Raw genomic sequence first — 288,358 nt, forward strand, 5'->3', positions numbered from 1 at the left:
TGTGTTAGGAGGGAGGGCGGGGTGCTACTCTCCCTGTGACCCTGTACAATTGACGACACAGAAATAATAGAGATGACATTGATCTTCATGATGTTGGTTGATCTTTTAAAAATATTTAGCCATGATTGAAGGTTTGTGATCACCACAGATAATCTGGGTGGAGCAATTACTAGTGTGAAGTCAGAAGTTAACGATATGGGGATATATGTATATGTATAGCTGACTCACTTTGTTATAAAGCAGAAACTAACACACCATTGCAAAGCAATTATACTCCAATAAAGATGTTTAAAAAAAAAGAAGTTAATGATAATTTTACTATATATATTTTTTAGTTTATCAGATCAGATCCAGGATAGGGAAGTTTTGAGAAGCTGAGGGTTGGGGAAATCTGGGCCATATGATGCTATGGGGATGGTGACTCAGGACAGGACTCCAAGAGTGTAGTGATGAGGACAGGAAGGGATAAGGGATGCTGAAGATGTGCATTTTGCATCTTGTCTGTGGCTTGATTCTAGACGGTGTGGGTTTCCTCACTTTTTCCTCATGTCCTCAAAGTAATTATCAGATTCTAAAAATTCTGGACCAGCGATTGTTTTAAATCCCAGACGACAAAAGGTCAAGCTTTAGGTGTAAGGAAAGGATGAGACTCGATCAGGTTCATAAGTATGGACACAGGCATTAGACTACACACTCTCCAGTCCTCCCTACTCCCAAGACATGAGCTCATCTAAATCTTTGATATTAGATCAGCATCTCTCTTTAGCATACTTCGGACTGGTTTGTACATAGGAGGAAGCAGACCTTGAAGGAATGGGATGTTAGCCTGCTAAATTTTGATGAGCAACCCTGACCGCTGTGAGGTTGGAGAAGGAGGGGCCTGAAGTTCTGTCATAGAGGGCTCCCCGGGGTGAGGGTGGGGAGACTCAGGGTCAGGGAGCACAGACAGCAAAGCTGGTTGACTTCTCAATGTTCCCTCCCCTCTGGTTCCTTTCCCTACGTTCTGTTTTTAAGGCAGCTTGTACCCCCTTGAGGCTTGGAAGTAATGATGGACATAGATATATTGTGTTTTGAGATAATTTTGAGTTATGACATTGCTACTATTTTAAGATTCATTTTCATCTCTTTGAGGGAAAAATCATTATACTTTATAATAGGGAAGAATTTTTGGAGCACATCCAGTGTAAGCTTTCATCTGCCTTGAGACTACCTGTTACCAACGTCTTTGAGAAAGGCTTCCATTTGAAGTTATTTTGGAGAAGCTCTGCCTGGTAATAACGTCTTTTCTTAAGTTGAGCTGATACATGATGATATGAGGAATGTTTGATCTTCAAAGAGTTAGCAGGCAGGTCTACCTCATATACACATTAGAATTTCAGTTATTTAAAGTCTGTAATCATGAATAGTTGATGTTCAACGTCGTTCCCTCCATAGGGTACCTTTTCTCTCAGTATCTGGTCCATCTCTCAAGGTCGAAACACAATCTATCTATATTACACTTGAGGTGAGTGAGTTCACTACTGAGAGCCTGCAGTGTTGATGAAGTAGCATTTCCAAATAACTGATTTTCATTTTTTCCTCCAGTACAAAATTTAAACAGTCATTGAATAAATGTTTAAATGGAACATAATTGTTAAAGCCTAGCAATCTTTTCTTTTTGCATTGTGCCAGTAGGAAAATTATCACAGTCATAACCTAGATTTGTATTCAATTAGTCAAGTTTTAAAGGAGAATATTTTCAGTCAGTTTGGGTCATAAAAAAATATTTGAAACATCGTATTTAATTCTATGTTTTGTTTTACTCTCCAGGGTGAATTATTTAAAGAAATGTCTTGAGTTCCATTTATTCATCTTCCGTTGTTTACTAAATAGAGGAAATGACATGAATAAATTAAGCACGTTCTTAGGAAGTCAGTTCCACTGGACTCCTTGGATGATTTTGGGTGCGTGGTATTGCTCCTTTCTGAGTTAAGTAACAAAGCAAGGGGAGCAGATATGAGTAGGAAGCAGGATGGAGAGGAAGATGAAGAGAGTAACTGTAATATTTTGGTTTTGAGGTGCTTATGGAATATTCAAGAATTTATACTCCATTGATGTTTGGATTTCTATCTGGTGTTCAGGAGAGAGATCTAGTTTGGTGATACTGATTGGGAAGATTTCATCATATGGATAATACTGAAAGAGAGGGGATGAGAACTTTGAGAAAGACTGAGTCAGTTGAGGAAAATGAAGGATAGGATCGAAGGCATGTATAACACTGGCTTTTGAAGGAAAGAACAAGGAAAAGGCGACTTAGAAAGGCGACTGAGAAACAGCATCTAGAGAAGTAGAAGCAAAACAGGAGAGTGTGTGAGTTTCTTACTTCATGCTCTGCTGGTTTCCCCCTTCCTCTCTGACTAGTCCTTCTCTGTCATGTATTTTCAATTGTTTGAGGAGACAGCTGTCAAGGAAAAGAGGACAGAGCAGTGTTCATTACGTTTAGCAACAAGGAACTCATTGGTAACCTTGGCAAGAGTATTTCCAGTGGAATCTTTCTGTTTTTCTCAAATGCTTTCTATCATGGACATTTTCACATATACACAAAAGTGATAGGCTAGTATAATAAATGTCCCCACAAACCTACAATCTAGTTACAAAAATGACCATCATTTTTGCATTCTTGTGACTGCTATTATTTTATTTTTTTTAACATGAGTGTCTAGCGTGGGGCCTGGCTCATTGGAAACAGTGAGTAAATGTTTGTGGAATAAGTAAATGAATATAAATGAATTAAGTGTGTAGTGTACGCTTTAGGGGGATGCATAGATAAAACACAAGGTGCATTGCCACACCGAAGGAGTTTATTGCCTGGTTCATCGGAGCAGACATAAAGCCATAAGAGTTAGGTCCAAATTTACAAGGGGTGTGGTTTCCTGTGCCATTATAACTGATCCAGGGAACCTCTGCATATTCCATTCACTCCTTGTACTAATAATGAGTGTGGGGCAATGGAACCAGCACAGCCTGAGCTGGATTTCACTTCTGACTCCACCCTTTCCCTGTTGTGAGATTTTGGGTTAATCATTTAACTTTTGTGAGCTTCAGTATGAAATGCAAAAAAAAAAAAAAAAAATTCTGAGAATTAAATAAGTGGGTTTAAAGCACGGGGCACAGAGTCTCAAATATGGGAAGTCCTCATGAAACAGTGGCTATTGTCATCGTCATCATCGTCGTCATCATCGTCATCGTCAATCATTGTCATTGTCAGCATCAGCACCATCTTTCAGTCTACTCTCCGTCCTTCCGGTCCAGGCTGGCAGTTGCTTCCTCCCAAACATACTTTCTTTCATGTACATCCACATTACATACCTTGTACTCATGTTTCCTCAACACCTTTCCATTTTTATTCTTCCTGTCCTGGGATGCTGTTGGAATGAACACGTAAACTTAGGTCTAGTCTGCTTCAAGACTTTCCCAGCTGGATCTACCAAATGAGGTGTGGCTTTCAGTCCTGGCAGTCGAGGCTCTCATTAGCCCCCCACCCCACCGCCATGTTGCCAGTCTGATTTCTCACTCCTTTGGAACATTTCTCCAGGCTGTATTGGTCATAGTTCTGTGAATACACACTTTAGTGGGGCTTATGTAATCATCATCCTTCCACTTGAAATCATCTTTCTGCTCATTTATAGACTTTACCATAGAAACCCGACCCATCCTTCCAGACCTGTGAGAATATTACTACTTCCATGAATATTTGCCAACCTTCCTCAACTGGATATAGAAGCTCCCACCTCTGATCTGTCTGTGGCACCCTTTGCTGCTCTACTGCTTCTTGTCATATTTTCCTTTAGTATATGAAAGGCATATGTCCTTATCATCTTACATGAATGTTCTCAGGTTTAAATATTGCAAATGGTATGATGTATGTGAAAGTACTTAGAAAAACGTAAAGACTCACGCAAATGGAAGCTGTAACAACACCACAGAACATTTGTTCAGTACTAATCATGTGCCCCATCAATAAATGCTAGGCATATACCATCTCAATAAATATCTATAACAACATTATGAGATAGGTACAAGTACCACTCATTTTTTTTTTACAGGCAAGAAAATACAAATCTGGAAGTGTTAAGTGATTTGTCCAACCTCAAACAACTATTAAAGAACAAAAGTAGTGTTCAAACCTGGGCCTGTCAGGCTCTAGGTTCTAAGCGTTTAGGCAATCCAAATGATACTGGCTTTAAAAATCATAGTAAATACGAGTTTGCCTCAAATTACCTAAACGACCTTTCTGTTGAAAGAAATATGTATACTCCTATAATTCCAGTAAAATTAGGCTCCTTTTTTTGTCTAAAATATCTCTTCACACACTGTAATTATCTACTTTCCACTGTTAGTGAAGGCCCAGCTAAAGGAAGACACTTGTTGCTACTGAAATTGAAATGAATCTGTGTTAAAATTACGGCAAAGCTCCTACCCCAGGGCTGGAGATGAAACCATCTTATGGTACTTCATTTCAGAGGATTTTCAACTTGAATTTCCCAGTTGGAGTACAGAAGACAGCTGATCATTGCCCCAGGCCTTAAAAGCAAACCATTGTATTATATTTGCATTTGAGCTTGCATGCTTTTTAATGTACAGCTCATTTATAACTTGTTTTTTTTAGTGGGTGAAGGGGCATTTAGCCCCTAATTGGGGGCATTTAGCTGCCTCAGGAAGGGACAAAGAATAGTTCTCTCAATCTTGGTTAGTGCTAAGTACAGGGGTGAAAATTTCTACCCATTTATTTATTGACACTCAGAGATACTTCCTTAGACTAGGTTCTCAGAAGTATAATGACCAGATCAAAATCTGTGGACTTAAAATCGCCTTTCTTTTTATATCATATTCTAAAATTCTCCAAAATGGTCACAGTAGTCATGATTGTAGCTCACCAGTGTGTGTTCCTACTCTCTTTATAGCCCTCTCTGTGCTTTGTGTGGGGCATTATGATAAGTTCTAGCCAATGGGTTGTGAGCAGAAATGACACATATCATTTCTGGGATGAATGATTTAATGGCCAGTGGAAGACCCTCCAGGGTACTTTATCCTCTGTATGGGGACTAGCAATGTTTCTCTGTCAAACTGGGCGCTGGATGAAAAACCACGTAGAACAGAGCCTGCAGCCAATTGACCCATGATGGACGCGGAGTGTGGAGGGAAGAATAGAGGTGTTATGAGAAGCCCTGAAATTTAGGGCTAGGAACTGCAGCATAACCTAGTTTCTCGTGACCACTGTAATTGTTGTATAATTTATAATGCCACTAGCACCATTTAAAAAATGCAATTTTGTAACTAGGTATTATGTTGGTGTCATTGAAGTATAATCTGCAGAGTTACTGTGCCTAGATTCTTCTCCAACCTTGCTTCCATCCGCTGGGTTCCCCCAAAAGTCCAGCACTGACATTTACTTCTTAGGTGTACAAAAAGAAGTTTTTAAGACATTAAAAAAAAAAAGTTTATATGTATATATTTTTCTTTTAACACAGGAGATAGAATAGTCTACAAACCTCTCTGTACCTTGCTTTTTAACCTAGTTTATGTTTTGGAGATCTTATCAGTATGTCGAAAGCTTTGTCAGACCTGTATAGCTGCATGGGACTGCCTTGTATAAATTACCCTAAATTAATCAGTTTATTGTTAGGCAGATTGTTCTTTTTAAAATAAATTTATTTATTTATTTATTTATTTTTGGCTGTGTTGGGTCTTCGTTTCTGTGCGAGGGCTTTCTCTAGTTGTGGCAAGCAGGGGCCATTCTTCATCGCGGTGTGGGGGCCACTCTTCATCGCGGTGCGCGGGCCTCTCACTATCGCGGCCTCTCTTGTTGCGGAGCACAGGCTCCAGACGCGCAGGCTCAGTAGTTGTGGCTCACGGGCGCAGTTGCTCCGCGGCATGTGGGATCTTCCCAGACCAGGGCTCGAACCCGCGTCCCCTGCATTGGCAGGCAGATTCTCAACCACTGCGCCACCAGGGAAGCCCAGGCAGATTGTTCTTGATCTTCAGCCATTGCCAACAGTGATGCAACAAATGCATTTTTCATGGGTGATTTCATACAGGTGCAAGTATATCTGTAGGATACATTTCCAGAGGTGGAATTGTTGGCTCAAAAGAGGTACGCATTTGCAATTTAGACTGGTGTCATCTAATTGCCCTCCTTATGCATGGTGTCACTTGATGCTTCTGCCAGCAGTGTATGAGAGTGCCTGCTTCCGTAGCCTCATCAACTTTTTAAAGCATTTAAAAGTTTTCTTCAAATCAGTTTGATATATTTCTTGTTGGGGTTAGTTGTGGGCATTTTATCGTTCATGTTGCTGTTGTAAATGGAGTGCTTTCTTTCATTATATCTTCTAACAAATTGTTGTGTTTATACATAAAGGCAATTGGTTTCTAAATTTTACGTCCTCTTAGCTTACAGAATTCTCTTACTGCTTGTAGCGGTTTGGATTTTCCAGGTGTGTAAACTATATTGTTTGAAAACAGCAATAGTTTACATTATTCTAATTTTGTTCTCTTGTTGGATTTCACTGGCTAGTACAGTATCAAATCAAGGAGGGGATGGGGGCATCTTTGTTCTGTTCTGCAATTATATTAGAATGCCACTAGTATTTCACTGTTCAGCATGATATCAGCTTTGGGGCTGAGGTACATTTTATCATATTAAGAATATATACACCTTTCCCTAGATTTTCTTTTATGAATTGTTGATTTTTATCAAGTATTCTTTTAGTGTGTTGCTGGGTTGTCTTTCTTAGTAGTTTATGTAGGATTTTTTAAAAAATAGACTTCTGGGTTTTTTTTTTTAGAGAAGTTTTAGGTATAAAGCATAGTTAATTGGAAGGTACAGAGATTTCCCATATATTCCCTGACAACATATACTAATGACCTCCCCCATTATCCACATCCTCCATTAGAGTGGTACATTTATTACAATTGATGAACCTACCTTGACACATCATTATCACCCAAAGCCTATAGTTTACATTATAGTTCACTCTTGGTGTTGTACATTCTCTGGGTTTGGACAAATGTATAATGACATATATCCATCATTATAATATCATATAGAGTAGTTTCACTCTCCTAAAAATCCTCTGTGCTCTGCCTATTCATCCATCCCTTTCCCCTAACCCTTGGAAACCAGTGACCTTTTTTACTGTCTCCATGGTTTTGCCTTTTCTAGAATGTCATATCATTGGAATCATACAGTATGTAGCCTTTTCATGTTGGTTTCTTTCACTAAGTAATATGCATTTAAGTTTCCTCTGTCTTTTCAAGGCCTGATGGCTTATTTCTTTTTAGAGCTGAATAATAGTCCTTTGTCTGGGTGTACCACAGTTTATCTATTCATCTACTGAAAGACATCTTGGTTGCTTCCAAGTTTGGGAGACTATGAATAAAACTGCTATAAACATTTATGTGGTTTTGCGTGGACATGTTTTGAACTCCTCTGGGTAAATACCAAGGAGTGTGATTGCTTGATTGTGTGGTAAGAGTATGTTTAGTTTGTTAGAACTAAGAAACTGTCTTCCGAGGTAGCAAAATGTACCATTTTGCATTCCCACCAGCAGTGAATGAGAGTTTGTATTGCTCTGTCTCCTTGTCAGCATTTGGTGTTGTCAGTGTTCTGGAGTTTGGCCATTCTAATAGGTATATGATGGTATCTCATTGTTGTTCTAACTTTTAAAAAAACTTTTTTTTAAATCAATTTTTTATTGGAGTATAGTTGATTTACAACGTTGTGTTAGTTTCTACTGTACAGCAAAGTTAATCACTTATACATATATCCACTCTTTTTTAGATTCTTTTTCCATATAGGTCAATGCAGAGTATTGAGTTGAGTTCCCTGTGCTATACAGGAGGTCCTTATTAGTTAACTATTTTATATATAGTAGTGTGTATATGTCAATCCCAATCTCCCAATTTATCCCTCCCCCCTCCCCCCTTGCTTTCTACATCTGTGACTCTATTTCTGTTTTGTAAATAAGTTCATTTGTACCATTAAAAAGAAAAACTGCTGAAAAGTAGACTATTTTTAAAAACATTATTAGGTTCACAGCAAAACTGAGTGGAAGGTACAGATACTTCCCACGTACCCCCTGCCTTCAAACGTGCACAGCTTCCACCATTACCACCATCCCCCACCAGAGTGGAATATTTGTTACAGTTGATGAACCTACATTGATACATCATTATCACCCAGAGCCCATAGTTTACATTAGGGTTCAACTTTGGTATTCTACATTGTAGGGATTTTGAGAATGTATCCATTATTGACCTGCATCCACCATTATGGTATACTGAGTATGATAAAATGAAAGTATGATTAGAGTATGATTAAATTTTATCTATCAATAATGAGCATTTTCCTGTAATGTATAATATTCTATGCTATTTTTAATAACATCATTCTTATGTATGTGTCAGTTATTTTAACTGTCCCATACTGTTCCAAATTTTCCTTATTACAGGCAACACTGTAGCAAATGCCTTGATCCAAAGATTTTTTTATATTTGTGCTCCCTTAAGGCACTTTCTAACAGTGGTATTTCTGAATCATAAGCAATTTTAATGACTTTGATCATTTTAATTTCTCTCCAGATTGCGTACTACCTCACTCCTTCACCAGAAGAGTGTAGGAGATGTGCATTTCTGGGAACCTTCTGTAACACTGGATGTTAGCTTTTTTAAAAATTGAAGTATAATTGACTTACAAAATTGTATTAATTTCAATTGTATAACATAGCAATTTGATATTTTTATACACTAAAAAATGATTGCCACGGTAGGTCTAGTTACCATCTGTCACCATACAAAGTTATCACAATATTATTGAGTATCTTCCCTATTCTGTATATTACATCCCTACGACTTATTTTGAAACTGGAAGTTTGTACCTAATAATCTCCCTTACCTGTTTCACTCTTACCCCCATTCCCCTCCCCTCTACCAACCAACAGTTTGTTCTTTGTATCTATGAGTATGTTTCTGTTTTGTTATACTTGTTTGTTTTTCGATTTTACATATAAGTGAAATCATACAATATTTCTTTCTCTGATATATCTCACTTAGCATAAAACCCTTTAGGTCCATCCATGTTGTCACAAATGGCAAGATTTTACTCTTTTTTATGGCTGAATAATATTCCATTGTATATATATGTATGTGTGTGTGTGTGTGTGTGTATACATATACTTATATACACAAACCACATCTTCTTTATTCACTCATCCATTGATAGGTCTGGGCAAGGCTGGCCACGTGACCTGGAGGGGAGTGTCACAGGATTGGTGCTTGCCCACTGCTGGGTGAGGCCAGGTCCTAATGTGTTTGGCTGCAGGGCACAGGGGACTTGGGGATAGTGCCAGCCCACTGGTGGGTGGGAATGTGTCCTAGGCTGGCTGGGTGTGAGGACCAGGGGTCCTTGGACTGGTGCTGGCCCCCTGTTGGGTAGGTAAGCCCCCAGTGCTAATATGTTAGAGGGAGAATTCCAAAAAGGTGCTTGCCAGCCCCAGTGTCCTTGTGGTAGCACAAGCTACCAAAAATGGCTGCCAACTGTGACTTTGTCCCCAGGGGAGTTCCAGTTGCCTTCTCTGGGAGGGTGTCCAAGATCAGCAAGTGGGCTGACCCAGGATCCTTTCAAATTACTGTCTGTGTGCTAGGACTCAGAGCGTGTGAGATTTTGCACATGCCCTTCAAGAATGTAATCTCTTTCCTACAGCCATCAGGCTCTCTTGTACTTAAGTCCCGCTGGCCTTCAAAGCCAGTGGTTCTGAGGGCTCCTCTTCCTGGTGCAGGACCCCTGGGTTGGTGAGCCTGATGTGAGGCTCTGACCCCTTGCTCCTTGGGGAGAACTTCTGACGGTAATTATCCTCTGGTTTGTAGGGTTGACTATACCAAGTCTCTGCCCCTTCTACCTGTCTATATTTTTAGTTGTGGAAAATCTTTTCTGCTAGCTTTCAGGTCATTCTCAATAGATAGTTTCTATGTAAGTAGTTGAAATTCTGGTGTGCCCATGGGGGGAGGCATGCTCAGGGTATTTCTCTCTTGATTGACTTACTTGCCATCTTATGTAGGCTTTCTGTATTAAAAATAAAAAGATTAGTGTGTAGTTTGTGTCTGTACATTCATAACTGTTTTTGTAAAGAATTTGGAAGTTCCCCTTTAAAAAAAAATACAGTTAAAATTGATTTGGAAATGCTCATATTTTAAGGGTCTCTTAAAATTTTCCCACAAACTAATCTGGCCCTGGTGGGTTCTATTTTGGGAGGGGTGGAGTGGGGAAAGGAAGCAAGGGTTTCAATTTGACACCTTTACCTATTTCTTTAAAAAGAATATTTTTTATTGTTTTGGGGAAAATTGATCTGCTTACATTTTTCAATCTCTTTTAGTTTTGGTAACTTACTTGCCTAGAAAATTTTCAGTTTCATCTAAGTTGTCAAGCTTACTTGGATGAAATTGAGCAAAGTCGACCTTTATAATTAAAAAAGTCTCCCCGTGAGGTAATATTCTCTTTATTATTACTTATTTTGTTTTACGGCAGCAGCATTTTTCCTATTAGGTTAGTTAGTGGTTTGTTTTATTTTTAAAGACTGATCTTTTGGGATGTTTTGGAATGCATTGATTAGTTCCACTGGTATCTGTATACCTCATTCATGTGGCTTTTTATGTTTGTTGTGTCCTGTTTTGTCTTCACATATTAAGAGTTTTAGTCATTTGTCTAATATCTCATTTTACATTCTTTATTTCTTAAAAATAAACGTATTTAAACCTTTGAATTTTCCTCTGTGTACTGCATTAGCTGTTGTCTATTATTTTTTTAAAGAAATAGTGCAACTTTAGTTTACACCTCCTCTTTGACAAAGAGTTGTTTAAGAGCAACTTACTTAATTTTTAAGTGAAAGGGATGTTATTAATTTTAAATATTCCTATATAGTGCAGAAAAATGATTGCTTTTTAAATTTCTACCTTTTAGAATTTAATGAGATGTCCTCTCTAACTTATATGGTCAATATTAATGTTTATTTTACTAGTATTTAAAAAGAAGGTATATTTTTTATTTTCAGGATTTAGCAGTAGATATTTATCAAATATACCTACTTAATTGTTTGATTAAATTGTTCTTCATTCTATCTTATAATTTTGACCACTTGATATGTCATTGACTGATGAAGGTTAATTGCATTCTCCTATTTCTAGTATATGTTTTGTCTATAGTTTTTTGTGTCACATAATTTCTACCTTATGAATGTTGCTGCACTGTTTTGTGGTTCACAGATATTATGATTGTTCTAATTTTATTACCAGTTATTCCGTTACATTATAAACTGCCCATGTTTATTGTATTTATATTTTTGGGTTATATTCTAGTCTACCTTTTATTTCTGGGTATTTTATCCAGAAGCTTTGCTTTCTCTTTGTTGGCATTCATCTGGTATATTTTGCCCATCTTTTAATGTTTTAACCTGGATCACTCTTTTCTGGGGAGTGGGCTGGTGATTGTTTCTTGTATTAAGATTATTTTCTTTAGTTGCTATTTAATTCCTGTCACCCAGCCCTATACTTCATTGGCAAAAATATATTTAAGGAAAGTCCCTATGGACTATTACTAGTACTCCTACTACTGTTGCAACCACTATTGTTATTTTATTAATAGTATTATTTGAGATCCCTGCTCTATAAAAGCATCTTTAGTTTTTTCCTCTTAATTTCCTATTTATTTTTCTGAAATCTCCTGTATTTGTTTCGTGAGGGGATGTATAACTGGGTTCTTCTCAAAAGGCTATTTAATAACAAAAAAGAAAAATGTTGGAGGTATTCTAAAGCAGCTGAAACAAGTAGAAAAACCAAAATGAAAGCCTTATGTCCGTGTTGGACTTGTTAAAGTGCTTCTCTTGGGGCGAATAATGTCAGAAATTTGATTTGTAAACAAAAGAAGATACTAAGACAGATGTTTTTCTGTTTTCCTGGTTCGTTCCACTTCTGCTTGAATATCATGTCACTTTGTGATTAATGTTTAGTCTGTGTTATTAGGCTTCTACAAACTTAACTCATTAGCACTCCTCAGCAGTAGCCAGCTTGGTGATGGTTGGTAAAATTGTCCTCTGTGGACATTAATTCATCTTTTGTAAGAAACTGAGATTCTACTGGGCTAAAAACGTAGCTAAGAACATTGAATCTGTTATTCAAGAGCCTGTAATCTCAAAAATTCAAAGATAGAGCTTTTATGGAAAAAAATGCACCAAGAATATCTTCCTTGGGTCAGATTATAGACACACTCTTCTTAGATTTGTCTTGTAAAATGCTTCACAGAAACTCTGGGGAATCCACAGCTTTTCTGCTCCTGTAACTTAAAAAGATTTTCTGATTCTGCTGTGGCAAGAATGCTCTCAATGGCAAATGTTTATTCTTTGTGAGAATTCTATCAATTTAAATATTTGGGACTTCCCTGGTGGCACAGTGGTTAAGAATCCGCCTGCCAATGCAGGGGACATGGGTTTGAGCCTTGGTCCGGGAAGATCCCACATGCCGTGGAGCAGCTAAGCCCATGAGCCACAACTGCTGAGCCTGCGCTCTAGAGCCTGCAAGCCACAACTACTGAGCCCACGTGCCACAACTACTGAAGCCCGCACGCCTAGAGCCTATGCTCCACAACAAGAGAAGCCCCTGCAATGAGAAACCCGTGCACCGCAACGAAGAGCAGCCCCTGCTCGCCGCAACTAGAGGAAGCCCGTGTGCAGCAATGAAGACCTAATGCAGCCAAAAATAAAAATAAATTAATTAAAAAAAATAATTAGCAACTGAAATCAGTTTAAGGTTTAATAAATAAATAAATAAATAAATAAATATTTGTATCCGTAATCACATTCTCACTTTGACATATTAATGTTAACAGTATGTTAATTTTTGATGTTTTCATCCTTTTTGTCATTAATTGTTCCTCCCTAATTTAATTAAGTATGTATTGTCATAAGACTAATTATATCATATCTCTGAGTGATTTGATCTGTGGAATGACTTTAAAATGCATTGCACTTGCTTCATTTTGCCTGAGGGAAAATCATGATAGGAAAAGATACATTACTATGTCAGCAAATATAAATTATACTAAGAGTTCTTGTAGTATCAGCTTAATTGTTTTGGTGGTGATTAGTTTGTGAAAGGAGATTTCTTTTTAAAGACTTATTGAAGGAGTGGAACTTACAGTCTATAAACCCTGAGTTAATAACTTGATAACTAAGCTATTTTGGATGTCTTACACTTTGACCCTCCCCCAGGGAATGCTGGGAGAGCTGTGCTTTGTACCATTATTTCCCAGTTTTCAGTTGGCTATCAATGAAAAATGGATCCATTATTTTGTTTTCCTTTGACTCTGACATTTTCACTCATATTTTAAAACACATACACAAATGCATAGAGATAGACACACACATACACACATATATATACATACACATGGGCACACACACAGAGCAGATTAGAAATGCAGTGACCAGCTATGGAATCATCCAGACTTCAAGTCTGCTTACGGCTGTGTGTCTTGGAAGTTGCACCATTCTGGGAAATTTGCTTGACTTGTCAGACTCTTAAATTCTCAGCTATAAATGGCAATTATAATATCAATCTTATAGAATTGCTCTGAGGATTAAATTAACTAATTTATGTAAGACACAATATGGTACTTGGTACAGAGGCTAAACTATGTAGTAGTTACAGTGGAATTGTTATCATTTATAACTTTTAATAGATCACATTTTGAAGCAAAATGGAAAAATTACCCTTAATTCTATTATTTTAATAAAAACAGTATCTATTTTTTCTTATTACTTACAGGTGTGTTTTCATGAACTTACATTTTAAAATTTATAAAGCATTTTATTTTCAAAAGTATTTGAGTTGGCTTATATGGTTGGTTATTGTTAATTGAACGCAAAAGCAAGACACAGAATTAAGCTTTTTATCAAAAGCCTTATCCTTATCTTTTTTTTTTTTTTAATTTATTTAACTTTTTATTTTTGGCTGCGTTGGGTCTTCATTGCTGTGCATGGACTTTAGCTGCGGCGAGCAGGGGCCACTCTTCGTTGCGGTGCACGGGCCTCTCTCGTTGTGGAGCACGGGCTCTAGGCACGCAGGCTCAGGAGTTGTGGCATGTGGGCTCAGCAGTTGTGGCTTGCGGACCTAGCTGCTCCACGGCATGTGGGACCCTCCCGGACCGGGGCTCGAACCCGTGTCCCCTGCATTGGCAGGCGGATTCCCAACCACTGCGCCACCAGGGAAGTCCCATTATCCTTATCTTGATGATGGTCATTTTTAATGACTGCATAATATTCCTTTGAAATTGATATTTCATAATTAATGATCCTCTATGGTTAGATATTTATCAAATCTTATTTTTATCAGAAAGGAAATATTGGAGAAGCATCTGCTTATTTTTCTTCTAATGAATCCTTTTCCTAGAGTAAGTATTCTTGCACCAGCTGCCTCGGCAAACTGCCTGCACTTTGCTGCCCGTCAGGGTTGGGTCTGATCCTCCACCTTGTGTGAGGACCCTGTCTCCACCAGTCTTGCCTGTCAGTCCTTGAAGGTCCATCTTGAATGGGCTTCATACAACCTCCCTAGATCTTAACTCAGAACGACCCCTTCCTCCTCTTGATCATGGATATCTCTGCACCTACTTAACAGCAGCTGTTAGAGTTAAAAAGGGAACTGTCCCTTTTCTTTGAGCAGAGTGGGAAAGCAGGAGGGTCACCTGTATCAACCAGGCTGTGGGAGGAAACAGAGGGCACACTTAGATTAGGATAGTTTGATGAGGGTTTATTTACAGATAAACCTAATTACAAAGGTTTGGGAAGAGCGTAAGGAAACCACAAGTGATACTGAGGAAACATTGGTCTAACAGTGGAGCTGTCTCCATCCCTGGCCTGGAGGAATGAGGGGACAGAGAGTGAGAGCCAGAACAGGAAAAGCAGAGTTGTATTAGCAGGAGCCTTGAGGGGTCCAGTGACCTGGGGAGGAGGAATGCAGCCAACCTAGGGCAACCTCACAGGGAATGAACCAGGAGACTACATCCCTTTCCTTCTGGTCTCCTGCTGGGGCTCCCACTGGCCAAACCCAGCCAGAAACCAAAAGTCACTGAGTCCGCTGATGCAGTACAAATATGTCAGCCTCTCTCAGACAAAGCTCTGGGTTCAAGAGGGCAAGAGCTTCTGGAGGCACAAAGAGAAGACATCTGGCACAATGCTAGGCTCATCTTTGTTCTTAATTTTAATTTTTTAAAATTAATTTTCTATTGGAGTACAGTTGATTTACAATGTTGTGTTAGTTTCTGCTGTACAGCAGTGTGGATCAGCCATATATATACACATATCCACTTTCTTCTAGACTCCGTTCTCATATAGGTCATTACAGAGCACCGAATAGAGTTCCCTGTGCTATACAGTACCTTCTTATTAGTTATCTTTTATATAGTAGTGTGTATATCTTTTTAAACTTTTCTACACCCCACTCAATCCTGGCATATTTTCAACACCAGTAAATACATGGTTAAGGTACTGTATATTTGTGCTTCTTATGCTTTTTGTTTCAGGATAAGTTAAACAGTTATGGAAGTGTTCTTTTTTCTCCTTCGTTTTAAAAATAATGATTTATAGTAACATCTTTCTACCTAAAGTGGTTAATGGAAAGACGTGAGTAATGTATCAATGACCAACCAAACTGTTTCTTTCGATTTTGGATGTATGAAATATGTATATGTCTATACATCTCTATCTCTCTTTATATATGTGTACATGCATCCATCTATCTGTCTATACACAGTGATTTGATCCATGGAGAAGTGGTTGATATCAAACAAGAGGAGAAGGATAATTAGTAGTCATATATATCAAGAAAACATTTAATACATGTTAAATTTAAAGAATGGTGCTAGTAGATGGCTCATTTGAAGGATTTTTACATTTATATTAAAATACATTACATACACTGTGGATTTAGAAGATTAGAAGAATTGTAATGGTCTCCTCCGAAGGAGAGGGGCAAGCTCATTTGGATTCATGAATAATTTTTAGTGTCTTTGGTACCAGAGTTCATCAAATTCTGCCAGTTACCTTAAATGCGTAAGCAGCTTCACCACCATAGCTTGTAGTTTAAATGTTGGGAGACAGAGGAATAGCAGAAATGCTTTCTGTGGAAGCCTCATGGGAATTGACTCCGAACACATTCACGGTATCAATAGTGTGAGGCGGTGGGGATCATACAGCTTTGCAGATATACGGCAGCTCCGGCCTCAGTTCCTCAGCTCCACCCAGCAATGAGTGTTGGGAAATGTTTGACGTCATCTCATTCAGACCCTGAGCTGAGAACCGAATCCTTCACGCCATAGTGCAAGCAGATGAGAAGCCTTAAAAAAAAAATTCCTAGGGCTTGGATTTCAAATCCTAATTAGTTAAACTTAGAAAATTTGTTCCAAGTACAGATTTTGGCACTTGTAATTGTGAGCTGACATTGAACTTGCTTTATTTTAGACTTTTAAAACAGATTAGACTCATGTTAAATTAGGTTTTTCTTGTTTCCCATTGCTGTTAGAACATAAGTCTTGCAACAATTTAGCAACACTGCCTCTCTGGCTTCTGGGAAGAGGGTCCGTTCACTTACCCCGGTGACCAACAAAAGGTTGGTTTTCTTGAGCCTCCCCGTTTTCCACTGAAGAAAATATAAGCTGCTTAAGTCTTTCCTACAAATTACCAGGTCATTTAAAAATAAAATGGGCTCATTTTAATCTAATTCCTAATGCACAACTGCCTGGGGAGTTATTTTCAGCTCCGTTTGTTGCAGTTTGCAATTACCTGCTCCTTTTAAAGAAAAGAAAAGTAACAGAACTATATTTTATGAGCATTACCACTGATCTTTCAGAGCAACTCATATTTAAACTAAATAATGGGAGGAATGAAAGGCACAATGGGTAATGATGCAGACTTGGGAAGGCCCAGCAAAAAATAGAAATGGGGAGGAGGTGTTGTCCAGGTGCTAACATTTTACCTTTCTTGGGTCAAGAAGCTCCCAGGTCTGCAAAAAACGACAATAAGTGTTAATATTTGAAAGGACTTGATGATTTTATGAGCCTGCTGATTCGCTGAATGCATGACTCTAAAGCTGCCAGCAAAATTTTACTTGGACTGTTCCTGCTTTTGAGAGGATAGGATTTGTGTGCTTATTTTCTGAAATGAACAGTGTGATATAGCCACTGATTAAACCAGAGGGAATTGCTTTGACTCACAAGCCCCAGATTACGAATTCGGAATTGATTTCTTACTCTTCCAAGTTCTGTATGTTAGAACAGTGTGGGAATTGCAGCAATCATTTTCCCAGCTCCCTTGGAAACCTCTGTTTCCAATACCCTGTGCGCCTTCGTTGGGGTCACTGGTTTCAAGGCACCTGCAAGATGTAAGTCAAAGATGATGGGAATTCAAAGGAAGAAAAGATGCTGTTACATGTGGGAAAGAGGAGGTAGGTTCTTCTGAGAAGCTTTCATGGCATACGGTGCAATTGACAGAAAGGCTGATCAAATTTAAGAAGGTAGAGATATAGGTGCATTGGACATTTGGGTCAGCAGTGGTAGCAGAGGGAAGGTGAATGGTACGTTTGGAGATTGTCAGGAAACTGTTTCAGACAATGGGGCTGGTGAGTGACACATTGTGACCCAGGTCACTTGGGCCAGATGGCAGAATGCTTGACGAAGGCGTTTGGATTTTCTGCTCTTGCCAGCAAGGAGCCATTAAAACCATTGGAAGAATAAAATACTGAAACAGTTAAGACAAGATTGGGAATCACTTTTATTCCTTCAAATCTTTCGGCACACATACCATCCTGTTGTTTCGCCACTTAGGCATTTTAATGGCAACTTTTCATTTCCCTCTCCCCCTACTTTAGAGTGAACAGAAGGAGTTGTACTTCTAAAATAATATTGACATATGAGCTAGCTTTCTATAAACATCAAAGAGGATAATTAGCAAACATATGTTTGACTCCAATTTAGGTTAAAAACACTTACATGTATTTAAATGTGCCAGTTAGGTGGCAAATAGCTAATAAAACATCTTACTCTATTTTGTACAGGGTCTCCTTAATCTCACATAATTCTCCCTGTATACCCGAGTTAATGATGATGACCATAATAATAATGATAGCCAACATTCCAAGCATAATCTACATGCTTTACGTGTAGTATTTCCTTAATCCTCATGACTTCACGACGCAGTTGCTACTGTTAGTCCTGTTTTACAGATGAAGAGACAAGGTTCAGAGGAGCTTAATAATGCGATGGGGGCTGCACAGCTAGTGAGTGCAGAGCTGGGGTTTGACGCAGCGTGGTGGTTCCAGGGTCCATGCTCCTAACTGCTTTTCCAGGCTGCGTCTCAGAGCGTGGTAGGGATTATAATCCAGACTTCGCAGACAAAGAAACTGAGACGTGAGAAGTACAATGACTTGCGTAAGGTCGCCCAACACAGTAAAATACACGGTTGCCACTTGTAGTTCTGTCTTAACCCAATAGGATCTGGATGTGAGCGACCCTTGTGAATTGCAGCAAGGGGGAGTTTCTTACGTTTACTGACCAGCGCTCACATGGAAACTTGGCTAAAGCTAGACTAAGTAGGTGTTTGGCAGGATGAGTGGGTGGGTAGAGAGTTGAATGTATGAAAATTTTGGCACATACCAAGCTGGACAGTCTCCTTTTATGATAACAGTAACAAGAGAAAGACTTCTCAGATCCCACCCAGGCCTGGAGTAGATATCCTCTTTGGGGCTCTTATCATTCCCCAGGTGAAGTTCTATCATGGATTTTTTTTTTAAAACAGACAAATTGCATTCTCTGTTTCTTTTTGCAAATCTATTGCAAATTGCAAATCTATTTCTCTGTCTCTTCCATTCCTTTTCTGTAGTTTCTTAAGCTTAGCAGTGTTGGCATTTGGGGCCAGATATTTCTTTGTCGGGTGCAGGGCTCTCCTCTGTAATCCAGGAAGCTTAGCTGCATCCCTGGCCTTTCCTACTTGCTGCCGATTGCATCACCCCAGTCTTAACAATCACAGATGTCTCCATACATTGCCAGATTGACCCTGGAAAGCAAATCATCCCCAGTTGAGACCTACCTTTTCTCCTTGAGGCAGTGCTGTAGACTACATATCAGAGAATTTTATCTTGATTAGACTGTGCGTACGCCCTCCCTCTGCTCTGTGTCTGTTTCTCTGTCTCACACACAGACACACACACACACACACACACACACACACACACACACACACACACACACACACACACACACACACACTGGAATACTACTCAGCCATAAAAAAGGATGAAATAATGCCATTTGCAGCAACATGGATGGACCTAGAGATTGTCATACTAAGTGAAGTAAGTCAGACCAAGAAAGGCAAGTATCATGATATTGCTTATTTGTGAAATCTAAATAAATGAAGTGAATGAACTTATTTACAAAACAGAAGTAGACTCACAGACATAGAAAACAAACTTATGGTTACCAAAGGGGAAAGGCGAAAGGAGGGATAAATTAGAAGTTTGGGATTAACAGATGCACAGTTGTGTATATAAAATAGATAAGCAATAAGGACCTACTGTATAGCACAAGGAGCTATATTCAGTATCTTGTAATAACCTATAATGGAAGAGAAACTGAAAAAGAAATATATATATGTATAATATGTATAACTGAATCACTTTGATGTACACCTGAAACTAACACAACACTGTAAATCAACTATACTTCAATCAAAAAAAAGTTCACATTTAAGTGATCACATGTAAATATTCACATAGTCTCATATGAACTCCAGAGAAATATGTGAGACTATAGTAGATATCCTGATTTTATAGATGAGACTAACGAGAATAAATGAGGGATAAATGTCTTAAATCCACAGCTAGGAAGTGCCAGAGCTGGGGCTTAAACTGAGATGTCTTGGAATTATTTTTATTTTTAACTACTACACCGCACTCCCAAATTAAATAAGAGGAGCTGACATATGTGACGGAAAATGACTGAAAGAGATTTCCATCATCCAGAGAGGACAAGTGAAAAAATCTACCTGAATGATACAAGTGAGACTGGGAGTTTGAAAAGTCAGATTTATCTACTGGTGTCTCCAATTTATTTGAAACCCTCTGGGAAAAGAGCACAAAGAAGAAGCTTATTCCATATTACATTTATTCTTAAAATTAAATGAGGAGAAAGGACAGGGGAACTTGCTGTCATTTTTACCACTTTAGAAGGATTGCTTTTAATTCCATTTGGTTGAGTGGATGAGTTAAAACTCCAGGTAGGCGGCAAGCTGGGAGACTTCCAGATCAGAGTCAATTTGGTCATAAGAAGTCCCCAGCCATGGCTGTTGATGTTTATTCTTCCTTCCTGCTCTGTAGAGGTAAGCCCCTCTATAGGAAAAATACCTGACAGGGTATTGTGTATGGATTGTAAATTTCCCGTCTTTTCTACAGAACTTTGCAACTGTAAAATTTTTGAGGACAATTTGCCAGCTTTGTTTTGTAATGGAAAAAAAAAGGCATGCACGCTGAATTGTCTGCTCTATCTGAAATAGACATACCAGGATGGTAGGTAGGCAGTTTCCTTGGCAACAGTATCCACCTGAAAGTCTGGTCCTACAGTCATTTTAATAGTCATGCACAAAGCTGTTAGGAGACCTAGAGATGCAGAGTATTTAAGCCCAGAATCAAATTGGAAACATGATTGCCTTTCCTCCAAAATAGAGGTTGAAAATCCAAAAGAATTCATAGCATTCTACTCATTAATATTTCTAACACCTTCTCATCTATTTCCCATTCTATTTCACAAAACCATGGTGTCACACTAGACTGTGAATTCATAAATAGCAAAGATTTCTATGGCAGACACATACTTTCCAATATTTTAAAACCTGTGGGTTTTATTCACAAACGTTGAGCACTCTCATTTTTTTCTAGCAAAATGCATGCAGCTTGGCGTGGGGGAGTTAAAGCATCACTGAATGCGGCAGCAAAATATCATCTCCCTTTAATATTCAAGTCAGTATAAGCTGAGTCTCATCATTCTGAACTGTTCATACCAAGGATTAAAGATCGAAACCATAATGAGCCCCCATCATCTTTTTTCTTCCAAATCTGGTGACTTTCATGGTAATTTGGGCTGCCATTTTGATATATCTAGTCCTTAAAAATGTTGGGGCTGAATCTGTATTGGAGGAATGCCTTACAAATTTGCAGGCAACTTTATTGGCCATGCCATGGCCAGGTCATGGTAGTAAGTTTCAATTCGTCTGACTTACCATATTAATGTCCTTGTGTACCGTGGCTAAAGATGGTATCCAAGGCCATATGCAGAACTGTTTTATTCACCTTCCTTGTCAAGTTTGAGAAGGATATTCTGTATCCATGAAGGCTACCTTTGGGAGAGGGGAAGTTGGCTTTCAAGTATTTTGTGGAAAGGCTGTATTAAATGTCATTTGGGAAGACCCAGGCCACGTGCTCTAGACATTGAGGATCTAACTACAATCCTTCCTCTGTTACTTCCTTGGTAACTGAAAAACCTAGGGCTAGAGGGAACCAGAGTTCGAACAGGCAGTGTTCCTCCGCTGCCTTGTGTCTTTGATTCTGGAAAGTGATGTGGACACCAGTCTCAGGCCCTGTCTGCACATATCTGTACCAAATGCCATTTGGTTGAGTAGATGAGTGAGTAAACACCCCCACATAAGAGGCAGACTTGGCCCTTATTAAGTCACAGTCTATTGGGATCTCTTAGAAGACACCAGCTCTTGTGGTTCAGTGTTTTCTTTCTCCTTTCCTCCCGCTTTAGAGGTACAAGCTACTTTCTAGAATTCCAGGAAAATGCCTGGCAGGGGAGATAAAATGTCCTGTTTGGGTTGTAAAGACTCCATGTTCTCTATAGGACTTTCCCAGGATGTGATTTTGGGGGGCAACTTTTGTCTGGGTAATGACACAGTCCTTAGATATGATCCAAAACTCTCAGGGAGGGAATGGATGAAAATCTAACTGTTCAAGGCATGGTTTTTGACATTACGAAGTAATAAAAAAGCACAATCCTTATTCTCAGTGTGCTGGTTATCTGGAGGTGGTCATAGGGCCATTCCGAGAACTGGGGAACAGTGCCAGCCAATGGTGAGCTTGATGAATATCAGTTGTAAGGAGCCAGGAGCACGTACAGGGCCTAGTGGGAAATAGGGCCGGTAGGGTAGGTTGGGGCTGAGTGTCCAAAGGCCTTGAATGAAAGATAAGCAGCCAGGCATTCATTGATTTCTCTGGGAAGTGGGAAACTCAGGTGGGTTTGATATGAGGAAGTTACAACTTCCAGGTGGCGTTTTAGGAAGATATGTGAGTCAGAGGGACTGCCTCATTTTGTGCCCGCCTTGCATAGAGTCTGGCACTTGGTAGGAATGTGAAGATTAGGTGAATATATGAATAAATGAATGAAAATGTACTGTAGATAAAACGGAGTGGGGAGATTGATTGGGTAGCTCTTCTTACAGTCCAGGAATGAGAAGGGGGACCTGGGTTGGTGTGGAAGAAACCTGAATGGAATTGCCTGGGACACACATAAGAAACAGGGATTGGTGATGGGACATGAAGTGAAGGAGAGGAAGGAACAAAGAAATGAAGGAAGGAAGGGAAAAAAAATCTAAGGTTGAAAACCAGATTAGCAGGCCATATTGTTCTATTTGACAGAAATGGGGACTTTTGGAAGAAGATTGTATTTGGGCTCAGATTTGTGGTGTTTTAGTCATTGACTCTGTTGACAGGTTGGCATAAAAGGATTGGTGGTCAGCAGCGAGGTTGTCTGAAAACTGGGTGCCATGAAGAGCGGCGTTGGTTGAAGTCAGGGGGTTGTAGTCTATCCTGTGGACTTAAACTGATCGTTCTTGTGGCAACACTCAGTCCTGGTAGCAACAAGATGAAGGTGGAAAAGTAATAAGTCTCGTGGTGGTCCAAATGTGTATTGACTGGAGAGAACATGCATTAAAGCCCCTTTCCTTCCATGGGCTGCATAGGTATTATTTTTTTCAGGGCAGATTTGGGGTGGCAGGAATTTGGAATCCTATACATCTGAATTTAAATCCCAATGCTGCCATTTTCTGTGTTTGCTGGGAAGCAGTATAGCTTAGTGGTTAAATGCATGAACTCCAGAACTGGAACATCTGTGTACAAATCCTGGCTCTATCACTTTCTGGCTGTGTGACTTTGGACAAGTTACTTAAACTCTCTGTGTCTCCCTTTTATAATCCATTCAATTGGGAAAACAGTAGAACCCACCACATGGGGTAGTTTGAAGGATCCGTTGAGTTAATGTAAGTAAAACACTAGAGTTTTGTAAGTTCTACTCAGTAATATTATTCATCTCTATTTTGGAGAATCAGTAGTTTAAAGGGTGTTTAATATCTAGGGGGCTGAGTATCCTGATCTGTAAAGTTGGAGTTGATGAACCTAAAACAAATCCATTTCCTTCCTTTTCAAGAGTGATAGACGTTACATTCTAAGTAGGCTCTGGCCTTTGCTTTATACGATTCCTTGGGGTTCTTCATGGTTTATAATACTTCACCATTTAATAATCCATTTCTTTTCCCCAGACTCACGCTGATAAAGCAGTACCCAGATGAAATAGATCTTCTGAGACCTCTGATATGAACCCTCACGCCTAGCATGTTTGTCAGGTTTGTTCAGTTGCAACTGACAGGAAAACAATTAAGCAAACATTAAAAAGAGAATTTGGGGCTCATGCAGCTGAGAAATCTGGGGGTCATTTTAGTTCCTGGCATGGCTGGATCTGGAAGCTCAAATGCTGTCATTGGGGCTCCATCTCTTTCTCTGTTTCTTGCCTCTCTCCCCTGTGTGTAGGCTTCAAGATAAAATATACCTCCTATAAAGCGTGTTGACCAGTTCAAGGAAGGAATCTGTACTGTCTCTGCTTTGGTCCTTGATCAGTCATTTTATCCAGAGTAACGGTGTGCTGCGATTGGCCAGACAGGGGTCAAATGCCACTTTGGTGGCCAGGGGCCAGGTCTTAAGCAAAAGAAGTCAAGTGAGGGCTTCTGGGCAGCCGAAAGGATGCCTGCTACGATGCGTCATACCCACTCAGCCATCTACAAATGCAGGCTGGGAATGTTTCAGAAACCATAGCAACATTGTTCTTCGTATTCTTCCAGGTTTGGTTTCTCGTCAGTTAAGAAAAAAAAATGATGCAATATCTTCTAAAATTCATTACACCTAGAGTAGTGAAAGGAACACCAGATTGTATTTTGAGCTGAGCCCTGGGGCTTGGATGAAAGCGCTCGCAATGCTCCAAATGCAGGAAGATTTGGAGAACTGGGGCTGGTTGTTCGTGCTCGGAGGCCACTTTGACTTTCCTCTGTTCTTCCCCCATATGCTGGCTGTGCATTGCCTTCTCAAACCGTTCCAGGTCCCATGATGATCAACAAATTAATGTTCACAGCTCCTTTAATATCTTTACATCTAAGGGATTAAATACTCCCCGACAATGCTTTCCTTTGCATTATTTCACGCATAATTCCAAAACAGAGGGTGTTCCTATTCTAATTGTAAGAAACGAAAGCTGTTCCCTCCACTCCCCCCTTTTCCTTTTTCTTCTATTTCTTCTTTATTTTTATAAATAAACTATGTACTTAGGCAATGTTAATGTCAGTAATATTGCATTGCTTTGAGCGCGTGGCTCCGGTCACCTGAAATTCTCCCCAGTCTCATTCTTTGTTTTGGATTTCAGATCCTCTGTGTCTGATGTATTATTCACTGTATGATTCTCACAGAACAAAATGCATTATTTACAAGGTTGTAGGATTTCTGAAATTCCACAAGCTTTTTGTAAATTTGTGAATAGCATCCGGGGTTAGACTGGATTGTGGAGTATGGCTTGCACTAACGTCATGATACATGGACTTCTTTATTCTCCGAATGATACTTTGTTTCCAGTCCTTGCGTATTCTGGAAAGAGAAATATTGATGCTTCGTATATTAATATGGCCTATCAATTCTATTCCTCTATAATTTCCAAAATTTGTAGAATCAATGATATTCAGCTGTAGGCGTCATAAACTAAACCTAAGACAATGTGCTGTGCCTGGTATTGGTTGGGTTGAATCCTATGTCCAAAAAAGCAGCAAGAGTTTATTTACCACTGGAGGGCAGTAGGGCAATGCATCCCAGAGCTAGTGTCTGGGGGCACTTTTATTTTTACCTTGTGAAAAGATTGGTTCTCGAACTTTTTTTTTTTGAAGGCTTGCATTCTTTGTCACTGGGTTATGGTGGGGCTAAGACAGGCTGAGCTGCTATAAACGTGCTTATGTTAATTCCAGTAATACTTGAGGTTTCTGTAGCTGGTGGTGCGCTGGTAAATGTTTAACGACCAGCTTTCTGGGTAAAAGCCCTGATATGTAGCATGTGCCGATTTCTGTGGTATAAATATTCCCACCATGGTTAATTTCAAGCTACTGATTGGATGTCACTGAATGTGGGCTTGGGAAGAGATGTGTATGGTTGGCTTATATAAGCCAGCTCCGGTACACCACTATGAGCTCTGGTTTACACTGTTAGCTTTGTTTCCATATGTACATGTCTAAACTCTTCCCTAACCATCTCAAAACCAGAGAACGCATGCCTAATCATTTTTGTCTCCCCACGGTGCACCATTACCACGTCTTGGACATTTTAACATTTTAAATGAAAACTTCTCATTGAAGAATAATGTACGTACCAAGAAATGGACACATTTTCAGTGAATTATCAGTTGAATTATAATGAATTTTCCAAATATAGTGTAGCCAGCCCCTAGATCAAGAAACAGTATATTACCAGCATCTCCGAAGCCTCCCATGTACTTACTTTCTCTAGTAATTAACTTCCTGCTGTCCTGAGTTCTAACTCCATGAATTAGTCTCACCTGTTTTTGAAATGTCATATAGATGAACCATATAATATGGCTTTTTTGTCTGGCTTCTTTCACTCTGCCTCATGTTTGTGTGATTCATTCATTTTGTTGCAGGTAGTTGTACTTTAGTCTCATTGCTGTGTATAGTATTCCATTGTAGGAATATGCTACAATTTATGACTCTGCTCTTGAGGGACATTTGAATTGTGTCCAGTTTAGGCTGTTAAGAATAAGGCTACTATGTTCACTCTAGTGTGTGTCTTTGGTGAATAAAAGTATGTGGTTCTGTTGGGAATATGCATAGGAGGTGATCTTGTAGGTAATTTGGTATGCATCTATCATAGAGTTTTAGATCTTAAAGGCATCCTGACTTGGGGACAGGCAGGGATAAATTACTGCAGATCAAAGTCAGACTGAGGTGATGGAAGATGCATTTGTGTGACAGTAGAGATACTTATCCAACTGTAAACTTTGGGGGAAAAATAAATCACTAGGTAGGCTGAACATGGCTGGGGATGGCAACGATTAATTCTGATCGTCCAAGGCAGCAGCTCATAATAAGAGAACCCTAGATAGTGAATGGAAGATGGTGAAGCATGGCTTTGGCAGATCTAGGAAGTGTCAATATCCAGACATTTAGGCATACAACTCAACAGAACCAGGGAAGACATTCATGAATTCAAGTAAACATTTATTGAATACCTACTTGTCACGAGCCCTTGTACTAGCTGCTGTTGATACTGTAGTGATTAAAACATAACTGTGCCTTCAAGAAGCTTATACTCTAGTTACAGAGATAGACAAGCAGTCAGATGATTACTGGTTATACAGGTGGTCAGTACTTTGGTAAGGGCATCACAGATGCCCTGGGAGACCAGAGGAAGGACATGTCATCACCCAGCCTAGGCTGGAAGGTAGGGAATGGGCACGGGAAGTGCTGGGATGGAAGGAAGAGGTATGAAGGCAACTTCCTGGAGGAGATTGTACCCAAGCTCAGATCTAGAGAATGGGTGGGACAGAAAGGGTTTTCCCCGCTGAGGGAATAGCACGTACAGTGGACCAGAGGTGGACATGGCACAGTGAAGTACGGGATGGGAGATAATTTACAGTATGGTTGGAGCCCAGTGTAGACAGGGTAGGCAGCAGAGGGTGATTAGAGATGACACCGGAGTGGAAGTTAAGAGTCAGACCATGGAGGGATTTTGTGCTCTACTCTAAAAACCTTGGTAAGCTAATGATATTTTTAAGCAACTAGGCTGTGTATTCTCCAATTTCTGGTGAATGGAGCAGGTGGGGGCAACTGGCATAATCAAGGCAGGATCGATTCCTCCTAAGGTAGAACCTTGACCTCAGGAATATGGCTGCAGCCCACTTAATGAGAGCTGAGATCAGCGATCAGAGTTTTCTTGTAGCTGTGTGCTAGTAAACTAGCGCTTTGGCAGGGGGAGAGAGGAGAGGTGGGGAGCTCTGAATTATAGTGTGTGCAGATGTCCATGGTGTAAATATTCCCAACTGTCTTGTAAAAATCCTGAAAATTTAACAGTTGGTTTTTGCAGTCCCATATCAGCCTGCTTCAGCATTATTAGCTGTGCCACCAAGTTTACTCAGTGATAGAGCTCTTGATCATGGCATTCGGGATCCTTAGCCAATAGCTCTCAAACTTGGCCCTATATCAGTATCACTCGGGTGGTTTGTTCAAGCACAGATTGCTGGCGCCCAGTTGTAGATTTTCTGATTTAGTAGGTCTAGGGTGAGCCCTGAGAGTTTGCATTTCTAACGAGTTCCCAGGTGATGAAATACTTCTGGTCTGGGGACCACACTCTGAGGACCACTGCCTTTAAATCACTCCTGGATGAGATGAGTCTCAGATTGACAGAGAGGGATAGAACCTGTAGGAAATTGTTTCCCTTGTGTGAGAAGATGGAAATGAGGCAGAGATCCCCATCAGTCCTGAAAGGGAAGACATTAAAGGCAGCATCATTATGTCAAGAATCAGAATTTGGACTCAGAAGATCTGAGGTTGAATATTGTTTTCGCTGGATAAATGTAGGCACGTTGTCTAACCTGTATTGAGAATGATTCTTCCATTTATAAAATAGGAACTCGTATCATTTAACTTACAAGGTTGTTGTGACGATCATGTGAAGCAAATTGCCAGCTATTTATATTACTTCAAACTAGCGTCTATAACCGCAAACGATGGTAACAAATGTTAGCTGCTGTTTTTAGAGAAGATCAAGTGAAAAGCTGCAGCTCAGAGAGGGTAAATGATTACAGAGCTGGAAGCAGGTCCTGCTGATTTTCACTTTAGTGCCCTTTCTCTTATATTAGTGCTTTTCAAATATTTCTTTTAGCCTAGAGACCCTTTCTTCAAATGAAACATTTAGGAGGGAGAACAATATAGGAAATGATGGAAGAGGAGCTGATCTTATTAAAGTGGGAAAATGTAGCAAGCGCTGGAGCCCTGAGGCAGTGCCCCTGAAATCCTGAGGTATCAGAGTCCAGTGTGAAGCCTGTGTGCTCGCCCACTGTTTCCCGGGAGCACTTTCTGTACGAGGCAGTGCTGAGCAGGTTCACAGGACAGATACACGGACGGCATTAGAGTCAGTCAGCGCCAGGGGGTCTCCTATGGGCAGCACATGAACATCACCTGAGGCGGCTTTGAAAAATCCCAAAGTCTAGGCTACACCTCACACCAATGACATCAGAATATAGGGGTGTAAACAGTCATCTGTTCTTTTAAAGTCCCTTGATGATTCCAGTGTGCGGCCCAGGTTGGTAATCAGGCATAAAGTCATGGCTCTCAAAGTGTGGTCCCCAGCCCAGCAGCATCAGGACCACTGGAACCTGTTAGAGATGCAAATTCCAGACCCCACCCCAGACTCTCTGCATCGAATCTCTGGGGTTTGGGTTCAGAAATCTGGGTCTTGAGAAGCCTTGCTGGCAGTCCCGATGCACGAGAACTTGAGAACCACGGTGCAAGGGCAGAGACTCTAAGGGTATATAGACATCTCCATAAATGCTGAATATGATTCAGTCACTAGAGGAGCTGTTCCAGACTACCCTCCCGCCCTGAGATTCTGAAGTGTTCATCCTTAGAATGTCCTCTCTCCCTGGGGACAATTATTGGCCTGGGGATCCATGGGACTCATTGGGCAGTGCCTTGTCTGTCATTTTCTTGGGGAAAGAAAAAAGGTAGAGGAGATCCTTTGTGAGCATCACGAGGACTTGTGCTTCCGCCTTTCCATTTTGTTTAAGAGGGTTCTTCACTATAAGACTGAGACGTTAGCAGCTGCATGCCTGGCAGAATCCCGTGCCACGTGTCTTTGCAGCCAGAGGTCAGTTCTGTTGGTTCTTCGTGTTCTCAATACTGTCTAGTGTAATATGTAGTTGTCGTTCTGTGTTTTTTACTTTTCCAGGTGGGGAGGTTGAAGTGACACATACATTCTACATGTATTGATTGTTTCTTATTTTGTTTCTCAGTGTAACTCTAATTGCCATGAGGAAATTAGAAAATGAGGGAGATTGTGCCTGTTAGCGAGAGGAAAGACGGGAATAGGTCTAGAGTAGGGAGAGACAAAGGAAACAGGTAGAAGAAGTAGATTGCTGGAAGCAGGAGGAAAAAGAGGATTCTGAGGATTACCGTGCTCCTTGCCACTGGAAATGTAGCAAAGAAAAAGTCCAGGTGGAAACACGGTTTGTGTATAAGAACTAAACTTGACCAGCGCCAAGGGTTCCTAGTCAAATGCTCTTAACTCACCTTGTGACTGATATGTTTCGTTCCCCATCTCTACTGCCAAATTCAATCAGATCCTTTCCTGAGATGATCTAATGGTTCTGTGGGTTTCCTTTCCAGTACCGACTGCAGGTTATAATTATTCCTTCGGTGTGTATGATTGTTATTATTTGTAGAAACGGTAAGCTCGGTGTCATAGCCAATCTCCAGGATGGTCCCAGAGATCCTTCCTTTCTTGAGTCATATCCGTATATATTCCCCTCTCACAGGGACTAAGGCTAACCTCTGTGACCAGTAGGATACTGTGGAAATGACAGATTGTGACTTCTGAGGCTACATTATGGCTTTGACGTTGCTCTTTTGTGGATCCCTCGCTCTGGGGGAAGCCAGCTGCCATGTCATGAGGATGCTCAAGCAGCGCCAGAGAGAAGCCCATGTTGTAAGACCACTTGACAACATCCAGAGTAAACTTATCTGCTATGTTAATGAGCCATCCTGGAATCAGGTCTTCTAGCTCCAAACTAGCCTTCTGATGACTGCAGCCATAGCTGACATCTTGACTGGAAACTCATGAAAAACCGAAACCAGAACTTCCTAGCTAAAGCAATCTGGAATAATTGACCCCCAAAAGGAGTGTAAGAATGAACAAAAATTCATTGTTGTTTTAAGCTGCTGAGTCTTGGGATAACTTGTTACACAGCAGTAGGTAACTAATACACCCGAGGAAGATATAGACAGTGTGTTTTGTTCATCACTGCTTCCCCAGTACCTAGCCCAGTGTTTGGCTTATAGTATGAGCTCACTAAATACTGTTTGGATATTTTTCTCCTTTCTCTTGCCTCACATGCACATACACATACGCATACACCCACCATTCTCCTTGAAATCAGCTTGGCCCACCATACCCTCAGTAGGCTGTGTGCTTCTCCATCATTGTAGCTTGTCTTGATTTTGAATTCTTGTCCATGCCTAATGTAATCACTAGCCCTTGGACAAGCCCTATAACCAGAATAATGTTGAACTTCTACTCATATGTCAAGACCCTGCTCCAATCTGTAAATCTTTCCCTGATAACTACAACACACCGAGCAGATCCTTCTTTCTCCATGGGATCAGTCAGGGTTCCAGCAAATGGCAAACTCAAATTGAGTGATTTGAAGATCACTTAATGAATGGACTATTTACAAAGGTGGGACCAGGCTTAAGGAAAATCAAGAAGGGATGGCAAATCTCCCTGAGGCTAGTGATAGCTGAAAACCATTACCATTCGTAGGCTGAAGGGGAAAGCAGAGCAGTAGTGACCAGACCTTTGAGAGGGGCTCTAGAGAGATGGACACCCAATGGGAGTCTGCAGTGAATGCACAAGGCAGGAACCAGAGGAATAAACACCCTCACCTCACTCTTACCTCACCCTCTTGATCTGCTGGGCTTCCCACTGACTGAATCTACTCAGAATTTGGAAACAAGAGCAACTCTTGATGTATCCATATGGCTCAGCCTCATGTCCATATGATGGACTTGATAGATAGAGACAGGAGAGAGTTGGGGTCTGGCGGGGACATACGGAAGGTACCCAGTAAACTCCCCTCCTCCGCACAGTCTTTACTGCCCATACATCGAATTTGGAAATTAGACATACTCTTATTCATGGTGTATTTCATATTATTACTGTGTATTACTACTGAAGTGTATGTTATTTAACTTTTCACGTATTAATGACTCCTCTTCCCAGCAATATTGTAAACTTCCAAAGGGTGATGAACATGTCTTATATTTTTCTGTCTCCCTAACTGAGCTTAGCCCCATAGTTACCATAAAGTTGGCATTCCGATAAAAATTTGTTGCTTGCCCAAAATTTTTTATTTGTTGAGGGTTTTTCTGTGAGTCATCAATCCAAAAAGTGTAGGAACTCTATTTATTTAATGTTAGGTATGGCCAGGTGTACTTTAATGAAAAGCAGACTTTAAGGTAGGTTTAGGGTCTCTCAGAGGTGGAATGGACTATTTAGAGGGCATCTATCCAAACTCTAAAGCACGAATTCCTCATGTAACATCTCTGATATATTATTACCTAGCTGGGGTTTTTAATAATTCTAATGACAGGGATCTTATTATCACATGAAGCAGTGGAGTACATCCAGTAGCTCTGATGAGTAGACACATCTTTCTCATAAGAGCCTCTGAGTAAGTCATTTACCTCCAGCCTCTGGCAATCACTGACGTGTTCTCTGTCATTATATTTTTGTCTTTTCCAGAATGCTGTATAAATGGAATCCAATATAACATGCAAACCTTTTGAGATGGGCTTCTTTCACTCATCATGCATTTGAGATTCATCCAAGTTTTGAGTCTGTCAATAGTTTGTTCTTTTTTATTGCTGTATACTTTTCTATCATTGGATATGACACAATTTGTGTTATCTATTCACCATCCAAGGACACTTGGCTTCTTTCTAGTTTTGGCAATTATGATGCATGTCTGGGGCCAAGCAGTGGAAGGACAGAGAGAAAAACAAGAGTAACGGGTTCACCCTATTCCCTGGGATCACAGATTCTCTGATTGGAGAGGAAGGTTCTCCTTTTTCAGAGTTTTGGGCCTCTGAGGGAGCCTTTTGGTGCTGTTATTGTAGCTGCCTCCATGGTTGTGAATTATTTTTTTTTTTGGCTGAGGTGCAAGAAAAGAGGAAAACAACAGGGGATTCACCATACTGTCTCCCCTTCTCCTGGAGGGCTCTCTGTCAGTGCCGATGCCTGACTCTGGGTTTTGGGTTGCACCGATTCCAGGCCAGAAGATACCAGTGAGAAAAATGGTTAAACTCCTGCTGATTTGGTGGTGTTTCAAATTCTGGCCCTCTTCCCCAATTTGCATGCTACTGTTTACTTTTCACAGTCCTCAGGTAGCTGTTCCATGAATTCTGTCCAGGTTTTAAAGCTTCATGCAGTGGGAGAGATACGGTAGAGTGTGCTTACTTATTCCTCCTTACCTGAAAGCATGTCATTCTTTGAGTTTTTAATATCAAGTATTAGATTTTTAAAATTTCTAGTTCATTTCTTTAAAAAACCAGCTTGGAGATTTTAAAAAAATGGTTTCTTCCTCTTTATATTTGCAATTCCTTCTTTCTTTATATGGATATGAATGCATATTTTATTTTAGTGTCTGATAACGTCAGTATCTGAAATCATTGTGAGTCTGTTTCTGCTTATTTCTTTGTATGTTTTTTAAATGAATCCCTAATATGAGAATATATTTCTTGGAATATTACCATTGGGAATTCTTCAAAGCCTGGGATGAGGGTGGATTATCCCAAACAAACTTTATTTGCTTCTGCTAAGTGCTTGGGGTGCTATCAGACTGGGGTTGATTTAAACTAGATTCTTAGTTTGAGGTTTTGTGAGCTACCCGTGTAGCGTGAGTTTAGGCAGTGAGCTTACTTGAAGGCTAGCCTGTGGGTTACAAATTCTGGGAATTTGTCTCACTGTCAAGATTCCAGCAAGGCAAACTTCTTTGCAGTCCTGTGATAGAATGCACATTTTTTCCTAATTCATCCATTTTCCAAAAGTATAACTCTTTGGGTTCCAGCTTTATGGGGTGGGTCCAGCATTAGACCTTGGGTGCCCCTTAATTTGGTCTTTTTGTCTTTTGAGCCTGGTAAGAACATGAAAACCAATGGTTAATTTCAACAAATTTCATTATTGCCCTAAAGTTGAAAGCTGACTTCAGTGTTCTCCCTCTATTCACTTAGTTTTGGGCTCAGTGTTCCTTATTTTCTTGCTGAATCATTGTTGCATTTATGAAGATTTAAAAGTACTTACCACATTTTGGTTGTTTTTGGTGGGAGAGTCTTTATTTGTCCACCATGTTTGTAGAAATGGAATATTCTCTCCATTAGATCGTGTACTGAAATTCAGTTAGATCTCAGTTGAAATAAGGTATATTGAATACATATGGTATAATAGGAAGGGTTGTGATCTAGTATTTTTACTACATTGCCAGTTGGGCATGAAGAAACCACATCTCTTTCTGGACCTATATCCTTATTCGTTATGTGACAGAATTGGCTTCAATCACCGCTGAGACTTTGAAACTCTGGTGATTGCTTTTTAAGCCGTGTTTTGGAGGTGATTATCAAAGTTTCTTCCAATCTCATTTCTGTTATCATGACCACCTTCTAAAAAGTCCATGTTTAGGGTATTTTGGCATTTTAGCTAGTGTAATCAGAGACATGCTGAACAGCATCTTGTTAAATTTTTTTCTCGCTGGAGTTCTGATTGTTAAGAATGAAATGATTCAGTATAACTTGATAGCATTATTCACACAGTAGAGAGTACAGTCATCACAAGGGTTTGTTACTAGCATATCTAAGTGGTATCCCCAGCACTGCAAGTGTAATTCACCGCACACAGATTCAGGAGGCTAACAGCAGTCATGGTGTGTTCGTTGACTATGGAGTGTGTGTGTTTACAAGTGTCTTGGCATCCGTGGGTGATACAGGATGGTGCCATTGTTTTTGCAAAGTAGAAAAAAATTTTCTACTTCTCTGGGCAAGCAATCTGCGTGTTTAAAAAGCAGCAATTGCCTACTCAAGTAGTAAACAACATCCCTGTTGAAAGTATACAGGATGTTGTGTGACTTTCTTTGAATCATAAGTGTTTGGAATTCTCTGAGGCATATACAGACACCTTTAGATCCAGAATCAGAAGATGCTTTGAGATAATCCAATCAAGTTCAAGTTGTAGTTTAACTTTTACACTGCAGAAGCTTTTTTTTTTTTTTGGAAAAAATACTTGGAATTTGGAGTCCCAATATATAAAATATACTAAATTAACATTTTTAATAGCATAAATTTACAAACTCAAGTTTTATCATGTTTATTATAATATTAATAATGGGGTCATTTCAATGATTTGGTGAAACAAATTTCAAACTTAAAAATTTCAATGTAGGACTTCATTTAATCAACAAATATTTACTGACTTTCTATTTGGTGTGAGCCATTGTGCTAAGGTACTATTTTCCATAGAGATTCTAAGGGTTATTGATGATAATAGTAGTCTTATTTCACTTAGAACATCTATACAATTAAAATAAAATGTGCAGAACCCCCATGGGACATCCCAAAGAACACAGTTTGAATTGTACTGGTCTAATTCCACTTTTTCCAGTGGAGATAATGTTGGCCCTGAAAGAGATAATATTTTTCCCAAAGAGGAAGGTAAAAATAACATTTCTTGTGTATCTACTAAGTGCAGGTCGTGAGACGTATTCCAAATACAGAGCCGATATATTTTTTGAAATTTACCTTATCTTTGAGATATTACTGATATTGATATTATTAGACCCGTATTATAGAGGAGGAAATTGGGCTGAAGAGGTAGACAGCAGCCAAATACAGACCTTTTTAGATGCATTGATTACTTTGGCTATCAGTTTAAATAGGAGTGGTTTGACCAGATGTGTGTTTTTAATAATGTGTTCTATGGACTTTACGTGTATTACCTATAATTCTCCGAAAAATTGAAAGAAGTAACATGATTACATTTTCCCTATGTTACAAACTAGCATATTGAGACACAGCAAAGTTGGGTCACTTGGCCTGGGTAGTGTGTAAGGGGGAGTGAGTGGCAGAGCTGGAATTGGAACCCAGGTGGTCTGGCTGAAGAGCTCTATGCTTTTTGAGCTACGCAGTGGTCAGTGCTCTGCAGCCAGAGGCCACCAGAACTGACCTGTGGTTCCAGAAGCTGGTTTAGTGGTCACAGCCACAGGGGCAAATACTCATGGAAAACCAGAGATGCCTTCGTAAGAGGGGGTTAGAAAGGACTTATAGAATTGGGGCTGCATTAGGTGATTTGAAGAGGCTTCAAGGATGTGACACTTTGTTCTGGACTGCATGCTGTCTTAGAATGGCGTAATTCTATGATTGGGACTCTTAAGAAATCTAATCGTATAAGAGGGGAAAAGAGTGAGGCTAGAGCTGTAAGTAGTAAAGAAGCAGCAGTATCGTTATCCCGAGTGGGGATGGGGATAGGGGAGATTTGGCCATTTCTGTGCTTTGGGCAATGTTCATGTTTTGTCTGTTTTGGCAGGATGACAGAGAGGGCTAACATCCATCAGATGTTGTCTGATGCTGATGATCTGTGAAATTATTTATAGTCAACCGGAAACTACTCAGGCTTAATTGTTATAGGTTAAGGGCAGCTTCTAGCAAGTCTAATATGTAGTGATAGTGCCAGGACAGCTCCTCGCTATTTGAGGATGCTTTCCTCTCCTTCACAGTATACAGCCTTTCAGGAAACGTGCCCTCTCAGATGGCTGTGTAGAGATGGAGCTGCCAGGGAGCAGGAGAGGATGCCAGGGTACCACTTAGCAGGCCATTGCTGAGGCCAGGAAAGAGGCGTTGCAAGCTTGGCTGTATGAATGGAGAGAGCAGGGGGGCCTGGTGGAGTTGAATGTCAGCGGGGATCACATATTCTATAAGAACTCCAGTTTGATGTATTGGGATTGAGACACAAAAGCACCTGAGAAAACACAAAATACTCATGGAGCCCCAGTTGTCATGGGATAATGAGGAAGGGAACAATCTTACAAATACTAACTCAGCTTCATCTCCCCCAAATATTCTCAGGTCACTGAATCTCTGATTTCCAGAGAGGCCGAGATTTATAGAGACCTCTTTTTCCTCCAGAATATTTGGATTGTTTTCACAAACTTCTTGAGACCAGTACTTTCACTGGCTGAAACCCCTCTTTCATTATTGACACGGTCCTCCCAGGAGGCACGTGGGAGTTAGATCTGTGTTTGGGGATTTGCCTTATATATGATATGACCGGGAACGGAGAGAAATGCTTTTGGTTATGAGTGTAGGGGCCATAGGAGTGAAGATGAGAGAGATTTGCATGTTGTGTGGAAAGGGAATCATCCTAGAACAACATGCCTGTGTAGCCAGTGAGCCTGTTTATCTCCATGAATCCTTTGGGATTTAAAATAGAGCTGCCATATGATCCAGCAATCCCACGTCTGGGCATATATCCAGAGAAAACCATAATTCGAAAGGATACATGCACCCCAGTGTTCATTGCAGCACTATTTACAACAGTGAAGACATTGAAGCAACCTAAATGTCCATCGATGGAGGAATGGATAAAGAAGATGTGGCACATATATACAATGGAATATTACTCAGCCATAAAAACAAAATAATGCCATTTGCAGTGATTCTAGAGATTGCCAAAATGAGTGAAGTAAGTCAGACAGAGAAAGACAAATATATGATATCACTTATATGTGGAATCTAAAGAAATGATACAAATGAGCCTGTTTACAAAACAGAAGTTGAGTCACAGATGTAGAAAACAAACTTGTGGTTACCAAAGGGGAAAGAGGGAGAGAGGGATAAATTGGGAGATTGGGATTGACATATACACACTGCTATATATAAAATAGATATCTAGTAAGAACCTACTGAATAGCACAGGGAACTCTACACAATACTCTGTAATGACCTATATGGGAATAGAATCTAAAAAAGAGTGGATATATGTATATGTATAACTGATTCACTTTGCTGTACAGCAGAAACTAACAGAACATTGTAAATCAGCTATACTCCAATAAAAATTAATAAGCAAAAAAAAAAATTCCATTTTAACTGAAGAGTAATTTCAATAGTGTTTTTTCTCAACTGCCTCCTGGACCTTGCCCTTTACTCCGAAAACCCCATGAGGCATTGGTTCTACAGAGGATCATCAAGCAGAGTAGTTAGTACTAAACTGGATTCTATCTCCCTATTTATGACACCTGAACCTCCACAGATTTGCCAAGCTGGTATTGTCATGTTATAACCTCATTAGAAATGCAGCGTGACAGCCTAGATTGGATTCTAGTGCTATAACCTTGCCAGAATTCTCATCTCAGAATTGCACTAGGATTTTAATGTTATACCTATAAGGGTTTAAGACATCCAAGTTAAGATATAAGACAAAGTAATAAGGCAGACAGAACCCAAAGTATCACTTTACTACTGTTAAGGTCAGGGGGTGGAGGATATGCTCAATATCTTTATGCAAGTGGGTTTTCTAATAGTCAACCTCAGAATTAGGCAGCCTCACCTCCCCGGCATGGCACTGTGACTTCCTTTGTCCAGGAGGGTGGGAGAGAGGCTGGGAACATCATGGTCTCTGAAGCTCATTCCTGTGGAGGGAAAGGTCAGGTAGAGGGAATTGCCCACTAATAATTCAGTTAAACAAAATTCTGTCTCATAGAATTTGTGTATTCTAATATAACCACCTAGCCTGAAACACAGTATCATAAGTGACCCTGAATTCAAGTGTTAAAACCCAGCTGGAATTCTCTAGTTAAAACTCCACTGATTCTAGACTTTTCGTGTTAAATGCAATCTGGAAGGAAAAAACGTTCAGAGCTCAGAGCAGATTAAAGAGTTTACATGATAATTAAATAATTTTAGGCAAATAAGAGTGAGAGCTCTTTCTTCGTGTGCCATTTGGGACCCATGATTTTATTGGTCAGAAGCCAATGAACTTTCATTATTTGGAGAAATAGCTAGTCCACAATGAAATTGCTACTGAGGCCCCTCCACCTATCTTAAGGGGAGCCCTGGGGCTGGGATGTCCATTCAGAGTTACTACAAGGTAAAGCCAAGGGTGGGACTTTTATTTTTAATTGAAGTATAGTTGATTTACAATTTTATGTTGGCTTCACATATAAAGCATAGTGATTCAGTATTTTTGCAGATTATACTCCTTTATAGGTTATCACAAGATAATGGCCCTAATTCCCTGTGCTACAGAGTATATCCTTGCTGTTTATCTATTTTTTACGTAGTAGTTTGTACCTGTTAATTCTGTACCGCTAATTTGTCCCTCTCCCCTTCTTTCTGCCCTTTGGTAACCACACATTTGTTTTCTGTATCTGTGAGTCTCTTTCTGTTTTGCACATACACTCATTTGTGTTATGTTTTAGATTAGAGAGTGGAGCTTTTGTACCCAGCCCTGGGGAAGGTCTGTGACCCTGAGCAAGGCAGTTCCCTGCAGTGGGGGGCAGTTGGCAGCAAGGGTGGCAGCTGTGAGCTGACACGACTGTCATTCTCAGAAGCTGCAGGTTAGCGGTGTGAGACCAGGGAGGGGATCTTGGTGAGCCTCACAGGACCCCACTGCCTCTAATTGTCCTTTTCCAGATGAAACAGAGAGCCATGCAGCTCATTACACGTAAGTAGACCGTCCCCGATCTCCAGACTCCCATACTGGTGGCCTTTCCGCTCTGAGTGGCTCAAAGACGTATTTTACTCACTATGCATCTCTAATCATGTTAGATACCTAATGTGTCCTTAAATCGTCAGGAGAAGGGGGGTTCAGGATCCCTGACTTGTGGGTCCCTGTCAGAGTGTCATTCAAGGCTGAATAGGTTGGAGCTGTGGATTTAGAAAGCATCAGGCAGCGCTTCTATAGCATTTACTGCTCTAACTTCCCTGCATGAGTTAATTCATTTACTGTCCGTCGGCATTATGTGGCAGGTATATTTTCATTTTTACAGTTGACGAAACAGAAGCACCGATATTTAAGTAATTCATCCAGCGGTGCCAGAACCAGTAGGTGATAGGACCGGAATTCGGGCTCAGAGAGTCTGGCTCAAGAGTTTATGCTCTTAACCTTTTAGGAAAAAAATTGTCTCTCCCTTGATTTCTGATGTACTTACTCTGGGTCAGGCACGGGGCTTAGCGTTTTACTCCACAGGTCTTTGAGGTTGATGCAGATATTATCCTCATTTTGAGGATGGGGACACCATTGGCCGGGAGGTTTGTAACCCGCCCCAGTTCACGTGGCGAGAAGGTGGTGGGACTCGAATTTAAACCCAGATCCGTCTGATTTCACAGTCTCTATTTTTAGCTGACACCTCCAGTGTTTAGTTTTTATGTTTTGATAAGAGAGCCAGTAAAGCCTCGTGACATGTTTTTCAAGTTCTCGTAAAGCAAAATGAAGCTATTTCTGGGGCAGGTTGGGACCCTGCAGGAGTGGCTTTATGTTTCCACAGATTTCATCCTAAGCGAATTTCTGTGAGAAGAAAAAAAATTCGAAGAAGAAAATAAAACAAGTATCAGACATTTAATAGGTGCCTGATAACGTCACATACATTCTCTATAGTGAGAAATAACAGACATGAATTGTGACCATGTGAAAACACAGTGTCCACTCCCTACCCCTCGCTTTTCAGGGGAGCACGAGAGTATTGTGCCCTGAGGAATGGAGCTTCTCTCTGGCAGGTGGTTAACAGCGCCACAGGGGGATTGAACCCCAGACCACAACCTCGGTAACACTAGACCCCAAGCAACTGAGCTCTTCACTGGTTTGGGGGAAAATAAAAAAAGAATCTAAGGATCAAAGCAAGTCCTTTCTTAGATCCTGATCAGACACCTTATAAATATTTTCATTTTCTTGCTTCTGAAGTTCAGGAGCCTAGATTTGAGTGTAGGTTAAAGAAAGTCTTGTCCCGTTCAGGTGTTCCCTTAAAAGAGAGCTACAGCGTTTCTCTTAGGCTCTGAGACCAGCTGAGCACCTGCCCGCTGCCTTTGCCCAAAGCTTTCTAAATGAATGACTAGGCAGGTTATTGCCACGCATGTGGAAAGAGAGGCTGACAAGGGTTTGTTGATGGAGCCTGGCGTGGTTCAGTGGTGGGACGGACTTTGTGCTAACATCAAATAGCAGTGATTTCAGGTTTATGACTGTTATCAGATACAATGATGTAGAATGAGACTGAACTGTACCTAAATAGCAATAAAAATCAACCTGGAAGGAGAGATGCTTCCATCTGTTTTGCTGTTGCTCTGGGACCTTGATTGTGCGCATTCGAGGTGGGGCTATGAGTGTGAAAGATCAGACGTTGTGATTCCCCCTGAGTGGAAGATAGGTCAACCCGGGCTGCTGTGGTCACAGAGAACTCAGACTAGGATAACTATTTCCGGGCCAGGCATCAGCTGTCACTTCAATAATCAACGCCGATGGTTGTCTTCTTGGGAGTTCAACTAAGGGAGGGGAGAGAAGGCTTGAGCCGGCTGGGTGAGACTTGGTGTTATTGAAATAGAACAGCTGTTGTGCAAACTGCAGGCGACTGTAGTTGTACATTTTTGTCCACTGGGAGGTTTCCTTGCTTGGATAGCTGGAGAATGATCCCTTACATTTCTTACGGGTCTTCTATGCAATACTTTCAGACATGTCTTATGCATCCCAAACAAACAAGCTAACAAAATCCCATGGTTAAATGAGTTCCAAAAATATTATATATGATGTCTTCCCTTTTTCAGTTAGCTTTGCACTTGCCTGTGTTCCAGACTCAAGAAGTCCTGTCCCTACCTCTGTTTATCTGAAAACTGTAAATGCTTATTTGACCATGGAGAATTTTTACCTCTTAGTATCTGATGGAACTGGTGTTTTAAGAAAACATTTTTTGAAACACGTTTAGAGAACTGTGCCTCGTTAGCTGTCCGTGTTTGGGTCGAGGTGATTTCTTTGTACTTGAAGGACACAAACAGTGCTGAGCTTGAAATCTGGCCCCTCGTCAGGGCTGGGAAGATGCGACCGCATGCTCAAATGCAGCCACTAGTCTGGGGGAAGGATTGCCCATGTTGAAATGCCTAGAGGCTGACTGAGCTGAGAATAGTATTCTCAGTGCAGAGGACCTCTGTTGAAACCAATTTTTAAAGTCTTATTTTATGTTTAGGAAAAGAGAGCTGTGTGGGCTAAATAGAAGAGTTCGTTTGTGGTCCATCTTTAGGGATGGATAAGGGGAGACCCAAGGACGTGAAAGGGACAATGTCTAGGAGGATTCACCGCAACTCTGGAGTCTTCACTGTGGTTTTGTTACTCAAGGTCCCTTGAGGTCCTGGGGTGAGTTAAGAGAAGACAGAGACCTCCCTAGCTGTCCATAACCCAGGAGACCTTGTCATACTCTCACAGACCAAGAGCCTGTGGCATCATCAGTAGCACGATGTCTCCGCTATATGTCAAAGCTTTGGGCCAAGTCCTTCATAGTTCTCAGGAGGGTTTAATTGCAGAGTTTTATTGCACAGTCTTATCCCCTAGTTACACCACACCTGTACCAATGGAGCTTTTAGTTTCAACTAACCGAACTCCAGCTTATACTGCTGCAAGCCTGAAAAAAGAATTTAGTGGATTATATACCAGGAAAGTACAGGAATCCTGTTCAGACACAGCTCAATTCAAGGCTCAAGCAATTTGTTCCAGACACAGCTCAATTCAAGGCTCAAGCAATTTGTTCATGCCTTCTCCCTTCTCACCCCTTCTCCCCTCTCACCCCTTCTCCCCACCCCCAGGATTCAGTTCTGCATCCCTCAGAGCTGGCTTCTATCTCAGGCAATATCTCTCTGTAAGATGGAAAAATAGCATCTGGAAAACCAAGATTCACATTTTCAGAGGTTAACGGAATTGAAAAATACTTTCCCTTTCCCAAGACCTCTAGCAAAATCTTTGAATCAGGTTTTCTTGAGCCAGTTTGAGTCAGAGCCTGTTCCTGGACCCATCGCTGTGGCCAAGCTGGTGGAACATGCTGACTGGCATGGCCGGGGTCACAGCCTCAAGTCTGGTGCTGGGAGTAGAGAGTCAGCTGGACCACATCAGCAGGGAGGTCTTTCCCAAAGTTGAGATGCTATGACCAGAAAAAGGGTGAGTACACTGGAAAGAGAAAAATAACAGGTGTTCTTTTTAGTGGTGTAACTACTCTCATCATGCTATGGGGGGATGCAGGGAGGGGAAGCAGTAGAGGATGCTTTACCGAGAGAGAAAGGCTAAATTCAACGCCTTTGCGAACATTGCATGATAAGTCCTGCGGGAGAAAACCAGGGAGATGCTTATATTTTGTTTGTGTGAATCATGGTTCACTTGTGTCTTAGGTTGGTTGTTCTATGTTTGTCTCCTCTCTCCCCTCATTCCCTGCTCCTTTCTGCCCTGTCCTTGGCCCAGGACTCTGGCCCCTCTGAACTGTATCACCTGGGCTTCCTTGAGCTCTGACTTCCACATGGGTTTGGGCAAGAGAGGCCTCAGCAGGAGACTGAAGGGTGGGAGGAAAGGAGTTGGGGTATTTACTCCCTGCTCCTTTCCTGTACCTGAGCTGCAGCTCAGCAGTGGCTGAAGTTCACTCAGCTGAGAGTCCTGCCTGGACATCCTTCTTTGGTTCCAGTGACACCCCTTCCTCTCCCCTCCCCTGCAGCCTTGAGAGTTGGAAGGCAGGCATTCTGGATTCCTGCTGTTGCGAGTACTCGGGTTACAAACCATTCCTCTTAGATTCCCTTAATCCTGCCCCTACCTCTGTAGGAATACTTTCCTTAAATTCTTTTTAGAATCCCATCTGAATGTGCCTTCTCTTTCTTCCCAGGTCCATGAACTTCATTTATAAACTTTGCAGGATTTTTGAGAGACCTGGAGACTTTTCTCTGTCCCCTTTTCAGTATGAATAGGTATAAATATCCAGGCCAATATGGCTCTGACATGTTCACTAGGGAAAAGGGGAGAAAAGACTTTTGGAAGGTGCAGAGGAATGAAGGTTATCATAAGGTGGTAAATAAGGAGAGGGAGGGGGCTGTAAAGAGAGCTCACTCCAAAATGACTGGAGATGACAGTGCTTAACCCTGGAGCATCTAGGATCCTAGGTGCTTGGTGCTTAGTGAGAAGCTGATGATGTATTCTCAGTTCTAGCTGAGACCATCCCATAGTCACTCGTGTATGGCTGTCATTTTTGTTACCTGTTGTTTACTATCCCCGTGTGGTTAGCCTCTGCATTTTTGGAGGAAGGAGCAAAGGTGGGAGATGGTGCTGAAAAGACTCCATTGTGGGGATAGAATAAGAGGTATCAGCTCTGGGAAGGAAGGGCAGGAAAGGAGTCTCAATGCTAGGAGCTGTAGAAAGAAAAAAAGGGTGCATAGGAGGCTGACCAAGGAGAGGGAAGTGAGCCTGAGATCATTGGTAGCAGTTCCTTGTGGGTTCCTGTAAAAACCTGTGATTTGGTTTCAGCAGTAGATTTCTGACCCTACTGTGTATAGATGGGCCATTGGGGGAGCATTTGAGCCTGGGTCTCTCATTATAGGGTAAAATCAAATTTGGAAATGAAAGACTTTATTTTAAGGCATTTAAGAAAACGAACAGACAGAATGCAGTTTCTCTTCTCTCACAGTCATTGTTTTGAGGGAAATATATATTTATGTACATATGAACAGCGACGTGGTAAGTGAAGAATGAACACATCTGTAGGAGACTTCATCAAGGAATGAGTAAGTGTCTAGGAGAATCTGAAGGCAAACCCCTTAACTTTTCCCAAAGTGAGTAGGATAAAAAGGAAGGCACATCAGGGGAGGGACAACCATTCTAGACAGAAGACACAGCAAACCCAAGGGCACAGAAGATCTCAGAAGAGCTACAGTTGTACCAGATGAACAGTTGTACCCAGTGAGGCTGGTTGGGAGCTGGACCATGGAGGGCCTTGTATGCCAAGCTAAGGAATTTACATGGATGAGCATTTTCCAACGTATGTCCCTTAGAACAGTAATCCTGGGAGACAAATATTGAGAACAGGAACTCACTCAAAATTGGGAAATTACCTCCCTTTGTCAACTTCTTGGAGTTTTACAATGCACATTAGTGTATTAAATGTTCTGATAAGTACTGCGGTAAAAACAATTGTCTGTTTAATTTTGCTGTATCCAGTTTTGTCTACTCTTTGTTTGTTTTTTGTTCCTACTTAATTCTCAAAATAATGATCTTTATAAAAGACTTTGGTTATAGCAACAGTTCTTTTCTTTTTTTAAATGAGCTTGGGTTGGGCGAAGATTTCTTTTTTTTTCCTTCTTTTTTTTCTTCCAGTGTTATTGAGATGTGATTGACATGTAGCACTGTATAAGTTTCTGGTATATAGCATAATGATTTGACTAACACACATCATTAAATGATTACCACAGTAAGTTCAGGGAACATCTGTCATCTCATAGAGATACAAAATAAAGGAAAAAGAAAACAATTTCCTTGTGACGAGAACTCTTAGGATTTACCTTCTTAACAATTTTCATAGATAACATACAACAGTGTTAATTATATTAATAATTTGTACACTACATCCCTAGTACTCATTTATCTTAAAACTGGAAGTTTGTACCTTTTGACCACCTTCATACAATTCTCTCTCCCCCATGCTTTGTCTACTCTTATTTAAACGTGTAACTTTTTTAAAAAAAAAAAAAAAAGAAAAGCAAATGTGTTTTTACAATTTTTAAAATTAATGATCCACAGAACTCATTTTGGGGAAACAGTGAAAGGAGACTGTCATAGAGGAATGACATCGTGACATCTGGGTTTTAGAACGATCACTCTAATGACCAACGTGGACAGGACGCGGGGAAGGGGAGAGTGAAGGCAGAGGGACCCATGAAAAGGCTTCTGTGGTGGCCCTGGAGAGTAATGACAAGATGCTGAGCTAAGGCGTTAGCAAGGGGAGTGATGAAAAGGGAGTTAGATGTTTGAGAGACAGAATCGACCATTCAGCACTTGAGTGATCAAATATGGGGCGATAACACACTATGAACTCAAATATATTTTAAAAAATCGTTTATTAGGAAATAAAGTATAACGGCAGTTATAGCAACCCTGATCGAGCACATGCCATTGCGCCATGTAACGTTCTAAGTGCTTGTAATGAATTAACTAATACAATTTTCGCAAAAAGCCTCTGAGGGGGATGCTATCACTTTACAGGTGATAAAAGCAAGTCACATAGAGATGTATCACCTGCCCAAGGTCACGTGCTTGATGAACGTAGAAGTCTTCAAAGTATGGCCCTTCACCTCTGTTTGTATAGCTTGAGAACTAAGAATTTTTTTTTTTTATTTTAATATTTTCAAATGGTTGGGAAAACAATCCAGAGAAGAATAACATTTCTGGACATAAGGCTTTGCGACAGAGGCCTGATAGCCTGCAAAGCTGAAAATATTTACTGTCTGGCTTTTTGCAGAGTTTGCAGATGCCTGAATAAGTGGCACAGCCAGGATTCAAATCTGAGATTCACAGCCAGATCCAGGGGTGAGGGGTGGGATGAATTGAATTGGGAGGTTGGGATTGACATCTATACACTACTATGTATAAAACAGATAACTAATGAGAACCTGCTGTATAGCTCAGGGAACTCTACTCAGTGCTCTGTGGTGACCTAAATGGGAAGGAAATGCAAAAAAGAGGGGATATATGTATACATATAGCTGATGCACTTTGCTGTACAGTAGAAACTAACACACATTGTAAAGCAACTCTACTCCGGTAAGAATTAATTATTAAAAAAAAAAAAAAAGCCAGATCTGGCCATCCTCTGCAGGCAAGACCACCCAGGTTCTGGAAAGGCAGGCTTGAGACCAGGTGTGCCTTCACAGAGCTCACAGACTGGTGAGAGATGGGTAAGTGAAGAGTCCTCTGGGATCCAATGTGTCAGCTGTCACAATGGGTGCAAGATGCAGCAGGGTCTTAGGGGCTGAGAAACACTGCCTAAGTTGGGCTGGGGGAGGGGGCAGCTGTGTCAAAGAAATTCAGTCAAGAACGGAGATGAGACATGACACTTGTGGAAGGATAAAGTGGGGTGACACATGATATCATAGCAGAAAGCTTCCTGATCCCTGGCTAAAGAAGGAGCCCGAGATTTGAGAACAACACCCGGTATAAAGAAACAGAATAAATTGCACTCAGAGGTTGAGTATCATGTTGTTGGGGAAAGCAGAGGCTCTTGTGTTAAAATGGAAGTTGAAAGTGGTCACTGGGTGCTTCACAATCTTTACTTAGTAGTAGGAAGCTGGTGATAGAATCGACAATAAAACAGTTTCTTCTATTCAAGGCAATTGTGAGCAGCTTTAGTACAGAAGCACTTCTCATCCCAATACTTTGATCGGATCCCCATGTTACTTCCAGCTGGGAAGAGGCTGAAGTTGAAGTGCACCTGCCCCATGTGTTCTGGTGATTGTACACGTGGTCTGTCTCCCCTGCATATTCTCTTTGCCCTGTCTGAAGGGCTCTTAGGAACCTCTCCTCATCAATGGCAGGTAATAAACATGTGGAACCAGATGTTTTCCTTACTTTCTGTGCGATGTGTCCCAGCATCCCTTGGACATCCTGACTTGCTTTTTCTGCTAGGGTGAAACTTGCTCATCTAAGAAACTAAGCTCAAAGTGAAAGGAGATAAGACACAAAGCTGGCACGCAGCACTGACTTGAGCTTTTTGTGTCCATGGCACTGGGAAACCTCATGAGTGTTGTGGTCTGCATGGCCAAGTTTGTTTATAAAGAGCATCTGTAGGGCTGGAAATGGCCTCTGGGAGTCAGCTTTGTGCACGTTGGCTGCCGTCACGGGAACTGAACCTTTTATTCTCCTATTTGATAAATATGTATTGGGTGTATGCCTCACCTGTCCAGGCAATGGGGATGCAGTGGTTTTACAAATGCAGATGGTCCCCGCCACCAGGAGGGAGAGTACGGTTTCGTGAGGGCAGAGATGTCAATCACATAGTCACACAATCAAATGTAAACCTTGACCGTGGTATGTTGTATGGAGGAGAGATTCCTGTGCTACATACGAACGCATATAGTGGGAATTTGATCTAGTCAAGGAGGGTAGGACCTTGAGGAAGTGGGATCTGAGATTTTCAGATGAGCTTGAGTTGCACAGATGAAGAGGGGAAAGAAGAAACTTCCACACAGAAGGAAACTCACCCTGGCTTTATGGCTGCTAAGCTTGTCTTGGCTGAGTAACTCAGCTGTCACTGGTTTATAAATGCCGAGGTTGCTCCCCTTATTCCGTGGTTTACCTTCGCTCTGTCCCGTGCCTGGTGTGAACTCACTTATGGTTTAATTGACTTCTTGGGCTCACTGAGTCAGCAGTCTTTACTGAGAGCTGTGTGCCATGCTGGAATACTGAGGTGGAATACTCATACTGGAATACTGGAATCATCATCGTGATCAGCATTCCAAAGCTACCGTTTATTGAGCTCTTGGAACACAGATCTGCGGGTAGATTCCACATGTGCCTTTTATAAGGCAGGGGCCTGGGCAAGGGACTTAGTCTGTCTGAGACTTGGGTCCTAATCTGTTTAAAGATAAAAAGGCTAGTGATGTTCATTTAACCCTATCGTTGGGAGGATTAAGTGAGGTACTGCAACATGTAGCACAGCTCCTAGAACAAAGGAGCAACTCAGCCAGTGTTTGTTGATTGAATAATGGAGTTTGTCTTGGGCCAGTCCTGGGCTTTGGAGTCCAGCCCGCTCCATCTCACTCTACGCACAGATTATAACATTCTTCTTCAACTGTCTGCCTGCAAATTCTCCTTCCTTATTATGTGCAGAAATAGCTTTATCCTCTTACCAAACTCTACCCATTCCTTCTCTGGTCGAAGGATGAATGCATTATTAAAGAATCATTTATTTATATATTTCTAGCATTTGCCTGATGGTTGGGAAAAAACAAAGATTTTCATACTGTTACAACCCAAGAGTATTAAGATAGATTGATGATTAGGGAACTCTCAAAGTTTGCTCATTATTTTTTTTTTATGCTGACACCTAACAAAAGAAATGTGTGAATAGCTCTGCCATCTTTCAATCAGGTATGCTATTTTGACTCAAATTCTACCCAAATAATATTCTTTCTTTCAGTGTCTATAGTGACATCAGCATTGCCCACAGGAAGCCCAGCAGGCTTCATTTTATCAGGAAATGTGTTTATGTCAGTAATGGAACTGTGCATTTTGTTGTTTCATGCCTCCTAAACCTGAAATTACACTCTCCAGGTGCTTGCCTACAGTGTGTAACATGTCCCTGTATTGTGTTGCAGAGAACTGAGGAAAATGAAAAGATACAGGTGGGTCTAATGACCTTGAGAGTGAAGTGTTCAGGGAAACAGAACACAGAGAAATTTCTGGCGCTCGAAGGCCCATATGTTTGATATCAGATTCCATGAGATTGATCATGATGCTGCCAGAAAGTGATCCAGTGAACAGAAAGTCTCCTATGAGGACGTCCCATCCTCCCTCCACCCCCGCCCCGCCCATTTCTCATCATAATTGGCAATTGATGACTAGCAATCCGTTATTATTTTTTTCTTAAATTTTCAGAGACTGGGATCCAAGAGAGGAAAGTAATCTGGTGTGCTCTCTTTATTTATTTATTTATCCCCCCCCAACCCTTTTTGTAACATCTTTATTGGAGTATAATTGCTTGACAATGGTGTGTTAGTTGCTGCTGTATAACAAAGTGAATCAGCTATACATAAACATATATCCCCATATCTCCTCCCTCTTGCATCTGCCTCCCACCCTCCCTATCCCACCCCTCTAGGTGGTCACAAGGCACCGGCACCGACCGAGCTGATCTCCCTGTGCTATGCAGCTGCTTCCCACTAGCTATCTATTTTACATTTGGTAGTGTATATATGTCCGTGCCACTCTCTCACTTCGTCCCAGCTTACACTTCCCCCTCCCCGTGTCCTCAAGTCCATTCTCTACGTCTGCGTCTTTATTCCTGTCCTGCGCCTAGGTTCTTCAGAACCTTTTTTTTTTTTTTTTTTTTTTTAAGATTCCATATATATGTGTTAGCATACGGTATTTGTTTTTCTCTTTCTGACTTACTTCACTCTGTATGACAGACTCTAGGTCCATCCCTGGTGTGCTTCCTTTAAACCCAAATAGCCAGGGATTTTTTTTTCCTATGATTACTCTAAAATCCTATTTTCTGTGTATTAAGCCCTTTCTTTCTTATTTCTTGATTCTATCCAAACAAAGAAAAGGAAACAAGCGACACTCACGTTTCTTGCTTCTGAGTTGTTGTTGACAAACAATTTGGGGAGTGGTTGACTCATCAATCTGCTTGGGCTCAAATTCTGCCCAACTTGACTTAGTAGCTGTGCAACTTTGTTCAAGTCACTTGATCTCTCTGTGCCTATTTTTCCCATCTTTGAATTGGGGGAAATAATAGTACCATGAGGCAGGTGTTATTATGAAATCTAATGCATTCATATGAGTAAAGTGCCTAGAACTTCATGGAACATATTGATGCTAAATAAGGGTTAGATTAAACATAAAAATAAGGCAATTAACTTTCTCCTACCCGGAATAAAGTAAAAATTGCACTTGCCCTTATTTGTAAAATATCTTAGAAAATTTCAAATTTTAGGAAATAAGACATAGAAGAAAGCAAGTAAATATGCCCAAACAGCACTGTTTATAGACTTCCTTTAAATGGAAGATGTGCTCATTTAATTCACGCCCTCTCAAAGAGAGGATTGGAATGGTCTTTTTGCTGGCACAGGCTTTGTGGAGCATCGTCTAGTTTGGGGGCTCAGAGGAAAGACGAGCCTTACTCCTGCTCCTAATCAACATATTCTGTAATTAAATGTTAGTAATTTATCCTGGAGCAAAGATAACTTTCTTGGGATAATCCGTTGCTGCTTCACCACCTGTGCTTCTCAGCCTCCCTTTCACTCAGTAAGTCCGTGATTTTTAATGGCTCACTTAAGGGCATGTTATTAGAATTCATTTTCCTTCAGACCTCTTCGTTGACTAAACAGGTTTTTAATAAAACTGATCCCGTTTCATAGATAAAGAAACAAAATAGATGAGGAAAATGTGTATACAAGTGTGCATTAAATCCCAGATTCCTTATTTACTCATTGCTTCATTCTTGACCCTGTGAAGGTACCGTCTACAATCATCACCCACAGGAAACCATTGTCTCTCAAAATCTTGGGGCCCTCAGCTCTCTCATTTTCTGAGCTGGTATGTTTTCTCTCTTCTGCAGAGAGCCGAGGCATTAGCTGATGACACAGACAGGAAGGCAGATCTCTCGGAGGCAGGCTGTGGCGAGCCCAGTTGCATGGCTCGGGCTGGCAGCGTGGGTTCAGAGGCTGAGGATGGACAGAGGCACAGAGCACTTGGTGTTCCCTGCTTCCTTGAGACAGACGAAGTCTCTAGTTTTGTCAGACTAAAATTTGGTCCATGGGACTTGGACATGGAACCCTGCCGTATGCCAGGCAACAAGCCTCTCTGAGGTCGTGAGGCCTGAAGTAGCACTAGCGGGGCTGACTTAGCTCTGGTTAATTCTCCTTCCTTGCTGTACATGTAATTCTCCTGCTTGCTCCACCTACCTGGCCTCTGTCTTTTTCTCTAGCGCAGTGATTCTCAATCGTGGGAGATGTTTACCCACACCCCGGGGGACATTTGGCGATGTCTAGAAACATTTGGGCTGTCACAGCTTCAGGGGAGTGGGGTACTGCAGGTGTCTAGTGGGTAGAGATCAGGGATAATCCTAAACCTCCTACGGTACACATCCTACCGTGCCCATCACAACACCCAATGACTAATAATTATCCAGCCCCAGATATTACTCATGTCAAGGTTAAGAAATTATGCCCGATGTGACACAGTTTTTCCCCCCTGGGTCTTTGTGCTGTGTGTTGCCTCTGTCCGAATCTTTCTTCGCCCAAACCTCCTCCTGGCAGATCTTGGTACAGATTTCAACTCCAACGCCACCTCCTTGCAGGGCCTTCTCTGACTTGGTGTAGGCCGCTGCCTTCCACCTTCAGTTACTGTTTATCAACACCCTCCTTTTTATTTTGTTCACAGCACTTAGCCCTGTGGGTTATGAGTTGCTCAGTAAAGATACTCACTTTTATGAATCATGCATTTTGCTTTTCACAAAGCAAAGAACCTACCAGTGCATTTGAATTTTTGATATGTCTTCTGTGGATTGCCTTCTCCGTGCAGAAGAGCTTTCAAACGCCAGCAAAACCCTTTTCGCTTGTTGAAATATGCAGAATCATTGTGCCGCAGTGATTATTATTATCTATTTTGGCTTTCGCCTAATTAAATGTGTGCAAAGAATGAGGCAAGGGCTTTTATCATCCACAGGAGAAGCAAGTTTCTCACACCTGACTTCAATCACTCTGAGTCACTACTTCATTAAGACAGAGGCAAGCCTAGTGACAGATCATTAATTTTCATGGATATAATCTGGGAAGGCAAATGTTTCTAGAAGGGGAGTCTGGCAAGAAAGGCATAAATGTATTAGGACTTATTAAAAATAAGCTGTAAGTCTGTTTGTGAGCTGCTTCTGTCATGTTATGAATTAATCGCTTCAATGTAACCACCATAAAATATATATAGTGCGATGTGTCAAGGAAGGAAAAGTAGGTACCATCTTCATCCTCTAACAGTCTGGGTCATTCACATTCTCAATTTTACCCCCCCCCCTTTTTTTTTTGAAACTAATGGAAAGAAATCAAATGGAACCAGAGCCAGGAACATCTGTATTCTTTCTTGCCTTCATTTGACTCTCTGTGCTGTTTTGATTTTTGCTGCTTTGAATAGGAGGAAAGTGAAGGCAGTAGGTCCCTGAAATACACTGTCTTTTCATCCATTTCCGTCTAATAATTTTTAAATATCACTGTCTCACTACTTCACAGGGAGTCTTAAAAATCAGAAAAAAAGTAGCATTAGTGAAAATTCTGCCTGTCTCCAAACGAACCAGTTTTGAGGGAGGGATCTTGCAGTCTCTGAATGTTTCTCTTCCTTGTGAGGAATTGAAATCTGGGGACTGTTGCATCAAATGAGATAATCTTGCCACCTATAAAGTACTTCACCTGTATATTAGCTCAGACTAAGAGAGAGGAAGCTCCCCTTCTTCAAGGCTGAAGTCGTTCTTCTGTTCCTTTTCCTCTCTGAGGCTGGTATCTACCAATGCAGGATCCGTACTTTGTTACAGAGGCCTTGCTTTGTAACCTACGTGCAGTCTGGTTATAAAAGTCGGATTAGGATGTGTGCTAATTTAAAGTCAATTCAGTGGAAAGACAACAGCTTTTAGCATCAAAACTACATCCAGATATTGGCTCTGCCACTTACTAGCCATGTTGGCAATTTACTTTGCTTCTTTAAGCATCAGTTTGTTTCCTGTGGCGGGGGGGGGGGGGGGGGTGGGGGGGAAGGGAAACAATGATTAAATGAGAGTTTATGTAATGTGTTGTCACAAAGCGGCAGTGGTTGCTTTTCTTATAACAAATATCGTACTAGATTTTGAGGTTTACCTTGCAGACAATCTCATTTGTCCTTGGTTTTTGTTTGGTTTTGGATTGGATTATCAAAGTTGTCATCATTATGTTTATGGTTATTTGAAGGGAGCTTTCTGGTCATTCCTTGAGGGCGTTTATATTTTTGTTCAAGCTTTTTTGATTTTTTCCCAGAGGCTGGAGGTCTGGGTGCCATAGTTTACCTAATATACTCCTGGATCCCATCTATCTTTGAGGGTAACTTCATTTTCTGCACTCTAAGTAATAATAAGAGACCTAAATATTTAAAATTAGGACTATCCTCTGAAAAATCTTGGATGTATGGTGACCGTAGATAAATTTATGTAGCAGAGATTATTTTTTCCTTGTCTTTTTAATTATAGTAATACCAGTGCTTACTGCTCTCTCTATACAAATTTGCTGAGTAAGTGAAAGAAAGAAGAAATAACCCCCAGCACCAGAGATGATGGCTTCCTGTTTCACCTTTACATCTCAAACAATTATGTTATGGTAAAGAAGGATGGAAACTGGGCAGTAGGAAAAGAGACAGTGTAAATTAGAAGGAGGACTCACAGAATATTTGGGAGTCAGAAAACGGAGGTTCAAATATTGACCCTCTGGCTTAATAGCTGAATGAGCTTGGGCAAGTTTCTTGACCTATTTTAGTCCTCGCTGCTTGATCTATAAAACAGCAATTATAGTAATTCCTCTCTGTAGAAGTGCAATAAGTATTGGATGGGTCTTCATGATAATTTCATAAGATAGTGTAGGAAAGGTACTCAGTACATTGTAAGTAGGCAGCAAATGTTAAGAGTAACAATTGTAAGGATTATTTTTGGACTCAAGAAAATTTGCATTCACGAGAGCTGTTTGGGGGTAGAACTCTACTTCAGTCACATCCTCAGAGTCTCCATTTCCTGTTGAAGCCAGCGTCAATTTCCTTTGAGGCGGAGATGCATGAATAACTCGTGGGAGTGGATCTGAAAGCTGCCCATGAGATGTGTCAGTCTGGTGTTGGAAAGCTCTAAGATCATCCCCTATTAGCTAAATTCAGTAGCTTTTGAACTAAAGAGGCTGCGTCCATGAGAGTTAAGCTCTTCCAGTATGCTAATTTTACATATTTTATTGGCTGTGGTTCATGAACATCCTGCTAGAATATATTTATCTGAAAATACTTCATGCACATAGCGTGGTGCTGAGAAATGAGCTAACACAGTGAGATAACGTTTTAAAATGAGTGAGGTAACCTCATCGGATGGCGTTCAATCCCAGAGTAAATTGCATTTGTGCCTTCTTCACTCTAAACACATTGTTAGCCTGAGTCTCAAGTAAAAAAAAAAAAATCATATCAAGGTTAATAATACTCTCCTTCACTCTAATTTTCCTCCAGACGCCCTCCCTAGAGATGTGACTCCAAACCCAGACACTGTCAGTTTCCTCACTCAGTTCAACTATTCATTCTCCACTTTGCTGGGATCTTCCATCCAAGTGTCTCTCCTCCCCTGTGTAAGCATTGAATCTTTGCTTTTCTTCCAAAGAATAGTTGCTGGAGCAATGTGTGACCTGCTTTTGCATCAACACAGCATTGGCAAAGGGGAAACTTTCCATTATATTCTCTTTGTATTAATCAGTTCAAAAATTTTTTTGAATTGAGCATCTTCTCTTCCAGGCACTGGGCCAAGCATTCAGAGGTAAATGAGGCCACTCATATTCTAACAGAAGATTATTAATAGGTGTCTCTCATGGTCTCATATTCTTGCCCCTTGTATTCATTTCCTAGGAGCTGCTGTAACAAAGCACCATAAACTGCGTGGCTTGAAAAATAGATATTTATTGCCTGTCACTTCTGGAGGCTAGAAGTCTGGCATCAAGGTGTCTGCTGGGCCATGATCCTCCTTAAAGTGCTAGGGAAGGGTCTGTTCCAGGCCTCTCTCCCAGCTCTTGGTAGTTTCTTGACTTGTGATAATGTGTAACTCCAGTCTTCCCATGGCCTTCTCCCTGTATGTGTCTCTGTCTCTGTGTCCAAATTTCTCCTCTTTTAATAGGACACCAGTCATATTGGATGAGGATCTACCCTAATGACTTCATTTTAACTTGATAACCTCTGTAAATATCTTATCTCCAAAATATGTTCACATTCTGAGGTAATGGGGTTAGGACTCCAACATCTTTTTGCGAGGGGACACAAATCAATCCATAACACCTTGGTACCTTGGAGGCATTGCTAATCCATTCTGTAACTCTGTCTTCCTACCACATTTAAGTGCTCTCAGAACACATGTTTGCAGTTGCTAGACATGACATTTCTGGTCAGAGAAAAGGTTTCCTTTCTTGGAATTATATCTCCCTGAGGTTTAGCCGGGTCCCATCAGTCCTGTGTTGTGTCCTTCCATTCAAGGGAGACAGCTATTTAGCAGACGTGGATTCAACTCTGTTCTCTGTATAAATACATGGCTTAATTTCACTGAGCCTGTTTCCATTGTTGAGAAAGTGGGTATTAAAAATCATTTAAGAAACTTTTTGCACAGATTAGTTGAAACACCCCGTATGAAAGTGTTGGCATTTAGCAGGCAGTCACATAATAAAAAACTCCCTCCCTCCTTCTATATTCAGTAGTTTTTACCTGGGATGGGAGAGGTAAACTGTGGAAATGAGGGTCTCTCGTCCCTGCTTTACAGATAGGGAAATCGAGAACCACAGGCCCATAAATAACTTGCCCAGAAAATATGTCTAAACTCCTTCTCTGCTATAGTTTTGTGGTTGACTATCTTGAGAGAAATAATCCTTTTCCTTTTGTTTTGCCACTTAATAGAGCAAAGTTCTAAGCACCTAAAAATGGGAGGATGATAAAAGAGGTTATTATAGGATTTGTTTATAAAAGCTTAGCTTTTTGTAAGGTGTGGGCAGAGTGGTGCCCCAAATCCATCTTTGGGTTTACTGTTGCTTTCACATGACAGTGATTTTTTTTTCTTTTTTTTTTTTACTTTAAATCTGATAGTAATGTTATTTCTGGCAGGAGCCATCTACCACCTGGTACTATTAACACTATGTTTTATTCGTGACAGCTTCATAATTGTACATAAAATTTACGTACTTTAAAAAGTTCACTCAGGGCTTCCCTGGTGGCGCAGTGGTTGAGAATGCCTGCCAGTGCAGGGGACACGGGTTCGAGCCCTGGTCTGGGAAGATCCCACATGCCGCGGAGCAACTAGGCCCGTGAACCGCAACTACTGAGGCTGCGCGTCTGGAGCCTGTGCTCCGCAACAAGAGAGGCCGCGATAGTGAGAGGCCCGCGCACCGCGATGAAGAGTGGCCCCCGCTTGCCGCAACTAGAGAAAGCCCTCGCACAGAAACAAAGACCCAACACAGCCATTAATAAATAAACAAACAACAACAAAAAAAGTTCATTCAAATAATAAGCATTTGTTATGAAAACAGTGGTAGTTTTGTTATCGTTTTCATCTCTCATGTACGATCTGACTAGAGAGCTACTTTGGGTGGCCTGAATTGGATGTGTTGGCTGACTTATGAAACATAGGAACGTGCACACACATTTGGGCTATAGTATTTTTTATGGATCCATGTTTTCTTACTTCTAACCAGAGGCTAAATATATCTGTGCCCTCAATTACAGAATTAGGAAAATGGTGTTTATTTTTAAAGAAGAAATAAGCCAGTAAGAAAGCTGTACCGTTTCATCAGCAGGAATCAGATATGTCTTCCTTTGCTACTCTGACCTGCAAAAGCCAGTAAATATAACAGCCCCTTTCCTCTCCCCATCTCCCCATCCAAAATGAGATTTGCAGCCAAATACGAATTCAACTCTTACTGAGTCTCCAGATGGGCTCTGACTAAAATCGAGAAGAAAAGAATTCTCCCTTAGATCTTTATTTTTAAAACGTCTTTCGAGCTATGCTTTTGGAGAAATCGATGGCAATTTGAAAGAAGAACGCACAGCTGTTTGGCCAACTGTGTTGTTGATGTGGAATCCGAATGCCCCCTCAGGTTCCATCTGGGACTGACATTTAACTCGACCTTCTCAGGACAAGAGGTTAATTTCTGAAGTATTAGAATTATGAAGATTAATTTGTGAAGCTGCTTATAATTAAGATGCCTCTGGCTCTTGCATCTGGGCTGGAAACAGCAGACATTAATGATGATAATCCAATTTCTCCCAAGATAACTGAGGTCTGCAGTTTCAAGCTCTACCAATTCCTTTGCAGATTGTTCTCATTTTTCACTCTCCTCGTCACTCTCCTTGAGAAAAGACTGGTGACCTCTATAAATACAATGTTCCCTCTCACCTGAGATGGGAAAGTCACCCGAAGATCTTACTGAAGTGTCTCATGAATCCACTCCTTCCTCTCAGGTTAGTTGTTATAATGATGACAAGAACTCATTGTTGAGCCAGGCTCTGTGCTAAGCTTGTGACATAAGTTGTTTCATTTAATCTCCCCAGCAACTATATAATAACCATATTATTATCTCCATTTTATGGATAACCAGGAGGATTGGATAACTTTTGTAGGATCACACTGTACATTGGCAGAACTAGGACCTGAAAATGAATTCATTTTTCTCTAAAGTCTGTGTTTTCAGCCATTACATTCAATACTATCCTGTCTCCAGGAGACGTTTGGCAATAATAATAGTGCTTCCTTTGTAACAGGCACTGTTGTAAGTGATTGAATCTCACACTAATCATATGTTGCAAGTAAAAGGATTATCCTCCTTTTACTGATGAGGGAAGTGAACACAGGGAGGTAGAGTGACTTAACCCGGTTACTCAGCAAGTTAATAAATGGTAAGCTGGGGGATTTGAACCTAGGTAATTTGATGCCAGAGTCTATGTTTTAATCCATCTACAATTCTTCCTATCTGAGTGGAAATAATTACTGAGTTCCTCTATAGAAACTATACCTTGATGTTGCATGGAGAAGAGAAATAGAACTGGCCATTGTTTAACTCTTATGGAGAGGTTTGTAGAAAAGTCTTCCTCAAGACAGGCTGCATGTCAGAATCATCTGGAGGAGGCCCCAGTTACAGAAATTTTCCTTTAATTGGTTTGGGTTCGGACTTGGGCCTCTATTATTTTCTAAAACTCCCCAGATATTCTCATGGGAAGCTGGAGTTGAGATTCATGGTTCGAGATAAGCAATTCAGCCATAAAAAAGAAAGGGTCCAATAGGAGAAGAAAGATAAAAATATTATGTACTTTCTGTTAATGGTTGCTATTCTTTTAAGCCACTTAGAGTCAAGTCTCAATCAATGCTCATGACCCATTCTCCTCTTTAAAAAAAAATCAGAACTAAAATTCAGAGTTGTTTAGAAGGTGTTGATGTTGATTTAATCAGTCCGCTTCCTAGAACCCTATTAATCCGGTCTAGTGCTTCTAACATGTAGTTACAAAGTTCCATCATTCCCATGACTTGTGATTTATTGCTTAGCTAGACCACAAGGGACCATGAAAAGCCCCAATTAATAGCCTGTCGTTGGACTGGCCTCAGAGTCTTTTTCGTTCTTAGGACTTGGCCAGCCTCACTGAGTTCTCTTGGGTTTATCAGGGTCTGATGGTCTGAGAAGCAGCTTTGTCTTCTTCTCTCTACATTTCTTCTCCTTTCCCTTCCTCTGCTGCCTCTTCCTTCAAGGGTTGTTTCTTCTAAGAGGTTCAGCTGAAGGGGAAGGAGTTAGAAAATGGAATGGAATAAACAACAGCTCCCTTTAACATCTTTGTTTTGTAAAATGCACCAACAATGCCACCAAGTTAGAAGAACACAGATCTTTTGTCTGCATATTCCTACAAAAGTTACAGGTTTTAGAATTGGAATTCTTGGGTTTTCCATCTTAAGACACATCCATATTAGGTACTACTAAAGTCTCTTATCTGCTCTGCTTAGGGTGTTCTTAGTAGTTTTGTCATGTACGAAAAATTCCCGTGATATTTCATTTTAAATGTTAACATTATTACGTAAAGTGGCTTTATTTTAACTTACATGTCTGGCAATCAAATGAATTTAGCACTTTGGAAAAATCAAGGGAGTTAGAAAAAACAAAAGCAATAGGTTGAAGTGAAAAGTGCTATAGCAAGTTATACTGATGGGAGTAAAGGGCATGTAATTTCCCTGAGGTTTTTATTTCTTATGTTCCAAGACTTCTGTCATGGCTTGTGCACTTTACTGTGTCTACAAAAGGTACCATGTAGCATCGTGATCCAGAGAAACACATTAACAACATACTTTTGAGATAGGTCTCTAAATGTTACAGAAAGCCTGGGGCAGTGTAGGAGATCATGCAGAAACGGTGCAAAGGGCTGATGACCGGAAGACCTGACTCTGGAACTTACTATGTGATGTTGGACAGATGAGCTTACTTCTCTACACGTCTTAATCTCTGCAAAGCTGGAGAAGAGGAAAGCAATAGGATGGGTTAACTAAGTGGTTTTTCAAGTGTGATGGTAGGACTAGCCGCATCAGTACCACCTGGGAATCTCTTGGAAATTTCGATTCTCAGGACTCACCCCAGACCTACTGGGGCTAGGACCCAGTGATCTGTGTTTTAAGAAGCTCACCAGGGGATTCTGATGCATGCTACATTTTGAGACCCACTGGGAAAAAATATCTTTTGTCCTATCTATAACTAACATTCTAGAAGGAGTTCACTGATTTTCAAATAAGTAGAAGCTGCTGATTATTTCATTTATATAGAAAATATTGTATCTTATTTTTATTAAGATGACTTTATACCATTTTGAACCTGGGTGATGATTGTACTGGTGAGGACGAACATGCTAATTAATAGGTATTCCTAGCTGATACAATGCCAGCTAAATGCAATTAAAAGTAGAATTCTAAAATGTCAGAAATAGAAGGAATCTTAAAGTTCCCTAGGCTAATTATCTCCAGCTGCCATTGTATAGTTGCAGAAACTGAGGCCCAGAAGGCTATATGACCTTGACATAATCTCATAGATGAGGCACAAAGGCTTTGAAAAGCTTGAGCCACAGGCTAGGAATAGTCATTACATTTTACTACTTGGTGATGGATAGACAGTGCTAGTGAACTACCCGAGCCACTAAATTGATTTTACACCTCTGTGCACACACAAAACAGCAATTAGGAAACAGTGTGTTGCAGATTTTGACATGTATGAAATTATAGAACCAATTACTTTTTTTTTTGTTAGATAGTTTTATTAAAGTATCACATGCATACAGGAAAGTACAGAAATAATGGAACCTGGAAGAACCAATTACTTTTTACAAGTCAACTGATGAGAGTCATTTCAAACAAAGCTGACAGCGGAATCTGTTCCTGAAGGACATGGTTGACAGAATGTCAGTGCATTTAAACCTCATTTCATTTTCTGGAGATCAGATCTGAGAGGGCGAACTGGACGAGTAGATTGAAGATGCTAATTTCAATTAAGGATTTTTTATTTTAAGGATTGCTTTCTTGGAAAAAGTAAAGTAAAACCAGTTAAATAACCGGTGCTCTCCAGTAGGCTGTAATGGGAAAAGTAAAGTACAACCAGTTAAATAACCAGTGCTCTCCAGTAGGCTGTAATGGAAGGAATGCTGTCGTAGACCTTCAGAGATATAAGTGCTTATTAATTCTCTGCTTATTAATTCTCCCCCTTATTAATTCTATGTTTCCCCTTAGTGCTTACTATTTGTAAGATCTTGAGAAAATCACAGAGCCCTCTGACCCTCAGTTGACCTATCTATTAAATGAGCGTATTAATATATAGCATTTCTCAAAGCAGAGAGTAAGGCCAAGTGATAGCTTTAAAAAAATAGGACATTAAATGGAGAAATTTAGTTCCAGGAGACTCATCCCTATAAACATGAAGTCCCTATAACATGACACTGCTTCTTGAGTAGAAGGAGTACTGAACTAAGAGGCTGGAGGACCTTGGTGCAAGTCAGTCAGTTACTACCCATACTGCTTTTGCACCCTCAGTGTTTGGGAAGAATAATGGCCTCACACGTCAGTTAAAGCTAACTGATTTATCACAATAAAGTACCCAGGACAGCATCCAGCACATCTAGCACTTTCTAGGTCATCAGTAAAAATTGTAGAGGCAGACAGTCCCAACAGAAGGCTGCATAGAGAGTTCCATCCATGTCCATAAAAGAGTATTTGTTATAGGACTTACCCTCTTGGCAGAAACATGTAGAAAGTACACAGAACAATGGTTTTTGAATAGTGGACGACAGGCAAAATAGGATCGTGATTCACCAGAGAAGGCAAAACCACAAGGCGAACACTATGTGTACCACAGCTTTCTTCCTAGAAGCACCTTCTCCACTGTGGTCCAGGGAGGAAGAACCCAACAAAGCTTGGCGATACCGCTTAGTTGAAGAGACGGAGATCCGAGCTCAGGGATGTTGAGGCAGCTAGAATTTGAGGTGTAGAGGACTCGACAGAAGGTAGTCGCACAGACAGAAAACGAAAATACATTCTGGAGACATCTGCAGAAGAGTTCTCTTAAATCTTCGAATATCAGTACGTATACATGTGGGGTGAAATTCCATGAGATTTGACAAAGAATAGCTGGTGGGGAAGGAATGATTACAGGGGAGCTGTAGGCAGGTGTTCATACAGAGCAGGAGGCTTTTGAATTCCCACCAGCTAGAGTGGAGAGATATCACTGAATAAACACAGACTATAGTAGAGACTCCAGGATAAGAACACTTTCACAGTGGGGCTAAATTAGCCCTAGAGTTAAGGCTGCAACAGATGTTCCCTTAAAAGCTTATAAACAAATCTTGAAAAGATCAGCCGGATCTATAATAACTGTTGAACTGCCTAACAGAATAAAGTCCAGTTCCCTTTCAGGGATTTCAGTAAAATTCAGTACTCAACAACTTAATATCTGGCATCCATCCAAAATAAAAACAAGGGAAATATGAACAATATATAGGAGGAAAATACTTAATTGAAAAAGTTCCAGGAATGAGAAAAAGATGACAGAAACAGCAGATAAGAACTTTGAAACTGCTATTATAAGCATAAGCTATACAACTAAGGACAAGATTTAAAGGGAATTTAAATGAAAACACAAAATACATAAATTTGCAGGATGCATCCAAATCAGTGCTTACAGGTATATTTATAGCTTTATATCGGAACAGAAGAAATATCTCAAATAATAATTTAAGTTTCCAACATAAGAAGCTAAAAAAAGGGGCTTCCCTGGTGGCGCAGTGGTTGAGAATCTCCCTGCTAATGCAGGGGACATGGGTTCGAGCCCTGGTCTGGGAAGATCCCACACGCCACGGAGCAACTAGGTCCGTGAGCCACAACTACTGAGCCTGCGTGCCTGGAGCCTGTGCTCGGCAACGAGAGGCCGAGATGGTGAGAGGCCCGCGCACCGCAATGAAGAGTGGCCCCCGCTTGCCGCAACTAGAGAAAGCCCTAGCACAGAAACGAAGACCCAACATAGCAATCAATCAATCAATCAATAAATCTTTAAAAAAAAAGCTAAAAAAAGACCAAATTGATTCCAAAAGTGGAAAAAAGAAAATAGTAAAGCTAAAAAGGAAAAATTACTAATATAGAAAATAGATCAATGGAGAAAATAAGTGAAACTAAAAGCTTGTTGCTTGAAAAGATCAATAAAATAGACAACAAACAAACTTCTAGCCAGAGTGATCAATAAACAATAGAGAGGGTATAAATTACCAGTATCAGGAATGAATATAGGAATATTATCACACATGCTACAGACAATAAAAGAGTAATAAGAAAAATCATGACCAACCAATTGTATGTCAATAAAATTAACAACTTATTTCAAATAAAGTCTGTGAGAGACATACTTTTTATCCAAAGTGACCCCAGAAGAGAAAGGCTGAATAGCCCTATATAAAGTTAAAGAAATTTGGTTTTAAAATACTTCCCTTACTAAACGTAATATAATACCTTGGATTGGATATTCAGACAGAAAAAAGGATGTTAATAGAAAAATTGGTGAAATCCGGTCTGTAGTTTGCTTTATCTGATTTGTAGAAATGCTTCAGTGTTAATTTTTAATTTTTGCAAATGTACCATGGTTGTATAAGATATTAACATTACGGCAGTAGTTCTCCACCAGGGATAATCTTGTCCCACAGGGAACATTAGGAATATTAAGACATTGAAACATTTTGATTGTCCCAGCTTGGTGCTATCAGCATCTAGTGGGTAGAAGCTAAGCATGCTAGTAAACATCTTACAATGCACGGGACAGCTCCACAACAAAGAATTATCTGGACATAAATATCAGTTGTGCTCAGGTGGAAAAAGCCCACATATGGTAAAATTAGCTGAAGGATAGATGAGGACTTGCTACTATCTTGGCAACTTTTCTATAAATCTAAATTTTAAAATAAAAGTTTATTTAAAAAAGGCTTCCCATAAAGAAAATTCCAGGTTCACCTTGCTTTATTGGTTAATTCTATCAAACATTTAAGGAATAAATAATACCAATTCTATTCAAGCTCTTTCAAACAATATAGGCAGAGGGAATATTCCTACTCATTTTCTGAGGCCAGCATAATCCTATCTTGCTTCCTCTCCACTTCCTATTTTTCTCTCACCCCCCAATTTCTTTTTTTTTTGTCTTCCTCTAAGTATGTGGCCATTTTGTGTCACAGCAAGAAATATCCTAATATAATCACAGAAAAGCAAAGACAGTCAGTGGGTTTCCAATCAACCACGTCTTTCCCATTCGTTTTGTCTCTGAGTTTACCTACCTAGGATATCTCTGCCTCACTAATGGGATCTTGGCTCTGGCATGTGGGGTGTGGGTTGGTGTCTAGTGGTATGGTGATTTTATGTGTAGACATCTCTGGCCGTACATGTCCAGGCAAGTTCACAGAGGCACACACAGTCAGTGTTCAAGGAATTCATTGACCCTGAGCAGGATATGCATAACCAAGCTTTTTTTTTTTTTTTTTGCTTGGCTTCCTCAGCAACCAGGTATATAGAACTTATGTTAGTAGAGAAATAAAATTACTTATTATACATCTTTGTAAACAACGTAATTATAGAGATGTCAGTGTCTCTGTTGCCCCTGGAAATTTTTCTGAATTTCTGCCATGAATTATTGGTAGCCTCCTACACCTACTCACCTAAGCACCAGAAAAGCCTGTGCTGTACAATAAGCAATTGCATGTGAACCTTTCTCTCCTCTGTATCAACTCACCCATCAGGAACACAGAGCAGTGAAATGTTTGGCATCTTCAGTAACCTGGAAGCTAGCAGTTTTCTCTGGGGACTTTTAGGGAGCATGTGTTAATGGGAGCATTTCATTATCTGGTGAAATCTTGACATGCTTGGGGACCAATTAGGGAACTCTTGAAGTCATCTCTCTTGAAATCTAACAATAACTTCAATTACAGTAATTTAGAAAATTGCATACTTTAGATATCAGCTCCCTAACTTTTCATGAAATGTTTTGCTCCATTTCATTAAAAGCCTGCATTTCACTGAAACATACACATAATAAGAATGTGTTGTAAACACATTCAAAAAGTGTGGCTCAGTGTCATAGCTTAACCTGATCCCTGTGATTTTCTGCTATTCTCATTACACTTATTCTTGGTTGTTGGCTTAAGTCTCTGAAGGAAGTATTCTAGGTCTACCCCAACTGACTCCATGTTTTCTTCTTATAGGACCTTGAGAAGTTAAAGTTTTGTTTTAAAGAATGGGGATGTTCACAAACCATTCAAAGCAGCACTCTTTGCCCCAACCCTAGAGAAAAAATAGGCTTATTCTTGTAGTGGGAAATAGTTGTGCGTTTGTCAAAATATTAGATATATTACATAAGATATTTGGGAAGACAGGCAAAAAGTACAGTAATGAAAATGTACGAAAGGAGGGATTGTAATATGGGAAATTATAAAAGCATTATTCAAAGTAGGAACTTAGGAAGATCCTAAAAATCTTGATTGAATGAGTAGATGTACTCAGTCAATTTTGGTCCATATTTTTGATGTTTAAAAGATGTAATAAAACAGTCTCCATTCATAAAGAGTGTCTGTGCTTTGCAGGGGCATGAAAAAATTATATGTGAAAACAATATATGCTAGTGCTCAGTTGTACAGAACATAAAAGGTGGGAGCACTATTTCACTTGCTAAGTGAAAAAGTTTTTTGGAGTCACTAGGTGGATGACTTCTCCAGTTCAGCCAAGGAGCCACCAAATAAATGGTAGGTTGGGCCCCACCTGGTCATTATTAAAGGAATATTGCAGCTGTCAGAGAGGAGGCAAGTAGTTTTTCAGGATTTGTAGAGGTGGGGTTGGTGAGGGCTGAGAAAGTCTGCATATAAATATTTATGAGTTTTCAGAAAGGTCAACTCTCACACTTTAAATTCCTGCTGATGAGTTACTCTCTCATGAATGAAACTACTTGTCTACAGATCAAGATGCCACTTAAGGTCATTGATTCATTACCTGCAGGAAATGCATTTTGCATTGTGTACCAAGTAGAGGATGGTTCTGCACATTCGCGTGAGACATCTTCCCCTCCATTGGTGGGGAACTGGGATCAGCTTGAACCACTGTGTTATCAGTGAAAAGCATGTTAATCCCTTTGCTTTAATCCACTAACCTCATTATTATGGCGGGGGGGGGGGGGGGTGGTGGTGGTGGTGGTGGTGTGTGTGTGGAATTTTAAGACATAACTGATAAACATACTCAATGACTTGGTGAAAATGGCAAAGAGAAATAACTTCAAGGAATGAAGAAAAGCTTTACCATTGGGGAAACCATATTCTTATGATGTAAACACTTTTCTAAAATTATTTTCAGATTTAAGAATTAGACACACCCACCTGCCTCTTCTTGAATCACTTTTCCAGTCTCTGTATGTTCGGGTGCTAAAAGCAAACAATTATGAACTTCTGAGGAGGGTTCTTGGGTCCTGAAGCCCCCATGTCCCTTAGGGAGAATCAGAGATGTTTGATCATTGGCCTGTCTCCTCCCTCAGGTTACACTTTCTGATATATTAGCACAAAAACCCAGCCCCATGGACTCCAGAGAGAGACTCTGAGGTGTCAGTTTACAGTCCAGCAGGATCAAGATGAGTCTACACTTTCACCCGAAGGGCACCCTTCTTGCCTGCTCCTCCCTTTCTACCCCCTTTCCCCACTCCCTTACTGGTTTCTTCTGAGAGTATTTCCTTAACAGATCATTCTACTCAAATCATTGGCTCAGGTTCTACTTCTGGAAGAACTTGTTCCTAAGATGTCCATACAATTATAAAGGGGAGTTGTGGCGAACTCACGTCGGGATTCTTCTTGTGCAACAATCAACAGTGGGGTTTGTAAACAGGTTGGAACTATCTTCTGCTCCCATATTCTGCAGCCACCTGCCCTATTTTTGGCTCATAAAGCCCAGCAGTGAATTTGCATAATGGACTTCAGTAGATTCCCTATCATCTTGTTTACCTGTCAGGAAGATATTGTAGTGTCTGTTTTTAAAAGGTTCAAATGGAAATTTTCTCCACTAAAGCACTGCCTTCAAGTCAATCACATACATTTTAAAAAAATTTTATTTATTTATTTACTTATTTTTGGCTGCATTGGGTCTTCGTTGCTGCGCGTGGGCTTTCTCTAGCTGTGCTGAGCGGGGGCTACTCTTCGTTGAGGTGCACGGGCTTCTCATTGAGGTGGCTTCTCTTGTTGCAGAGCGCGGGCTCTAGGCACATGGACTTCAGTAGTTGTGGCCTGCAGGCTCAGTAGTTGTGGTGCACGGGCTTAGTTGCTCCGTGGCATGTGGGATCTTCCCAGACCAGGGCTCGAAACTGAGTCCCCTGCATTGGCAGGCAGACTCCTAACGACGGGGCCACCAGGGGAGCCCATATGCATTTTTAAGAATTCCGTAATATATGTACATCATACCCAACTCTGATGAATTCAGTAAGTATCTCATACAATACTGTGTCTACTCACCCTAGGGAGTTCTTAATATGCTCTTTATGGGGATTTTAATCATTTCTCTTCTTAATAGTGAAAGAAACAGTAATAATGCTTATAAAATGTGTACAGTGAAATGATGCCTGGATTTTATACAAAAACAGGTTGAAAATGTGAGGCTTGGCATCTCATAGGAAAATTCACTTTGATCAGGGCTGTCCTGAAGCATAAATTTGCTTATGAGGCTTTAAGTTATTTATCTTGTTCTGTGTTCAAGGTAATTAAACAGAGTTACAGAAGCATCATATTTAGGGCCCTTATAATTTAGAATAAGTTCTAAGCTAGTTAAAGCCAGTGAAATACAAAGGCAAAGTTTACTTTCGCTTTCATTAAGAGATATACAAAATTATTGAGGTGGATATAATACAAGTTTTTGATCCTTTGACTGTAGGAAGAGCTTCCGATTCAACCAACATCAATTGAGATTAATTTCCAGGACCCATAGTAATCACTTTGGTGTACATTATCTTACTTATCCTTAATTACAACCTATGAGATAGGTATGATTTCCCCCATTTTGCAGTGAAGGAAAAAGATTTGAATAGGTTAATTGCCCCAAATCACACGGCAATAGCTAGCAGAGATGGCATTCTAATCTAGCTCTGTGAGAGAGTTTCTGTACTGTTTTTAGTCTTTCCAGTTGCTTAAAAAATGGTAAACATGGTCTCCTACACATCTGGTTTGAGACAGTGTTTCTAAACAGTTGAATTGACCATGATCATTTTAAGCTGAATGGATTCCTGGATTCTTGGGCAATTTATATTGATATTTAGTTTATTTTATCTTTTGGCATTTTTATGCCAGGATGCTGAGGAAAAGCTTCAGCTCCAGTTTTCCTGTCTGAGTAATACTTGGTAGAGAAAATAAACCACAAGATAGAAGGTATTCATGTGCAACATTCTACTACTTATTTGTAGGAGGAGTGAAAAATACTTATCAGCCATTGACAAGCATCAGATTTCTCTTTCCATGTTTATGCTGGTTTCATATCACTCAGGGAGGGAAAGTGCTTGCCTTTTGATTTATGTTCACTGACAATGAAATGTCCATGGTGATTAATATTGCTGCTCTGCAATTTTGCTGTGGTGCTTACTTCTGTAGCCCCAAATCTGAAGCAAATAAATGTCTTATGTCTTACCATAGAACAACAGTTAAACTTTGTTTTAACCATGTGATACACAGCTTGTACTGGGTGGAGTAAAGGTTAATTTGTAATCTAGATTGTTTTTTAAGGTGATAATGGTTCTTAATTTTAAGATAAGCATATATAACTTTAAATTTTTTTTAGGCACCTCTCATATAGTACAGATAAAAATTGAAAGGAATTTAGAGATGTATATTGCAAGCCTCAAATACATTCATACTTTGTAGTTACACTTCTGTGGGTCATTCTAAAAAATAAGAGGTATGTAAAAAATTTATGTACAAGGATGATAATTTAAGCCTTACATTATAGGGATAGAGTGGGCTAGCAAATACCCAACTAGAAGAGATGAATAGTTGACTCTTGAAGTGACTATATGATAGAAATGTACACATTTATTACAAATCATCCTGTTTATAAAAGTTTGAATTGTGTAAGAATTATTTATAATACTATGTTGAGTGTGAAAATTAGTATGTACAATTGTTAATAGAGTATTGTCTAAAGAACAATATATATAAAAGGACAGAAATATGTTAATTTAAAGTATTTTCTATTTTTGGATAGCGGAACTTGATGAAATAAAAATTGAAATTTTAAGGCAAAACAAGAAAGTTTAAACATAAAACGTTTTCTCTGCCCTTTGGCCTCCTGCCTTCCCTAAAGTGTGCATTGTACATCTGCATTGTGCATTAACCAGACCTCACCAATGGCAGAAATACCTGCTCAACCCTAAAGATCAATTTTTCTTCTTCCGATGCCAGCCATGTAACTCCTTAGAAGATAACAATGTGCACATATTTAAACAAGAAACATCTATCACAAAACGTACACAAAAGGTTAAAATGTTTTTTAAAAATATTTTTAAATGTTTCTTTTTTTTTCTGGCATGATATGCACAAAGTTGAGGTCTGGAGGAAGGATTCACCAACTCCTGCCCATGGGCTACAACCTGCCTGCCGCCCGTTTTTGTGTATGAGGTTCTACTGTAACACAGCTACCACACTTGTTCCTTTTCTTAACGCCTATGGCTGTTTTTGCACTGCCATAGCAGAGCTGAGTAGTTGTGACTATAAAGACCAAAATGCTCACTTCCTGGCCCTGTTCTAGAGTAATAAATCAAAGCTACGCTAATAAATGAATTTGAATTTATATGATATCAATTTAATTTCCTTGATAGTATGTCCAATTTCGCATGCATACCCTGGAAGCAAATGCTTTAACTCAAAAACAATGGGGCGGGGTAGAGATAACCCTCAATTTGTACCGTGTACCCATTTATATTCGGAGCCAGACCTTGGCACTTGGTAAGCCAATGATTCATTTATTCCTGAAAGATCTTTTTAAGACCAAGAACTTAGGAAAAACACTAAATGGTTGAAATTAATGCCAAAATTCCCTTTTATACATTGTGCCCTGAAAAGAAATGAGGGCACCTTTCAGTCTTCCTTCCCCAAACTCCTCCTTTTTATTGTATACAGTTTTTACATTTTCCAAGGATAGAATGTTAACGTTCTTTTATGAAACCACCACTCCCACCGTTTCCTTTTTGCTTGTGGAAAATTGTGAAGCTAGGCTGTGTTTCTCGCCCAGCCCATTATTTACTTTTTTTCCCCCTTGGATAATAAGAATTGAATTCATTTTCTGAGCTGGGAATATAATATGTTAATCTAAGAGAGAATTCAATGTTGAATATTCTGCGTCCATTTCCATGGAATGGACTATGTTTTTTTGTTCTAAAGAGTCAGGTTTTCTTTAAATTCCCACTTAAGGAAAGTGCTCCTTTGTTGTATTACACTTCTAGGGCTGTAGGTACTGATTAGCTTACTTCGGAACCAACGGTAATTAAGTTGGATTCTTTGTCTTCATCTCTTAGCTTTTCTTTAACCACTTTCATCTGTTTTCTTTTTATGTTTACATTTGTTATGTTTGTTGCTAATCTTTCCTATTAGTCAAAAACATCAGTACACTTTTTAGTTGTATCTTTCATCATCCTTTTTGTTTCTAATTTATTGATTGGCCCTGTTAATGATAATACTTTTTGTCTTCAATTTGTTTCTTTCATCTGTATTTTCTTCTCATTTTCTCTTCCATCGTATCCTTTTAGAAGTCTTGTTTTTATTGAGTTGGTGTTCTTATTATAGTGTTCCAGAGAGTAAAGCACTTGTGGGGATATTCTCTTCTTTGGATTATGTTCTTTAGTGGGTTGGGTTCCATTTTATTTGTTCACATACCTACACCTATGCCTATAGATGCATGTGTATATATGTGCATGTGTGCACACATACACAACTTTTTTCATCTTTAGCGTGATGGATTTTTCCATTGATATGTTAAGCTTTTTATTTCTTTTTGCATCTTGTTTATCTTTCTTTTCTCTTGGATAGTGTTGTTGATCTGTTTACCTTGCAGTCCCACGGTTCCATGGCTGTTGTTCTAGTACATTAGTTATGTTGTTCTACTCCTGTTCTGTACGTGAAAGAATGGTAATGAAGGAGATGGTGTGTGGTGTGGTGGGGGTTCTCTCAGCTTGGGCGCCACTCTGTATTCTGAGATCATGTTAAATGCCCTAGACTGGAAGTTAGTACACCTCTTCAGGGAATATGCCCCATGGTGAAGGGAATACTCTCTGCTGTCACATCATTTTTCCAATTAAGAATTAAGGTTTTTCTTTTTCTCAGAGTGTATCAGCCCCAGCGTCCATTTCTACCACTACTTAGATAGAACTGGGAAAGGATAATGAAACCCACATAGTAGTTAGTTTCTTCCCTAATTTCCAGGTACTACTGAAAGTTCTAGATTATTTTCAAATCATGTTTTGGCATCTCAGGGGTGACAATTAGAACAGGGGCTGGCTCTGCCTCCTTAACTCTGTTATTTAATTTTACATTGATTTGTTTGGATGCCAATTTATTTTAAGTTCATGATATTAAATTCCTCCTTCCCTCTTGATTATTCGTTATTGGGGTCGTTTTTGGAGGACGATACTATTTTTTTGTTCATTTGATTGTATTTTTGAGGGATAAGATTCTGTTACCAGTCATCACTCCATTTCCTTTACCCAGAGGTCCTATATCTTTATTCCAATTGAGTTGAGACTTTTGTTCTCATTTAAGTCTTTGCTCTAGTGTCATTCTTCAAATAGTATATTTTTTATTATTTAGTTTCTTTCAAAAAATAAAGTTTATTTTTTAGGATGGTTTTAGATTTACAGAAAAAAATGTAAAGGTAGTACAGTTTCTATATATTTTGCAACCAGTTTCCTCTGTATGATTAACATCTTGTATTACATTGTTACAATTAATGAACAATTATTGATACATTATTATTGAATAAAGTCCATACTTTATTCAGATTTCGTTAGTTTATAACTAATTTCCTTTTTGTCCTCTACGATCCCATCCAGAATACTGAATTATATTTAATCCTTATGACTCCTTAGGCTCTTCTTGGTAGTGACAGTTTCTCAGACTGTCCTTGTTTATGATGACCTTGACAGTTTGAGGACTACTGGTCAGATATTTTGTAGAATGTCCTCTAGAGGGATTTGCATGATGTTTTTTCTCATGATTAGACTGAAGTTATACGTGCTTTGGAGAAGGAGACTGCATCATATCATATCAAGGGTGCCTATTATCAGCATGACTCATCACTGCTGATGTTGGCCTTGATCATCTGGGTGAGGTGGTGCTTGTCAGATTTCTCCACTGTAAATTACTCTTTTTTTTTTTTTTTCCTCTTTCCATACTGTACATTTTGGAAGGAAGACACTATCCACAGTTCACATTTGAGATATTCCTTGAGGGTGGAGTATCTACATAAATTATATGAAATTCCTCTGCATGGGAAATTTTTATCTTCTACCCTATTTATTTATCCCATCATTTACTTATATCAGTAAGGACCTATGGATATTTATTTTATACTTTGGGTTATACTTCAATACTGTCTTATTTTGTTCTTCACATTGTTCCAGCTTTGGCCATTGGGAACTCTTTTGGTTGGCTCTTGTGTCCCTTTGACGTACCCTCATCATTGTGTTTGTTTGCCCCAGTACTTCTTTCTTGTATATTTCTCACTCCAGTTACAGAATTGGCCATTTCTCCAAGGATGCTCAATTCCTTTTATTGGACCAGAGTATTAGGAACAAAGAACTGGGTGCTGGTTGTTATCATTGTTGCTGGGGTCATTGCTTCTAAGCCCTCTCAGCTGACAGAGCACGGAAATAAATAGGTATACACTAATAAATGCATAAATAAATAAATACACACACACACACACACATATACGTACACAAATCTATAAATATTTCTATAGCGGTATCCATATTAAGCTAAATGTGAATTTTATTTTTATATAGCAGGTTCTTATTAGTTATCTATTTTATACATATTAGTGTATATATGTCAATCCCAATCTCCCAATTCATCCCACCATAAAGTTTATGGACAGAGTCTAAATGGAACATGTCCGAAGTTTCAGTCCACTAGAGTAAGACAGGAGTCCAAGTCTGCAGGCCTCAGTCTTCAGCAAGGAGCCTTCATCTGAGAAGACCCAGGAGGACTATCTCCTATTGGCTCTTGGCCCTGAAGGCTGAAGGGCTTTTTTTTTTTATACAGCAGGTTCATATTAGTTATCTATTATATACATATTAGTGTATATATGTCAATCCCAGTCTCCCAATTCATCCTATCCCCCCGACTTTCCCCCCTTGTTATCCATACATTTGTTCTCTATGTCTCTGTCTCTATTTCTGCCCTGCAAACCAGTTCATCTGTAGCATTTTTCTAGATTCCACATACATGTGTTAATATACAATATTTGTTTTTCTCTTTCTGACTTACTTCACTCTGTATGACAGTCTCTAGGTCTGTCCACATCTCTCCAAATGACCCAATTTTGTTCCTTTCTATGGCTGAGTAATATTCCATTGTATATATGTGCCACATCTTCTTTATCCATTCATCTTTCGATGGGCATTTAGGTTGTTTCCATGACCTGGCTATTGTAAATAGTGCTGCAATGAACATTGGGGTGCATGTGTCTTTTTGAATTGTGGTTTTCTCTGGGTATATGCCCAGTAGTGGGATTGCTGGATCATATGGTAATTCTATTTTTAGTTTTTTAAGGAACTTCCACACTGTTCTCCATAGTGGCTGTATCAATTTACATTCCCACCAACAGTGCAAGAGGGTTCCCTTTTCTCCACACCCTCTCCAGCATTTGTTGTTTGTAGATTTTCTGATGATGCCCATTCTAACTGGTGTGAGGTGATACCACATTGTAGTTTTGATTTGCATTTCTCTAATGATTAGTGATGTTGAGCATCCTTTGATGTGTTTGTTGGCAATCTGTATATCTTCTTTGGAGAAATGTCTATTTAGGTCTTCTGCCCATTTTTGGATTGGGTTGTTTGTTTTTTTGATATTGAACTACATGAGCTGTTTATAAATTTTGGAGATTAACCCTTTGTCCGTTCATTCGTTTGCAAATATTTTCTCCCATTCTGAGGGTTGTCTTTTTGTCTTGTTTATGGTTTCCTTTGCAGTGCAAAAGCTTTTAAGTTACATTAGGTCCCATTTGTTTGTTTTTGTTTTTATTTCCCTTACTCTAGGAGGTGGGTCAAAAAAGATCTTGCTGTGATTTATATCAAAGAGTGTTCTTCCTATGTTTTCCTCTAAGAGTTTTACAGTCACTGGTCTTACATTTAGGTCTTTAATCCATTTTGAGTTTATTTTTGTGTATGGTGTTAGGGAGTGTTCTAATTTCATTCTTTTACATGTAGCTGTCCAGTTTTCCCAGTGCCACTTATTGAAGAGACTGTCTTTTCTCCATTGTATGTTCTTGCCTCCTTTGTCATAGATTAGTTGACCATATGTATGAGGGTTTATCTCTGGGCTTTCTATCCTGTTCCATTGATATGTATTTCTGTTTTTGTGCCAGTACCATATTGTCTTGATTACTGTAGCTTTGTAGTATAGTCTGAAGTCAGGGAGTCTGATTCCTCCAGCTCCATTTTTTCCCCTCAAGACTGCTTTGGCTATTCAAGGTCTTTTGTGTCTCCATACAAATTTTAAGATTTTTGGTTTTGGTTCTGTAAAAATTGCCATTGGTAATTTGATAGGGATTGCATTGAATCTGTAGATTGCTTTGGGTAGTATAGTCATTTTCACAATGTTGATTCTTCCCATCCAAGAACATGGTATATCTCTCCAACTGTTTGTGTCATCTTTGATTTCTTTCATCGGTGTCTTATAGTTTTCTGAGTACAGGTCTTTTACCTCCTTAGGTAGGTTTATTCCTAGGTATTTTATTCTTTTTGTTGCAATGGTGAATGGAATTGTTTCCTTAATTTCTCTTTTTGCTCTTTCGTTGTTAGTGTATAGGAATGCAAGTGATTTCTGTGCATTAATTTTGTATCCTGCAACTTTACCAAATTCCTTGATTAAGCTAAATGTGAATTTATACTGCTCTCTCCAACTATAACCCATCAAAAATGGATTGTTCTACCTTCCTCCCTTGCTAATCTGTAAACTCACATCCCAACAGTGAGAAACCTGGCTCTCACTGTTGCGTGTTCATTTGCTTAATTATTCAATTTCATTTTACAAGTCTGGCAATAGGATAATTTTTTTAACCCATATTCCCCCGGGGAAGAACTTTACCAGCTAGAGTATAGTACTTATGCATACATAGTTTCTTTTGTGTTTGCTTTTATGGACCCCGCTCATTTCCAAAGGTACTTAGGTCATTAACTTATTTCTTGCTCCACTTCAGTGGGGTTGTTTCATAGAAATGTAATACAATTAGATTGTTTTGTCACATTTTACATTCCATACTGAAATTGCCTCTGATCTCCTAAATAATTTCATAAACATTTGTGTACATTAAGGTTCATTCTCTGTGTCGTAAACGTCCGTGGGTTTTGAAAAAATCATAGTATCATGTGTCCATAATTACAGAATCATACAGAATTGTTTCACTGCTCTCCCCACTCACCGCAACTAGAGAAAGCCCACACACAGCAACGAAGACCCAACACAGCCAAAACAAACACACAAACAAACAAATAAATAAATAATTCCCTGTGCCTCACCATTTTAATGCTCCTCCCATCCCTCTTTACCCTGGAACCAAAGACCTTTTACTGCCTCTATAATTTTGCCTTTTCCAGAATATATTATTGGAATCATACAAGATTCAGCCTTTTCAGATAGGCTCCTTTCACTTAGCAATATGAGTTTAAGATTCTACTATATCTTTTTTTTTTTAACATCTTTATTGGAGTATAATTGCTTTACAATGTTGTGTTAGTTTCTGCTTTATAACAGAGTGAATCAGCTATACATATACATATATCCCCATATCTCCTCCCTGTTGTGTCTCCCTCCCACCCTCCCTATCCCACCCCTCTAGGTGGTCACAAAGCACCGAGCTGATCTCCCTGTGATAGGCGGCTGCTTCCCACTAGCTATCTGTTTTACATTTGGTAGTATATATAAGTCCATGCCACTCTCTCACTTCGTCCCAGCTTTCCCTTCCCCCTCCCCATGTCCTCAAGTCCATTCTCTACGTCTGCGTCTTTATTCCTGTCCTGCCCCTAGGTTCTGTACATCAGAAATACATCTTCTATTATATCTTTTCTTATTTAGTTATTGCTTTTGATTACTGAATCATACTCCATTGTATGGATATGCAAGTTTGTTTTTTCACCTATCAAAGGACATCTTAGTTGCTTCCAGTTTTGGATGATTATGAATAAAGGTGCTATAAACATTTAGATGCAGGTTTTTGTATGGACATAAGTTTTCAGATCAGTTGGGTAGTTACCTAGAAGCATGATTGCTGGATTATGTGAGAAGACCACATTTAGCTTTGTAAGAAATTCCGGGAGTTTTTTGGTTGATTCTTTGGGGTTTTCTACATAGGCAATTATGTCATCTGTGAAAACAGGTACTCGTATATCTTCCTTTCCTTGTATTTTATATCTTTCATTTCCTTTTCTTGTCTTACTTCACTATCTATATCTTCCAATATTATATTGAATAGGAGTTGTTAGCACATCCTTGTCTTGTTCCTGACGTTAGGAACAAAGTGTTCAGTTACTCACTATTATTTATGATGTTAGATGTCCAATTTTTTTAGATGTTCTTTATCAAATTGAGGAAGTTCCCCTCTGTTTATACTTTTCTGAGAGTTTTTAATAATAAATGGGTGTTGAATTATGTCAAATGCTTTCTCTGCATCAATCAATGTGATTAAATGGCTTTTCTTCTTTAGTCTGTTAATGTAGTGGTTACATTGATTGATTTTTTAATCTTGACCCAGTCTGGCATACCTGGAATAAATCCCATGACTTGGCCATGGCATATAATTCTTTTTATATGTTGTTTCATTCAATTTGATGATACTTTGTTGAGGATTTTTACATCTCTATTCATGAGAGACATTGATCGTTAATTTTCCTTTCTTGTGATGTCTTCATCTTGTTTTGGTATTAGAGTAATTCTCTTCTTATAGAATGAGTTAGGAAGTGTTCCTTCTGCTTCTGTTTTCTGGAAGAGATTGTGAAGAATTGGCATCGTCTCTTGCTGAAATATTCGGTGGAGTTCACTAGTGAAACTGTCTGGGCCTGATGCTTTCTTTTTGGGAAGAGTATTGATTATTGATTTAGTTTGTTTCATAGATTTAGCCTTTGTTTCATAGATTTATCTGTTTCTCACTGTGAGTTTTGGTAGTTTGTAACTTTAAAGTAATTGGTCCACTTAATCTGAGTTATTAAATTTGTAGCCACTGACTTGTTTATGGTATTCGTTTATTACCATTTTAGTGTCCATGGAACTGGTAGTGATAATTCCTCTTTCATTTTTGTTATTTGTAATTTGTTCTCTCTCTCTCTCTCTGGTGATCTTGGCTAAAGGTTTTTTTTTTTTTTTTTTTAAGTGAATTTATTATTTATTTATTTTAAATTGATTTATTTATTTTTGGCTGTGTTGGGTCTTTGTTGCTGTGCACGGGCTTTCTCTAGCTGTGGTGAGCAGGCTTCTCATTGCAGTGGCTTCTCCTGTTGTGGAGCACGGGCTCTAGGTATGTGGACTTCAGCAGTTTTGGCACATGTGCTTCAGTAGTTGTGGCTCATGGGCTCTAGAGCGCAGGCTCAGTAGTTGTGGCACACAGGCTTAGTTGCTCCACGGCATGAGGGATCTTCCTGGACCAGGGCTCGAACCCATGTCTCTTGTGTTGGCAGGTGGATTCATTTAACCACTGCGCCACCAGGGAAGCCCAGGTTTGTTAATTTTATTGATTTCTTTTTCAAAGAACTGGCTTTTATATATATATATATAAGTTTGTTATGGATTTCTACTTTAATTATTGATTGAAAATAGACTGTATAATTTATTTCCTTTTAACTTTGTTAAGATGTGTATTATAGCTCAGAATGTGGTCTGTCTTTGAGAATATTTCATGTGAGTCTGGTTATTCTGTTGTTGGATGCAGCATTTTATAAATGGCAGTTAGATCAAGTTAAATGACAGTATTGTTCAGGTCATTTCTATTATAACTGATTTTCTGTCTACTTGATCTATCAGTTACATAAAGAGAGGTGTTTGATACCTCCACCTATAAGAGTGGATTTGCTTATTTCAGTTCTATCAGTTCTTGACCCATGCATTTTAATGCTCTGTTGTTAGGTGCATACATGTTAAAGATTATTTTACCTTCTTGGAGTATTGACCACTCTGTCCTTATGTAATTCCCTTCTTTAGCACTGATAATTTTTCTTAGTCTGAGTTCTGTTTTGTCTGAAATTAATATAGTTACTCCAGCTTTCTTTTGATTAGCCTAGATAAAATGTCTTTTTCTCTCCTAGTATTTTAACTGTTGCATATAAAATCTTTTAATATTATTTATAAAAAACTATATATGTATTTAGTATAGAAAGTCAGAAAAATGAAGAAAAAATAAAATGATCTATAATCCTACTACATAGAAATAACTATAGTTAACATTTTGTTGTTTTTCTTTTTTTTTTCTTCTGACTTTTTTCTTCTTTGAGTACACAGAAATGGAGTCTATACTGGGATTCAGAGTATCTAAGGATGTCCTGGTAACAAAGTAGGATGAGCTCATAAGAAGTTTCCATAAATTAGGGGATGAAGAGATTTCAAATGTTGTATGCTTATTTTTCTGAGTAGGTAACACATTTACATAGCACCACATTCATAAAGGTATTCTTTCCTCAGATTCTCCAAACCTTGATTCTGAATTTATTTCTCTCCCTTAGAAATAACAACTTTAACACTTTGCTGAATATTTGTATTTAGAGTATATTCTGTGCATATTCAAGAATAGGTACTTTTTAAAAAATACAGCTATATATGTTATAAACACTGTCCTGCCCTAGTCCTTGATACTTAATTGTGTATCTCAGAGAATTTTCTATTTCAGCAGCTACAGAGTTTCTTCCTTTGACCATTTGACAATTACTCTTTTGTATGTATGTAATATAATTTATTTGACTGCTCTCGCATTGATGTACATTTAGGTTATGTCACGGGTTTTGCTAATATAAATACTGCTACAATGAATATCTTCTGCACATGACTTCACGTATAAATGTGTGTGTGTGTGTGTGTGTTTGTAGCACATCCCTAAACTTGAGATTCCTTGGTGAATGGGTATATGCTTTACAATTTGACAGATAATGATGTCATTAAATTTCTAGTCATTAAGGGTTTACCACATTATATTTCCAAGAATCACATATAAAAATACAGTTTTCACAGTCTTGCCAATGTGATGTTTACCAAATTATCTATATTAGGACTCCATCTAACAGTTGTGATATCTCATTATGGTTTTATTTCTCTAAAAGAAAGTTTTAAGAACCATTTTATGTATGTAACAGCTGTATTTTTCTCTGAACCAGCTGTTCATATTGTTTACCCATGTTTCAATTCTATTGTTAGTTTTAACCTTGTCACCTGTAGGAATTCTTTGTGTAAATTAGTCCTCTGTGATATGAATTAAAGATTTTTTCGTTTTTGTTTTTTGCTATGTAGACCTTAAAGATTTTTGTGTAATTGAACCCAGATCCTTTCTTGTATGTCTCTGGGCTCCATGTCATACTTAAGAATACATTTTCCATTCTGGTGTTATCAAAGAAAATTTCCTTTGGTTTCTTCTGGTACATTTATGATTTCTTTTTTGTTTAATCATTTTATCCATTAGGTTTTTACCCTGCTGTAAGGTATGAAGGAGGGATCCAGCCTTATTTCTTACGAGACTGCTATTTTTTTGACATCATTAAAAATTTTTCCTTCTTGATTTGAAATGTGACCTTTACTATATATTAAATTCCCATATGTGATTGAATCTACTTCTGGATATATGATCTTATTCTCTTGGTATATACAAATACCACAGAATTATATACATATAAGAAAAATATATATCATGTGCTTAATATGTGTTTGGGGGTGCTTCTCCGGTTAGTCTTTATGTTGAAACACAAACCTAGTACTCTTTTTTAGATACCTCAGGCTTTCTGTCTCTGTTTCTGTTTTCTCCTTTGGTTGTTGTCTCACATGGTTGGTTTTTCTCTACTTTTGGACATGAATGAAACACCGTAGTGGGGGACCCAGATTTTACTTCCTTAGTGGTCCTGAGGCGCTGGATACAGCAACCTAGAAGTACAGGAAAGATAGTTCCCTGTAACCAATATAAGATGGAAAGAGCCAGACAGACAAATGCCCCCTCCTTGCCAGCTGTCTGGAGAAGCCCTCCATGTGGATTTTGAGGTCTGGGGTGAAGTGCAGCCAGCATGACAAAGGACCAGGTTGATGGCCAAATACATTGAATTTGTCCCACAAAGGTTATAAGGCCCCAACCTTTTAATTTTTTGGTATCATTGCGACATTCCTTACTTTATTGGTTTTGTGATGATGTTGGCAATAAGCAATAAAGTCTGAATCTTCATATTTGCCTAAAAAAGGTTTTGTCAAAAAAAAAAAATGGGTTGGATAGTCTTGTACACATTACCTGAATTTCTGATTGTATTTCATGGCAGGAGTATTTTGCTTGCATAGTCACGGATTTTCTGGTGCCTTAGCATAAATATTCGCTCTTCCTTAAGTCTTGAAAATCATGAGTAAGATATTCTCAATCCTCCATTCAGTAGAAAGATCTGCGGAGTAGTTGTTGCTCAGAGTTTGGGGCATATTCATTGATATTTTCCTATGGGTTTGACATCTTGCAGGATCCTGAGGAAGAGAAGATGTGGATTTAAATAGGGAGTATAAGATACTGTCTCTTTCTTTCAAGAGCATCAGAAATGTGCTAAGGAAGCTGACTGAAATGGAAGTGATAGGAAATTTTAATACGGCAGTATTTAACTTTAATTTTAATTTGGCAGTGGCTTCTGTCTCATAAACTCACTTGCTACCTGTAGCCACTTGGGGTATTTTGGCCTGTACTCTGCTAAACAGTACTGCTGAGTTTTGGAACAGACAACACTGGCTTTATCAATAAGCACTTTCCTTTTAAAATGAAAAAATAGGCATTTTACTATCATGGTTGACTGGATACATCCCATAATATAAGGCAAGTGATTTTTTTTATGTTTCCTCTTTTTATGTTTAACCCCGTGAATTTGAACCTTGGGAGAAAAACTTGTTAAAAACATACTCAAGTGTTTATTTTTTGAGAGAAAACCCATAGATCTCCCGTGACATGCTTGAGAAGGTACATGTTACAAGATGAATTAGCTTAGCCATGCATGCGGTTTTGTGGCAGTGACAAGAAGGAAAATTAAACTTCCTGTTCTGAGGCAGCTGAGAAATTGTGAGGTGAGCAAGGCCACTGTAGACTTGTATTTATTATCTCCATTGGCTGTGCAAGTGAGCTGAAAAAGGCAACTTCCCCAGAAGTTTGACCTTAGAGTTTAGAATGATGGTGGCCGTAGGTGATATCTATAGGCATTGGGTGTATTAATTTGCTGGGGCTGCCGTAATAAAGTACCACAGACCAGTGTCTTAAACAACAGAAATGTATTTCCTCAAAATTCTGGAGACTGGAGTCCAAGACCAAGGTGTCAGCAAGGTTGGTGTCTTCTGAGGGTCTCTCTCTTTGGCTTATAAATGACCATCTTCTCGCTGTGTCTTTGTCACATGGTCTTCCTTCTGTGTGTGTCTGTGTTATAATTGCCTCTTCTTATAAGGACACCAGTCATATTTTATTAGAGCTCACCTCAATGACCTCGTTTAATCATTATTACCTCTTTAAAGACCTTATCTCCAAATACATTCTGATGTACTGATAGTTAGGAATTCAACATACAAATTTTGTGGGGACACAATTCAACCTATAATATTGATGGTGAGGTTTGAGGTGGACTCTTTGCCGGCTAAAATTTCTACGTTGTGGTGACAGCTGTAAGGTTTGGGATGATATGAATTAATGTGAAATGCATTCCCCTCCATTCCATCCCATCCTGAGTTGGGTAAACCCCCATCATCTGGTATTTAGAACCACATTATCAACTCCCTCTTCAATATTACTTCTGTAGTTCATATCAACCTTGAGCATTACTGATATATATTTGCTGTAATACTTCAAGTGGCAAGTGGGATTGGCAGGCTCACTCTGTAACCACTAAGAACCTGTTCTTGTTTGCAGCTGAATGCCAATATGCCTGAAATTCAACGTATGCATATTTCTTTCCCCTTTCCTAAGTCGTTTTTCAGTCACTGTCAAAGCTGTTTTCCTTGGGTATCTGGAAGCCCCTCTCCTTTGATCTCTATTGCTCCCAGCTTCATCTTGCCCCTTCCCATGTGTTTAAGTCTGCATTACTCCTTTCTTGGTGTTGTCCCTCATCTAAGTAAGAGGGGTCCAGTTTGACCCATGAGTACTCAGTGCTTATTCCCCTTCATAGCATAACGTTGCTCACCAGGGGCAAAGATGAAAAAGGACAAAGGAGTAAAGGGACCACAAGACCCTATCCTTCTACTCACGTGTATCATTTAAATTATTTATTTTTCAAATTTCTGGATTTGAATCCAGAAGTGAAGGACTGTGTCTCACCTTTGAGTTACCAGCATGTGGCCTAGTTCATCACACATAGTAAAGGCTTATTCAGTGTTTCATTGAACTCCACACAATCTTTATATTTTAGTGTTGAAGGAAGTCTTGCTATGCTTATGCTTCACAACAACTTGCATGTTTTCTTGGACAACATATTTAATAAGAAAGGGGCGAATAGTTGACAAATTTGGGGCTATGGATCTAAGCCAAGATCTTAGATCATTTAGGTTCCTAATATTTCTTATTTTGGTCATTTATTGTCTTATCAAAATCAGGAAGTGTAAAAATAGAACTACCATATGACCCAGCAATCCCACTACTGGGCATATACCCTGAGAAAACCATAATTCAAAAAGAGTCATGTACCACAATGTTCATTGCAGCTCTATTTACAATAGCCAGGACATGGAAGCAACCTAAGTGTCCATCGACAGATGAATGGATAAAGAAGATGTGGCACATATATACAATGGAATATTATTCAGCCCTAAAAAGAAACGAAATGGAGTTATTTGTAGTGAGGTGGATGGACCTAGAGTCTGTCATACAGAGTGAAGTAAGTCAGAAAGAGAAAAACAAATACAGTATGCTAACACATATATATGGAATCTAAAAAATAAATAAATAAATAAAGTGGTCATGAAGAACCTAGGGGCAAGATGGGAATAAAGACGCAGACCTACTAGAGAATGGACTTGAGGACATGGGGAGGGGGAAGGGTAAGCTGGGACAAAGTGAGAGAGTGGCATGGACATATATACACTACCAAATGTAAAATAGATAGCTAGTGGGAAGCAGCCACATAGCACAGGGAGATCAGCTCAGTGCTTTGAGACCACCCAGAGTGGTGGGATAGGGAAGGTGGGAGGGGGGGAGACGCAAGAGGGAAGAGATATGGGAACATATGTATATGTATAATTGATTCACTTTGTTATAAAGCAGAAACTAACACACCATTGTAAAGCAATTATACTCCAATAAAGATGTTAAAAAAAAAAAATCAGGAAGCGTTTGGGTATTAGGAGGCCCAGGGAAAACATAAGTAGTTTAACATGTTATCCCTCTTCTCAAGGAGCTTACTCTGTTTGGGAAGGGAAGAGAGGAAAGAACAAGGCATTCTGGCCGCAGGCTGGGGAGCGAAGAAAAGTTGTTTGTTTGATCCAAGGGCTATATGAAGATCTGATTAGATCTCTGGGATTTGGGGGAAATCACAGCATTGATTGAGGGCACTGGGCTAGGAAATCAGGGGCTTTATGAGGTGATTATTCTTAGTATTTTGCCCTAAAACAAAAATAGGAAAACATATCAGCTGGTGAAAAATGATTTTCTTTATTAAATATTATACATATTTATAGTTTTCCTTAGTTACATATAATATTATAAAATTACAATATAATTTACAAATATTATAAATAATCTCATTAAGAAAAGAAACAAGTAGAGAGTCTGAGAAAATGCTTGAGACAGGACGACACTGTGATATTGGTAGGTTGGTTCATGTTATTCTTTTTGTTGGCCTACAGAGTAATTTGAAATGGTACCAGCTTCCTAGCTGAGGGAAGGGAAGTTGTTCGAAAGAGTCTGATCTTTGAGATGAACAATTTTCATGTATTTTATTAAAGGCAAGAATAATTCCAGGGTTGCTGGGAACATTGTGCTATGCAGTGGAATATATTACATTTCTATGTAGATTCTATGCTTCAATTTCCTCATCTCTAAATGAGAGTAATAAAAGTACCTCCTTCAAAGTTTTGAGTAAGGATCAAAGTGTATTCATACAGAGAGAGCCCTTAGTGCAAGGCCTGCTATAGAGTAAGCTCCCATTAGATATTAGGTATTAACGCTATTGGTTTCAATCCTAAAGCCAGTTTATCATATCTCCTTTGATGCCTGTCAAGTTCCAACAACTGAGCAACAAGTGACAGCAAATTCAAGGTGGATATTCATAGGTATTGGTAAAGAAATTTGAAACTTAAAATTTGCAAAAATAGTCCTCTAAAGAAGCAGTAATGCTCCTCAGAAAGATGAAGAAGGAAAGAAAGGGAATACACACCTTAAATAATAGAACATGCAGCTCAGATGAAGCAACTACCTATAAAAAGTAGCAAAATGCAAGATGGTAAGATCTCTCCCAGGTTATTAATAATTTAAACATTGTTATAATTCTGACATCTCAGAAAATCTACTTTCTCTTTTTAGTTCTGACAATAACTCTTTAAGTAAAAATAGTGACGGATACTTTTTATTCAGCATGTACCATGGCTAGGCACTGTGTTAGGTGTTTTCATATATGCCGTCTCCTTATAAACTCAGACCTAGGTAGAAGCAGTTAGTCCCATCTTACAGGTGAGCAAACTGTGGAGTTTAAGTATATTGCTTGCTGTTTCAGAGAAAAAGACAAAGTAGTATATAACCACTCTGGGTCTCAGTTTCCTCATCTGTAAAATGATGAGACCACATTTCAAATTGTCCTTCTAGCAGCCCCCAGAATTGCTAGAATTTTAGCCGTACTTTTCCGACTACTGCCAGATTGCCTCTTCTGCCACCTAGTGGACATTGCAGTAATGATCAGATTTCTAGAAGGGTTGTCAGCTTTGAATTATGAAACAATTGAGGTGGCCAAGTCCGATCCCCTTGATGAGCAGAAGAGAAAACTGAAAGGTAGAAAAGGGAAGTTATTTTCCAGAATATTGAAAACTCAATATATAAATCGTGGACCTGAGTATGCTTACATTTAGTATTTCATTTATGATAACATCTCTGTCATAGGGTTCAGTGCCAAGAGATGTCAGAAAGGATTTGTAGAGTGTTCTGTTTGCAATGACAGTTTTTTATTTGTACTAGAGTTGCCTGTGTAGATTGAGATAAGATAATTTCTTAAAAGTAAATTATAAAAACTGAAAAAACTCTGAGAAACCACTTTTTATTGAGTATGGTAAATGAGCTTAGAGCTTGATAATAAGCATTTTATATTTATAAGGAAATAGTAGCAATGCATTGAACTTCTTTTGCTCAGGAAGCTACATGAAAAGTTGCCTTCAGACTGCTGCTCTAGCTAGAGATGCTGAGAATTAAGTTTCTTCAATGAGACTCATCTTATCCCTTTTTCTTAGCATGAGAAATCTAAATACCCCATTTTAAAAAAACAGGGGGCAAGAAAGAAAGAAATGAGGGTGTGAGGCTTGGAACAACTGTAGGATATTTTAATGCCCTTTGGATCATAACCTCCTATCAAGACAGATGTCGTGAGTTATAGCAGATGGAAGAAATGTTCTATGGATACAAGATGCCTAGTTTAGACTCAGACGCAGATTTACTGTGTGGCCTCAGACAAGTTATTTAACCTCTTTAAGCCTCACTTTCCTCAGGTGTGTTTGCAATAGTACTCATTCTGCCTTATTTTATAGGGTTGTGGTGAAGCTGATGTCAGATGATTGATGGGAACGTGCTATAAAAGAGGAGGATGTAAGTCTCAGAAATTACATAGCAGACTGAAAAGTAGTGAGTTGGGATGTCTTCTTTTACGAAAGAAGAATAGTAGAAAAGAAGGTATCCTATCACTAATTGACTTGTTTCTGCTCATTAACACTGAAAGTTATGGGTAAGCTAGAGAGTGGTGAGATGTTGGTGGCCCTGGGAAAGGAATTAGAAGTTGGATCTGAAATCTAGAGGTTTGATATATAAGGCTTTGTGAGGTACGCATCTCACCTTGGGCCCAAGTTGAAATTCAGACGTAGTTGGTGAACTATTGGACAGGTTTTGAGAGGTTGTTTTGCATTGGGGTTTTGTTTTTTCTTGAAAAAGCAAAGGAAAACCCTGGCTGAACCTTGAGGACATTACGCAAAGTGTAATAAGTGAGTAACAAAGACAAATGTTGTATGATTCCACTTACATGAGATACATAAAGCTGTCAAAGTCATGGAGACAGAAGGTAGAATGGTGGTTGCCAGCGGCTAGGGGGAGGGCATTGGGGAGTTGGTGTTTCATGGGTACAGAGTTCCAGTTTTGCAAGGTGAAAAGGTTTCTGGAGATGGATGGTGGTGACACATGCACAAAAATATGAATGTGCTTAATACCGCTGAACTGTACCTTTAAAAAAGGTTACAGTGGGCTTCCCTGGTGGCGCAGTGGTTGAGAATCTGCCTGCTAATGCAGGGGACACGGGTTTGAGCCCTGGTCTGGGAAGATCCCACATGCCACGGAGCAGCTGGGCCCGTGAGCCACAACTACTGAGCCTGCGCGTCTGGAGCCTGTGCTCCGCAACGGGAGAGGCCGCGATAGTGAGAGGCCCGCGCACCGCGATGAAGAGTGGCCCCCACTTGCCGCAACTAGAGAAAGCCCTCGCACGAACCGAAGACCCAACACAGCCAAAAAAATAAATAAATAAATAAATAAAGTAGCTATTAAAAAAAAAAAAAAAAGTTACAGTGGTAAATTTTATGTGCATTTTATCCCAGTAAAAGAGAACAAGAAATAAAGGAACTTGCGTGAGCCAATAAAAGATTTTTTTAAAAGCTTGATAGAGGTTTGAGGGCCTGGTTTGGAGGGAGGTCTGTGGTATGAAAAGTGTAGCATCTGTCTGTGCCAGCCTGGCCCAGCAGGGAGATTTTTAGGGAGAATGTAAAGAAGCTGTTATCATAAGGGGCTTAGAGCTGGTGGACAAACCGCTGCTTGGGTGACATGGTGGGAGTCAGCGCGGCGTGAGGAGGGTGGAGAATGGCATCTGGTACCTTGAGGGCTGGTGGCTTAGGGGGCCGTGGATGGATACCTGGGGTCGGTCACTCATGGTGGGTCTCAGCAGCGGTGGTAGTGATGCGATGGTCTCTAGGGTCTTCATGGGCAGAGGACACGGCTGGATCAGGGGAGGAGACGTGTGGGCACCTTATAGTGACAGTAGCTGAGAGTCTGGACCCCGAACGCTTGTGAGATAACTCGGGTGGAGGCTTCGGACTCCCCAGGTGAAGCATTACAGCTGATCAGAGATCCTGTATGAGCAGGTGAGGGCAAGAGCCAGTAAAATATGAATTATTATTGGTAAAATCGCTCCATCAACACCCTCTTGCCAGTGAGACTCAGGAAGTGTGTCTTTCTCATGAATAAACAGAGGGTCACATTCCCGAACTGATGGGGCAGAGAACAGTTACTCACTCAAATCTGAAATCTGTTAATGGGTCCAATCACTGCACGCGGATTTGATTTATCATCATGGCGTCAAGGACCTATTCCTTTAAGCTAAAACATGAGGAGAAGGCGCTTGAATGGCAGTCTTTCCTGAGTGATTTATTGGAGCTCCTGTTTTATGAATGGCAAAAGAGAAGCACTGCCCCCTTTCCAGTCTATGGATAAATCGTCTGGAATTATGATGGATTAAGTATTCGTTCTCCTCATGACAGTAATAAGTGTTATGAGTAGCTTTTACTAGAGAGACAGAGGAGATAAGTATCAATTACTATTAGAGGGAGCGTTTTTTGTTGTTTTTTTTTTAACCAGCTTTCCCGCTTTATCCCATGATGAGGTTAATTATTTATGGCAGAGACACATTAATAATTTCACTTTATCTCTTTATCCAAGCAATAAATGAATGGTAACACAGGGAGATTTCGTAAGTAGTCCAAGAATGTATCCTATGTTTTTAAAAGTTTTATATTCTCCTCAAAACTCAACTTGTCTCAGCCCCAAACAGCGCTTCTATTAATAATATGTATTTAAAGGTTTCATTTGGGGACCTTTGTCTTATTTTTCTTTTAACATGTTTCCTTCTTGATGGGCAAGCTGTGTGGAAACGGCAGCGTGCCTGGGAAAGGCTGCAGGGGCGAGGCTGCTGAATGTAGAATGTTACATGAAGGGAGCAGTCGAGGGCATTTCTAGCTCGATGAAATGCAAATTTATTAACTTACATGCATATAGTGAAAACACTCTTCTTGGTGTATAGTTTTTTGAGTTTTGATAAATGCGTGGAGTCCTGTATCCACAGCCACAAATAAGACAGAGGACGGTTCCATTCCACGTCCCCACCGAAAAGCCCCCTAATGTCAATACCTGTGCCAACGCGTCTCCCACCCGCTACCCTTGGCAACAGCTGATCTGTTCTCCACCCTATAGTTTGTTTGTTTGTTTTTTGTTTTTAAAATTTTTATTTTCCATTGGAGCCTAGTTGATTAACAATGTTGTTAGTTTCAGGTGTACAGCAAAGTGATTCAGTTATACATATACTTGTATGTATTCTTTTTTAAATTCTTTTCCCATTTTGGTTCTTACAGAATATTGAGCAGAGTTCAGGACCTACTGTATAGCACAGGGAACTGTGCCCCCTATAGTTTTGCCTTTTCCCACAGAGAGGGTTTTCTCCATGCTCTTGGCCATGGGCCGCTGTTACTCGCTAGATGGCTAGGCTAGTTGTGTTTGGACGTGGGGCTTCTGTGGTTGTGATAGTGTCCCTGCATCTCCAACGTGACCCTGAACTCCTGCTGAGCCCTCAGCTGTAGATCTGTCCTTCTCTGAGGAGTCGGGGGCTTTTTTCTCTTCCCTTCCCCCAGCTGCAGTGGCTGTTTCCCGTTGCCCGAAGGTGACAACCCCGCTGACTTTTCCACTAGTCGCAGTACGCAGTGTCTAGAACATATCATACTTCTAGGGCTCTCCACCAATGCTTTCATTTATTCCAAATCATAAGAGAACATGAATACGATAATAATAAATATAGAATAATGTATCCAGCTTGGATTATATTCATTTTTATACCAACACAGTGGGAAAATGTAATTTTCAATATTTTTTTAAATGAAGGAAGAGGCCCATGAAGGACGAGGCGCCTTAGTGCATGTGGCAGTCACAATGTGGCCCTGGGGACAGTGCTTGTCGCCCTTCCCCCAGCGCTGGAAGACTTGGATGCCTTGAGAAGGATGTTGTGGGCAGGGACTCGAGGCCTCCTGCCTTTCTCTGAGACTGCTCTCCCCTACCCAGGACCTCAAGGGATGTTTTCTCAGGCCCCTTGCCAATCTTTCTTTCCAGGAGAAAAGCCCACAGGTGGGTGGGAATTCCTCTTGTACTTGCTGCCCCCGGGATTCCCCTCTCCCTAGCCCGCGTTAGGCCTTTAATAATTTGTGAAACATTTTAGGTGTCGTCCCTGGAAAACAAGTGTTGGTATCTCGTCTCTGTTTGCAAGCCCCGCTCTTTTTTAAAGTTTTGGGTTAGTTGGTTGCCCTCTGACCTCGGTCCTCTGAATTTCTGAAGAAAGTTAGGAAATTGCCGGTTGTCCTGTTTTCCTTTTCCTGTATTGGAGAGAGCAGTGCTGGTTCAGCTGACTGCATCCCTAGAGGAAACCAGAGTCAGAATTTACTTTTAACCCCTGTTACCTCTGCTGAAGTTCTGGGCTAGTTTCTTGCTGTTTTGTTTAGAGTTTTTTTTTTTTTTTTTGGAGATTTATTCCTCTTTGCTTTCTTCTCTATCAGTGGCTCATACCCAGGATAGCCATTCTTCCCTTAGCCTCGTAAACAAAACCATGTTTGAGTGTGAAAAAGGCAGGTGGTGATGTGCTGCCCCCTTGCATCTGGTCTTAGGGAGGGAGGTGGTGGTGCACTGAGCTTCTCCTTCATGTCTCCTTGAGGTGGAGGATTAAGAAGTGTTTGGGTCAAGGTCATGGACACTGACCCCCCTTCTCTAATATTCTCAGCAACCACTGACCAGTGCATCCCAAGAGATGGGGGAAAACAACATTTTTGGAACTCTCCATCGTGTGTGGTTTTCTGCAAAGCCTCTTTGTTCATGACCATGAAGGAGGGAAGCAAAAAAGGAGGCACTGTAGGACTCTAGGAATTTTTGCAGTAATCTCTCTAGTTGCTCTCTGTCATTCAGTCTATAGCACTGGTTTGTTCTCTGTCACTGTCACCTTTACAGTCATTTGGAGAAAGCAGAGAGACATCGACTTCAGCGCTCTCCTGAAATTCTGCTCCCTCATTTTCCTGTGTTGGTTTGGAGGGGGCCAGGGTGAGGTGGGTGCGAAGCGGGAGGCTTGGAGTAACCTTGGGAAGCTGCGGACTGGCTTCACAGGTCACTCTGAATGAGGAGAGAAACGGTGCCCTTAATGTTCAAGGGAACCTTGGAGCCCCACTGAGTCATGTGATCAGGCTACTGGCACGAACCACTTTTCTCCAGCTGTTGGACTGTAGCACTTCCCAGGGGGACAAAGTGGACCAGAGTCTCATTTTTCTGGCATTATTCTCTGGGGATCTGCCAGCTGCCTCTCCTATATTAGGAAGAAAAAAGCAATGTGTGTTCCTCCTTTCATTTCATATCCAACTAGAGTCTACAAGACCTGTCAGGGAGGAAGAGGCACCCCAGCCCAACGCTGGGTGTCTTAAGCTTGTTCCTACAAAGAAGGATTATTTTATAGCACTATCCACCCACCTATCCATCCATTCAACTCTCCATTCATTTTTAAAATAAATATATATTGAATGCCTTCTGTGCGCTGAAATGATGATAATAAAATCATGAATAAACACCTAGCACAGAACCTGGCACATAGCAGGTGCTTTAAAGATATTTGTTAAGGGAATGAATGAATGAGTGAATGCATGAATGAAGGCATGACTCTTGTTCTCATGACATATAGTCTGTTGACAGTGGGGAGGGGTAGATACACTGAAGAATATGCTTTGATAACAGTGAACACAGGATATATTGGAAAGAAGGGGTAGGAGCCTTTGAATGTGACTTTGCTAATTAGGGAAGGGCAGAGCTTGAGTTGAGTTACAAAGAAGTAGTAGTTGATGAAGGGGGGATAGTATGTAACGGTTAGTAGCACGGAGTCTGTATTACAGCACATCTGGGTTTGAGCTCCCGTTCTGCCACCTGCTGAGGTAGTTGCCTCAGAAGCCTCCCAGAATCACATATAGATAAAGCAAAGCCAGGTTTATCAGACCTCATGCAGGAAAGGGAACATCACCTTATAGGAGTGGTCACAGCCCCTCAGAAGACAGAGGTCAGAGGAAGATATTTAAAGTATTTTAGCCCTGGGGCTGGGTGACTTTAAGGCTGGTCTTACAAGGTGAGGGGTTGGTCGGGATAGGGCAGAGTTTGTCACATAATAGTGTGGTGAGGGTCTTGAAGAAAGTCCAGTCAAGCAAGCCAGTAGTCTTAAAAACATACTACTTTAGTTGATCCATCACCTTATCATCTAGAAGGAAGCAGATGACAGGGATTTTTTGGTTTGTTTTCTTTTTTTTTTTTTTTTTTCTTTTGCTCACTCTTAGAATTGTTAATATGGGGAGAGAATGGTCTGCTGACTTCAGTACTTATTAACTATGTGCCTTTGGGCAAGTTTTTTCTTTCCTACTTGCTTTAATTGAAGCTAGTATGTGAATGAAACTAATAGAAGATGTAATGAGATCAAATGTGTGGAACGCGTAGCACACAGGGCTCGACCCTCAGGGAGCGTTCATTATGGGACACAGAGCTATCGGCAGCTGCACCGTCAATCAGCATCGCCAACTCATCCTCACGTTCCCTGGGCTCTGAGGGTGATGATGATGTTATAATCTGGGAGGCTAGAAACCTGTGCTAGCTAGTTTCAGTTCCTTTACCAACTTGCTGTGTGACCTTGAGCAGGTGACTCACCCTCTCTGGAAATCCGTATCCTCCTCTCTAAAATTAAGGCTTTCACTTTCCTCATTTAACAAAGGATCTCTAAAGTTCCCTCCAGGTCTGTGAATAAATTTGGCCTGGAGCAACTTTTCCTGAAACCTTTTTTGTGGCTGGTGCTAGTGTTTTTCTCCTGAGATCTGGAAAATTTAATTCGTGATTGTGAAGCATTTGTGTTCTCAGCTGCCTGAGGCCAGTTTTGTGCTGCTGAAAAGAACGAGAATGCTGGGCTGATGATGATGGACGTTCTGCATCATTTGGGTCCTGGGCCTTGCGTGACCCACTGGAGTAGGTTGTTTTTCACAAAAAGGTAGAAATTATACTGGAACTCGTTCCCCCCAGGGTCGAGGCAGCAGAGTAAGTTCTCTGCTCGAGTGGCTGGTACCAGAGTGTATGACAGCACGATCAAGAGCAGAGATCACTGATATGGGATCTGAAGACTGAACATCCTTCTTCTCTGTGCTTTTCTTGGACAAGTCACATGACCTTCCTGAGTTTTGGCTTCCCCACATAACAAAAGGAGAAAATAATAACGAGACTGTGACGCTGCTCAAGTGAAACAGTGAATGCTAATGTTCTTTTTAAACTAAGTCTACCAACATTAGCTGATATTCCTGTTCAACATTCCGCAAGTTTTAGTGAGTGCTAGGGATTGTTCTAAGACCTGGGAATGCAATGGTGCATGAGATGGGCAACATTTTCAACCCCCAGGGAGGTTATACTATGGTGGAGTGCGGGGGCCCTGTGTTAGAACAAAGCAGACAGTGGATTCATGGGAGGCTTTGTTTTAAAAAACAAAAAATTTGAACAAAGCGCTGACCCTTATTGAGCACCAGCTGTACGCCGGGTCCTGAAGATGTTTTCTCATTCATTCCTTGCAAAGACCCTGTGCAGAAGGTCTTCTGGGTTCCATTTCACAAGTGAGGGGTTTGAGCTGCAGAAAAATAAAATTTATACTAGGGATTCAATATCAAGGTTGTCTGATAACAAAGCTTTGATTCTTTCTAAGACACTGATTGCCATGTCCTCTCGAGCCTCTGAATGTGCACCTTTGCTTGGATTTTTTCCACTGTGTGAGGTTTATCTAAATCTTCAATAGTGAAGCATTAAAATATTGCCATGCCACTTTGTAATTTCTTCCAACTCTGCCTTATTTTATTTGTAGAGACATAGTGACTGTTTGAGCTGTATGCATTTGAGCTGACGAATGAAGAATAAATAAGTACTCCAAGGAGAAAAGCTCCTCCAGTTTATTACTAAATGTTGTACAAGAAGTGTCCCAGAACTGTTGGTTATTACTATTATTTTTAATAATATTATTTTTACCTCTCCTGTGTCAAGAAGCTACCAGGGCAGCCAGAATGAGGGACTGAAACGTGAGAAATAGGCTTCAAGCTCTAGGTCTGGAAGGAGGTAGCCCTGTGTCACCTAGACTTAGGGTTTGGGGCTCAGTTGGTAGAACCCTCAGAATGAGGGACCGTGTCCTCACGACAGCTCTTGGGAGAGCTCCCTGGCATTCCAGTTTGTGAAAGGGTTGCATCATTATTATGTAAGTGGGCTGAGATGGCTTTATTACTGAAGCAGGAAGGTTGTGATTTCATAGCTGAGAAAACCAGAAGAGAGAGTTTTGCTCCTGCTGCATTTCCCTGGGACTAGTGGTAAGCTGGTACACTGCCTGCCTATGGGCAGAGCTGATTCTGAGAAAATAAAACATGTTCACTGGGACTTTGCAGCCAGAGAGAGGGAGAGTAAGCAAAACAGGAGGAAAAATGACCTCTTTCTAAAGAGCACCGTTTAAAGAGACATTACATTGTGAACAAGCAAATGATAGAGAACTTACATAAAGTTCACAATGGCAGAGTCACATATACATCCACACTTACTTTTATGGCTTTGGAACTGAAATCTTAATTGAAAGAGAGGATGGACATTTATAGAGACTTCGGTTAGAATCCTTGAGGATGAAGTGAAAGAAACATTGTAAAATATAGATTGAAATTATTACAAACATATGGAAATTACAAGAGAAAAGAGAATATACTTGGAAGTTAGATCCAGGAGATGTAACAAGTGAATAACAACGCTTTCAGAGGGAACAGGAAATGACAGGAGAGGCAGATTAAATAATAGGGGACATTTTCCTCCAGCTAAATACAGACTTGAGTCAGAGATTGGAAAGGCTCTCAGAGTTCTAGGCAGGATTAAAAAAAAAAAAGATACACACCTAGGAAAATGCTTCAGCTTTAAGTGTAAAGAAGAAATCTTAGAATCTTGCAGACAGAAAGACTGCGTTATTTTCAAAGGGGAGAGATTTATACTGGCCTCTGACTTCTCATTTGCTCCACTGGATGTTAGAAGAAGAAAGAGTAGTGCCTATAATTTACCAAAGAAAACAACTCCTCTGTGCTGTCAAAATATCATTTGCTTTCAAGTGAAAGATATTTTTAGTTAAGAAAGGATTTAGATCTATCTCAGGTAACTAATATAGGTAACATGTTCAAAGAAATACTGTAACCAAACAAGGCATCACAGCACAGAAACCTTGAGGTAGAGGAATGGAGGGAAAACAGATGAAAAATAAACCTCGCAGTGTGTGTGTGTGTGTGTGTGTGTGTTTAAGTGTAATTGGATAATAGTAAATGATGTAACAGGTGTAATGCAGGTGCTAAACATGGAGTCTCAAACTTGTAATTGCTACACTAGGCATCATCTAGACGTTCAGGTATGAAACTCCATAAAATCAGGTTGGTGTAGTTTTGAGCCTAATTTCGTGGAAGAAATACTTGTCTGAAAAGCAGAAACCTGCTTGATACTTCTTTTTCCATCTTGTCTTTTAGCCCAATGCTTCTAAACAGAATTTAATAGATCTTGTCTTAAAGGAGGAAGGTAAAAATATGATTTGGCGGAGAAATATGATGTCCAAAATTCCAAGAAAAAATTCTAGGCCAACAGGTTATTTCCTGAGGCATTCAATATCTGTCTAAAGCTCCATTTTAATACGTTTTCAAATAACAGACATGGAGTCCCGAAATTAAAAGTTCTCACAGGGAAATTGGAATCCTCCTCATACACTGCTGGTAGGAATGTAAAATGGTGCAGCTGTTTTGGAAAACAGTCTGGCAGTTCCACATGTGATAAGCAGAGTTACATATGACTCTGCATTTTCACTCCTAGGTGTATAACTAAGAGACTACACATACAGATTGTACATAAGTATTCATAGAAGCGTTATTCATAATGGCTCCAAAGTAGAAACAACTCAAATGTCCAGCAGTTGATGAATAAACAAATGAAATACTATTTGGCAACAGAAAGGAATTAAGTATCAATACTAATACACGCTACAACATGGATAAACCCTGTACACATGCTAAGTGAAAGAAGCCAATCAGAAAGGACCACATATTGTATGATTCTCTTTACAGAATAGGCAAATCTTTTAAAAACAGAGAGATTAGTGATTTCCAGGGGCCAGGGGAAATAGGGACTTGGGGGTTCTGGGTTTCTTTCTGGAGTGATGAAAATGTCCTAAAATTAATTGTGGTGAAGATTGCATAACTCTATGAGTATACAAAAAAACCATTGACTTTTACTCTTTAATTAGGTAAATTGTATAGTATGTGACTTATATCTCAGTAAAGCTGTTAAAATACCCCAAACCTCTCATTTGCTTCTTAGGACCTGTCTCTCCAGTAATCGCTAAGTCTTTCAAACATTTTATTTTATTAAAAATCTATGGTCAAGATTGGCAGAAAACTTTGACCCAGACTGGCAAACTTTGTGAATGGATTGGTTAGCATTTTATGTGCAAATATATTTTTGGAAAGCCACCTATCAAAATGAAAAGTAATTAAGATTGACACTGTGGTAGGTCTTCAGTGTATCATATTAACAGGCCAAGACATCGAAGTCATCTGCTACTGGAATTATATTAGACATTTTCATTGGGACACTTGGGTACCATGGAAAACTGAAATACAGAAGGATTTTTGTAGCTTACAGAGGTTTCTGCTCTGGGGAATTCCAAAGTAAAGTGTTATCCTGGGTTGGATGCTGAGCCTCATGATTGTTTTCAGAACACAAGGGCCTTGGGCCACCCTGTCTTTAACACCCCATTGGTGATAGCTGTTTGAAGTCATGATGACATCTTTCTGGTCCAAGCGTTTTGTTTTGTTTTTTTTCCTTCCATTTTAATTTCCTTGTAATCTCATGTATCTTTCACTTTCTGCCTTATCTTTATGCCTATAGAATGCTTAAAAATGTATTTCTAAAGAATTTGTTTGATATAGGAAAATAAGCTTTGTTCACTGATGGAGAAAAAACCTAGATAAACAAAAATTTTACCTTAAATAGGATGTTCTCATTAACCGAACATTTCAGTTACCTTACACCAAACCAGAAACCCTTTTTGTCTGCTTTTTAAATCTTGTTGGAAATCTTTCTGAAAAGTGTCAGTTCTTCTCCCGGTCCATGAAAGTAAAATATGCATTTAGATTATCAGTGATAGCTGAAAGACGCTTTGAAAATAACTCCTCTTGTGTATTAATAAAGAAAAAAGTCTTCATGACACAGTTAAAGAATGGAAAGGCAGACTGTATTCAGGGGGAATATTGTGATAGGTATGCAGACCACTGCAATGGGGTTTTGAGTCAGGGGGGAGAAATTGGGCTCCACTCAATACAACAAGGAAAAGTGGGAATTTATAGACAAGGAGCACGATGGAGGTCAGTGGATGGGAAATTACTAAGAGGAAACACCAGTAGGAGAGGGGATTCTGGCTAAACTGACCTAATAGGATTCTTGGTAAAGGCAGGTCAGGGTGATCAGATACTGAGGGTGGGGCATCTGGTTAAGCCCATTTAGGATTCTTGCTAATGCTGGGCTCTTAAGGGACATGCCCAAGGATGGGGTCCAGTTGGGCTCAAAAGAGCCTGCTTCGAGTTTGGTCATGGAGAAAATCTTTATCTGTACATGTGTGGGACTAATGAGATGGTGGAAAGGAAGCATCTTTGTCAGCAGCAGAAGAGAAAAGACCACAGGGAGGATTATCTGCAAGGTGAAGTTTCCCAGAGAGAGTACAAAATCATGGGTTCAGTACTGACTTGATATCTCCAGATGGAAAATTGTTTTATAGAGACCAAGGCTTTGGGAATCTGTGATTACTGTATACTGGATTTTTTTCCAGTATGAAAAAACAATTCAGCCTTGTCTCTCCCCTTTTAGAGGATTTTTACAAGTAAACAGCTTATCCATTAGTTAGCTAAGCTGTGTTCATTTAGGTAGTCACTGAGGAGGTCAGAGGTTAAGACTTGGGAGATTGCCCTCATGGAACTTCCGGTCGAGGTGGGACGACCATCAGAAAAAAGTGCATCCATCATTTTTTTGGTATGAGCTTCGTCAGGGAGGGATGGCACCACGTGCACGAGGCCCTTGACTCAAATGCGTCCTCTCCTCTCAGCCAGTCATCTGTGAAGCTGGCCAAGTGGACCATGTTACCGCCCTACTTTAAACCCTTCAATGGTTTCTCGCCAATCTGCAATCAAGACCAACATTGTTTCGCATGGCCTTCACGGTTCTCAGTGACTTGTGCTCTGTCAATCTCTCCAGGCTATGTTTTATTTTCTCACTTAATTCATTTTTCCACGAGAACATTTATTGAGTGTTTCTGGCTTTTTGTATGGATTTGTACCAAGCTGTCTCTCTGAGTGAGCTTGTTAACATTGTGGCGGTTTACGGGGATGACAAATGGTACCTGAGGTTTAAGATGTGCTTGGGTTTTGATGAACATGGGGCCTGTGATTGCAGCTGTCCTTAATGATGGTATCCCTTTCAATGTGTGACGCAGTGGGTGATACACAAACATTCATGCGTTTATGTATCACGCCAATGCTAGGTTACCAGGTGAGTTGATAAAATCAAGGTGGTAGGACCCGGCTGCAAGCTTATTGAGAGGCTTGATGACATTTGCCTTTTTATCAGCCCTTGGTGATCCTTATCAACAAACAGCCCTCTGATTTCAGTGAATAAAGATGCTCAGAGATCTGCCCCAACTGTGTAACTTGGGAGTCTGTTGTAGAGGACATCTCAACATAGAGTGAAGAAGGTCTTTATTTCTCATTAGATGGCCCACCTTGGTGACTTTCTCTGATCATTGCTACCCATGACTATCCCACCATGTCTTTCAAATTACTCATTGAGATACATTGATTCCATATGTCTGTGTCTCAGTGGCTGTATTCTGTCTTCCTAAGAAACATCTTTGTGGATGTGTATGGCTTTTGGTGTGAGGCTTGTCCTGTCCCATGATTTGCAGTCTTTACATGAGCCTTGTTAAACTATTTAAACAGATAAACATTTAATATGGACACATCCTTGCTACCCAAGGAATCCTCTCTGTGGAGAGAGCTTGCGTCTTTGAGAAACATTTTCCGTATATAACTATTGTGTACCTGTCAGGGATGAGAGCAGGCATTTATCTGGGGGGGCAGACAGAGCACTCAGCCTGTATCTTGGCAAATGCCTGGGGTCCCCAAGGGAACGGTGGTTGGTGCTAATAACACTGAATCACAAATCTCGACCTAACTGCATAATTTCTTAGGGAATTTGGTTCTCAGCTGTCATTACACGGCCTTCCTCTCTCTTTCCTCCCTCTTTCCTCCTTTTGATACCCTTTATTCTCTCTTCCTCCATGAAGTCAGCAGTTTCAGGTAGTTTTTGAGGTAAGTTGTGATTGTATTTCTTGTGCATATGAGTTTTCGCCCCTGGAGAGAAAGAGAAGAAAACAAGTTTTTGGAGCAAAATCCAAATGGCTATTCTTTATCTGGGTCAGTGAGCTGCATAGTTAGGAAACCTCAGAGCTGTGTCTGCAAGCATCATTTACCTTGTTGACTACTTTATACTGTGTAATGTCTTAGAGTGTTTAAGATGACCATATTTAGGGGCACATAGTACACAAAAGGCTTTTTATTTTCCAATCCATGGGTATGTTTACCTAAAGAGCACAACAGAAACAACAAAATGACATGTAATTTTAACTTAATCAATTAGCTTTCTGGAAAAGAATAAGATTATGTCATATTGGAGCCAGCCTATGAAACCAGCATGAATTAGTGCCTTTTGGGTAATATATGTAATTCTTTGGAAATTAGAAGAAGCTATGTGTTGCTTATTATAGGCAGAAGACATTTGGAAGCAGCCTAGATATAACTAAACCAAATCTCTGAGAATTTTATTGATGAAGCTTTAACAATTATCATGAATTATAATGTATTACACATAGAAAACCACATTTCTTTGGTGGCACATACATTAAATATTGCATTGTACTCTTTTTTTTTTTAATTATTAGCACCTTTAATTATTTTTTATTTATTTATTTTTGGGCTGTGTTGGGTCTTCGTTTCTGTGCGAGGGCTTTCTGTAGCTGCAGCAAGCAGGGGCCACTCTTCATCACGGTACGCGGGCCTCTCACTATCGTGGCCTCTCTTGTTGCGGAGCACAGGCTCCAGACGCGCAGGCTCAGTAGTTGTGGCTCACGGGCCTAGTTGCTCCGCGGCATGTGGGATCTTCCCAGACCAGGGCTCGAACCTGTGTCCCCTGCATTGGCAGGCAGATTTTCAACCATTGCGCCACCGGGGAAGCCCTGCATTGTACTCTTTATTCACATTCTTAATCTTGCCAGATCTCTTAGCCTAGGCTTAGAGATGTAGCAAAATGCTAACACACAATTTAAAAAAATAGTAAGAACCAGTTAACCAGGTGACTTGTGGCTGTCAGGTCTCCAGTCTTACCAAATTCTCTGGAATATGCCTAATGGTTGGAAAAGTCTCCATTTTGGCTACAGGAGGCTCTATATCTGATCTTTTAAACTTACCTATCAGTCCCTTGTCATTACATCTGTGCTGATCTGTGTCCTCTGGAATGAAGAGAGTGCAGGGAGAACACTCAGAGTTCATCGAACATTGACATCTGTTCTCTCTAGGGTGTCTGGCAGTTACTGTTGATTTGGGGGGTTGGTAACATGAGGGTGGGAATGCACAGTCGTTTTCAGCTTCTCTGACCCTTCTGCGTGAACAGGTCTCCTAGCCCCAGGGACAAGCCTTTATCCGAAGGTACCATATCCCCCCAGCAACTTTACACATAGATGCTCTCTGGGTCTGTTAGAGTGGGTTATGCTACGCCGAGCTTCCTAATTCTAACAGCTGCTAGTGAAACACCCTCTTCTCCATCCACCGGCGAATGCCTGAAGAGGAATCTCGCACATATTAGATGCACAGTCCATTTATGTTCATGGAAAATGTATTTCTATCTAATGAGGGATTTAAGGGACTTGCAAGGGACAAACACTTAGGTTAATGAAGCTGGCTATGTACTAAAACGAGATACGAAATGCTGTATTGCACAAGAAAGTTTATAATGGGATGGAGAGGGGCTAAGTAGCTGCCTATGTTAAATTATTCTTAAAATCAGGTTAAACATTGTCTAAGGACGTGCTTATTCTTAGGATATACATAAAGCGACAGTGGTACAAGACAGGGATTTGGAAATTGTCAATTATTAATTAAAATTTAAACCTAGCTTAATAGGTATTGGATTGTAGAACACTGATGCTATGTTTTGAAAATACGAAGCACCATTTGATAATCGGCCTTGAGGGGCTATCTTGGTCTTATTGCTCTGAACTGAAAACAATACTTTTCTTTGTATGACCTGTTAAGCACTTCCCAACATCTTCTAGAAAAATACTTCAGATGACAACACTGATAGTCTTGTGCAACACGCACGTGCCAGAATTACTTCACTTTGGAATTTGTCATTTTTCAGATTCAATGTGAAGTCAGACTCAATTCATTTGTATTGAATCCTAAGGTTTTATACATATATATGGTAAATCTACCATATATGTATGGTAGATTTTTTTTTTTATATAAATTTATTTATTTTTGGCTGCATTGGGACTTCGTTGCTGTGCGTGGGCTTTCTCTAGTTGTGGAGAGCAGGGGCTACTCTTTGTTGTGGTGCGCAGGCTTCTCATTGCGGTGGCTTCTCTTGTTGTGGAGCACAGGCTCTAGGCACGCAGGCTTCAGTAGTTGTGGCATGCGGGCTCAGTAGTTGTGGCTCGCGGGCTCTAGAGCGCAGGCTCAGTAGTTGTGGTGCACGGGTTTAATTGCTCCGCGGCATGTGGGAGCTTCCTGGACCAGGGCTCGAACCCATGTCCCCTGCATTGGCAGGTGGATTCTTAACCACTGCGCCACGAAGGAAGCCCTGTACGGTAGATATTTTCAATTTGTTTGAGCACATTGGGGTAGATGTTTTCCTGTCTTCCCAGGTTTGTACAAGATGTAGGGGAGGGACAGAGTTTAAACCCAGGTCCTCTGGCTTGAGGTCTGGTGCTTTTCCTATGTTGCCACAGCACCCTTTAACGTAGGAAGCGAAACCAGCTCTTCTGGATGAGGGCTCTTCCTCTGCACAGTTGCTGAGGACAAATCTTCATTGTCACTAAACCCTGTATGAACCCATTTCAACTCTGTTTTATTACTCCTTTCTGTTACTCCTAGAACATCTTAATTTTCTGTTTTAAAACCGTAGCCTAGAACCACTCATATTCATATGCGTACAATTAAAAAGAGCATAAAGGACAATCTTCTTTGGGTAATCACCCTCTAAAAGGAGGTCACTGCTCACATTTGAGAACTGATGTGCTATGGAAAAAAATGCAGTTAATGAGCAGATGAGGAACCTATAGTCAGTGCCAAGAGATCTCACAGTGATGGAGAACACAGGATTTACAGTAAAAATATCTAGGTTTGAGTTAGTACTTCTGTCTTTCCTGAGGTCAGTTTACCCATCTGCACAATGGGGATAACAGTAGTAGCTTCCTCTTAAGGCGATGGTGAGCAGTAATTGATAGAATGCATACCACGCCTAGTACCTGGCACAGGAAGTGTCGTCATTGATTGCTGTTACTATCACCACTGTTGTTACTCTGTTCTTGCTGTACTCATCAATCATCCCAGCAGATCCTCTTGAAATGCCAGCCCTCGAAATGTACCTCTGTGTCTTTAAGACCACGCAACACTGATTAGCAAATATACCGTAGCTTAAACTGATATGGTAGGATTTTGTGTTCTGGAACATGGGTTTTTCTCCTTCTCCTTTCACAGAGTGCTTTATATTAATCTTGATCCTTATCCCTCTAGATCACAGAGTGACAACTAAATGGAGCAGAAAAGACTGTTTTCTTAAGGTCTTAACTTTGATGGAAGAGAATACAAGTTAAAAAGCACTTCTTTATCACCATTCGCTTTGGGAAAGAAGACAACTTCATGCAGGTTCCAATTACTTTACATGACTCAGAACTCACAGTAAATGGTGTAATGCAGTCAGGGATCAAGCCTGGGAATCGCTCTTTGAGATTATCATTAAAAAATACCAAACAATGAAACGTTACGGGAGCATTTTTCCTTTAGTTAACAGTTGAGAGCTCTAAGACCCATTTGCAGTATGACTTAATATAACAACTAAAAGCAGATGTATTTTCACTCCTACCTAATTACATAATCAATGTTATGTTTCTATAATGGCTTTGTAGTCTGATGCACCCAGCGTACAGTAGTGGGCAAGGTCAAAGTGATCCTTGACTGCATGGAAGTTACATCTTAGGGACAGAGAAAGGGGGCAAACACTGACTGGTAAGCAGTAGCTTATGACATGTGATATGTACAATGACTGTGGAAGAACAGAATACTATAAAGCTACACAACAGGTGTACCTCACCCCTTCAGGACTTGAAAGGCTTCTCAGAGGAATTTGGGTTTAGGTCAAGTTGTGAAGAATGAGTAGGAGTAACGAGGTAAAGATGAGAAGGAGGAGAATTCCACCTGGAGGAGATGGCTGATAGAAGACCAGGTAGTAGGAGGCTAGCTGGGTTGAGGAGAAAGAATTTCATTGTGCTTGGAGAGCAGAGGGTGTGTATATATGGGAGGAATAAGGGGAGTTGGATGGCATAGTGGAAACAGGTAGCGAGAGGCTTGTAGTGAGGAATCCCTAAATATCTCAGAGGAAGATTGATGGACTTGGGGAGAGGTAGACCTGCATTCAGTCTGTATTTGAATTGTGGTTTTGGACACAATTGATCTGCCTGACCCTAAGTTTGTTCCTTTGTAAGTTGCAGAGAGTAATATTTACCCCACAGGGCTGTCATGGATATAAAGAGAAATATGTGAAAGAATATACCTAAAGGGCTAAGTATAATCCTGGCATAAAGTCGGTGCTCTGGAAATGTCCGTATATGCGTATAAAGGCAAATATACACACACACATGCACTCACAACACCGAGTTATCAGAAGGATATGAATATTGAACCTGTTATGTCTTCACAAGAGAACCACATTTGTTAGAGGGCATGCATATGTGTATGTGTATTTCTCTGTACATAAATGGGCATTGGCTCAGTCTGGGGGAGGGTATCCATCTTTGATATGGAAGACAGGTATTTTCTCTCTCCCTAGAGGGAGAGAACATCAGGTAATTATGTTTCTGAAGAATGGGTCTGTATTACTTTTGCTGCTGTAAGAAATGAGTACAAATTTAATGGCTTAAACAAAACAAATTTATTATCTTATGGATCTGGAGGTCAGCAGTCTGAAATTAGTTTCCCGTGGCTAACGTTAAGATGTCAGCGGGACTGTGTTCCTTCTGGAGGGTCTAGGGGAGAAATCATTTTCTCACCTCTGCCACCTTCTAGACACTTCGCCTGCATTTCTGAACTCACGGTCCCTTCCTCCATCTTCAAAGCCAGCAATGCAGCATCTTCCAAGCCAGCAATGCAGCATCTTCCAATTTTTCTCTGATCCTACCTCCCTTCTACAAAGATCCTGTCTATACTCCCGCCCAGATAATCTGAAATAATCTCCCATCTCAAAACCCTTAACTTAGTTACATGTGCAGAGTCTCTTTGCCATATAAAGTAACATTTTCACAGGCTCCAGGGATTAGGACGTAGACATCCTGGCAAGACATTATTCTACTTACCATGGGGTCTTTGCTTTCCTAGAGGAATGAGGAACCAGCATTCTTGTTGCTAAGAATTTGGGCTCTAGTCTTCATGCAGATCAAGGCTTTTGCTGATTGGCTGTCAAAGGCTGTTACGGGAGAAGAGAAAAGAACGCTGGTTCCTCCTCTCCTTCCATCCCGCTGCCTCTTTCTCCTGTGCCTCATCCACCCAGGCTTTCTTCCAAGCTTCCTGGTGGCACAGACCTGGGCCTTCGGCCTGAAATGTCCTACTGTCTTTACCCGGTTAACTCCTCAGTCTTCAGATCTCTTTATCCCTCCTTCGGAGGTTTAACTTCCTCTGTTCTTGGGGATCAAGCTGGGGACCCCCCCACTGGAAGTGGTGGGGCCACTCTTTTTTTTTTTTTTAACAATTTATTTCTCACAGTTCTGGAGGCTGGGAGGTCCAAGTTCAAGGTGCTAGCAGATCCAGTGTCTGGTGAGCGCCCACTTCCTGGTTTGCCAATGGTTGTCTTATTGTACCCTCACATGATAGGGAGCAAAGAGAGGGAGCAAGCTCTACTGTGCCATCTTTATTTACTTTTATTTCTTGGCCACACTGCGTGGCGTGTGGGATCTTAGTTCCCTGGCCAGGGATCAAATCCGTGCCCCCTGCAGTGGAAGTGCAGAGTCTTAACCACTGGACCGCCAGGGAAGTCCTGGTGGGCCACTCTTGATACAGGATTCATTTGTATATTTACTCAATTAACAAGTATTTATTGAGTGCTGTTACACGTTGAAGTCTCTGGAAGCAGACACTGAGATACAACTGTGGTGCAGTGTGTTTATTAGAGGGCGTCTGTGGAAGGTTTGGGCAGAGGGAGGAGTCGAATGGTGATAGAGGCCCTGACACTTCTAGCCACCGCACGGAGCGGGGCCTGTGGTGCACGTTGCCTGTCACAGTGAGCTGTGTCAGGGCCCACCGGGCAGAGCCTGGGGGTGGTGGCCTCAGGGGGAGGGTGACAGCTGGAGGCCTTCCGCTGCTCACACCTCCTGCAGGTGCGCAGCAAATCTGCCCTTGACAGGGGTTCCAAGAGGCGCATCTCTGTGTCCACCACAGGCACATGCTCTAGACCAAGATCTCTTCTAGGTGTGAGCACAAAACAGATCAAAGTCCCTGTCCTCGTGCACTTTCCATTATAGTGGGGGAGATAATAAACAAATGAATAAATGAAATATGTAATAAATACCCGCTGAGGAGTACCAGGGAGAAAAATAAAGCAAATAAGGAAGCCATAGAGAGTGTTGCAGGGAGAGTTGCAATTTTAGAATGGAGTCAAAGAAGGCCTCACTGAGGGAGGTGATAATTGAGTAAAGACACAAAGGCGGTGAAGGAGGGAGCCGTGTGGATATCTGGGAAGAGTCTTTTTTATTTTTTAATTTATTAAAGTATAGTTGATTTACAATGTTGTATTTCTGCTGCACGGAAAAGTGATTCAGTTGTACACATATACATCCCTTTTCATATTCTTTTCCATTATGGTTATCACCGAATATTGAATATATTGAATACAGTTCCCTGTGCTGTACAGTAGGACGTTGTTGTCTATCCATCCTATATGGAATAGTTTGCATCTGCTAATGGGAAGAGTTTTTAAGAAGAGGGAATGACAAGGTTCAGAGTTCCTCAAGTGGGAACAGTGAGAGACCACCGTGGCTGGGGCAGAGGGTTTAAGGGAGAGAGTTGGAGTAGTTGAATTCAGAGGAGCAATGTGTGGCGGTGGGGCAAGATGATCTAGGGCCTCAGGAACTCTTCTAATGATTTTGGGCTTTATGTGGAGTAAGGCGAGAAGCCACCGGATGGTTCTGAACAGAAGGATGATATCATGTGATTTACAACTGTTTTTAAAAACATGTACCAGTGCTGCTCCAAGTGGTGATGTTATTAGGAAGGAAAAAAATATGAACAAAATTGCAGTCATCCTGATGCAGCCTGAAGAGGTTAGCTGGAGACACCTGGGCAGTTAGAGGGACCGCCCCCCTCCCCCGCCCCCCGAGAAGGACCACGGAGTTGTGAGCAGTTATGAGCAAAACCAAGGGACTGATCAGGCAAATTCAAGGTTGAGACTCTTAGTAAAGACAGTTACAAGTTTATTCGGGTTAATTATTGCACCTTTGACTCCTTTTCTGGGGAAAAGAATGTGGTTGTGTCAGAAGCCTTAGGTACTTCTGAATTCCTCTAATTTGGTTCTTTGCTTGATTTACTGTTGTGCGATATGTCTATTCATATTTGCAAGAGACAACCGTAAAAAGTGAGTTGATAATGTACCCATTAGAAACGGCTTTTAAGGACTTCCCTGGTGGTGCAATGGTTAAGAATCTGCCTGCCAATGCCGGGGATACTGGTTCGATCCCTGGTGCAGGAAGATCCCACATGCCATGGAGCAACTAAGCCCGTGTGCCACAACTACTGAGCCTGCGCTCTAGAGCCCATGAGCCACAACTACTGAGCCTGCAAGCCACAACTACTGAGCCCATGTGCAACAACTGCTGAAGACCACACGCCTAGAGCCCATGCTCAGCAACAAGAGAAGCCACCGCAAGGAGAAGCCCACGCACCTCAACCAAGAGTAGTCCCCTCTCGCCGCAACCACACGCAGCAACGAAGACCCAATGCAGCTAAAAATAAATAAATTAATTAATTTTTTAATAAAGAGCTACTATATAAAGCTGAACAGACAATATATTACTTAAAAAAAAAAAAGAGAGGGCTTTTAGCTCCTTTTCACCTATTGCTTAGTTCTATTAGATGGCTACCATTTTTGAGGAACTGTGTTTGTGTTACTCCAATTTCTTTATTCTGTGAGGTGATAAATGCTAGTTCTTCTCAGTTTTGTTGAACTAACCTTCATTCATTGAGCACTTACGGAAGCGGGTAAGTGCTAGGCATTTGGACATATGCTGGTGACACAAGGATGCACACAGAATTTGGTGCTTGCAGGCACAGGGCTGGCTGGTTGTCTAGAGAAGTGGTTCTCATGGTGCTGTCCTGGTCCTGGACCAGCTGCATCAGTATCACCTGGGACTTGTTAGAAATGCACAATTTTAGGCCCCACCTAAAATATACTCCATTATTCTAGAAGTAGCAACCAGCAATCCAGGTGATCCTCAGGAATGCTAAAATTTAAGAACACTGGTCTAGAGATGAGAAAATTAAAGGTTATAACACAGTCGTGTGACAGAAGGAATCCCCAGGTGTTGGGTGAGCCCAGAGGAGCTAGGCCTAACTTAATGCAAAGTTGGACCACCTCCAAGAGGATGGGCTGCCTGAGATGAGCCTTAACAACAATACGTGTTAACAAGATGTAGAAGAGGTAGAAAAGAGCCTCCAGGCGCAGGGACCAGGTCAGCCGTGGAGGCCAAAGACCACACTGAGTGCAGCTCCCTGTGGCTGCAAGGTTGGGTGCCTGGTGGGCTTTCAGGATGAAGATGGAGAGGTAGGTAGATAGTAAGACCTTTAAATACTACCCTTAAACAATTCTTCTGGCTTTATACCCTCAAACAAGAATATTGCTCAGCTCTCAGTGATAACAGCTGGAGGAATTTCATGCAGGAAGAGGATCAGAATTACCCTCTGGGTTCTGTTCTCAAATCTCAGACTCCTGCCATCACTGTCATGGCTCTTGTTCAAGCAGAGGGATGTTTGGTTCAAGATACTGCCTCAAGGATTCCTCCTGAGATGCAATAAAGAGGAGGTCTTTCTGGCTTCTTGACATGATGCTCACATTGTATTCCTCCAGAATTGATTGCTAGGGGATGGTGTTGTTTCTGGGCCTCTCATGGAAGTGCCTATGCATCAGACATTTATATGGTACCAATTCTTTCTCAGCCCCTTGTTCCTCAGGGCTGCTTTCTCAGCAGTAGCCCTTGAAGCATCTCCCTGTGTTTTTGGTCTGCCATACCTCTATTTCTCTAATTCTTTGTTTTTGCTATTCCTTGCTGTTCTTCTGCCATTCGTTAGGTATTCCGTAGCTAAATTACAGTACTTGGAGAGAGAAGCTTTTCCAATATTTTGCCCCTCTGCTGTGATAACTTCCGTAACTTGTGGTAAAGTATAAAATTGATTTTTGAGATTTCAATATTAAATAAATTATAAACTTCCAAATGGCCTAACCTTGCATTTTCTGCTTGACATTTGTTACTTGCTTACCATTTTTTTTTTCCTAAAAGATTTTTACTTCTTTTCTCTATAGGCCTTTTATTGTTGTCTTGAAGGGCTTCCACTAAAGGTACATTTTTACATGTGATTTTTCACTTGTGAGATTTCAAAGTGGATTTGTTAGACTTTTAGTCTCTGGGGTTATAGGACTTAGAGTCCATGTATTTAAGTGTAATTGTTAGCTTTATTCTCTGTAGCCTCTAACAGGTGCTTGTAAACAAAGTGGCTTAATCCTGTAGTTAGGTATTGGGAGTTTCATTTCCAAAGCAGGGGAGAATTCTGAGCTGCATTTCAATGACATTCTTTTTGCTGGTGCACTAGGTTTATGCGAGAGAGAGCAGTGGAGTATGCCACCAATATAAAAAGCTGTCAACAATGTGACTTTCCCATTAAGCGTATTCTCCCTTCATCTGGACAGTCCACAGTCATGCGCTGTGAGTTTTTCAGGGTGCTATTGGCTTCAAGGTAGCCATGACTTTTCTTTTCTTTTCTTATGAAACTCAATCGGTTTGACTTCTGGAATGATGGTGTGAGGAGCCTAATGGACCCTCTCTCTAGCAAAGCTAACATGTAACTGCTGAAAATTATATGTGATAAATATATGTGTGTGATTATACATATGGCAAATGTATATACATAATTGTAAATATATAAATATTTAAATATATTTTATATAGTTATATAAAGTTATATATATGTCTGTGTGTGTATATATATTTAGCAATTACATGGTTGACATTATAAATCTCTGGAAATCGTCCTCAGGACCTATAGAAAATAGAGAAACATTAAAAAAATCTACTAAACCTTCGTAAGAAGAGAGAGAATCTGTTGCATTTAAGCCCTGACTTTCTGCCTCTCCCCTCTCCCCAGCTCAGTGTGATAGAGACTTTAATCCAGGCATATGTAGCCAAGAAGATGGGCCTTTCTCTTCCACAGCTACCATTTTCCCCCACGAGGGGCTTGCCCCTGGCATCTCTTATCCCCCATCCACCAGCTTCTTGCTATAGGTGCTGCTGAGAAGACTGGTCTCCCTTCTCTTATCCAGTCACACTCCTAGGGCAGAAGTTTTACCTCAGGCATAGCAGGCCAAGAATACTGGCCCTGAAACACCCACCTCAGTTTGCTTATAAGGTGGGGATCATCAGCGAGCCCTCCTTCCACGTCAGGAGGGGAAAGCTGAGAAGACCAGGGGTTACCATCCTTTCCCAGGGCCCTGCTCATAGAGCAGGGTGTCATTCTGGGAGAAGCAGGCCATTATCCACCCCCTCCCCACCCCCCGCCATTGCATTTACACAAAGATACTGCCCGGGGGATAGTCAGGTCAAAAAAAACCAGAGAGCTCCACAGAACTCCCTAAGGGGACTGACTTATTTGGGAACAAAGAGTGGTGAAATTCATGCCTAGGGGTGTTGTTGAAAACAGTGAAGATGTTGGTGATACCCAGTTAGTAGTGGTGTCCTTTGGCTGGTACCTCAGTGATAGCAGTAAGCAAAATAGTAGGCCAGCTTAGAAGTGTAACAGAGAGTACTAGAGAAAGAGACAATTAAGAACAGCCCTTCTAAGGTCTGAGTAGCCTCAAAGACTGGCAGAGTTCTGTAGTTAGGAACACTGAAAATGGGCTCTAACTTAATCAAGTAAGACTGTGAAGCAATTTATGCCCCAGGACATTGTCAAAAACAGTAGTGGAATCAGATAGCAACTAATGGAGACTAACAGCTGGGTGTAATACCAATAAGGGCAGATCAGCTCAGATGCCCAGGGAAACTGTGTTTATACCCAAGACTTCACCCTGTGAGGAGTGATTTCGGCAGTTGCACACTGTAGAGGAAACATTTCTATTAAATAGTCTACCTAGAACAGTAAACAGATAAAAAGCAACTAAGAAAACAGTAACAAGCCCTGGAAGAGGCGGTGGTGGTGCTGGTTCAGTATGCAGAGTTACTATTATATACTATTAAAAATGTCTAGTTTTACATGAGATATGACTGAAAACTTATCAAATCTGATGGAAAATATTCATCTCTACATCTAAGAAACTTGGAGAACTCCAGGTAGGATAAAATACATGGCGATCCATAGCCAGACACAACATAGTCAAATGTTAAAAGCCAAAATCAAAAAGAAAATTAGAAAGCAGAAAAGAAAAGTCTCATTATTGGCCAGGGAGCTCCAATAGCATTAACAGGTGACTTAGCATCAGAAGCAGTGCAGGGCTGGGATGGCTTAGTCAAGGTGCTGAAAGAAAACAGCAGTCAACCAGTAATCCTATACCCAGTAGAACTATTTTTCAAAAGCGAAGGTGAAATAATGACATTCCCAGATAAACAAAAATTGGGAGAATTTGTTGCTGGCCCACATATCTCAGAAGAAATGCTAAAGGAAGTTCTATATGCTGAAAGCAGCTGATACTGGATTCAAATTCAAATCCACATAAAAAAGCAAAGAGCACTGCTAAAGGTAATTATTATGTAGGCAATTTAAAAACAATATAATTGAATATCTTTTTTTTCTTAACTGACTTAAAAAGCACTTGTTAGGTCTATAATGTCTAGAAATAAAATATTTGACAGTAACAGCACAGAGGCAGTGGGTGGAAACTAATCTCTTTTGGGGTAAGGGAATGATACCCGATGGTAGCTCAAATACACAGGAAGAAATGAAAAAAACCAGAAATGGCAAATAATAAGTTCACTACAACAAACTCTATAAATACATACTTACCTCTTTAAAAGACCCCAGATTACATAAATACTTATGTTTTGGATTGTAACGTATATCGATGTGCTACATATGACAATAATAGCACTAAAAATGGAGCAAGGGATAGACTTATATAAGAGTAAACTTTCTATGTCTAACTAAAATTAAGTTCGCATGTAAGTTATGATGCATTTTATAAGCCTCAGAGCAGCTACTAGGAAAATAGCTGAAAAATATATAGTTAAAAATTACTAAAGGGAAATGGAGCTCTCCTACATTGTTGGTAGTATTGTTAAAATGATGCATCCACTTTGGAAAACAGTTTACCTACTGATACCGTACAGTTCGTTTTGAAGGTGTAAAATTAGATGTTTTCTAGCACGTTGATAAAGTCGTGAAACCATCAATGCAGCAGAATTGTAAAAATCCATGCCCATTAGCCATCATTCCCCATTCTCTACTCTCCTTAGCCCTTGGAACCCATTCATCTCTTTTCTAACTATAAATTTGCCTCTTGTGGAAATTTCATTGAATTAAGTAAATGAAACTCGCTGGGAATACCCGTCTTCTTACTCCAGAAAATCTGTTTTTCCTAATGTGTCACACAGTTCTCTCACAAAAGCCTGGGTCTCTTGGCTGCCTTTCTTGCCTTGACCCCCAAACACCACCACCACTGAAAGACACCAAAACATTAGTTTTTATAAAGTTTTTGGGAAATACAGAAAACTATAAAGAAGAAAATGAGTGAATCACATCACCCACGAAACAAACTCTGAACATTTTTATATAATTGTCTCCAGTTTTTCCTCTGAGTATCTATGAGTACACATTCACTTTTAACATAATTCAGATCACAGTATGTATATAATAATTTAGCTAGTTTTAAAAAATTGATATTATCTCCCGGGTAATTCCCCTTGGCATAGTTCTTCAGAAACATAATTTAATAACTGCCTAGTAGTTACTCTATGTATGCATCATAATTTATTTAATGTTTTCACTGTTGGACATTCAAATTGATTCAAGTTTTTTTACGCTATGAAAAGTGCTATGTACATAGACCTTCACCTGAATTTGTTTACTTAGAAGAAACCCATAGAATGTATAAACTTTTAAAAGGTTCTTAATGTGTGTGGCTAAATTGTTATCCCAAAAGTTTACATAATTTTGTTGTATCAACAAAGCATTTATAGGGAAGCTGTAAATGTTAGCGGCGATGTGTAAGACTCAGGAAACTTGGACTTAAAACTTAGCTCCACCACATACTAAGTGCATGAATCAGAGTTCTGTGAAGAAACAGAACCAGGATGATTGTGTGTATGTGTGTGCATTTATATATTGAGAGAGTGAGCCCACGCGTGTGAGAGAGAGCAAGCCAAAAAGAGATTTATTTTAAGGAACTGCGTCAAGCAGTAGTGGAGGGTTGGTGAAACCAAAATTTGATGGTGTGGGTTGGCAGGCTAGGGCTCAGGGAAGAGTGGCAGTTTAAGTCCAAAGGCATCTTTGTTCTAGTAAGGGCTTCAACTGATTAGATGATACCCACCCACGTCAGGGAGAGTAATCTGCTTTACTTGAAGCCCACTTATTTAAATGTTAATCCCATCCCAAAACACCCTCCCAGAAACACCCAGAATGATGTTTGATCACATATCTGAGCACCGTGGTCCAGTCAATTTGACACATAAAATGAACCATCACACTAAATGTGTGTCTTGTGTGTGTTCTCAACCTCTGTTTCCTCGTCAGAAAGTGGAGAATGATTTAGCTACCTTAAAGAATTTGGGGAAAAATAAAAGAGTAAAATACATGAAACAAGTCTGGCACAGAGTTAGCGCACACTAAACGTCAGCCACTATATTATTATATCACCTCGCTGTCACAGTTCTTATCATTGGGAAATTGTGCTAACGTTAAAAATAAAATATATCTCACTATTTATTAGCCTCTTGGATTTTCTCCTCAAGTTGACTTTTCACATATGTCTTCTGCTAACTTTTGGTTGAGGCTTTTGTGTTTATTTTTTGTTGCTATACATAAAAAATTGAAATATGAAATCATTAAATATCTATGTGATTACTTTCTACCAAAGCTATTAAATATATGCATAAATTATTTTATATATTTATATTATATATATTATATTTTAAAGATTTATATATGTTTTGGTTCTTTTAGCTTGCAAGATTCTTGTGAGCATGGACTAAGTCTTATGTTGTTTTGTGCCCTACTAAGCAACGTAAAAATAGATGCTTGTAAAAGTTTTGATTAGGAGAATTGAGTTCAGCATGGAAATATACCAATGGCATTGAAAAGATCCCCTTACTAAAGGCTTTCCAGAGATAAAGCAACCTTTTCTCAGTCCTCGTCTGTTTCTCACCTCTGTCTATGATTTTTCTTTCTTCATGTCCTGCTGCTGTCATCTTGTCGTCTTCCTTCAGAGCTGAGTCCCAGGGGGAGAGCTGGCTGAATGTGTTGATCCTGGGGCCTCTGGAGAAACCTTTGATTACCGAATGATGATGTCATGATGATGATGATAATGATGATGAGTATCTTCTACTGAATGCTTACCATATGCCAGGCACCACTCTAAGAACTTTAGTTAGTCCATCTGATTCTCACAATAGCTTTATGAAGTAGAGGCTCTTATTATCACCACTTTTTAAATGAGGAAACAAAGACACAGGGAGATCTCAGAGCTCACAAGGAGTTCCTGGGTACCCACCCAGGCATGCTAACTCCAGAGTTCATGCTCTTAATGACTGTACAATTCAGCTTCCCTAGAAATTATGATGAAATCCTAGAAAGCATGGTGGAGTAAATGCTAAATAGAAGCAGGGCGTTTTTGGACCAGGTCTTAATGGGGATAAAGAGTCACAGGCTCAGGGAAGGGGAAGAGAGGGAGGAAAATACACCTTTGTTTTACATAAGCCAGATTCTCAACTAGTGAAAATAATGCAGGCCTTGATCTGAGGGCAAGATGTATCAAATAGGAGTGAAGACGAAACGCTACTGTTACGTGGTCTCTAACCTGTGACCAGTGAAGACAAGATTGCTGGCCATCTGTGGGAAGCCATTGATCCAGGTCATATTTCATTTGATACTAGTAATTGGAGATCTTGTAACAATATGCTGCTTATTCCAGATTTCAGGTTGAAGTCTGTACCCCTCACAAGCCAGGAGGTGGGTATGTCAACCAGTAATCTCAGTGCATCAAGAAAATAATCTCCTATGATAGTTACAAAATGTTCTGGGGGTATCAACCACTAAGTCTGGGATCAAAGAATCATAAGGGATTCATGGAGGGGGAGATGTGTGAACTGAGTTAGATGAATAGAAAGATGAATAGAAGTTTACCTGACAGTTAAGTACAGGCAGTCTAGGTAGTTGGAATGGCCAGTGCAAGAGAAAAATGAGGGCATATTTAGGGAATTGTGGTTCAGCATGACCTAGAACAGGGAATGGAAGGTATCACCTCTTATGCCAACTATTTTAAATGGCAGGAGTTTCTTGGGATATTATAGTGAGAAGGAATCTAAGGTTATGCTGCACTCAGTTGGAAAGGGGACCTTGACTGATCAATTGGTGATGTCTGCCATGAGTACAGGTGTGGGGAGGGTAGTACTCTTGCTAAGAGTTTCTCACTGCTTCAGTTTGACAGATAAGCACAGGACAGATTGTGAAGGAACTTTCTTTCCTTGTTATGAAGTTTTAACATTATCTGGGAAGTAAAAACATCACTGAAAGACTTTAAAGCAGATGTGACATGGTTGGAGTTACCCTTTGGAAAATAACTGTGGAAGTAGTTCGGAACATGCTTACCATTCTCCCCTGTACACACAACACCCTCTCCTCTCCTCCCCTTGTACACCTATCCCTCCTCACTTGTCGGAGAAGTAATATGTAACAAGGCAATAAGGATTAATCGGGCCCTTCATAGTGCATGGTAAAATCACCTGAGTCGCCGCTTGGGACACCTTATAAATAAGGTTGCTATTCAGCTATTAGGCACTAATCACAGTAGTTCAACCTTGTTGGTTGTTCAGTATTCTTCTACACTAGGTAGTAATTACCAGTCTTCCAAGCATCCCTGGGTGAGCCCTGCTAATCTGGCCACTCCAGTTTCTCCCTCCAGGACCTATCCAAGGTCAAACCAGGAGATACCTCGAAGTTAATGAGGGACCTTGATCCCTGCTCCAGAGGGTTTTGGTCTGAATCCTTTCTGATTCATAAGTATCTTTTCTACATCAGTGGTGCGATATCTTGAATATAATTCTGTTTAAGGATAACTTCAAAGCACTGTAGTTGTCAAGCTTCAGAAAATTTGTATGATTTTTTAAAAACCAAACCAAATCAATCCAAACAATACTGAAGTAAACCCCTTCATTCTGGCAGCTTTGGGGTCAAGTTTGGAACCTCACTTATAATTCCATATTCTTACAAAGAGAGTATTTGTGCTCGTCTTGGCAGCATATATACTAAGAGTTGAGTATTTATGGTTCCAAGGAGAGGCTCCTTTGGTGGGAATGGAACACTGGAATAATGACGCTTACCTCTGCAGTGTTTACAAACATGACCTGCAAGGGGCAGAGTTTCATTAAAGGCATGGATTCTGGACTCCACCATCAGAAATCTGAATCTCTTAGTCTCTGATGATGTCTCAGAAGGTGGTGGTGGTGGTGTTATTTTTTAAATTAACACAGACTCTCTGTATATCTTCTTTGGAGAAATGTCTGTTTAGGTCTTCTGCCCATTTTTGGATTGGGTTGTTTGTTTTTTTGTTATTGAGCTGCATGAGCTGCTTGTAAATCTTGGAGATTAATCCTTTGTCAGTTGCTTCATTTGCAAATATTTTCTCCCATTCTGAGGGTTGTCTTTTGGTCTTGTTTATGGTTTCCTTTGCTGTGCAAAAGCTTTTAAGTTTCATTAGGTCCCATTTGTTTATTTTTGTTGTTATTTCCATTTCTCTAGGAGCTGGGTCAGAAAGGATCTTGCTGTGATTTATGTTATAGAGTGTTCTGCCTATGTTTTCCTCTAAGAGTTTGATAGTGTCTGGCCTTACATTTAGGTCTTTAATCCATTTGGAGTTTATTTTTGTGTATGGTGTTAAGGAGTGTTCTAATTTCATACTTTTACATGTACCTGTCCAATTTTCCCAGCACCACTTATTGAAGAGACTGTCTTTTCTCCACTCTATATGCTTGCCTCCTTTATCAAAGATAAGGTGACCATATGTGCGTGGAGATATACAGATTGCCAACAAACACATGAAAGAATGCTCAACATCATTAATCATTAGAGAAATGCAAATCAAAACTACAATGAGATATCATCTCACACCGGTCAGAATGGCCATCATCAAAAAATCTACAAACAATAAATGCTGGAGAGGGTGTGGAGAAAAGGGAACCCTCTTGTACTGTTGGTGGGAATGTAAATTGATACAGCCACTATGGAGAACAGTATGGAGGTTCCTTAAAAAACTAAAAATAGAACTACCATATGACCCAGCAATCCCACTACTGGACATATACCCTGAGAAAACCATAATTCAAAAAGAGTCATGTACCAAAATGTTCATTGCAGCTCTGTTTACAATAGCCAGGACATGGAAGCAACCTAAGTGTCCATCATTGGATGAATGGATAAAGAAGATGTGGCAACCTAAGTGTCCATCATCGGATGAATGGATAAAGAAGATGATACAATGGAATATTACTCAGCCATAAAAAGAAACGAAATGGAGTTATTTGTAGTGAGGTGGATGGAGTTAGAGTCTGTCATACAGAGTGAAGTAAGTCAGAAAGAGAAAAACAAATACAGTATGCTAACACATATATATGGAATCTAAGGGAAAAAAAAAAAGGTCATGAAGAACCTAGTGGCAAGACGGGAATAAAGACACAGACCTACTAGAGAATGGACTTGAGGATATGGGGAGGGGGAAGGGTAAGATGTGACAAAGAGAGAGAGTGGCATGGACATATATACACTACCAAACGTAAAATAGCTAGCTAGTGGGAAGCGACTGCATAGCACAGGGAGATCAGCTCTGTGCTTTGTGACCACCTAGAGGTGTGGGATAGGGAGGGCGGGAGGGAGGGAAATGCAAGAGGGAAGAGATATGGGAACATATGTATATGTATAACTGATTTACTTTGTTATAAAGCAGAAACTAACACACCATTGTAAAGCAATTATACTCCAATAAAGATGTTAAAAAAAAAAATTAACACAGGCTCCAAATGATGCTGTGGCAGGTGGTCTCTTAGTCACATTTAAAACATGCTCTTAACTCTGGAGTATGCGAAGAGCCAAAGTGTTGTGAGCCTTCCACAAATATGTAAAATATGCAAATGTTTTCTTCTGGGAGAGCAGAGGTAGGATTGGGTTAGTTAGGAAGTGTCGTCTTTGACTTTACAAAGGTGTTATTTACTTCATCAAGGATTTGCTTCTGTATTTCTATGTTATTTAAAAATGATCACAGCGATATGCACACTATTAAAAAATCAAACAGTCCTAAGTCCTAATGGAATGGAAGAGTTCCCCACGTCCCCATCCTCACTTCATCCTTTCTCTCCTCCCCACCTCCCTCCTCCCAGCATGTGTCAGCTGCGCTAGTAATTGTAATGTTGAGGCTGATGACATTTACATTCCACAGTGTAACCTTAATTAAGTCTTCTGCACATTTTCTATAGACTGATTCGAAACCAACAGCATTTTCATTATTATGACTAGGAAAATACTGTTGTTGGCAGAGCCAGGGAGAGTGTTTTGATGACATTTCGTTCTCTACAGCCCCCAAAACATAACCCCTGTGCCACTCAAGGTGGAACATCCAGGTGGGGACTATTTTCTCGGGGGGATCAATTACCCTGAAGTTGTAAATCACTGTGCAAATGCCTATAAAAAGAGGTTGACAAATTAAAACCATATACTTCAGGGATGATCCCAGAGAAGACCAACTTGATCTTGCAACTTGAAAGTTCTCCTGCATGGAAATGGCCAAGTTCACTCTGACCACCCGCAAGAAGTACAAAGAGCTTTTATTGTCTTGGCATTTATAGTAAGGTTATATTGAGAACTTGTATATTGATATGTTGAGCTTTATATAGATATATTGAATTTATATATAGATAGATATAGAACTATAGTCTCTATTCTCTATATACTATATATTCAATATTTCATATGTGTGTGTGTGTGTATATATATGTGTATAACTTATATGTGTTGATTCTTAGTGGGCTGCAGTTTCCTTCCGTGGTCATCACTGGTGCATTGGCTGAAAATAAAGGCAAATTGTCATTTTTCTTATATTCTGAACAGGATGTGGTCACATCTCAATTTATCTGAGACTCATTTACAAACATTAATATATTACGTTTCACAAATAGGGAGATGCTGGGGCTGGAGCTTACGGGTTGACGGATGGTGCAGTAGAATCTTTGGTATCTGTGGGGAAAATGGCCACACCTGCTAATCTCCATAAGGTTCTCCTGAACCGAAACATCCTGCATTCACCTGCCTGTCAGTGGTTCCCAATTTTACCTGTTCCTCAAGACCCAACCCAAATCCCACCTCTTCTGGGAACTTTGCTTGATTGCTTCTGTCCATGGTAGATGCCAGTCTTACACTGGAATAACACTTTCCACTGTACATTATATCAACACCTTGAGTATAGCAGTAATATGCCCATTTTAAGATGAGGAGACCAAGGCTTAGGGAACTTTAAAGAACTGCTCAAGCTCACACAGCCAGTAAGGAGCTAAGAACGAAACTCACGTCTACTGAACCTTATGCATGCTGTTCCTCGCACTGTGACCCTGTGGCCTCCCAGCCATCGCTCCCTCGGGTTTTTTCTCAAGTCATTTATTTAGCACTGAATATATTCTACGTTATTTTTAATGTATGTATGCTCTCTGAGAACTGTTGCTATATATTCAGCTCCTCAGCATTTCTATCCTTTATGACATCTTGTCCACAGGAGGTATTGGACAGATGTGGCCCCAGTAGGCTCGTTTTGCTGAAGACATGCTGGGAGATTCCCATAGACCTCGGTCATTTCATAGAAGGAGGCTCTCCCATCTTAACCACTCCGTGCCCTTCAGATTCATTTATTCAACTATAATGTTGTCAGTTCTGCGGGGATATCTCTTAGGCATCTTTAAATTAACATGTCCCAAGCTAGTTTCATGATTTTCTCCCTCAACTCTGCCTGTCTCCTTATTTTCCAGTTGTGCAAGCCAAAGATCCTTGATTCTTTGCTTTCCTTCTTTCCCTGCGTCCCGTTGGTTTGCAGATCCTCTTATTACTCCCTCCAGAATGTAATTGAAATCCATCTGCTTCTGTCATCCCCTGCATTGCTCAAGCCCAAGCCTGTACCCTCTCACATCTGAATTGCTACAGTAATTTCCAAAGTGTGCCACCTGCTGTTTCCCCAGTGCCCTCCGCCCAGTTTCTCCTCCACAGATTAACCAGGGGGATCTGTTTAAAAGCACCAATCCCACCTTGTCATCCCCCACTTTAAAATCTTCTCTTGGCCTCCATGACTCTTAGAATACCATCCACCTTCTTTGCCAAGTCACAGGATTCCATGAGCTCTGTTTCCTGTTAAATTGTCCCACCTGACCTCGTACCCAGTCTCTGTCCTGCTCACTATGCTTCAGACATGTCATTCTCTTCTCTGGTTCTTGAACATATGAAGCCATTTCCGCCTCAAAATTCTTCTACGAGTTACATCTTCTCAAATATTCTATTTTCAGTTCTCTGTGTGGTGGCCTGTTTCTTCTTTCGTGTCTCAGACAAAATGCTGTTGCTTTAGAAATACCTTCCCTGACCACCCTCTAGAAAAGTGGTCACCCTTCCTTCTAGTTTCCTTTCTATCATACTGCCTTGTTTATTTGCCTTTTATCCTTAAACTCGGTAATTACTCCCCACCCCTTTTAGAACATAAACTCCATGAGGGCAGCACCCTTGTCAGGCTTGTTCAGCTCTGCCCCAGGAGCCAGCAGGCTGGTGGTCCTTGCCATTTGGAGAACCATTGTAAGTTTCTTGGATGGGTAGATAGATGGAGTGCTGGATGGAGGAAGGAAGAGGGAAGGAGAGGGGAAAAAAGGATGGAAATAATAGCTTCTGAGAGATCCCCATAATTAGACACATGTGGGGAGGGATGCTCAGGTAGAGAAGGAGAAAACTTCATACTGAAGGGTATGGGCTCTCCCAGAAGTGGCCCAAAGCACGGGTACCATACACCAGCTCAGTTTCCTGGAGAAGATCCTGGGACTAAATGGATCCATTGTATGATAATGTTAATTCCACTTGGAGCTGCTCCTTTCTAAGCTCATCCTCCTTCCCCAGCCTCTGAAAAACTTTCTAAACACAAGCCTTCTCTTAATGAGATTGGAGAGGCACTCATTCATCCATGTAGCGGGTTTTTGGAATGCCAGCGAATGCTCCACACACCCCCACCCCCCAGCAACTAATTTTGCCGGAAGTCCTGAATGTATTTTAGAATGCAGACGTAACTCTGGATAGACAACGGCATCTTGATCCGTTAAAAGTCCCTTTCTTTGTGCACATTTGATCACTTTCTTGTAAGAGTAAAATACGAAATGTGTATCTTGAGCAAGAAGGGAGCTAGAGAGTTCTTGGTCACCGAGGAGGAAACATGAAGGTCTTTGCCACTTGAGGGACGTCTTGTCGGAGAGGAGTGGTCGTTCCAGGGAGGGCCACTAAAGGAAACTGCTTGCTGCTGTTCAGCAGAACTTCAGCGGCAGGTTTGCATACGCATGGTCAGATGGCGGCTTTACAGGTTCACCGTCCATTAACATCTGTCTCAAATGGCTTTTAACACTGCTCTCTCCTTGATCACGAAACAGCATTAATGCCAACAGTGTGGGTGGAATCTGACGCACACATACCACGGCTCTGTTCCCTCAGCTATGCCCCATCACGCAAAAGACACCGGTACCCAGAGAATGGCCAAGAGTTAGGGATCAAACATAGAAAAACACTCTAGTTCATCCTGTAGCTAAAGGTTCTCCTAAATGTTAATGCTATCCAGTCACCCCCAAGCACTGCGATTATGGGCGGAAGTACTGTGCTCTCGTGAGGATAATCAGGATTTAATAATACCTGTTCAGCTATTTATAATTCACTTTCAACTTTACGTCTGAAAACCTTACCTCCTGTTCCTATTTTTGTCAGGTTTATAATGATCATTTTTTGCCCAGTGGCTAACCTCCTGCCCCCTTCCTGGCTCTTTCTGGCTCATTTGTAGACTACGTTTTCTCTCTCATGGCCTCATTTCTGTTTTCCTTCCCTGCCCCCCCGCCCCCATTTCTCTATTCCTCTCATTTCCTGTACTTCTTAGCACTCGGTGTGTAAAATGTGTCCGGCAGAGGGATTGAACTTTACCTGTAAGAGGTCAACATGAACTGGAAATAGTGTTAAATTAAGGAAAATCATGGGAAATCTATTAAAAGAATGAATTCTTTCTACTTTAATAAAATATTTGCAAACTGGCTTGTATCAAAGTTAATTTTTACATATTCTTAATTATTTCAGAAACAATTATGCCAGTTAATTGTGTGTTTTTGTATTTTCCCAGCTCCCTCCAGCTCTCACACTTTTTCTTGCCCTTCTACCAAAGGGGATGTGCTGAAAATTAGATTAACATACCGGTTAATATTGACAGACCCTACCAAAATATTGCATCAGTTTACTTTTTAAAATTCATACATGATCTATTCTGATTTTTACTTATTTAATTGAAATATAATTGATGCATAACATTATCTTGGTATCAGGTATAAAATACAATAATTTGATATTTGTATATATTGGGAAATGATCACCACAATAAGTCTAGTTAATAGCCGTCACCACACATAGTTAGAAATTGTTTTTCCATGTAGTATTTTCTTTAAGCACATTTCAAATATACAATGCAATATTCATAATTATAGTTACCATGCTATACATTACATCTCCAGGACTTATTTATTTATAACTGAAAGTTTGCATGTTTTAACCCCTTTCATCCATTTCACCAACCTCCCACCCCGTGTCTGATAACCATCAATCTGTTCTGTTTCTTTGAGTTTGTTTTTTTTGTTTGTTTTTTGTTTTGGGTTGATTGTTGTTTTTAGATTCCACATATAAATGAGATCATATAGTACTTGCCTTGGTCTGTTTGTCTGACTTGTTTCACTTATTATTATGACCTCAAGTTCTATGCATGATTTTTCAAAGGGCAATATTTCCTTCTTTTTTATGGCTGAATAATATTGTGTGTGTGTGTGTGTGTGTACACTATGTATATATCACATTTTCTTAATCCATTCATCCATCAGTGGACATTTAGGTTGTTTCCATGTCTTGGCTCTTGTAAATAATGCTGCAGTGAACATGGATTTGAATATATCTTTTGGAGTTAATATTTTCATTTCCTGTGGATAAGTTTTAAATTTGTCTGGATATATACCCAGGAGTGGGATTGCTGGATCATACGGTAGTTCTCTTTTTAACTGTTTGAGGAACCTCCATACTGCTTTCCATAGTGACTGCACCAATTTACGTTTCCACCAACAGTGCACAAGGGTCTCCTTTTCTCCGCACCCTCACCAACACTTGTTATCTCCTGTCTTTTTGATAATAGCAATTCTAAAATGTGTGATATGATATATCATTTTGGTTTTGATTTGCATTTCCCTGACGATTAGCGGTGTTGAACATCTTTTCATGTACCTCTTGGCCATCTGTATGTCTTCTTTGGAAAAAAGTGTGTTCAGATCCTCTGCCTGTTTGCCTGTTTTTTAATTGTTTTTTCTGTGTGTTTGTTTTTGTTTTTGTTTTTTTGCTATTGAGTTGTATGAGTTCTTTATATTTTTATAATTTTTGGATATTAGTCCCTTACCTGGAATAAGATTTGCCAATATTTTCTCCTATTCTGTGGGTTGCTTTTTCATCTTGTTGATGGTTTTCTTTTCTGTGCAGGAGGTTTTTAGTTTCATGTATTCCCATTTGTTTATTTTTAGTTTTGTTGCCTTTGTTTTTGGTGTCAAATCCAAACAATCTTTGTCAACTCTAATGTCAAGGAGTTTACCACCTGTATTTTCTTCCAGGACTTTTATAGTTTCAGTACTTTATATTCAAGTCTTTAATCCATTTTGAGTTATTTTTGTATGGTATAAGATAGTGGTACAGTTTTATTCTTTTGCATGTGGCTGTCTAATTTTCCCATCATTTATTGAAGAGACTGTCTTTTCCTCATTGTATATTCTTGGCTCCTTTGCCATAAATTGACTTTATATGCTGTGGGCTTATTTCTGGGATTTCTATTCTGTTCCACTGACTTATGTGTCTGTTTTTATGCCAATACCACACTGTTTAGAATTGTTCTGATTTTTAAAAGTAAAATTGACCTTAGGGGAAAACCCCAAATTCTCCTTTTATTCCATTAAATTATATTAAATTTTGTCATTTGGAAGGCTTGGTTATCAGAACAAGGCGGTATGACCACATTGCTTTGGTTTTTCTTTATCTTGTCTCTTCATCCTGGTGTCATTTTTATGGTACATTCTCTGGTGCCGTAGGCAGTAAACTAGGGAAGTGACTTTATACCAGATCCCCGGGGTACTTCCCAGGGAATTCCATGCCTTTTTCTTCTCCTTTAGCTCCATTTCTGATAGATGTGTGCTCTTGAGGTCCAGCTTGAAGGGCAGGCTTTCTCAGATGTGCCCTTGCCATTATATGTATATTTTATTCATATCGGTGAGCTAGAACTGAATGCTGATGCCAGAGTGCATATGTAAATCATAACTGGGATATTATAATAGTGTGTAGTTGAGAGGTGGGAAGAATAAGAAGAGCCACTTATTAGTGGTGCATTTTAAAAAGATCTATCTGTGTCAGCCATCACCAGCTTAATTAAGGTGACGTCAAACTTAGGACACAGTGTAGTGAAAGTTTGTTGTAAATCTGACCTGCTTGATGATATGGAGATGGAGCAGTGATGATAGAGGAAGTAAGAAAGAGCAGTGTAGTTCACATAGCACATTCTTTTCTTTATCATGGGTATTTTCTGGACTATTTTTGTCCTAAATGAGTTTTTTTAAATGATGAAATTTCTTCTCTTATAGAAGTATGTGTTTCTTCTTTTAATGAGGTCTTGAACCCATGAAAAACTTACAAACTTAAGGAGACATACAAGGATATACGTGGTTTGAAGGGCGGGGAAGATAGGCTTTTTAATCCCATGTCTCACTTTCTGCCTGCCCATAGTGTGTCTGTGCATACCCCTTATATATAAGTAGAGCCCTTATGGTCCATTCTCTGTGTGGTGTTACTTTCAAAGAAACATATTCCACTAACAGTAATGAAGAACCCTTCAGTCTTAGTGCTGTCTATCACAAAACCTATCGATAGGAGGAAAATACATCCATCCAAACATATCAAAAATCTTCTCTCCCTATCACTGCCACATTCAATGACATTCACTTGGAAACAGCTGCCCCACCAAAATCTCTCTACTTCACTGACTCAGAAGTGCAAAAAACAGACAGTTCTAAAACCAAGTCCTTGCCACTCTTTTTCTTCCTACTCCCATCCCTCTATTCTTCCTCTTTTCTTCCAAGGAAACCTCATCGCTTTCTGATCTGACTAATACCCTCATCCCTACTTCTCCAAGGTCTGTCTCTCATTTCACATCTTTTCAGCTCCACATTGTCAAAGTCATAAAACTGAAATGGAAAATTCAAAATTCTTGTCTGAGGGTAGTGGGGGCAGTCCCATACAATACTGGGAACATACATACATTAAAAAATTAGTTGTTTATCTGAAATTCAAATTTAACTGGGTATCTCCTATTTTACCTTACTACGTTATTTCTAAGAAGATGATAATGTTGAAGGAACAGATTGTTTTTAAACTTTATTGAGGATTAACTGACAAAATAATTGTGTATGTTTGAAATATACATTTTGATGATTTCATATACATATACATTGTGGAAAGGTTACCAAGATTAAGATAATTAGTACATCCATCCCCTCACGTAGTTAATTTTTTGTATGTATGTGTGTGGTGAGAAAGCTTAAGATCTACTCTGAGCAACTTTCAAGTATCAATACCATTTATTAACTATTGTCACCATGATGTACATTACACATTCAGAACTTATTCTTCTAATAACTGAAAATTTGTACTCTTTGACCTACATCACCCCATTTCTCCGTTCCCCCCAGCCCCTGGCAACCACCATTCTATTCTGTTTTTTATAAAATCAGATTTGTTTTGTTCTTAGATTCCATGTATAACTGATATCATACAGTACCATGCTGCATTTGTCTTTCTATTCCTGGCTTATTTCATAGTATAGTACTCTCCAGGTTCATCCATGTTATCAGAAATGTCAGGATTGCCTTCTTTTTTATGGCAGAATAATATTCCAATTATACACACACACACACGCGCGCGACACATTATTTTCTTTATCCAGTCACCTGTCGAAGGACATGTAGGTTGTTTCCAGATCTTGGCTATTGTGAGAAATGCTTCAGCGAATGTGGGTATGCAGATATCTCCTTGGGATACTGATTTCAATTCCTTCGGATATATATCCAGGAGTGGGATTGCTGGATCATAGGGTTTTACGGGTTGTATTTAATGGATAAGTTAAAAGCAGCAAATAAAGATATTTTTGAACTAGTACCTAACATGTTCTGAACCAGGAGAAAACCCAGAAACTGGATATATGCAGCTCTGAGGATGGTGAGAGGCTAGCAGCATGGGATGTTGAGGCCAAATAGCAAACAGGCTTCCCTGCGATTCATTCAGCCTGGACTCCAGTTATTATGGTTCATATTTTTTTCCGTGATGGAGGTAATATAAATATTTTTAAATTAAAAAATAAAGCAGAAATATATGGGCTAGAGAAGATGGAATCTGGAACACAAAAGTATGTAGGAAGAGAACCAAGCAGTTGCTTATGGGGAACAGCAACTTATGCTCATTTTTATGGCTCCTTGCTTGTCCTTTCTATCACCACCTCCTGTTCTTTTTCTCTACTTCTAAGAGTCCTTTTACTTTTCTGTCTGTGATTCATCCTTATTTCAAAAACGTCATATTTATCTTCATAGGAATGTACAGGAAAGTGTCTTCAAGTCCACCTAAACCATCAATATCCACTTAAAAAATTATATATTTATTTATTTGGCTGCACCGGGTTTTTAGTTGCGACATTCAAAGTCTTAGCGGCGGCATGCATGCAGGATCTAGTTCTCCGACCAGGGATCGAACCCGGGCCCCCTGCATTGGGAGCGCGGAGTCTTAGCCACTGGACCACCAGGGAGATCCCTCAATATCCACTTTTTTTTGTTTGTTTTTAATTATTTATTTATTTATATTTATTTTTGGCTGTGTTGGGTCTTCGTTTCTGTGCGAGGGCTTTCTCCAGTTGCGGCAAGCGGGGACCACTCTTCATCGTGGTGTGCGGGCCTCTCACTATCGCGGCCTCTCTTGTTGCGGAGCACAGGCTCCAGACGCGCAGGCTCAGTAACTGTGGCTCACGGGCCTAGTTGCTCCGTGGCATGTGGGATCTTCCCAGACCAGGGCTCGAACCCGTGTCCCCTGCATTGTCAGGCAGATTCTCAACCACTGCGCCACCAGGGAAGCCCCCCTCAATATCCACTTTTAAGTAATATGTGTGCGTGTGTTTGTTACTATGTCCCTCCCACCTGCATTTATGGGGCATAAGCACTGTTGTGTTAGATAACTGGGCAGTAAGCAGGCTAAGGGCAGAAGACCAAGTCTTTTCATAATCGTGGTATGAAGATGATTAACACAGATGTTTCCGAGAATGCATTCCTGTTTTCCACTTGCAGTAACTGTGAGTTCAGTCTGTCCTTAATTGCCATGATTAGGTCAATACATGACCACTCAGAGTTCTCTGAAATAGAGCTGTTAACCGGGACGTTAGTCGTGTGTCCCTTGGGGAGCACTTCTCACTACTGTTTGGCTAACCTGCTTTTGCTTCCCATGGTCCCCAGAACTTAGGGAGACACAATGTAAATACAAAAAGTAATAGGAATTCTTTAGCTTCAGCATGATACTTGCTCAAAGATTAACACCCGCTTCTTGTCTCTTTGGGGAAATCACGGAGATCTTCTCTCCTGTGATTTGACATAGACAACATTCTCTTGAGAAATGTGCTCATCAGAAGTGAACAGAAAGGGACTTCCCTGGTGGCACAGTGATTAAGAATCCACCTGCTAATTTAGGGGACGCAGGTTCGAGCCCTGGTCCGGGAAGATCCCACGTGACGCGGAGCAACTAAGCCCGTGCACCACAGCTGCTGAGCCTGCGCTCTAGAGCCCACGAGCCACAACTACTGAGCCCGTGTGCCACAACTACTGAAGTCCACATGCCTAGAGCCCACGCTCCGCAACAAGAGAAGCTACAGCAATGAGAAGCCTGCGCACCGCAATGAAGAGTAGCCCCCGCTTGCGGCAACTAGAGAAAGCCCGCGTGCAGCAATGAAGACCCAATGCAGCCAAAAAAAAAAAAAAGTGAACAGAAAGGTAGTCTTTAATATAGAGCCTCAGTAGCGGAAATTTAAACCAGTTTTTCTGAACTTGCCTTCTGTTTCACTGAAGAATTTGAGAGCTGATGGGGGCCAGTCACTGATATTTTTTAGATTTAATTCTGTCCAGGAATAACTAGACTGTGTCTCTAAATGAATTTATAGTGGTTTTTATTTTTTCCCCTACCCATGGGACCTGATTCTGCAGCAGAGGATTCATCATTCCTTCTCATTCTAGTGAGCACTTTTCTGGTTCCTGAGCCAGGGTGGTCTGGATGATTTTGGTGAGATGTAAGCCGTGGGTTTTATTCCTTCCTGAGTCCATTCGTTTCGTACAATGAGACAATCATAACCTTGACCACGTGGCTCTTAAATGCAGGACGTGCTCTAGCCGGGGTTTCCTTTACCGTTTTGAGGACTCTTTACGTCGTCACCCTTGTAGCCTTTCTATTTGTTTGATGTAACACACACTTAATAGTGCCCACTATGTGCCAGACACTCTTATAAGCCCTTCATAAATAAAAACCCTCAGAATAACCCCATGAGAAGGAACTATTATTACTCCGTTGGCAGATGAAATCCATGCTCTGCCCAGATCCACGCAGCTCCCTTTAGTTTTTTCATGTAGACTAGCCCCAGTGCGCTTTCACCCCCCAATGACCAGCACCTGCTTCTCTGTCATAGACCTGCTCCCAGGCTACTGGCGCCTGCTTGGGGATTTGTCTCCTTGGCACGGCCCTGAACCAGTGACGGAGAGGTGCAGGAGTATAGATGCTCCAGCTCTCTTGACCTCGATTAAGATGACGTCCAAGTAAGATCTGCACTATTTCCAGAGCTCTGCTATGGGACTGATCCAAGGTTTCCCTCTCTGGGATTCTGCTTGATGTCACATGTTCCTTTCTCATCCCTGCCCCCCTTCCCCACTCCCCTACTAGTTTTCCTGGGAATGTTTCCTAGGAAGTCCAAATTTTCACATAGAGGATTATTTCAGAGTTTACTTCCAGGGAGCTCTACCTAAGTTAATCCCAGTTTTATAGTTAGGGAGACTGGAGCCCAGAGAGGTTAAGTAATTTGCCGCAGGTCACTCAGCTGGTAACTGACAGACCTGTGATTCTAACTCCTGCAATTTGGCTTCCTTTTAACCTTGAAGAGTAGGAGGAATGGATTTTGAGCCATCTGGGGCAGTAGAGGGAGCCTTCTTTACGGAAGATAGTGTGAGGACGGGGGTTTTCTAGGAGTACTGTGGGTGGGCTTAGATGAATTGGGAAAGATTGTCTAGAATCAAGTTGAAAGCTGTCATTAGAAAACAGGAGAATTTGAGAGTAAAACAGTGGTTGCCAGGGGCTGGAGGGATGGGGAAATGGAGAGGTGTTCATTGGGCATAAAGTTTCAGTTAAGCAAGATGAAGAATTTCTAAAGATCTACTGTAAAACTTTGTACCTATACTTAATGTTGAGAATCATAGCATTGTGGTCAAGGGCATAGGCTTCAGGGTTAGACAGACCTGGGGTGAATTCTGTCCCAGCCACCATCTAGTTGTGTGTCGTTGTTCAAATCACAACATCTGAGTTTATGATTTTTAACCTGGGAAACAACGTTAATAATTTACACCTCAAAGGGTTGCACAAAGTACAGTTGTCCCTCGGTACCCACAGAGGATTGGTCCCAGGATCCCCGTGGATACCAAAATAAGTAGATACTGAAGTCCCTTATATACTATGGTGTGGTACAGTTGGCCCTCTGCCTCCATGGGCCCTGAATTCAAGGGCTCTGCATCCGCATTTATGGAGGGTCAGGTATACAACACTATGCCTGGCCCATAGCCAGCATAATAATACATAAATACATAATAGCCATTATAAGTCCCAAATCTTTCCAGAAGGTAGTTTGCTTATTTTAGGGACTGAAAGGTAGAAAGAAGTGGAAAAATCTGACACGGGGTTGGGAACAGAACAGGTTATTTCTAACAGCGAGTTACCTCTCCCTAACACCGTGACTCCAAATCTTCAGCTCCATTTGTCTTAAGATAGTATTTGTGGGCTAACCTGGAAATCCCACCGTAAATGAGTGTTGGAAGCATTGGCCAGATGTAAACTGAGGAAAGCCGGTTTATACTTTAGAAAGTCAAGATCCACAATTATGTATCAAGCCATTTAACCATCCAGTTTTCAAGTTTATTAAACATAAAAGAAAAAATTGTGGCAAAATGGATGCTGAGAAGTATGGCAATGTACATTTTCCAGATGAGTTCTGTATCTGAGGCAACCTGAACTTGAATTGTATTCTTACTTGCCTTGATGATGCAACGAGAGCGTATGTTTACAAAGCTCTGGGCACAGTGCCTGTTAGAATACTGTTCAGTGGGTGTTAATTGGCTTCCTTTATTATTGCTCTAAAGACCTGGGATTCCTGGAGTGGGTATTTCCCTGGATTTCAGGGTCCCTAGTGGTTGTGGTATTGACATGTATTGTAGGATGTCTAAGGTGGATTCTGTACAGACTTCAAAGTGTGTCTTGTACTAGATCTATTTTAAAAGCCTGGTACAGAAACGCTTTAAAAAAAAAAAAAAAAGACAGAATGGTAATCCTTTTGAAATGTCAAAAAAGTATTTGAAAATAAGATATGTCATCTCCATGTCAATCTAAAACCTCTCTTAGCAGCTAACACCATCCTACAGTAATCGGAAAGACACCACGAGGTTGCTGTTTCTGTGGATAAGCAGAATTATGTGCTTGGACTATTTCTGTCAGCTTCTTAAAACTCTTAAAAAGAATAAAAGCTTATGGAAATGATGCATAATTAAAATGACCTCTCAGTGTCATTAATTATCCATAGAATGGAATTTCTGCAGAACAGTAAATCAGAGGATTTAGACTGTTAATTTATCTTTTGTAAACTCAGAGTCTGATTTAACAGAGTTGATAGTAATTCCCTTCATTTCTTTCTGCATCAACATATTTAGCAAGGGAAGAAATGCAGCAATGAACATTCCATATTTTATTTAAAGTAATGGAGAAAATTCTGAGTTAAGTCTCTTCAGAAAACAACACATACACTGTTTTATCTGACAGGCAAAGAGCAAGCCATAGAAATGGTTACATTTTTCATGCAAATGCTATTTCATTATTTGAACCTTCCTAGTTTCTTTTATCGACACTTCTTTTCTGGGACTTTCCAAAGAAGATAGAATGCAACAGGTTGAAAATTTATCCCAGATGAGATGGAAATTTAACCAGAAGGAGATGACAATTTAAGAAGGACAGTTGTTAATTAAATAAGGTCTATGCCTAGGGGTCAGCAAACTGCAGCTTTATAGGCCAATCAGGCCCTTTTTCATGCAAGAAGTGTTATGGGAACATAGCCACACCCATTTGTTTCCATGCTGTCTGTGGCTGCTTTCACGCTGCAATAGCAGATTTGAACAGTTGTGACAGAGACCATATGGCCTCGAAGCCTAAAATGTTCATTTCATCTTTTGAAGAAAAAGTCTGCTGGTCCCTGGCCATGTTGATGGTCTCTAAAGAATCCTTGGATGGATTAACATGGAAAGGTGGTGTATGTCAGTCTCCAAGTTCAGGCTGGTGCTGACACAAGGAATGGGGTGAGAGATGGAAAAGGGCCGCTTTAATCCAGGAGTTTGTGTTGTTAGGAACTTGTCACCAGTCTAAAGGAATGGTAGATAAGATCGCTTATATGTGGAATCTAAAATATGGCACAAATGAACCTATGTACAAAACAGACTCACAGACAGAGATCAGACTTGTGGTTGCTAAGGGGGAGGTGGAGGGGGAGAGCGATGGGCTGGGAGTTTGGGGGTGGTAGATGCAAACTATTACATTTAGAATGGATAAACAACAAGGTCCTACTGTACAGCACAGAACACTATATCCAATCTCTTGGGATAAACCATAATGGAAAAGAATATTAAAAAAAAGAATGTCTATATGTGTAAAACTGAGTCACTTTGCTGTCCAGCAGAGACTGGCACCACATTGTAAATCAGCTGTACTTCAATTAAAAAAAATTCTACAATCCCCTCCCCCAAAATAAAGAGATGGTACAATTCCTGCTCTTCAATCCAGTGCCCTCATTGGTATAAAAGCTTTTTAGGATGTCCCATGGACGTTCTGGTAGGGATTCGTGGGGCCCTGTGTGGCCCTGGTTGCTCTGGGGGGTAAATATATAAAGGCCGCATTACAACCTCCTTCCCTATGCAACACCAGCAAGGACCTACACGGAGTGTCCCCCAGGTCTGGGCAGGGCTGGCCACTGATAGGAAAGAGTACCAGATTCACAGACTCCTGGGACTTCTATTTTTATCTAGTCTAGTGTTTCTACATTGGAAAAAAAAAAAAAAAATGTGTTCCGTTAATTAAAACAAAATGTTCCCCTGTTAAAAGTGAACAATGAACAGTTTTAATTTAATAGGAAAAAATTAATGGATACAGCTAATCAATTTCAAGTTTTTCCCTTTTGGAATACTCAGAACTTTTTGATGCCTGCTACATCTGCCTAATATATGTGCTCATTTATTCAGCAACTGTTTCTAGTGGGCCTATTGCAAACATGTACCAGGTACTGTGTAAGAGGCCTAGAATACAGTGATGAAGAAACAAGGCATAGTCCCTGTTCTCATGTAACCTAGTCTAGTGTGGGGACCATTAAACAAGTTGTTAATATCTTTGGAGTGAGGTTGCCAGGGTTCAAATCCCAACACCTCCACTGACTCACTAGGTGACCTTCACCAAATTTCAAAACCTCCTTATGCTTCTGCTTCCCTGTATATAAAATATATGAAAAAAAACTTGTAGGGTTAGTGTGAGACTAAAGATACCAGACTCAAAGCATTTGGAATATTGTCTGCACATAGTAGGTGTATGTAGATGCTAGTGCTTTTTATTTTGGGGAAATGTACAAATACATCATTTTGGGCTGGAGTAAATGCTATAAAGGAAAAGAACAGATTTCCAAGAGAAAGCAAAAAGGAGAGACCAACGTTAGACATGGAATTGGTGCTGTGAGAAAGGACCAAGATTTGGAAAAGGAGAAGCATGCAGGCAGAGTTGGGGGAGAACATTCTAGCAAAGGGAACAGCATGGGCAGTGTCCCCAAGGCAGAAAGTGAGCTCGAATGTTCCAGGGTCTGGAAGAAACCTGTTGTGTCTACAACCTAGTGAAGGCTTCCTGTGGCTTCCATTTGGGGATATGATTTCTACTCTTAGCTTAAACATAGTAAGTGAGGTAATACATGTAGAAGCACATAGAACAGTGTCAGGCATATAATCACGAAATAAATATAAGCCATTATTATTACCGTTGATATTATTTTTGTTGTTGCAGGTTTCTCATCCCTTCTCTTGGACGTCTTTGGTTGTTAGTGTTAATCATCTGGTTTTTCCTAGGATTTAAATTATGTATTGAGAAAAAGTATTTTCCCTGTTGACAGCAGTGATTTATGAACATTTTAGGGTCATAGAAAAAGTGTTCTGATGAGAATTGGTCTGATGAAACCATTTCTCCTAAGAAACTTCTTCCAAATTTCTCCATGGAAGCATTCACAAATATTAAACACACAGCAGTTTGCATTCAATTTTAGGCATTTCATTGTCTGCTGAGTAGATAGTCCTGGTTAATTATTTAAAGTTTCTTGAAGACCTTCCCTGAAGACCACAGGGGTTACTAGGGAATGGCATTCCTGTGGGTCCAGCCAGCACAGGCTACCGGAAACACGTCCCCTCCCTTCCTAGCAGCTCCCCAGGTCACAATTCTCAAAAAACACATATAGAAAACAAACAAACAAAAAATAAGTAAATTTTCTTGAAGACCAGAATCATATCCTGTACTTTGGTATAACCATTGCCTGTGTAATTTAGAAGACACTTTATTTTCATTGATAGTTACTTTCTAGCTTTCTTTGAAAAGTGTATCTTATCCGTTGTAAGATGCATATTTTTCCTACTCTAGCATCTGATACTGGGTTACATGTTGTAATTGGTATTATGCCACAGTCCAATTGGCAACATTTTTTCACTTAGGGCCACAATAGAGAGTTTTTATTTTATTTTTTTACAGTTTTTTTTTTTTTAATTTATTTTTGGGTGTGTTGGGTCTTTGTTTCTGTGCGAGGGCTTTCTCTAGTTGCGGCGAGCGGGGGCCACTCTTCATCGCGGTGCGCGGGCCTCTCACTATTGCGGCCTCTCTTGTTGGGAGCACAGGCTCCAGATGCGCAGGCTCAGTAGTTGTGGCTCACGGGCCCAGTTGCTCTGCAGCATGTGGGATCTTCCCAGACCAGGGCTCGAACCCGTGTCCCATGCATTGGCAGGCAGATTCTCAACCACTGTGCCACCAGGGAAGCCCAATAGAGAGTTTTATGATCAATGGTACGCTGGATTTGACAAAATCTGGTGCATACCTTCATTAAATGAACAGCGGGCCCCGAGATGCCCGAATACCAGGTCTCAGTGCAATGCTTTAATTTCTTCAACAGCCTCCTTTCCTTAAGGTGTGAAAAGCCATGTTTCTTCCCAATCCAATAACAATTCCTTTTCCTCTAGAGAGAGATTCCTAACAGGGCCACTCATTCTGATCGTCAGTTTGTATGCTGCACAAGGGTGTCTGGCCCAGGGGGTGCTGCAGTCAGGCCAGCACTCTTCAACCAGCCCTGGTCCTGCCCGGCTGAACCCGCCCCCAGAAAGGAGAGCCTGTTAGTAATGCATCTGCTCAGAAAGGTTGCTCTTTTTAATTTGTCCACCCAGGGCAGTCGCCTTCTTATAATTCATACAAGGAGGGCATAGTTTGTGCCAGCAGCAGATCTGATTCCTGATACCGTGGTCATAATCTGTTCTCTTTTGTTTTCTATCCAATCATTCCTCGGTCTTCATTGTCTCTCGGGTTTGTCTTACCATCTTTCAAGGAGTCTAAGTTTAAAGTACTCCTAATTTAGTTTCCTCACTTACATGCAGATAAACACTGTCTCTGGAACACTTGATTTTTTTTTTTTTTTTTTTTTGCCTCTCGGCATCCTTTTCCCTTTTTTTTAGTAACTGTTCTGATTTTTCTACGGACAGTCCCTCCCGCCGATATGTTCAACCCAGGAGTGTGGGAAGGGGTTCAGCAGGGGTGGAAGCATCTGAGCTAGATGTAGGCCAGTCAGCATACCATGCTTCCCTGACCGCAGGGGACCCTGACCGAGCAGGGTTAAGAAGATACAGTGGGATTTCTCTAATGAAAAATTTTCTCCACTTTGTATCACTGCCAAAGGTCCTAGTTGAACAAGATGAACAAGATTTTTTTTTTCATTTGCGCTCGATTTAATTATTGATCTAGTTAGGTTTAAGTCTGTCATTTAGGTCTTTGTGCCTTATTTTGTTTCTTATCTTTTCAAGAGAATTAGTATAAAACTATATTTCCGTCTAAGGTCAGGAAATCTTGACTATCGTGGGGACTATTTCACTGTACATGTAGAGTCTGTCTTTTATTTGTCCTCCATCCGAATTTAAACGAGAATCTGTATATAATAAAATGACTTTTCTGCTTGATCAAGAAAAAAAAATACAGTGGGATTTTTTCCTGGGAATCCTGGCCAGGAGTTTCTTGTTGTTCAGCTGGGCTTCAACAACAGAGGGTGTGAGGGCTGGAGCTGCCGTGGTGGCCTTGAGACCACAGTGGGGAATACTCTCCAAGAATGCAGCCAACAGCCTGGATGGCTGAACTGGGAGGACAAAAGAAACTGAGTCTAGATTACGTCATTTGGGAATTTGAAAACAGTTCTGTCTGAAACCAATATTCCTGAACATTTTATTACATGAACAGATAAGTTCCCAGTTTTTCTTAAGTCCATTTGGGTAGGGTAGTTTGTAATTTGCAGTTGAAGAGTCCTGATATACCCCCTTTGATACCCACTGGTCTGAAACTAGATCCGATTCCCTCATGGCTATAAATAGGATGACTTTGGTTTGTTCTGTCTCTGTCTGTCTTGGTCTCTCTATCTCTCTGTGTCTCTCTTCTCCTGTTTCTGTCTTTCTATTTCTTGTTCCATTTCTCTATCTCTGTTTTTACTGTCTTCCTTTGGGAAGCTTTAACAAGCTCGCGCTGAGACTTTTTATTGTGATGAGTTAGGAAAAAGGGTATCATCTATTAGCCCAAAAGAGAAAGCTTTCTGTGCTGACTTGAGAGATTTTGTTGTTACATCTGTTCTATTTTTACTGGTCCCTCTTCTTGTTCTAGTTTTTACGGATAGAAGACTTCTGGGTCTGAGGAGGAAATGTTTTTGTTAGCTTTGTTTGTAAAATATGAACGCACTCAGAAGACAGTAGAAGGATTAGTGATCAGTTGCTGTTTCTGAACAGATATTCTTAGATTTCGGGAATGTTGTATTCTTTGGCAATCAGATGTCCATTATTGTTACCAAGTAAAGTTCTGGAAATAAGGAACATTTACTGATTCAAGTTCAGATGGAGTAATTGTGGTTCATCTAGGAGGAGTAAGATGATGAAATGTGAGCTCCATAAGGGCAGGGATTTTTATCTTATTCGTTACTATCCAAGTGCTAAATACATAGACGGTACTCAATGAATATTGGTTGAAGGAATGAAAGAATGACTTAATGAATGAATGAATGAGTTAGGATTCATGTGTTTTGGTTGAGTACACTCAGTACTTGTATTACTATATATCATGTTCATTATCAATTTTAAGGAGTTAAATATATATATTATATTATAGTTATTTTTTAATTAAGTGTGGAAATTTTTCACTTGAGGAGGTGGTTTTATAATAAGATCTAAGCAAAACTTTCTAGTTTTTCTATTTTTCCCCAGACCCTGTTATTTCAGAGTTGCCTGCCATTGGACTTAAAATTTGGCAGCTCCTATGGTCACATGACCTCTCACTATTACAGACCACTCCCCAACTTCTTTCCCATGATAATGTCCTAGCTGGAAGAATCAGATAGCTTACCCCAGATTCTGGATTTTTGTGTACCTGAATTATCCTTCAGGCCAATTTCATTCATAGTTGAAGGGATAACTCACAACTTGCACATAGAAATAGAACATTTACTCTGTTGCCCTATATGATGCCCCTGCATTCCTGATATGATTGGTTATATCAACCCTTTTCAGACCAAGCCCCTATTACATCATACTACTCTCCATCATAGATGGCACCAGCATCCTTCATTTTCTAGATCATTAGCCAGTGGGTACCTCTCCAAAGTCATGCTAAATCACTAAACCACTGTGTCCCCATTTGAATTCTAAAATCACTTGACCCATATGGGTAAATACACCTAGAATCTCAAAAAAATTTTGTGCTAGGTAATGACATTTCTTCAGCTGATTATTCCTGTATTTCTATTTGCATTCAGGGAAGTCTCCGGCTAGCTGATGATTTGCTTACACACCTAATGCTTCTTAGGGCTCAAAACAGGACAAATATTTGTACAGTTTTCTTTCAGTGAAAGCTATTCTTTACAAAGAAGGTTCAGGTAGCACTTATACAGGGTGCATTTTTCATCTGCTTGAATGACGTGTTGTATAAAGTCTTCAGAGGGAGTCTTCGCATTGCAGATAAACAATAAAACAGAGTTATTCCCCACGGGGGACTTAAAGTCACAGCCCATTACACTTATTGACAAAGGACAAATTATTCTTCTCATTGTATCCAGTACAAGGAGACAAGTGATCCAGACTCCTAACTCATATACTTTATCCCCATTCCTCTCCAAAATTACTTACTGGAAATATGAACGATAATGACTGTATGTTGGGTGATGATGTAATTTTTCATCTTAGTGAATTCTTCCTTTTTTCATTTAAGGCTGAATTCTTAATAAAGGAGATTTCTCACTTTCTCAGAAAGTATTTGATCTTGCTTGGAGTGACTTAAACCTTAAATGTTTAATATGGTTTACATTGTATTGCATTGGTAATAGAATCAGGTGCCACAGTCCATTCGCTCCATCTTTTTATTTTTTGAAACCCTACTTTTCCCTGGACAATTGAAAAGCTACATTTAATGAAGTTAAGGACTCACACTTTGAAGTGTTAAGTTTTGTGTGCAGTGTAAATTAATCATGGCAATCCATTTACAGAAGGCTCATCCTAACTCTTTCCTTGGGCGTCGACACAGGCAAATGGAAGAGGGTAGTAAATAGAATTGTCTTAATGATTGAAGCCAAAACAAACAAAATTTTTGTGGTGATGGTAAGCAGTGTTATACCCAATCAGGATAAATGCATCTTTTGATGGATTTCTCTGGGCAGTAGTGTATTTCTCTCTGAAATGCAGCCCAAGATTTTAACAGAGTCAAGGGGCTCATAGATTTCAGATTGCCATCATTTATTCCTCTCTAATGTGACAAAACATTACAGGTGTTGTGATGGATTTTTCACTGGATTCACAAAACTTGAAGGTAGCATCACCTGGGGACAGAGAGTCAGCTGAAAATCAGAGAACTTGAATTTCATCAGCTAATGCTTGGCAAGTTACTTAACTCTCCTCGTGTTAAAGATCTATTATAACTGTTTTGTTGTTTGGTAAATAGATAACATGAACACAAGCTCGGTCACCTCAAGTGAACAGGAGGAGAGAAACCTCCCATCGATAGGCTAACCAGATGAGGCATAAAATTAAACAACATTTAGCACCAGATAGGTAGGCATAGACTCAAATCTGTCTTGCCCTGTGATCCAATGTTGGGAAGTTACTTAACCTCTTTGGGCCATGTTTTCTCACTTTTTAATGGAAATACTTTTTTGAAAACAAAAAATAATTTTAAAAAGGGTATCTTTTTATTGTAAAATTGTTGTATCCAGTTTTTGTGCATGTATGCAGAAATCTAAATGTACAGATAAACCCATATTTGTTCTCAGTACTTGCAACATAGGAAATATTTAAATGCAAGTTTTGGTGCCTTTCCTTTCCCATGTTCTTTCTTATAATTGCCCTATGCCCAGGTAAATATGTAAGAAACATTTGCAAGCTTCATGGAGAAACAACCCTTGCTATAAGTTTTATAAAATTCTGTCTAATGGGGAAGCCTAGACAGAGCCATGTAGTGTCTGAAACTGGTTACAGTTGCAGAGGTAAGAGAAAGTGGTAAAGGATGGTAGAAAAAGAAGTGGGGTGAATCATGGGGAGCTCTGAAGGTCAAGACTTAGCATTGAGGCTTTGGCCAGTAGAAAATAGGAAACACTGAAGAGGTCTGAACAGGAAAGTGAAATAGGCATTACGTTCACCAGGCTGGAATCCTGAAAAATAGTTAGGAGGGGGTCTAGAAAAGTGAATGCTAATAAAACATTACATGGTTTATGGCACCTGGAATAGACTGGTCGTGTGAAGGAAGAATAATCAGGACTTGACAGCTAATTGGGAAAACTGGGCAAATAAAGATGACTGTAGTTTTCAGCCTCAAAACTTGGGAATATGTTGTCACCACTAAGAGAGAGAGTAGAGGAAAAGGTTTTCAGTAAAGATGAAAAGTATATGGAGTTTAGAATTGATTACAATGGTTTCGAAATCAAATTGGACCCCAACACATAAAAAATATTGTTTCCTCCAACAATTGGCAATAGGTATTGCTATTAGAATTTCACATGTATGTTAGAGAGAGGTTCTGAAATTTTTAGATTATTCCCCCAAAATAGTATTAGAAGAGTAGAATCTTTAGAAGAATCCCTGTAGTGAACTCTTTTGTAAAGAAAAAAAATTCTTAACGTTTACTTCCAAATTCCCTGTTTTGTGCCTTGGCATTTTTACTTTATTGGGTTAAAATAACAGCAGCCACAAAACATGTCAGCCTTGACATTTGATTTCTGTCTGCCAGGTTCTTACCCCAGTATTGAGTGATAGGTTGAATGTCTCTTTGAAACAGGTACCTAGTGACCTGTAGGAGAACCAATGACCCATTTTTATAGCTTTTCAAAATAGCTGTCAAGGCCCAGGGCGTCCTGTACCTCTTGATTTCTTGGGTAGTATTGAGCCTCTGTCTGTCCCCATAAGAGAGTGGGAGGAACCGTGAAAGTATGGTCCATTAATCTGCAAGTTTGTGCCATGTAGGAAATGGATGGCATGGACAGAGATTGAGAGGCCTTTGCGAAAACCTGATTAATGCATACGTTCCCACCAAGTTGCTTCTGATCTCCTTTTTGGTTTAGAAAACATCTGTATCTTGCTGCCAACCCTATACAATGCATTAACACCCTCTCCTTTTCTGAGTTCTGAGCAGTCCCTATTTTATTTCTGCAAGCACAGTTCCTATTGCATGACCAGAGACTGGATTTCGGATTGTCTGTTATTTGAGAGATTTGCCTAGGAAATGGTGAGTGGAGATGATCACTTGCTGAGTCTAGGCAAATAATCACTGTTACGTTACGGAGGCAACAGTTTTCTTTTTCTTGGGTGTTGGGCAGAGGGTGTGGGCAGTGTATGAAAAAGGATAAAATAATATGGTTAAGATTTGAGAATTGTACTCAATCAACCAGCCTATAAGTTTCTTATAATTGTGTAATAAGACCGTGTGTCTCTCCCTTTTCTTATATTCTTGATGTTCACTTTAAATCTGTGGCACCCATTCTATGTACATACAGAGATTCAGGACTTGAGGAGGGTAAGAGGCATTTTATTAGACCTGTTGTGTTTCAAAATGGAGTTTCTCTCATGGTTTGAGTCTCTTTTCTAGATATTTAATGTTTTTCTAAAACAAAATTCTGATTCTTTTCAAGTTTAACCCCAAATAATTTCAACACTACAGAAATGCTTAGCAAGAATGAAAAAAAAAGGTGGACATCTGATAGGAAAAAGGCTCCTTAACTGAGTATTTCCCCTTCTCATTCTGCAAACCATCCCGAAACATCAAGAAAAATGTGAAACAAACTCCAGTTTTTAAAATCAAATCTGGAAATGATCCAAAATATTTGAAAAGGCTTAAAAAAAATCCCAAAAACTGAGTTCCTGCAGAGACCACGTGAAATAACCAGAGAAAAGCAGAAGAGGAAGAGCCCAGTCTTGGCAGAGCCCAGAAACTGTCAACAGTTCCTGAAGGTGAAGAACACAATGTGAAAGGCAAAAAGTGATGTTTCTGTTTTCAGCATTCAGTGTAGAAACAGGGGTAAAGTAGGTGGCAGCAGAGCCATCTGGCCGCAGCATGGTTCTGAAAACCAATGGGAATGAGGCTCCATAAAGAATTGTACAAAACGTCCATTTTCCTACAAGTCGTTTTGTGTATGTGTGTGCGTGGCAATTGACCACAATTAAAATGGACATTTTGATAGAGAAACTAATTTTCCAAAAGCGTCCACAGGAAAAAATGTGTAATAAAAGCAGAATGATTTCTGTAGAAGAAACAGAAAAATGTCAAGGTGATACCCACAAAAAAAGCATCAGGATAGTTTTACCTTGGGGTTCTACCAAACTGTTAAGGAATAGAAAATTATAATACTATTTAAACTGGTCTGGAGCATAGAAAAAGAGTGATGAAAATTTTCCATTTTTTAAAAGAGTACAGAACTGTTATTAAAATTGGACACAGATTGTTGAGAAGGGAAAAAATATACTATAGATCACTAAGTCCAATGCCAGTACCTATGCCTAAATAATTAATATTCATAAATAAATAGTCACTATTAAGAGATTTTGTTATGTTGGACGAGATCAGTCATGATATAAAGAGAAAAATCATGATTTTCTTCATGTATGCTGAGAAAGCGTTTGATAAAATTCAACTTCCACTCAGAATAAGTACAAATAATAAACTTACATGAATTATTTCTTAAGTTGATAAAATATCATCTTAAGGAACAACCCATCCCATAAGCCAGCATGATATTAAATGAAAAAATCACTAGAAGATTATTTCCCACTGAAGTCAGCAGCAGTTGGTGTTAGGTATGTGCTATACTGTGTTTTATATTACATTAGAGGTATTAGCTAACATAATTGGATCAAGAACAATGTTAGAGATATAAAAATGTATAATGAGGAGGTAAAATATCTTTATTATCAGATGATATGATTGTATACCTGGAAAATATAACAGAATTAACTCCTAGAAATAATAATTCAGTAAGTTATTGGGTTGAAAGTATACACATTATCAGTAGTTTTCACATATTCAAATAAACTAGTTAGAAATACAATTGGAAGTAGAGTCTCTTTTTTAAAAAAATGTAACACAAAAGGTAAATTACCAAGGAATTAACCAGAAATGGACAAGATCTTTATGTAGAAAACATAAACAAATTAAAAGGCAATCAGTTCACTTGTGTAGAAGGACTCACCGTGGTAAAGATCTCAGCCCTCTCTCAGTTATTCTATAAATTAGACATGATCCCGTTGTAAAAGGCCAATAGGTGGGTTTTTCTCTTTGCGATCTGGACAAGGTGATATAAAGTTTATATTAAAAGATAAATAGCTTTGCCAGATATTAGAATGTATGATAAAGTTTCATAATAAAAAGAGTGTAATACACGTGAGCTGAAATATCAGTGAGATAGAATTTGATGTCTTGAAGTAGATGCATTTAAATATGGGACTAGTATTTGAGGATAGCGACTTCTCAAATCATTCAGAAAAGCTGGACCATTAAGATGTGATCTCAGGACTACTGAGCAGACATCTAGGGGGAAAAAAAAACTTGGATCCATGCTTCATACACTGTGAAAAATTCCAATGGATCAAGGTTTTAAGTAGAAAAAAATTTTTATAAAATTCCATGGGAGAATGTTTTTAAACCTCAGGATGAGATGGCTTTCCTAACATGAACTCAAAATCCAGAAGCCATACAATAAAAGAATGATAAAATTAGCTATATAAAAATAAAAATTAAATGAACTTAAGTTTCTCCTTTTTCTTTCTAAAAGATAGTAACCAAAGTAAAAAGATGATAAACATAGAGTATTTTCAATACATGTTGTAGACAAAGGGCTAGTATTACCAATATATAAAGGAAGTTCAAAAATTTATAATAAAAAGACAATTCAATTAAAAAGAGCCGAAGTTTACTCATTTTTTACAGAACTAGAACAAAAAATCTTAAAATTTGTGTGGAGACACAAAAGACCCCGAATAGCCAAAGCAGTCTTGAGGGGAAAAAACGGAGCTGGAGGTGTCAAAGTCCCTGACTTCAGACTATACTACAAAGATACAGTAATCAAGACAATATAGTACTGGCACCAAAACAGAGATATAGATCAATGGAACAGGATAGAAAGCCCAGAGATAAACCCACGCACCTATGGTCAACTAATCTATGACAGAGGAGGCAAGAGCCTACAGTGGAGAAAAGACAGTCTCTTCAATAAGTGGTGCTGGGAAAACTGGACAGCTACATGTAAAAAAATGAAATTAGAACACTTCCTAACAGCATACACACAAAAAAAACTCAAAATGGATTAGAGACCTAAATGTAAGACCGGACACTATAAAATTCTGAGAGGAAAACATAGGAAGAACACTCTATGACATAAATCACAGCAAGATCTTTTTTGATCCACCTCCTAGAGTAATGGAAATAAAAACAAAAATAAACAAATGGGACCTCATGAATCTTAAAAGCTTTTGCAAAGCAAAGGAAACTACAAACAAGACGAAAAGACAGCCCTCAGAATGGGAGAAAATATTTGCCAACGAATCAACGGACAAAGGGTTAATCTCCAAAACATATAAACAGCTCATGCAGCTCAATATTAAAAAAAACAAACAACCCAATCAAAAAATGGGCAGAAGACCTAAATAAATACTTCTCCAAAGAAGACATACTGATGGCCAAGAGGCACATGAAAAGCTGCTCAACATCACTAATTATTAGAGAAATGCAAATCAAAACTACAATGAGGTATCACCTCACTCCTGTTAGAATGGGCATCATCAGAAAATCTACAAACAACAAATGCTGGAGAGGGTGTGGAGAAAAGGGAATCCTCTTGCACTGTTGGTGGGAATGTAAATTGATACAGCCACTATGGAGAACAGTATGGAGGTTCCTTAAAAAACTAGAAATAGAACTTCCATATGACCCAGCAATCCCACTACTGGGCATATACCCTGAGAAAACCATAATTCAAAAAGACACATGCACCCCAATGTTCATTGCAGCACTATTTACAATAGCCAGGTCATGGAAGCAACCTAAATGCCCATCGACAGACAAATGGATAAGAAGATGTGGTACACATATACAATGGAATATTACTCAGGTCTAAAAAGGAACGAAATTGGGTCATTTGTAGAGACGTGGATGGATCTAGAGACTATCATACAGAGTGAAGTAAGTCAGCAAGAGAAAAACAAATATCATTTATTGATGCATATATGTGAAACCTAGAAAAATGGTACAGATGAACTGGTGTGCAGGGCAGAAATAGAGACACAGATGTAGAGAACAAACGTATGGACACAAAGTGGGGAAAGTGGCGGGGGAGCAGTGATGTTGTGATGAATTGGGAGTTTGGGATTGAGATATATACATTTTATACACTAATATGTATAAAATGGATAACTAATAAGAACCTGCTGTATAAAAAAATAAAATAAAATTCAAAATAAAATAAAAAGAGCCAAAGTTTACAAATATACAAGTCTGAGATAAGAAAATAAAAATTACTCTTAAACATTTGAAAAGATGCTAAACCTCACTCATAGAAAAATGTAAATGAATCCACAGTGAGATACAATTCCTCACCTATCAAATCGCAAAAATCTAGAAACTTCATATATTTTGTTGGTGAGTTTCTGACACATTATTGTTTAGAGTGTAAATGGTTTAACCCTATAGAGGGCTGTGGTACATGTGAAAATTTATAATGCGTATATATATTCTCTGACCCAGCAAGTCTACTTCAAGACATTTGTCCTACGATTGTACTCAAATAAAACTGAAATGATCTATGTTAAATGATTTGTATCATTGTAATAAAGATTAGAGTTAGCTTAAATGTCCATCGTAGTACATTGACTAAATAAGTTATGGTATATCCCTACCATGGGAGAATATCCAGTTGTAAAAAAGCATAAGGAAGCTCAATGTGCATTCATGTGGCAAAATATTAAAAATAAATTTAAATGAATGAGAAGTGAAGTATAGAACAGCAGGTATAGTATGCTACTGTTTGTATAAAAAGAAGAAAAACTTGTCTGTGTTGGCCAGTATGTGAATAAAAATCTCTGGATGATAAGACGTGAACAACAGTGACTACCTAGGGTGGGAGGGAGAGTTTTCATTGCAAGCACTTTGATATTTAAGCCTTATTGAATGGGCTACTTAAAAACTAAACAAATAATTAAAAGGAAAACCCCACCCACATAGAAAAAAAAGAGGAAGGCGTAAAAAATTAGAGAGAAATGAACAGGAAACGAAACCACTTTAAACCTAGAAATCCTCCCGTAAATGAGTTTTATATGATGCAAAGTGCAGTGTTGTGTATATTATACAGAAAAAAACAATAAGTGAAAGAAACTCGAAATAAAAAATGGTAAAGATGGTATGAGCCCTCTGCTTGCAGAAAGGGTGCATGATTAATAGGATTGGTGTCTGGATAGATGCTTAAGGAGCATGGTAACATGGTTTAGAGTTAATGGTGCCAAAGCTAATAGATCAGACAGTAGTTCTCACATGAAATGGACCAGTTTTATATCAAAGATTAGTTTTGGTGACTGCTCAGAAAGAAGCACCTACAAATGGGCCCCAAGCTGCAGAAATGAAATTTGGAGACCCCCAGAGAGTGGGAACGAGTTTGCTAATGGTGATGGTGCTTGCCAGAAGCCTCAGTCTCCAGACTTGCTCAGATCTGGGAATTAGGATGTGCTTAAAAGGAAAAATACAGAAAAGCAATTAGAAGCAAAAATAGTTATTTGATTTTAGTGAACAGTACGAATTTCAGCTACCAGCGTCTTTAATGACCACTTGTTTTTAACTGACCCAGTCCAGTCACTTACAGGATACTGCATGCCAAGAAAGATGCAATAAAGTGAAGACTGTGGAGTGAAAGCAATTTTCTTTTTATTCTGGTATTGGGGGAAAATGTATAACTTAAATAGGTACAGTCTCTTTTTGTTAATGAAGAATAATTATAGTTACAATTTAGTCTACGTTTCTTATATTACCAGGCGTTGTGCTAGATGCAGAGGTTTTCTTATGCAATCTTACCAACAACTTAGTGACCTAAGTATATTATTATCTGAAAGTTTGAAGAACTACCTAGCGTTACAAAGGGGCAAGTCAGGCTTTAGAGCTCATGCTCTCTGAATTCAGTGAACTGTACTAAGAATTACCATTCTATATTTGTGAGTTTCTCTCTTTTCCTTCCTTGAAATGCTCCTAAATATGTGCGATGAATCCATATGCTATCTTATTCTTACCCTCGGACAGGGGGTTCTGATGGGACATTCTGGTGGCAGAACTGGGATTAGGATGGTAAGCAGGCACTCAACAATGCCTTGCATGCAGATAAGGACAAAGGAAAGGTTTTGGAGCTACAGGGCCAGAATAACAGAGATCTAGACTCTAAGACCAAAACAGCTGGCAGGATTGGACTAAAAAGACTATGGCAATTTATCAGACCCATGGGTGAATCAGAGGCTCAACAACCAGATTCATTAATGTTCAGAGATTTTGAGGTTAAGAACTTAAATCTGTCCTAGCTCAGAAGGGAATTTATCTCAGTGCCTAAAATGGGGACAGAGCCTACTAGTGGAAGCTAAAGCAGGAAGGAAGCTAAAAGAAGGTAGCAAGCAAATACGAGGTCAACAAAGGTCACACAGATCATTATTGAGTCACTGAGTCTGTCTCGACTTTTATGAGACTCATACCTTTAGTTAGCTACTTAATTATGGGGAAAAGCTGGAGAGTTGAATAGCTTTTTCTCTGCTGTATCATGGAAATATCCTGGTCACACCAGATGCATGTGCATTAAAGGAACCCATTTATTCATTCAACACATATTTATTGATAGCTACTAAGTACCAGGCACTGTACTAGAGAAACAAGGGTGAGCAAAAGAGCACAGTCTGATTTCATGGAATTTATCTTCTTGTGAGAGGGGGTGGTGTTATTGAAATAATTAGTCAAAAATATGAAATTATAACTACGATTGGAGCTGTGGAGAAGCAATGGTTGGGATCACACGAGACTATCATAGAAGGAATTGACCTTTTTAGGGGAGACTGGTCTTGGAAATGATGAATGAAACTAGCTTTTGAAGCAAGAGTGAGCATTATTGGCAAAGAGGCATGGAGAAGAGGCTTCCAGGCAGAGGAGACAGAGTATGTTAGGTTGAACCATATGAAATTGCTGCTTTGAAAGGTCAAAGATGGTCGAATATCAGCTATGTCACATGGCTCAGCTTATTTACAGGCATGTTATGCTCACAGCAATATTCAAAGCACTATGGCTAATAGTAAGATTGTTAATGTGCTTCTTGCATTCATGTTTTTTATAATCCAGATAGAGACCCAAGTGCAGATAAATAAAATGTCACATGGCAGTGGAATAAGAGAAGTCCAAAGGGAGTGAAGGATTCTTCAGAGAGAACAAGTTCTAGAGAAACTAAGTGTTCCAGTTTCAGAACCTGTTCCATGTATATGGTTTCATCAGGAAGAAACTTCAGTGAGGTGCCTCTCCCCACCCTTAACACTGCTCTCCATACACTGAAGCTGCTGATGGTGTCCCATCAAGGGGACGGGCAGACACTTGGGTGGGATATGTAATAGCTAGTCCTCACCCTTCCTTTTTCCTTGTTAAAGGAAGTGACAGTGTTAAAATAAGCCTGATAAGCTTGTCTCTTTGGCTGTGTCCACATCGTGGCCCACTGACAGCGACATCTGTGTAGACCATCACGTGACATGATGACACAAGGGCTTGTTGGATAGTACACTGTTTTCTTCTAAAGGAAATTTGTTGGGCATGATTATTTGGGAAAATGCTCCAGAAATCAGCTCACACAGGTAAGGAAGATTTTTCTTTTTGAAAATGAGGAAAGGAAGTGTCAAAGAGAGTCACATGTGCTAGCAGCAGATTTCTAAGGCACTAGTTTCCTTAGTAAGGTGCGAGATTTACATCGTGACTGTCCATTTAGTCATCCTGACGTGCCATTAAATATACGTATAGAGGACATCGTCTGATGAAGGAATAGGGAAAAGAAAGAACACTGGGTTTTTTGCAGGGAGGGAGTTGTTAGTACACATCGGTCCGCTGGAAGAAGGCAGAAGAATTTTTTGGTCTAATAACATTTCAAGAAAATAAGTTAAAATTATTAAAGAGCTACCAAAAAAATCCCGTAATCCATATTTTTCTTAAAGCCGTTGCCTGTGAAATAGAATGCCTTTTATATTCTTAAATTTGGTTCTTCGGCAGGTAATCAAGAAATGTGACACATCATTCAAAATGTCAAAACCTTCTATTTTCCAAAGAGTTCCTTTCAAATGTAAAGAGTTTGAGAGTCATCTCTTACATTTACTTTGTGTTTCACATGTCAGTACAGCTTATTCACTGCCATTATCACTCCCTGCAGCTCCGTGAACACCCCGAAGGGTTCACTACGCCTGTTCTCTTACCACTTCCATTATTCCCACCCTCAGCTGGCCTGGCCGTGAGCTGAGACTCAGCTGATTGTCTCCTTTTCTCTGACGCCCCCTCATTAGCTATTTTCTTAAGTCCTCCACCCACATAATGGGGGGGGGGGCGATATTTTAAAATTCAATTTCATTTTTTTTGGAAACTTATTACAAGGAGCCAATAGGTTATAAGTCAGATACCTCAGACGGGAATTATCAGAAGAAAGAGGCACAGACATATCTTCTTCCTTCTTTTCTGATCCATGTAATTTAGGTGATGGTGATTGTCATCATTATCAGCATGGAAATAGTGGCTAAGATTTTGTATTTAATGAGTGATTGTGCTGTGCGAAGCGCTGTGCATGGACTACCTTCTTTAGATTTTACCAACAAGTCTGTGATGTAGGTACTTCAGTTTATCCCAAGATTACAAAGTAGGAATCAGAGGTACGAAGAGGTGAATAACTTACCCAAGGCAATGGATGCCGTAGAGGTGGAGCTAGAATTTGGACCCAGGCTTGTCCAGCTCCTGAGCCTGCGTCTTTGACCACTTAGTGTTATTATTCAGTGTGGTCTCTGGAACAGATGCTCGAGAAGCACCAGGGGAACTTAGTAAATATGTAGATTCCCCCGGCACTACCCCGGCCTATGAAATCAGTCCGGGAAGTGAGGCCTGGGGGGGTCTGCATTTTAACAAGCACCTGAGAGGGTTCTCACGTACTCTGAAGCATTTCACATTCGTGACAAATGGTAGAAAAAGCACAGTTTTGAAGTGATTATTTAATCCACAGGAGTCTGTCAATTACTGGGAACCTAAAAATGGAAGCGCCACTCAGAATGATCGTGTTTGTGTGCAAAGTGGCGTGTCCTGGTTTAGCCTCAGGGAGCAGAGAACAGTTGTTCCAGAGCTGTGACAGAACACAAAGCTTGTAGGGAAGAGGATTAGGGATGCTTATGGCTCACTCCCCTTTTTCCTCTCTTCAGCATCTATGACCGGTTCTCTCGTGAATTAGGCCACTTGAGGTTAACTGCAAAATAGGGCATCAGCCAGCACCACAGTAGCATGTGTCACCTGCTTGTCTGGATTCAAAGTCTGGTGACTTCTCCTTTCACAGGTGGATGGAGCACGCTGTCATATGTTAGGCTGAGGGGTCTTCCTGGGTGTGGCTGCCGACGCTAAGGAGGTTGAGAGACGTGACTCTCGAGGGTTTAGACTTTTTCTTCGATATCAAAGATAGAGCATCTATTGCAGGGGTTGTCAAACTTGAGCATATGTCAGAATCGCTTGCAGAGAATGTTAAATATGAATGCTGGGCCTCATCCCAGAGCTTCTGAGTCAGTAGATTGGGAGTTGGCAGTGAGTATATCGCACGTAACAGAATACCAGTGTGCCCCGTTGATGCTGCAGGTGTGGGTACCAGACTCTGGGTATCACTGATCTACAGCTTAGGTGATCTGGGGGCAATTTCCCAATGCAGTCTTAATTCTGGACTAAACTAGACCATCCATATATCGCATCTCTTACACATCAAAGACTAGGGATAGAGATTCTATCCTATTACTGCGTTCGGCCATTCAAGTCCATCTTGATTAATGGTGTAGTTTGATAGATGAGTGCTGGGGCTCTGGAGTCAAAACTGGTTTCATATTTGCTCTTCAGGGGAGTGAGCTAACATCTTTGAGCCTGTGTTTCTACATTTGTAAACCAGGAACAACGAAAATGCCTGTCTTGTAGGGGTTGTGCTGGAGATCTTTTGTTTGTCTCTCCAGTTCCATTTTCTTCACTTCTCCATTTTGCACTGTGCCCCAGGAAGCTGACCTGTCCTCTTGTCCTCTGGTTCCCAACTGGGTTCAGCCGATGGGGAATACCAGTGGGAGATCTAAGTGCTGACGGAGAGTGAAATAAGGAGCTTGTATTCTCCGGCTCACTCCCTGCAGGGTCACTGCAGGCTCACTGTGGTCCTCCCAGAAGGAACACATCTTGCTGGCTAGCCCTTTCTTATAGTCAGACCTGCTCTCTGTGGGTTCTTGGAATATCACTCGACCATTGGCCCCTCTGATTAGGGATGGTGAAGGTTTGCACTACTCCTTGTTCATTTCCTTTAAACTTGCTGCCTCTTTTGTAAATAGAGCCTACACGAAAGCCCCTTTGCCTGTGCCGACTGTTTCATGCTGGGCTCCTGGTTGATAAAATTCTTACAGGATGAATGAAGGAATGCAGAAAGCACTTGGCAGGGTGCTACCAACTAGGGAGTGCCCAGTGACTTTAACATTATTGCTGCTTTGTAATATTTGGCCTGAATTGTCCTGATTGGTCATCTGTACCTATGGTGCCTACCCAGACGGGAATAACGCATTGATACCTTTTGTCTTTTTCATGTACCACTAACATCATCCAGACTGTCTTCCTCATTCTCCTCAATCCTAGATAAAGAAGTACCTTATTTCAGTTTTTGACATCTGTATCATTAATGTTATGCTTTCATTTATTTCTTTTCTGTTTCTTACAGGTAGATACTAACTAGGATATGACTCCTATTTTTACCTTTGTTAGTCAAACATTTTGCTGGATACCACCTTCTCCTGTAGAAATCCCACTGTGGAAGGTAACAAGTTCATGGAAAGATGGAAAGGCAGAGGGAACCTGAGTCTCTTACAGCATTCTGAACTAACTACTTCCTAATTATTATTATTATTATTATTATTATTATTATTATGTGAGAAAAATAAACCCCAAATGGGTAAACCACAGTATTTGGGCTTTTTGCTGCATTCAGGCAAATGAAGTCCTAACTGATATACCTCTCATTCAGGAACTGGACTAGTTTACTCAGGGTCATCAAGAAACAAATATTCAACAGAGTCACAAAAATATCGCTCCAAGAAATAGATGCAAGTTTGAAAAATGTTATAGGTTTCTACATTTGATCTGTAGGCTGTGCTGGTGAATTTCCTTGTAAGCAAGGGCTGTCTCTCTCCTTGATATGTCCATGGTACTCGACACGGGGGGTTGGGTCTCAGTTAAAAAAAAAAAAAAAAAAAAAAAATTACTGAATAAAATGCATAGTGTATGTTTAATAGAGATTGTAGCTGATTAAATTTATGATCAGTGGCATAAGGATGAACTCACAAGGCTTATTCCCTTGACTATTGTCGGTCTCCAGATCTCCTGCCCTGGAGGGAAAGTAACAGGAGGAGACTGGGGACATCTTTGTATTCATAGGACCTAGGACAATATCCCAGAAGTGGTAGATCTCAGAAACTACATGTGAAGTAAGGAAATGAAGAAATGAAAGTGAATAGAAAGTGTTCGCTGTCTATCTTGAAAAGTATTGACTTAAAAACTTTTCACAACTTTAAATATATTGTATCTTTTTTGTAGTTAAACTGCTTCTTGGTTGTTTTTGCACATTTTTTCAAATTTAGAAAAATGAGAATGCAGAAAAGTCTCCAGAAGAAGATAAAATTATCTGCCATCTAGACTTAAAGAAAACAAAAACACAGAAAACTTTCTGGGTGCCTTTGATGGATATTTTTTTTCCCATCAGCAGTAACTTCTTTGTGGAGACTGATTCTGCTGGTGTTTTTCTGCAGCTTAGCTTGGTAATTATGACTGACTTTCCAAATCTCCTCCGCTAAACCAGGATAATGAACGATACTTAAAGTTCTCATTTTTGCATTAATTTACAAACCTTTAGAGCATTCAGTTCCTTTTACTGCATCCTTGATATTGTAATTTGCAACAACAGGTCCTTATTCTGAAAGCAGTTTATTTAAAGATACCTCATCTCCTGTGCTTCTCAGTATGCTATTACCGAACAATGCTTTTGAACTTTTTTATCCTTGTCATCCTTTGACATACGTGTGCAATAGCTGATATTTTTAGTGTGCTATTAATATTACTTAATTGTATTGTGTGTTTTATATGGTTGATGTGTTATTACACAGTTACCTTTCAGATTTATATCTTTAATCCCCCAAATTAGTGAACATTCATATTTTTTAAAAAGGTAACAAAATGCCAGCAAGGTATTCAAAAGTATAAATAAACCAAAGCCTGGTGATTTTGAAGGACTTTATGACCTAATATTGGTGTGAGGAAAAGGGAAGAGACGGGAAGACAGTCATTCTAGGAGTCTTATTCTACCATAATGTAGGAACACAGTTAGCTGATCTTTGGAACTCCTTTTTGCCTTCTTTTGGTGATAGAATATTACTGATAAATGAGAAAGTAACCCTACTTATATAGTTTTGATATCTATTTGCTTATTTTTATTGAGGTATAATTGACATATAACATTGTTTAAGTTTAAGGTGTACAACGTGTTGCTTTGATTATATGTTGCAATATGATTGCCACCTTAGCATTAGTTACCTCTGTCTTGTCACATAATTAGCATTTCTTTTCTATAGCAAGAACGTCTAAGACCTAATCTCTTGTCAACTTTGAAATATTATGGTCTATACAGTATAGTTGACTATAATCACTGTGTTGTGCATTAGATCCCCAGATCTTATTCATTTTCTAGTTGCAAGTTTGTGTCCTTTGACCAACATCGTCTCAATTTTCCTCCTCCTCAGCCCCTGGAAACCACCATTCTAGTCTCTATTTCTATGAGTTTGGTTATTCAGATTCCCTTTTTAGTGAGGTCGTATAGTATTTGTCTTTCTCTGTTAGAGTTACTTCACTTAGCTTAATGCCCTCAAGATCCATCCATGTTGTCATAATATATATATGTACATATAACATATATGTAATGTGTATATATATAATATATATGTAGATATAATATATGTAATGTATATGTAATATTTATGTAATATATATACACACATCATACTTTATTCATCCTTTGATGAGTACTTAGTTTGTTTTCATATCTTAGCTCTTGTGAATGATGCTGCAGTAAACATGGGGGTTCAGATAGCTTTCTGATATCCTATTTTCAATTCCTTTGGATATTTACCCAGAAGTGGGATTGCGGGATTATATGGCAGTTCTATTTTAAATTTTTTGAGGAACTTCGCTCCATGTTTTTCTAGTAATTCTTCTTGCTTTCTCCTTCCTTTTTCTTTCATTCTGAATAGCTATGAAAACCTATGAAACATTTTGCCTTTTGTTTCTGGAGTTTATTCATTCATCTGTTCAACCAACATGTATTTACTGGGTGCCTGCTTTTCTGGGGACAAAATGGTGAGCTGGGCACTCGAGCTACAATGGTAGGAGGATCCTAGTTCTCGTGGCACTTTTGATCTAGTGCAGGGAAGCAGGAAGTCATCAACTAATTACAGTAATAAATCTATAATTATAAGTCGGTGTCAGTGCAACAAAGAAAAAGACCACAGTTAATGAAAAGGTAAAATAAACTAGCCTGACTTAGACGGTAGCCTTGGACTCAGTGTCAGAGAAGATTCTTTGAGAAAATAAAGTTTGAGCTGAGAGTGTAGGATGAGTAGGAGGTGAGAGGTAAAAGGATGTGGGGAGGTGGGGAGGAAGGATTTAAGCCCCACGAATGGAGAGGACATGGAATGATTGAGGCGTCAAAACAAAGGCAGTAGCTTGAGCTCTGAAAGCAAGGGATAGAGTTGCCGTAGACATGACTTGACAGGGAACTGGGCCCCAGATGATGCAAAGCTTTAAAGGTCCTATTAAGAATTTGGTCCATATCCTAAAAGCAATGGGAGGAAGTCATAAAGAGTTTGTTCTGTTCATTGGCCCTTAACACCTTCTCCCCTGCTTTACTGTCTTCCATGTACATGACTCATGGCTCTAATTAGGGTATTGTGATGGTTAACTTTATGTGTCAACTTGGCTGGGCCACAGTGCTCAGGTATTTGGTCAAGTATTCTGGACGTTTCTGTGAGGGTGTTTTCGGATGAGAATAACATTTAAATAAGTGGATTTGGAGTAAGGCAAATTGCCTTCCCTGATCTGTGTGGGCTTCGTCCAGTCAGTGGAGAACCTGAATAGAACAAAACTCTGACCTCCCCTGCGCAAAGGGGATTCTAGCAAACAGCTTGCAGACTTGAACTGCAACATTAGGTCTTCCCTGGGTCTTCAGACTGACAGCCCACCCTGCAGATTTTGGACTTAGCCTCCACAATCACATGAGCCAATTCCTTAAAATGAATCTCATTGTCTCTCTTTTTCTCTATATCTCTGTCTCTCTTTATACATACACACACACACACAGACATAGATGTACATATACATGTCTACATATATATGTGTGTGTATATATATATATATATATATATATATACACACACACACTTATCCTATTGGTTCGGGTTCTCTTAAGACCTCCTTGAACATAGAGAGTACGTTTCATCATCTTTGCATGCTCCTAGTAGCTAGTACTTTGTGAATGGTAACTGTTCAGAAAGGTGGCATTTTGCTAAGGATGTTTGTACTATGCTATATGTACTATATGTACATACAGCACCATACTGTACTATACGTACATTGCTATACTGTAGTGTATGTACATTACTATACTGTACTATGTGTATGTACAGTACTATGCTGTACTGTATGTACTAGGCATTAGCATTGTGGGATTGGGTTCTCAGAGCTTGCTTTGGATAGCCTTAGAGAAAACGTTTATTGAATCAGAGGGTAGATCATTCCCCTTTACTTACCCTGGGATCTACATACTTATGAATCTGGTAAATTCACTAGGGAGAAAAATGTTTTGTTTTCTTTTTTTGTTCGTTTGTTTTTTTTATTGTTAAATTTGAGGAGACCTGATAAAGCATTCTTTGACTAAAACTTCAGTGACATGGTCTTTGTTTTCAAGAGGTTTCCCTATAGTTAGAGTTTTAAGGCATATTCAGGAGATTTAATAATTGCGTAGGAAGTTGCCAAAATGTTTGTTGTAGGTTGTAGAGAAGAGTAGAAGAAATGATCTGTGTTATCTAGAATAGAGCCACTCAAGATGCGCTTGACGAATTGGTCCTGGTCCACAAACTGTGTTTGACTAGTCTGCACAGAGATAAGCACAGATATTGAGAATAAGCCTGAAGAAGCTTTTGCAGCAATCGAACAGAGTAATTTTATGTCTGTTGATGTAATTTTAAAAAATTGAACATGCACTTTATATGCCTTTTTTTAATATAATTTTTCTAGTAGTTAATTTTAACTGGATATTACAAAAATATTGGTCTGTGATGAATTGGAGATTAAAATAATGAAACAAAGAATCACAGATCTGGACAGTCACTGTAGGTAGTTTTTGAAGCAGTGTCTAGACTGGTTGAGAAAAGGTTCTTGGGGAAGAACAACCGATCAGAAGAGATTGGTTGGGACACCAGGGCTGGGAGCCAGAAATGGTGTTTTTAAAGGAAGAAACACCATGAACAAAGGTAATTGACTTTAATGACAGTTTCTTGCCAGATGACAAAGGGCTGTGGAGGAGCCGTAGTAGGAAAATTGGTCATATTTCTGTTACCCCCCTCGGGAGGGCGTTCCAGCTGGGTCCCAATTTTTCTATGATTTGTACTGATCCATTTCTAAACAGGAGTGTTAGTCTGAAGGTTGATCCTCAAATGATGATGTGGGTCTATCAGTTGGCAGAGAGAACTCTATTCTGTGTCTACGGTAAGCCAAAGCTAATTCATTGTTGCCAGTTATCACTTCTTTGAAAGAAAATACTCCATTGCTCTCCCTTCTCATCCCTCCCCTCAAGTACCAGATGAACTTAAACTTACTATTTGATTAAATCTCATCTAGGAAATGCAGGACATTTGTCAAGTTCAAAGAACTCCTGCCGGATTTGTATTCTTTACAATATGTCCATCATAATGAGTTATTATAATGATTTTTCTGGAAGGTGTATTGCTTAGTCTCCCAAGAGATTTATGAGGTAATGTTATAATCTCAAAAGCTAAAATTTCCATCCCAGTGAAGAAGATGCTTATAAAACCAATACTTTATGACTTGGAACAAGCGGCAGGAATACCAAGTGGGACAAATGTTTTCATGAAAATGGCAGATAGATATTAGTGATGTGATATTGCTTTTCCTTAAGTTATTGAAGTGACCATTTACCTAAACTGAGTAGTATTTTTTTCTGCTTCCTGGTGAGTTGTGAATGCATAACGTTTTAGAAGGACTTGAATCAGGCGAATTCTATTTTGCAAAGTATAGATGATAATGCAAAACTGAAGGCTTATTCTAGTTGGTCTATTTTGCTTGTTGTTGCTGTTGTTTATATCTTAAACACTTTATCTTTCCTTCTTTATGATTTGATGTCCTGGGCAATATTTTTGTTTCTTTGTTTATTTCATTTAATAATATGTCTGTAACAAAGTATTATTCTCTTGGAAGACTATTGAACTGTTAGTTATTTTAGTAAAGGGTTGGTTAGTGATCTCTACTGTGAACATGTAAGAAGAGTTCTCCAATCTGCTTGCTCATTAGAATGACCCAGGGCTGGGTAGATAGATGGATCTGCCTGTCTGCCTGTCTGTCTGTCTGCCTATCTATATGCCTATGTAACTATCTATCTATCTATCTACACAGTAATAACTATACCTTGGCCCTACCTGATCCTATTAAATCAGATTCTTTTGTGGGATGGGACTTGGGCATAGATACTTTAAAGAAATGCTCAAGGTGATTATATCATGTAACTAAGATTGAAAGCCATGGCCTGAAAAGATTCACTTGCAGAGCTTGTTACATTGTAGATTGCTGTCCTCCCCTGCTGCTTCCCTGTTTCCTGCCCCCACCCCACACTCCCCACCCAGAGTTTCTAATTTAGTCAGGCAGGGATTGAGGTCCTAGATTTTGCATTTCTGACAATGTCCCAGGTAATGATGATGGTGGTCCTAAGACTCCAGTTTGAGGACCATGGTCTTAAAGGATCTGAACAGTCTATGACCTTATTCATAGTTCCAATTAGAAGGCTTTGGGAAGGATAAAGGCTGGAGTTGGTCTTGAAGAATAAGTAGAACTTGGATGGAGGGAGGGACAAGGCATTTCAGCTGGAAGCAAAGGTGAATAGAGGCATAGAGCTAATCCTCCCTGGCCCCAGCCAAATTCACAGGTTTATGCTTTACAATTAATAAACATGGTGTGTTCACTCAGAGATGGTACCAGTCAGCAATGCTTCGGTTTAAAACAGTTCTTTATACAATCAACACTCCTTCAACAAATTATGCTCTGCACATAGGATGTGTTCAAAATGAAAGCATTTTAATTATTTTATTTGTTATTTACTCATCTGTCTATCTTATCTATTTTTTATTCTGTGATAAGCACTGTGCCAGATGCTGGATACATAGGAATTTAAAAGAGCCATAGGGTCTAGTGCAGGGTCAACAAACTTTTTACTGTAAGGGACCGGATAGTAAATATGTTAGACTTTGTAATCCAAGAGGAAAGTTGAGGGTATTGTGTAGGTACTTACAGAACTAGTCTTAGCTCCTGTGCCGTTCAAAAGCAGGCTTTAGGACAGATTTGGCTGCAGGCTGAAGTTTGTCAACCCTTGGTCTAGTGAGAGAGACAAGCGTTAATTAAACACAGATATAAGTACATGACAAAAGTACTTTTGGTTCAGTAAAATAAAGAACAGTTGTGAGTTCTGTGAGGTAAGGCAAGAGGGGCTTTTAGCGAGTTTGGCAAGGCAGGTCAGGGAAGGCAGCTTTGAAGAAGTGTTATTGCCATTGAGGCCTGAAGGGTGAGTTTGGGAGTCAAGGCGGTGAACCCTGCAGAAGGAGCAGAGTGTCAAGTGTAAGTTGGAGGAGCCGAGGGAAGGCGGATGCAGCAGAGTGAAGGGGTCAAGGTGGGCGGTGGTAGGAGGTGGGGTCAGAGAGAAGGCAGGTGCTGTAGTTCTTGTTAAAACACTTTGTGTTTTCAGAGAACAGAGGTATTACCACCATTCATAACTGAGTGGGCAGCGCAGTCTGTAAACTGGTGAAGCTTAGTAGAGAGATAGTTCGCATTTTAGTAAAGACGTGAGGGAGAAATTCATTAAGTTAATAACCAGATTGCCAGGGGAACTTCCTGATGGGAAGGGAAAAAATTCCTGTTCTGCTACTTTGTGCAGTTGCTAGGGAGCATGTGATGGAGTTCAGGGGGGTATAGCTGCATTTACTTCATGGGTGTAAAGCCAGATGCTACAGCTTGAATGCTTCATACCCAAAGAATAGGCTGTTTTTGCTCCCATTTAGAGAAGAAAAAATTGAGGCATAGAGAAATTCAGTAGATTGCCCAAGATAACACTACAGTACATAGAAGAATTTAACCCTATGTATAGTGATTCCAGAACTGATATTATTTGCCAGGGGGGTAATAAGGAACAAGGGATAGGACTGAGTGGAAGTGTGATTTGGTTCTTGCCTGAGATGAGCTGGCCTTTTAGATGATGTGCATCCAAGATGGCAAGTATTTAGCAGTTGTGCTAGTGTTCTTCATTTTTTCTTCTTTCTAGATCCCTGGCAGATATAATTAAGCATTTCTTTCTGAATGCTTATGAATCTCTGAATCCTTCTCCACACAGAGATGTAAGGTATCCCCCAAGATGATAAATGTTCATTACCCCTGGCCTGAATATTGTCTTGAAGAAGTAAAAAAGTGAGCAGTTCGTGGCTGATACAGTTAACAAACCCAGGAAATGCCACGTGAGTGAAGTCCAGGCTTTTCCCGCCTTCCTTCCCCTCTATCTCCTGGTAAACTTCTTCTTTACATCAGTGGTTGGCAAACTTTTTCTGTAATGGGCCAGATAGTAAATATGTTCAGCTTTGCAAGCCAGTGTCTGTTGCAACTCCCCACCTCTGCTGCAGTAGTGCAAAAGCAACATAGATAATGTATCAATGAAGGAAAGTGTCTGTGTGCCAATAAGTCTTTATTAAAAACAACAACAAAGGGCAACAGGGCAGATTTGGCCTATGGGCTGTACTTTGCTGACGCCTGTCCTAGACCCAGAGGAAATGTTACAACCTAAGGCTATATTGGGAGCACTTTTTTGTAGTCCCCTCGTGTTTTGTTTTTGGGTCATATCTCAGTAATATCATATAGTATAATATTATCTTTGTGGAGCTCTCTCTTTGCAAAGCTACATTTTTTACCCTGTTGTGGCCTCTTCCAAGGTACATACCGACTTTTATTTACCAACTGTCCAGTGTGGGACTTGGCAGGTATCTCATGAAGATTTACTGACGTGTTGAATGAGACAGTGGAAGATGGTATTTCCTGAAAATGGCCAGAACAGTATTTCCAGTCCCACATGCCCGTCTCAAAACCTGTCAACCCCATCTGGAGGAGGGTCTGTTATTTCCCTCCTCCTTAAAACTGTGTTGGACTTGGTGAGTGCCTCAACTAAAATAGTGGGGAAGAAATCGTGCCTCAGGATGTCTGAGACATGGCTTCCATGTGGTGCTTGCCCTTCCGCGTCTCTTTTCTCCTCTCACCTGTCCTTCTCCCCCCACCCCTCCATCTCCCTCTCTTTCTCTCAGGACTCCTGTTTTGGACCTCAGCCCCCATGCTGAGAGGAAACACAAATTACCCAAATGGAGGAAAGTGCATACAGTGATCCACATGCAGAACTGAGACCCCCAATGGGCAGCTCTTGTCCGCATCCTGACATGCAAGCCAGGGAACCTTCAGGGGTCCCGGGAGCCAAATCCAGCAGCTGCCTGTTTGTATAAAGAAACTTTTATTGGGCCACATCCACATGCATTCATTTATGCATTGTTAACTTCTGCTTTTACTCTACACCAACAGGACTGAAGGAGTCCTGACAGAGACAGTATTTATGGCTCCCAGAGCTGAAAAGAGTAGCTGGCTCGCTACAGAAAAATTTGCTGATCCTGCCTCCCAACCTCAAAGTCTTGCGTTGGACGCCCCGCACATCTGGAGCAGGGTCCGTCACCCCTCCTGTGCCCTGTCTGAATTCCTAATCTGCAGAACTCAGGAGTATAGTAAGTGCCTGCTCTGTAACATGGTGGGGTTGGAGAGCACTTTGTCATGTGATCAGAGTACCTGGAACACAGATGCATGCAGGTCCTGGAAAAGTGCAAGCTCATGTTCATTAAAATACCAGAAGGTCTAAACCTCCCCTCCTTCCTCCCTGTTCCTTATACCCTAACACACACACACACCCTTTTAGACCTTTGTAGTTTTCCGATTGTATCTAAGATTAAGGAACATGACCACGTATATTCCCCTTAGTGTTTTGGAAATCAGGTTATCTTTTCCTTCTGGAAAGCAAATATCCGTTAGCAAGGTCCTGATTCGACTTAAGATATCGAAAGGTTTTGTTCATGTAGAAGAAGTTGAGTTTCAACCAATGTTTCCAGATCTCTCAAACCATGGAGTCTCATTTCATGTTTATTCCTTGTCTCTTAATCCCCATCCGACTCTCAAATGGATGAGCAACCACTTCCAACCACGTAGCCCTGGCAATTGTGGCTCTTGGTTCACGCCATCAGCGGTGTCATTAAAATACCCAGAATCATGTTCTATATTTTCTCCCTTTGCCATTCATCCAGATGAAAGGTTTTCATGAAAAGAGTTAAAGGCCATAAAATAAAATATATGGTAGTGCTCCCTTTGAAATGTTTTAAACATTCTTAAAAATAGTACAGTTTGAGGTAAAAGGGCAGCCAGTAATAGTCAATTTCTTTAACACTGATGTGATTTTTATTAAACATTCATCATTGGGGTGTCATTTCAGAAGGCTCTGGACAGGATTTTTCATTTTTTACATATCCTCTTGCAGCTCTCAGTTGCCCAGTAGCCACAAACATTCCATGTCAATTCTTCTGTGCTTTTTTAATATATATGAACTTATTTTTCTGAAATCCTGTGTGCTGAAAATTTGCACGGTGGACTAATCCTCATAGTGTGCAGAAGCGCTCACATAGTTTCCTAGAGCTGTAAAGACGGAGTAAATTCTTCTTTGATTCAGATTTTAATGAAATAGGGAGGAGTTACATAACATTTTCTCATTTTCTTCAGTTTCTCTTAGTCAACTTAGAGGACTAGGGGCTTAAGAAATGGTCTTAGGAAGCTTCTTTTGAACCTACCTCTCCTATTCTAGTTCATCTGGTATTTCTATGAGATGAGGGTGAAGAGTACGGGTGTGTGTGTGCATGTGTGTATGTGTGTGTGAGAGACAGAGAGAGAGAGAGAGAGAGAGAGAGGGAGAGAGGGAAAGGGGGAGAGAAGGAGAGAGGATGGGCCTTGCATAACACAGATGCACATTTATATTGGATTAAAAAGCTGAAATTTGAGTTGTCCATTAGAGTTTCCATGAACACAGTGCCAATCTTCTGCTTCTTTCATTACCCCTTATATCAGGCTATTGATTCGTTCTGTGGTTTTGAGAGTTGTGTAAGTTATCTATTGGGGGCAAGGTGGCACTGTGGCAAATAAGAGCTCTGCTTTCACACTTGTTGAGGTTCCAACACAAAGTCTGCAACTTTTTAGTTCTTACTGTTTGGCAAGTTCTTTTAACTTTCTAAGCCACTGTTTTCCTCAATATTGAGAAAATGGGGACAGCAATACTTATAGGGTCGTTGTGAGGATGAAATGAGATACAGTGATCTTAGCATCATGCTTCCTTGACATTTAGTGAGCCATGAGAAATGGCTGTTACTAATTTTTCTGCCTCTACTAAGGTATTAGCTATGGGTGGAAAGGACTCGATCGTTTCAAAGAAACCATCAGAAAAGTCTGCCTATTTTGCACTGTGTTGTCTGTCACTTGACACCATTTTGGTGTGTCATTTCCTTAGAATACAATTTCTAGAATAGGCATTAATCAAAGTATGAATATTACCTGCGTAGTATCACACGCTGATGTTCGGATACATGGAGTTGAAGATCAGATTAGGACACGTCAAGATACTGAGGTCATGTGACATTGGGTGGGTAAATTTTTCTAGAGGAGCAAGTGTTGGTGTGCAAAACAGGGCAGGTCTGGGTACTCTGGCACCTGGGAACGTGTATGGTAGTGTGTTGAAAACATGGAGGAAAAAGATGCTCCCCAAAATTTCAACTGCTTAAAAGTCTCCGCTGAAGCAGGGTGCCTTGGGCAATGTGGGTTTTCCACTTAGATCCCACTGGATTCCTTTTTGACACTTTTGTGCAGTGCTTTCCTGCGTGGTTTTGATTCTAACAGCCAATACCCACAGCTTATGTGTGGAAGGCTCCCCTCGGGTTGCTTGAGCCACTCTGCTCTCACAAATGCCCAGGAGGTGCCTGGGCTCTTCGCCAGCGACTCACGGCTGCTCCCTGGTGAGCACAGCTCCGAGGCACAGCTTAGGCTCCAGAGTTCCCCGTGGGATTAGGTTGAACGTGGCCCGTCACGGATTTTGCGTGAGGTCTCACTTTTGCTTGGCTGCTGCTGGTTCCTTGTCATGCTTACCAGTTTCCCCTGGAAACTCTTTCTTAATAAATGACTTGCACCCAAATGTTGATTAAGGGTCTGCTTCTGGGGAACCTGATCAAAGACCATGTGAAAATAAACACAGTTTTCTGCTATTTAAACAGCTGACACTAGGAGGGAACTTCAGTGGTTTAGAGAGAGAGAGAAGATACACCGCTGAGTTGTTTCAGTGGGACCTTGAAAGTCTAGCACGTGTTCTGTAAGGAGGTCTTGAAACAAAGAAGAAATTCAACTATCTTGCATAATAAAGTTATGGGAGCTTGCACGATGGGGCATACAGCGAGAGAGAAGAAATCAGGAAGATGGAGGAAAGAGAGATGGAACCAAACGGCACTGAGGATCAAACCAAATTCCTGCTCAAGTTTTGTCCCGTGTGACTCCAAACAGGGATGTCTCTCATTCAGTTCTAAGTTATTAGCTGTGACGTGAACTTCTTCCTATTCCTCCTGCTGCCTTACCCACCCCACTCCCCTTTGTCTGGTACAACAGAGCTGTGTGCCAGTGGAATTGGGGGCAGTAAAGAAAATAGGGGGTGCTATCCATTATGGACAGTCCTGGAGTAAAAATACTGCAAACTGAGATTTATAAACTGGACTAATTCGTTAGAGTCCGAAATGTGCAACCAGAGGTGATTAGGAGAAATAAACACACCGGCTCCCAAATTCCCAGAGGATTCTGGCCAGTAGACAGGTGTCGAATTATTTATTAGACGGAGCGCTAACCAGTTTTAATGGTAGAGGACCGGGTGAACCCAGCTGATATCTGGGCTCTGCTTGCGTCTCTGCTATATTGAATGGTCTGTAGTTAGCTCTGCAGGAAGCAAATATTTCTAGTCCTTTAACCTCAAAGTCTTTCTTTCCACCTGTTTTTCATTGGTACAACCTTGGGAAGGGGCTAAAAATAGGGTGAAAAAGAAAATTCATTTATTGATAGTCCGTGCAGGGCAGGGGAGGAGCGTGCCTGGAAATATTCCTTTTCACATGAAGGGGAGAAAAATGAGTGAATTTAATTACCATGATTAGAGCCAATTAAGTAGCTAATTATGCTCTTGAGAACACAAGGCCATTTGTAGGGGTTCTAACTCCAAACATTTACAAACCAAGGTGAAAAGGATAAGTTCCCAGAGGCAGTCATTATCTGCTACTCTGTAGAGAGGCTACAGTAGGAGTGTTGGTGGGATCTGGTGGAAAGAGGTCATCAACGCTCTGACAATTAGGATTACTAATCACTTTCCCGTACCACAGGGTCTTTCTCTGGCCCATTCATCTGGCACATTTTTCTCTCCAGTCTCCGACTTAACTTTATAAAGTTGTCATGAGATTCAAATGAAAGAATTTAAAAATTGCCCGAAGACAGCGGTCAGAGGCTAGTTTCCAGGGGTAATGCTGATCCTTGCTAGCATAGAAACTTGGCCATAGAACTTTCTTGAGCTTCTTTTTTCTCCCCAAATTGTGTTCTCCTCTGTGTCCTAAATCAGTTTACCCTCCTTCTGGAGAAGCTATATCTACACCTATATATCTATCTTTATCTAAATCTACACCTACATCTCCATCCATATGGATATGTCTTAACATTTGCATATTCTTCACATTCTTAAAACATAGAACATAGAAATCAATGCATAGACCACTAATTGCTGTGTATATGCCTGAAATTTATTCGGTGAGGACTACATTCTTTGAGTTATTTAAGAAACATTCGATAAACTATGAGTCCTGTTTAACAGGGAACGTGTAGCTCATGTGCTATGCACACACTTGTGCACCACGGGACAACATGCTAATTCATCATAACATTCCTTCCCCCTGAGTCCACAGGCAGCCTCAGAGCATTCCTCCACACTGGAAACGACAAGATAATAGAGTTGGTATCTGAATAGAAGATTGCTTGCACTTCCTACTCTAAACTTGTCAGCAGTTAGCACGAAAGCATGAATGGGTTTTTAAACCCTTGTGGACGAGAGCTAACTAGGAGGATTTTACAGCAGGAGGGAGAAAGGCAAGATAATTTTTGACTTGAGATGGGGTGTGCAGTTAGAAAGGGTGCCATGATGAGATGATGACCTAAGGGCAGAAGGGCATTGTAAGAGGAAAAGAAGAAGGTCAGGGAAACAGACTTCCACTACTTCTTGCTTTAGAGAGGCATTATTTAGAGAATATTTAATATTTAGAGAACATTGTAGACACTAGGCATATGTGGTTACTGAGCACTTGAAAGGTGGCTGGTCTGAATTGATATATGCTGTAAGTGTCAAATACACACTAGAACTTGAAGACTCAGAATGAAAGAGTAGTGTAAAAATAGCTTATTTTTAGTTGATTGCATATTGAAATCATAAGAGTTTGGATAGATTGGGCTCAATAAAAGACAATATTACACTTAATTTCATGTTTCCTTTTTGCTTCTTTAGAATGTGACTACTAGTAAATTAAGATTATATGAATGTAAAATAGATAGCTAGTGGGAAGCGGCAGCATAGCACAGGGAAGTCAACTCGGTGTTTGGCGATGACCTAGGGGGTGGGATAGGGAGGGTGGGAGGGAGGCTCAAGAGGGAGGGGGTATGGGGACATGTATACATACGGCTGATTCACTTTGGTGTACAAACAGAAACTAACACAGTATTGTGAAGCAATTATACTCCAATAAAGATCTATTAAAAAAAAAGATTACATGTGTGTCTTGCGTTATATTTCCATTGGCTAACCCTGGTCTAGAACGTGGATTTTTGCCTGGTTCTAGAGGCTCTAAAGGAATTCTTACATAGGGTTTTCAGAGACTGGGAGATGCCTGAAATTTCATGCACTGTGTTATATGCAGCTGCATATGTGGGTTTTTCTGAAAGAATATCATTAGATTTTGATCAGTTTGTGATAGCAAACAAGGTTTAGAGTCTCTCATGGGATTTTAAAGTGGAATTTTAGCAGGCGAAAATGCAGGACCTTTCTGCATTTCTGATACCCTCAGAGTAGAAATCAGAGATTCATTCACATGGAGTTGAGACTGTAATCTCAGTGAAGGCAGTGGCTGGGTACCCTGTTGACCATTTTACTCCCAGGACTTGGCATGCATTGTTGTCATCGAAGATTTTGCCATTTATTGCCTGCGATGTCATCATTTTTGAAAATTTAAAGGCCCTTATTTTTCGCACAGACACTAAGCATAGTTTGGGAGTAGCAATGACACCTTGGAACTCATTTAGAACATGTCTTTGCCTCAGGCGGATTCCCCAGAATCTAAGGATTGGAAACAATAATATAAAAGTAAACAGTTTAATTGTGAGGTAACCCAGGTAGCACCAGTAGGGGATTGAGGAAGTGGGGGAGGGATGGGAAAGAAACCAGTTGAGGGTTAATGAGCCGGTTATTGCTGTGTAGATCATGTCTCAGAGTTGTCCCATGTGAAGGGCAAGGACACCATCAACTCCCATGTGTCAGTGGTTGAAGGTCTTTCCTGGGGTCATGGACTTCCCAGATCTTCTGTTGGTCCCATGTGAGGGATGAGCATCCTTCTATGGTCAAGGAAAGTCCTCAGGCTTAGAGTTACGGCCACATGCATTTAGAAGCTGTCCACAAGTTGGGGAAGAGTAAGAGCCAAGGGGATGGGAGCTAGATACCAACAACTTCAGCTAAGTGTTACATGGGGGTAGAGTGCCCGGGAGAAGGTGCTTTAAAATTATATGACAGTGGACATGGAGGACACGTTTATTAGAGGATAATGAGCCCAATCCAGAAGACTTGGAAAATTGTGCATATGAGAATTTCATGATGATGGTTGTCTGCCTTTTGGGGATTAGAGAAAATTAATGCTATTTCTATTCCACAGGTTTGTTTGTGTTTAGAGCCATCCAAACTAACATTGTTTTTCAACTCTTGCAATATGAATACTCATAGGAAAATGGATCTTTGAGTGCTGTTGAAAAACTATTTGAAAAGGTGCAATTATTGTAAAACGATTTGGCAAAGGTAACATTTGTTGGTGGAAATGAAAAGCAGTTTTGAGGCCAAGAGTTTGCTATTTTCTCACTAACAAGCTTAATGGAAAATAAGATTATTTCCTCTCTCTGACCAACTTAAAATGTTTAAATGTTCTCTGTCAACAATTAGTCCAAATTTTGTCCCATTAATACAGATAAAGGAAGTTCATTCCTAATACTGACAACTTCAAACTTTTAAAGTATTTTTGGAAGGACTAAAAAATATATCCAACTGAAGGGGAAAAACGTTGCCTGGTAGCTTGCAGTGTTTACTCTTCCAAAATCTATTCTCCATTAGAAAAACCTAATTGTTAGGATGAAAATTGTATGCATATAAATAGAGTCATTTTCACTTTGTCTGGTAGAATTTGAAGGGAAGCACTTCTCAACGTTTTTTTTAAACCTAGAAGAAGACATAGCTGTTCTTTATCAAGCTATTTATTCATTTTCAGGAACGTTCTGGTCCTAGTCTTTCAAAGGCACAAACATGATATAGATGAACTTGTGGTCTTTGCTGCCAACAGGGCTGTTCAAACTTTTGAGTTGATTTCCAGCCCTGCATTTGTAAGAGGCAATGGGGCAGGACGACAGAAAGAAAATGACCAGTAGCATCTAATTTAATTTCTAATTTATTTTTCCATAAGCAAATTATAAAATGTAATTGCTCTAATAGTATAGGTTTAATTTACTCCAATTAGAATGTCTCAAATGTTCCCTTTTACTTTTTGTTTTTAATGAACTTTTACTGGAGACCAGCTAGAAATATTGAAATAGTATTTCGAAATTACGTAAGCTCTTTGTTAGCTTTCCTTTGCTCTCCTGACAAAAGTTTTAAATCTTTAGCCTTCTCTGCAAGGCTTATACTCTAGCTCCTACCTTTCTCTGTAGCTTTGCCTAATGACTGTCCTCATCTCGATGACTGTACTGCACCTTCTGGACCTTCTCCCTCTTCAAACTCTTTCTCTTGTCAGGGTCTCTGTGTGTGTTGTGTCTTCTGTTCTTCTCCATCCTCCTTTTCCTACTCGTCCTCGTGTTTGCCTGCCCTTCCCATCCGGCCGACTCCTGCATCCTGTTGGAGACCCCTGCACCGTTCCCTCATGGGGCTTAACACCACTGTAGTCATATAGTTATTTAAGGGATGATTTATTTAAATGTTTGACCTTTTTTTCCCCCCACGATGACTGTTCTGTTCTAAACCCACCCTGGTGCGTTATATAGTGGTTGGCATCTAATAGGTATTATTAATAAGTTTTCAGGAAATAAATGAACAAGTGGGTGACTCAGGAGATGTTGATCAATGTACCTTTGTATTACCTGTGTGTCATCATAACTTTTCTGTTGACTTAAACATGGGGCCTCCCCTGTAAGGGGGAGGGTTGATCAATTACACCAAATCATAAGGTGCCAGATTTGCCCTTCGGGAAAAGTCCCGCAGATTTATCCACAAGGGATTTACATCTATGGCTGCATTCCTCATTTTGCCATGGTTCAAATACTTCGCTTCACTTTGTGTCCCTGTGGGCCCCGCCTCGTCACGCTTGTCTGGGCACATTGTCTATCTCATCTGACCATTTGTCGGATGAACGTTCAAGAAAAGGAGCCAGAAGCTTTCTTCTCAAAATTCATACATCATTTACTGGTTGGGCTATCTTTGGAGAAATTTGAAAGTTTTAGGTTTGACCAAATAATGAATCATTCATTTACTTTGATGTCTTCTCGAGGCAAAGAGTTAGTGAGGGGATTTTGCTTCAGGGGCTTGTACCCAACCAGGGTGCCTCTAGGACCATCACCTGGGGATGAAACACAAGGTCAGGGTGACAATGTGTTGCTATTGGCTTCATGGAGGAGAAGATTCAGGACACGTAGAAGTCACCACACTACACCTATGTACATGTCTATCACTATGACTGTTTACCTGTAACATGTTGTCCCCTCCCTTTTTAATGTGAGACCCATGTAAATCTTTCTGCTCTTGGCTCTGTACCTTGCTCACTTAGTAAATGCAGGAAAGAATTCCTTTAATGCAGACTCCCCAGCCTTCTGATAATTTTTCATTAAGAATTTTAACTCAGTCGGCAAAGAGTTTTCAAAAATTGATTTATTTTTTCTGACAAAGCAGTTTTGGGGTTGCCCTGAAATATTTGGATAATGCAATCATTTGCACTTCACTTGAGCCAGGAATACAATCTGCCCCATAGTAATATCTGAATATCTGTGTATCTGTCGTCTGTCCATCTATCCATCCATTAACTTATTACATGTAGGTGTCCAGACAGTATTCAAAAGGATATTTTTTGACTTTAATAATGAGCTATTGAGAAAAACATTTAACGTCATGCTTAGTTTTCTCCTCTGACATTCTTCCTTTCTGGTGAGAAGACCTGTTCGTCGTTCATTCTATTTTACAATTTTACGTTCGTTGCTACCTCCTTAGTCCAAACCACCGTCGTTCCTCACCAGGGCTACCCTAACAACCACCCGATTGCTCTCATCCATCTGCGCCTCGAAGCTGTTCTCAGCACTAAATCCAGAGGGACGCTTTGAACATTCAGAATATCTCTTGTTTCCTTTGCTTAAAATATTGTCAAGTCTTCCCACATCACTTAGCCTAAAGTTCCAAAATCATTTTCTTCGGACACATCAGTCACTGGACTTCTTACAGTCCGTGTTTTAGCAATACGAGCTTCTCTCCTACCTCTGGGCCTTTGCACATGCTGTTCCTCTTGCCTAGAATGCTCTTTCCTCCCATCTTTACCTAGTTTACTCCTATTACCTTTAGATCTTAGCCATCAATTGCCTGATTAGAATCCTCCCTCCCACCCACAAACATACATTTATCCACTCTCCTACAGGAGCACTTTATAGGATACATGTTCTTGAAATTTTACATTTGTGGGATTATTTAATTAAATCTCTCTGCTCACTGTAATAAGTGCTCCAAGAGAGCAGGGACAGAGACTTCTCTGGCATTCTAACGGAGAGAAGCATATAGCACTGTGCCCGGCACATACATATTTGGTAAAGCAATGGCGTTTACCCCCATAGAGAAACCTAGGCTATCATGGGAGGTAGGACTCAGCTTTTCCTAAAAAAGCATTTCAAGGGATAACAGTTCATGTGGGTCACGTCAACTTTCTCTTTGTCCTGATTCGATTTTCCAATTCAGGCAAGTGAGGTTATGCCTGGTTTGTAATTAGTTTCTATCTGTAACCTTTCTTTGCTGTCCTAGAGTCCCTGCTTTGGTAATTTCCCCTGGATCTCGTATACTCAGCATGGAGAAGCAATCAAGAGTCCACACGTGTCCTGACACCTCAGCCCAGTGATGGAATCCTTGCTCTCTGTTGTAGGAACGTCTTTTCTTTGACCAGCCTGTCTGTTACCCCTTGCTAGACTTTCTTCTCACTAACCCCAGCAGGAATTCTCCCCTGCCACTCTCTCAGGGTATCCTTCCAGTCCCATTAGCTAGCTTTCCTCTCCTTTTCATTGCCAAAGCTAAGGCTTCCAAACACATGCCGAGTCTGGAAAATAAATCTCTTCTCCAAGTCCTGGGACTGTCAAGAATGGCCTGGTTTTCTGTCAGCTGAGCTCTATGTCTGTCAAAACGTGCTTCACATTCTTTACCTGTATCACGTTTCAACAGTTTCTCTGCAGGTCAACATGAGACTCATTTGGACTCATCTGAAAAGAACGGCATGTTCTCTTTGATGTTTGCGTTTTCCAGAATAAATGACTTTCTCTCCTTTAATTTCTACTTTTGGAATCTTAACAAGCATCGAGTTTTAGAGACAGTGACCTTGTTTTCAAGTGTGGGAATTAATTGCTTTAAAACGTCATTGTTAAAAGGATATCAGCACTCTGCTCTTATTCACGAATTACCATGAACTAAAATCTCACAAGAATTATATCAGTTTCTTCTAACAAAATGTCCTCCTTTTTTCTGTGTGGTGGATGTTTCAGGCTGATCCTGGGACAATGACATCAAAATCACTTGTGTTGGGGGAGGTGATTCTTAAAAACCCATATTCCAGGGCCCCACTGCAGACCCAGTGAACCAGACCTTGGGATCTACATTTTAAACAAGGTATTCCAATGAATCTTAGATACGTTAAAGTTAAAAAGACAATTTTTTTTCATTAAGCCCTGCTATCTGGGATAAAAGAGCTGGCACCCCTTACATATGTATGTATTTTGTTTATTATATGTACTATAATGATATAACTGCATTATAAATGTTACCTTAAAAGTAGACGTGTTAAAAGGATAAAAGATCAGTATAAACAGAAGGTGTATTTGCTCGCCGTATTTCACAGTGCATTGTTCTGCACATCCTGCAGGATGGAAGTACTCTACTTGGGAAACTATTGTTTTACAGTTTGCAGAACATTAAATTTATCTCCAGGATCGCCCTGTGTCCTATTCTAGCAGAGAGTAGGGCCTAGCTTAGATGGGCAACAGGAACGGTTTTGTTCAGAGATTGTAAGGGGAGATCCAGGGGTAGGGGACTTTGAGGAAGAAGTTCTGGGTGTGCAACAAAGTTTACAAGGCCAGGTGAGGTGGTCAAGGTGTCAAGGAAGCCTTGCTGACAGAGGAACTGTGATTGAAGGGCAAGGGGGGGGACATCAAACCACTTCTTGAAAAACTGAACCTGGGTCAGAACTGTATGCTGTTATGTGCACCCCTTCTGTCTCTTCTCTGCCCCGTGATGTGCTGCTCAAAGTGTATGTGGTCAGACCCCGAACCACAAACTGTTACTGGCCCATGGCAAGATCAGTGTAGAAACTGAGAGTACATTTAGAAATGTTTAGAGCAGTTTGATGTTACTGCGGCATCTAGTAATTCATATTTATTGTATTTTACAGGAGTATTGGTCTGCAGTGGATTAGAAATGAAAGAAAATACACTGATCCCTTCCTCTAGATAGTTTGAGAAGCTCTACCCGGGCTGATGCACGAGGCTGAATTCTCCATCTTCTTGCCTCCCTTTTAGCCACCGAAGACCACGGGGCTGGCCTCTGCCTTTCTCGGCTGAAGGAGTTGCCTGTCTTGGCTTGTTAGAGGTGACCGGTACAAAGAGAATAATCGCGACCTTGGCCATGGTATGTGACCTCTCCGGAACCTCTTTGTCTTCTTTGAGTTGAGATAATGGAACCAGATATTCAACACAGTGTCTTGGGTTCTAATTTTCTATCATCATGTGAAGGAATGAGTCCTTCCTTTCCTTGGAGCTGCATCTCTCCCAGGAAACTTAGGATTGCGAGCAGTGAAGCCCATATACTGACTGTAAAGCCCAGGAAACGTTTGAAGAAACTTAGTAGCCACATTTTTGTTGCATCACAGGCCCAGCTCTGGGTAACATAAAGGCAGATGTCTCTCCTTGTATTTCTCCATAATTACAGCCTACCTACCTGACCACAGGGGAGAAAGGGCCAGGATGGTATAGCTCTTGAGGGTAGTCAATATGGAATCAGATAGCATTGTGTCAAACCCCAGCTGGGCGACCTAACTGCTAAAGCTACAACTTCCCTGAGCCTCAGTTTCTTTATCTGTTCAGTAGCCGCCATGATTCCTATCTAGTAGGATTTCAATGAGGATTAAATGATATTATTTTTGTAAAGCACTTGTGAAGGCTTATAGAACATTTTAAAGACGTTGTATTGTTATTATTACACTTATTTATTCAATAAATAGTTGAGCACTTGCCATGTGCTGGGAATTGTACCAGTTGCTGAGGGAGCTGTAATGGTAAATTGAGCACGATCCTCGTCTCCAAGGAGCTTATGACCTAGTTGACCAAAACACAGCTCACTTTCCTTGTGCTTCCCATTTCCAACCAGACTGTAAACTCCATATAGTCAGGGAATGCCTTTCATTCATCTTTGAATCCGCAGTGGGTAGCCTAGTGCAGGCACAAAGAAAGTGCTTAAGAAATCTGTGCTGAACTGAACTGAACGCCATCATTCTCCCAGTCTGGGTATGACTTGATGCAAGGGTTCAAGTGCAAGTAGCTTACTTCGGAAATGATTGCAAGTAACAATGGTAAGGAAGTCGAGAAGTGAGACAGAGCAGGGAAGGAAGCCAATAAAGGGTGTTTTATTCTACAGCACGCTTACCACTGTGGGCAACTAGAACTCAATCCTGCTGGGGCCTTCTTGGGAGGTAGAGGCACAAGGGAGCTGGGTTATTGATTCATTAGCTCTGATAGGTTGAGAGCTACTTGCAGGTGAGAATTAATCTTCCAACACTTGTGCCTGCACTAATGGCCAGAGAAATTCCCAGGCTCAGAATCACAGGGGCTGGCAGGTGAAAGTCAACCTGCTGACATGGAAATGGTAAGTGCTATGAGGATGTGGGTGGGATGCCCATCTTCACCCAATTTCTCAGCTAGTGTCCCAGAAATTTGCCACGGTCAGTCTTAGCCCTCTTCTGCACACTGAGAATGTCTGCAGTATATTCTTGGCTAAATTCATGTCTGCCATCTTCCCTAAGTCTTCTCCACGCCCTCATGCTCACACTGATGCAGTCTTCCTCTCAGCTCCTTGCTCACTTATTATTATTACTTTAATAGCGCTCCCTTTGGTGCCAACACACACAAAGTTATTTCAGTTCTCTGTGGGCATCTCACCTTCCCACTGCAGTATGAACTCCTGAGGACAGACCTCAGGGTTTATTTATGTTCTGTTCTTGCCACATTGCCCAGAGCAAATGAGGCTGCAAAAGTTGAATTTTGGGGCTGAGTTTAACTTTTAGGGACGGGACTGGTGATTTGAGCTACTCAACTTCCACTTTTTTTAGCTGTGTCTTCTGTTCCGACTTAACTAATTTGCAATTTTGTTGATTCTAATGTCTTTTGATAGGAATAATAACTACAGTTATCAGAGTGGGTAGCTACCATTTATTAATAAGCACTTATGTGCCTGGCACAGTGCATTTAATGTATTCTCTCATGTAATCCTCACAGCAAAAGTCGTGTCACCATTTTATAGAGTAGGAAAGAGTCTGAATAATTAAGTGACTTACCTAAGATCATATAATCAGTTTAAACTCAGGACTAACCCAGAATTTTAGACTTAGAACCACTGTACTATTGAGTCTCCCAAGTATAAGAAACAGAAGGGAATACTGAAAAGAACTAACACATTGATTTATTCACCTATCAGTCCAACTGTCCAACCAAGGAAACACGCATTCACTGAGTTGTTGTCATCTTTAGACTGGGCTAGTCAAAGACAGATGAGACTCCTTCTTGGGAGATAAAGGGCAGGAACTATCTTGGGGACCCTTTGATGTCTAAGTCACCTTTTTCTTTTCTCTCGCTCTCTCCTACTTCTTCATATCCGGGGACACTCTATCTAGTGTGAGGGCTACAAAAAATTGCCTCTGACATCACATATTCTCCAAGATGTTCTGTTTATGCTTAGGTGTAGGTTTTCATAAACACGCTACATGTTTTGTTGCAACGTATATAAAATATTCCCTTGTACATGTTGGGAGTATCTCCCCGCCACCGTCCCTGTGGGTCAGCCTGGATGACACAGATCCCCTTTGGCTGTCAGCTTTCTTCTCTTCCTTATACCATCTCTCCCAGCCCCTCCACCCACAGAATCATCATTTACCTGTGGGAGGCTGAGAGCCTTGCTCTGACTCATTACATGTGTTCCTAAATCCATATTCTCTGCCAGGACTTTTCTCTTTCCCTGCAAGACCTAAACTCTTGGAAAGCAAAGCTAGCAAGAGAGATTTGCTGATCTGGCTAACTGGGGGAAGGGCTCCTGGGTACAAGATAACACAAGATAAAAACTACACCTGTTAATATTTCAGAAAAAAAAATCTCACGTTTAGGTGCTTAGAAATATGTTTATATTTATATATGGGTGTGTATCTACAATCTTTGGTCATTTATTATTGTTTATTTTGTTTGCCCACGCTGACAAACCAGATTATTGGTTCTGCTTATACTGGATGGAGAATAAAAGACAAAAGTGATGCAACAAAGCCATAAACTGTTTAATTTCAGTTTTGTGCGGCTTGTTGTAGAGCCAGCTGCTTTATCCCACAGGACTTATTTTTATACTGTTCTGCCAGTATTCAACTTCATTGACCCCAAATGTTTTCTAAGTATGGAATTTGGAGTTCCGTCTTGTCTGAAATTTTATTAGAAGATTGTCTCTTTAGCCTGAATCAGAAACTGCCTTCCAAATAGTGTATTGGAAAACATTAGTGAATTGTCTAGAATTTGCTAAGAGGAGAACATGATTTATTGATTGTCTTCTGAGCATTTTTCTTGTTGCAGTAGAGAATTATCATAGCCTTGTTTGAAAAATTATAATTAAGATTGTTTTGTTGTTTCAGGGATAGACCCCTGTTTACTAGATTTTTGAATGGAAAATAAATTCTGCCTTCACAGACTTTTAAGTATGAGGCATTAGAGGGAGAAATGCCAAGATGATGGAAAAAAAAAAAAAGTAATACATAGTTTGTTGAACTTTTTTTTTAGTACTCAGTATATGGAGAAATTCCAGTTTCAGATACTAAGCTAGTATTTTCTGCATATAAGTCAAATATTTGCATTGGGCATCTTTCAGCCCATTAGTCTGTAATGCCGTGTTGGGAATGAATTGAAAGTGGGCTTCCTTCTTGGCACAGTGGTTAAGAATCCGCCTGCCAACGCAGCAGACACGGGTTTGAGCCCTGGTCCGGGAAGATCCCACATGCCACGGAGCAACTAAGCCCGTGCGCCACAACTACTGAGCCTGCGCTCTAGAGCCCGCGAGCCACAACTACTGAAGCCCATGCGCCACAACTACTGAGCCTGTGCTCTAGAGCTCGCGAGCCACAACTCCTGAGCCCGTGCGCCTAGAGCCCGTGCTCCACGACAAGAGAAGCCACTGCAATGAGAAGCCCGCGCACCGCAACAAAGAGTAGCCCCCGCTCACCGCAGCTAGAGGAAGCCCACACGCAGCAACGAAGACGCAACCCAGCCAAAAATAAATACATAAGAAAAAGAAACTGACTGACTGTTAGTTTAGTTTGCACCTCACTGTGTTGTCCTCAAGGATTAACAAGAAAGGCTGGTCACCACCCAGCCCTCACTCCCCCCACCACCCATATATCCACACATGTGAGCACACAACACACACACAGACACGCACACTCTCTCTCTCTGTCTCTCTCTCTCTCTTTCTCTCCTTCTCCCCCCTTCCAGGATTGCTTCATCATGGTCCCCACTTGAGCATTTCGTCTGAGATGATAGCCGGTTCTAGCTCCAGATTATCCGTTACAGGCTATCACAGGCATATCTTTGCACTGAGGTTTTCTCCACCCAGAGCTAATGGCTGTTTTCAGAACTATTGACATTTACGTAGTTAGAGGCACATTAACTGAATGTTTTCCAGGGTGTCAGACACAGTGCTTAGCGTGGTATGTTCATTCAGTGGTCACATGTATCTTGTGCTGGCAGCTAATCCTGTGACATCTGCTTTGCAGGTGAGAAAACTGATGATCTGAGAACTCAGAGGACTTGTTCAGGGCTAGACGACTGATGAGAAACGGAGCTGGGAAGCCTGTGCTCTCGCACCCACTGCCATTCTGCTTCAGTTTAATTATCTAAAGTGTGAAGACTGGCACCCAAGTTCCTTGATAGTCTGTCTCTAATCCATCTTCCCTACCTTACCTCTCAAAGCATCCTTACACACTATTCCTGCTGTAATTTGTGAGATAGCTGACCTTTGGATGCGTATGGGCTTACTCTGATTCAGGCATGTTAGCGTAGAACAAGTGTATCTGGAATTGAATTAACTTTAGTGAGATAATTTTTCAGTAAAGGAAGCGTTCAGGACGTGGTGGTTGCTATGGATTATGATTCCTATAACCATTGATACCCCACCTCTTTTCTACTGGAACTTTCATTTTGTTTACCTGTCTCTCATTGGATAGGTGCTTCAGAGAATCTGACCTCTGTTCTGGCTTCTGGTGTGAATCTTGTCAGTAACTGGTTAGGTAAGGGGAAGGTGTTCAGATACTGGATAATGAGATATGGAAATAGCTGGGTGGTTTTCCCTTACTCTTAAAAGAAATTTGTTATATTGTATGGATGATAAGTTGCTTTAAAATGCATCAATATAAAAACAGTGTTAATGGGTTTGTGTGCATGTGTAAGATAACTTTAAACTATACCTTGACATCCCGTAAAAGAAATCAGTGCTATGGAGGGAGCTATGAAATTATTTCACATATTCTTACTGAAATGTGTACAAGAAGGTTTGCTACTTAACTGAAGAAATGTTGGACATAACTTTCATTGGTGATTGGTGCATGTAGTTCACTAGAAATGTTATACAGTTTCCCTCACTATTGTATGAATAAGGCAAGGAATCTAGTTAGTCCAGATGTCTAATAACCTTGTAATTGCACTCAAGATCTAGATCTTGGTTTGTTCTATATTCCATCACCAACATCACAGAAAACTGTGTCATCTGATTTGACTACATGGTTGGTTGGTCATACCTTCAAAATATTGTAGCATCTAACACCTTGGAGAGAAATATTCACATAAAGTTCTTATTAGATGTCTGAAAACAGAACATAGGGACATAAAAGTTTTTATAACGGTTTTTGTGCCTGGTTGGTGATATCGTTGAGTTATGGCAGTCCTGGGCTAAACGAATTTGTGATTTCTTGTTATTTGCAATACGGTTTTCTCATGGGTTAAGCCAATTTTGATTGGGTTTATTTGCAGCCAAAAGCATTCTGATATAAGGTTTGTATGAGCAGAATTGACTACGTAATTTGTGGGGCTCAGTGCAAATGAAATCAGGACTTCTTATTAAAAAGTTATTAACAATTTCAAGACAGTGACAGTAGAATGTTAAACTAAGTGAGGAATCCTCCTGAGCACAGAGCCATGTGCATGTCCAGGAAGCTGCCTTACCTGTGAAAACCTTGAATAGAATGCTTCCCAGCTAACCCAGGGGAGAAATCTAAATCTGCAGGAAAACTCTTTCCTTGGGGATTAGGATTTGTTACTCCCTCTTGGTCAGGATGATTTCTGAACTAGGCTTACTTGGAGAAATTGAGCCAAATGAGAAGTTACTAAAAGAGCTATTTCCAATTTCTTAAAATATTATGATCCTTCTTTCAGAACCAGTCATTTTCCTAGGTTGACCAGATGGAGCAAACATAAACTATCTTAAAGCCTACTATGCTCAGCCTCATGGTTAAAATCTATTGTGTTCAGTGTCATGGAAACCTGAGCAACTTATACGTTTTTGTCTCATAAAGACCTACCATTCTTCTACTAATAAAGTGTGAAAAGTGGGATCTAAAAGATTAACTTTATGCATATCATTTGGGGTGACCAGCTATCGATGGAGATGGTAAGAGGCTTTTCTTACAGGAAACTTTTATTGCTTATAGCACACTTTCAGCCAGAGCATCTTCTGCTAGAGGGATAAAGCAATAAGATTATTCATGTAGGTAAGCTTAAAGAAGGCAAAAAAAAGCAATGCAAGGCTCAATATCATTCTAGACTTTAATGTTTGTCAGGTTTAAGTACATATATTCAAAGGTATGGGCTGCCCATGGGTTGGCATTTTTACTTGAGGACCATTGATCCTCAGGATCTGAGGAAGTTTGTTCAATGATTTTTGAATAAATTGAGTGTGGCGTTTTTCCCAAGAGGGAAGGCAAATGTAACTATTTCTAAATCCAGAGAGATTGCAATGACTCCTCTGTAGATCATGAAACCAACAGCTATCAGTTGTGGTGACAGAGCAATTAACACACTCCCAATTTAGGAGGGTCCCTCAACATCCCAACCCTGCCATTCTAGTAAGAGTTCCCTTGGCATCAGTTGGCTGAGAAAAAGTAATAATGACAAAGGATCCTATGAATTCCATGGGTTAAACGTAAAGTATTTGCACACATCTGAAATAATGTGCATGTAAGTATTCATTAGATCTACAGGAAGTTTGTGATGTCCATATGGCTTGAAGTAGCCCATATGGTTAAGGCAAAGGCCTTCAAGTTGAGGGAGGAAAATTTGTTCACGGGGAAGAGTTCACCTGTGGATAGGGTGTGAAGAGGACAGCAGGTATCCAAGGGGAGGGGGCAAGATTCAAGAGTTTGCTTTCTAGCCAACATTACTAAGTTAGGAAAGATTTCCCTACTCAGATTTGAATAATTTTACCCACCCCCCCCCCAACCCCAGAACATAGCTCTGTCCCTTTTGGAGACAAATTCATCCATTTATTATTCCCAGATAGTATCTTAGGCTTTTCTACTTCCCCATTTATTTTTCTCATACTATTCTTCTCCCCAGAAATTCCTGACATATTGGGAATTCCCTGGTGGTCCAGTGGTTAGAACTCTGCGTTCTCACTGCCGAGGGCCTGGATTCAATTCCTGGTTGGGGAACTAAGATCCCACAAGCAGCATGGTGTGGCAAAAAAAAAAAAAAAATTTTTTTTTTAAAGAAAAAGATTTAAGGGGAAAAAATTCCTTACATATCCATTCCTGGCTAGCCCTGTTCTAACCATTATGAAGATCAAGGTCATATATGCCACCCCCTCTGGGAAACCTTCTCTGAAGTAGCATTTATTTTGCACAGGACCTGCATTTTCTCGCTTGGATGTGACTGTCCCTCTGTCTTCCTGTGTTCCATTCTGAGGATGCTCATCTTATGCTCCAAAGTAGACTCTAACTCCCTGAAAAAAGAGACTCCATCTTATACTTTATTGTATGACCAAGAGCTCTTAGATTGATGCTGCTTTGTGGTAAGTATGCCGTAATGTTACTGAACTCAAGTCCAGGGCTGCTTTCCATCTGAAAATCAATAACTAAGAGAGAGGCAAATGTTGATAGAAGGAAAATTGCTTTAATCCTAATGACGGCAATCTGGGGAGATGGTGGACTCAGTGTCCGCAGAAACCAACTCCAAAGATTCTGCTTGGCCGTGAAAGTTTTTAAAGGGAAAAGGGGAAGTAATCTCAGTTAATCTTTGAGATAGGGGGTCAGAGTCTTTGCCATCCCCTACTGTGTGCAGGTTTGTCAACTTCATGTGACCTTTCTTTAGTTGCTATCTTGTTCACACAGTTTGTTCATGAGATTACTGAAGGGCAAGAGATATGATCATTTGTTAATTACTTATTCTTCATTTCTACTTCTTTGATCTACAGAAAGAACCAACAGCAAGGTATTGTGTGATCAAAAGATTTGAAAGGTGTGCTGGGCCAGAGGTGAATAGAGAATGGGTGCACCTGATTTAAAAGTTAGTTACAATGTAGCTTTGCTAAATTGACAAAACAAAAGTGGTTTCCTGTGGAGGGCGGTTTCCTGCAAAGAGCTGCTTACAGTAATATTTTTGTTGGTTTTTCTTTGACGCTTAGACATTAATGTGCATTATTTGGCTGTTTATATCAGGTTATGAAAATTATGAAAATTACAAAAACACAAAGTTCTAGGTGGGAGAATCTTAATTGTGACCCCCTTAGGAAGAGAATGTTTGAAGAAGTATAGTTAGATATATAAACAACTCAGTGGAGAAATAGGTAATTAAAGGCATGTTAAAAAGAACATTGGGAAACCAGAAGACTGATTTCTAGTCCAAAATAATTTTACGACACGATACTTTGTTGTGACTAAATCCCCCGTGGCTAAACCTGTGCTTGGCAAATGCTCATTCAATATTTGTTGGGTGAATGAATGATGAATGAATGAAAGCATGGGAATGATCGGAGCTGTAGGTAAAACCACTAGCTCCCTTATTGCTGATTCATCTGAACATCTTCCAGCCTATGTTTTCCCAGCGGCAAAATTAAAGGGGTTGGATCAGAATACCTCTTCAGTGTCTTTGAGATCTTTTCCATGACCAATATGATTTCGTAACTTAAAGCATCATGATTACATGATGCGATTTGCAGAGTGTTCTAAAATTTCTCCTCCTGTATGTCAGAGGGGCTGAGGTTTCACAGCTGGAAAGGAACACTCCTTTGCATTTTACAGCCTTTGTGTTCCTTGAAATTTTTCTATTAAATAGTCATTTTAAGTTTTTATTAGCTCACACCTTACTGAGACCATTTATGGCAGTTGTGTGGTCAGGCGTTAGGAAAGTGTCTCTGAGACGGAGTAGCAGAGGATGCAGCAAGTGTAGAAGGTGTTGCAGAGCCCAGGGGAAGAGCAATTGACAGGCAGCCTCCAGGCCTGGAGGGTCAGAGGTTGCCGTGAGTCCATTTGAAAGGATACCTCCAGGTCAAGATTCACTCTTGGAAGCTGGTGAAACTCTCAGCTGTATCTCTATTTAATTGTGACTAGAAGGAATAATTGAATTTTTGTTCAAACTCAAGTTCATTGTTGAGGATTTCTGCGAATATGAGATATTGCTCTACCTCATCCTTTGTGTTGAGATGAGAATCACTTTTACTTGAGGTTAGGTTGTAAGGCAAAAATTTGTTCAACAGTTACCCCTTAATGTTCTTTAGCAAGATGCCCCATTAGAGAACAATGGAAGCGATCATAGCGTAGAACAGCCAGCTTTTCCATAGGTATTGGAATGAACCATATTTTCCTTAACTGGCTGTAGCTGATGGAGCTGGCTTGTACCCGAGGGCCAATTTTTTCCCTGAAAAATGTTTCATTAAATGCTAGGATCCTACTTGGTATTCAAGGTAACAACATGCTCATACTCTGCATAGGACTTGAGACTAACTGAGAGCTTCAGATTCAGGCTCCCTCTGGGATTTGCACTCACTGAGTGGAATGGTGGTGTCCCAAAATCACGACACTTGCAGAAGTTGTTCTTTCTTTCTGTCTCTGTCTCATCTTTCTCCCTCAATCTCTCTTCTCTCCTCTCTCTCTCTCCCCCCTCCCCCCAACCCCCATACTTGTATAATGACATAACTAAATTGGCAAAAGGAAATGGGCAGAGGATGTAACCCCACTGCTCATGCTCATGCTAATTGTGATACTTTTCTAAACTTCACAGAGTGCCTTCTATCCAAGAATCTGCCTCTTATGTACCAGGGGTTAGTTTTCTCCTTCTTCCATGACAAATTACTACAAATTTAGTGGCTTAAAGTAGTAAAGATTTCTTATATTACAGTTCTGTAGGTTAGAAGTTCAACACGGGTCTCACTGGGTTAAAATTAAGGTGTCCCCCAGGAATCTTTGTGTCTGGAGACTCTAGGGCAGAAGTTGTTTTCTACTCATTCAAGTTGTTGGCAGAATTTGGTTCCTTGTGGTTATGGAACCGAGGTCTGTGTTTCTTTGCTGTCAGTCAGCTGTGAGTTGATCCCAACTTCTTTTTAAAATATTTTTACTTTTTAATACTATTTATCTATCTATCTATCTATCTATCTATCTATCTATCTATCTATGGCTGTGCCGGGTCTTAGTTGTGGCATGCGGACTCTTAGTTGCGCCATACCTGTGGGATATAGTTCCCCGACCAGGGATCGAACCCAAGCCCCCTGCATTGGAAGTGCAGAGTCTTGCCCACTGGACCACCGGGGAAGTCCCCAATCCCAACTTTTAGAGGCTGCCTGATGCATTGGCTCCTGGACCCCTTCCTCCATCCTCAAGGCCCCAGCAATGCAGGCTGAGTGCCTCTTATGTTTCCAGTCTCTCTTGCCTTTTCCATCATTTCTCTCACTGACTTTTCTGCCTTTGTCTTTTACTTTAAAGGGCCTATGTGATTACAGTGGATCCATCTGGATAATTAGCATAATCTCCCTAATCCAAAGTCCATAACCTTAGTTCCATCTACAAAGGCCCTTTTGCTTTGTACTATAACATATTCTCAGGTTCTAGGGATTGGGATGTGGAAATCTTGGGGGTAGGTTGGAGAGGTAGAAGATGAGTATTATTCTGTCTGCCGTGGACCACCTGAAAGGAGCTGGCCTTTCTGTTTTGTCCTAAAATCCAGGGAAGCTCCATACTGTCAGCTTCTCCAAGGAATGATTTTTATGAATAGCTAATTCCAGGAGATGGGGACCAGGAGGGGGAGGGCCTGGAAATGGCTCTGTGTCCCTCAGTGACTGTACTTATCAAAGATAATGGATAATTTCACTGCTTTCCTGGCTGGTGAGCAGCTGTGATACAGTTCCATGGGAAGCATTATTATTGTTGCTTAGGGAGGGGATAAGAGGAAAAATAGAGGTAAGCCACATGAAGAAATGCTCAGTTTTTGTTGTGTTTTCGGGTACAAAAAGGACTGCACACTAGTCAGATCTCTTCTTTTTGGAGCTCAAAGATTTAAACATTGAATAAAAATGCAGTCCATCGTACTTCTGGAGCAATGAGCTTCCCGAAATAGCTCATTAAGATGTCATAACTCCTTTGATGGGCTGATATTTTGACATTTCTAAGCTCACAATTTGCCTTTTGTGTATTGTACAGTATCTCATGAAGGGACCAACAAAACCCTGTTACAATAAAGCTGATGTATTAGCACCATCAAACGTACATTCCCTTGGTTATTCAGTCACTTCATATAAGTAATTAACTCCACTTTTCTAGATGGCAGGCTAGTTTTCAAAGCCAGAGATGCCCACTGTTGGTTTCAAATGCAGTTTGTTGCTAACAGAGCAAATAGAAATGAGATGCAGGACTAGTGTTACTGGGAAAGGCAGAGAATTCAGTGCAGGTGACATTTGGATGCTAGGAATTTGAGCTGGTTCAATTATTTTCCAGTTTTTAACAAGACTTGTCTGTGCACCGGCAAGCAAGGCTTTGAAATATGACACCTTGCTCAGGTACTGTGCCCCATGAGTAGAGAGGCAGTGTCTCCAGTTAATGTGAGATTCTAGGAAGCTATGGTGATGGCATGGAGACCTCTTTTCTTTGCATCTCAGGAAACCCACATCCTTGAAGTAAAATGAATTTTTTAAGAGATAAGTTAGATCATGTCACTCTCTGACCCAAACCCTGCAATAACTTTGTAAAACCCATAAAGTTTACTTGGACCTCCAATGCCAGAAGTCAGTGCTATTTAAAGGGTGGTCAGTGTCAGTTCATAAACTCTTGCTGGTCCTGTACCTGCCCCAGAATAAAATCAGCAATGTCACTAAACACTGTTTAATTCAGCTGACATGGATATATATGTTTATATATGTATGCGTATATATAATATTTAGTAGCAACATATTCTCAATGAAGGAGGGGATGCACTGACATATATAGGTATATACATGGTACATATATACATACTTACATATATGTATACTCATATGTATATGTTTGTGTATGCATATACATGTGTATACATACACACACGTGTCTGAATATTTTTCACTTGTCTCTTTTGCTCCCTTTAGTCTTTGATTTTAACTCACCTCAGAAATCACCTTTTCAATTGAGGATTCTCTGGCCATCTATCTGAACTTTTACCACCTTCAGCCTACCCACCATTTGCTATTCCACATCCTTGTTTCTTTTTTTTCTCCTAAGCACTAATTAGTAATTATTTGCTATATAGTTTACGTATTTTTGTTGTTACTGTTTTTTATTGTCTTTCCCTGTAGAGGTATGCTCCATGAAAGCAGAGATAATATTCTGTTTTGTTTAATTCTGTATCCCAACTTCTAGAAATGTACCTGGCACATAGTAAGGATTCAGTAAATATTTTTTGACTGAAATATTGAATCAGTGATTAGAGAAATTAATAGATTAATGAATAAATAGGTAAATGTATGAATAGATGAATGGATGAATGAAAAAATACATGGATATGTAAAAGTAGATCAATAAATGAGTGGATGGGTGGGTAGGTGAATGAAGGAATATACGATATTATAAAACCTCATGTTGTTTCTCTATATGTATAAACCTGAAGGTGGAGCATCTAATCTCTGGTTTAAGCTGATTGACTCTTCCAGCACTGCGGTAGTGAGATGTTTTCCTATCGATTAATTACCATGCATGTGGGCTGGTTGTCTCCTGATCTCCTATGGAGCACAGGTCTATCGCTTATAGAAGAGTAATCTATGATCTGAATGATGACAATTCAAGAATGTAGTTTTAGAGACTGACTGCTACCCAGAACTCTGACTCACTGTGAGTGAACAGAATCGAAAGGACTTGAGGTTTCATACTATGGGAAGGAATGCATCGGGGTGACTAATATCTTGAGCACTGAAGTTAAATGAACAAACAGATCAAATCCTACTTCTGCGTACCATCTATGTGGCTTCAGGGACCTCACCTACCTTTTCTAAGCCTCAGATTTCATGCCTGTGATATGAAGATAATTACTTCCTAGGAATGCTGTGAGCATGAAATGAAATAATGTTTGTAAAGATAAAGTTAAATGTTTATAAAATTAACATAGAGCCAACACAGTGTAGTCACTTAATAAATCCTGCCCAGCTCTGCATGCTGTTCCTTGCTTTGCACCCTTTAATTCTGCTATCAGCAATTTTGGAGGAATGTGACATCTGTCATTTCCAAACCTGCTTTCCTTTTACTCACACCATTAAGAGATTTGGTTTGGTTTGTTTATTTATTTATTTGTTAGTTTCTTACCAGGACACAAATAATCAAGTTTCCCAAAGGATTACACATACATTGCTAGAGTTTGTGAGATGTGTTTACATACATTGAATGTTTTTAGTTTTAAGCGTTGTACATTTTAATTTGTATAAGGATAAAACTATAGCACATATCGGAAAGAGTAAAGTGTTAAAAATACAAATTAAAGAAAAGTAATAGGAAATTAATAGTACATACGCTATGTGGACAAGGCAAAAAAAAAAAAATGCAGTGGTCCTATAGTTTTGGAAATGTCCATTTTGTTACTGGCAGCTCTAAATGCTGCCACAGCACGCTGACAACAGAGGTTGTTGCTATCTGGTGTTGCCAGGTCATCCGTCTCTGTTGCAGCTCAAGTTGAAGTTCATCCTTGGTCGTTGCATTGCTCGTGGTCCATTGCTCACTCCCGTTTCATTTCCATCTCTCAGCAACCTACTCAGTTAAGTCAGGGCAGTGTTAGAAAAGGCAATGTCTTGTGCTCTTCAACTATCTAATTTCATAATGATAACAGCTCTATGCTATTGGTAGTATTATTCATAGTTTATAGACCTGGAAACTAAGGCTTAGTGAAATACATAACTCAATAGATGTCACAGAAGGTGGATGACAGAGAAAACTTGAATCTCTCTGACCTTAATAGACCCTCTCTTTGTCCTATATTAGTGGTTCTCAACCCATGCTGCATATTAGAAGCCGTTGAAAATACCATTGCCTGTGGTCTCGTAACAGGCCAGTTGACCTGGAATTCTGGGGTGGGGTCTGCATGCGATATTTTAATCTTATTTTTCCCTAATATTTTACTTTGAAAATTTGAAACCCACAGTTATTTTGAAATAATAGCACAATAAACACCCTTCCCTTCACCTAAAGCTATCAGTTATTAATATTTTGCCCTATTTACTTAATCTCCAATCCTCATTCCCTTCCATCATGTCTTTTGTATGCATACACGAACACACTTATTTACCTCTTTTATTTCCCTAGTCCATTTGCAAGTAAGCGATAAACATGGTGATACTTTGCTCTTAAATCTGCAACATGTGCGGACCTGGAAAAACATTCTCCCCCATCACCACAGTATCATTTTTATGCCCAAGATATCTAATACTGATGAAATAACATACTTATTTTGTGTATTACATATTGTTCACATACAAATTTCCCCAATTGTTTCAAAACTATACTTCATTGCTTTTATAAAAATCAGGGCTCAGTTAAGGATTCCACACTGCATTTGAGTTTCACGACTCTTCAGTCTCCATTAATCAAGAATGCAGTTTGGCCAACTATAACCCAGAGTCCGAATCTGGTTTACTACTTGGTTGTCTATGACCTGCAAGGTAAGAATGGATTTTACATTTTTACATGGTAGAAAAAAAATCGAAAAAAAAATAACACTCCGTGAATTATTTAAAATCAAATTTCAGTGTCTATAAATAAAGTTGTAATGATATGGCCACATTCATATGTTCACGTATTGTCCATGAATGCTTTTAGGGCTACAAGAGCAAAATTGAGTAGCTGTAACAGAGGTCATATGGCAAAGCCTAAAATATTTCCTGTTTGGGCTTCTACAGAAGAAGTTTTTGACCCTGATGTAGAACATTCCACTGACTTAAAGGAAATATTTTCATGACTTAGATATTTTAAAGAATCCAAGCTAGCTTTGTAGTTGAATCTCCCACAACCCGGAATTGTTTTCTCATTTTTAGATTCAGATCAAACATTTTGGCAACAGTTGAAATTGGTGATGTTATACATGTTTCCCTGCATCATGTCAGGGGTCACACAATGTTGGTGTGTTTCTCTGTTCTTTTGTTTAGACGTTTTCTATTGGCATTACTACAGTCTGTAGATCATTTCCTCTGCAATATCTAAATGTGCGGCTATGTCTATCTATTGAAATATTAATTTTCAATATATTTTTTAATTCTAGAATTTTATTTAATTCTAGAATTTTATTTTCTTAAATTCCATTCCCCTGGTTTAATTTTCTATAACTTTACTTAATTTGCCACAGTTTTATTTTTTAAAATATTTTGGCATGCATAGTAATTTTTGATTAAATGCTTTTCATTTTATCAAAAACAATTGTAGAGGCTCCAGATGAAAAATTATTTCAGAAAAGAATTATCTATACTGGTCAGATAGAGTAGAAGACACTAATTCTATCAGGAACTGAGTTGAGTTGAGGCTTGATGGTAGTTTTTGTAAACATGTGTGAGGTGATAGTCTGCCTGTATAGGTGATAATGTACAGTTGCTTGGATAGACAAACAGGGGTTTTGTTGTAGGGCCAATTCTGAAGCCTGCTCTTAAATCTGCTCTCTTTCAAGCTGCATCAAGGGCTCACGGTGATGACTGGACATGTGCTATACACATTTTAATTTTAGCTGGGCTACTTGGAATATTTATAAACTTCTTAAGGCTCTCTAGAGGGGTTAATTTATCTTCTGTTATTTTCCAGAAAAGTGTTATTATAGACATTTTTGCCCCCAAGATTGAGTAATTTAAAATGGGCTCATTTCAGGATTAGGCCAGATAACCAGGTAGCACTGGTAGATCATTTGCATGTATAGTGGTTGTTCAAATAGATATATGGAAACTGATCATATTTGTGCTTTGTTTTCAATTCTAGATTATCGATTTTTTTCCCCAACATGAGATTTTATACAAGTATCACTTGTTTTGTGTTTGGTTATTTCTTTTTTTTTAATAAACTTTAGTGTTTAGAAAAGTTATAGATTTATAGAAAAAAATGTGAAAATAGTTCAGAGTGTTCCTGTAAATCCCACACCCAGCTTCCCCTGTTATTAACACTTTACATTAGTTAGGTATGTTGTTTTTATAATTAATGGATGAATATTGATATATTAAGTAAAGCCCATGCTGGATTCATATTTTTTGTTGGAGAATGGTATTAGAAACAAAAATCTGGGCATTGGGTGTGCTTCTTGCTCCTGGAGTGTTGTTGCTTCTCGGTCCTCACAGATGACAGAGCAAAGAACATATGGTATACCCTAACTCACTCTGTCTGTCTGTCTGTCTATCTATTTATCTATCTACTTACCTACCTACCTACATACCTACACACATATATAAATATTTCTACATGTGACCATCTCTATCTCTATTAAGCAAACATGAATTCATACTGATGGCGCCAATTCTAATCTATTACCACATGCATCATTCTTGTCTCCTTCCCTACTTATCTTTATTTTTTCTTCTGCAGTGATATAAAGTCAGGCTTATTGACATATAATTTACATTCAGTAAAATTCACCCTTTTAGTGAACCCTTTGAGTTTTGACAAATGCATGCAGTAGAATAAATACCATCATAATCAGGATATAGAACATTTTCATCATTCCAAGAAGTCCCCTCCCACCTCTGTAGTCAATCCCTTGTCCCACCTCTGTAGTCAATCCCTTGTCCCACCCCCAGACTCTGAAACTATTCATTTATTTTATGTCCTTGTAGTTTTGCCATTTCCAAAATGTCATATAAATGGAATCATACAGTATTTTTTCATTTGAGTCTGGCTTCTTTCACTTAGGATAATGTATTTGAGATTCATCCATGTTGTTTCCTGTATGAAGTAGTTTGTTCCTTTGTATTGCTCAGTAGCATTTCATTGAATGGATGTACCACAGTTTGTTTATTCATTTCAAGGACATTTGTGTTGTTTCCAGTTTTGGGGAGCTACGAATAAAGCTACTATAAACACATACAGGTGTTTGTGAGAACAGTTTTCATTTCTTTAGGAGTGTGATTGCTGGGTCCGATGGTAAGAGTGGTGTATTTTAATTTTTATTTATTTATTTTTAATGTATTTATTTGCTTATTTATTGGCTGCGTTGGGGCTTCGTTGCTGCACGCAGGCTTTCTCTACTTGTGGCATGTGGGGGCAGTAGTGGGATTGCTGGGTCATACGGTAGTTCTATTTTTAGATTATTAAGGAACCTCCATACTCTTCTCCATAGTGGCTGTATCAATTTACATTCTCACCAACAGTGCAAGAGGGTTCCCTTTTCTCCACACCCTCTCCAGCATTTGTTGTTTGTAGATTTTGTTTGTTTGTTTGTTAAAGGTTTCCCATGAGTTCTTTGTTTTATTTTTATTTTTTTTAACATCTTTATTGGAGTATAATTGCTTTACAGTGGTTTGTTAGTTTTTGCTTTATAACAAAGTGAATCAGCTATACATATACATATATCCCCATATCTCCTCCCTTTTGTGTCTCCCTCCCACCCTCCCTATCCCACCCCGCTAGGTGGTCACAAAACACCGAGCTGATCTCCCTGTGCTATGCAGCTGCTTCCCACTAGCTATCTATTTTACATTTGGTAGTGTATATATGTCCATGCCACTCTCTCACTTCGTCCCAACTTACCCTTCCCCCTCCCCATGTCCTCAACTCCATTCTCTATGTCTGTGTCTTTATTCCTGTCCTGCCCCTAGGTTCACCAGGACCTTTTTTTTTTTTTTTTTTAAGATTCCATATATATGTGTTAGCATACAGTATTTGTTTTTCTCTTTCTGACTTACTTCACTCTGTATGACAGATTCTAGGTCCATCCACCTCACTACAAATAACTCAATTTTATTTCTTTTTATGGCTGAATAATATTCCATTGTATATATGTGCCACATCTTCTTTATCCATTCATCTGTCAATGGACACTTAGGTTGCTTCCATGTCCTGGCTATTGTTAAGTAGAGCTGCAATGAACATTGTGGTACCTGACTCTTTTGGAATTATGGTTTTCTCTGGGTATATGCCCAGTGGTGGGATTGCTGGGTCGTATGGTAATTCTACTTTTAGTTTTTTAAGGAACCTCCATACTGTTCTCCATAGTGGCTGTATCAATTTATATTCCCACCAACAGTGCAAGAGGGTTCCCTTTTCTCCACACCCTCTCCAGCATTTACTGTTTGTAGATTTTTTGATGATGGCCATTCTGACTGGTGTGAGGTCATACCTCATTGTAGTTTTGATTTGCATTTCTCTAATGATTAGTGATGTTGAGCATCCTTTCATGTGTTTGTTGGCAATCTGTATATCTTCTTTGGAGAAATGTCTATTTAGGTCTTCTGCCCATTTTTGGATTGGGTTGTTTGTTTTTTTGATACTGAGCTGCATGAGTTGGTTGTATATTTTGGAGATTACTCCTTTGTCAATTGCTTCTTTTGCAAATATTTTCTCCCATTCTGAGGGTTGTCTTTTCGTCTTGGATATGGTTTCCTTTGCTGTGCAAAAGCTTTTAAGCTTCATTAGGTCCCATTTGTTTATTTTTGTTTTTATTTCCATTTCTCTTGGAGGTGGGTCAAAAAGGATCTTGCTGTGATTTATGTCATAGAGTGTTCTGCTTATATTTTCCTCTAAGAGTTTTACAGTGTCTGGCCTTACCTTTAGGTCTTTAATTCATTTTGAGTTTATTTTTGTGTATGGTATTAGGGAGTGTTCTGATTTCATTGTTTTACATGTAGCTGTCCAGGTTTCCCAGCAACACTTATTGAAGAGGCTGTCTTGTCTCCATTGTATATTCTTGCCTTCTTTATCAGAGATAAGCTGACCATATGTGCGTGGGTTTACCTCTGGGCTTTCTATCCTATTCCATTGATCTATATTTCTCTTTTGGTGCCAGGACCATATTGTCTTCATTACTGTAACTTTGTAGTATAGTCTGAAGTCAGGGATCCTGATTCTTCCAGCTCTGTTTTTCTTTCTCAAGATTGCTTTGGCTATTTGGGGTCTTTTGTGTTTCCATACAAATTGTAAATATTTTTCTTCTAGTTCTGTGAAAAATGCCATTGGTAGCTTGTTAGGGATTGCATTGAATCTGTTGGTATTGTCTTTAATTTCTTTCACTGGTGTCTTATAGTTTTCTGCATATAGGTCTTTTGTCTCCTTAGGTAGGTTTATTCCTAGGTATTTTATTCTTTTTGTTGCATTGGTAAATGGGAGTGTTTCCTTAATTTCTCCTCCAGATTTTTCGTCATTAGTGTATAGGAATGCAAGAGATTTCTGTGCATTAATTTTGTATCCTGCTACTTTACCAAATTCATTGATCAGCTCTAGTAGTTTTCTGGTAGCATCTTTAAGATTCTCTATGTATAGTATCATGTCATCTGCACATAGTGACACTTTTACTTCTTCTTTTCCTATTTGTATTCCTTTTATTTCTTTTTCTTCTCTGATTGCCATGGCTAAAACTTCCAAAACTATGTTGAAAATAGTGGTGAGTGAGGGCAACCTTGTCTTGTTCATGATTTTAGAGGAAATGCTTTCAGTTTTTCACCATTGAGAATGATGTTTGCTGTGGGTTTGTCATATATGGTCTTTATTATGTTGTGGTGGGTTCCCTCTATGCCCACTTTCTGGAGAGCTTTTATCATAAATGGGTGTTGAATTTTGTTGGAAGCTTTTTCTCCATCTGTTGAGATGGTCATATGGTTTTATCCTTCAATTTGTTAATATAGGTTAACACATTGATTGATTTGCATATATTGAAGAATCCTTGTTTTCCTGAGATAAACCCCACTTGATCATGGTGTATGATTCTTTTAACGTGCTGTTGGATTCTGTTTGCTAGTATTTTGTTGAGGATTTTTGCATCTATGTTCATCAGTGATATTGGTCTGTAGTTTTCTTTCTTTGTGACATCTTTGTCTGGTTTTGGCATCAGGGTGCTGGTGGCCTTGTAGAATGAGTTTGGGAGTGTTCCTGCCTCTGCTATATTTTGTAGGAGTTTGAGAAGGACAGGTGTTATCTCTTCTCTAAATGTTTGATAGAATTCGCCTATGAAACCATCTGGTCCTGGGCTTTTGTTTGTTGGAAGATTTTTAATCACAGTCTGAATTTCAGTGCTTGTGATTGGTCTGTTTATATTTTCTATTTCTTCCTGGTTCAGTCTCAGAAGGTTGTGCTTTTCTAAGAATTTGTCCATTTCTTCCAGGTTGTCCATTTTATTGGCATATAGTTGCTTGTTTAATCTCTCATGATCCTTTGTATTTCTGCGGTGTCAGTTGTTACTTCTCCTTTTTCATTTCTAATTCTACTGATTTGAATCTTCTCCCTTTTTTTCCTTGATGAATCTGGCTAATGGTTTATCAGTTTTGTTTATCTTCTCAAGGAGCCAGCTTTTAGTTTTATTGATCTTTGCTATCGTTTCCTTCATTTCTTTTTCATTTATTTCTGATCTGATCATTATGATTTCTTTCCTTCTGCGAACTTTGGGGTTTTTTTGTTCTTCTTTTTCTTCTTGCTTTAGGTGTAATGTTAGGTTGTTTATTTGAGACGTTTCTTGTTTCTTTTTTTTTTCTTTTTTTTTTTTTAAAGTATGGTCAGGTTTTTTTTTTTTTTAATTAATTAATTTATTTATTTATGGCTGTGTTGGGTCTTCGTTTCTGTGTCAGGGCTTTCTCTAGTTGCGGCAAGTGGGGGCCACTCTTCATCGCGGTGCGCGGGCCTCTCACTGTCACGGCCTCTCTTGTTGCGGAGCACAGGCTCCAGACACGCAGGCTCAGTAATTGTGGCACATGGGCCTAGTCGCTCCGCAGCATGTGGGATCTTTCCAGACCAGGGCTCGAACCCGTGTCCCCTGCATTGGCAGGCAGATTCTCAACCCCTGTGCCACCAGGGAAGCCCTCTTGTTTCTTGAGGTAGGATTGTATTGCTACAAACTTCCCTCTTACAACCGCTTTTGCTGCATCCCATAAGTCTTGGGTCATCGTGTTTTCATTTACATTTGTTTCTAGGTATTTTTTGATTTCCTCTTTGATTTCTTCAGTGATCTCTTAGTTATTTAGTAGCATATTGATTAGCCTCTATGTGTTTGTATTTTTTACAGACTTTTTCCTGTAATTGATAGTAACTGATATCTAGTCTCATAGCATTGTGGTCAGAAAAGGTACTTGATATGATTTCAATTTTCATAAATTTACCAAGGCTTGATTTGTGACCCAAGACATGATCTATCCTGGAGAATGTTCCATGAGCACTTGAGAAGAAAGTGTATTCTGTTGTTTTTGGATGGAATGTCCTATAAATATCAGTTAAGTCCATCTGGTCTAATGTGTCATTTAAAGCTTGTGTTTCCTTATTATTTTCATTTTAGATGATCTGTCCATTGGTGAAAGTGGGGTGTTAAAGTCCCCTACTATGATTGTGTTACTGTCGATTTCCCCTTTTATGGCTGTTAGTATTTGCCTTATGTATTGAGGTGCTCCTATGTTGGGTGCATAAATATTTACAATTGTTATATCTTCTTCTTGGATTGATCCCTTGATCATTATGTAGTGTCCTTCTTTGTCTCTTGTAATAGTCTTTATTTTAAAGTCTATTTTGTCTGATATTTGAATTGCTACTCCAGCTTTCTTTTGATTTCCATTTGCATGGAATATCTTTTTCCATCCCCTCACTTTTAGTCTGTATGTGTCCCTAGGTCTGAAGTGGGTCTCTTGTAGACACCCTATATACGGGTCTTGTTTTTGTATCCATTCAGCCAGTCTGTGTCTTTTGGTTGGAGCATTTAATACATTTACATTTAAGGCAGTTATTGAAGTGTATTTTCCTATTCCCATTTTCTTAATTGATTTGGGTTTGTTATTGTAGGTTTTTTCCTTCTCTTGTGTTTCCTGCCTAGATAAGTTCCTTTAGCATTTGTTGTAAAGCTGGTTTGGTGGTGCTGAATTCCCTTAACTTTTGCGTGTCTATAAAGGTTTTAATTTCTCCGATGAATCTGAGTGAATTCCTTGCTGGGTAGAGTAATCTTTGTTGTAGGTTTTTCCCTTTCATCATTTTAAATATGTCCTGCCACTCCCTTCTGGCTTGCAGAGTTTCTGCTGAAAGATCAGCTGTTAACCTTATGGGGATTCCCTTGTATGTTATTTGTTGCTTTTCCCTTGCTGCTTTTAATATTTTTCTTTGTATTTAGTTTTTGATAGTTTGATTTATATGCATCTTGGTGTGTTTCTCCTTGGATTTATCCTGTATGGGACTCTCTGTGCTTCCTGGAATTGATTGACTCTTTCCTTTCCCATGTTAGGGAAGTTTTAGACTATAATCTCTTCAAATATTTTCTCAGACCCTTTCTTTTGCTCTTCTTCTTCTGGGACCACTATAATTTGAATGTTGGTTCATTTAATATTGTCCCAGCAGTCTCTGAGAGTGTCCTCAATTTTCATTCTTTTTTCTTTATTTTGCTCTGCAGCAGTTATTTCCACTATTTCATCTTCCAGGTCACTTATCCCTTCTTCTGCCTCAGTTATTCTGCTATTGATTCCTTCTAGAGTATTTTTAATTTCATTTATTATGGTGTTCATCATTGTTTGTTTGCTCTTTAGCTCTTCTAGTTCCTTGTTAAACGTTTCTTGTATTTTCTCCATTCTATATCTGAGATTTTGGATCATCTTTACTATCATTACTCTGAATTCTTTTTCAGGTAGACTGCCTATGTCCTCTTCATTTGTTTGGTCTGGTTGGACCTTGCTCCTTCATCTGATGCATATTTCTCTGTCTTCTCATTTTGTTTAACTTACTGTGTTTGGGGTCTCCTTTTCATAGGCTGCATGTTCGTAGTTCCCGTTGCTTTCTGTGTCTGCCTCCAGTGGCTAAGGTTGGTTCAGTGGGTTGTGTAGGCTTCCTGGTGGAGGGGATTGGTGCCTGTGTTCTGGTGCATGGGGCTGGATCTTGTCCTTCTGGTGGGCAGAGCCACGTCTGGTGGTGTGTTTTGGGGTGTCTGTGAACTTAGTATGACTTTAGGCAGCCTCTCTGCTACTGGGTGGGGCTGTGTTCCTGTCTTGCTAGTTGTTTGGCATGGGGCATCCAGCATTGGAGCATCCAGCACTGGAGCTTGCTTGCTGTTGGCTGGATTTGGGTCTTAGTGTTGAGATGGAGATCTCTGAGAGACCTCTTGCTGATTGATATTATGTGGGGCCGGGAGGTCTCTGGTGGTCCAATGTCCTGGACTTGGCTTTCCCACCTTGGAGTCTCAGGTCCAACACCCGGCCAGAGCACCAAGACCCTGTTAGCCACACAGCTCAGAAGAAAAGGAAGAAAAAAAAAAAAGGAACAGATAGAACCCCAAATCAAATGGTAAAAGCAAAATGAAACAGATAAAATGACACAAAGAAACATACACACACACTCATAAAGAGAAAAACAAACAAACAACAAAAACAAACAAAAAAAAACATGAATAGAGAGAACCCTAGGACAAATGGTAAAAGCAAACCTAAACAGACAGAATCACACAAAGGAACATACACAGACACACTCACAAAAAGAGAAAAAAGGAATAAATAAATAAATAAATAATTGTTTTTAAAAAAGGAAGAGAGCAACCAAACCAATAAATAAATCCACCAATGATAATAAGCACTAAAAACTAAACTAAGATAAACATAAAACCAAAAACAAATCAGACTCAGAGAGCAAACCCCAAGTCTCCAGTTGCTCCTGATGTCCACCACCTCAATTTTGGGAATATTCTGGTCTATTCAGGTATTCCACAGATGCAGGGTTTATCAAGTTGATTGTGGGAATTTAATCTGTTGCTCCTGAGGCTGCATGGAGAACTTTCCCTTTTTCTTCTTTGTTCGCACAGCTCCTGGAGTTCAGCTTTGGTTTTGGCCCTACCTCTGCATGTAGGCTGCCCTCAGGTGTCTGTTCCCCATCCAGACAGGAGGGGGTTAAAGCAGCAGCTGATTAGAGCTCACTCAGGCTGGGGAGAGGGAGGGATACTGTAGACATAATTGGAATGTGGGGCGAGCCTGTGGTGGCAGAGGCTGGCATGACGTTGCAACACCCTGAGGAGCGCCATGTGTTCTCCTGCAGAAGTTGTCCCTGGATCACGGAACTCTGGCAGCAGCATTCTGCACAGGCTCCGGGGCGGGGCGGAGGTGTGGATAGTGACCTGTGCTTGCACACAGGCCTCTTGGTGGCTGCGGCAGCAGCATTAGTGGTTCATGCCCGTCTCTGTGGTCCGAGCTGATAGCTGCAGCTCATGCCCGTCTCTGGAGCTCGTTTAGGCAGTGTTCTGAATCCCCTCTCCTCATGCACCCAGAAACAATGTTCTCTTGCCTCTCTGGCAAGTCCAGACTTTTTCCTGGACTCCTTCCTGGTTAGCTGTGGCGCACTAGCCCCCTTCCGGCTGTGTTCACGCAGCCAACCCCAGTCCTCTCCCTGGGATCTGACCTCTGAAGCCCGAGCCTCAGCTCCCGGCCCTCACCTGCCCTGGTGGGTGAGCAGACAAACCTCTCAGGCTGGTGAGTGCTGGTCGGCACTGATCCTCTGTGCAGGAAGCTCTCTGCTTTGCCCTCTGCACCCCTGTTGCTGCGCTCTCCTCCGTGGCTCTGAAGCTTCCCCCCCGCCCACCCCCCATCCCCGCCAGTGAAGGGCCTTCCTAGTGTGTGGAAACTTTTCCTCCTTCACAGCTCCCTCCCAGAGGTGTAGGTCCCATCCCTATTCTTTTGTCTCTGTTTTTTCCTTTTTTCTTTTGCCCTACCCAGGTATGTGGGGATTTTCTTGCCTTTTGGGAAGTCTGCGGTCTTCTGCCAGCATTCAGTAGGTGTTCTGTAGGAGTTGTTCCACATGTAGATGTATTTTTGATGTATTTGTGGGGAGGAAGGTGATCTCCATGTCTTACTCCTCTGCCATCTTGAAGGTCTCTCCCCTACTTATCTTTAAATTCCCACCCCAAGAGTGAGAAACCTGGCTCTCACCATCTGCCATACATTTACTTAATTGTTCAATTCCAGTTGACATATATGGAAGTTTCAGAATTGTAAAACCAAACCCACATGTGATATCACTTTATCAACTAGAGTATAGTGCTTTTGAACAGTTTCTTTTGCATTTAGTCTTACAGAGTTTACTCACTTCCAAAGTTAATTAGGCCATCATTTTTTCTTCCACTTCCTTCATCAAACTTGTTTTTTATTTTTGGAATACAATCAGTTCATTTTGTTATATTCTGCGTTCCACCTTAGGATTCCCCCCAGTCTCCTAAATGACTTCTAAAAATTTGCATATATTAAAGGTCACACTTTGTGTTGTAAAGTTCTATGGGTTTTTGACAAATGTATGATGTTATGTATACACAATTAGAGTATCAAAAAATCTTCACTGCTCTAAAAGATTAAGTGTGCTTCACCTATTTCACCCTTCCTTTCCTCTATCCAATGTCTTGGCAGCCATTGATCTCTATATTATCTCTATGGTTTTGCCTTTTCCAGAATATCATATAATGGAAATCATACAGCCTTTTCAGACTGCTTTCTTTCACTTAGCAATATGCATTTGAGATTCATCTTGTTTTCATGGCTTGATAGCTCATTCCTTTTTATTGCAGAATAATATTACATTGTATTGATGTACCTGAGTTTGCTTATCCATTTACCTGTTTAAGGACATCTTGCTTGTTCACAGTTTGTGGTGATTGTGAATAAGGTTTTTATAAATGATTGTGTGCAGGATCTTTGTGGACTTAAGTTTTCACATCATTTGGGCAAATAGCATCACTTGTTTTTCTTTCATATATCCAATATCCACCTTCTGCCAAAGCTTGCTAATTTTCCTTTTTATTGACTGAGTGTTGTATTATGAGAGGGTACTGTTATTAGTTCTGGCATGCAATGGTAAGCCCAAGTAGCTATTGTACCTGACTTATGGAGCACAGTCTAGTGGGGGACACATATTTTAGCAGATTAATCACACAAAGAAATTAAAAATTGCAACTATACCATCTTAACCAAACAACCAAAGTTAATATCACCAATAATTGGACAAATCAATTTCACGTGTCTCCTGATACAGTGTACTGGGAAGGGAAAACATTGGTTCTTTGGGATTTTGGCAAAAATTAAATAACTGAAATGTGACCATAACGGACATTAGAGAAACTCAAACTGAGGGTCATTTTACAAAATAACTGGTTTGTATTCTTAAAAAACATCAAGGTCACAATAGACAAAGACAAACTGAGGAATTATTCCAGATCAAAGGAGACAAAAACATTTGACAACTAAGTGTGATATGTGATCCTGGGTTGGACTTCGAATCAGAATTCTTTTTTTCTATAAAAAGGAAATTATCAGGAAATTGGATTGGTGAGGTATGAATAAAGTCTATAGATAATGGTATTACACTCATGTCAATTTCATAACTAACTTTTAACTGTGGTATGTAAGAAAAGATCTCAGGAAGCACACAAGTATTTAGGAGTAAAGTGGCATCATGTTTGCAAATTAAATGCATTATAAAAAGAAAAAATAACATCATATATGCATAGAGAGAAAATGATAAGAGGTGTGGAAAGCTTTAACATATAAAAGTCTACACAAATGAATAAAAATCACAAATGCAGTTACATTCTGAGAATGAGACAAACGTGATGCTTTGATAGAAAAATAGAAGGATTAGGTGAAAGAGGGGAAGGGAGAACATTTAAATCAGTATCAGTCAACAAATAATTATTGAACACTCACCATGTCCCAGGGACTGGCTCTGGGTGATGGGAGGATGATAGAGATGAAGAAAAACAGAGTTTCTGTCCTCTAGGAGTTTTCATGGTAGAGGGACATTAAACAATCTCAAATAAATTATGACAATAATTTCAGGAAGACCTGTTAGGGGTCTATTTGGTTCATTCAGGCTAGAAATGATTTTTCACCTGGACCACAGTACTGGTGGTGGGTTTTGAAGGAAATGAATTAATTCAGGAGAGATACTTAGCAAGTAAAAGAGTGAGAGAACATATTTGCAGGTTGAGGTAGGAGGATGGTGTCTAGATTTCCTGTCAGGATTCTGGATTTCCACCTTTCCGTGCCTCTCAAGTAGTCCATCATTAAAATGCAAACATGTTAATGCACAGAATTCAAGTTGAACTCTTTTTCTTTTGTTTGTTACATGTTCCACACAATTTTCAGGTAATTTAGATTGACATTTCTTAAGCACAATATTGGCTTAGTTGCTGTTGCATTAAACAGTCTGTGATGATGTTCTCCTATTTGTTAATTCAATTCCATCTTCTCTGTTTTTCTTAATGTCTTTGAATAAATAATCTACCCAAGTTTCGAAGCTGACATCATGCCCCTCATCACGTTCTCTCCCATTACCTACTTTAATCTGTTGGACTTCCTTGATCATTACTCCAGCTGCATCCTCCTTCATATCACTTCTTTTCTCTCCTTTCTACCATCAAACATTTCTCTTTAAATACCTATTTCAGGAGCTCTGCCTTAACTTTTCTCATCTTGCAAATGAAAGACGCTTAGAAAGTCTATATCTATCTTTGGAAATGCTTTCTTCTTTCAGAATTAATATAATCAAATTAAGATGACAAAAGGTTAGAAGAACCTAACTTTTGAATGGTTATTCTAGTACAAGCATAGGGTTGCAAGAGATCTTAAAATCATAGGAAATTAAAAACTCTTTAATTCAGCCCTCCATATGATAAGGAGATGCCCATCTCAAAGACTGTTATGTATATTTCCCAATTAAATGTCTCCAGGGGTGGGAAACTCACTACTCCCTGTGCCATTTTTTATATATCTCTGACTGTTTTAGAGACCTATTCCATATCAAGCTAAAATATACCTCATTATCAGTAAGGACAAGCTAAGCCATATTGAGCTAATGAGGAACCCCCAAATCTCCATGGCATCACACACGAAATTTCCTTTCTTGCTTATTCAAAAGCTGCACATCTGGGTGATTTTTTAGGGCAGCCCTCCTCCGTGTAGTGACTCAGGAATTTATTCTACATCCCTTCCTCCACAACAGCCTTGCTCGGGGAAGGAAGAGCATAGGGATCACATACCAGTTGTCAAATGCTTCAACAAGAAGTGACACAGCTCATATCTACTCCCAGAACCATTTATGTAGTTCTACTTAATTACAAGGCAGCTGGGAAATGGGGAGAGCACGTGACTATTCAGAGAGCAGTAAATATTCTCACCGCAGCTGGACTCTCTGATCACCAAATATCCCTTTGTTCCCTTTAACCACTCAGCACAGTTGCTCCATCCTCATGGAGGCTACGTAAAATTCCATCCAGTCACTGCACTGAGCTCAACATCCAGAATCTCTGGGGGATATGGCGTCGTATCCTCCTTCTCATATCCAATCATGGGTCCTTTTGTTAACCAAGAATTTAAAACAAGAGAAGCACACCCTTCTTGAAGAATGCAAATCTTATTCATTTTATTTCCTGCCTGTGTGGAATGGTGAGGGCCCATGGTGGCTTTAATTCTTGAAAAGTCCTAAGTTTAGACCAGGAACATATTGTTTGGCTAATACATCTTTTCTAATGCCTTTTAGGTTTCTTACCCTTCTGCTTCCAGTCATTTAAATGTGGCAGTAGCCATGCCCACCTTTCAATATTTCTCTCAATCCTTATTTCATTTTATTCTCACTCCAAAGGTTTATTTTCTTAATGGCGTTCTCTTGAGGATGTCAGGCTTTGGGTGAGGAAATGTCATTTCTATTGGTATTTTTAGAGGATACCTGTGACTGTAGTCAGTACGCAGTTTATTGATTGTGTGGTAGGAGTAAATGTGAGATCTAGTTAACTTTTGAAGTGGTTTACTCCATGTGAATGACACCCAGGATGCTCCTAGCCCCTACCTACCCCAGACAGAGGATGGTGCCTTGTTTCACTTATATTTGGGTGACACTAAATAATACAAGGTCCAAATCTCTAAGCTTAGAGGGTGGTAAACATTCCCCATGTTCCCATACCATTGAAGAATTTTGTTTTAACTTTCTAGGGGAAAAATTGAACTATGAAGATAGCAGAGGTGTGGGGAAGAGAGGATGGATTTCAGAGGCATTTAAAAGGTACACTCAACAGTAAGTAATGACTGAGGCGTGTTATGGTAGTATGGACAAACAAGGAAAATTCGAGAATTTCCATGTTAAGATGGCATATTGAACATATATAATTCCACTTGCTCCCTGAAATACGTTAAAAGGTATTGTAAAGATATTTTAAAAATAGATTGTAAATTCATAATATTTTGGAAACTGGAAGGCAGATAGACTGGAAAGAGGTAATTGCCTAAATGGACTTGAGAAAGTAAGATTCTAAGATCATGAAGGAAGAACTGAGAACATTGTGGTATGCATAGCAGAATCCCTATTTAATGAAAATTGAAATATCACTATAATTAGAATTTGGGGGAGGAGAAGCAGAAGGGTGAAGGAAGAGAGCTACAGTCTCAACTACCAAATAGCACATCAAGAGATGATCCCTAAAATATATTTTAAAGATATTAATTTATATAGAAAGAAAAAGATCTGTAAGTTTCAGAAGAGCTAAGAAAATCTAAAGTCATTGCATCTGGAGGGATATTTTTTATGTCTATTTATACCATCTGACTTTTAAAATTCAAACATATATTATTTTGCATATATTATTTTGAGAAACAATTATGATAAGTTTTCCTGATTTGAATCTTTTAAAGGTAAAAAGAACTATTAAAAGTGGAAGGCATTCAGGAGGATAACAGAGGCCAAATCTGTCCATTGACGGATGAGAAAATTGAGGCCTAAGATAATTGTGTCTAATCTTGCAGTTCTCCAAACACAGACACTGTCAGGAATGCAGTCTTTGTATGTCTAAATTAGTTTCTACTCCACATAAAAGTCTCAACCATTCTAGTAGGAAGGCAAGGATGTGGTCATGGCAATTCCACACCAGTGCAATGCTGACTTCTTGGCTTTGTGTCAAAATGGTAGATTAAACGTATTAAAAAAGCAAGGGAGACAGCATTGTCTCAATGATTAGCCATGGTAACTGTCAGGAATTAAACTGAAATCTGGATGCAGGAAAGGAGAATTATTTATGTATTTCAATGAGAGGGAAAGTGGAACACACTGTGGATAGGCTGAGGTGAAAGCATACTAATGGGAGTGACAGTAATGAGATCATATGTATTATGAGCACTGACAATTATACTCTTGTTACTAAAATACACAAAGGGAATGAACACAATTATGCAGCAGACACTATGGGACAATGAACTTATTAAACCATTTGCACTGTAGTCTATAAAAGTTTGCTGGTTGATTTTATGTGTTGATGAGAACAAAATGAAGCGTTTCCCCTCTTATGCCCTATAAAATTTGGGGAAACTAATATTTGAAGAAATTGGACTAGAAATGGGCCTTCAGTGGTCTTCCACTTCAGGGTTTTTTTTTTTTTTTTTTTACTGTGCTGCTTGGGGATTTTGAGTGAGGGGTGTAGAGGAAGGTGAAGAGTATTCCAGGCCCCTTTCAGCCTTCTTCAACCAGAGCAATGCTACCTTTATCTCTTTAGTAAGTAGGTTGTCCCTGTAATATTTTATATAACAACGTGATTCTATTGAAACAACAAAGTTTGGAATTCAGAAGTCTTTTTCAATTTGCTTGCTTTTGAGATGAGGCATCTGAGGCCTTAAGAATTTAAGTGGCTTGCCTAAGATCACACCGAGCTAGAATGAGAACTGAGTCCCTGACTCCTTGGTTCCTCCCGTGGCATTCCACTGCCACTTGTTCCATCACAAATGGATGTGCCGAGAGCACGCTTTGTGACAACAAACACTTGGAAGGACTTCGTCCAACATGGCGGACTTCTCTAGCACTGCAGAAACTGGCACTGCAGTTTAATTCCAAGACAGCAGACCAGCACTAATGACCTCCCAGAGATGATGCCCAGATGGGTTGAAAAGGGCCCTACAGACCAGACTGTGTTAATTCTTTTTTTTTTTTTTTTTGTTAATTCATTTTGATTGAAATGATTTACTTCAAGAACAATGGCTTGCAGTAAAAGCCAAAGTACAAAAGCACTTAAGAACTTACTATAATATATGCCAATTACTGTATACGTACCTTACATATAGTACTTATGGTTAATACATTCAGACCTAGAGAAATGGATCATTTATTTGGAACTGCACCCACCAGTCAAAAGAATATTTTCAGTTCATACACGATATGGCTTAATGTACGTAAGGAGATAAAAACAGAACAGTTAAACTCATGGACATTTGATCTCTGCAAACTGAAGTGAGTATGGTTTCTGGAAGCAGCAGTAATTTGAGATGGTAGAAAAGGTGGATAATCAACTCATTTTGACTCAGAAATGATAAACCTCCCAGTTACATTGCTGAAGCCAATATCTCTGCCTTGATGAGGGCCCCTGTGGATGGGGTCACTGGGCTTCCCTGCCAGCTGGCTTCCAGTGGGAGGTGCTGGCAGAAGACCAGATAGAGGGCAGGAAGAGAGAGAGGCTGGGGTATGCTACTTTAGCAGGACACCTCTGTCAGGAGACAAGACCTTCTAAGACTACAGTTTCCCTGAGGTACAAGTCTTCCTGGTGGTCTCTCCCCCCCTGGACTTTAGGAACATGCTTTCCTCCCCTGTACTGTCACCTGGTGGTTTCCCAGTCTCTGCACGGGGAACTTCTCTAGTTCCCGGGAACCTCATGGTCCTGAACCCTGCCCTCACGTAAGTTATCTCATCCTTAAAATCTTTTCGTTTGAGCCATCTGGGTTGAATTCTTTTCTAGATCATGCTCGATCTAGAGTGAAACTTCCAAAATGTGGTGAATTATAGCCACTCTACTGGCTTTCTAGAAGGACCACTTAAAGAGTGAGCCTCTTTGGATATATAAGATATGTAAATTCTTGTACATCTGATAAAGCTTTTTAAAAAAAAAAAAACTTTGGCACAGTTTTTCACATACAGCAAGCATGGTTAAAGAACATCTAGGGGTTTTGTATGATTTTTCATTTAGAGTTACGCCTTTCTGTGTCTGAGTATGGAGTGGCATGCCTTACTGTGTAATGGGAACCATATTAGACTAAGGACAGAGACCTGAGTTTCATTTCTTGCTGCCTGACTTCAGCACAGCCAGATGAACTCTCGGATCCACTTTGGTTTCTTTTTTTTTTTTTTTAAATCAGTGATAGGAGTCATTGGGCTGTCTATATCAGCTATACGGTTTCTGTGATACTGCACTTGTCTCTAAGTGCAAAAAATGTTCCTGTTCACATGTTTGCATGTTATTTGGCTTTGCTTTATATTTACAAACTGATTTCTAGGTGTAGATAGCAAGTCTCTCATGCAGGGAGAAAAGGAAAAGCTGACCAGCCTAGCATGGTATCACATGCTATGAATGCTCTTGGAAAATAGTGGCAGGGAGAGCATGGTACATATGCACATTCCTTTATTTTGCAAGTCTTTGGGGGCAGTGTTTAAATCACATAGCATTCAGTGCCTCTGGTAGCTGCAGATGAGATACCAAAACAGGTTCCCCTGGAAGCCCTTGGTTCATTGTCAGTCGTGCTCAGTGATGAAGACAATCTGTTTCCCTTCCCTGCCCCCCCCAACTCCCCCCCCCCTCCCCCCACCCAGGCTCTGTGATCCCCTCCTTCCCTCTGCAGTTATTTCCCAGGCACAGCTAGAGGGAGCTGCAGACTAAACTGCTTTCTCCTCTTGCATCTTTGCACGTGTCTGATGAGATCAGATTCAAACCAGGTTCTCTTCTCTGCAGAGCAAACTCAAATCACATCACAATAACTGTTACATGGGACAAGATTGGAAGTGTATTTACTGCGTCCCTTCGTGGACCTGCCACGCAGTCCCTGAGGCAGGAATACAAGAGAGCTGATGCACCAGAATTGCTTTCCAGGAGGAATCTTTCCCCTTTGGCTCTGTTTCCAGGCTGGTCTCTAGGAACATCTCAGACATTAAGAGGGGGAACGTGGGACTCATCCAGAACTCTGACCTTTGCCAACCTTTTGCTTTCAAATTGTATAAACCTGTAGGATTCCCATTTTTCCACACAGTAAGAGAAACCAGTCCCTGAGGAATTTCTGCTGTACACTACAAAGCTCTAGATTTTTGTTCATCTGTGCTGGTCACTTTAACTTCTTCTTTATCTATCTTTGTGCTTTACATTGCTACCGGATACCTAAGCAGTAATATTTTTTCCTTATAGCATATTAAAGCAAACTGAGCTATGCTGGGCTCTCTCTGAAATCCACACGGTGTCTCCCTTTCTCTGAAAGGAAAAAAAAAACAAAAGGTTTACCTAAACCTTTTTCTTTCCCCTTTATTCTCTTTTCACACAAACACTTTTTATTTATTCTTTTTTTATAATAAACATCTTTGTAGGTACTAAGGAAGCTTTGTTGTGAAATTCTCTTCTATAATAGTCTGTCCGAGGCAAAGTTTCAGCTTCCTCTCCTGATCTCTTGAGATCACTTTCCAAACAAGGGCTGCAAAGACACGGTGATGGGACATGTTGGTGAATGTGTTTGGGGGCTTTGGGGATCTGTCATACTAAGACTATGGAAATGTTGTGGCCTGTGTTTGAGAACTTGTGTCTCTCCTCTCACCCACTCTTCCATGAATGAGGGCAAGGGTGCATTTGGCATTTTCCCTGGTCTCTACTACAAAGCAACTAGTTCTTGGAGAGAACAGGATCAAGCGACAACTCTGCAGTCTCTGCTTTCTTATTATCAGGCAGGCTCATTCCTAACAGGATGGAACATACAACTGTGTCACATCCCACCACTTGGAGGAGATAAGGAAGAAGGCCAAGTGGCAACTGAGAGCACTCAACGGCCTGCCTGATTGCACCTGAGAGGTGGACCTGGATGTATTTCTCTTGACCATTCATGTGAGTATAATCTAAGCATACGAAGTGGGGATTAGGGAGCACATAGGTTCCTTTCCTGCCACCAGTGCCGAGGATAGTCCTTCTCATCCAAATGTGCATCAAAGCTGCTCTTGACTTTAGACAATAGGAAGTGTGTCGGGAGGTAACCCTGGGCTTGATCTGATCTGTACCCTAGTCATTTCTCATTCCCTTGGGGCTGAGTTAGGACAGTAGCTGCCTTGCTGGACCTCCATTGTGTTTGTCTGCCCAATATCCTTTTTAATTTAAAAAGGAGTATTCAATCTTCTTTATAAAGTGAGGGGGAAACACTTCAAGTCTTGAAGAGACTGCATGTCAGGATGCTTTCTGTCTCCTGGGCAAGGTGTCAACACACAAACCAAGCTCTCATGGGAGCTGGATCCCTGAAAAGTGACTCAAAAAAAAAAAGAATATAATTGATCCTGATTCTTCCCACTGGCCTGGCCAGAAAGAAAGTACGTATGAATTCCCACTCACCTGAATTTCCAGAGCTGCTCTGGACCAGGGCCTTTCCAAAATTTGGTCCTTCAACTTGCTCTTGGGTTCTTTGACCTACCAAACATCCTTCTGATGCGTTACCTCCTTTTTTTAAAGTTTCTGCAAGTCAATTTTTGTTGCTTACCATCCCCCTCCAACTCTAGCTGTTCTAATCTTCCTTTTTTCTATTTTTTTAAAGTCTGCCTTGCATATTGCTTTCAGAATAATCTCCCTACCCCATAGCTGATAGGTCCCTGCTCACACCCTCAGTGCTTCTAGGTCTTCACTGGTCTGTGTCTTAATCCCTCAGCCTGGCTTTTAACATTTTCCACACACTGTCTACACCTTCCTTCAAAGGAAGACATGCTCAAAGAGTCAAATGATAAGGGAAGTAATCAGAATAGGGGCTAGAGAAATAACACAGGAGAACTGGTGATTTACATGAATGTAAAAATAATAAGATGTAAAGTCCTTTCCTTCTCTAACCTTCTATGCTTCAAATCTTGTCCCAACTTGATTTTTCTTACTGGCATGCATTGGGAATATAGCAGCTAGGGGGAGAGATGTGTGTGTGTGTGTGTGTGTACCAATCTTTGGGCCTCCCCCACAGTAAAGATGTTTCTCTATGAAAATCTAAGCTTTATGTGTACTACACATCTATGAAAAAGTACACCATGAAAATTAGTGTGTAAATAGAGGGGGTACAGATATATTTACCGTGAGCCCCATTAATTCTGCCATTTGACAATTCTTTGGTATCTTCAAGCTTCCTGTCCCAATCCTACTTTCATTATATCTCAGGGATTTTGCTTGGCTGTTTCGAATCTCAAGTTTTATGCTCCTTTCTCTCTTTTTTCTTTATCTATGTATTCTATGCTTTCACATTCCGTTGATCCAAGACATGTTCAGGGAGTGAGTTGGTCTGATGGAGGAGGCCAGGAGAGATCCACTGTTTGCTTGGATGAAAAGCCGGTTTAAGTGTTTCTGGCATGTGCTGTTGAGCTGGTAATACCATTCTTCAAGGAAAATAGATGCTTGGAAATTTTGGTGTCTAACTTTGGCTTCTTTTTATAATGGCTCGATGTTAAGATTCACGCTAAAGCAGTTGCTTTCCAGGTTTTATTTTATTTTATTTGATCACCTTTTCACCTCCTCTTTTCCCATTTAACTATCATTCCTGGATCTGGAAAATCATTAAAAAGGTTATCTTTACATTAAGGGAGTAAAATGCATTAGTTGAATTTGAGGTGTTTTCATAAGAAAACTGTCATTCACAATGATGGACAGAAAGTGTATTTCTCTTAAATCAGTTTCTGCCTCACTTTCACCTTGTCCTTTTCATTTTCTTCAACCCTCTCATGCCTGGCAGGGCCTTCAATTTCTGTAAAGGAATGTCTCTGCATTGTTTGCAATGGTACCTTTTTAACATTCTCCACCGCGTGTAAAAACATCTAAATTTACTTTTTTTTTTTCAAGTTGTCAAGTTGCATGGTCTATTAACTAAAGACGTTAGTACCGATTTGTCTTCCCTGGGTGCTTGCACATGAAGTCTGGCTTACATTCAAAGCCATGTCAACAGATCTTGGTGTTGAATGACCCATGCTATCCAATGCCATGTAAGGCATGTAAAATTTCTATTTCCTTTTAGTAGACGTGTGAAGTCATTGGGGTTTACTCATTCATTCATTCACTCGTTAAACAAATATCTGTTAAATGTCTACTGTATGTCAAATACTGTGATAGATATTGGGTATATAATTGGTGAGCACAGTAAGGAACAGTTTTTGCCCTCCTTGAACTTGATGGGAGAATATTAGTCAAATAATCATGTATTAGTCATCTATTTCCGTATAAAAATTATCCCCAAATCCACCAGTTTAAAACAACAAACGTGTATCTTCTTGGTCAGTTTCTAAGGATCATGGGATTGGGGGTAGCAGGAAACTTAGCCTGGTGGTTCTGGCTCAGAGTCTCTTATGAGGTTGTGGTCAAGCTGTTGGTCAGGGCTGCAGTCTCTGAAGATTTGACAGGCACTGGAGCAGGCACGTCCAAGCTTGCTCACCTGGCTCTGAGCAGGAGACTTCAGTTCCTCACCACGGTACCCTTTCCATAGGGCTGCTCGTGATAGGGCTTCCCCCGGAGCAAGCGATGAGAGAAAGAGAGAGAAGCCAAAATGGAATTGACAGTCTTTGAAAAGCAAATCTCAGCAGTGACTTCCGCCACTGTCACACAAATCAACCCTGGAACAGTGTGAGAGGGGACCATACAACTCCAAGGAGGCAGGGATCATTGGGTGCCATCTTGGAAGCTGGCTCCAGAAAAACACATACACATGAAAATAAATCTAAAATATAGTAAGTGTTGTAAAGGAGAACTTGTGTGTGTCTGTGTATGAGCAGGATAGGAGGATTTGACCTGTTAGATCAGAAAGCCTTCCCTAAAAATGTAAGAAATAAGCTGAAATTTGAAGGGTGAGTAGGTGTTAACTAGGAGAAGATGATAGGGAAGAGGACCTCGCTTGTTCAAGGGCACTGTGAAGAGAGGGCGCATAATGCTGTCAAAGGACCGAGAAAAAGCCAGAGTGTAAGGAATGAAGAGGAGAAAGAGGAGTGGTCCCGCTGAGGCTGGGGAGATGGAGGAGCCATCCTCTGCGGGACCCTCAGGCCGTGTATCATGGTGGCCTTCATTCTAATTACTGCAGTGGAAGGGGCTTAAGCAGAGGAATCACCTAGTAAGACTGATAACTTTTTTTTTCCTTTGGGTGTTTAATTAATTGGTTTTTTATTGTGGTAAAATATATATAATGAAAGCTACCTTTTCAACCATTTCACGTGTACAATTCAGAGGCATTAATTATACTCCCAGTGTTGTGAAACCATTACCAGTCTCTATTTCCAAAAATTTTTATCACCCCAAGCATTAAGCAATAGTTCCCCACTTTCCACACCCCCAGTCCCTATAACCTCTAATTTACTTTCTTTTAGAATCTTCCTATTCTAGATATTTCATATAAGTGAAACCACACAATATTTGTGCTTTGGTGTCTATCTTATGTCACTTAGTACAATGTTTTCAATGTTCATACATATTGTATCATGTATCAGAATTTCATTCCTTTTTATGGCGGAATAATATTTCATTGTATGGACAGACCACATTTTGTCTATTCATTCATGTGCTGATAGACACTTGGGTTGGCTATTGTGAATGACGCTGCACTGAACTTTGGTGTATGAGAATTTGTTTGAGTCCCTGCTTTCAGTTTTTTAGGGTATATACCTAGGAGTGGGATTGCTGGACCACATGGCAGTTCTATGATGAGTTTTTTGAGGAAAAGCTGGTTTCCACAGCAGTCAGGCTGGTTGTTTGAAAAGATTACTCTGGCTACAGGGTGGAGACCTGCTGAATGCAGTTAGTAGATGCCAGTGGATACATGAGGAGGGTCAGATGATTTGGTGGGATGGAATTCACCTTTTTGAATATGAAATATGTATCACGAAGCACTAAAGGATGTACAACCAAGAACCATGTATCATGGTCAAAAGACCCCTGAGTATGACACGTATAAATATGCATTTGAGTCTTGGCTGAATCACGCAATAACTGGGTAACTGACTGACAGCCTGAGCTGCTATTCTAGGCCTTGGCTTTCCTGTAAACAAGCCTAATGGCTTATATTAATTCACTGTAGTCATTAGGAGCCTGTGATAGAAATGTAAATGGCTGGGGGAAATTTAATCCTTTTAGACAAAGAATCTGTGCTCTGAAGGATCCTTAAGTTCAAAGGTTTTATGTGACCACATGCAGACCACAAGTTTTGCTTTGTTACTGCATATTTCAATGTGATAGATGACTTTGAACTTAAAGGAAAATTCAAGAATGTCTTTTGGGGGAAAAAACATGTTTATGTGGTCTGCACCGTTACCTTTGTTTCTGTCTGTCTTAATATGGCAGGTAGTTGTAGCCATTTTGAAAATCTCTTCTTTAAAGGGTGAGGTAATTGTCATATATGTCTTTGTATCTTAATTCACCGTCTCAGGCTTAGAAAGCATTTGGTAAATATTCGTTGAATATATGAGTAGATATGATAATGTTGAAAAAGGCCAAATGTTCTACCGCTAACTTAAGAAACTTCAGCTTTCCTTTGTAAATTTGGTATGGGAATAAGGGTAATGCTGCAATAAAAATCTTGCATTTTTGGAGACTATTAGTCAGAGTATTCTACGAATTGCCTAGAGTGCAGACAGGTCTTCTGTCTTTTCTCCTCCCTAGAAGATATCAGCAATAATGTGCTGACTTAGCTGTCATGAAATTGTCTTACCATAAAGGAGCTGTATTTTTATTTAATGAGGTTGAGGCCATAGACCATCTTACATTTCTTTATTTCTTCTTTCTTCTTTGGAAAAACACGGAAATAAAGTTAGCATTTTATGAATTACAGTCTTTCTGTACGAGAAGGGTTACGCTTGTTCACAAGTATGAATGTATGCTTGCTTGGGCCTCTATAACCAGGAATATATATTTTCAAACTTTTTGCTCTGCATTTGGTCACTGAGCCAACTGCGAATCCGAAGTCATGCTCTTGGCTTCACTTGCTCTGTTTTCAAATCAGTCCCTCAGCATGGGGTAGGGGGAGGGAATGACAAGTACTGGAGAAACTCTACCGTGTAAGACTAGGAACCCATTCGTGTCTCTGAGAGAGAGGATCAGCTACAGGAGTTTTTACCTCCTTCAGGCCGAGATATATTTATCACAGGGATTTTTGGATAATAGGCTACAATTACACTGTTTTAAACCCTGGACCACCCTAGCTCTATCTCCTTCTACTTTCTTTTGTAAGCTGGAGGCAGAAAAGGACTTCTACCTTCGCGAAGAAATCATATTGTGAAATGAAGCCACCTTATCAGAAGATTTGTGTATTTCTGAAGAAGTAGAACCTCTCACTCAGGGGCATTTTACGGGGATGTTGTTGGCACAGATGCTGATGCGGGCCCCTTGCTAAGTCTTTTTGTCATAAAGTTTCACAAGGCGGGCTGGCCTTCTTTAGGCTGTACCTTTGTGTGGTTTCGGGGTTAGATCTCATACAAGTTCAGAGCTGTTGACAGGAATGCCAGCACTTCTTCAGAGTTGATGAAAAATGTAATGAAGTCTTATTAAAACGTGTACTCTATACATACATACAAAATTAATATAGTAACTCTGTACATATATATTTGCAGGGGAGATATTACTTAATGCTTATGTGCTTTGTTTATGAATTACTAAAAGCCTGTCATTTTTATAATTAAAATGTCATGATACACTAAGTATATGTGCATGTGGCTATACTTTTTGAAACAAACCTTGGCATGCACTTTGTGACTGCTCAGAATATATTAGTAGATATGGGATCCAGTGAACAAATATTTGAAATCACTCTGAAGTATTCAGGACTTTTGAGCCCTGCCAATTATGTATGCGAATGTTTTGTTAGTCTCAGTTTAAGTTTCAGGGATAAAGGATGATTTCTTTCTTCTTCTTTTTTTTTTTCCTCCAGTGGTTAAATTGTGCGTTGGGAGAAAAGTTGTTACCTTTTCTATTTGTTGGAATGAAAACCCTTGAAGCTTAAAGGGGGTCTTTAAAGACTGAAAGTTGCTGACGGGCTTTGCAAACTCTGATCTAGTCACAGAGCAGCCCTTCCACATTCTACTTGTTCCCGACTGCATGTTAAGGTAGGTTGTATGATGGTACCAATAACAGGGTTCGTAACTAGCAGAGGATGAACTAGCTTTACACAGGAGGCAAGCTGAGGCAGATCCTGGAGGCCCATCATGCACTCTGCGGCTCAGGAGAATGGGAGCTGATGAGATTCACAAGGAATAAAATTTTGTGGCTGAACAGCCAAGCTCCCTGTCAAGCACAATGTAAAGCAAAGCACCAAATCTGTCACCAAAGGCATCAGTGAGTTTCCAGTGAAGTGAGTGCAAACTAGTAAATACTCAGGAGTCTGATGACTCCAAGTGCCATGTGAAGCCCATTCAGGAGTCATGGTTTATAGGAGCAAAACCTCCTTCTCCCTCCAGGATAATGACCCTCAGAAGCCGTGATGAGAATTAAATTTCAATTTGTTTCATTTTGCAACTAACAGTCCAGTGCTGTTTGTGGCATGAATGGGATATCTGTTGCCCCAGTAAATTCAAGTTTACAATATTAGAAACCTTACCCAGATGAAGAAAAGCTTTTCTATACTGAACCACATTACCTGTGTAGATAGATTACTGATGGTACAAGCAAGCTGATTTTTAACATATTGGAACACATGTACATGTAAATAAAAAATCAGTACAGATTTCTATACTTTGGAACTCAGAAACTGGTATCATTTTACTCAAAATCCAAAATTATTTTTCAAAGAAAATTCTCATCAGCAAACAGAAATTAGCCAACATGTTGGAAGTACACATTCTTTAAGAAGGAGGAAAGAAAAGACTTTCATATATGCACTAACATTTCATTTGAAATAGTAGGTATTTTTCTCTTTTGTTAGTTTTACCTTCCTTATGACTGGAGTTGGGCTTGGGGCTTAATTATCCTCCTCACTCAGCCTGGTGAGTGTATTTGTGAGTGAGTGAGTTGGGGTGGGCTGAAGATGACCTTCAGAGTTGAGAATTATGAAGAAAAAGAGGGATCCTGGGAGAGTGAAAAGAGCCTGTGCTTTGCAGTGGCTGTTCCAGGTATCTGTTGCTATGTAACAAATCCCTTCAAAGCTGAGTGGCTAAAACATACAACAGTCAATTAGTTTGCTGACAAATCTGCAGTTTGGACAGGGCTCAGAGAGAACAACTTACTTCTGCTCAGATGGGATGACTTGAGTTGCTAGAAGTATCTCTCTCTCCATGTTGTTTCAGGCCTTCTCTGCATCATCTCTCTGTGTGGTGCCTCGGCCTGGTGGCTCAGGTCTCCAAGGGTGAGTGTTCTGGAGAGAAGGTAGAAGCTGCAGGGCCTTCCATGACCCAGCCTTGGATGCTACTCTGCGTCTCTTCTGCTGAATCCAACAGGCTTCTGTCACAGCCACTGACTAACGTGGTAAGGATAGATTTCAATCAGCAGTAACTATTTCAGTAGGGAAACGAGCCCAGTGTGGACTGAACTCAACTTCAATTTGTACAGAGGTGAGTGGTTGTTGTAAAGGGAGAGCAAAGGAATAAAGGGGGGGATGAGCTGGGTCTAAATAGCGTCAGGGAAGTGAAACATTATATACAGCGGAAAGCAGCGCTTGGTTCATGTGACACCCATCTGGGTTTGCTAACTAAAGCTTATGGAAATTAGACTCCTCCCCTTTTATAGAGGCTGGGATTCAGAGACCCTGTCTTCAGGCGCTGGCTGGAACAGTCAATTTTTTTGGCAACCTTGAGTTTTCTCAGGCAGGAACTTTAAGGCGGATGAGAATCATCCTAGGATGTGGCCTGGAGCTGTTAGAAACTGTGTCAGCGTTCTGCTCAAGGCTTTAGTAGGTCAGGGTTGAGGCCTAGTCGAGAAGGGGCTCAGAGGAGCCCTGCGTGAGACTGATGATGGAGAGCATCTTTCTCATTAGACAGGACCAACTTTTAGAAGAGAAGCACGGAAGGCTGTGACTACCAGGGGTGCAGATTCCTGGGGGGCCACATACAAGTTTACCACAGGAGTTAAAACAAGACTTCTGGATTCAAAGCTGGCTCAGGTCTTTTAGGCCATGTGAACTTAGATGAATTACTTCCTGCTGAAGCTTGGTTTCCTTGTTGGCAAGATGGGAGATAACAGTCCTAGCTACATCATAGAAAGTTATGGGGATTAAATGAGATAGATAGTGCTTGGTACGTAGTAAGCAAAGTGCTCAAAGTTAATTCTCATTATTGTCACCGTCATAATATCAGTGACTTGGTAATTTACATGATAATATGAATTCTTAGGGACAAAAGGTTTTCTTTGTCATGAAGACCACTGAAAATTGTAAGCATCCTTGTCTTCTCTGAATAGAATCCAGGTTCAAATAGCTATATATATAGTCTCCATTTCTGCCCTCTCATACTTAGCATACAGGAGAATATTGAGAGAATATTTCTGCCATCAGGTAAACTAGAGTGAGGTCATCCACTGTGTCCAGAACTCAGGTTAGATCACAACTGGACTCCTTCCTGGTTGTACGGTTGAACTTTAAAGGGATTATTTCAAGCGAAGGCAAAATTCACACCTGTGCCCTTTGCCTAAACACTACAGCATCCATGGGCACATATTTTTCTGCTCTTCTTAGAGACTGATATTGTGTTTTGGACATTTCATAAGGAGGATCCACTGTTTACAACAGGACAATTATTGTGTATCATGTAACATATCGAACAGAGTCAATGTGACTTCACAGCAAGAGAGCTCAGTGTGGTCTGGACTGTTGTGAACACATACTTGATGGTGAGAACAATCAGATCTTAAGTGGTTCATTAATCAGAATTCAGCAATGCTCTGGCCATAAACAAGTGTTCCTTGATTGCATCAGCTCTGAGGACCCAGCAACTAAACCAAAGTGACTGTGGATGGAAAGTTTTTAGGCAACATATATCAATTTAAATGTGAATTACTCGTCTATGGTCAATAACATAATATACACTCACTGCAAAATCACCTCTGTGGAAGAAAGTTCAACTAATAATCAAGTTAAGGAAAAAGGGAATTTTATTCGAGCCAAACTGAGGATTATGATCCAGGAGACAGACTCTCAGAAAGTTCTGAGAACTGTTCCACGTGTTAGAAGTCAAAGGCACAGTCATAAACATTTTTGAGACAAAGGATTGTACATCAAAATGACACACTGATATTTTACCTAAAGTCCACCAAGGATACATATAATCCAGGTAAGCAGGTACAAAGTGAGTAGCAACTCACCACGATCCCTTACAGAGTTGGGAAAGAATGCTATTCTTTTAAGAAGTTACATTGCTTGCTTCAGAAGAAAGGAAAAAAAGAAAATATATCTTTACGGTCCAGCAGGCAATCCCATCTTTGAGAAGGTCTGGTTAATGTGTGATGCAGATGTACACTGAACACTAGGGAGAGAGGGAGGTGGCCGAAATGGACACAGAAAGAGAATTTTACGTTTAAATTTTCTTGTCCTGCCTTAAAATAAAAATTTTATTTCATCACCTCCAAGCAAGGAAGAATATGTCAAGAGCAGAAAATATGAACACATTTATGTTAAAGGTAGATGACTTCTGTAAAACTGACTTGCGTCATGGATGACTTTCACCTAGAAACTTGCTGATTCTAGGTCACTTCTGAAAATGAGAATTTAGGAAATGCTACTTTCGATATCAAAAACTATTGGTAAATATTTCTTATATTCTCCTCCTCTCACCTGCTAAATACCCATTTTGTAAAGCATTTCAAGATTTTGCATTTACCCAAGAACATAGGATAAAACTAAAACAAACTGAGCTCCTAAAGTATTGTCTTAAAAGACAGTTGATCGCAATATTTGTGTTGACTTTACTGAGATACCTCCTTTTCTTTTACAGAAAATATAAACTCGGTTTGGCATTAATACCAATTATCTTTATTTAAGTCCACATTTTTCCCACAGCTGAGGTGCCGAAGGCCTATTGAAGTTGTAAATGAAGTGCCTAAGTCCCAGAGGCACCCTGAGTTATAAAGACTTTGAAATAAGAAGTCTGTGAATAATTCAAAGGTGTGGGTCCTCTAGTGGGGGGATTATTTCCCTTCGCACTACACAATAAAAAATTTAGTGTGCTTTATCTTGAAGGTAGGCGGACTAATAGACTGGAACCAAATGTGGGCCATTGGGTTTGTTCTAAGGCTTTTATCAGTTCAAATGGAGAAAGATGAAGAGGTTGTGCTTCATATTTTTGATAAATCACACACAAGTAAGTCTGCTTGGAATATGCAGTAATGCTGCTACTATCATTTTGTTTTTAAAATTAGGAAATAATTTTAAAAACAAAATGTGCTGGTTGTAATTAAAGATGAAATCTTTCCTTATACGCAAACAAAATGATTGACAGTTCACTCATCTGGGGGGGGAGTCCGAATAATTGCTCTGCTGTGAACAGTAGGAGTTTATGGCCTTTGTCATACATGGTGATGCAATTTCCATAGGTCATCATTCGTTCTTTGAGTATTTTTCTTGCAACTGTTTATTGGGACTGTTCCCAGGGGTCGGTCGGCTGGTTACCACATAAGTAAATACAGGTTTGACTTGCGAAACAAGTGTCAGAGTCCTTCCTCAAGGCACAGGTTGGAAGTAGTTTCCGATTTGGCAGAGGGAGTCTTGCTCCAGGACAGATTCTCTTTAACTTGCCAGAAACGTAAGTAAGCTTTTTTATTTGTTTTGAGCTGGATAGTTGCACTGAGATCACAAGGCCCTGGAGACACACTGAAGCAGACCTTTGCAAGGGGATAAGTGTGATTATTGTTTTTGGACCTGGGAGCTGAGATCAGCTTTTGATTATTATTATTATTATTTTTTAGCATGACACAAGTATAATCCCAATTTACTGGCCTGTGACATCAAAAAAGATTACATGTCCTATGTTTTAAAAACAATGGTAACAAAATAATGGTTCCATTCATGTGATTGTTGGCAATTAATGCTTCTTAGACTGCCCCAAATATTTCTGGGAGGCCCCAAAGGGGTATTCCATGTATGATCACAAACCAAGTTGTTGGCAGAGCACTTAGCTATGTCCGCTTTGCTCTTCCTCTTTTGGTCTAGTGCCCACATAGCTGATCTTTTGCCCAAGATTTAATATGACAGGTGTCAGTGCTTATAATCAGACTTCTACTATCAAAGTCAAGGGTCATGTCTACAGACCTCAAGACATTCATTTTTTAAAATTAAAAATTGTATTGAAGTATAGCTGATTTACAATGTTGCGTTAATTTCTGCTCTACAGCAAAGTGATTCACTTATACATATATTCTTTTTTTATATTCTTTTCCATAATGGGGTGTCACAGGATGTTGAATACAGTTCCCTCTTCTCTACAGTATAGGACCTTGTTGTTTATCCATCCTGTATATATACTGGTTGGCCTCTGCTAATCCCAAACTCCCAATACTTCTCTCCTCCACTCCTTCCTCCCCCTTGGCAACCACAAGTCTGTTCTCTATGTCTGAGTCTGTTTGTTTCTGTTTTGCAGATACTGTATGTTTGTGTTGTATTTTAGATTCCACATATAAGTGATACCATATAGTATTTAAGACATTTATTCTTGAGTTGTGTATTAGTTCTGATAGCAACAAATACACCTCTAAGTCTCAAAAGTTAAACACAACAAATGTTTCTCCTTCACAACAGTCTGATTTGTGCTAAGTGGCTTTCCTGGGCAGCTTTCCTCTAAACGGTGACTCAGGGATCCAGGAGTTTTCCATAGAGTGAGGCTGCCATCCGAACCAAGTGGCCTCAGAGGTTCCTACGGAAGGAAAGGGAAGCTGTATGGCCAGGCGTTGATGTGGTCTACATTATGTCCTCCCAGATTCCTTGACTCAGAACCCAGTTACATTTGTTCCAATCTAACTGCAAGGGACGCTGTAGAAATGCAGTCTTTCTGTGTGTCTTGGAGGAGAAACATGAAACATGATTAGGTAAATATGCAACACAGGGTCTACCATCGGGAACCAGTACATTTCTGAGTTTTAGGCAGAAGATGGGCGAATACAGACCCTATGCCTCCCATCCCCATGACGCTGGCCATACTGTGTCTCTACCCGGATCATGAAACAGCTTGCTTGAGCTCAGAGTCTCACTGCTGTTTCGCTTATTATTTCTGGCTCTTACATCTTGTACTCTAGAAGCTCAAACTGATTGTAGGAGTTCGATAGCATGTTCTTTTCCTAATCCTCTTCCATTCTGTCCCTAGAATTCACATTCCTAAGCTAAACTTTCTTCCTTCTTTAGTTATAAAGCCCAGATTCTTGTTAATGTTAATCTAGGCAAATACAGGAGGAAACAGTTATGGGGCAGGCTGCTTAGATGAACATCATCTGAGCCAAAGCCCTGTCACCAGCAGGGCTCTGGAACACGGGGTTTACCTCGTTTACAGCTTCTTCAGAAGAGTGTGGGACTGTTGCTGCCAAGATGGAACTGCTTAGATACGGAGAGTTTGATCCGTGAAGATTGCATTCGGCATCAGTCAACCAGCTCTTGAGCAACAGTGGCTTGACGTGGTAAGAGTTCATCTTTCTGCCTGCCTACTTTTATTTATTTATTTTTTAGTAAGTCTGAAGGTAGGTATTTGCTGGCATTGGCTCCAGTCCTTAATGATGCTGAGTCCATAATCTCTGGAGTTTCCTTGTCCTTCTAGCTTTTTCATCTGTGGTTGCAGAAGCCATGTGATACGGGCTATTACATCAGATTGAATGCAGAAGCAGATATGAATTATCACAGTTAGTGAAATACAAAATAGTGCCATTCTATATTTATATATTTTTGCTTTGGAAAGACATTTTTAATGCAAACATTATTTCTGTTAAGAGTTAATGACTTTATTGCTATTTTTAAATAAATGAAAAATAAAAATTTTAAATGTTTCAGATTTAACTTCCAAAACGGTAAATATTTAATCCCCAAAAGGAAAAGGTTTTTGGGGAATCCTCAAGAATTATTAAAGTGGTTGAGGGTTTCTGAGACCAACACACTTGAGGAAAAGCTGCTGTATGTAATAAGCAGCTTTTGTGCTCATTGTGTATCACACCTGCTTTTCTCAGTTTATCATTTGGCTACTGTTTATTGGGTTTTTAGTTACGGGAGTTTTAGGATTTTTATGGAGTTAAATTTGTCAGTTTATTCCCTATATAATCTCCTCTGTCTTTCTACTATTCTCATGTGTTTTTTTTTTTTTTTTTGCTTAAACATTATCTTATATTTATATCTTTAGTGCTTAGACATATTAATATATGGATATCACTCTTTTCTCCCCACAGCCAGTTCAACGTATATGTCTGAACATCATATTGAATGTCATCCTTTTGTACTCTTTTCATTTGATAAATTCCAATGTATAATCAGTATTTTAAATAACCTCTGATTTTTCCCTTAGCCTTTGGGTATTTCTCTGCTAGAACCAAACAGACAGCTCTCATTACCATAGCTTTAAAATAAGACTTTGACATCCACCTGTTTTCAAAAGTGCTCTTTCTTCATTTTCCTTTCCCCTAATTGTCCTGATTATTCTCATCTACTTATTTTTCCACATAAAATTTAGAATAACTCTGAAGTTACAAAAGATATACAGTAATACGGTGATGGGAATTGCATTGAACAAAAGAATCAACGTCTTTATATTTCTGAGTAGTCTAGTAATCCTAGCCATTAGTTTGTCTTCTTATATGTAGTCAGTAAGTTTATATATTCTTATAGGTCTTGCATTTTTGTGCTAGATTTATTTTTAGGATCTCACTGTGTTCTTTCTAACTTTCTAAGACTATATGGTTAGACACTTAAAAATCTCCATTACTGCAATGCCACAACCAACCTATTTTTAGTGTCCCTGCCATCATTCCCAGTTTTAGGAACTTTTTGGTCAGTTTCTCCTATGGGCTTTCAATTCTTCTGTCTACACTTAACATAATGTTAATCTTTCATCATCATCATCGTCATTATTTTTTTGCTATTCATCTTTTTACATTTTCTGTCATGCATTAGAAAATCTGAGAGTGAATAATATTCATCTTTCTAACATAAATTTTCAGAAAATATTTTCAAAATGAACTACTACTGCCCTATATCCCAAGGTATCTCTATTTCTGGGATCTGACTTTTTTTTTCCCCCCAGCTTCCCAATAGAGTTTTGAGGCAGTTCTTTTCCTTTTCATTCTAGAGTTCCTTAAGGTTGGATTGCTCCAAAGGGAACTGAGCAACTATACTGGGTGCAATGGATGATGTGAACTTTATGGACTTTCCTGGAGTGAAGGGGAAGTAGATGATATAGCAAAACTTGTACAGAATTTCAAACATTATTTTCTTAGTTGTCACACATCATGCAAAATTGTCTGGCCTATACTACTGGATTATCCAGCCCTTTTGGAGAATATGTAAATTTAGATACTTTACCAAAAACTTCAGATGTTATTTGAGCTTTATAAGTTGCCCTGAAAGAAATACTTAATTTTTAAGGTTAGTTCTCTTGCTTATGGGACAAAGAAAGAAGCATATCTTTTTGAACGTTTTATCATTATTATAATGTTCATAGCAAGCAACATGAGGTCTTTCATTTAACTGTCTATTTAACTCGATTAATGTTAAAAACAACAGCCCAAACTGGAGTCACTTATGCTAAAAGCTCCACTTCACCAAAGTGGGACTTGACTTAAAATTATAGTTTCAGCTTTCTCAGAAATACACTCTTAAGGCAATCAGGGTAATCTGTATGATAGAGGCCTGCCATCCCATAAAGGACAGAAACTTTGCAATAACCAACTACTTTTTTTTGCCTAGTATAACTTCCTTTTTCCCGCTCCCTTCTGTCTGTAAAATTCTTTCATTTTGTGCGGTTCCCCAGAGCTTTTCTCTAGCTGCTAGACTGGATACTGCCCAATATATGAATCACTTAGTACAGCCCGTAAGGTCTTTAAATTTTACTCGGTTGGATTTTTTTGGTTAACAGTTTGAAGGTGCTGATGATGGGATCCAAAGAAGACTTCTGACAGCTTTGGCGACAACAAGAAACACAGCTGTTGGTACCCACAAACTCTTTCAGTTCTCCTTTTCATGATTTTCAAGGGCCGGGGTTCAGTTCCTCTCAAATCCAAGTTCTGCCCTTGTTGCACTGAGCTCCCAATCTAACTGGCCTTACAGTCCGGGGTTAATCGGTTAGCCTAGACTGCTGGGAGGCTCTGACAGAGCACTCCTCCTCAGCCCTTGGTTAGTGCATGGTCCCAGGACAGAGCTTAATGGGTCACCTTGAGTTGGCAGATGGTTCCACCTGGACCCTGAGTCTTTAGCCCTTGGTTAGTTGGAGTCTGCATTTGTTGGGGTCTGCTGGTTTAGTCTGTAGTTCCATTTTGGAAATGGCTGGCGTTGTGCATCTAAGGCCTTTTCTTGGCCAGTCTGCAGGAACATCTCTTGGATTAATGCTGATGTCCACAGTTCTATTTCCTTGATTACTGCTGTTTTCTGCTAACGTGCACATGAGATAAAGGAATAACATATCTATCAATATAATAACGGGACTCTTGGAAGCCAAAGCTGCACAACTGGTAGTCATGGATCGAGCTCTTAAAAGCTCTTAGGGTACTTACCTAACTCTAAGACTCCCGTACTAGGATAAGTTGGTCCCGGAATGGGTTAGGTTGACACGAGGTCACTCGCCAACCTCAAGAAAATTTCCACGCAGTGAGGTACACTGTAAAATACCAAGGGGCACATCCCTCTTAGGTATTAAATATCCTCATGTTTCGAATTGAGCACACCACCTTCTTGCACAACTGCTCATTTTAGTGAACTGTGGCCCTTAAACTGTAAATCTCTTCAGAAATGGCAAAATCTTACAAAGACAACCTAGAATTACAATGGCCATTTGGGAGAATGTTACAATTTGATAAGATTTTTCATTAAAGAAGTACATTTGAAAGCAGGGGCTCCCAAGTCAAACAAACAGAAGGCGATACTTATTTTACTTGGTGTGCAGAAGCCTCTGAAAGTCTTCAAGATTCCAAAGTAGCTTCATTGATTCATTATAAAAGCCTGATGAAAAATTAAAGACACAAGAGGTACCTAAAAGAAAAGACTGTAAGACTGACGTGACTTCTCCTACTCCCCTCTAGCCTCCTTTACCTGAGAACTCACAGTCTACTAATCCTGTGCCTGAATTGCCTTTCCACTCTGAAGAGACTGTAAGCAAAAGATGGCCACGTTGGTAGCCTTACAAAAACCCGCATATCTACCTTTGAACGAGGACCTCCCTATGGATTCCTCCTAGGGTTGATGGGAATCTGAGAAAGTCTCTGGTAAACTGCTAGCAATTATTCCTGTAAACGACTAAGAGGAAACTAAAATGAAAATTAATGGAAAACCTTGGGAAATTCTGGTAGCTACCTGTGTTCCACTCCATAGTTTAAAGCCCACTCGCTCTGGAGCCTGCAGATGGGAACCTGGGGAAACTGGCAGAAGCCCGTGACGGGTGAGACCCCTTACCAGAGTCAGCGCTCCTGAATCTCGGTAGTACGCAGTCATGAGATGAAGGTAAATTGTCATGTCGTCTCCCCTTTAACAAATCCAGCCCTATTTGTTATCGACACTTTCTCTCCCAGGGACACCTACTGCCATCTTATTTGTCTCATTTTGTGTCCTGAAGGGAATTGGTCTAAGTCTGTCTGTCTTTCTTTGGCTGTCTTTGGGAGTAGCTCTGGATCTTGGGAGGGTAGTATCTTCTGCACCCTCTATGGGGACACCTCTTGCATCCACGGAGTTGTTCAGTACTGCCAGGAATATTTACTATTTGTCCCAGCTGAAACCTGACAAGACATCTGAAATGATTTTTTTTTTTTTTTTTTTTTAAGTAGCTCTGTGGTTAAAAGCATGTTAGGAACTTTTTTTTAGGCCTTCTCCCCTAAACTAAAATGAACCTATGTATCCAGAGGGAAAGAAAAACATCGCAAAGATGAGCAGTTTTAAATCTAGAACATAGGAATCTTTTGATTTCCATCCTTAGTTGAAGATCTTATCCCTGACATAAAGAAGCAAGTTGGAGATAATGTAGTTGGATGGCTGGGTGAGCCTTTGAGGTCATTCAGGTTGCAACCCGAGTCTATGAGGAATTAAAAACAACTGTGTTGGTTTTATAAAATGAGTCTTGACAAGACTCCATGCATCTCCCGAAGCAATTCAAAACCCACCTATCCTTTTTTACCAATCCACAAGCCTCCCCTCAAGAGGCTTGTAGATGTACAAGATCTGGACATAGGGAACAAAAGTCCTTGGTGAAACTTGCAGTCTTTCTCTGTGCCTTTTGGGATGTAACTATTCTACCTAGACTTCTATAGAACCAAGCTAATGCTTATTAAAAGCAAAAAACCTAGCTATTTTAAAACTAGGCCCCTGAAAAACCTCTACCACAAGTATTAGAAGTTTCAGCCATCTGGGCAGGTAACCTTATTACATATGTCAGAAACACAGTTTAGATCCAACTGTTCTTTTATAAACTAGTTCTTTTATAAGCATTATCATATTCATCTCCTGTCTAAAATTTTAAAACAAAAGCTATAAGACCTCTGTGCCTGTCTGTAGGTCTATGTATATGTTACAGATGTGCGATTTTTATCTACTTCTAGATAGTATTGCCAAAATTAATTTGTAAAGAGCTTTATTTAATTGACTTAAAGACAGAGACTGTATAAATTAAATATACTTTCAGAAATAAAAACTAATCAAATGTTTTTCAAGTTCACATGACCTAGGATAATCTTCAGTAAGCAAAGTAAACAAAAGCTAGTTTTAGTTTGTTGGTTTAAAAAAAGCGGGCATTTTTTACAGTTATCAGCATTAAATATTAAATGAAGACTTTCATTCTACCTAGGTTTACTAAAAGTCAAACAAGCTCATGTCATCTCACTATAGAACTTGTCAGCAGCTCATGTCATCTCACTATAGAACTTGTCAGCAAGAGAGGTAACTTAAGATGATAGTGGCTTAATGTCTCATGAAATTTTCAAGAGTAATCTAATCTAAAAGTAATTGTTAACAAGTAAATTAAATAGATGTAAGAAAGATAAAAGTTTATAAATAACTTTTCAACAATAATTATGCTTTATGATATATCTACTTAAAAATAATTTCCAAAATCTTTTTGGTAACTTGAAACTTTACGGTTACAGTTACACTGAGATAAATTAAATGATAAATATTTACTGAATATCTTGATCATTTCCAAATAAGATAAACTACTGAAACATTAACTACTGAGCATAAGTTTATTTACTTTTGGATTCATTTTAGTGGAACTAAAGATATTTGGGTCTTTTAGTAAACTTGTTTTCTGTTACATTGAAAAATTTACTATGAGAAAGAATATACTTTTAGAAATTATATCTATTAATAAATTTTCTGATCCAGAATGCTAGTATAACAGTTCACAATTGCTTTTTAGTTTTCACTAGGGATTAAGGATTCTAAGGGTTAAGAATTCTAATCAACAGGGAGGAGACAAGATGGCAGAGTGGAAGGACTTGAGCTCACCTTCCCTCATGAAAACACCAAAATCACAACTAACTGCTGAACAACCCTCAACAAAAAAGACTAAAACCTACCAAAAAAGATCCCCTACATCCAAAGACAAAGAAGAAGCCACAACAAGAAGGTAGGAGGTGCACTTCCGCTATATAATCAAATTCCATACCCGCCAGGTGGGCGACCCACAAACTGGAAAACAATTATATCAGAGTGGTTCTCTCACAGGAGTGAGAGTTCTGAGCCCCACGTCGGGCTCTCCAGCCTGAGGGTCTGGCATCGAGAGGAGGAGCCCCCAGAGCATTTGGCTTTGAAGGCCAGTGGGGCTTGAGTAGAGGAACGCCACAGGACTGGGGGAAATAGAGACTCCACTCTTGGAGGGCGCACACAAGTTTTCACGTGCGCTGGGACCCAGTGCAAAGCAGTGACTACGTAAGAGCCGGGCCAGACCTACCTGTGGGTCTTGGAGGGTCTCCTGGGGAGGCAGGGGTCGGCTGTGGCTCACTGTGGAGGCAAAGACACTGGTGGCCCAGGGATTGAGCTCTCCCGGAAGTTGCCATTTTGGCATAGAGACCTAGAAGAAACGAACAAATTCTTAGAAAGGTACAATCTCCCAAGACTGAACCAGGAAGAAATAGAAAATATGAACAGATCAATCACGAGTACTGAAATTGAAACCGTGATTTAAAAACTTACAGCAAACAAAAAGTACAGGATCAGGTGGCTTCACAGGCAAATTCTATCAAACATTTACAGAAGAGTTAACACCTATCCTTCTGAAATTAGTCCAAAGAACTGCAGAGGAAGGAACACCCCCAAGCTCATTCTACAAGGCCACCATGACCCCGATACCAAAACCAGACAAAGATACTGCAAAGAAAACTACAGGCCAGTATCACTAATGAACATAGATGCAAAAATACACAACAAAATACTAGCAAACGGAATCCAACAACACATTAAAAGGATCATACACCATGATCAAGTGGGATTTATCCCAGGGATGCAAGGATTTTTCAATATCTGCAAATCAATCAGTGTGATAACACCACATCAACAAATTGAAGAATAAAAACCACATGGTCATCTCAATAGGTGCAGAAAAAGCTTTTGAGAAAATTCAACACCCATTTATGATTAAAAACTCTCTAGCAAGTGGCCATAGAGGGAAGCTACCTCAACATAATAAGGCCATATACGACAGACACACAGCACACATCATTCTCAATGGTGAAAAACTGAAAGCATTTCCTCTAAAACCAGGGACAAGACAAGGTCCCTGACACTCTCACCACTATTATTCAACATAGTTTTGGAAGTTTTAGCCACAGCAATCGGAGAAGAAGAAGAACTACCGCGCACCGCGATGAGGAGTGGCCCCCGCTCGCCACAACTGGAGAAAGCCCTCGCACAGAGACGAAGATCCAACACAGCCAAAAATAAATAAATAAGTAAATTGAAAAAAAAAAAGAAGAACTAGAAGGAATCCAAATCAGAAAAGAAGAAGCAAAACTGTCACTGTTTGCAGATGACATGATACTCTACATAGAGAATCCTAAAGATGCCACCAGAAAACTACTAGAGCTCATCAATGAATTTGGTAAAGTTAGGATACAAAATTAATACACAAAAACCTCTTGCATTTCTATACACTCACAACGAAAGACATATGTGGAATGTAAGAAAAACGATACAAATGGACCAACATACAAAACAGAAACAGACTCACAAACTTAGAAAATCAACTTATGCTTACCACAGGGGAAAAGGTGGTGAGGGGAGGGATAAATTAGGAGTTTGGGATTAACATATATACACTACTCTATATAAAATAGATAATCAACAAGGACCTACTGTATAGCACAGGGAACTCTACACAATACTGTGTAATAACCTATGGGAAAAGAGTCTGAAAAAGAATGGATCTATGTGTACCACTAAATCACTTTGCTGTACACCTGAAACTAACGCAATATTGTAAAATCAACTATACTCCAATATAAAATAAAAAGTAAATTTAAAAATAAAGATATAACTCATCAAAAATAAATAGTTTACTGTGAAAAAAACTACTTAGAAATAATAAGGGTGAAAGGAAACAACTGTGTATGTTAAGTGGGCAAGGAAAGTAAAATAAGCGGTGGCTGCAAAATGAGAAAATAACAAAAAGCACAGGACAAAATCTGAATGGAGATAAAAATAGTGTAGAAAATTTGTACAAAAGCCAGCCTGGGAAAGGAATTTTATGTGTGGTCAAGCTGGCTAAGATTGGGATTGATTTATTTTTTAAAAATGAGTTTTAATATCAAAAGCACATCAATACCAAATTAGAATTTGGTTTTCTGTTAAAAAGTTTTCTTAGACTTCTGACCTGCTTTCAATAACAGATTGTAAAACTTTCCTTACCTTTAAGTAATCTGCCTGGACTTTGTATCTTACCCAGATTTACTGTGCTTTGTGTTGGCTTTATCAGGTCTTTGATTACTTAAGAAAACTGGATCTTCTCAATATTACAACAGGTGAAGTTTAATTCACAACTGTGTTCACAACTTCTATTGTCACTTTGGTTAAATATATAATGAAGTATTATTTCATAATGATCTCTAATCCTATCTAATCAACTATTCAAACCTTTTGACATTCCCAAAATTTTAAACATGAGATAGGTATGATAATACAAAACTTAGTAGTTTATAAAAGAACAGTTGTATCTAAATTATCTTTCTGAGAGATGGAATAAGTTAAGATTACCCGCTCAGATGGCTTAAAATTTTTCACTAGTGTTTGCGGTAAAGCAAATTCTAAATTTTTGACTTCAAACTAACTTTGAGATTTCCCAGTGCACCCCTGGAAAATGTCAAAGGGTTTGTTTCTGGTAAAATATTAAAATAATTAAGTTTATTTATTAAATTATGTGGGAAGTATTATCAAATAAAATGATGCTAAACCGTCTTAGGTTTTATTTGTATGGATGCATGTTATTAATAAAAGTATCCTAGAAATTGTACAAGATTCCTAGAAATCTGAAATATCCTGATATAATACTATCAGTCATAACTGAAGTTGTTATCTTAAAATGTATATCACAGAAATAACCAAATTTTCTTGTCAGTTCTGTAACCATGAGCATTTTAAGTCTTTTGTTATTGACACGCAGTTACTGTTTTACTTTGATGCTTTTGCAAAACTGAAATTCACGAAACGGACCCTACTAAGTACTCCTGACCACTGACACCACTGCCAAATTACAAGGTGTTAAACCTTAGATGCATATTGAACAACTGATGAAGGCTCCACCTGACATCTGATTTTGAGGTCTCCAGACTTTGCACAGAATCAGATAACTGACAAGGAAGAGAAATAGCTAACATAGAGGAAGACTGCTTCCTCCCAAGACTGTGGCTCACGAATATTTCTTTTCATTCCTCCTCCTTTCTCTGACCGTTCTTTTCCTAATGCTTACACTAGGAAGGTTTCATGATTATTTTGTTTACCTTTTGCCTTGCTCTGATCTGAAAAGATAATTTCATTGTTCATATATCTCAGGCCATTGCGAAGGTGGGTAAACCAACCTCCAGACGACTGTTGGATTTGCCACAATGCCGGTGACGGTAGTCTTGCCCGTCACAAAGTTCTTGATTTCCAGTGCCTCGGTTTCCCCGAAATAAACAGCCTCCTCTCTTTTGTATCAGACTCCCTGACTCTGGGCATCCATTTCCCTGTCTCTGCTTAGCAGCCCCAAACCCTGGGAACCTTGTGTCTAGGCTGTCTACAAACCTCCCGTGTGGTCGATAGAACCTCAAATTTTACTGGCCTCCATGGCTGTCATCTTTCCAGTCCTGAGCCACAGACTCGAAAGCAAAGTACCAGGGGGCATTCATAATTCAAACTTTGCTTCCTTTGGCAGATCCCTATTCCCCTGGCTAGGAGTAAGTGAAAATAAGGCTGTGATCAGGAATCTCTCCTTAACTCTTGGGGATACTGCAGAATCTACGGCTAAAGCAAAATCCCTAGACTCTGTGGCCAAAGTCGTTCTTAATAGTAAGATAACCTTTGATTATCTTTTTCAGCTGGGCCAGGAGGTGTTTGTGCCATGGCCATCTACCACTTGCTGCACTTGGATTGACACCTCTAGGGAAGATGACACTCAGCTACAATAAGATCACTGAATAAGCCAGTTGGCTTGAAAAAGTGGCTCCTTCATTTGGGTCTTTCTTTGACATATTTGATTCTGAGTGGTTTGGGTCTTGGGGACCCATACGCGAAGTACAGTCCAGACACTGGGAATTATCCTGCTTAGAATGATCAAAGCAGTCTCCCTGGTGCACGGTATTCTCTCAAAAGCTTTAAATGCATGTTCACAGCTGATAATCACCAAATAAATAATCACCGTAAGACCAGAACTTCAGAAAAGGAATGAGAATGACTAACTTAAAGACTGTGAACCTGACCCTGTGACCTGTGAATGCCACTCAGAGACTCAGCAAAAAACTGTGAGAACTCCAGAGCAGTAGCTGCTCATAGTGCTGATGCCTTAAATTTTGATCACATCTCTCAGTTAATCTGAGAGTCTGGTCAAAAGTGGGCAGCGGGGCGGGGGTTGAGGGGGAGGATTGTTACGAACAACAGAATCAAAATGGAGTCACTGACGCTAAGCCCCATGTCACCACACTGAGACAATCATAGCTCTGGCTTTCTCAGAAATAAATCTTAAACCAGTGCCTCAAAAATCTCCTGATTGGCACTAGTAGGTAATCTGCTGGATAGACCCCCTGCCATCCCCTAAAGCACTGTAACCTTACAATGACCAGCCTGATATTCTGCCTAGTGTAACTGCCTCCTTCCTGTTTCCTGTGCCTGTAAAAGTTTTTCATTTAGCACAGCTCCTCAGAGCTCCTTTTCATCTGTTAGACTGGATGCTGTTTGATCATGAATCATTAAAGCCACTAAGATTTAAACACTGACTCAGTTTTGTTTTTTTAACATTAAGAATCCATGATGGAGGAAGTACTACTCAGTAATAAGGGGTCATGTTAGGAACAAAGAATTTAAGTAAAAGTATTTTTAAAATAGACATATGGCTGCAGAAAATAATCTTGTCCCTTCTAAATCACTGTGACTTGGAGAAACATCCAAAGGATACTCCAAAAGAAGGAACTTCTCATTATGATGGGTAAAAGTAATAAAGAATATTAAATTTTATTTGGGATTCTCTACTTTCAAAAGTAGAGACTGGCATACTTTTAAAGTTTCTATCAAACAGGCCACTTTTTTAAAGTTAGAGCTTAAAGACAAACAATTATTTTTAAAGTTCACTCATTTTCTAAACAAATGACATTACACATTATATAAAGATATATATACTAGTACAATGAGAAATTTACCATTCTCAGGAAAGTTAAGAGGTTTAGGTACATTAGTTCCTTGGAAACAGACTATTCAACTTCCATAATTAAAAAGAAATCCAACTCTGAGGTCTATTTATTATAGAAAAATTGATTCATAACTGTAAGTGAAATTTGTATTTCATTAAACAGATTTTCCAAAGAATTGATTATTGTTCTAATGGCCCTGTTTACTTAAACAATTAAATTAGCATTTAATGAGAAAGAAAAGTTGTAGCCAATTAAAGACCAAAGTAATACAAACACTACATTTTCTAGCAATTAATTGATAACTTGCTTGCTATGGGCTATCTAACAATTAACCAGGGGAACATTTCTAGGAAATAGAAAACGTTAATGCAAATGTGTTCTGGATTTGTTTCAAATCCATTTACCATATTATCTAATGTGGCATAAGCAGAAAACCCCCAAGAAAGATTAATATTCAAAAACACCTCTAAAGCCTCCTGGTGTTGGGAGCCCTAATTGTTTTGGCAACATAAATTGTTAAAGGAAGGAATTTCTAAGGGCATCCATCACAGGCATCTGAATAAAAACAGGAGAATAAAGAGTTTTCCAGATGTTTCCCTGTATGTTATGGACTGGCAGCTCTCAACCCATGTGACTACTGATGTACTCAAGCTCACATTCCCATGGCAGTGGCCGGGGCCATGCGTGGTTACAGGTGTCTTATCTAAACACCATCTCTATCACCAAGAAAGCATATTGCAAGTGACTGTGAGAGCCATCATTAACCTTGACTCCTCCCTATTTCATGTTTTAAACGTCATTAAATTTTTTTTACCTTGACCTTTTAACACTTATTAATTCAAAATTGAATGTGGCCCACAGTGGCTCCCTGTGCTGAGTCATTACACGACTATTAAGAATTGTTAAAATAGAAATTACCTTTTCAACTCCTATGAGTGGGATCCAAGACGTTTACCTCTTCAGGTAACATGTTGAATGCTCATCCAACTGTCCAGCTGTTCAATTAGTTAATGTGACATTTGACTATTTAGAAGGAGAAAAAAAAAACACTGGCATGGTGTAAATGAAATATCACATCAGGGTTTCCTAAGCTCAGCACTACTGATATTACGGACAGGATAACTCTTTCTTGTAGAGGGCTCTCTTGTGCACTGCAGGATGTTTAGCAATATTCTTGGTTTCTACCCACTCGATGCCAGTAGCAGCCCCCAGGATGACACCTAAAATGTCTCCAGACATTGCCAAATGGCCCCTGGGGGGGCAAAATCACCCCCAGTTGAGAACTGCTGTCTAGACTGCCAACCAAGTGTGCGCTGCTCATGTGCGCCTTGGGTGGCTGTGTTGGCAAAGCCCTGGGAACCAGTTATTCAGAGTGACATGGCATGTACTTATGTAATCAGTTCTGACCCTACTCAAGTTCTTTTTTGAAAGAAAAGGAAAATCTTCATGTAGTTTGAAAACCAAAGGCAATGGGCCATGATAAAATCACCTACCGCAGTCATGTTTTCTCTCCTTTCCAGGGAGAGCCAAATGAGGTATTTGACAAAAGAAATTTATAGGTTGCTAAAAGTTTTCGGTTCATTTTTTAGAGGCAAATTGAATCTATTTTCCTGAACCGTGTGGCATTAATCACCAGGAAAATGTCTGTACATGCAGGAGCTATCCCTATCCTGGGCTTTTGAAATACAACAATCTCAAGTGTTCTGCGGGAAAACAAGTCTTGCGTTGACTCATAGTTCATCTACTGATGATATCATCTTCATCTGCGCAGACGGTAGAGAGAAATTACATGAGTTCTATTAAGGCTTGAACACCACCCATCTATCCCAATAGAACAGTCACAAAAAAAGGTAATTTTTCTCAGTATCACCATTACCTTCAGTCTGTGTGAAATTATTACCTCCATACACAGAAAAGCAATGGACCTTCAACTATTTATTCCATTCAAGTTGTCAAACTGTAACAGAGTGAAAATGCCAATAATTTATAGCTAGGCCTTATTACACTTCTAGTATATCATATATGGAAACCTAAGCACATTATAGACAGCTTCCATCAATAAAAGAAATACAGCTGGCCAGGCTAGGGTGAACCAAAATCTATGTGCACAAGCCCTCACCAAAAGGAATGCACATTTAAGTTTTCATTAAATATACTTTTTCCATCACTTTTCATGCTCTTTTGACTTGACAATATGGATCTTTTATTTCTGCACCCCGAAGAGTCTAGCACTGGGCCTGGCACTGAGAAAGCATGAGACAAAAAATGTTACTTGAATAAATGAGTCAATAACAGCTAATTCTTTTTGTATCAGGTTAAGATGGTAACATTATAATTACACAGCAATGTGACTCATACGTAGTGAAACAAGGAAAAACAAGTACATCTGTCATTTCTTTGAGTCTAAAAATTGAGCAAAATAAATTGACATTGATCAAAATAAGAATCTGTTTTATAGAATTTCGTAAGGTATATACAGATGTTTTGGTAAGCAGAAATCCAGGTGAGATTGAAACTAGAAAACTGTTCAATGATGCAGTGTGTTTTTAAAAATATACTTTAAAATATCATTTTATAAAAACAATTTAATGTGACACATAATTGTAGAATACTTGGAAAATATAAAAACAGGTATTATGTAATTCTTGTAATTCTCCTAATTCCATTTCCTAGATATAATAGAGTTAATTTATTGGTTCATTTTATGTAGAAATTGTTACAATTATTTCACCTAATCCAATAAACATATCTGATTCTTTAACAATATACTGCAAATGTCTTAAATAAACACATTCTTTTTAAGGGTTGTGTAAGATTTCACTAGAATGTGTACTGAGAATGATAATCATATACCTATTACTGGCTATTTAGAATATTTCCATATTTCTCAGTTAAGAAAATATCATTGCTAACTATTACTCATGTATTTTGTGTACCTTGTACTTGGAATTACTATCTGCAGCTATGTCTATTTTTAAGCATCTTGTTATATCTCGCCAACTGTTATGGGTTGAATTCTGTCGCCCTCAAATTCACATGTTGAAACTCTAACCCCTAGTACCTTGGGACGAGTCCTTATTTAGAAATAGGGTCATTGCTGATGTATTATGTTAAGATGAGGTCATACTGGAGTAGGATGGTTCTTCATGCCTGTATGACTGGAACCTTATTAAAAGGGGAAATCTGGACACAGACAGGCATGGAGGAGAGACAAGGTAAAGAGACGCGAGAACACGGCATCTACAAGGAGATGAGGAGAGAGGCCTGGAACAGATCTTTCCTCCCAGCCTCAGAAGGAACCAGCCCTACTGACACCTTGATTTTGTACTTGTAGCCTCCAGAACTGTGAGACAATAAACTATAGCAGTTTAAGCCACTCAGTTCATGGAACTTTGTTACTGCAGCCCTATCAAACTAATACCCCAACCAACACTGCAGAAGATTTCTTAGTTAAAACTTCTTTCTCCCTAGCCAGTCCCACACCTTCACTAGCACTTAAAATAGTTTCTCGAAGACTTTTCTTTTTAAGCTTCACTATGTTTTATTTCCAGGTCAGTGTACATCTACTCTATTTCCCTTCTTCCAGACCAGTCTTTATAGCGGGCATTTTCTCAACTTACTATTCCAATCGTCTTGAAATAATTAAAAAACAATAATAACAGTAGCTAATATTGAATACTTTCTATGTTCAGGCTTCATGCTAAATTAAACTCTTTATGTTAATGATCTCCTTAATTGCCATGATGATGAACTCACGGAAATGAAGTGTCATCTCCATCCTTGTTTTGGTTGGTCATATAAGTCATGTCCTGTGCATTTCAGACATTCATTATATGTTGACAGCTTTGCTACTCTGGCCTAAGTCTTTAAAAATGATTATGCCCTGATGCGGAGTTTTAACTGGCTAAATTCTAACCACAATGGTCCTCAGAAAAGTAGATTAGAATTGGCATTGGGGTGGCATTTATTCCAGGCAGGAGGGAGGAGAACAGCAGTCACAAAAGGACTGTTCAGATGGCTGCAAAGCCAGAGAGGATGCAAATGTTGCTAAATGAGTGATGGCAAGTGGCAAGGATAATTACGCTGGAATCTGAGGGCAGAGCAAGACACAGCTGTTGGGGTTTGGGGAGCAGAGAGCGGTGGAGGCCAGGGCAGTCATGAGTGAGGTGGCTGGGTGGTGAGTGCAGTGAACAGGGCTGGACTGGGCAGACCAGGGCAGACCTGAGGGGTGGGCTGACTGGGCAGGGTCTGGGAACAGGGGACTGGAGGAGTTTGTGGCAAGGCAAGGTGGGCTGCGTGTGGCAAGAACAGACAGAAAGGGAAGTTAATGGGAGGATGGGCCGACAGCAGTTCTGGATTTTTGTCACCTAGGTTGCAGCTGCTCGTTAATGCCGGGCTTGCTTGCGGAAGACAGCTTGTCAAAGCCTGATGTTAGCAAACGCCTCACATAAGCACCATGCAAACACAGCCAGGGTGGAGTTTAAGGGAGAATGAAGTTTTTTTGTGTTTTGGTTTGTTTGCTGATAACAATCTGTTTCTTACTATCAGTGAAGGGACTTGGATTTTACCCTTTCACTCTAATTGTACTTCACCCTGAACTTTTTGAACTGTAAGGGACGGACCATCTAGGAACTGTGTGATCTCTGATTTACTGGGTGGGACGTCTGAAGAGGCCTAAAGAACTCTGGTATTTTAAATAGAGTGAAGCTCTGAAGCAGGGGGGGACACGCATTTATGAATTCATGCCAACACCACCTTCTCCAACAGGAGTGTCTGACCTCAGTTCAGTTAATGCTCTTTAAGATTCTGCACCCAATTCTGACGCAGAGGGTTTTCCCACACCACCAAGCAATTCTCGAACATCAGTTGAACATCCTACAAGTGTCCACCTGGAGACGGCATCAGATTCCAAAGGTTAATAAGGTCTCAGTCCCACAACATTGCCTCCACTTCAGATGCCAATCACAAGTCCAAGTTGTCACCTGTGCTTCTGAATGACTGGCTATAAATCAGAGGTTCCGACCACCCCCTCCTTGGGGTCAGTTAATTTGCTAGAGCAGCTCACAGAACTCACGGAACCAGTTTACTCACTAGACTCCCAGTTTATTACAAAGGATGTTAAAGGATTCACGTCAATAGCCAGATGAAGAGAGAAATAGGGAGACGTTTCCAACAAAGAAGCTTCTGTCCTCCAGGAGCTCGGAGCCTGGCACGGTGGCATGTGGAAGGGTGCTGGTTCACCAGCCTGGAAGCTCCCCACTCTCCCTCCTCCATGAGTTTTCTGAGGAGGTGACATTACATAAACATGATTGACTAAATCATTGTCAACTGGTGATTGACTCAATCTCCAGCCCCACTCCTTAGAAATCAAGGGATGGGATTAAAAATGACAACCCTCTAATCACGCGGTTGGCTCCTCTGGTGACCAGCCCCCATCCTTAGGTGCTTTCCAGAAGTCACCTCATTAGCATAACAAAAGACATTTACGACTCTCATCATTTAGGACATTCTACAGCTTTTAGGAGCTCTGTGCCAGAAATGAAGACTAAATATATATTTCTTATTATAAATCACAATATCATACTCTCCCTACCCGAAAGAGTTAATGCGGATCCCTGGCTTCATCCTTCCTGCCAGCACAGCTACTAATGTATTTTTCCAAGGGTGTGACATGGATATTTGATGCCTTCACTGAGACCTCGCCTGTCTACTGCAAAAGGCTGTGTCCAGTTACGTGCAACAAAATGCCTGTTTACGCACAAGGCTAAATATCAATTTGGCTAAACTGCAGCTGAAGCAATAGCCATGATCCTGTGTGTGTTTCTTCTGGCAGTTCATTAATTATGTTTAGAACTGTCTAGCAGTAAAAGATTATGTGCTTGGATTTCTCTGGTTTGAAGTTCATTCATCTCAGATTCTGGCAGCCCTCTTTGTGCTGCCCGCTACTGCTATTCACTACTCATTCCTTCTCTAATCACACCCACTCACAAACCAGACGTTTTCAAAACATTAGCCAAATTTCTTTACCTATTGGATATTTATTTTCTGTCCCTTTTCTTCATTCAGCAAGGATTTTCTACTAACCCAGGAATGTACAGAAAATGATTTTATGAAGCTTTTTCTGGCTGATCATTCATCTGTTCATTTTATCTTTCAATCAAAATGCACTGAGTGATTTTTGGGGGGGCTAGGTTCCGGGAATGTGGCAGTGAACAAAAACAGCCTTTTTCTGAGGTGGTACTTGCCAGGATGGCACTATAGTCTAGTGATAACAGCTGTAGACTTGAGGGTCCCCCAGGATTCCTGTCACCTCTATCTCCTGCATCATCACCCCAAGGCAAGATTTCCAAAGTCATTCAAGATTTATAAACAGTTCTCTGGGGAACTTGGCAATTGCCAAGAGAAATGGTGGCACTGGTATAAAAAAGGCCTGGGACTGGGAGTTCCCAGGCAGTGGCTTGTGTTTGCAATACAGTCTGCTGGCATCTTACATGCGGCTGATTCTATCCCTTTTCATTTTCTCTGCGCTACACCCTGAGAATTGATCCACAGCAACGGAATCCTTTCCAAATCAGAAAAGGAATGTTTCACAAAGGCTTCTTTTTCCCAAGAGCATGTGCAGGATCAAGGTCGCAGTTCTTAAGTTCTACTTTGGTTTAACACTTGATAATGTCATTGTCTCCACAGGAAAGCTTTCGTGGTCTTAACACACAGCAGGCATGACATTTGACTATAACATCCTGTAATCTTGGATGCATTTTGCAGGAGCCTGTGCTCATTTGACCATTTAACTTCTATGTAACTGTAAGGCTCGTGTTTCACCAAGGATTGACAGACTCTTCTCATCAGTCCCACTGGGGTGTCAGGGGCCTGGATCAAGGCCAAGGGAAGAGCAGTCTCACCTTCTCCCCTAGCCCTCTCTTCCTCTCACAAAGTTCCTTTGGTGTGCAAGGCACTGGGGATAAAAAATGGATGAGACACAGCTCTGCCTAGTCTAGTGGGAGGACCCACCAGAACATATCTCATTTTAACATAACGTAACAATTAAGAAAATTACAAATAATAGCAAAGACCAGAGTTTGGACTAGGACTTCAGGATAGGATGAGATTTAGTGATAGGAGAAGACCTGGGATAGGGAATTGTCTCTACCTATTATTTGAAAATAAAAGCAGGTTTTTATACTTCCTGCAAATAAAAGCCATGTTCTGAAATAGATACTGCAACAAATAAATACAGTGAAGGAATAGAGGGCACATGAAGGAAATCTGTGCAGATTTTGGTGTTGTGATAAGCACAGTGGTGGGAGTGATCAATTCTTCCCTGAGATCCCTCCCTCTCTGGGACACTGACAGGTCTTGGCACACCCTCAAATACAAGGAGCTATTAAAAATAAAATAGGCTGCTTGAACAATCATAAAGGTTTGAGAGACAACCAACAGCTATGGCAGGGTGGAACAATAAGGTTCATCTCCTGCACAAGGCTACTCCCTCAAGACTGGGAGAGTTGGTGGTTTTATTTCATGCATAGAAATCAACAAAGTGAGTCTAGCAAAGTGAATAAATGGAGAAATATGTTTCAAGTGAAAGAACAAGAAAAAATCTCAGTGGGGGGGCATACTTAGAGTTCAAAGTAATGGTCATACAGATGATCAAAGAACTCAGGAAAAGAATAGATGAACATAGTGATAACTTCCACAAAGAAGTAGAAAATATGGGAAAGCACCAACTAGAAGTTATGAGTTGAAGAATAATATTACTGAACTGAAAAATGTACTAGAGGAGTTCAACAGCACACTAGCTGAAGAAGAAGACAGAATCAGTGAACACAGAGGGCAGTAGAACTCACCCAATTAGAGCAGCAAAAAGAAAAAGGAAGGAGAAAAAGTGATGATAGCTTAAAATACAGGTGCCAAAATCAAGCAGACCAACATTTGCATTACAGGGGTCCCAGAAGGAGAAGAGAGAGTGAAAGGAGCAGAAAACTTATTTAAATAAATAATGTCTGAAAACCTCCCTAAATTGTGTGAGGAAACAGACATTCAGATCAAGGAAGCTCAGAAAATTCCAAGTAGGATGAACCCAAAGATGTCCACACCAAGACACATTATAATTAAAATGTCAAAAGTTAAAGATAAGGAAAGAATCTTACATGCAGCAAGAGAAAAATAACTTGTTATGTACAAGGGAACCCTTATAAGATTATGAGAAGATTTTCCAGCAGAAACTTTGCAAGCCAGAAGGGAGTGGCATAATATATTTAAAGTGCTGAAAGAACAAAAACATTTCCAATGAAGAATACACTATCTGGCAAAGTAATAATTCAGAGTTGAAGGAGAGACAAACAGTTTTCCAGACAAGCTAAAGCTAAAGGAGTTTATCACTACTAAACTACTCTTACAAAAAATATTAAAGGGACTTCTTTAAACTAAAAGACCACTAATTGCTAACAAAAAACATATAAAAGTATAAATTTCACTGGTAAAGGTAAATACATAGTAAAGGTAGTGGGTTAATCACTTCTAAAGCTAATATGGAGTTTAAAAGACAAAAGTATTAAAAATAAATCTAAAGATAATAATTAGTTAAGGGACATACAGGATAAAAAGATCAGAGATGTGACATCAAAAATATAAAACGTGGGGGGAAGTAAAAATGTAAAGCTTTAAAATGTGTTCAAATTTATGTTGTTATCAATTTAAAATAGACTGTTATAAGTTATATGTAAGCTTCATGGTAACCACTATGCAAAAAACTATAGTACACATACAAAAAATAAAGAGGAAGAAATATAAACATATCACTAAACAAATTTATTAAACCACAAATGAACAGAATAAAAGAAGAAGGAGCAGAGAACTACTAAATAGCCAAAATAAATAAATAAATAATGAATAAAATGGCAATAAGCATACACCTATCAATAACTACTTTAAATGTTAATAGTCTAAATGATCCAATCAAAAGACAGAGTGGCTGAATGGATTAAGAAAAGATCCATTGATGTGCTGCCTACAAGATACTTCAGATGTAAGGGCACATACAGACTGGAAGTGAAGAGCTAGAAGAAGGTACTCCCTGCAAATGGAAACCAAAAGAAAGCTGAGGTAGCAATAATTATATGAGACTTTAAAACAATGACTAATAAGGGACAAGAAAGGATATTACATGATGAAAAGGGATCAGTCCCACAAGAGGATGTAAAATTTGTAAATATTTATGCACCCAACATAGGAGCACCTAAGTATATAAAGCAAGTATTAACAGACCTAAAGGGAGAAGTAGACAGCAATACTATAATGATAGGGGTCTTTAATACCCTGCTTACCTCAATGGATAGATCATCCAGAAAATCAATAAGGAGACAACGGCCTTAAACAACATGTCAGACCAGACTAACTTAACAGATACATATAGAACATTCCATCCAAAAGCAACAGAATACACATCCTTCTCAAGTGCACATTGAACATTCTCCAGGATAGATCATATGTTAGGCTACAAAATAAATTTTAGTAATTTGAGAAGACAGAGATCATATCAAGCATCTCTTCTAATCACAGTAGTTTAAACCTAGAACTTAATTATAAAAATAAAACTGGAAAATTCACAAATATATGGAAGTACTAATGGATCAACGAAGAAGTAAAAAAAATACTGAGGCACACGAAAATGGAAGTAGAAAATACCAAAATTTATGGGATGCATAAAAAGCAGTCTAAGAGGGAAGTTCATAGTGATAAATACCTACATCAAGAGATGAAAAATCTCAAATGCCCTAACTTTACTCTCAAGGAACTAGAATAAGAACACGCAAAGCCCACAGTTAGCAGAAAAAAGGAAAAAACAATGATCACAGCAAAAGTAAATGAATTAGAGACTAAAAAGATGATATATAAGATCAATAAAACTAAGAGCTATATCTCTGAAAAGATAAACCAATTGTCAAACCTTTAGCTAGCCTCACCAAGGAAAAGAGAGAGTACTCAAATAAAATCAGAAACAAAAGAGGAGATGTTACACCTGAAACCACAGACATACAAAGGATCATAGGGGACTAATATAAACAATAACACACCAATAAACTGGACAACTTAGAAGAAATGAATACATTCCTAGAAACATGCAGTCTACACTGAGACTGAATCATGAAGAAATGTAAAATTTGAATAGACCAATTATTAGTATAGAGATTGAATTGGTAATTTAAAAAATCCCTCCCAACAAAAAAGTTCATGACCAGACAGCTTCACTGGTGAATTCTACCAAACATTTAAAAAAAAAAAAAGAATTAAGAGGGAGGAGGGGCAAGATGGCAGAAGAGTAAGACGTGGAGATCACCTTCCTTCCCACAGATACAGTAGAAATACATCTACACGTGGAACTGCTCCTACAGAACACCCACTGAACGCTGGCAGAAGACGTCAGACCTCCCAAAAGGCAAGAAACTCCCCACGTACTTGGGTAGGGCAAAAGAAAAAAGAAATAACAGAGACAAAAGAATAGGGACGGGACCTGCACCAGTGGGAGGGAGCTGTGAAGGAGGAAAGGTTTCCACACACTAGGAAGCCCCTTCGCGGGCAGAGACTGCGGGTGGCAGAGGGGGGAAGCTTCGGAGCCATGGAGGAGAGCGCAGCCACAGGGGTGCGGAGGGCACAGCGGAGAGATTCCGGCACGGAGGATCGGTGCTGAGTAGCACTCACGAACCCGAGAGGCTGGTCTGCTCAGCCGCCGGGGCAGGCGGGGGCTGGGAGCTGAGGCTCGGGATTCGGTTGCTAGCCGGGAGGGAGTCCGGGAAAAAGCCTGCAGCTGCCGAAGAGGCAAGAGACTTTTTTTTGCCTCTTTGTTTCGCGGCGCGCAAGGAGAGGGGATTCAGAGCGCTGCCTAAACGAACTCCAGAGATGGGCGCGAGCCGCGACTATCAGCGCGGATCCCACAGCAACAGGGATGCAGAGGGAAAAACGGAGAGATTCCCGCACAGAGGCTCGGCGCCGAGCAGCGCTCACCAGCCCGAGAGGCTTGTCTGCTCACCTGCCGGGGCGGGCGGGGGCTGGGAGCTGAGGCTCCGGCTTCGGTGCTAGCCGGGAGGGAGTCCGGGAAAAAGTCTGCAGCTGCCGAAGAAGCAAGAGACTTTTTCTTGCCTCTTTGTTTCGAGACGCGCAAGGAGAGGGGATTCAGAGCGCCGCCTAAACGAACTCCAGAGACAGGCGCGAGCCGCAGCTATCAGCACAGACCCCAGAGACGGGCGCGAGCTGTGGCTAACAGCGCGGACCCCAGAGATGGGCAGGAGATGCTAAGGCTGCTGCTGCCGCCACCAAGAAGCCTGTGTGCGAGCACAGGTCACTCTCCACGCCGCTCCTCCCGGGAGCCTGTGCAGCCCGCCACTGCCAGGGTCCCGTGATCCAGGGACAACTTTCCCGGGAGAACCCACTGCGCACCTCAGGCTGCTGCAACGTCACGCCGGCCTCTGCCGCCGCAGGCTCGCCCCGCCTCCTCTGTACCCCTCCCTCCCCCCAGCCTGAGTGAGCCAGAGCCCCTGAAGCAGCTGCTCCTTTAACCCCGGTCTGTCAGGGGGGAACAGATGCCCTCAGGCGACCTACAAGCAGAGGCGGGTCCAAATCCAAAGCTGAATCCCGGGAGCTGTACGAACAAAGAAGAGAAAGGGAAATCTCTCCCAGCAGCCTCAGAAGCAGCAGATTAAAGCTCCACAAACAACTTGATGTGCCTGCATCTGTTGAATACCTGAATAGACAACAAATCATCCCAAATTCAAGAGGTGGACTTTGGGAGCAGGATATATTAATTTTTCCCCTTTCCCTTTTTTTGTGAGTGTATATGTGTATGCTTCTGGGTGAGATTTTGTCTGTATAGCTTTGCTTTCACCATTAGTGCTAGGGTTAGGTCCGTCCGTGTTTTTTTTTTTTTTTTTTTTAACTTAAATTTTTTTTTCCTAATAAATGTTTTCTTAATAATTTTTTCCTTATTTTATAGTTTTAGAAATTAAAAAAAAATTTTAATAAGTTTTTTCATATTTTTTATTTTAAAAAATTAAAAAAATGTTTTTCTTAATAAATTTTTTCTTAATAATTTTTTTCTTATTTTTTTACTATAAAAAATTAATAAATCTATTTTTAAAAATTAAAAAAAAATTTTTTTCTGAATACATTTATTCTTAAAATTTTTTTTCTTATTTTTTATTATAATAGCTTTATTTAATTTTATTTTATCCTCTTTCTTTCTTTCTTTCTATTTTCTTCTCCCTTTTATTCTGAGCCGTGTGGATGAAAGGCTCTTGGTGCTCCAGCCAGGCATGAGGGCTGTGCCTCTGAGGTGGGAGAGCCAACTTCAGGACACTGGTCCACAAGAGACCTCCCAGCTCCATGTAATAACAAATGGTGAAAATCTCTCAGAGAGCTCCATCTCAACATCAAGACCCAGCTTCACTCAACGACCAGCAAGCTACAGTGCTGGACACCCTATGCCAAACAACTAGCAAGACAGGAACACAGCCCCATCCATTAGCAGAGAAACTGCCTAAAAACATAATAAGGCCACAGACACTCCAAAACACACCACCAGACGTGGACGTGCCCACCAGAAAGACAAGATCCAACCTCATCCACCAGAACACAGGCACTAGCCCCCTCCACCAGGAAGCCTACACAACCCACTGAACCAACCTTAGCCACTGGGGACAGATACCAAAAACAATGGGAACTACGAACCTGCAGCCTGTGAAAAGGAGACCCCCAAACACAGTAAGATAAGCAAAATGAGAAGACAAAAAACCATACAGCAGGTGAAGGAGCAGGGTCAAAACACACCAGACCTAACAAATGAAGAGGAAATAGGTAGTCTACCTGAAAAAGAATTCAGAATAATGATAGTAAGGATGATCCAAAATCTTGGAAATACAATAGACAAAATGCAAGAAACATTTAACAAGGATGTAGAAGAACTAAAGAGGAAGCAAGCAATGATGAAAAACACAATAAATGAAAATAAAAATACTCTAGACGGGATCAATAGCAGAATAACTGAGGCAGAAGAACGGATAAGTGACCTGGAAGACAGAATGGTGGAATTCACTGCTGTGGAACAGAATAAAGAAAAAAGAATGAAAAGAACTGAGGACAGTCTCAGAGACCTCTGGGACAAAATTAAACGCACAAACATTCGAATTATAGGGGTCCCAGAAGAAGAAGAGGAAAAGAAAGGGACTGAGAAAATATTTGAAGAGATTATAGTTGAAAACTTCCCTAATATGGGAAAGGAAATAGTTAATCAAGTCCTGGAAGCACAGAGAGTCCCATACAGGATAAATCCAAGGAGAAACATGCCAAGACACATATTAATCAAACTATCAAAAATTAAATATAAAGAAAACATATTAAAAGCAGCAAGGGAAAAACAACAAATAACACACAAGGGAATCCCCATAAGGTTAACAGCTGATCTTTCAGCAGAAACTCTGCAAGCCAGAAGGGAGTGGCAGGATATACTTAAAGTCATGAAGGAGAAAAACCTACAACCAAGGTTACTCTACCCAGCAAGGATCTCATTCGGATTTGATGGAGAATTTAAAACCTTTACAGACAAGCAAAAGCTGAGAGAATTCAGCACCACCAAACCAGCTTTACAACAAATGCTAAAGGAACTTATCTAGGCAAGAAACACAAGAGAAGGAAAACACCTACAATAACAAACCCAAAATATTTAAGAAAATGGGAATAGGAACATACATATCGATAATTACCTTAAATGTAAATGGATTAAATGCTCCCACCAAAAGACACAGACTGGCTGAATGGATACAAAAACAAGACCCATATATATGCTGTCTACAAGAGACCCACTTCAGACCTAGAGACACTTACAGACTGAAAGTGAGGGGATGGAAAAAGATATTCCATGCAAATGGAAATCAAAAGAAAGCTGGAGTAGCAATTCTCATACCAGACAAAATAGACTTTAAAATAAAGACTATTACAAGAGACAAAGAAGGACACTATATAATGATCAAGGGATCGATCCAAGAGGAAGATATAACAATTGTAAATATTTATGGACCCAACATAGGAGCACCTCAATACATAAGGCAAATACTAACAGCCATAAAAGGGGAAATCAACAGTAACACAATCATAGTAGGGGACTTTAACACCCCACTTTCACCAATGGACAGATCATCCAAAATGAAAATAAATAAAGAAACACAAGCTTTAAATGATACATTAAACAAGATGGACTTAATTGATATTTATAGGACATTCCACCCAAAAACAACAGAATACACATTTTTCTCAAGTGCTCATGGAACATTCTCCAGGATAGATCATATCTTGGGTCACAAATCAAGCCTTGGTAAATTTAAGAAAATTGAAATCGTATCAAGTATCTTTTCTGACCACAACGCTATGAGACTAGATATCAATTACAGGAAAAGATCTGTAAAAAATACAAACACATGGACACTACACAATACACTACTTAATAACGAAGTGATCACTGAAGAAATCAAAGGGGAAATCAAAAAATACCTAGAAACAAATGACAATGAAAACACGACGACCCAAAACCTATGGGATGCAGCAAAAGCAGTGCTAAGAGGGAAGTTTATAGCAATACAAGCCTACATCAAGAAACAGGAAACATCTCGAATAAACAACCTAACCTTGCACCTAAAGCAATTAGAGAAAGAAGAGCAAAAAAACCCCAAAGCTAGCAGAAGGAAAGAAATCATAAAGATCAGATCAGAAGTAAATGAAAAAGAAATGAAGGAAACAATAGCAAAAATCAATGAAACTAAAAGCTGGTTCTTCGAGAAGATAAACAAAATTGATAAACCATTAGCCAGACTCATCAAGAGAAAAAAGGAGAAGACTCAAATCAACAGAATTAGAAATGAAAAAGGAGAAGTAACCACTGACACTGCAGAAATACAAACGACCTTGAGAGATTACTACAAGCAACTCTATGCCAATAAAATGGACAACCTGGAAGAAATGGACAGATTCTTAGAAATGCACAACCTACCGAGACTGAAGCAGGAAGAAATAGAAAATATGAACAGACCAATCACAAGCACTGAAATTGAAACTGTGATTAAAAATCTTCCAACAAACAAAAGCCCAGGACCAGATGGCTTCACAGGTGAATTCTATCAAACATTTAGAGAAGAGCTAACACCTATCCTTCTCAAACTCTTCCACAATATTGCAGAGGGAGGAACACTCCCAAACTCATTCTACGAGGCCACCATCACCCTGATACCAAAACCAGACAAAGATGTCACAAAGAAAGAAAACTACAGGCCAATATCACTGATGAACATAGATGCAAAAATCCTCAACAAAATACTAGCAAACAGAATCCAACAGCACATTAAAAAGATCATACACCATGATCAAGTGGGGTTTATCCCAGGAATGCAAGGATTCTTCAATATACGCAAATCAATCAACGTGATACATCATATTAACAAATTGAAGGAGAAAAACCATATGATCATCTCAATAGATGCAGAGAAAGCTTTCGACAAAATTCAACACCCATTTATGATAAAAGCCCTGCAGAAAGTAGGCATAGAGGGAACTTTCCTCAACATAATAAAGGCCATATATGACAAATCCACAGCCAACATTGTCCTCAATGGTGAAAAACTGAAACCATTTCCACTAAGATCAGGAACAAGACAAGGTTGCCCACTCTCACCACTATTATTCAACATAGTTTTGGAAGTGTTAGCCACAGCAATCAGAGAAGAAAAAGAAATAAAAGGAATCCAAATCGGAAAAGAAGAAATAAAGCTGTCACTGTTTGCAGATGACATGATACTATACATAGAGAATCCTAAAGATGCTGCCAGAAAACTACTAGAGCTAATCAATGAATGTGGTAAAGTAGCAGGATACAAAATTAATGCACAGAAATCTCTTGCATTCCTATATACTAATGATGAAAAATCTGAAAGTGAAATTAAGAAAACACTCCCATTTACCATTGCAACAAAAAGAATAAAATATCTAGGAATAAACCTACCTAAGGAGACAAAAGACCTGTATGCAGAAAATTATAGGACACTGATGAAAGAAATTAAAGATGATACAAACAGATGGAGAGATATACCATGTTCTTGGATTGGAAGAATCAACATTGTGAAAATGACTCTACTACCCAAAGCAATCTACAGATTCAATGCAATCCCTATCAAACTACCACTGGCATTTTTCACAGAACTAGAACAAAAAATTTCACAATTTGTATGGAGACACAAAAGACCCCGAATAGCCAAAGCAATCTTGAGAACGAAAAATGGAGCTGGAGGAATCAGGCTCCCTGACTTCAGACTATATTACAATGCTACAGTAATCAAGACAGTTTGGTACTGGCACAAAAACAGAAATATAGATCAATGGAACAGGATAGAAAGCCCAGAGATAAACCCACACACATATGGTCACCTTATCTTTGATAAAGGAGGCAAGCATATACAGTGGAGAAAAGACAGCCTCTTCAATAAGTGGTGCTGGGAAAACTGGACAGCTACATGTAGAAGTATGAAATTAGAACACTCCCTGACACCATACACAAAAATAAACTCAAAATGGATTAAAGACCTAAGTGTAAAGCCACACACTATCAAACTCTTAGAGGAAAACATAGGCAGAACACTCTATGACATACATCACAGCAAGATCCTTTCTGACCCAGTTCCTTGAGAAATGGAAATAAAAACACAAATAAACAAATGGGACCTAATGAAACTTAAAAGCTTTTGCACAGCAAAGGAAACCATAAACGAGACAAAAAGACAACCCTCAGAGTGGGAGAAAATATTTGCAAATGAAGCAACTGACAAAGGATTAATCTCCAAGATTTACAAGCAGCTCATGCAGCTCAATAACAAAAAAACAAACAACCCAATCCAAAAATGGGCAGAAGACTTACACAGACATTTCTCCAAAGAAGATATACAGATGGCCAACAGACACATGAAAGAATGCTCAACATCATTAATCATTAGAGAAATGCAAATCAAAACTACAATGAGGTATCCTCTCACACCGGTCAGAATGGCCATCATCAAAAAATCTACAAACAATAAATGCTGGAGAGGGTGTGGAGAAAAGGGAACACTCTTGCACTGTTGGTGGGAATGTAAATTGATACAGCCATTATGGAGAACAGTATGGAGGTTCCTTAAAAAACTACAAATAGAACTACCATATGACCCAGCAATCCCACTACTGGGCATATACCCTGAGAAAACCATAATTCAAAAAGAGTCATGTACCAAAATGCTCATTGCAGCTCTATTTACAATAGCCAGGACATGGAAGCAACCTAAGTGTCCATCATCGGATGAATGGATAAAGAAGATGTGGCACATATATACAATGGAATATTACTCAGCCATAAAAAGAAATGAAATGGAGGTATTTGTAATGAGATGGATGGAGTTAGAGTCTGTCATACAGAGTGAAGTAAGTCAGAAGGAGAAAAACAAATACAGTATGCTAACACATATATATGGAATCTAAGGAAAAAAAAAAAAGGTCATGAAGAACCTAGTGGCAAGATGGGAATAAAGACACAGACCTACTAAACAATGGACTTGAGGATATGGGGAGGGGGAGAGTTGAGATGTGACAGGGTGAGAGAGTGTCATGGACGTATATACACTACCAAATGTAAAATAGATAGCTAGTGGGAAGCAGCCACATAGCACAGGGAGATCAGCTCGGTGCTTTGTGACCGCCTGGGGGGGTGGGATGGGGAGGGCGGGAGGGAGGGAGATGCGGGAGGGAGGAGATATGGGGATATATGTATATGTATAGCTGATTCACTTTGTTATAAAGCAGAAACTAACACACCATTGTGAAGCAATTATACTTCAATAAAGATGTTTAAAAAAAAAAAAAAAAGAATTAATACCAATCCTTCCCAAACTTTTCCAATAATAGAACAAGAGGCAACAATTCCAAACTCATCTCATAAGGCTAGCATTACTTTGATACCAAAACCAGCGAAGCATGACACAAGAAAGAAAATTACTGGTCAATATTCCTGATGAACACAGATGTAAAAATCCTCAACAAAATATTAGTAAAACAAATTCAACAATACAGTAAAAGGCTCATATACCATGATCAAGTGGGATTTACCCCAGGGATGCAAGAATGGTTCAACACCTGCAAATCAATCAGTGTGATACACCACATTAAGAAAATGAATAAAAATCATACAATCATTGCAATAGATGCAGAAAAAGTATTTGAGAATATTTCAATCCATTTACGATAAAAATCTCAACAAAGTGGGTATAGAACAAACATACTTCACCATAATAAAGCCCATTTATGACAGGCCCACAGCTAACATCATACTTAGTGGTAAAAATATTTCTCTCTAAGATCAGGAGCAAGACAAGGATGCCCACTCTCACCACTTCTATTCAACAAAGTATTGGAAGTCTTAGCTAGAGCAATTAGGCAGAAAAAAAAGAAAAAAAGAAAAAGAAAAGAGATAAAAGGCATCCGAATAAGTACAGAAGTAGTAAAACTGTCACGATTTGTAGTTGACATATTATATATAGAAAATACTAAAGACTCCACCAAAAAACTGTTAGAACTAGTAAACAAATTCAGTTAAGTTGCAGGATACAAAATCGATATACAAAAATCTGTTGTGTTTCTATAAATTAATACCAAACTAGCAGAAAGAGATTTTAAGAAAACAAACCCATTTATAATTGCCTTGAAAAGAGTGAAGTACCTAGGAATAAATTTAACCAAGGAGGTGAAACATCTATACACTGTAAACTATAAGATACTGATGAAAGAAACTGAAGAAGAAACAAATAAATAGAAGATATTCCATACTCATGGGTTGAAAAAATTAATATTGTTAAAATGTCCATACTACCCAAAGCAATCTACAGATTCAATGCAATCCCTATCAAAATCCCTATGGCATTTTTCACAGAAAGAGAGCAAACAATCCTAAAATTTGTATAGAGCCACAAAATATCTGAATAGCCAAAGCAGTCTTGAGAAAAAAGAACAAAGCTGGAGGCGTGACACTCCCTGATTTCAAACTAGATTACAAAGCTATAATAATTTTAAAAGTATGGTATTAGCATAAAAACAAACACATAGATCAGTGTAACAGAATAGAGATCCCAGAAATAAATTCGTAAGTATATGGTCAATTAATTAATTACAAAGGAGCCAAGAACATACAATAGGGAAAAGTCAGTCTCTTCAATCAATGGTGTTAAGAAAACTGGATAGCCACATGCAAAAGAAAGCAGCTGGACTACTATCTTATACCATACATAAAAATGAACTCAGAATGCATCTGGGACAAATATAAGACCTGAAACCATAAAACTCCTAAAAGAAAACACAGGCAGTAAGCCCCTTGACAGTGCTCTCAGTGACGTTATTTTGGATTTGACACCAAAAACAAAGGTAACAAAAGCAAAAATAAACAAGTGGGAACACATCATACTAAAGAACTTCTGCATAAGAAAGAAAAACCATCAACAAAAAGAAAAGGTAACCTACTGAATGGGAGAAAATATTTGCAAATCATATCTCTGATATATATGCAAAATATATAAAGAACTCATAAAACTCAATAGCAAAGAAACAAACAATGTGATTTAAAAATGGGCAGAGGATCTGAATAGACATTTGTTTCCAAAGAAGACATACAGATAGACAACAGGTTTGTGAAAAAATACTCAATATCACTAATCCTTAGGGAAGTGCAAATAAAAACCACAGTGAGATAATTATTTTATATCTGTTAAAAAGGCTATTATCAAAAAGACAAGAGATAACAAGTGTTGGCAAGGATGTAGAGAAAAGGCAATCCTTTGCGCACTGTTGGTGAGAATGTAAATCAAAAGATCTATGTACTACCACACTCATGGCTACATTATTTACAATAGCCAAGATATGGAAACAACCTAAGTGTGTGGGTGTATATATATACACACACCCACACACAGACATATAAACATATATGTGTATATATATTATATTAAATTATTGTTATTAATTATTAATAAGTTATTATTAATGCATACATATAATTTAACCATAAAAAAGAAAAAACATCTTGCCATTTGCCACAGCATGGATCAACCTGGTGGGCATTATGCTAAGTGAAGTAAGTCAGGCAGAGAGAGATAAACACTGTATGTTCTTACTTAATGTGGAATTAAAGAAAACAAAAAACAAATAAAGCCCCCAACAAGCTCATAGATACAGAGAACAGATTGGTGGTTGCCAAAGACAGGGGGTGTATGGTGGATGAAGTAAAGCAGGTAAAGGGGATCAAAATGTACAAACTTCCAGTTATAAAATAAATAAGTCATGGGGACGTAATGTACGGCATGGTGACTATAGTTAATAACACTGTATTGCATATTCAAAAGTTGCTAAGAGAGAAGATCTTACCAGTTCTCATTTCAAGAAAAAATAATTTGGTAACTGTATATGGTGACAGATGTTAACTAGACTTATCATGCTGAACATGTGCAATACATACAAATAACAAATCATTATTTTGTATACCTGAAACTAATGTAATGCTGTATGTCAATTATACCTCAATAAGAAAAATAAAGAAGCTCACAAGATAATTCTTATGCAAGCTACTGTTTCAGATTTCAGTAATAAATATTAGAGATATCTGAAATGAGTTTTAATGTTTGAACTTGGAGGAATTCTGAGATCTCCAGTAGCTTAACCTCAATGAAACAAAGCTGGTACTGAAGACCTAGAGATCAATCTGGGAGATAGGGAAAAAAGTGTCCAGGGCATGGTACCTGCTTCAGACTACTGGAGTGAAAAGGTTGCATTATTTCTTATTCTAGTTAGAGCTCTGACAATGCCATTGGCTTTGAGGATATTAACTTTTCAGGGGGAATGGAACACTCATTTATCACTAGCATTCTGTGGTTGGTTATTCTTCATGACTAATTGAAATGTGGTATGGCATGTAACTCTATTCTTTTATCCCAACAAAACAACTGAAATGTGCTTGATACACAGTTTTAAAGCTAAAATCCAACTATTCTAGAGTAGACAGAAATAATCCAACAAGGAGATTTTAGAACTAACTATATTTAGAGAAAAACCCATTTGGCGGGGGGCTGGGGAATGAGGGAGTACAAAAGTGTTGCTTGAGTGAAACAGACATTAGGCCCTAATACGTAGTCCATCATTTGCTTTAGACTAGTGGTACTGAGAGAAATTAAAACAGCAGTAATGATCAAAGTATATTTTTATCTACAATGTATTCTGGCAGACAAATTCATGGGCTTTGTAGCTAGTCAGCCACAGATCAAATTCCATATCCACCATATTCTCATTTTATGACATTATGCAATTTAACCTTTCTGAGCATCAGTTTCCACCTGTGTAAATTGGGTTAGTATGAAAACCCATCTTTCAATGTTGAGAGGTTCAAATGAGAGCGTCCTTGTAAAGTAGAGAAACCAGATTAGTATTAAGCATATAGTAAGTGTTCAGCTTTAAGGGTAGCTACTGTTATTAGGATCATCATATATGTACATGCAGGACATATAGTTTTAACCTCAATAATTTCTTTCTTGCAGTGGACAACATGATCATTTTGTTAATGCACTACTCCTTCCCTCGTTCCATGTAGAGCTGTCAATCATGTTACCTCTTCTTCTCTGGCTAAGAAGTGGATGCTTGACCCATACAAATTTACTCATAGTCTCCCTACCAGTAACTGAATCTTTAAGAATAGAAAATGTTTGGAAAAGAACCATTTTAAGATAGTCCTTGAAGAACTTGTCCATAATTTCTCTTACCCCATTCCTTGATAATGGCTATATTTCTATCCTTTCTTAGGTTTGATGAGCTACCCAGTTTTCTTTAACACATTCATTTGCATTTTCAAGAGAATTGGTTTCTAATGCTTATAACCAAAGGACCCTCAATGATTTATCAATATTAATGTTTCTTTGTGTATCAGTTGACTCTATACTCTCTGTTAAAGACCTCAATATAAGACCAGATACTATAAAACTCCTAGAGGAAAACACAGGCAGGACACACTTTGACATAAATCACAGCAATATATTTTTTTGGATCCGCCTCCTAAAGCAAAGGAAACAAAAGCAAAAAGAAACAAATGGGACCTAATTACGCCTAAAAGCTTTTGCACAGCAAAGTAAACCATCTACAAACGGAAAAAACCTACTGAAGGGGGGAAGATATTTGCAAATGATATGACCAATAAGGGGTTAATGTCCAACATATATAAAGAGTTTGTACATCTCAACATCAATAAAACAAACAACCCAATTAAAAAATGGGCAGAACTGAGTAGACGTTTTTCCAAGGAGGAAATGCAGATGGCCAACAGGCACATGAAAAGATACTCAACGTCACTAATCATCAGGGAAATGCAAATTAAAACCACAGTAAGATATCACCTCACACCAGTCAGAATGATTATCATCAAAAAGAACATGAATAACAAATGTTGGTGAGGATGTAGAGAAAAGGGAACCCTGTACACTGTTGGTGGAAATGTAAATTGGTGCAGCCACTATAGAAAACAATATGGAGGTTTCTCAAGAAACTAAAAATAGAACTACAATATGACCCAGCAATTCCACTCCTGGGTATATATCCAAAAAAACCCCCAAACACTAATCGTATAGCTTTTATAAATTTTAGATTTTCATCTCTGCTGTTTTCTTCCTACTCTTTCATTTAATGTTATGACATAAATTTATTCTAACAGTATTAAAATATTTTACAAGCAACATTTTTATCAGCTACATAGTATTCTACCATAGAGTCCTATCACAGTTTACTTATTTCCCTATGTCAGACATTTCAGATGTTACCAGTTTTGCTATTATAAATAAAGTATAGGGATATTTGATGACTAATTTCAGCACTGCATCAACCTAGTCAACCATAAATCTTTTGTTTTAAACACAGACCAAAGTAGGCCAAAGTGAGTACAACTGAGCCTCATGCTAAACGGTGGCACATGCACTGAACATCACTCCCTTTCTCAGACCCCCCCCTTCAATTTGCCCCAGTAAGCTACCAACTACATGTTCCATTTATTTGGGGTCTGACTATATCAATAATATAGACAAATATTTGAAAATGTTTTTACAATTCACAATGATATATACACTTCAATAGACAAGTGTTAAATGCTGAAATGTCCTAATGCATATTGGAAATAATCTCTAATTTTGCATTTTTTATACTAAGATAGACCAACACAGAAAGTAGTTCAGGTGATGCTCTTTAGTTGTACCAACTCTGTGTATACTCTTGAAGCTAGTTTTGTTGCATGGAATCCAACTACAGAACTATAGAAGCCAAGAAAGTAAGGCTCATGAAGAGGTTGCACTAAGATATAGTTCAGGAAACAATGATCACAAATAAAAGTAATCTTGTAATCATACACATAGATCTATGGCCATGTCTTCTTTATGCTTCAGAATTATGTTTTGTCCTTTGGAATCTTCAGGTCTTTCTGGAACCTGAATCCAGAGAGATGATTATTTTTTCCTCAGAGATGTAGACCTTCAGGGTTCTAGGTGGCTTATTGTGCATATGAAATCACGGAAACCTGTTAGAGTTCATATAGTATATCATTTTTGGAAAAAGCACAGGGTAAATTTCTATGTTCAGTGAGAGAAAGTGACATGAGTTTGCTATTGTTTGAAGTTTCTTAAAAAGTTCTAGAAATGTTAATATCACAATCTATTAACACAATGAAAGTGGTCTCTTGTAATACAATTCTGGTAATTAGTATATTTACTGGGCATCATAAATTCATTTCAGTATTAACTCAAATTCAAATTAACTTCATTATCTTCCATTTTAAAAACAATAACACTAAGGTCCCATTCCTGAGAGAGGCTGAAACTGCAATTAGGTTAGCTATTAAGTCTTGGTTTGCTGACGTGGGACTTAGCACAAGTGACTCCATTTGGGGTTTGTTGTTTCTTTACTAACAACTGTATCTCATTCCTAGCTCTTAACCCCAGTACCTAGATACTTGCTCGTGAATGGATGACCAGACCAGTGAATTCAGAATTTCAGAGAAGTTCTTTATAATGAGAGATAGGCAGAGAAATGGCAGTTCTACCACCCAGTAAGTTTTGAACTCTTGCAGGTCTGATGCCCAAATCAAGCGTGGGAACGTGAACAGTGAGACTGAGTGAAAACACAGCAGTTCTTTGTGTTTCTGTTAGAGAAACACTGGTGGGAGACAGAGGACAAAGGAAGGAGACACAGGACTGGAGTGACCTCAGCTGGGGGCGGGGTTTCACAGTGTTGGGTGCTGCAGACAGGTAGTCAGCAGGAGCAGGGGCTGTGTACGTCATCAGAGGCATTTTTTATTTTATTTTATTGTTTTTATTGACGTATAGTTGATTTACAATCTTGTGCCAATCTGCTGTATGGCAAAGTGACTCAGTTATACACATATAGACATTCTTTTTTTATATTCTTTTCCATTACAGTTTATCACAGGATATTGACTCTAGTTCCCTGTGCTGTAGAGTAGGACCTTGTTGTTTATCCCTCCTATATATAATAGTTTACATCTGCTAATGCCACACTCCCAGCCCTTCCCTCTCCCACCCCCCTCCTCCTTGGCAACCACAAGTCTGTTCTCTATGTCTGTGAGTCTGTTGCTGTTTCATAGATAGGTTCATTTGTGCCATACTTTAGATTCCACATGTAAGTGGTATCACATGGTATTTGTCTTTCTCTTTCTGACTTACTTCACTTAATAATCTCTAGTTGCATCCATGTTGCTGCAATCATCAAAGGCATTTTAGAAGAGGCTCTGCTTGCCATAGCTTCTGGCAGCGTTGCTTCCTACAGTGGAAAGAAGAATGTTGTTGATGGGAATTCCCAAAGTTAGTCTAAAGTGGGGGTGAAGTAACTTTTCTAGGTGAAGAGGTGATCTTTTTTTTTTTTTTTGATTTGTATGTGTGTGTTTTATTATATATTAGTCTCTTAAATCAAATAGAAGACAAAAAGTGGAGCTACAAACCAAAGTTACAACAGTACTAGCTTTTCTTGTCGCCCGACTGTCTACTTTTACCAGAGGTCTTTATTTCTTCATAAGGCTTTGAGCTACTGTCCAGGGTCCTTGACTCCAACCTGAAGAACTCCCTGTGGCAGACAGGTCTGGTGGTTAAGAACTCTCTCAACTCTTGATTAACTGGGAATGTCTTGATTTCTCCCTCATTTTCGAAGGAAAGTTTTGCTAGATATAGGATTCTTGGTTGACGGTTTCTTTCCTTCAACACTTCAAGTACATTGAGTCATGCCATCTGGCCTCCGAGGCTCCTGATGAGAAATCTGCTCAATGACCTTCCTGGCAACCCTTCTCTCAGCTTCATAGACTTTCATAATGTACCGTATCATGTCTTATGCAACAGAACATTTTGTATAGTATCGTGAAGTCAGTTAAGTTGTAACGTTATTTTGAGACCAGAATTTAAGGAAAAGGAATTGAACATTTCAAGTGTAGACATTATGAGGTCTCTAAAATTATTACACATTTTCAAACTAGAAATAAAAAGGCCACTGAAGTATCCTGCAGATTTTTATTTATAACAAAGTGAATACCAATATCTAATAAGACACGTAAAGAAAAATTTCTTTGGGATCCTTTTTCCTAAGTGTAAAGGGGCCTTGAACTCAAAAAGTGAGAAAACCACTGTGGTGTATCCCCAGCGGTGATGGGTCCATTTCTTGCTCTGACCTCAGAGTGCACCATTGTGATGTACTTCACAAAGCCCTATGAAAGAGAAAGGTGGGCCCAGGTTTTTGGTCCTTAGAGCCCAGGAAGCTGCTTTTGGTGACCTGACGGCCTTGGACCTACAGTTAGCTTGTGTTTTCCTTGTTTCTGCCATTTTGTTGATTTTCGTTTCTCTTTTCTCTACTCTTTTTTATTTGTGTCATTGTTCTTTCTGCAGTTAGCATAGTGAGTATTGTTGGTATAGTTGATACTTGATTAGCATAGTTAGTGTAGTTAGTACTAGTTAGCACTGTTGGTACAGTTAGCGTAGTTAGCGTTGTTAGTAGACACAGCACACTTAGCCCTGTTAGTACAGTTAGCATTGTTAGTTAGCATAGTTAGCGTTGCTAGGTAGTGCTGTCAGTCAGTGTAGTTAGCAGATCACCAGGATGCAGGGCCTCACAGCCAAATCTGCTGGCAAGAAGGCTCATATTGATGACTTCCAGATCCTCCACACCATTGATGAAGGCACCTTCGGTAAAGTGAAGTTGGCCCGGCACATTCTGACCGGGACACAGGTGGCTGTGAAGGTCATAAAGAAAAGGCGTCAGAGCTTCTCAAGTGTCCAGGCACTTTTCCGGGAAGTGTGCAGTCTGAAGGCTCTGAATCACCCCAATATTGTAAAACTGCTGGAGGTGATTGACACAGAGGAGACGTTTTTCGTGGTGATGGAGTACCTCAGTGGGGGGGACATATACCGCTATTTGAAGATCCATGGCCGTATGACAGAGGCGCAGGCCCGCGGCCCGTTCCAGCAGCTGGTCTCCGCCCTGCAGCACTGCCACCGGAGGGGCATCGTGCATCGGGACCTGAAGCCACTGAGCCTCCTCTTTGATTCCAAGATGAATATCAAACTTACAGACTTTGGCCTCAGCAACAAGTGTGATGACATTTTCCCACTGGACACGATCTGCGGCACACCCCCTTATGCTGCCCCGGAACTCTTCCTGGGGCAGAGGTACAGCAGCCCTGCGGTGGACGTGTGGAGCTTGGGAGCAGTGCTCTACACCATGGTAACTGGGTCCCGGCCCTTTGTGGGAAAAGACTCCCAGGAGCTGCGGAAGCAAATCCTACAAGGGCAATACCCCATCCCACCTTATCTGTCTTTGAAGATAAGGGATCTGTTACAAAAAATGATTGCCCTCAACCCCAGGGACAGAGGCACCTTACCTGACCTCATGAAGCATCCATGGGTCAAGATGGGCCAGAAGAAGCCACTCCAGCCACCCTGTGAAGAGGACCTGGAGGTGACAATGGTGAGGACTCCGGGCTTGACTTGCGACCAGATCCAGGACACTGGGACAGGCCGTGTGAGCGCCAAGAAACCCAAGGTGGAGGTCTCCATCATAACTGTGAAGCCCTTCTCTTGCGGGGACCTCAGTGGCAGTGAACTTGAGCCTTCTCCAAGCCCTGTGGTGTCCTCCCTGCAAACCAGGTGGCTCTACCACAGAAACAATGTGCAGCTGCAGGAAGACCAGCAGGCAGGGCAGAAGACCGGTGAGTCTGCCTGTCCCCCACCCAGCCTGGAGGCGAGGACTGCCACCCCCAGCCCAGCCCCCCAGTGTGGCACTGGGACATCCACCTCCAGCAGCAGCGGGATTGGAGCCCCAGAGGGAAGCAGCTGCCCCCTGGGTGTGTCCAACACTGGAAGGTCCTCCCACGCTGGGCAGCCTGAGAGTGTGTCCTCCTCATCCACTCTCTCTGGCCAGAGCCAGAAAAAGCAAGGGGTGGCTGGGAGAATCTGGAACTTTATTTTGAAACATCTTTGTTGCAAGCTGCCCAGCATGAGGCGTCATAATAAAGTGAGCCCATGTGAACCCCATGGATGACCGAGGCAGGAAGGTCAGGCCGCCGTGCTCCCTGGGGCCCGGTGCAGGGGAAGAGGAGTGTGTTCTCTGCACGGCCTTCAGAAGCATCGTATCCAAGACCCTGGCCAGCTCAGAGGATGGTCCGGAGCAGCCCGGGCGACCGAAAGCGAGGCCACCATGGCTGCAGGTCTGCCCCTCAACCCCCACCTGGGTGAAACTTGAGAGACTGGACTGTCATTCCTGGGGCACGTCTCCCCTCCCCTACTCTTCTGTCTTCTGTGTTGGTGGGGGAGGGGGATAGTTCTTGTTCCAAGAACTCCTTGGTTCTTCCAATTCTAGTTAATAAACTTGATGCTCCAGAGAGATGCAAAAAAAAAAAAAAAAAAAAAAAATAACACTTTTATGTCCTGGGGTAGTATAATAAGATCAAGTGAATCCAATTTGATTTGGTGATTAGATTCCCAAGGCCAGGTTTAGTTTTCTTGGCACATTTTACCCCCTTGCCTCCTCCTTTTGATAGCTTGGTATTCTTCTTTGCTTATAGGAACCTAACACTCATGAACATGCTTGCTTAGTGCCACCAACTTCAACATATTGTAATATCAATGACCTGATTCGTTGGTTTGCTACTTTCAAACATCTCTTACATCACTATTAGAGAATGTTGAACCCCTGACACATTGAAATAAGCTGTTTCCAAGTGTTCTGTTCACAAAATGCTTTTAGACTCCTAAAAGTTGCTGAGAACCCTAAAGGGCTTTAGCTCATGTGAGTTATACCTATTGATATTTACCGAATTAGAAACTAAACATGGCAAAATCGAATTATATATTTATTAATTCCTATAAACTCATTACATGTTAATAATAACAACATAGCTATATGAAAAAAAACCTATATTCTAAAGCAAACAGTTTGAAGAGTGGCATTGTTTCATATCTTTGTGAATCTCAGCTGGGTTCATATCTGCTCCTGCCTTCAATTTATTTCAGTATGTTCTTTTGGTTGAAGTAAATGAAGAAAATCTGGCCTCATACACATAGATAGTAGGACAAGGGAAAAGAGTATTTCAATATCCCATCCAGAGATAATTGTGGATAATCCTCTTTGATATTACAACAGAACTTAACAAATGGTAGTTTCTTAAAGGTTAGTTGCAATGTGGAATCTGAAATCCTATCAATAAACTTTTGGGGCTCTGTTTCATTAATATCCTTTGATTTCTCTTCTATTTTGAATGGTTCTTTTACCCATCCATGATTTTTTTTAACATTGGAAAAAAATGGTCATTTGGAAGATACTGATTCATTCTGTTATGTATATTGTTAAAGGAAAAATTATTCTGACATTTGTTAAAATGGAAAGGAAGACTTTAATCAGGACTATTGCAATAGGTGTCAAGACTGTAGCAATAGGGGAGAGAGATCAGGCTCAAGTCCAAATACAACCAAGACAGCTGGGGATTTATAGCCAATGAACAGAGGGAGGGGGGTCAGTGGAGGAAAATTTAGTAAGAAAAGACAGCGGAGGTAGGGGGAGTCTTGCTTAACCAACCTAACAGGACTTTTGGTGAAAGCAGGTTAAGGACTTATGCATCAAAGGTGGGGGAGCAGGAGCTTGATCAGATATTGAGGGTGATCAGATATCAAGGGTGGGGGAATTCTTGACAAACTGACTTAGCAGGGTCCTTGCCAAACTGAGCTATGCAGGTCCAGCAAGGATGGGGGCCAAGGTCAAGCCTAGCTGAGAAGAGGGCTAAGAGGGACCTCACTAGTGTTTGTTAAGGAGAAAGTCTTTGTCAGCATCTTCCAAATACTGACACATTTCATTATACAATTTCAGAAATTCACAATTGTTGATATCGAAACTAAACTCACCAGAAAAGTCTATAAGTACTGGAAAGTTGTCAAGCTGACTGGGAGTTTTCCAATATTCTAATTTTTACTTTAAAGTTCAAACTCTATACCTGGCAACAAGTAGTGTTAATTTCTTCCTTGAGATGACAGACTCACTTTGTTTTTGTTTTTTGCTTTTTTTTTAAGAAAATGTCTGTCAGATACCCACTGGTGAATAATCATAGTTTGTTTGCCTGCTGTTCTTTCAAGTAAAAATGCCATTCCATAAGAAAAGTGGCTAGTTCAGCTGGCAACCAGAACAACTGTACAAGAGCTCTTTCTCTTGATAAAACCATCACACCTCAATAGGCAGAGTGCTTTATGTATACTTTCAGGGGTGTCATATAAATGTTAAAAAGATCTACACTCCTGAAAAGATGCTCAACATCACTAAGCATCAGGAAAATGCAAATCAAAACCACAATGAGATATCACCTCACATGGTCAGAATGGCTATCGTCAAAAAGAACACAAATAACAAATGTTGGCGAGGATGTGGAGGAAAGGGAACCCTTGTGCACTGTTGCTGGGAATGTAAATTGGTGCAAACTGTGGAACTGTGGCAAATGGTATGGAGGTTTCTCAAAAGACTAAAGATACGACTACCAAATGAGCCAGCAATTCCACTCCTGGGTATATAAAAAGCAAAAAAGCAAAACACTAATTTGAAAAGATACATACACCTCAATGTTCATAGTAGCATTATTTATAATTGCCAAGATATGGAAGCAACCTAAGTGTCCATCAACAGATGAATGGAAAAAGATGAATGAATAAAGAATATGGATAAAGAAGATGTGTACACACACACACACACACACACACACACACAAAATGGAATACTACTCAGACATAACATGAAATTTTGCCATTTGCAGCAACATGGATGGACTTGGAGGGTATTTTACTAAGTGAAACAAATCAAAGAGAGAAAGACAAATACTGTATGATGTCACATATGTGGAATCTAAAAAAATACAACTAGTGACTATAACAAAGAAAAAGCAGATTCACAGATATAGAGAACAAACTAGTCGTTACCAGTGGCACGAGGGAATGAGGGAGGAGCAATATAGGGGTAGGGGAGTAAGAGGTAGGAACTAGTATGTAAAAAATAAGCTACAAGGATATATCATACAACATGGGGAATATAGCCAGTATATCATAATAACTATAAATGAAATATAACCTTTAAAATTGTGAATCACTATTGCATACCTGTAACTTATATAATATCGTACCTCAACTATCCTTTGATAAAAATACAAATTAAAAAAAAAGATGTGTGCTCAATGGCCAAGATTTAACAATTTTTACTGCTTCGTCAAGGACAGTCTTAAGTGAAACTGGCAGTTTTTTAAAACTGCAAGTGCATTTTGATGAAAAATGCAATGAATAATAGTACTAGTACAGTTTGATTCCACTGTTTTGATTCATGCTAAGCTGCCAGCAGTTTTACCCACCATTGTTTTTGCTCTAATTAGTGCAAAAATCAATCAGTGACAAAGGCAACTACCACCTTAATATTGCACAAACTTTAATACTGTTTACCTCAAAGAGATAGGATTATGGATGGTTTGTGTTTTATATTACGCTTATCAATATTTTGCTTGCTTTTATTGTGAGTATGTGACACATTTTTATCAGAAAAAAAAACAGATGTTAACAAAATCTAGAAAGAAAAGCTAAAAAGACGGTGGCAAACAGTTAACTAGCCAATGTGACTGAGAGATCAAAACAATTCAAGAGATATTAAATATTTAACACACCAGTCTAAATTTCATTGACTTCTTTCTGTCACTTATGTCAGGCTTAGACTTTGTTAGTAATTTTTCTTCCAGCAGAGTGCATTGTAGTAGAACTACTCAAAGCATCTGCATCCTGACTCTCCTAGAAGGCTATCTATCTCTGTTTCTGCCTGTTTAGGGCAGGCTACATCATCATTTCTGCACTTTCTGACTCCAAAAGCTATTTCCACATTTGTAACAGTCAAGAGGAAATTCTAGACAGAATTGCTAGACTCCATGGTGAAGGCTCTTCCACAGGCCCATCTGACATTGCTCCAGCAGCCCAAGGTCCCAGTGGGACATGGAGTGTATTGCATAAGGCTGGAACAAAGCCAGTAGAAGCAGTCATCAATGCTGAATAAATCTGGTCTGATTTTCCTTCTGTATTCAACTCTGCCTTATGAAGGGATGCTCTGCCATCGTGCCCCTGCAACAGCTAGAAAGATATTTTGCTCAATCCATTACTGAAAATAACTCTATATTTCACCTATGTGAGTACCCTTGGGGATACTCAAAATCCAGAAGATAATTTAAGTATTCCTTTACTCTTCTTTTCAAGTCTGCCTTTTTATCCCTGCCCTGCCTGTCACTCTGGGGGCACCCACATGTCATTCTTGCTTGGCTCCTTTCCCTCCTTCTTTTATTACCCCTTACCCTCTTAGATCTGGCTTCTTAATTCTGTTGCAATCTCTTATAGATAAGCTAGAAAGTTCCATACTTGCAGTTGTGCCAATAAAATCAATTTGCTGTGAACCTACACATTCTTCAGAGTGAACCTATAAGACCAACCTAGGTCTTGATAAAATTGATGACTTCCTCTAGAATATTTCTCTGGAGTATAGAAAAGAAAAATTAGTACAGTAGTGGATAGCAGAGTTGTTTTAGAGTATATTCTAGATACTCAAAACAGCATTTCACTGAACAAATAATCCTAAAATTTGTATAGAACCACAAAAGCCCCTAAGTAGCCAAAGCAATGTTGGGAGAAAAGAACAAAGCTGGAGACATCATACTCCCTGATTTCAAACTACATTACAAAGCTACAGTAATAAAAACAGTATGGTACTGACATAAAACAGACACAAAGATCAATAGAACAGAGAGCCCCAAAATAAACCTACACATGTATGGTCAATTAATCACAAATTTGCCAAAAATATACAATAGGGAAAGAATAGTCTCTTCAATAAATGGTTTTGGGAAAGCTGGACAGCCAAACGCAAAAGAATAAAACTGGATCACTATCTTACACCACACAGAAAAATTAACTCAAAATGGATTAAAGACTTTAAAGTAACATCTGAAACCATAAAACTCTTAGAAGAAAACATAGGTGGTAAGCTCCTTGGCATCAGTCTTGGTGATAAATTTTTGGATCTGATACCAAAAGTGAAGGAAAAATAAACAAGTGGGACTACATCACTAAAATGCTTCTGCACAGCAAAAGAAACCATCAACAAAATGAAAAGGCAACATATTGAATGGGAGAAAATACTTGCAAATCATATATCTGATAAGGGGTTAATATCCAGAATATAGAAAGAACTCATACAACTCAACAGCATAAAAACAAACAATCTGTTTTTAAAATAGGCAGAGATCTGAATATTTTTCAGAGAAGACATACAGATAGCCAACAAGTACATGTAAATATGCTCAATATCACTATTTATTAGAAAAATGCAAATCAAAGCAACGAGCTATCACCTCACATGTCAGAATGGCTATCATCAAAAAGTCTACAAATAACAAGTGTTGGAGAGAATGTGGAGAAAAGGGAATCCTTGTACTCTGTTTATGGGAGTGTACCTTGGTGCAGCCACTATGGAAAACAGTACAGAGGTGCCTCAAAAAACTAAAAATAGAACTGCCATATGATCCGACAATTCCAGTCGTGGGTACAGGTTCAGAAAAAAACAAAAACACTAATCCAAAAACATACATGTCCCCCGGTGTTCACAGCAGAGTTATTTACAATAGCTAAGATATGGAAGCAACCCAAGTGTCCATCAAGAGATGAAAATATAAAGATGTGGTATATACATACAATGGATTATTACTCAGCCATAAAAAGGAATGAAATTCTGCCATTTGTAGCAACAAGGATGGACCTAGAGAATATTATGCTTAGTGAAATGAGACAGAAAGAGAAAGACAAATATCATATAATATAACTTACATGTGAAATCTAAAAAAAATGATACAAATGAACTTATTTACAAAACACAAACAAACTCACAGACTTAGAAAACAAACTTACAGTTCCTGAAGGGGAAACGTTGGGGGGAGGGGTAAATTAGGAGGTTGGGATTAACATGTACACATTACTAAATATAAAATAGATAATCAACAAGGACCTACTGTATAGCACAGGGAACTCTACTCAATACTCTGTAATAACCTATGTGGGAAAAGAATCTGAAAAAGAATAGTTATACGCCTACGTACAACTAAATCACTTTGCTGTACACCTGAAACTAACACTGTAAATCAACTATACTCCAATATAAAATAAAAATTAAAAAAATAACAAAAAAATACAAATCAATGTATATAACACAACAGAAATAGACTCACAGATATAGAGAACAAACTAATGGTTACCAGAGGTGACAGGGAAGGGGGGAGGGGCAAGTTAGGGGTAGGGGATTAAGAGATACTCACTATTATGTATAAAATACATAAGCAACAAGGATATATTATATAGCATAGGGAATTATAGCCATTATCTTGTAATATCATTTAATGGACTATAATCTGTAAAAATACTAAATCACTATGCTGTACATCTGAAACTAAAATAATACTGTAAATCAACTGTACTTCATTTTTTAAAAAATGCAATGAATTATCACCTCACACCTGTTAGAAAAGCTATTAACAAAAAGAAAAAAAAATAACAAGTGTTTCTGAGGATGTGAGAAAAGGAAATCCTCATGCACTGTTGGTGGGAATGGAAATTGATAGAGCCACTACAGAAAACTGTATGGAGGTTCCTCAAAAAGTTAAAAACAGAACTACTATATCATCCAGCAATTTCTCTTCCGGCTATTTACCCAAAGAAAACAAAAACTCTAATTTGAGAAGATACATATTTACTGCATTACTTACAATAGCCAAGACACAGAAACAACCTAAGTGTTCACTGATGGATGAATAGAAAGAGAAAATGTGGTTATATGTACAATAGAATATCATTCAGCTAGAGAAAATAATAAAATATTGCCATTTCTGATAACATAGAAGACCTCATGAGTATTTTGCTAAGTGAAATAAGTCAGACAGAGAAAGGCAAATACCATATGATCTCATTTATATGTGGAATCTGAAAAAAAAAAAAACAAAAAAACCCCCCCAAAAACAAGCTCATAGATGTAGAGAACAGACTGGTGATTGCCAGAAGCAGGGGGCGGCATGATCAAAATGGGTGAAAAAGGTCAAAACATACAAACTTCCAGTTACAAAATAAGTAAGTCATGAGATGTAATATACACAGCCTGGTGACAATGGTTAGAAACACTGTATCGCACATTTGAAAGTTGCTAAGAGACTACATACTGAAAGTTCTCAAAAAAGTAGTATTTCACTTAAAACAGGACCTTGGCTTCCACAGGTCCTCACTTTTTGATCAAACCATGATTAGCGTTGCTCAGAGGAGCATACATGAGCTGATTTTCTTATTAATTTGCAAGGATGGATATTTCTCCACATATTTCTCTGGACTAGTTTTCTAAAAACAAGCTTTGTGGCTTCCCTGGTGGCGCAGTGGTTGAGAATCCGCCTGCCAATGCAGGGGACACGGGTTCGAGCCCTGGTCTGGGAAGATCCCACATGCCGCGGAGCGACTAGGCCCGTGAGCCACAACTACTGAGCCTGCGCGTCTGGAGCCTGTGCTCCGCAACAAGAGAGGCCCGCGTACCGCGATGAAGAGTGGCCCCCACTTGCCACAACTGGAGAAAGCCCTTGCACAGAAACGAAGACCCAGCACAGCCAAAAATAAATAAATAAATAAGTAAATAAATAAATAAATAAATACTTTAAAAAAATTGTCTAAAAACAAGCTTTGTATGAAAATTTAGGGGTGAATAATTAAAAAACATATCGGCTCTTATGTATAATTTGAGGAACCATATTTGGAAACAAACCTATGATTAAAATCTCTTATATATGCAGGTATTTTTTACATTTGCCGAATAATAAAGATACAACATAAATAAAGAGAAAGCAGTATCATCTAGAATTAGCAATAATGTTTACTTATGATTTACGTAATGTTAAAAACAAAAACCATTGAGGATTTTACTCCTCCAAAAGTTCAGGATCTTCGCATAGTAAGTTTAAGAAGGAGGTTCCTCTTATTGGTGGATATAACCCACAGACTGTCTTGTATTATCCAGTTGTTTCCTAATTTTGCTATACTGAATACACTTGCGTAGAGCCAACATGAGGAAGGGCACCAACAGCATCTGCTAACTAAAGGAGGTTGAAATGAAGAGACTTGGGGATTCTTCGGAATATTAATTCACAATTTGGGCTGAAGCCTGCCATTTGCACATAATGCATAGATACCCTCCTTAGAATGTTCAGTAGCATTTGTCTGTATCCTGTTGACTACTTTAGGTATGTTCTACTTTCTAGTATAGTTATTACTCTACTTTATCACGTTCACTGGACAGTAAATTCCTTGGAGACAGAACTGGCCTGAGCTGTTGCACGGCCCTCAGACCTAAACTTATGGTACCCTGGGTGTTAATGAGCAATGTTTTGATGCAGGATCAAACAGTCGTGTGTTCATTGAGTGAAAAACACTCTGTGTACAGATATACTCGTATCCTAAAAATCTTTTCATCTAATGGGTATAACCCACTCTGAGCCTCAGTATCTTTCAAAATACATAGAGACCCTGAAAGCCACAGTTACATGTGGTATGTAGCAAATAAAGTAAGTAAAGCAAAGTAAGGGCAAATGCTGTCACACCTACATCTATTTTAGTTCAATGATACCTATATGTGAATTATAAAAATAAGCTTTTTCCTCTGGGTAGATACATCTCTTTGCCAGGGTGTACACACTTATGATCCAAGTACAGTCTGCTTTTCAGCCCCCATCTACCTGCTTAGTTAAGTGAACATATACAGGGAACAGGCTACTGGACCATACATGTGCCCCTATTCGTTGCTTACTAATTCATAAAGTAAAGGTCACATCAAGTATCGAGATCCATGATACCTGTCCCTCGCGTATTAAGCTAGGTTTTAACTGGTGGTACCCAAGACATATATTCAAGCTCTTCAAATCCAACTAGAACTTGAGGGACATTTTAAGGCAGCTGGCAAGTCTAAAGAATGCCGTGTAAGGTACTTTTCAAACCACATTAGAAATAGGATCCTCAGAGTCTTGTGGCATAATTTTATAGCTACCACATGATTCTTACCACTCCCTAGCACCCAAATTTCTGAAGAAAGTAAGTATGTTTCTGGGGCACTTTCTAGTCCTCCAAAGCTCAAAGACAGCCTAGACCTTGCCATAGGCATGAATTCTTAGAGAAACACTTTCTTAACCCTTCACATTTATATTCCTAGCTGCAATACATTGAAGATTCTAGACACACCAGGTAAGCAGCTTATGTACAGAAAGCATAAATAAATGTAATAACTAACATATGTTAAGCACTTCCCATGGATGATCTTCTTTATTCTTTACAAGAGTCTTGTGAGGACTATGGTACTAATTTTATGTGATGAAGAAATAGGCTCAGAGAAATTAAATAACTTGCCCAATTTCACTCATCCAGAAACCGTAAAACCTGAATTTTCTGATGAGAAAAGCTAAATTTTAACTGCTTCATTATACTTCCAACTACCTTAGAGGTTAATATAATTCTCTGAATTTAGAAGTCAGGAGCCTAAGTTTGTCTAGGTAAGCATCTTACTATGGCACATTGAGCAAGTGACTTCTTACAGCCTCAGTGAATATCTCACAGGATGGAGGAAACAAGATCCCAAGAGGCAGACTCCATGATGGGAAGTTATAATTACAGAGAGATGTTATATTGAGTTGAGACTGGTCAGCTTGAAATTTCTTCCTAGAGCTCCATGTTTTGCCCTTCGTATGTAAACAGAATAGATTAAATCTTTCTCTTCTGTGTATCCACATATCCCAATGAAAGACAATTCTCATGCTTTCAGAACCTTCCTCCTATCCTACCCCAATTAAAGTATTCTCCTCTTACATTAAAGCATTCCCAGATTATTCCATATGCCATCACCGGGTTCGAGCACCTCTATCAATATGGGGACCTTTATCTGGGTGCGTGTTATAGGTTAACAAAAATATTTTCCATTATGATGCTCTAAACTACACGTAATACCATAGGTGTTACGGGATCAGTATAAAACAGGGATGGTAAGACTGGTGAATTAAGGTTTCTGTTTGTCATTCAGGGCTAGTTATGTTTCCTGCCTGATTTTGGCAAATAGTTATGCCAGGGAGATTTAATTTCAGTATGCTTAATTTTTTTTTCCTTTCGGTGGGGGAAAGGGGGGTATTATCTTCTCACCTGCCTCAGTCAATCCCGGCTCTTTGGGTTAAATGGAAAACCAATTCCTATACAAAAGGAGGCAGAATTTAAGAACAGTACTTTTTGTAGTGAAACAGATATATAGAATTTACTTCTCACTTTCCTACTTATGACATCTATCACCTTGAAAAATTATGTAAGCTCCCTGAGCTTCAGCTTCTTCATCTGTAAAATGGGGATTCTGATCTCTTCCTTTTGTTGGTGGTGTACAGGTTAAATTAGAAATTAAATTAAAATGCGTATCTCGTTGTCTGTCTCACACTTAGAGGTAACAAAAAAGGAGGTTGTTATTTTTTAATGAAAAATTAATTTAATTATTTTTTAATGAAAAGAATTGAAACATTTCAACAATTATTTCTCAGTAACTGAATGAATATATTGTCAAATACATTTTATTAAGGAATTAACACAGTCCCAGAGCACTCATCAAGCCTGCAATGCTGCTGCTAATATATTCCTTCAATTCTCAAGGCTTTAATAAAGAGACATAAAACAAGATTCCTGATGCATCTACATGCTTCTACTCGTATTTATATGTAACCTAGTTTCTGAGTTTAATATTTTTCAAACTATTCTTTCTTGATTACTCTGGACAATGATGGCATATTATCAGTTATTGAGAATATACTGGGGCTCCATTGCCATGCTCTAAATTCAGGCCCCTGTCATCTCTCTCCTGGGCCACATCAATGACTCTGTAACTTAAATCACTCTCACTGAGACTCAGCTGCCCCAATGTGAAGTGAAAAAGATAATACCTGACTTACCTGGATGCTTATGAAGACCAATTCAAATATTAGCGTATGATATAGCAGTAATCTGGCTCATAAAAAAAAAAACTTAATTCCATTTCCCCACTAGTTAGGAAGAACTTGATAACAGGCCCCACTCCTCTGTATGCTCCTGCTACCTATTATAAGCACTGACACAAACGAATAACCTAATACATGTTCCATGAGTGAGCCCCTCATGCTTCAGCTTTCAGAAGTTGCTTTTCCAATGGAGCTATAAGGATGAGGGCAGAAAGACAATCTTGCTTCACATTCAGTACCGTAAGCTAAATATTCCCATTATTGAAATTGTACCTCCCAGGAATTGCCTGAGGTTAATGGCAGGAAATGTTTGGAATTTATGTTCTGAATATGCATCTCAATACCTCTGGGGGAGGAGAATTGGGGGAGAACTGACTGAAAAGCAGTTGAAAGTGCTATTTGTTCTATGTACTACAATTACAACAGCTATCAGTGAGTGCCAAACATGTGAGATAACGCCTCTTAAGAGGGCAGACCCTTCAGCTCCTTCAAACATCCACGGCAGTGACAAGACAGATCAGAAACAGTCAGTTGCTCTCAGCCTTTTAAAATACATAGGACAGTCACATTCATACCAAATGATTTCATTAAGATTAATGTTATTCAAGTCAGCACCTGGAAATTAATCATTTCACCAGTATTTCAGGGTTAACAAGATACTTTAGTAGAATCATTTGACAGACTATTCACATTTAATTGAGCGCAGAAACACAGGTGTCAAAAGCTAATTAGCAGTGGACAAATTCTACAAGGGATTATCAGCTAAGTCTTAGACTCTTTGCTTTTGGAAATCTCTCTTTAGGTTACTTTATCTGGTGCTGGCCTTTTTTTCTCTCAGTGAGCTCCCCAAACCCAGCAAGAATATGTCATCCTACCTTGATGCTCCTGTTTTAAAGAGAGGTACATTAAGAACCCAATTAAAAATCATTATCATCATTATCACAGACAAAGTTTTTGAACAATTACAATGTTATAGCAATTGTGCTTAGAACATTATATTACATTGAAATACCATTATTATCCCCATTTTCAGCTAAAGAAAATAAGGTATAGAGAGGTAATTTGCTCCAGGTCAAGTTATTTAGGCAACAACTGGTTGCTTTCTTATAGGTAAAAAATTTCACTCTTGTTTCCTTCTATTAAGACATATTCCTTTTTCAGAGAACAACAAACTCAAGTTTCTCAAGTCAAATACACAGTGAACCAGGAGGCAATGTAATTTAATTTTGAGGAAAGAACCATATATTCATTGGCAATACTGTATTTCTCAGTTCTAGAATTCCCATTTCGTTCTTTTTAATCATCTTTCTCTGCTATGATTTCCCAGCTTTTGATTCATTATGGGCATATTTTCCTTTGACTCACTGAGCAGTAATAATAGTGACTTTAAAGTCATTGTCTTCTGACTTTAACGTTTAGATAATCTGGTTTGTTTTCCTGTTGCTTGTCTTATGTTGAGTATTTGTCATACATTCCTGTTTCTTTGTATGTTGACTATTTTTGAATTACATCATGGATATTGTGGGCGTTATGTGTTGGAGTTTCTGGATTCTGCTCTACTCCTCAGAAGAGGAGTTACTTTAGCAAGTAATTAACTTGGCTGGACTCAAAGTTCAAACTCTGTCTCTTGGACAACTGAAAACTAATCTTAGTTCTTCTACCCTAATCCGGGTTGTTTGGTGTCTCTTCCACACATGTATGGTTGCAGGGACAGCCAGAGATTTGGATAGAGAATTTGCTGATTCCTCTGTCTCTCTCCTTTTCATAACCTCTACCCAAAAAATCTTTCCAGAGATTGTGAATGTCCCAAACTCTGTCCTCTAGTTTTTTAGGCAAGAAATGTCATGGGTTTTCAATCACAGTTTTAGGCATCTTCTGTGACCCTAAATGTGAACTGCCCTTAGTTTAAAAGAGAGTAAGAGAAAACTTATTGAGTGCTATTCCCTTCTTCCAAGTTTTGACTCCTTTCTAGAATCTGTTTCTTTTTGTTCACTCGTAGTGCCTTTAGGAACTCATTTTTTGTATTGTGGCCATAGTTTACAGTTGTTTTCTATGGGAGGGTCGGTCTGATAGGCACTTATTTGGCCATACTGGGATTCCCCTTTGAGAACATGAACAAGTTAGAAATCTTTTCCTAATAAACATAAATGTGCATGCACTCATACATAGGCAACTTAGCAGGCAGTTCTTGGAAGTTACTGCATCTCTGGAAAATGAACATATGGTAGATCTCAGGTCAAGATTCCCTGATCTCTGTGTCTGGTACTAAGATTACAAAAATTGGCCAAGATGTAGTCCCTGCCCTCACAGACCCCTTGTTCTAGAGCAGGGGTCAGCAAACTTTTTCTTAAAGGGCAAGATATTAAAAATGTTAGGCTTGTGGGTTGGTCATATGACCACTGTCACAACTTCTCAACACTGCCATTACAATGCAAAAGCAGCCAGAGACAATGTATAAATGATGGGCGTGGTATATTCCAATAGAATTTTCCGACAGAAAAATAGGCTACAAGCCCATTTTGTAGTTTGCTGGCCCATTTTCTAGAAGAGAGAGCAAATAAAGAGAAAAATAGTTTAATAAGAGCTTCAGTGTTAAAGACAAATTCAAAATAATAAAGAGAGACTGTAATTACCAAAGGAGGATGCTGACATTGTAACATAGTTGAAAAGCAAAATAAAACAGCACAAACCTCATAAAAAATGTGTCATCTCCTTATAGCCAAGACCCAAACATCAAACAATCAAGCCTCCCCTGACAGCAAAACTCAAACTCCGAATCTAGTTGTGAATTAGCTGTGACATTCAGCTTCTCACTGTTTGTAGCTATCAATTTATAGTCCTTATTCCCCAATGGAATGTGAGTTTACGGTAGGGGTGGCAGGCGGATATGTCATTTACTTATTTGCTTATGGGGTCCTATACTTAGTGTGATAATCACATAGCACTTGCTATAAATATACATCTATGAACACATGATGGGGAAGAAATGAATTTAAATCAACATCCATAGTGCAGAGTAGTAATCACCTGTTAAGAGAGATATACACAGTGCATTAATGTTTTACTGAAGTGAAAATCACAAGATCATGCCTAAATAAAAGAATCAGTAAGAGTTCCATAGGGGGAAAATATTTAAGTTATGTCTTGAAGGATGGATATATTGAAAAAATAAAATATTTTTTTTCTATCGATTAAAATTATACATGTTTACATCAGAAGAAGATTCCTCAATCCTGTCTTCCTCATCCGAGAATGTTTCTATCCCTTTATTGACTTCTCTCACTGTACTTCTCTTCTCTCACTCCACTTGAGGAGGAGGAAATAATAGTTAGATATAACTACCTGTATTAGCGGACAGGGTCCTACTGTACAAGGCAAAATCAAGTACTCATATTTTCCCATCCAGGCAGTAGAATAGCAACCTACATATCCAAACCTACATGCCTATCAGACATTGATTTTGATTCCTATATTTTTAGCCATTCAGGATGTTGTAATATTTCCAGATAGCAAGATAGGAAATATGAGGAAGAAACAGAAGCTATTTACCACTTGTACTAAATTGGGTAATCCCAATCCAGCTTTTTATGATGCCTGCATGTGACTTGAGCTTTAGTATCAATATAACTAACAATAAAGCAGTATCTTGCTTCTCACTTAGTTACCATTCTTCAGGTGGAAATCTTCCCTGGAAACTACCCACCATGATCTGTCATGATACAATACTGAAGGGAGCTGATATTAATCAACGGGAATTAACTTGGAAGTGAAACCAATTTTCCACACCTGCTCTGTGGCCATTCTGTCTGGAAGCATGTATGCTCATTATTTTTATGCAGGCTTATTGGATATGTGTTTATCTCACACAGTTGTGGGGTTTCTACTAGGACTACTTTGAGGCTGTAGGGGTCACCACAGAGTACCATTCAACAACCCTGTGGGAAGACTCAGTAGGAAATTGAAAAGTAAGAAAATAGTCGGGAATCACAGAAGCAAAAGTCAAAGTAAAACCTACTCTAAATTGACTAGAAGTTCCTTGAAAAATCATTGGTTGTATGCATGAGAATATCTGTGGAATAGATAAGTGATCACATCTTTCCTAGCAGCAGATAAAGCTGTATAAAGCACAGTCTTAGAAACCCATCAAAGAGCTTTGGTTTCAGTTTTTGTTTTTTTTTTTTGATCTCCTGGTGACTAGAAAAGTAAATATATCAGCGAAGATGTAAGAAGTACTGAGAAATGAGTCACTTTCGGATAAAAGAACTGTGATTTTCATGAGATCTGGGGAAAAAACATCAGCTTGTCACAACCTTAAATCCAAACATTCTTGAATTTCCAGTAGTCTTAGTATTCGGCTACTAGATGTTTTGTGATATTATATAAGAGTTACTGAAGATCAGTGTTACTTCTCTCCTGATTCTGGTCCATAAATGGCTTACACACAGTTTGATCAGTTGATCAAACTGTGGCCCATAAATTCCCTGTACCAGGATCATCACCTGAGGTACTTGTTAAAAATGCTGATACCTATTTATCATTCTAGACCTCCCAAATAAACTCTCAAGGTGGGGTGCAATGCATAACAATCCAAACATTTTAACAAGCATAAGAGATGGGTTTAAAACCTAGTAACACTGGCAACAACTGTTTAGGCCTGCGCTTAAACTTTCACAAAGTGGGGGTGTGGGGCAGAGGTTGTGATGGTGGGATGAATTGGGACACTGGGATTGACATATATACACTAATATGTATAAAATGGATGACTAATAAGAACCTGCTGTAAAACAAAATAAATTAAATTAAATTAAAAAAACACTTTTAGTCAGTTTCACTGCACCACCTATTCTTGAAAAATCATTGAAATACAGGTTAATGTATTAAGCTTGAGCTAATAAGGTATTTTAACTAATTGGAATCTAAAGAATATCAGTACATGTTTTCTTCTTGCTCCTCTTGTATCCCCTTTAAGACTAATTTCTTTGGGTGCAATTTTTGCAGGTCTTCAAAAGCAACAAGAGTGAAGAGGAGTAAAATAAACATCTATTAAAAATAAAAAATGTTAAGGAAATTAAAGCTTTTCTTTTTTCTGCCCAAAATAGTCATTTACTGTTATAAAATCTAAGTTTTTGTTTCATTAAATGTAAAATAGTTCTCTTGTATAGCATGCTTGTTTTAATGTCAAATAATAGCCAATTTGAAGCTTCAAGCAAGTGGGGTGGGAATGTACAGCACAATCTGCAAGAAGATGACAATTTAAAAAATTTAAATGTCTCACATGAAGGCATTCGTTGAAAACAGTGTAGTGATATCATTGCTTATTGCGATGTCCTTATAAATATGTTGCAGTGAATACTTCTACAAATGTTAAAGCTCCCACTAGACTCTGCCTTGGCAGAATAAAATAAGAATTTACAACATCTGATATAAACACAGGTAGATTCTGACGACACGTTTCTGAAAACGACTGTCAAAGAATCAAACAAGGGTGTGGAAAGTGACTTTATGGCAGTACCTATAAAGGCAAATTAAAGTGGGGGAGGAGGGACAATTTTCTGAATAATTTAGTCAAGTGAGAGAAATATATAGTTTGGGTTCCGAATTATTTACTTGGCTTTCTATATTGATCTAATTCATCATGGTTATTGCTCAATTCCACTTTTCCTATGTAGCTGTAGGTTGTGGTATATCCTTTCTAGTATGATTCTAGTAGATTCACAGTTAGTGGTCTAAATGGGTATTTCTGACCTCAATTGTATGCAGTGATAATTATGGAAGTAGTAAACATTTATTGAATGTTTATGTGCCAATCACAGCTCTCATTACTTTACTGCTCATTCATCCTTTATAACAGTTCTATAAGGTATATATTAACATTTCCATTTCAGAGATGAAAGGAAGAAAGGCTTAGATTGCTTAAATAAATAACTTACACATCTAGCAAGTAGAAGACCCAAGACTCAAAACGGCTCATCTAATTATAAAGACTTGCTTTTGTCAACTCTATTATGCTGAGAGCTTTGAAAAACAGGTTTGATTCAAAGGCAACCTGGATGTTGCTTTTGGTTCCCATTGTATAGCTTGATTAATAGCAACTAGAATGTAAGAGAAAAAGATTGGGATGAAATACAAAGCACTGGGTGTGGGATCTAGTTTCCTGAGAGACCTCAGAGGAGGACACTTTGTAAGTATGTGAGGAATGAACTTTGCTCAATGGAAAATGGGAGGTGGAAGGGACCAGGCAGATTAATTTCCCTTCCTTTCTCTCCACCATGGATGAAAATGTGATCTTCTTTGGAGTCCTGAAGAAGCTGCATGGGCAAGCAAACATCTTTAACTGTTCTGTTGGTCTCTAGGCAGCCTGTAGTGAGGTGGTCCCTAGCATGGAAACACACCATGTCACATCATTTTCTTTTCTTACTGAGGTTCTTTTTTTAATCTCACCCTCACTGTCCTGGTTTTATAGCTCACAAATGAAATGTCAGTACCTGAATGGGGCCACTTAGTAGGTTGCCTCAGAGAATGCTTCTTAGAGGTCCTGGGTTAAAATGATGGTCAATATATACATAGACATTGCATGTGCCAGGCTCCATTATCAATGCTTCAGATACTTTAGCTCATTTAATCCTGGCAACTACTCAGTGAAATATTATTACCATCACCATTTTATAGTTAAGGAAATTAAGATAAAGAAAGGTGAAGTCCTTCTATGGGATCCTGCTTTAAAAAAAAATGTTCTGTACATGTTTGTTGCACATGAATACATAAATGAATAAATAAATGTAAACTTGCTCAAGAGAATGAAATAATTCGGAAAATTTCCACTTCTAAAATTCACTGGGTGCTGCCACCTATATTATTCTGCTATTTGTTGGAAAAATAATTTCAGCCATGCATCTAGCAAAATGCATTGCACAGGATAGGTACTCAACATTTATTTGTTAAAGTAATATATTCAGTATTTCCTAGTAGAGGTTGTTTTTGGACAACATATAAAAATATTTCTTTAAATATGCACAGACATTAAAGAGATTGAATAGTCATGCTGCGGTATGGTTCAAGGAGCTCAGATTATGAGGAAAGATAATGGTGGGGAAACTAACTTGGGAAATACCTTGCCACACCTTTGTTTTATCTGAAATAGAGCTGAGATGCTGGAATTCGAAGTTCCTTAGGGTTTCAAGACCAATGATAAATAAATGATAAAGATATGCTCATGAAAATCAGTGTGGTAGCCAGAAAAATGAACAGCCAAGAAATGAGCATCTCTTTTGTGCTCTATGGATTTTCCTTGGCATGAATTGATTTTTGTTAATTGTCTTTGTTTCTTATTCAATATGTCTGCTCATGGTGCAGTGGCTTCTCTTCAAGTATCGATGAGAACTTCAAGAGACTTGAGAAAGGTTAAAGATTTGATGAGGACTAGAAACAAATGACTGGGGAATTAAAATGATACAACATTGTGGATTATTAACCCAAAGACCTGGGTCTTCTAATATGGTTGGTGTCTCAGATTTCCTTAGGTATTTCTGCATTTTTCCTTCTTCTGCTAGCTATTGCATATTTTTGAAGTAGCAAACTGGTTCATAAATAAATTGATTTTGTGTAAAGAATGGAATACCAGAGTTTGGAGTAAAATTTCGATTAAGCCCCATTTATTTTGCTATACTATAGACTGTTTCTTGAAAACTCTTTACACCCTCATAGCCAAGTTTTAAAATCCCCCTATTTTTCATTGCACTATAATCAAAGATTGACAATCACTTCTACATTTATGTGTATGGGAAGCTATGAGTGTTTTCATTGCACCTTTGGGGAACTGTCACATACATCCATTGTTAGGTGCCAACTGAATCTTATAGCTGTAAAACAAGAATATGAATGTTGATGGGGATGACCTATAAGTCTTTGGGTGACTACAACAAACCTCCTCACCCATTCTTGGAATGTTCGAGAAATGACTTTCCTACTGATAGTGTTGATAGTGGTTGTAATGCCTTCAACTGGCTCCTGCAGTCTGGTCCCAGGGACTGATCTGAGGCTTATCTGTGTGACTGTATTAACCCATTGCTCTGGTGACTGATTTGGGAATTGGCAAACATCCAAAATTACAGCAGTCATAATCCTTTCTGCCATTATTCTTATCAAGCTAGCAGTAAAGGAAGCAGAATATTCTTATAACCATCTATCCATCCTTGAACTTAATAATCGGTTATTAAAAATCTAGATTTCCCATTTGTTCAGGCAATTTATCTTATTTATGTTCTTCTAGGTATTTGTTTATTTTATTCAAGTTTCAAAGTGGATGGCATATGTGGTTCAAAATATTTTCTTATCGTTTTGTAATGTCTGCAGGATCTGTAGTTGTGCCTCCTTTTTCAGTACTAACAGCATTTCATTACACCTCCCTACTCTCTTTCCTCTTGATCAATTTTGCCACAGATATTTGTTAATTTTATTTATCTTTGTAAAGAACCAAATTTTGGCTTTGTTGAGAATTTTATCACCTTATATATCATTAATTTCTGCTCTTATTTTTGTCACTTTTTAATTTTTACTTTCATTAGGTTTATCCAGTAGTTTGTTTTGCAACATGTGAATGGGTATTTAAGACATTTATATTTAGGCCTTTTTATTTTCTACAGCACTTAAAGCTAAAGATTTATCTCTAAGCACAGCTTTAGCTGCATGACATCATTTTCCTATGCCACTACCATGCAGTGAAATTTTTTTAACTTCCATTATGATTTCTAATTTAGCTCATTAATTACCTAGAAGATTGCGTCTTAATTTCCAAAACTATGCAGTTTTCCAACCTTTCTTTTTATTAATGATTATATTATGGTTAGATAAATTATAATTATGTTTTTTGAACTTTGTTAATATTTGGTTTATGTTGCCATATAAGACCACTTATGTGTGTGTGAGTGCATGTGTGATATGTTAATAATTTAAGTGTGTTTTAAAAGAATATATATACTCTATTAGTTTAATTTGGCGTCCAGTATTTATATATCCATAAAACAAGGGTTTTAATTGAGTTGTACCAATCTTCCATATCTTGTTTTAATTTTCTTTCTTCTGTTGTTTTTTAATTTTCTTTCTTCTTTTTGGCTTGCTTGTTCTATCAGTTGTTAATAGAAATGTGAAAAAGTTTTCCACTATGATGGTGAATTTATCTAGTTTATTTTTTAACTTTTTATTTTAAAATAATTATAAATTCACAGGAAGTAGCAAAAATAATACAGAGAGACCCTGCCTATACTTGACCCAGTTTCCCTCAATGGTTAAATTTTCACTATAGTATGCTATCAAAACCTGGAAATTGACTTTGGTGCACTGTGTGCACAAAGACCTATGGTGCATAATCACATGTGTAGATTCCTGTAACATTGATTCCACTGCAATCAAGATACAAGACTATTATCACAACCTAACTCTCTGCCTTAAGAAACTAGAAAAAGAGCAAACTGAGACGAAAGTTAGCATAATGAAGGAAAAACTAACAAATCTTTAGCATGACTAACCAAAAAAAAAAAAAAGAGAGGACCCAAATCAACAAAATTATATATAAAAAAGGAGACATTACAACTAATACCACAGAAATACAAAGGGTCATAAGAGACTGCTATGAACATCTATATGCCAACCAACTGGATAACTAGAAGAAATGGAAAAAAAACCTAAGAAACATGCACCTACCAAGACTGAATCAGGAAGAAATACAAAACCAAAAGAGACCAATTACTAGTAAGAAGATGGAATCAGTAATCAGACACCTCCCAAGAAAAAAAAGTCCAGGACCAGATAGCTTCAGTGACGAATTTACTTAACATTTAAAGAACATTAATGCCATTCCTTTTTAAACTTCCAAAAAACTGAAGAGGCAGGAGCACTCCCAAGCTCATTTAATTAGGCCAACATTACCCCAATACCAAAGCCAGAAAAGGACACTAACAGAATTACAGGCCAACATCCCTGATGAATATAGATGCACAAATTCTCAATAAAATACTAGCAAACTGAATTCAGCAGCACAATAAAAGGATCATTCACCATGATCTCCAGAATGCAAAAACAGTTCAACAAATGCAAATCAATAAATATGATATATCACATTATTAGAATTAAAGAAAAAATCATATGATTATCTCAATATATTCAGAAAAAGCATTTGACAAAATTCCACATCTCTTTATAATAAAAACTCTTAACAAATTAGGTATAGAAGGGACGTAACTCAACATAATAAAGGTCATATATGACAAGCCCACAGCTAACATCATACTCAAAGGTAAAATGTTGAAAGCTTTTCCTCTAAGATCAAAAACAACCCAAGGGTGCCCACTCTCACAACTCCTATTTATCATAGCACTGGAAGTTTTTGCCAAAGCAGTCAGGCAAGAAAAAGAAATAAAGGCATCCAAATTAGAAAGGAAGAAGTAAAACTGTCTCAAATTGTAAATGACATGATTTTACATACAGAAAATCCTAAAGACTCCAAAAACCCTGATAGATCTAAGCGACAAAGTCATTAAAGTTGCAGGATACAAAATTGACATATAAAAATCAGTAGCATTTCTGTACAAGAACAAGTTGAAAAAGAAATAAAGAAAACTATCCCATTTACAATAGATCAAAAACAATAAAATACATAGGAAAAAAATTAATCAACGAGTTGAACAATCTCTACTCTGAAAATTAGACAACATTGATGAAAGAAATCAAAGCAGATACAAATAAACACAAAGATCTCATGTTCATGGATTGCTAGAATTAATATTGTTATAATGTCCACACTAACTAAGCTATCTATAAGATTCAATGCAATCCTTATCAAGATTCCAATGGCATTTTCTACAGCAATAGAACAATCCTAAAATTTATATGAAACCCCAAAAGACCCCAAAAAACCAAAACAATCTTGAGAAAAAACAAAGCAAGAGTTATCACAATTCCTGATTTCCACCTATATTATAAAGCAGTAGTAATCAAAACAATGTGGTACTGGCATAAAAACAGATACATGCAGCTATGGAACAGAATCGTTAGCCCAGAAATAAGCCCAAGCATATATGGTTAACCAATATTTGACAAGGGAGCCAAGAACACTCAATGGAGAAAAGATAGTCTGTTCAATAAAGGTGCAGGGAAAATTGGACATTCATATCTTAAAGGACAAAACTAGGCCCCTATCTTACACCACTCATAAACTTAACTTGAAACTGATTAAAAATTTAAATGTAACAACAGAAACTATGAAACTCCTAGAAGAAAGCTAAGAAAAAACATTCTTAACATAGGGCTTGGCAATGATTTTTTGGACATGACACCAAAACATAAGCCATGAAATAAAAAATAAATTAGCTGGATTACATCAAACTAAAAAGCTTCTTCACAGCAAAAGAAATGATCAACAAAATGAAAAGGCAACATATGGAAGAAAACATTTGCAAATTGTATATATAATAAGGGGTTAATATCCAAGATATATAAAGAACTCATACAACTCAACAGCAAAGTAACAAATAACCCAATTTAAAAATGGGCAGAGGAACTGAATAAACATTTTTTCAAAGAAGATATACAAACGGGCAACAGGTAAATGAAAAGGTGTTCAACATCACTAATCAACAGGGAAATGCAAATCAAAAACATGATGAAATATCACCTCACCTTTGAGAATGGCCATCATCAAAAAGACAAGAAATAACAAACCTTGAGGATGTGGAGAAAAGGTAACTCCTGAGCACTGTTGGTGAGACTGTAAACTGGTGCAGCTACTATGGAAAACAGTATGAAGTTTCCTCAAAAAATTAAAAATTGATCCAGTAATTCCACTTCTGGGAAAACACCTGAAAGAAATGAAAATACTATGTTGAAAAGATATCTGAACACCCATATTCATCGCCTCATTATTTACAATAGCCAAGACATGGAAATAGCCAGTGTCCATCAATGGATATGTAGATAAATACAATGGAATAATACTCATCCACAAAAAAGATGAAATTGAAATTTTGCCACTTGTGATAGTATGGATGGACTTCAAATGAAGTTAGTCAGACAGAGAAAGACAAATTCTGTATGATGTCACTCATATGTGAGATCTAAAACAAAAACAAACCAGACTCATAGAAAAAGAGATCAGATTTGTGGTTGCCAGAGGTGGGGTTGAGGGGAAAGGGAATTGGAAGGGGTGGTCAAAAGGCACAAACTTGCAGTTATAAGATAAATAAATACTAGGGATATAACATACAACCTCATGACTACAGTTACACTGGTGTATAATACATATGAAAATTGTTAAGAGTAAATTATAAGAGTTCTTATCACAAGGAAAAAATACACCTATATATATATTTGTATCTATATGAGATATTGGTTGGTAACTAAATTTATTGTAGTAATCATTTCATGATGTATGTACATTAAATTATTATGCTGTACACCATAAACTTACTAAGAGCTTTATGTTATTTATATTTCAATAAAACTGGAAAAAATAAAAAGAAAAAAGCTTTTATTACTATTATACTAAGATCTTGCCCCTGCTATCCCTTTATAGACACATCCAACCCTAACCCCTGGCAACCAGTAAGCTGTTTTCTATCTATATAATTTTGGCATTTTGAGAATGTTGTATTACTTGAATCTTAAAGTATGCGACCTTTTGAGATTAGCTTTTTAAATTTAGCATAATGTCTCTGAGGTCCATCCAAGGTGAGGATATTAACAACTTGTTCTTTTTCTGCAAGTAGTGTTTTATGGTAAGGATTTACTGCATTTTGTTTAACAATAAAAGTATTGAGAAGCATGCTCCCAGTTTTTGGCTGTTACAAATAGAGCTGTTATGAATATTTGTGTACATCTTTTTGAATGAATATACATTTCTTTTTTTCCAGATAAATGCCCAGAATTGTGATTACTGGATTATACAATGATTATATATGGGGACTCCGGTGTCGTTGGCCGCAGTGAAGGGCGTGGTGTCCCAGGCTGCACTTCCCCGCAGCTCCAAGAAACGGGATCGGCACAGTCTCGGGGCCCTGAACCAAGATGGCGGAGTAGAAGGAAGTGCTCTCACTGCCTCTTGCGAGAACACCAGAATCACAACTAGCTGCTGGATAATCATTGACAGGAAGACACTGGAACTCACCAAAAAAGATACCCCACATCCAAAGACAAAAGAGAAGCCACAATGAGATGGTAGGAGGGGCACAAGCACAGTAAAATCAAATCGCGTAACTGCTGGGTGGGTGACTCACAGACTGGAGAACATTTATACCACAGAAGTCCACCCACTGGAGTGAAGGTTCTGAGCCCCACGTCAGGCTTCCCAACCTGGGGGTCCGGCAACAGGACGAGGAATTCCTAGAGAATCAGACTTTGAAGCTAGTGGGATTTGATTGCAGGACTTCGAAAGGACTGGGGGAAACAGAGACTCCACTCTTGGAGGGCACACACAAAGTAGTGTGTGCATTGGGACCCAGAGGAAGGAGCAGTGACCCCAGGGGAGACTGAACCAGACCTACCTGCTAGTGTTGGAAGGTCTCCTGCAGAGGCGGGGGGGTGGCTGTGGCTCACCATGGGGACAAGGACACTGGCAGCAGAAGCTCTGGGAAGTACTCCTTGGCGTGAGCCCTCCCAGAGTCTGCCATCAGCCCCACCAAAGAGCCCAGGTAGGCTCCAGTGTTGGGTCGCCTCAGGCCAAACAATCAACAGGGAGGGAACCCAGTCCCACCCATCAGCAGACAAGTGGATTAGAGTTTTACTAAGCTCTGCCCACCAGAGCAACGCCCAGCTCTACCCACCACCTGTCCCTCCTATCAGAAAACTTGCACAAGCCTCTTAGATAGCCTCATCCACCAGAGGGCAGAGAGCAGAAGCAAGAAGAACTACAATCCTGGAGCCTGTGGAACAAAAACCACATTCACAGAGAGATAGACAAGATGAAAAGGCAGAGGGCTATGTACCAGATGAAGGAACAAGATAAAACCCCAGAAAAAGAACTAAATGAAGTGGAGATAGGCAACCTTCCAGAAAAAGAATTCAGAATAATGATAGTGAAGATGATCCAGGACCTCGGAAAAAGAATGGAGGCAAAGATCGAGAAGATACAAGAAATGTTTAACAAAGACCTAGAAGAATTAAAGAACAAACACCTAGAACAATTAAAGAACAAACAAACAGAGATGAACAATACAATAACTGAAATGAAAAATACACTAGAAAGAATAGCAGAATAATTGGGGCAGAAGAACGGATAAGTGACCTGGAAGACAGAATGGTGGAATTCACTGCCACGGAACAGAATCAAGAAAAAAGAATGAAAAGAAATGAAAACAGCCTAAGAGACCTCTGGGACAATATTAAACGCAACAACATTTGCATTATAAGGGTCCCAGAAGGAGAAGAGAGAGAGAGAGGACCCAAGAAAATATTCAAAGAGATTATAGTCAAAAACTTCCCTAACATGGGAAAGGAAATAGCCACCCAAGTCCAGGAAGCAGAGAGTCCCAGTCAGGATAAACCCAAGGAGAAACATACCAAGACACATAGTAATCAAACTAACAAAAAAAAATTATTGAAAGCAACAAGGGGAAAATGACAAATAACATACAAGGGAACTCCCATAAGGTTAACAGCTGACTTCTCAGCAGAAACTCTATAAGTCAGAAGGGAGTGGCATGATAAACTTAAAGTGATGAAAGGAAAGAACCTACAACCAAGATTACTCTACCCAGCAAGGATCTCATTCAGATTTGATGGAGAAATCAAAAGCTTTTGATTTCCATTTGCATGGAATATCTTTTTCCATCCCCTCACTTTCAGTCTGTATGTGTCCCTAGGTCTGAAGTGGGTCTCTTGTAGACAGCATATATATGGGTCTTGTTTTTGTATCTATTCAGCCAGTCTATGTCTTTTGGTTCGATCACTTAATCCATTTACATTTAAGGTAGTTATCGATATGTATGTTCCTATTACCATTTTCTTAATTGTTTTGGGTTTGTTATTGTAGGTCTTTTCCTTCTCTTGTGTTTCCTGCCTAGAGTAGTTCCTTTAGCATTTGTTGCAAAGCTGGTTTGGTGCTGCTTAATTCTCTTAGCTTTTGCTTGTCTGTTAATGTTTTAATTTCTCTGTTGAATCTGAATGAGATCTTTGCTGGGTAGAGTAGTCTTGGTTGCAGGTTTTTCCCTTTCATCACTTTAAATATGTCCTGCCACACCCTTCTGGCTTGCAGAGTTTCTGCTGAAAGATCAGCTGTTAACCTTATGGGGATTCCCTTGTATGTTATTTGTTGGTTTTCCCTCCTGCTTTTAATATTTTTTCTTTGTTTTCAAGTTTTGTTAGTTTGATTAATATGTGTCTTGGCGTGTTTCTCCTTGGATTTATCCTGTATGGGACTCTGTGCTTCCTGGACTTGATTGACTATATCCTTTCCCATGTTACGGAAGTTTTCAACTATAATCTCTTGAAATATTTTCTCAGTCCCTTTCTTTTACCCTTCTTCTTCTGGGACCCCTATAATTCGAATGTTGGTGCGTTTAATGTTGTCCCAGACGTCTCTGAGACTGTACTCAATTCTTTTCATTCTTTTTTCTTTATTCTGGTCCACGGTAGTTATTGCCACTATTTTATCTTCCAGGTCACTTATCTGTTCTTCTGCCTCAGTTATTGTGCTATTCAGTTCTTTTACAGAATTTTTAACTTCATTTATTGTGTTTTTCACCATTCTTTGTTTGCTCTTTAGTTCTTCTAGGTCCTTGTTAAACATTTCTTGTGTTTTCTCCATTCTATTTCCAAGATTTTGGATCATCTTTACTATCATTACTCTGAATTCTTTATCAGGTAGACTGCCTATTTCCTCTTCACTTGTTTGTTCTGGCAGGTTTTTATCGTATTCCTTCATCTGTTGTGTGTTTCTCTGTCTTCTCATTTTGCTTAACTTACTGTGTTTGGGGTCTCCTTTTCGCAGGCTGCATGTTTGTAGTTCCCGTTGGTTTTGGTGTCTGCCCACAGTGGCTAAGGTTGGTTCAGTGGGTTGTGTAGGCTTCCTGGTGGAGGGGAGTATTGCCTGTATTCTGGTGGATGAGGCTGGATCTTGTGCTTCTGGTGGGCAGGTCTGTGTCCGGTGGTGTGTTTTGGGGTGTCTGTGAGCTTATTATGATTTTAGGCAGCCTCTCTGCTAATGGGTGGGGTTGTGTTTCTGTCTTGCTAGTTTTTTGGCATAGGGTGTCCAGCACTGTAGCTTGGTGGTCGTTGAGCGGAGCTCGGTCTTAGTTTTGAGATGGAGATCTCTGGGAGAGCTTTCGCCGTTTGATATTACTTGGAGCCGGGAGGTCTCTCGTAGACCAATGTCCTGAATTCGGCTCTGCCACCTCAGAGGCACAGGCCTTACACCCGGCCAGAGAACCAAGACCCTGACAGCCACACAGCTCAGAAGAAAAGGGAGAAAAAAAGAAAGAAAGAAAGATAAAAATAAAATAAAGTTATTAAAAACTAAAAAATAAAAAAAACTATTAAAAATTAGAAAATTAAAAATAAGAAAAAAGAAAGAAAGAAGAGAGCAACCAAACCAAAAAACAAATCCTCGAATCATAACAAGTGCTAAAAATTATACTAAAAAACAAAAATAAAAAAAAAGGGGACAGCCAGAACCCTAGGACAAATGGTAAAAGCAAAGCTATACAGACAAAATCACACCAAGTCCACCGCCTCAATTTTGGGATGATTTGTTGTCTATTCAGGTCTTCCACAGATGCAGGGTACATCAAGTTGATTGTGGAGATTTAATCTGCTGCTCCTGAGGCTGCTGGGAGAAATTTCCCTTTCTCTTCTTTGTTCACACAGCTCCTGGGGTTCAGCTTTGGATTTGGCTCTGCCTCTGCATGTAGGTTGCCTGAGGGTGTCTGTTCCCCGCCCAGACAGGACGGGGTTAAAGTAGCAGCTGATTAGGGGGCTCTGGCTCACTCAGGCCATGCGGAGGGAGGGGTACGGAATGTGGGGTGAGCTGGCGGCACAGGCCCGTGTGACATTGCAACAGCCTGAGGTGCGCCTTGTGTTCTCCCGGGGAAGCTGTCCCTGGATCATGGGACCCTGGCAGTGGCAGGCTGCACAGGATCCCAGGAGGGGAGGTGTGGACAGTGACCTGTGCTTGCACACAGGCTTCTTGGTGGTTGCAGCAGCAGCCTTAGCGTCTTATGCCCGTCTCTGGTGTCCGCGCTGATAGCTGTGACTCGCACCCATCTCTGGAGCTCGTTTAGGCGGTACTCTGAATCCCCTCTCCTCGTGCACCCCAAAACAATGGTCTCTTGCCTATTAGGCAGGTCCAGACATTTTCCCAGACTCCCTCCTGCTAGCTGTGGTGCACTAGCCCCCTTCAGGCTGTGTTCACACAGCCAACCCCAGTCCTCTCCCTGGGATCTGACCTCCGAATCTGGAGTCTCAGTTCCCAGCCCCCACCCGCCCTGGCGGGTGAGCAGACAAGCCTCGCAGGCTGGTGAGTGCTGGTTGGCACAGATCTTCTGTGTGGGAATCTCTCCACTTTGCCCTCTGCACCCCTATTGCTGCGATCTCCTCCATGGCTCTGAAGCTTCCCGCCCCCCGCCACCCCGCCCCTGTCTCCACCAGTGAAGTGGCTTCCTAGTGTGTGGAAACTTTTCCTCCTTCATAGCTCCCTCCCAGAGGTGCAGGTCCCATCCCTATTCTTTTGTCTCTGTTTTTTCTTTTTTCTTTTGCCCTACCCAGGTACGTGGGGAGTTTCTTGCCTTTTGGGAAGTCTGAGGTCTTCTGCCAGCGTTCAGTAGGTGTTCTGTAGGAGTTGTTCCACATGTAGATGTATTTCTGATGTACTTGTGGGGAGGAGGGTGATCTCCATATCTTACTCCTCTGCCATCTTGAAGGTCTCTTAGATGTATTTTAATTAGAAGTCCTAGGCACAGCAATTTGGCAAGAAATAAAAAAACATCCAAATCAGAAAAAGGAAGTAAAACTATCACTATTTTCAGATGAAATGATATTATATATCAAAAACCCTAAAGACTTCACCAAGAAACTGAATTATTAGAACTAAGAAATAATTTTGGTAATGCAGCAGAGTATAAAATTGATAGAAATGCAACACATTTTGTCAAGAAATAATTTTGGTAATGTAGCAGAGTACAAAAATGATAAAAATGCAATATATTTTGTCTATACACTAATAATTAACTAGCAATAAGAGAAACTAAGAAAACAATTACATTTATAATTGCACCAAACAGAATAAAATAACTAGGAACAAATTTAACCCAGGAGGTGGAAAGCCTAAAACTTTAAAACATTGTTTAAAAAACTGAAGATTCCACAAATAAATGGAAAGATATTCTGTGCTCATGGAGTGGAAAAATTAATATTGTTACAATGTCCATACTACACAAAGCAATCTACAAATTCAATGAAATCCCTACTGAAAATCCAATAATGTTTTTCACAGCAATAGTACAAACAATACTAAAATTTATATGAAACCACAAAAGACTTCAAATAGCCAAAGCAATTCTGAGAAAGGGACAACATTGGAGGTAACATGATACAAAGCTACAGTAATCAAAACAGTATAGTATTGGCACAAAAACAGACACAAAATCAATGAAACAGAAAAGAGTGCCCAGAAGTAGATCCATAGTCATATGGTCAATTAATTTATGACTAAGGAGACAAGAATAGACAATGGGGAAAAGACATTCTCTTTAATAAATGGTGTTGGGAAAACTGGACAGCCATGTACACAAGAATGAAACTGGATCACTATTTTACACCATACCCCAAAATGAACACAAAATGGATCAAAATTTGAATGTAAGACCTGAAACCATAAAACTCCTACAAGAAAACACAGGCAGCAGCCTTCTTGACATTGGTCTTGGCTACCATTGTTTTAGATTTGACACTAAAAGCAAAGGCATCTAATAAACAAATGGGATTACATCAAACTAAAAATATTCTACACAGCAGAGGAAATCAACATAAAATGAAAAGGCAACCTAATGAATGGTAGAAAATATTTGCAAACTATATTCTGATAGGGGATAATACACAAAATATGTAAAGAACTCATACAACTCAATAGCAAAAAACAAAACCAATTTAAAAATGGGTGAAGAATCTGTATAGACATTTTCCAAAGAAGATATATCAATGGCCAACAGGTATATTAAAATGTGCTCAACTAATCATCAGGGAAACGCAAGTCAAAACTGTTGATACAATGAGTTATCACTTCATGCCTGTTAGGATGGCTATTAGCAAAAACATAACAAGTAATGGTGAGAATGTAGAAAAAAGAAAACCCTTGGGCACTGTGGATGGGACTGTCAACTGATGCAACCACTATGGAAAACAATATGAAGGCTTCTTAAAAACTTAAAATAGAACTACCATATGACCAGCAATTCCACTTCTAGCAATGAATCTGAAGGAAATGAAAACACTATGTTGAAGAGATATCAACGTCCATGTTCATAGCAGCATTATTTACAACAGCCAAGACAAGGAAACAATCTAAGTGTTCATCAATGGATGAATGGATAAAGAAGATACACACACACACACACAAATTTACACACATACACACACAATGGAATATTATTTGGTAATAACAAAGAAGGAAATTATGCCATTTGCAATGACACGGATGGACTCAGATCATTATGCTAAGTGAAATAAGTGTGTCAGACAAAGAAAGTAAAATATGGTATCATCTCATTTATGTGTGGAATGTAAAACAAAAAAACAAAACAAACACACAGAGAAAATAATAGTAACTCATGGATACAGAGAACAGATTAGTGGTTATTAGAGGTTGGAGGGTAGGGATTAGGGGTGGGTGAATGGGATTAAAAAGTACAAACTCCCAGCTATAAAATGAGTAAGTCATGTTAATGTAAAGAACAGCATGGGGACTACTGTTAATAATAGTCTATTGTATTTTTTAAAGTTGCTAAGAGAGTAGATCTGAAGAGATTTCATCACAAGAAAAAAAATTGTAACTATACATGTTGATAGATGTTAACTAGATTTATTGTGGTGATCATTCCACAATATAAACAAATATCAAATCATTATGCTGTATACCTGAAAATAATATTACATGTCAATTGTATCTAAATAAATAAAAGATATTTTTTGATGAACATACCATTCCACGTTAGGTTAAGTACTCTCTAAACATTCTGAAGACATCATTACACTCCTGGCTTCCTCTGTTGCTTTAGAGATATCAGCTGCCAGTTCAACTGTCATTCATTGAAAATATGTCTTTTCTCTCTAACTGAATTAGGTGTTGCTCTTTGTCTCTGT

At 39.5% G+C, this 288,358-nt stretch overlaps 1 long non-coding RNA gene across 7 annotated transcripts; it reads left to right on the plus strand.

Annotated features, from left to right (window-relative positions):
* Positions 1 to 38,747: 38,747 nt before the first annotated feature.
* Positions 38,748 to 228,882, plus strand: LOC309637548. Of its 7 annotated transcripts, none has more exons than XR_014250627.1 (9): positions 42,017 to 42,399; positions 171,034 to 171,142; positions 178,651 to 178,816; positions 200,342 to 200,423; positions 211,271 to 211,445; positions 212,622 to 212,799; positions 217,803 to 217,926; positions 221,813 to 221,941; positions 227,995 to 228,882. It is a non-coding gene; the product is annotated as an uncharacterized lncRNA (long non-coding RNA). The 7 variants fall into 7 exon arrangements; XR_014250629.1 differs by lacking the exon at positions 200,342 to 200,423 and adding an exon at positions 220,365 to 220,437 and having other exon boundaries at positions 217,803 to 217,923; XR_014250630.1 differs by lacking the exon at positions 200,342 to 200,423 and adding an exon at positions 220,365 to 220,433 and having other exon boundaries at positions 217,803 to 217,923.
* Positions 228,883 to 288,358: the final 59,476 nt, after the last annotated feature.

Source organism: Balaenoptera physalus (genome assembly GCF_965194825.1).
Source record: "Balaenoptera physalus genome assembly, chromosome: 11".
Taxonomy (NCBI): domain Eukaryota; kingdom Metazoa; phylum Chordata; class Mammalia; order Artiodactyla; family Balaenopteridae; genus Balaenoptera; species Balaenoptera physalus.